The sequence below is a fragment of the Armigeres subalbatus genome, chromosome 2 (assembly GCF_024139115.2).
Source record: "Armigeres subalbatus isolate Guangzhou_Male chromosome 2, GZ_Asu_2, whole genome shotgun sequence".
NCBI lineage: Eukaryota > Metazoa > Arthropoda > Insecta > Diptera > Culicidae > Armigeres > Armigeres subalbatus.
The window spans coordinates 105,337,129-105,600,146 of record NC_085140.1 but is presented as its reverse complement, the minus strand read 5'-3'; the positions used below and the strand labels follow the sequence as shown (position 1 = coordinate 105,600,146).

General features: G+C 40.8%; 6 protein-coding genes and 1 long non-coding RNA gene across 33 annotated transcripts; 2 read left to right on the top strand and 5 right to left on the bottom strand.

The window, feature by feature from the left end:
- Window positions 1–16,966: 16,966 nt before the first annotated feature.
- LOC134214868 (nose resistant to fluoxetine protein 6-like) lies at window positions 16,967–29,514 on the bottom strand. The gene is made up of 12 exons (XM_062694150.1): window positions 29,380–29,514; window positions 27,282–27,433; window positions 27,073–27,219; window positions 26,847–27,009; window positions 26,647–26,778; window positions 26,388–26,581; window positions 18,266–18,607; window positions 18,011–18,204; window positions 17,802–17,952; window positions 17,416–17,745; window positions 17,216–17,330; window positions 16,967–17,156 (listed from the first exon to the last, which is right to left on the bottom strand). The coding sequence occupies exons 1-12, from the start codon at window positions 29,456–29,458 to the stop codon at window positions 17,047–17,049; spliced, it is 2,109 nt and encodes a 702-aa protein (XP_062550134.1). The 5' UTR covers window positions 29,459–29,514; the 3' UTR covers window positions 16,967–17,046.
- Window positions 29,515–34,754: 5,240 nt separating this feature from the next.
- On the bottom strand, window positions 34,755–57,710 carry LOC134214867 (nose resistant to fluoxetine protein 6-like). Its single transcript, XM_062694149.1, has 8 exons — window positions 57,328–57,710; window positions 57,122–57,268; window positions 36,612–36,792; window positions 36,445–36,543; window positions 35,645–36,380; window positions 35,437–35,587; window positions 35,194–35,380; window positions 34,755–35,104 (listed from the first exon to the last, which is right to left on the bottom strand). Exons 1-8 carry the CDS (start codon window positions 57,523–57,525, stop codon window positions 34,821–34,823), a joined length of 1,983 nt encoding a protein of 660 aa, XP_062550133.1. The 5' UTR covers window positions 57,526–57,710; the 3' UTR covers window positions 34,755–34,820.
- On the top strand, window positions 43,621–45,271 carry LOC134214865 (uncharacterized). Its single transcript, XR_009979951.1, has 4 exons — window positions 43,621–43,771; window positions 43,849–44,162; window positions 44,231–44,347; window positions 44,403–45,271. It is a non-coding gene; the product is annotated as an uncharacterized LOC134214865 (long non-coding RNA).
- A 31,237-nt stretch (window positions 57,711–88,947) lies between the features above and the next one.
- LOC134210579 (phosphatidylinositol 3-kinase regulatory subunit alpha) lies at window positions 88,948–229,871 on the bottom strand. 26 transcript variants are annotated; one of them, XM_062686667.1, is made up of 11 exons: window positions 229,532–229,830; window positions 218,199–218,704; window positions 121,232–122,403; window positions 114,480–114,848; window positions 112,997–113,089; window positions 112,715–112,762; window positions 92,325–92,434; window positions 91,974–92,108; window positions 91,140–91,896; window positions 90,862–91,069; window positions 88,948–90,783 (listed from the first exon to the last, which is right to left on the bottom strand). In XM_062686667.1, exons 3-11 carry the CDS (start codon window positions 121,455–121,457, stop codon window positions 89,193–89,195), a joined length of 3,537 nt encoding a protein of 1,178 aa, XP_062542651.1. In that variant the 5' UTR covers window positions 121,458–122,403; window positions 218,199–218,704; window positions 229,532–229,830; the 3' UTR covers window positions 88,948–89,192. The 26 variants fall into 26 exon arrangements, with proteins under 26 accessions (XP_062542651.1, XP_062542670.1, XP_062542677.1 ...); XM_062686686.1 differs by having other exon boundaries at window positions 114,531–114,848; XM_062686693.1 differs by having other exon boundaries at window positions 122,091–122,403.
- Window positions 229,872–241,454: 11,583 nt separating this feature from the next.
- Window positions 241,455–247,553, top strand: LOC134210578 (zinc finger protein 668-like). Its single transcript, XM_062686666.1, has 7 exons — window positions 241,455–241,802; window positions 241,874–242,733; window positions 243,170–243,440; window positions 246,326–246,568; window positions 246,626–246,795; window positions 246,938–247,079; window positions 247,150–247,553. The coding sequence occupies exons 1-7, from the start codon at window positions 241,647–241,649 to the stop codon at window positions 247,444–247,446; spliced, it is 2,139 nt and encodes a 712-aa protein (XP_062542650.1). The 5' UTR covers window positions 241,455–241,646; the 3' UTR covers window positions 247,447–247,553.
- A 155-nt stretch (window positions 247,554–247,708) lies between these two features.
- Window positions 247,709–257,913, bottom strand: LOC134210577 (zinc finger protein 626-like). Of its 2 annotated transcripts, none has more exons than XM_062686664.1 (5): window positions 257,483–257,913; window positions 257,088–257,418; window positions 255,717–257,017; window positions 248,048–248,189; window positions 247,709–247,973 (listed from the first exon to the last, which is right to left on the bottom strand). In XM_062686664.1, the coding sequence occupies exons 1-5, from the start codon at window positions 257,743–257,745 to the stop codon at window positions 247,815–247,817; spliced, it is 2,196 nt and encodes a 731-aa protein (XP_062542648.1). In that variant the 5' UTR covers window positions 257,746–257,913; the 3' UTR covers window positions 247,709–247,814. The 2 variants fall into 2 exon arrangements, with proteins under 2 accessions (XP_062542648.1, XP_062542649.1); XM_062686665.1 differs by having other exon boundaries at window positions 257,088–257,432; window positions 257,483–257,717.
- A 2,353-nt stretch (window positions 257,914–260,266) lies between these two features.
- LOC134209126 (uncharacterized) lies at window positions 260,267–262,238 on the bottom strand. The gene is made up of 5 exons (XM_062685110.1): window positions 262,107–262,238; window positions 261,906–262,005; window positions 261,671–261,838; window positions 261,385–261,606; window positions 260,267–260,590 (listed from the first exon to the last, which is right to left on the bottom strand). The coding sequence occupies exons 2-5, from the start codon at window positions 261,975–261,977 to the stop codon at window positions 260,267–260,269; spliced, it is 786 nt and encodes a 261-aa protein (XP_062541094.1). The 5' UTR covers window positions 261,978–262,005; window positions 262,107–262,238.
- Between the last annotated feature and the right edge of the window lie 780 nt (window positions 262,239–263,018).

The following is a 263,018-nucleotide window of genomic DNA, read 5'->3' as shown; positions in this document are numbered from 1 at the left end:
GATTTAGTATTTTCTACATGTGCCCTAAACAAAAACTTCTTGTATACCAGCATGCCCAGATACGTAATTTCATTGGATCACTCAATCCCATTGCCTAATCGCGTCGAGTTTTTGTGCGAAAAAAATATGACGTTTTGGCATTATTGACTTTAATCTGCCATGTCTCAAGCCAGGTGGTGAAGATGTTCAGGAACGATTGTCACTTACGAGTGGTGCGCCGTGTTTGTCTACCTTTCATCAAGATTGCCGTCCTCTGGGAGCTGTGGAACGTCGGAGGTGTATATATTGTATAGCACCGGCGCCAGAATACTACCCAGGGGGATTCCGGCGGAAATATCTAAACGATCAGACGAAACTCCATTCAGGTGAACCCTTTGGAGAGTTTTCACCAGGTATGTTCTGCCGTAATCTGAAAAAGTGACGTATGCGCCATTCTACAACATGCATGTTTTTCATTTTTCTGTTAAAGAGTTCGATGAGTACTACTCGTTAACACCATTTTTGGAAAATGGCTATTACGTCACTTTTTCAGATTACGGCAGTGTTGGAAGATTGTAGCGATAAAGCTTATAGACAAGCCCGTCATGCCAGACGTTATCAAACGGCAATGGCAACGCCACCACCCTTGCGACCAGATATCCGATTCAGACGAATGACGATGTGATCGGGAAGTCCATAGTTTACGTTTGGTTTGAGGTGCGTTTCTGTTTTTGCGGCCACGTCAATGTCGTTTGAGTTGAGAAACTCGATTAGCGTTTGCCTACCAGAGAGCGGGCATTCCATAGTAGAATTTTGATGGGTTTAACTGATGATAAAACGATCCAGGGTACGGATCTGCTCTTGTCTGTTTTGACATTTTTGAAGTGCGTTGACCATCTCATCGAAAATTTCTATTAGCTTTTCCACACTGTATTTATCGGGCAGTAGATCCTCAATGTTACCTTCGTCCAACTGTACCGGTTCCGTTTGGGCGTGCCGTGATCGAGAGGCGGTTCTTAACTTCACCCAATTCGGCGAAACTGGTGGTTCAGCGTCTCTGACGTTGCCTCGAAGAGCGGGGTAGTTTTGCACATTGATGGCTGGTGGCGGCGGTGCTTTGTTCTTCTTCCTTCCAGGCTGATTTGAAGTGGATGCTTTCTTCCGTATATCCCTGTATTCCTGTCGCTACGGGCATGAGCAATCATTTCCTTGATGATTGGCTTTGCAGTTGGCACACTTGAATTCAATTGCACCTTCCACCATGAGATGCCCTTGGGCACAGTTGGTACAACGAAGCTTACAGTTGTAGTGCCTGGTGCCATGCCCAAACTCAAGACAACGTTGACATTGAGTTTCTGTTTGCGAACCGCGGAACGGCTCCCAACGGCAGACAACCCTGCCAATGGTACGCACTGCCCTTCCAAAAATGTATCGAAAATGGTCGAAGTACTTACTTCCTTGTACCTTCCTCCTTTCGCTTCATTGGGAAAACACCCAGTGGTTGTGGCTTGTAGCGGTTTATGAGTTCCGCCTCGATGGCACCAGTGTCCATGTCCTTTGACCACCGACCGCGAAATCGTGTGAGTAGTACTGCGCTTTTCGCCGTTTCAGGTACCCGATAACCAGGGGTCTGCGAAGCGGCCATGTTTCTGATGCCAGCATCAAAATCATCGATTAATTTAATACGAAGGCGTAATCATAATCGTTGAAACCTGCCATGGAAAATATATTTTAAATATCATAATATTTTGGCAAAGTAGAGCGCTTGGTGTCGATTGAAACATGAAAATATATTAAAGACATCAATATTCTTGTTAAAATACACCTCGCATTCATACTTTCGCACAAGTTCTTGAAAAATTATGAAAAATAATTACGTCTATTTGGAAAAAAATAGTGGTTTGTTTACAAAAAAGAATTGTCAGTGGGAAACCCAATTTCAATAGAACAATGGGAAATTCAAAGATGTTGGCTATTGTCAAACGTAGTGGGTAGGATTGGGGTTGCCAGATACCTGCCGATAACAGCGTCGTAGTCATTTTTGGTTGCCGTGGACACTTTTGTGCTAACCCGGCAGAGCTTGAATTCGCAGAGCACACGTTCGAGTGTAACATCAGTAAGTAATAACTTGCGTGCTCGCGCCAAAGCGGCGAGTTTACGTATCGGGATACGCCTCGGTATGATGCGTTAGACTGCTAACGCTACCCTAAAAATACTTCTTGTGCGAGTGGCTTCCATCCACCACCCAACTGTTAGGTATACAGTTGCTATGATTATTGTTTTCTCATCACTTGGTTCCAACCGATGAGTCTTTTGATAGAAATGTTTCCTCCACACAAACGATACTTAATTAAATCTATTTGAAGTTTGGTCATCGAAGAAGAAAGTTTATAGAGTGCAAAAATTAGTGCTAACGAAAAGTGTGCTCAAATGAAAAAAGAAAAAGTCATTCGGAAAGTGACCGTTTCTGCCGCATTGGCGGTAAAATAATCGGCAGGCCTTGGTAATTGATCCGTTCTGAAACACGTGACGAAACGATACCTACGGGTAATAGGGCGCTACCCAATCTTTAATTGTCATCGCTTTGGGCGAATGCGAATCCGAAGAAAACTTTTTTTTTATTCCTGTGTTACTTAACCGCTACTGTGCCGAGATCTACTGTGGTATTCTGCAGCCAGAATTCACACAGAATCTATTTTTAGATTTTTTCCATTATTCATTGTTGTTGTCGTTGCCGGTCCATCTCGTCGTGAGTCCATTGAGTTCGTTTTGTCCATGTCGTGTATCCAATGATCGTTGCATTGTCCGGTTGCCATTTATCCGGGTAACGTTGGAGGAATGCCTCCGAGAAGAACAAGTTGTCAGTCGTCATCAGGCAGCCGGACGGTGAGGCGTGCACCCCAATACGCCACCGCATAAGCTGCGCATCCGGCGACTGACGAGGGTTTTAGTGGAGGGGCTGGGAGTCGAACCCATGACCATTCGCTTGAAAGGCGAAAGTGTAGCCAACTACGCTACGGGACCCCTTAACTGAAGAAAACTGTTTTTTTGGAATAATTACTGCCAGTGTTAGTTGGCCACCTTTTCGTTCGGTGAATCTACTGTGTTGACAGTTGAAGCTGCACTCGCATTCCGTCGCATCGTAAGCCGATCAGCAACGTTTCGTGGTAACCACATCCAGGTAGCCGATACGATCGGTACTGCAAGTTAGCAGCGTGTTATCCACCGCCATCATCGCTGGTTTGAATCTGTTTGAATTGAGTGAATCCTATCCGCCGCCTTGGTACGCCGGCCGAATAGCGCAGAGGCATACCGCGCTCCGCTTACTGGCGCACATCCAAATAATCATCACCACGGTTACCAATGCTACCACCACGGCATACAAAAAACAAGGCAGGCTCATCGCGTATGTAAACATTCAGTTTGAATGTAAACATGTGACGTCACTGCTATCTTCGCACAAGCTGGACCGAGACGATGCTATACGGTCGCAGCATGCTTACTTTTGTACTCCAACATGTGGCGATAAAATATGCGTCACATTCGAAGTGTCATTTTACTAACGAGCCTTTACTGGCTGTTTGGCCACATTGAGAGTTGAGGTAAAGTCAATGTCAACTTCTCTCCACAAACAGCCTAGATAGACGTGTGGTGTCGGCAGCTGGTTATCTGGCTAAGAATAACATTACGGATTGCCTGTTCCAGTGGTAAAAGTCCACCATACAGGTGACCCCTAGTTTTCGGTATGATGCGGCTTTATGCTTACCGTGCCCACGAATGAATGGTTAGGGGGGTCTAATAAGAACCTAACCGCAAACGGAGCCTGTGAAGCACAGTATTTTAGCCCTCGCTGCGCTAACCGGAGCTATGGCGTAGTTGATTTTTTGATTCTTCGAGATAATCGGCTACTCTTATTCAACCTCATCGTGAGGTTAAATACGAGTAGGGTTATGAATATGTGTTTTACTTAGTTTTCAACAAATTGCCACCTATATGGATTCGCATTATGCGTTTTTTACAATGTGCTTTGTCTATGTTATCTATATGGATTCGCATTATGCGTTTTTTCACAGTGTACTCTGTGTCTCGTCCTTGACGTTTGGCTTCGGCTACTCTTGTTCAATCTCAACGTGAGGTTAAATAAGAGTGGGGTTATGAATATGTGTTTTACTTAGTTTTTCAACAAACTTCCACCTATATGGATTCGCATTATGCATTTTTTTTTACAATGTACATTGTGTTTGTCACCTATAAGGATTCGCATTATGCGCTTTTCACAGTGTACTCTGTGTTTCGTCTTTGACGTTCGGCTTCAGCTACTCTTGTTCAATCTCAACTTGAGGTTGAATAAGGGTGGGATTATGAATATGTTTTTTTTACTTAGTTTTTCAACAAATTTTCACCTGTATGGAGTAGCATTATGCGTTTTTTTTTACAATGTACTTTGTGTTTGTCACCTATATGGATTCGTATTATGCGTTTTTCAAAGTGTAATCTGTGTTTCGTCTTTGATGTTTGGCTTCAGCTACTCTTGTTTAATCTCAACTTGAGATCAAATAAGGGTGGTGTTATGAAAATGTATTTTTTTTACTTAGTTTTTTTTTCAACAAATTGTCACCTATATGGATTCGCATTATGCGTTTTTTTTACAATGTACTTTGTGTATGTTACCTATATGGATTCGCATTATGCGTTTTTCAAAGTGTAATCTGTGTTTCGTCTTTGATGTTTGGCTTCAGCTACTCTTGTTTAATCTCAACTTGAGATCAAATAAGGGTGGTGTTATGAAAATGTATTTTTTTTTACTTAGTTTTTTTTTTCAACAAATTGTCACCTATATGGATTCGCATTATGCGTTTTTTTTACAATGTACTTTGTGTATGTTACCTTTATGGATTCGCATTATGCGTTTTTCAAAGTGTAATCTGTGTTTCGTCTTTGATGTTTGGCTTCAGCTACTCTTGTTTAATCTCAACTTGTGATCAAATAAGCGTGGTGTTATTATAATGTATTTTTTTTACTTAGTTTTTAACAAATTGTCACCTATATGGATTCGCATTATGCGTTTTTTTTACAATGTACTTTGTGTATGTTACCTATATGGATTCGTATTATGCGTTTTTCAAAGTGTAATCTGTGTTTCGTCTTTGATGTTTGGCTTCAGCTAATCTCAACTTGAGATTGAATAAGGGTGGGGTTATGAAAATGTTTTTTTTTACTTAGTTTTTTTCAACAAATTGTCACCTATATGGATTCGCATTATGCGTTTTTTTTTACAATGTACTTTGTGTATGTTACCTTTATGGATTCGCATTATGCGTTTTTCACAGTGTACTCTGTGTCTCGTCCTTGACGTTCGGCTTCGGCTACTCTTGTTCAATCTCAACGTGAGGTTAAATAAGAGTGGGGTTATGAATATGTATTTTACTTAGTTTTCAACAAATTGTCACCTATATGGATTCGCATTATGCGTTTTTTTACAATGTACTTTGTGTATGTTACCTTTATGGATTCGCATTATGCGTTTTTCACAGTGTACTTTGTGTCTAGTCCTTGACGTTCGGCTTCGGCTATTCTTGTTCAATCTCAACGTGAGGTTAAATAAGAGTGGGGTTATGGATATGTGTTTTCAACAAATTGTCACCTACATGGATTCGCATTATGCGTTTTTTTTACAATGTACTTTGTGTATGTTACCTATATGGATTCGCATTATGCGTTTTTCACAGTGTACTCTGTGTTTCGTTCTTGACGTTCGGGTTCGGCTACTCTTGTTCAATCTCAACGTGAGGTTCAATAAGAATGGGGTTATGAATATGTGTTTTACTTAGTTTTCAACAAATTGCAACCTATATGGATTCGCATTATGCGTTTTTCACAGTGCACTCTGTGTTTCGTCTTTGACGTTCGTCCATTGTTACGTCCTCTGTGTTTTTGTGACACCTCTCTGTAGTCCCTAGCTGAGTGCGTGTGAGTCTACATAATTGGTTTTCCTATAAATGGTTCCATTCTCCTTTCCAACTTCACTTCCTCTTCCTTTCCCCTTTTCACTTCCTTTTCCGTCAGGTAAATGATGAGAAAGGCCAGTGAAGGCGATGGCACAAATCTCCCAAATTGAGGGGAACGTGCCTCCTGAGCCGACGTTCTGATACCTGATACTGTGTTGACAGTTGAAGCTGCACTCGCATTCCGTCGCATCGTAAGCCGATCAGCAACGTTTCGTGGTAACCGCATCTAGGTAGCCGATACGATCGGTACTGCAAGTTAGCAGCGTGTTATCCACCGCCATCATCGCTGGTTTGAATCTGTTTGAATTGAGTGAATCCTATCCGCCGCCTTGGTACGCCGGCCGAATAGCGCAGAGGCATACCGCGCTCCGCTTACTGGCGCACATCCAAATAATCATCACCACGGTTACCAATGCTACCACCACGGCATACAAAAAACAAGGCAGGCTCATCGCGTATGTAAACATTCAGTTTGAATGTAAACATGTGACGTCACTGCTATCTTCGCACAAGCTGGACCGAGACGATGCTATACGGTCGCAGCATGCTTACTTTTGTACTCCAACATGTGGCGATAAAATATGCGTCACATTCGAAGTGTCATTTTACTAACGAGCCTATCTTGTTTTCTGTATACCGTGGCTACCACGATTCCCACCTCAACCACGTTGGCAAGGCACGTTGCAGGGGCATAACGCGCTCTGGTCACTGGCGCACATCCAAAGAGATCGTTAGCACGATCGTCAGCGCTATCACGGCCATCATCGTCACCATATTAGCACCATCCGTGCCATCACCATCGTCGCCACTGTCACCGCCACCACTTTCGTTGAAGCCACCACGAACCATCCCAGAAGAAGAAGAAGACCTTTGCCGATCAGTTGAAAGCAGCGTTGAACCGTGAGGTATATATCTTTTGATGGAACTAATAAAACCCTCGCGAATTGCTTTATTTTTGGAGTTATTCGCAAAATTGGTCGAATTAGGAACATGGCCAAAACCGGTACAGTTCCTATTGTATAACTTCTAGTGCGCGCTCAAAAGTAGGGTTTGATATTTAAGACAAGCCATAAATTGTACCCCATCTCAGTAATAGTATCTCAATAAAATACCATTATCGCAAATTGTGCTTCAATGCTTTGCTAGTTGAAACCCAAATTTCAATTCTTGATTTCTCTGTTTGAATTTAAGTGAGTATTTTGAAGTAAAATAGATCGCTCCATTACCCGCCCTGAGAGGGTTAACCGGGCAATTCCTTTAAACACGCGTTTCCACATCACACTTAGGTGTGTTGGCGCTTAAGTGGAGATCGTTTCCTATTCCATTAGGGTCGGAGGAAGTCCAGCACGCTACAAAAATTGCCCTAACTGGAGCAGAACAACCTTGGTCGAAGCAATCCCTTAGTCTCTTAGGTATCGTATCGTGTCGGCCGAAGCCGAGGTCCCGAATTCTGTTACACGACTTCCAGCTCCTTTATCACCTTGTCAAGGGAGACATTTTTCACCATTATCGGTGGAGGTTTCTTCTTCGGAGCAGCTTGTTGCTTATGTCCTTCTTCGACTTCCTCGTCCTCAGACTCGTCTTGGTCGCAACGCCACCGGTGTTGAACCGATTGCTTGATAGGCTATTTTCGCGGACGGATTGTTCATTTTTTTCTTCTTTATTAAATGTGTGGATTGTTCATCCTCCTCTCGACGATGTTTCGATTGCGGCAGCTTCGCCCTTCTTCTTCTTCCTTGCGTTTGTCAGACAGTACTGACAGTTGTATTGGGGCAGCAGGGACTATGTCCAAGGGCTTGACGATCCCTCCCCAGGCCATCTGCGAGTTGTGGCGCCTGCCTAGGATGTGGTGGGGTTTGACAGTGGGCCCTGTTAAACCTCTATAAAAAGCTGCATGTATCCGCAAGTAGGCTCCGCCAAAGCGACCGTGGGCCGCTCAAAGCGCACAAGCCCAAGTCCTGGTGTTAGGTGGGACGCTAAACAGCCCTGACACGACGGCCCTCCGACGAGACAGGAGGTTTGCGCAGGCCCAATAAGCCGCCTTTAAAAACAACTATTACGAACGACATAGAAGATAATACGACTCGATACAATCGGCAACGACCTAGGCGACGAATAAAGGATCACGATTGAAAGCTTGGAACATGGAACTGCAAGTCGCTAGGCTTCGCAGGTTGCGATAGGATAATCTACGATGAATTACATCCCCGCAACTTCGATGTCGTAGCGCTGCAGGAAATCTGCTGGACAGGACAGAAAGTGTGGAAAAGCGGGCATCGAGCGGCTACCTTCTACCAAAGCTGTGGCACCACCAACGAGCTGAGAACCGGCTTCATAGTGCTGGGAAAGATGCGCCAACGCGTGATTGGGTGGCAGCCAATCAACGCAAGGATGTGCAAGCTGAGGATAAAGGCCGTTTCTTCAACTATAGCATCATCAACGTGCACTGCCCACACGAAGGGAGACCCGACGACGAGAAAGAAGCGTTCTATGCGCAGCTGGAGCAGACATACGATGGATGCCCACTGCGGGACGTCAAAATCGTCATCGGTGACATGAACGCTCAGGTAGGAAGGGAGGAAATATATAGACCGGTCATCGGACCGGATAATCTGCATACCGTATCGAACGACAACGGCCAACGATACATAAACTTTGCAGCCTCCAGCGGAATGGTAGTCCGAAACACTTTCTTCCCCCGTAAGAATATCCACAAGGCCACATGGAAATCACCTAATCAAGTAACGGAAAACCAAATCGACCACGTCCTAATCGACGGTAAATTCTTCTCCGACATCACGAACGTACGCACTTACCGCAGTGCGAATATTGAATCCGACCACTACCTCGTCGCAGTATGTCTGCGCTCAAAACTCTCGACGGTGATCAACACGCGTCGGAGTCGTCCGCCGTGGCTTAACATTGGGCGGCTACAAGACGGTGGACTAGCCCAAGACTACGCGCAGCAGCTGGAAGTGGCACTCCCAACGGAAGAGCAGCTAGGCGCAGCATCTCTTGAAGATGGCTGGAGAGATATTCGATCCGCCATTGGAAGCACCGCAACCGCTGCACTAGGCACGGTGGCTCCGGATCAGAAGAAACGACTGGTATGACGGCGAATGTGAGCAGTTAGTTGAGGAGAAGAATGCAGCATGGGCGAGATTGCTGCAACACCGCACGAGGGCGAACGAGGCACGATACAAACGGGCGCGGAACAGACAAAACTCGATTTTCCGGAGGAAAAAGCGCCAGCAGGAAGATCGAAACCGTGAAGAGACGGAGGAACTGTACCGCGCTAATAACGCACGAAAGTTCTATGAGAAGTTGAACCGTTCACGTAAGGGCCACGTGCCACAGCCCGATATGTGTAAGGACATAAACAGGAACCTTCTTACGAACGAGCGTGAGGTGATCCAAAGGTGGCGGCAGCACTACGAAGAGCACCTGAATGGCGATATGGCAGACAACGGTGGCGGTATGGTAATGAACCTAGGAGCACGCGCGCAGGACATGCGACTTCCGGCTCCGAATCTCCAGGAAATCCAGGAGGAGATCGGCCGGCTGAAAAACAACAAAGCCCCTGGAGTTGACCAATTACCAGGAGAGCTGTTTAAACACGGTGGTGAAGCACTGGCTAGAGCGCTGCACTGGGTGATTACCAAGGTTTGGGAGGATGAGGTTCTGCCGCAGGAGTGGATGGAAGGTGTCGTGTGTCCCATCTACAAAAAGGGCGATAAGCTGGATTGTAGCAACTACCGCGCAATCACATTGCTGAACGCCGCCTACAAGGTACTCTCCCAAATTTTGTGCCGTCGACTAACACCAATTGCAAGAGAGTTCGTGGGGCAGTACCAGGCGGGATTTATGGGTGAACGCTCTACCACAGACCAGGTGTTCGCCATACGCCAGGTATTGCAAAAATGCCGCGAATACAACGTGCCCACACATCATCTATTTATCGACTTCAAAGCCGCATATGATACAATCGATCGGGACCAGCTATGGCAGCTAATGCACGAAAACGGATTTCCGGATAAACTGATACGGTTGATCAAGGCGACGATGGATCGGGTGATGTGCGTAGTTCGAGTTTCAGGGGCATTCTCGAGTCCCTTCGAAACCCGTAGAGGGTTACGGCAAGGTGATGGTCTTTCGTGTCTGCTATTCAACATCGCTTTGGAGGGAGTAATACGAAGCGCAGGGATTGACACGAGTGGTACGATTTTCACGAAGTCCGTCCAGTTATTTGGTTTCGCCGACGACATTGATAACATGACACGTAACTTTGAGAGGATGGAGGAAACCTACATCAGACTGAAAAGCGAAGCTAAACGGATTGGACTAGTCATCAACACGTCGAAGACGAAGTACATGATAGGAAGAGGCTCAAGAGAGGTCAATGTGAGCCACCCACCACGAGTTTGTATCGGTGGTGACGAAATCGAGGTGGTTGAAGAATTCGTGTACTTGGGCTCACTGGTGACCGCCGATAACGATACCAGCAGAGAAATTCGGAGACGCATAGTGGCTGGAAATCGTACGTACTTTGGACTCCGCAAGACGCTCCGATCGAATAGAGTTCGCCGCCGTACCAAACTGACTATCTACAAAACGCTTATAAGACCGGTAGTTCTCTACGGACACGAGACCTGGACGATGCTCGTGGAGGACCAACGCGCACTGGGAGTTTTCGAAAGGAAAGTGTTGCGTACCATCTATGGTGGGTTGCAGATGGCGGACGGTACGTGGAGGAGGCGAATGAACCACGAGTTGCATCAGCTGTTGGGAGAACCATCCATCGTTCACACCGCGAAAATCGGAAGACTGCGGTGGGCCGGGCACGTAGCCAGAATGTCGGACAGTAATCCGGTGAAAATGGTTCTCGACAACGATCCGACGGGAACAAGAAGGCGAGGTGCACAGCGGGCAAGGTGGATCGATCAGGTGGAGGACGACTTGCGGACCCTCCGCAGACTGCGTGGTTGGCGAAGTGCAGCCATGAACCGAGCTGAATGGAGAAGTCTTTTATGTGCAGCACAGGCCACTCCGGCCTTAGTCTGATGATAAATAAATAAATAAATAAAAACTGACAGTTGTATTGGCTGACTGGTTTACCGACACAGTCTTCTTACGACGACGCGGCATTTACTTGCCGACCGACCGATACTCGAATTAGAATAACGCTAAGCGACCGTCCTAATTATCTATGCAGTTATTGCCTAATAGCCAACAGGCGAACCGGTGTCCACATCAGACTATCCCGCAAGGGTCTGATTGTGGATCGGAACGCTTGAGCAAGCTCTATAGTTTCTTTGCTGCTACTTCTTTGCTCGGACGTAAAGACTAACTGTGACTCCCTCATTCTGCCCCTCGATCCTCATCTGTTGTCTTTTTTTGTCACACATGCTCCGACATGTTGTACAACATTGACCCCGCCCCAAGATTTTATTTAGTTATTTCCAGACTGAGACCGGAGTGGCCTGTATATATCCTAGATAAGAGAAACGGAAAATATTGAATTGTTATGTTTATTAAGTCAAAGGGATGGCCAAGTGAAAAAAGCTGATAGAAATAAAAAATCGCACGGATCAAGAAAGCAAGGGCTGCCTTTGCGAGTTTAAGCAATATCTGGAAAAACAGGCAGATAAGTGAACGCACCAAAATACGAATTTTCAACTCTAACGTGAAATCTGTGCTGTTATACGCTAGCGAAGCATGGTGTGTATCAGTGGAGAACACTCAACGGCTGCAGGTGTTCATTAACAGATGCCTGCGGTATATAATTCGGGCCTGGTGGCCTCACAACTGGATCTCAAACAACGAGCTCCATAAAAAAAAAATTGTTTTCGCCGGTGACATTTTTTGAAGGGTTAACGATGGCCTTTAAAGGGTTAAAAAAGGGTTCTCTCTTTTACACACGACCATCCATCCGCTCATGCGGCACAACCTTATCCTCCCAAACTTCACAACTGTGTTAGGATCAGAGCTCAAAAAGAGTTTGGAGTGTCGTAGATGTCGAACGAATTCTCTAGTGTGTCTGTAATGAGTAACCCTGGAGCTATTCCAACTCATAAAACTAGTGGGGACATCGAAGATCTTCATGTTGATCGATTTGAATATTAAGACCTGTCCTCAAGGAGAGTTTGGAGTGTCGTAGATGTCAATCGAATTCTGTGGTGTGTCCTAATTGTGCTACGTGGTATCCTGGAGCTATTCCAACTCATAAAACTAGTGGGGACATCGAAGATCTTCGTGTTGATCGATTTGAATGAAGATCTGTACTCAAGGATAATTTGGAGTGTCGTAGATGTCGATCGAATTGTGTGGTGTGTCTGTAATGGTGTAATGGCGTACCGTGGAGCTGTTCCAACTCATAAAAATAGTGGGGACATCTTTTTGTTGACCGATTTGAATATTAAGATCTGAATTCAAGAACTGTTTGGAGTATCGTAGATATTAGAAAAGATCTGTTATGTCGCTAGACAGACGCCGGATATTATCATGAAGCATTTCCATTTCAATTATTCAATCAGAATATGTTAAAAAAATGTGTTGATTCCTTAGAACATCAAAATTAAAACTCAAGGATAGTTTGGATGCTCTAGATCATCCTTAAGCCCGTAACCTGACCTGGGCAATATTTTTCCTGGATGGAACAATTAATTTTGAACATTTTTACTGAAGAAAGCAAGGCTCTATCTCTTGAAACTGATTTTCGTTTTGGGTCATATATGACCCATCCGTATTGAATTGGTTAAACAGCTCTCCTGCACGGTGTAAAAAAAATGGATTATTATCGAAGTTTCATGTACCTCTGATTTTTTTTTCACAGAAAGTTAGGCAAGGCCACTAGAAATGAGTTACAGGGTGTTTAAAAATATTTCATCGTCGATTTTTTGAAAAAAGTGATTTTTATTGTTTTCTTCCTTAATATACCGTCTAAAAAGTCAATAAGGCAAAGACAAAGGTGCTGTTTGAACGAGATGGCGCCACAACATTTAAAGTAAAATAAATTTCCTTGTATGGACAAATCATCCGTTCTCATTAACTACGCATCGCATCAATATGAAACCTAGGTCAAAAAGCAACAAATATTTTTTAGATTTTTTGTTCCCACGACTTGTTTTACAGTTCCACACAATAAACGAGATTTCACTGTACCTCCATACTAAATTCTAGCTGTATACTTTCAATTTCTTCAAGACTGTTCTCCACCTCGTGTGTGTGGAAGGAACATTGAAAGCTTACGATATCGAACAGCAGATGTCACTAGTGTATATGCAATATTACATTGATACAAACACACAGCAACACCACCTGTCGCCTGATAATGGAAATATTGCAATTATACCGTCAGGTGTAGTGGCTGTTGTTAAAATATTTATGAAGGGCCTCAAGCGGAATTTTTGCTAGAACGCAACTGACGATCTCCTATTGATAACTCAGCAATGGATAAATTGTTGTAATTAGCCCTCAGAATTAAAAATATACATATTTGTAGCCTTTTTTGTATAGAAAACCTATCTTACAACGGGTCTAAAATTTATAAGAATATTGTTTTTTATTGGTTAAGGTGTTTTTTTTTAAGTATTTCTTTTGTTTTTAATTTTTGCGTTTTTAATAATCTTCTATCTCCGGTCTGATGAATATGCACTTGAATATTGTTTTTGCAATTCTTAATTTTGACATTTGCAATATATGGCAGGTCACTGAAGTGCGCCGTATTTTAAAAGATTCATAATATTTTCTCTTTTAACATATGATATTCCTTGTAATTCATGCGTAAGCGCCACTCGTCATTTACTGGCCCCTCACTATGTATTGTACGCAGCACCTTCCGCTCGGAAAGTTTGAAAGCTTCCTAGTCTGCTTCTTTTCATTTCATGTCCGTAATTGCTTACCGGTAGAGTTAGGGTATTATAAAGAGCGAATTCCTTTTCCGTCTGTATTATACAAGACCTAACTTAGGCCTAAAATTTGTTATGTACGCCGGAGGTAACTCTATTCGCAATAGAAATACTTCACAGTAAACGTCTTTGTCAGTATTTGCAAACATTTCAAAGGTATTTTTTCTACACCTTCAAATACACCCCTTTCAAGCACTATATCAGCACAAGCAACACTCAGCTTATCTCTGTTTCTACACGCAACCATGTAATTCATTTCGGCAGTACTTACGCATATGCTCTTGGGTTTTGCAGACGAAATGGTGGAAACTTTTGTCTTACTGAAGATTGAGTAGGTAATTCACTCTACAAACTATTATAGTAATTGTTATAAAAGTGGTTGGAGGTTTTGGAGAAATTGTTTCCTTTGAATACTTTGGATTGCTGTTGCGAATACGGTCTTTTACGATTGTCGTAACCAACTTACTGCCCACTGTATGAATGACCCAAACAGAAATGGAATCACTCAAATATAGGACAGTTGGGCTTGTAGCAACAGCTCAGCTTCGGTAACATGCAGTCGGAAATGAATTTCGCTCTGTATAAAGCCCTAGTTCATCCGATAGTCTATTTCGGACATGAAGCGTGAACACTGTTAGAAGAAGGCCAGGAAGATTTATGGGTTTCAAGTAAAATGTGCTGCAAATAATATTCAGTGTGGGTCTTGTACATGGCGTGTGCCACAGTAATGATGAGACACTGTATCTAGAGGAAAATATTATGAATTCTATAAAATATGGCAAACTGACAAAGGGCTGGCCATCGAGTGCGAATGTCGGAAGAAAAAAATGTGAATACAACAGATAACCAAGGCTGGAAATAGATGATATTTGCTGAAAAAATGAAAAAAATTGTCAATAAAGTAAAAATACCCGAAAACATTCTTTAAAAACGTTTAATTCACAGAAAAAACATATTTTTCAAAATTTAGATCCGTTTCACGATAGGTTTTCTATACAAAAGAGGCAACAAAAATGTATATTTTTAATTCTGAGGGCTAATTACAATAATTTATCCATTGCTGAGTTATCAATTGACTTTTTAGACGGTATATTAAGGAAGAAAACAATAAAAATCACTTTTTTTTAAAAATCGCCGATGAAATATTTTTAAACACCCCGTACCTCATTTCTAGTGGCCTTGCCCAACTTTCTGTGAAAAAAAAAACAGAGGTACATGAAACTTCGATAATAATCCATTTTTTTACACCGTGTCCTGGTAGTTGGTCAACCCCATCGTCATTCAGGTGCCGGGGGCATCATGTCTAGTGCAGCGGTTACGATGCTTCGAATGGCGGATCGAATACCTTTTATCTTTATCTTTTGATGAACCTTAAAAAATATAAATGGCTCCAGCAATTTGCTATACCGTGCTGTGCCCTTATTCCGTTCACCTAAGACAATGCGCTATGTCCAAAAGCTCTAAAAATAGCCGTTTAGTATTTTGAAGCTGCAATTTCGCTGCATAGTGTAATTTTCTATATACAATTGAAAATAAAATATGTTGGGATGCATTCATAGACTTAGGCTCCAATAGTGAAAACAAAATTGACCAATTATGCGGTCCTAATTCCAATCGCCTGAAATGGCATTGTTCCTAATTCCGTTCATTCGTGTTCCTAATTCCAATCACCCGAAAAACATTTGATTTCTTGGAGATGCTAATACCAGGCATCATTTTTCACACAAATCCATCTTTTCATTTATTATATTATTGCACATAAAAAGCTTAAAATGTAATTTCCTTCCAAATTTTAAATACAAACAATGAATGATATTTTCTTATATAGGCAAGTTGATTGTTTTTTCGTTAGTTTCACTTACCATTCGAGATATATTCAACATGAACATTAATGCTAGCTGCCCAGTTGCATTAAGTACCACAGAAAAGGACAGATACAATACTTTATCGGAGTTTTACACCTTCTCCTCAACGTAATTTTTACTTGAGCCTGGATACTAGGCCTTTAATTCTGACCTGAACCTTACAAAACAATGTCTCTGTTTGTTTAGAATTGTTTGTACTACTGTTTCGTTCAAATTGAATATTATTTAATGTTTCGGTTCTTGTAAGTACCAGATAACCCTTTTTCTACGAAGTATTCACGGATTTCGGTAAAACATAATCTTATTTGCAGCTCAGAGAGGGCAGGGTTTTTTTTTACAAATCGCTAAGAAATCTCCGGATAAAGCTTTTAAACAAGAACGCCACAATTAAATGGTTTGCGCTGTTTAAAACTGTCCGTATTCTTCGGAAACCCTTATTAATATTGTCCAGCATTCACTTTATAAATCATCATTGAATCACGGTGTCCTAGCTTCGGCTGGACATATACTAAAAATTGGAACGATCATTAAATCATTAACTGAAAAAACTGTATTTTCCCGGCACGAGTTGAAAAAAGGTCCCATAACCTTTTCGCGTAGAGTCGTTCCTTTCGGTCTGCCTGCTTGCGGGATAAAGTTTCAAATGTTCACCATTCATATGGTTTCATGTACGATGTATTTTTTCTTGCCATTGATTATATTCTCAAACACGGAATTTTCAGAATCCATCCTCCAAACCCGATGAACGGAATAAGGAACGAGTAGATTTAGATGTACCCTTATTCCGGTCAAGATATTTTTCACTTTTCAGCATTTTCTATCGGGAAAATACAAACAACAATTTGGTAATACACTATAATATTACCTGTTTTGTCTTGTTATGCTGTTGTATTTGAAATCCTGGGCAAATTTTCACTTAAAAATGCTTAAATATTATGACAGACGTTCTTAGCAAGTGGGTTAATGAAAACAGTCAAAATGGCGCTCGTAGTGACGACCAACAAATTTTGTTTAAATTTTCACTATTAATCGCTATAAATGACGCTGGTTTTCATTTCATTTCATGCATACATAACCATAGAAAAGAACAAGGATATTTTTATGTTGGTTTTAGACAAAAACTCTTTATTATTTAATATTTTGTGTTGCGTGTACGGAATTAGGCGCTGATTGGAATAAGGGCACAGCACGGTATTTATTGGAATTATCAACGATTAACTACATACTGTATTGTGTAATCAACATTCAGAGTCATTTTAGTCAATTTATTCAACTATTTTAACAATATTATTCACTAATATTTATATTTGAAGTCCGGGATTGGTTGGTGGAACAATTCTCTACTTTTATATTTCCATTACTAGCCGGTTCGGTTTCCACATCGCTGTTTGTGCCACCTGTAATATTCGAAAACATTTGATCGAATATTCAATGAAAAATCGTTGAATATAAAAACCTTTCATATCACCAAACATCAGTTTTTGTAACGCTGAAACGGGCAGTTCCAACGCTAAGCATAACATCAGAGCAAGCATGTAGGAGAATATCAACGAAGCAAGTGTCACGACATTCTGAAATAGAAACAGTTCAATGTCATTTGAAGTTAAGTGATTTGTCAAAAAAAATCTGCGACAATAAAACAAATCTATTACTCACCGAGCCTATGTGATTGAAATGAATAGCCGATCGATTACTGAGCACGAATAATCGCATGACGAACACGTGTATCAGATAGGCACTGTACGTTAACCTACCCAACGTTTCGAACACTCGGTGATGGAAAATACGCCTCATAGTCGGTGCCACGCCGTTAACGAATCCGATGAGGAACAGTCCGCTAAAAATGCCCCATGTGTACTTCATCATAGGAAAAATTATTGCCATCCATAGTGAAGGTTTCTCGAAGTCGTTCACATAGAAGATGTAGTGCACCAGGAGGCTTCCGATCGCCAAAGGTACGATCGAGAACCAAAGGATGCGGAACCACTGAAAGAAGTAGAATTTTGTTATAAGTCGAAGATAGCTGTAAAACTGGTTCATACCCTTTTCTGAACAGGATCGATGTTGTTCTTCCGAAGGTGGAGATAGATAAGTCCGGTTATCATGCCGGCAAGGTAGTTACCCAAATTCATGTGCAGTGGGATGTACGCTTTCTGATAGTATTGATCAAACCACAAAACGAACCGTTGAGCTCTATAACAAACATACTAAGCTGAAGATATCAATTATCGTTGTTGAAAAAGTTACTCACTGAGGTGTCACGAGAAAGACGGCATCCAGTTTCTGGTTGTAGATAAATACGGCAGGAATCAAATAAACCAGAACAACTGCCACCGCTATTATAAATTTGGTTAATTTGCGGAACTTTAGTATCATGATCAATAACAAAGTCCCTAACACGAACAGCTGATAATCACATCCGAGATACCATCCTTGCTGAACGCACTGCAAATTACGGCATTCGTTAGAATATCAGAAGTAGAATGTCAGCAGAAATAGAACTCACAGGTTGATCAGCATTCACGTAGTTATTGATGTACAGCAAATTACTCCACCAATTCCGTCTGCAAAAAACACGTTCGGTTTCGGATCCCACCTTCCAGCGTGGTCCATCCTGCATCTTCGATAGCCACGTAGCATGCAGAAATATCACGAAAGCGTAGACCGGAGTTAGGCGAACGTACCGGTAAACGGTTGCCTTCAGCAGGAACAGGAGTCCGGGTTTGGACTTTCGTTTTTCGGCGTAGTTCATGACCAGAACAGTCAGGAGGAAGCCACTGATGGCGAGAAAAGTTTGGGTGATTTGCACCCCACCGGTAAGCATCATGGTTCCGATGTTATGGTATAGCTGAAAATTTGAGACATTGGGTATTGATCAATGGGAAAGTTGTGACATTTTTTTCAGATCCAAAGTTGTAAACTTTTTGTAGGAATTTTCAGAAGTCATAGCATTTCAAGCACGATTGATGTCCGGTCGTGCGGAGCATCAAAGTTGTAGATTTTCTGCTCGATCCAATCCACAAATGATATTCTACCGTATAACTTGAATTCAATTCAATCAGTTCTGTTTAAGATAAAGGCCGTACAGCCAGTAGAATGGTCCCTGATCAGAAAAATCCATTATTAGTCTGGAGTGGCCAATTCAAAGCCGAAGTACTTATATCCTTCCGACACGTGTTTGGGATTCTAGTACCAACGGCAACTTTGTGCCGTTGCCAAGCGATTATGTTTTGCATTTTGAATAAAGTTTATCTCGGAACCGATTTAATTTTCATTCACTAACAAAAATAAAATCAAAGTTAGCGTCTCGCGGGAAAATTTCACTTTGTGCCGACGACATCCAAATCGTTGCAGACGCCACATAGTGAATAAATTTCTGCAGCAACCACCCACCGACAGCCAATGCTCTGACCGACACTGACGCCATGATTCGGCTACCGACCGCGACCGATTATGCTTTGATTGTTGATTGTAATAGACAATCTTTATTTAAGGTCACTCCTGACAGAATCCAAGTTTCAAAGTGCTCGCGTTTACGGGGGCACACCACTCGATACGGAGGCAGCAGACAAATGTCATTTTTGTTGATTCAGCTTTGCTGCGTCGCAGCATGCGTGAAAAAATAAAAATGACAGTTGTGCGTTGCTTCCGTATCGAGTGGTGTGCCCCCGAAAACGCGAGCACTGTGAAACTTGGATTCTGTCAGGAGTGACCTTAAACGTAAACTTAAATAACTAAACAGAGCATTGGAAAAAATGGAGGTTTCAACAGTTGTCCGTTGATAATCAATAGTATCTATGGATTTGGCAAGTTGATGGAGAGTTTTGGTATCGAATGATAAGAAAATTTAATTTCGAAAATCCATTGAACGATAAAAACCCAGATTTATCCACCTAACGTTGGTGGTGCCTTTCTCGCATTTAGTTAAGACACCAACCTTATATGGGGTTTAAATGGTCCGATGTACCATTTTCTTCATAACTTTTAAACGCAATGACCGATCGTTATAAAATTCAATAGTGATCAACAAGGCTTTGTCCTCTGTCGAATGAAACTTGTTGCGAGAAAATCAGTTAAGGATTACTATACGAAAAGTTGTCTAATGTTTTTTATTGCTTTGTGCACACACATACACACACACATACATACACACGGAAAGACAGACATGTGCTCCGCTCGTCGAGCTGAGTCGATTGGTATATAATACTATGGGTCTTAGAGGCTTCTATAAAAAGTTCGTTTTCGGAGTGAAATGATAGCCTTTCGGTACAACTTAGTTGTACGAGAAAGGCAAAAAGCTATTAGCGTTTGTAATCTCTCCTAATTTAATGACGGTTTCGAATTTGGAAATATCAGACGTAGTCTACGTCAAATCACAGAGCTCCATAGTCCTTGTTAAAGGAAGCCGATAGCAACCGAAACTCAGGAATGGAAATAGGGCTGTAGCCTCAACAATTACCAACCTAAACGAGATCTGCAAACTAGCATTTGAGATCGGAACACATCAAAAGCTTGAACAAAAACAAATCTTGGCATATATAAATTCTTCAAGGTTTTAATACAAACAGTGTTAGCTTTTTATACAGATACTATGCACTTTCCGTGATACAACGATTATCGGCGAATAGGGGAACTGGTGTGTGGTGTGGCTGCATCTTTCCCGGTGGATTGTGGGTAGTGGTGATGCTCAACGCTTGTTCAAACTTATTCTTGAGTATGTGTAAACACAATAATCCCACACATCTCAAAATGACAGACACTCCGCTTGTTACAAGGTCGATCCAAAGATTCCAGGTGGAGATAGCTTCCGGTTCAATGGTTCCCCTATGACCCCCGATGTGTTCATATGCCACGACCACCCAGCGGAGGATGTAACCTAATCCGATAACTTATTTTTAGTGCCCATGAGCCATTCAGCTCTCAACTTAGTCGTTGAACCATTTAGCTCCCGCCTCGATCGCGATCGTGAACTACTCGGTTAGTCCCCAACGGCGAATCTCTCCTACTTTGATGTGAAGCTCAGCCGCAATCGGTCGTCGTGACCCAACGCTTTGTGGATACGCGCCCGCTGCAATCTGACAATATTTGCAACGTTGGTAGCTGGTGCTTGCGATGTATTCTGACGCTCATTGTCCGCTTCCCAATGGCGACTTGCTGCTGCTCCGTGTGTCAACCTCGTTGTAGAATGTCGGCTAACCTGTTCGTCTCTTTTGCGACCGCACTTCATGCGGTTTGCTAATCCAAGCCGACACATTGTGGACTAGGCAGTGGGTCCACCTGCTCTAAGTGAGTTTTCCCAATCACTCAGCCCTTTGCCTACCATTACCTTACCTGGTTCGTGGCACTAAGCACTAAGTGACCAGCCCACTGAAGTCTGCCGTATTTTATACGATTCACAATATTTTCTTCTTTGTTTACTTAATACAGCTCATGATTCATGCGTCTAGGCCACACACCATTTTCTAGTTTTTCTCAGAGTATTGTACGTAGCACTTTTCGCTCGAAAATTCCGAAAGCTCTTCGGTTCGCCTCTTTAAAAAGGGCCACTGGTAGAATCAGAGTTTTGTATAGAGCACATTTCGTTTCCGTCTTCATGTTGCGGGACCTAAGCTGGTTACGTAATCCGTAAAATACCCTATTCAAGGCAGCAATCCTTTTCACTTCACGGGATACGTCATTGTCACATGTCACAAGCGTTCCTAGGTAAACAAATTCTTCAACAACTTCAAACATATCCCCATCAAGCACTACCTCACTACCAACACCACTAGGTCTTCCCCTATCTCTACCTGCCACCATGTTTTGTCCTCTTCAGTAGGACAAAAGCCTCTGCTCTGCGATCGATTCCGATGAGGTCAATGTCGTCCGCAAAGCCTAGGAGCAAATGCGACCGTGTGATGATAGTGCCGTTCATTTGCACGCCAGATCTCCTAATAGCGCCCTCGAGTGCAATGTTGAACAATAAATTCGAAAGTGCATCACTCTTCATCAATCCGTCTAAGGTCACAAACGAGGTTGACACTTCGTTCGCAATCCGAATACTTGATTTCGAGCCATCCAGCGTTGCACGTAAAAGACTATTCAGTTTCGCCGGAAAACCATATTTGAACATTATCTGCCAAAGCTCATTTTTTTTTCCACTGAATCGTACGCTGCTTTGAAATCAATGAACATATGGTGAGTCTGCAAGTTGTACTCCCGGAATTTATCAAGGATCATCCGCAGACTAAACATCTGATCCGTCGTTGATCGGCCCTCACGAAAACCTGCCTGATATTCACCGACGAAGGACTCCTCAAGCGGTCTCAGTCTGTTAAACAGGATACGCGACAGGATTTTGTACGCCGAGTTCAGAAGGGTGATCCCTCTGTAATTGGCACACTCTAGTATGTGCCCTAATAACACACGAAAGTTCTATGAGAAGTTGAACCGTTTACGTAACGGCCACGTGCCACAGCCCGATATGTGTAAGGATATAAACGGGAACCTTCTTACAAACGAGTGTGAGGTGATCCAAAAGTGGCGGCAGCACTACGAAGAGCACCTGAATGGCGATATGGCAGACAACGGTGGTGGTATGGTAACGAACCTAAGAGCACGCGCGCAGGACATGCGACTTCCGGCTCCGAATCTCCAGGAAATCCAGGAGGAGATCGGCCGGCTGAAAAACAACAAAACCCCTGGAGTTGATCAACTACCAGGAGAGCTGTTTAAACACGGTGGTGAGGCACTGGCTAGAGCGCTGCACTGGGTGATTACCAAGGTTTGGGAGGATGAGGTTCTGCCGCAGGAGTAGATGGAAGGTATCGTGTGTCCCATCTACAAAAAGGGCGATAAGCTGGATTGTACTTTGAGGGGTACTCTCCCAAATTTTATGCCGCCGACTAACATCAATTGCAAGAGAGTTCGTGGGGCAGTACCAGGCGGGATTTATGGGTGAACGCTCTACCACAGACCAGATGTTTGCCGTAAGTCAGGTATTGCAGAAATGCCGCGAATACAACGTGCCCACACATCATCTATTTATCGACTTCAAAGCCGCATATGATACAATCGATCGGGACCAGCTATGGCAGCTAATGCACGAAAACGGATTTTCGGATAAACTGACACGGTTGATCAAAGCGACGATGGATCGGGTGATGTGCGTAGTTCGAGTTTCAGGGGCATTCTCGAGTCCCTTCGAAACGCGCAGAGGGTTACGGCAAGGTGATGGTCTTTCGTGTCTGCTATTCAACATCGCTTTGAAGGGAGTAATACGAAGGGCAGGGATTGACACGAGTGGTACGATTTTCACGAAGTCCGTCCAGTTATTTGGTTCCGCCTACATCAGACTGAAAAGCGAAGCTAAACGGATTGGACTAGTCATCAACACGTCGAAGACGAAGTACATGATAGGAAGAGGCTCAAGAGAGGTCAATGTAAGCCACCCACCACGAGTTTCTATCGGTGGTGACGAAATCGAGGTGGTTGAAGAATTCGTGTACTTGGGCTCACTGGTGGCCGCCGATAACGATACCAGCAGAGACATTCGAAGACGCATAGTGGCTGGAAATCGTACGTACTTGGAACTCCGCAAGACGCTCCGATCGAACAGAGTTCGCCATCGTACCAAACTGACTATCTACAAAACGCTTATTAGACCGGTAGTTCTCTACGGACATGAGACCTGGACGATGCTCGTGGAGGACCAATGCGTACTGGGAGTTTTTGAAAGGAAAGTGTTGCGTATCATCTATGGTGGGGTGCAGATGGCGGACGGTACGTGGAGGAGGCGAATGAACCACGAGTTGCATCTGCTGTTGGGAGAACCATCCATCGTTCACACCGCGAAAATCAGAAGACTGCGGTGGGCTGAGTACGTAGCCAGAATGTCGGACAGTAATCCGGTGAAAATGGTTCTCGACAACGATCCTACGGGAACAAGAAGGCGAGGTGCACAGCGGGCAAGGTGGATCGATCAGGTGGAGGACGACTTGCGGACCCTCCGCAGACTGCGTGGTTGGCGAAGTGCAGCCATGGACCGAGCTAAATGGAGAAGACTTTTATGTGCAGGCCACTCCGGCTGTACCTAGTCTGGTAATAAATAAATGAGTCTGTGCCCTTTCTTATAGATTGGGCATATGAGGCCATCCAACCCAGTAGGCAGTTCTCTATCCTCCCATATTTTCTGGATAATGTGGTGGAACGATTGATGCAGCTGCTCACTTCCATGGTTGAGAAGCTCTACCGAGATATCGTCCTTCCCAGCAGCTTTACATTTTGCAGCTCGTTTAGAACCTTCTTTACCTCGTCCATCGTTGGTGGTTCCACAGCTTGATCGTCGCCGACTATGTCCATCCTGCTCCTTAATACACCTCCATTTTCACCGTTCCACAAATCTTCGAAGTGCTCCTTCCACCTGGCTGCCACAATAGTCTTGTTTGTCAGCAAATTCCCCTCTCGGTCATTGCACATGGCGGGCACTGGGGCAGTCTTATGTCGCGCGCCATTGACCGTTGCGTAATTCCTCCGCATATCGTTTCTATCCATGTTCTCCTGCGCTTTAGCTGTCACACTCTTTTCGTGTTGCCTTTTTTTGCGGTGGATTCGTTTTTCTTCTGCCCTTGCTACACTGTACCGCTCTCTGTTGGAAAGGGTACGAGCCACTAGCATTCGACCCCTAGCAACATTTTTCCCGTCCGTCACTCGCTGGCATTCCTCATCAAACCAACCATTTCGTTGGCGTCGTTGTGCAGTGCCTTACACTTCCTGTGCTATTGTAGTCACAGCTTCGTGGATATTTTCCCACAATCTGTTGACGTCGCCAGATCCGGTGGCATCTCCTATCCGCTCGTCCAGCTTCTGGTGGTACTGTTCATTTGCCTACCATTGCTGCCTTGATATTCCTCCCGACATTACCGATGCACCTGAGCACGTAGTACGTCTCGTCTTCCTTGACCACTAGTTTGATGGACATCATGCCCCAAGTACATATGCCGTTTCGCGAGATACGGTGCGGCTTGTGCTAATGACTCTCAGACACATCAGTCTATGAGTACTCCCCAGCTTTCGGGCGCTGAACGCTGACACCCAGACTGGATCTTCGTACCGCAGTATTGAAACCACCACGCTTGCCAGCAGCCTGTGCTTGCTGGAGCTCACCCTAGATCTGTTTGCCACAATCCTTAGTGCCGCTATCGCTGTCCATACGCGCTTACAGGCGTAGGCGGTATGATTTTTGAACCTCAGCTTATCATCGAGTATGACCCCGAATTGTTTAGGAGATCTCTTGGAGGTGATGTCGCAGCCGCCTGCTCTTATTAACGACTGCAGCAAGGGACTCAAAGAACGCTATAGACGGTGACAGCAGACACACCTCTTGTGAGAGTGTGAGAACTTTCGAGTGATTACCATACAAAATACCGCATACAAAGTGATATCCCAGGTTCCTTGTATCACCGTAGGAGGTTATCAAGCCGGCTTCGTTGACGACAGCTCAACAACGGATCAGATCTTTACTGTACGGCAAATCCATCAAAAATACCATTAATATCAGGTTCCAACACACCTGGTTATCGTCGTCATGGGAAGTATTCCGGATGGAGGAGCAGCAGCTGCCACCTTCGTTGCTTGTTCAACTAACATACTCAATCGGATGACCAAGGCCATGTAATGCGATTCAAACTCGGTGTGCATACTGTTTGCTCAGCACGACGTTCATCAGAAAAGGTTTGCGGCAGACTTTGCACAGTTAACTTTGCAAATTTTACTCGCTATAGCATTTCTCCACCGTTTTCGGTAGAGCTACAGAAAGAGGATGTTCGTTCATAATACAGTAGACGTTCGATAACTGCAAGTCATTTAACTGCAATGCTTTTTAACTGCAATTCGATAGTTGCAACAGTTTTGCAGTTATCGGACCGCTAAACTTCAAACTGATGTCAGACTTGATGACAGCTGCATTGGGATGCACATTTAGATGCACTTTTATTGCATCTGACGTCGATTGACAACCGTTTGACGTCTAGAATGCGTTGCAGTTATCGAACGGCATTCGTTAACTGCAAAGTAAACATTTTGCAGTTATCGAACGGCTACTGTATTCAGATTTGGTTCTTCATTACCATGCCTTAAAGCACTACTCACTACTCTCGCCTACCCTTGCCACTCACTAATAAATCGGCACTGTTGGTTGCTCTTCTCTCCTCACAGATTCTTCTTTCTGTTTCTGTCTTCACTTTTTATGACTTATCGATGTTCTCGGTGTGTTATTTTTCTTCGGCGGTGGCGTAGCAAACATCTTCTTCACTTCTTAACTTTTGAGAAATCACTTCTGAATTTTTTGACAGATTGACATGACATTTATTACTATGACTGAAACTTGATTATGCATATGTACAACATGTGATAGATTTAGTTCGGAAACGGTATTGGAGGGTAACCGCTCCTTCGGTGGGGTTTGATCCTTAGAATGAACTTAGAACTTAGAATGTAATGACATTTATAAAATTCAAAAATCCCTCTCTTTGTGAAACTAACTGAATTAAAATTTAATATAACGGTTAAGATGGAATAAAATCAAAGAGCAGAATTGTTTGTAAACAGTTGATTACAACGCTAGTCACTGCTACAGAAATTGAACTTACCATTTCCTTCTTGGAAGCGTTCTGCGTAGGCAAGATAAAGAAAAGCAACGCCGAATGCCCAGATATCACCAGGTACATCGTGAAGAACCGTATGGCTTGAAGAAAGCGCAGATCCCTACTCAATGGGTCCTCCGAGCGAGACGATAACCGGTACCAGTTGCGTAGAATTGAAAACGATACCAGCAGCGTTTGCTCTGTTGAAGAGGACAACACACATATCATTATAAGTAATTCTTTAAAATAGTAAACATCATCTTACTCTTAGTCATCAAAGGATTCTTGTAATGAACTACGTCTTTTTTGTAATTGATCGATTTGTCATACCAAGTGGACAGGATAATGAAGAAGACTATCATTGAACTCAAAATCAAGAAGCTCAAATCCAACGTATCTGAAATGGTTGAACAGTAAGACTAGCATCACATACTAACATAACGAACAAAAAAGACAACATCATACCGATTTCGAAAGGTTCATCATTCCTGTCACAGACCTCGATCTCTGTATACCCTCGTAGTTGATAGGTCCGGTTGAGTTCATAATTGACGCACACATCAATCATGTCTCCATATCGTTTCTGGTCGTCCAAAGTATCTTTGAAAACTGTTACGTCGACTATATACTGTTAAAAAAAATCAATAAGGATACTTATTTTACCAAGTTGTGATAGATTCATATTACTCACCGGAAAACCAATATCGAACTTTTCTACCCTGAGCGCCTGTCTCGTGGTGTTCGAAAGGCTTTGATACAGCTGTTTGCACTGCGCCATGCAGAGTCCCCGGTCCAGCAGAGCATGGTTGTGATGCCGTTTCCAATCTTTGGAAAAGTCCTACGCGGTTGGAGACGCACCTGATTATCCGATATATAATGCCAATCATAATTCGTACAAACCTCGACTAAGTGCCATAACTCGGAACCGTTGTCCGGTTTGATAACAACCCGTGTCACGCAGTACGTCGATATGTGGCCGTCGGGAACATTTTCCATGCACAAATCGTAGTCCTCGAATTGGGCTAAAGGAGGCATTCGATGGTACTGAGATACTGTAAAGCGGTAGAAGTATGAATTTCAAGAATGGGCAGCCTTTGTTAATTATAAATCAAAAGACACCAGAAAATGACAATAGTAGAACAGTTACACCCAACCGGCGGACGTTAGATTTTCTAACAATTCTGTATAAAAATCTACCAAACCTGAATAAGAACTGGGCATATGCGAAATTGTTGGATTCTTATACAAGTATTGTATGAGAATCTAACAATTTTGTAAACTTTTCTAACAATATTTGTCTCTTATACAAAAATGTAAGTTCTCAATTACATTTTTTGTATAAGAATCTAACAATTTCGCATATGCCAAGTTCTTATACAAGTTTCGGTAGTTTATTATACAAAATTGTTAGAAAATCTAACAACCACCGGTTGGATGTAGAATCTTCTTAGTTTATGAGATGTTGGTACGTGCATGAACGGAAATATTAATATTTCTTCTATAATTGTTCAACCCATTAGAGAACATTATAATAAGAATAAGAACATAACATGACTATAGTCAACCGATCAAAAATACGAAGTTGCGATCAAACAACTTCTGTTGTATTTTTGATCGTTTGACTGACTTTATCATCAGAACCCATGCATTAAGTGCCAAGCACTCGTATAGCTTACCTATGAACAATAATTGTTCCCGATAGATAGATATTGACGATTGTTCCCATATTTGTGAGTATCATTGTGCGAATGTTCAAGATAATAATTTCGGAAATATTGCAATGTGTTTAGAGATGTCGGTCGTAAAATCTCGATTAATCGATTAGTAACTACTCTATTACTCTCGATTCTTGACGATTATTGAATCGATTTATCGTTGAGTAGTAATCGATTTAAAATTAATCATTTATCACAACGATTAATCGATTAATCGAACACACTTAGCTCATTTTACAGTATTCGGTAAATTTTACCGAAATCTCAACCGCTGAACTGTTCGGTAAATTAATTTACAGATTTTTTGTCATTATTTCCGTTGCTCAACTGTCAAAATCACCGAAAATCAGTAAAATAATTTACCGAACAGTTCAGCGGTTGAGATTTCGGTAAAATTTTACCGAAGTCGGCGATTTATTTTAAGTGTGAAGTAATCTTATGTGATCTATAATCTCTATGTGATCTGTAATCTCCATGTGTAATGAAATTTGGTCAGCGATGCGTATAATTTGGAACTGCGCAGAATCAGGGTCACGGTTACTATAAAAAGTTTAAATCGGATAAAAAACATAAACTTGTGTATGCAGAAGCGTCTTTCGTTTTACATGGCAGCTCCATCTGGAACTCCTGGAACACGGGTAAATATAGCTCTTTCCCGTAATAAATTGAATGAATGTGGTCTACGGATCTCAATCGAAAATTCAGATACTGATTGCCTTCCAACAACAACAAGCAACAGATTCATTAGCATTAGCATTAGCAGTTCGCACAAATTCGAATGGTGAGGAAGGGGAAGGGTGGTTTGTTGGACACCTACTTAAGAAAGATGCAGAGAAGAACTCTCGCTTAACTTTTCAAAAGGTCCTAAGTAACATTTTTTCATGAATTAATTTGAATAGCGCAATCAACAGAACAACATGAAAGCTTTTGATTGCAGTACTCAAATTAATTCATGAAAAAAATGTTACTTAGGACCTTTTGAAAAGTTAAGCGAGAACTCTACGACCTCTCATAGGTGCCACGGGAGGTTTTGGAATTGTGTGGAAGGTTATAACAGTAGGAATCGTTTTGGTATAACGTGAAACACAGAAAGAACTAAGATAGAAATACAATGTAGGAAAGGGACGAGCCTGGAACTGAACCCACGACCTCCTGCTTACAATGCAGAAACGGTAGCCACTAGACCACCAAGCTCGTCAACAACAAGCAACAGGTTCAAACGAATTAATCACCATTGTGCATACATGTTTCAAGTCCACTAAATAATATTTATATTATCTTACACTTGATGAAATCTCCGCCATATGCACCCGTCATGAACACCATCGTTACCGCCACAATCTTCATCACACCCACAGCCATTTTCGATGTTCAACTGTTCACTTGATGTTTGAACTGGTTCACATGCTGCTCCGGACAACTTCCAACCAGGACTAAACCACTTACCCGGAATATTCAATTATCGTCACTGTCGTCGCTTGATAGTGCCATTAAAACCTTAAAAAACGCAATAATAACTTTTTTTCATCTGGTTTGCGTTCGTTTGCATCTCTAAACGCACTAAACATGTCTCGCTGGTCATCACTTTTGAGGGGCATTTCTTATAATCAAATCAACGCAACGGTCAATGGTTGACCTTGACTGAGGAACAGAACAGCTTGGATTCACTTATTTTCTGATGTCTAAAATATTTTAGTGCAGTATTTGTATGACAAATATTTGGTTTATTTTCCAGAATAGTTATTTCAAATACAGTGAAAACAGCAGATCGTAGGATGAAAATCGGATTGAAAGGACATTTTGTCCATTGATTTGAATAGCGGCGAAGCTAAAATAGAAGATTTACAGCAGTTCGCTGTTTTTTAAATTCTGCGACAATTTTACTTAAAGAATAAATTTCACGACTCCCACACCTCAGGTTACATATTTACAGCAATGTTGGGTTAGACAAAGTTGTAGGCACATTTAAGGGCTTAAGTTCGTTGGGACCCTCCTTAGTCCGCACAGCACGCATGGCTAAGAAAGTGTCGTCTGAGAATCATCATCTATGTAAAGTGCAGGTAATAGTGTAAGAATTATACAGGGTCAATTTTCTTACAAAGCTATCATGTTTCGAAAGTATTTTTGTTTCAAAACTACTATATCCGGTGGATGCTTCATTTGGTTGTATTTCGCTTTAGTTTTCAAAAAAACTGTCTTTCGCAACATTTTTTCCCATCGACGAAACTCATAGAGCGTGAGAGTAAATCGTCGATTTCCCCTTATGGGAAAAAAAATGTTGTAAAAGGCAATTTTTTTGAAAACTAAAGCGAAATACAACCAAATGAAACATCCACCGGATATAATTATGTCTTCGCTATTGGATGATGTAGTTTTGAAACAAAAATACTTCCCCCATCCAGCTGGGTGGTTTTATTACTGGGGAGTGGTACGAGCACGTGGCTGTCTTTCTCGTCAATGACTGGATGACGGTAATTTGAGCCATTATAACTATTTCTAACTTTTCACATCATATTGTTTGTGTTTCGCTCAACGCTAGCAATCCGAACGAAGCTAAACTGCAATTGATAACTTCATTTTACGTGAACTCGTTCAGCTTGATTACTTAAAAAGATGTCAGGCCATAAAATTAAGAAGTAAAATAGCGGTATTTTGTTTCGATCGACAGCAAAATGTCATCAAAATATGTAATCAATCTTAAAGTTCGAATATCAAAAGCATATTCTGATTACCTATAATATGGTAATGAAAACTTACGATTCCGATTCACTCTCATTAAGATGTCAGACTTTGCCTCTGAGCAGCTTCGCTTGTTATATTAGCGCACGAGTGAAACAGCACGCATGGCTAAGAAAGTGTCGCGTGGGAATCATCATCTATGTACAGTGCAGGTAATAGTGTAAGAATTATAGAGGGTCGATTTTCATACAAAGTTGTCATGTTTCGAAAATTGAAATCAGGCCAATATTTTACCATATCAATAACAATCGAAAACAAAAAAAAAATAAGTGTACATAATAGTGCTGTCCAATGAGAGCTTGAAGTAGCTCGAAGTTTCTCCCTGTCCTGCTCATGCCCATTTGTTAACAAAAAAGAACGAGCAGGACGGGAATAACTTCGAACTACTTCGAGCTGCTCATTGGACAGCACTAATAGCATTAAACTTGTTTGTGGGTGCGATGTAGGATGATTTTTTTCAATCGATCGTTTATTTGTCTCATTTGTCGTGTAGGGTTACGGAGCCGCAATCATGTTTTGACATAAACTACGTCTAAAGGGGAAACCTCGGATACAAGGCAGGGAGTGAAATAAAAACTTCCAAATTCAAGACCGTCACGAAATTAGGCTGTAGTAGATAAGATCGGGTCTATAAAATATACGCTCTTATTAGAATATACTGAACTACCTATCTTAGATTGTAAGATATTGATTCAATCCAACACGAGAACATTTCTGAATGATCGTGTCAAAATGAAGTGCGAATCAGTTTGCTGAATATTGTAGCGGCGAACGGTCGAGACCTGTCTAGACTAGGAATGACTAGACAATGACGCAGTCGGTAGTAATAATATTTTTATCCGCAGATTTTGTTTGCTAGTATCTCCGGTAGGCTCCCTGATGACGAAAGGGCAGTGGAGTAGGCCGGGTGTCAAAAGTTTTTAAACAGAAAAAAAAAACATAAATAAAAGATTGTATTTGATACTGAAATTGAAAAGATATTCTAACTAAATCATATTAAAGACTGGACATATCACACTAATAAAGTTAAAAAAAGATTGGACATTGAATGCTGGAAACAGATTGGATTGGGTTTTAATTGAATTTATATTGAATTTGGTTTGGATTGGATTTGGATTGGATTTTCAATGGATTCCGATAAAATTTGCTTTGGAGTTGCCTCACATTAATATTACATTTGGATTGAATTTAAATAAAATTTGAATGCGTATTCAATTGGATTTTACTAGATTTGGATTTGATTTGGACTGAATTTGAATTGAATTGAGATGAGATTTCGATTGGACTTGGATTTGAATTGTATTTGGAATGAACTGAGATTGGACTTGAATTGGATTCAGTTTAAATTAGGAATGGATTAATATTACATTTGAATGAGTATTAATAGAGATTGGCTAAATTTTGATTGGATTTGATTAGACTAGATTTGGATACGATTTGGAATAAATTTGGATTGAATTTGGAATTGGATTGGATTTGGATTGGATTTGGATTGGATTGGATGGTTTGGATTGGTTGGTTGGTTTGGATTGGTTTGGATTGGTTGGATTGGTTTGGATTGGTTTGGATTGGTTGGATTGGTTTGGATTGGTTTGGATTGGTTTGGATTGGTTTGGTTGGTTTGGATTGGTTTGGATTGGTTTGGATTGGTTTGGATTGGTTTGGATTGGTTTGGATTGGTTTGGATTGGTTTGGATTGGTTTGGTTGGTTTGGATTGGTTTGGATTGGTTTGGTTGGTTTGGATTGGTTTGGATTGGTTTGGATTGGTTTGGATTGGTTTGGATTGGTTTGGTTGGATTTGGATTGGTTTGGTTGGTTTGGATTGGTTTGGATTGGTTTGGATTGGTTTGGATTGGTTTGGATTGGTTTGGATTGGTTTGGATTGGTTTGGATTGGTTTGGATTGGTTTGGTTGGTTTGGATTGGTTTGGATTGGTTTGGATTGGTTTGGATTGGTTTGGATTGGTTTGGATTGGTTTGGATTGGTTTGGATTGGTTTGGATTGGTTTGGTTGGTTTGGATTGGTTTGGATTGGTTTGGATTGGTTTGGATTGGTTTGGTTGGTTTGGATTGGTTTGGTTGGTTTGGATTGGTTTGGATTGGTTTGGATTGGTTTGGTTGGATTTGGTTGGTTTGGATTGGTTTGGATTGGTTTGGATTGGTTTGGATTGGTTTGGATTGGTTTGGATTGGTTTGGATTGGTTTGGATTGGTTTGGATTGGTTTGGTTGGTTTGGATTGGTTTGGTTGGTTTGGATTGGTTTGGTTGGTTTGGATTGGTTTGGTTGGTTTGGATTGGTTTGGATTGGTTTGGATGGGATTTGGATTGGTTTGGATTGGTTTGGATTGGTTTGGATTGGTTTGGATTGGTTTGGATTGGTTTGGTTGGTTTGGTTGGTTTGGATTAGATTGGTTTGGATTGGATTGGTTTGGTTGGTTTGGATTGGTTTGGATTGGTTTGGATTGGTTTGGATTGGTTTGGATTGGTTTGGATTGGTTTGGATTGGTTTGGATTGGTTTGGATTGGTTTGGATTGGTTTGGATTGGTTTGGATTGGTTTGGATTGGTTTGGATTGGTTTGGATTGGTTTGGATTGGATTTGGATTGGTTTGGATTGGTTTGGATTGGTTTGGATTGGATTTGGATTGGTTTGGATTGGTTTGGATTGGTTTGGATTGGTTTGGAGTGGTTTGGGTTGGTTTGGTTTGATTTGGATTGGATTTGGATTGGATTTGGATTGGATTTGGATTGGATTTGGATTGGATTTGGATTGGATTTGGATTGGATTTGGATTGGATTTGTTCTTTGTTCTTTGTTCTTTGTTCTTTGTTCTTTGTTCTTTGTTCTTTGTTCTTTGTTCTTTGTTCTTTGTTCTTTGTTCTTTGTTCTTTGTTCTTTGTTCTTTGTTCTTTGTTCTTTGTTCTTTGTTCTTTGTTCTTTGTTCTTTGTTCTTTGTTCTTTGTTCTTTGTTCTTTGTTCTTTGTTCTTTGTTCTTTGTTCTTTGTTCTTTGTTCTTTGTTCTTTGTTCTTTGTTCTTTGTGTTTTTGTGTTCATTGTTCTCTGTTCTTTGTTCGTTGTGTTCTTTGTTCTTTGTTCTTTGTTCTTTGTTCTTTGTTCTTTGTTCTTTGTTCTTTGTTCTTTGTTCTTTGTTCTTTGTTCTTTGTTCTTTGTTCTTTGTTCTTTGTTCTTTGTTCTTTGTTCTTTGTTCTTTTTTCTTTGTTCTTTGTTCTTTGTTCTTTGTTCTTTGTTCTTTGTTCTTTGTTCTTTGTTCTTTGTTCTTTGTTCTTTGTTCTTTGTTCTTTGTTCTTTGTTCTTTGTTCTTTGTTCTTTGTTCTTTGTTCTTTGTTCTTTGTTCTTTGTTCTTTTTTAAATTGGTTTTTTTTTTTAAGACAGAAACACCGTTTTCGACCAAAGGTCGTACAGACCGAACACTTAACATCTAGACAACGGACAGGAAACATACACCCAGTGGACCGGTGGAGAATTTTTCGATCACGAAAAGATTCCTCCTTACCGGGCGGGAATCGAACCCAGGCTCCATAGTCCATGCTTCTGGAAGCACGGCCACGAAGCCCACAAAATCTTCAAAAAGTTCTCTTATAATTTAGTTTGGTTTGTCCTAAGATTAATTCAATCTATTCTCGAATAGTGTAATTTTTCGACGCAGATGCAAAGTAGCTCGTAAAATCCCAGTGAAAGAAAAACTTGCATGGTCACAACACTTAGAATAGTTAAACCAATTCCAACGATCCCAACTAATTGCGAATATTCCTTCAAACTTCCTAACTAACTACAAGGACGTGGCTGGCGTTGTCCTGGTAATGTTTGACCAAACCCAGTATGTCATTCACTTGATTCGTTGCGCAATTTTGGTCAGTCACTAAGTAGCAACCATACAGATATATGTAGTAAGTCAAAGCTTGTTGGTATAATAGTTAATAATTTTTAAAATCTTTATTACATCATCTTTAAAAAACATCACAAAATTACGTAGTCTTTTTAATCTTCCCGGACGGTCGCTCGAGGATCCAATACTTTAGTAGCAAGCTCATTGGCTGTTCAAGGAACAAATATACCACCAACCCAAATGCGTACGACAGTACAATTAGCGACAGCAGAAGAGAAGCAATGTGGGGTAGGGATACCTCCGGCAATGCGGGAACGTAGTTCAACATTATCCGAACCAACGGAACGTGAAGTACGTACACGCTGTAGGACAGTTTTCCCAAGCTGGTCATTGGTCGAGAGGCCAGGAAACGCCGGAAGAAGCCTGTACAAAAGAATTCAAATAAAGCGTTACTAATAGCTTAAACTAATGATCTTGCTCCAGTTGGCGCGAAATCTCTCTATCATACTAACCTGGCTGAGCTTTGAAGCAGTAGATAAAACACATACAGCCTGCAAGGGCACCGTAATTACGATATACAATTGAATGTAGAAGTACCGTCCAAGATGATCGTCTGAAGTCATATTCGTAAAAAAGGAACGGCGATAGGAATCCGACGGCAACCAGAGGAGTAGTGATTTTCCGAAGAATCATGTATATCTGAAATGTATTACAGTTAGATAAGCATTTTTAGCGTAGAATTTAGTCATATTTACCTTTGAATCTTTAAGATTCAGCCGTCGCCGTTTTGTTTCATGGTAGAGATATCCAACAATCAATCCACTGATAAAACCATTTGCATTAGTGTAGGGAGGCATATAAATGTGTGAAAACCACGGCTGATACGATAGCAAGAACTTCAGATCACTAAAAAGGAATTTATGATACAAGCTGAAAAGTTAAAAAAAAAATAAACACACGAACCTATATCTAATAGGCATAACAGGTTCCAGTTCGAGCTTGTAGATAATACTGAGAGTAACAATATTTGCAACCACTAGTAAAGTCGTCAGTATAGCTAAGGTGTGCTTTGGGAACTTCCAGATCAGAGCTAACACCGCCATAGCACCCAGGAACAACTGCTGATCAGCGCCCATGTACCAGCCGTGGAGAAAACACCTTTCATTGCTGATAGGAAGATTGTTGACGAACAGCACGTTCTCCCACCCACGTTCCCTGCATACGCTGCGCTCGACAACCAGTGAACTGTATCCCAGAGCACCTAGTTTTAGTCCCGGAAGCGCGTGGCCTACCGCAGCCATCAACAGGAAGAAATAGTAAACCGGTAGCAGCCGGATCCATCGATTGGTAATCTTCGTGCGAAAGTATTCGACGCTGAACTGCGGTTTGCGCTCCACGTCCTTGAGGAAGTTCACCATCAACAACATTCCGCTGATGACGAAGAACGTCTGCACCGAAATCGGAGCCGTGGATGTAAAGTTCAACATGAACCGACTTTCCAGAAGTCGTTCAGCAGATTCCGGGTTGGTAACGGGGAGTACAACGCACACCAACAAGCAGTGAATCATCAGCACATAGATGTTTATGAACACACGCAATCCGTCGACGTAACCAAAGTCTTTGTAAACTTCCGATTTGTTGACTTCGGTGAAGCGAGTCCAATTCCGGTGAAGCGAAAACGAAGACACCACGATATGATCTGTAAGAATAAGAAATGTTAGATGACATTATCGTGGATCTCAACCAACATGCCAACCCCACACCTTTGATTTGTACATCGCCCAGCCATTCTAAAACATTTGCTGCAACAACGGCAATTACCAACGCTACGACTATCGCGATGAACCCCACCGACAGCCAGTCTGAAAAATACAAACGATAGATCGTCATAACATGAATTATCGGAGTGCATCTAGTCATGGCGACAAACCGAAGTCACTGCGAGCCTCCAGCGGGTCATTGGTCAAGCAGTGCTCAATCTCCGAGTAACCATGCTGCGGGGTATGGTAATCCAGTTCCAAGCGGTTGTTGACGCAAATGTTGATCAGCTGGCTGTACTTTGCGTTGTACTCTTGCAACTTGTGGCGGGTATGCTTTAACCTAAAGATATGCTATCAAATATAAAAAATAAAATTATTGTGTAGGTATGTTTTTTTATAAACTAATTGTTATGCATAACGTACCATGTTTGGAGCACTGTTTTTCAGAATCCAAACATGACCGCTTGCTGTTCCACCTCGCGTTTTCGAAGCCACCACAACTCAATAAATTATCAGTCAACAAAGGGAATATTTTGAATTTAATTTTTGCTGCAACGCTGTCCACGGATGATGGAGTCAACGATGATAAGTCAAATGTATGCATATTGTTCAAGTTGTGAAAAAAATGGTGCATATTGCTAGTTTTGTTAGTACACAACATCCCCCACTGGGGTCTTTCATTATCAAGCAATACTGAAGTAAGTAGGTACTTCACCCGATACTATAAATAAAGTTTGAATAGCACAAAAAACCTACGCGTGTTATTATTTGCCAAATTTTGAAAAATTATTTAACACTTGATGTATCACACCTCTATGCAAATACGTAAAGACGGTGTCGCATGATCTAACAACATCTGCTTGTTCGAGTATATACTGAAGGTAATTTCTATTTCAGTTTTATCATTATTCACACTTTTCTCAAAAATGTTCGGTAGCCATTACAAAAATGTTATTATCGCAACGGGAATCGAACCTAAAACATCAACAAAAATAAAGGCTGGGTTCCGGTCTAGGCGATTTTCGGTTTGGAAATTGCCTCGACTTCTCTGGGCATAAAAGTATCATCGTGTTAGCCTTATGATAAACGAATACAAAAATGGTTACTTGGCTTAGAAACCTCATGGTTAATAACTGTGGAAGTGCTTAATGACCACTAAGCTGCGAGGCGGCAATGTCCCAGTGGAGGATGTATTGCCAATAAGATGAAGGAAAAGAAAGAGAAAAAGGTTGTTTGTTCCATAAAGGTTACTTTTCGTTTGCAATTGATGATGGCCCGGAAAGAATGAAGGAAGTGAGAAAACGAGCAAATAAACTCTTCGCGGCATTGGTTTCCTTCCTGCAAATCGATTTCTCGGCGAAAAACAGCGTGATGCTCATGAGAATGAATGAGAATCCCTACCCGAGCAAAGCTTGAGAGCAAAACGATAACTCTTTTTGATGTTGTGAAATCGCCGAATATGATTACTTAATTTGATATCTTTTTGGTCGTTTTAATGGTTAAAATAACAAAATGTATAGCAGAAAAATCCTACTACGACATCAAATCGAAAACTATTCCTGCTATCGATGAGAGCAGATCGAAAACTAAATTTGATATTGGTTCCGATAACAAAATAAGTACACAGTTTGATGTCAGATCATACAATTTAGAAATCTACTGCAAAATGAGATCAAAATATGTAATCAATCGAGATGATTCATATTTGAAAACAAATTATGATTTCAATTTGATGTCAAAATCAAAATGTGTTTTCTATATGCTCTCATTATGTTTTCAGACTTTGCTCGGGTATCCATGCTAGTAAATATACATAATACATACTAAAGTCGAATCAAGTACGAGACACTGAACCCGAGCAAAGTCTGAAAACATAACGAGAGCACAAAGAAAACACATTTTGAATTCGACATCAAATTGAAATCATAATTTGTTTTCAAATATGAATCATCATGATTGATTACATATTTTGATCTCATTTTGCTGTAGATTTCTAAATTGTATGATCTGACATCAAACTGTGTACTTATTTTGTTATCGGAACCAATATCAAATTTAGTTTTCGATCTGCTCTCATCGATAGCAGGAATAGTTTTCAATTTGACGTAGGACTACGCCTGTATTTTCTATACCGGCATACACTTTGAGATGGCGAAAATCGGAGACCATCACTAAAATATGATAGACTTTAACGTTAATATCTTAGCCGTTTCTCGGCAAATTTCCATTTTTACCTTTCTCGTATAAAAAGTATACGTAGCGGCGATATGTTCGCTCCAAAAACAAGATTTTTATAGAAGGCCCGTAGACACATAGTGTTATATACCGATCGAATCAGTTCGACGAATTGAGGTGATGTCTGTGTGCGTGCAAACAAATCTCTCTCATTTTTGGGTACATATCCTTAACCTTGCAACAAATTGCATTCGACGCGGCATCCTGTCCCATTACTATTGAAAATTGGACAGATCGGATTATGGGCTTCAGAAGTTATGTCCAAAATATTTTTTTATACGTCAAACGCGTAAAATATTTTACTCATTTTTTGGTACTTATCCGTAACTAGGCTGACCATACGTACGGTATTTTACGGTCAGTATAGTTATTTAGGCTCTGTACTATCGTAAGGGTTCGTTAAAAAATGACGTCACAGGTTTTAGGGGGAAGGTGGTCTAATATTTTGTGACAGTACATATACGAAGTATTCCAAAAAGCGTGACAGAGGGGGGGGTCTAGAAATCCCAAAAAGTAGTGAATCACCCCTAATCTGATAATTCTACCCTTTACACCTTTACGTGGTGTGTTACAGGGCACACTGGGGCAGACCGCTGTATTCGTTGGACAAAACCTCTAGCACTCTCTGTATACGTTCTAGAGTTTTGGTGTCTTCGGCACACTATCGCGGGTGATTCTAAGCTTCATTTTGATGAATTTTATTTTTATCTAGATAAGTTAAAACCTACCTAGATAAGTGTTATCTTTTGATAGAAACTAGATAGAGCTAAACTGTCTTCTACAAAGTTGTTTGTTTTGGCATTTTGGACTTATGCTCCAAAGACACCTATGCTCTATAACCTTTGTAGATGGCGCTGTACGTTATTTCCTTGAAAACAGCAATAAAATGGTTTTCTTCCATTTTTTTCGCGTAAGACCTCTGATAAAGTTTTTTGAGGTATGCTATCAAAGGAGAATGATAATGAAGCTGATCGTGAGGTGTTACCAAGGTTTTTAAAAGCTTTATTAGTGAATTTCTTGAAATTAAGGTAAAAAACACTGTTTAGAAAAATATGAATAACTTACGAATGGGCAGATGGCGGCAGCTGAAATTTTGTCTGAACATAGTTCAAACTTATATCTTTGATATCGGGAAGAAAAAAAGTGGAGACATGTGGAGCTTTTTGTCTGCCATTATTCCAAATCTGGAATAAATATGCATTGAAAATCAACATATTACAGAAATTCCGAATGAAACGGATTTACGATATCTCCGGATTCTGCAATATTTGGTAGAATCATCCCTTTCCGAAAATTATTAGACTTGTATTTTTTGTTCCGTCACTGATCTAAAATTGTGATGAATTTGAAAAATCATTTTTTTAGCATTTTTCGAAATCTATAGTCAAGAAATTTATTCTCTCAATTTTACACATTATTTTGGGAAAAATAGAGATGTTGAGAAATCCGTTTTGGAGATACATTTTTTGAGTAATTGATAACAAACACCGGTACACAATTTCCATATACTCCACACGGAGACGCATGGTTGCCCACCATGTTGTTTGTATGGCGAATCAATTACTTTATTTCGTGAAAAGAGATATCGTACATTGCGTTTCATTCGGAATTGCTATAATATGTTGATTTTCAATGCATATTTATACCAAATTTGGTATAAATGACAAGACAGACAAAAAGCTCCACATGTCTCCACTTTTTTTTTTCTTCCCGATATCAAAGATATAAGTTTGAACTATGTTCAGACAAAATTTCAGCTGCCACCAAACGCCCATTCGTGAATTATTCATATTTTTCAAAACAATGTTTTTTTAATTTAATTTCAAGAAATTCACTAATAAAGCTTTTAAAAACCTTGGTAACACCTCACTATCTGATTTATTATCAGTCTCCTTTGAAAGCACACCTCAAAAAACATTTGCCAGGGGTTTTATGCGAAAAAAAAGGGAAGAAAACCATTTTAAAGCTGTTTTTAAGGAAATAACATACAGCGCCATCCACAAAAGTTTTAGAACATAGATGTCTATGGAGCATAAGTCCAAAATGTCAAACCATACAACTTTGTAGAAGAAAATTAGAAAATAGAAAAAAATGCTCTATCTCGTTTGTATAAAAAAAAATAACACTTATCTAGGCAGGTCTTAACTTACCTACACTGAGAAAAATTCCATGGTAATGGTTACTATTTTGTAGACTACGCCATGTTTTTAAAACAACCACAAATTTTCAGTTAAACTAACCACGCATTCGGACAAATTCACCACTGATTCAGTTCATGCAACAACATTCCACCAGGACCACAGTTGATTTTTACTGCGCGCATGGTAAAATCAAACGGGTTTGTTGTCTGCTGAAAATCGTCGGTGCGGATTCTTAAATTTACCCTCGGAATGGTAGTTTCGACCGCAACATTTTTTTGCGTGTAGATAAAAATAAATTCCATCAAAATGAAGCTTAGAATCACCCGATAGTGTGTCGAAAACACCAAAACTCCAAACAACACCAAAAAAAAAAAGAATACAGTGGTCTGCCACAGTGTGGCGTGGTAAAATCTGCACGGTAACATTGCCAGCTACAGGCAAATCCTGACCCAACGAATACCTTCCTCATTATCCAACTCCGTGGAACTTTTGAGGGTGTCGCTAAGTCGGTGGCCTCTCGTTAAGGGGGAAGGGTCATTTGGCCGAAATCACTAGGTCGAATTGTTGTTTGGCCGAATACACCATTTGGCCGCACAGACCATTCGACCGAAAGGGTCATTTGGCCGAATAGTTCATCTGAAAAGTAAGAAATTAGGAATGAGAAGAGAGACGTCTCACTTCTCACTCTTCATTTTTCTCTTCTCATTGTAAAAAGTGAGAAACGCGAAATGAGTAGTGAAGCGTCTCACTACTCACTTCGAGCTTTTCACTTTTGACAGCAAGAAGTGAGAAATGAGGAGTGAGAAGTGAGACGTCTTACTTCTCTTTCTTCATTTCTCACTTCTCACTGTGAAAAGTGAGTAGTGCGGAGTGGGCAGTGAGACGTCTCACTAATCATTTCTCACTTTTTACAGTGAGAAGAGAAAAATAAAGAGTGAGAAGTGAGACGTGTCTCTTCTCATTCCAAATTTCTCACATTTCAAATGACCTATTCCGCCAAAGACCTATTCGGTCAAACAACCGTTTCGGCCAAATGATCCTTTCGGCCAAACGACCCTTTCGGTAAAATGGCATTCGGCCAGATGGGTTTCGGCCTTATGGTTTGTTCGACCTAGTTTATTCAGGAAGTATTGAACATTGATCAATTCTCGCTTAACTTTTCAAAAGGACCTAAGTACCATTTTTTCATGAATTAAGGCCGATCCAAATATTTAAAATCTATTTTGTCTCCCCCCCTCGGGTTTTTTTGCCAAAAAATAATATTTTGAGGGGGCAACAAAATAAAATTCGGATAATTTTGAGGATTTTCAAAACATTCTTTAATAAATCCGAGGAGTTTTTTTTATTTTTTTCATTTTAATATTTATTTTTTATCCGCCACCCCCGCCCCCCTCTTGAACTTTCGGAGACCAGTAGGACAAAAAGTTAATTAAATATTTGTCACGGCCTAATTTGAATAGCCCAATCATCAGAAAAACATGAAATCTTTTGATTGCAGTACTCAAATTAATTCATGAAAAAAATGTTACTTATAGGTCCTTTTGAAAAGTTAAGTGAGAATTCCAATCGTTGTTTCGAAACCAGAATCTGGATATATAAGCGTGTATTTTTTTATGTATCTTTCGAACTATGTATGATAGAGTAATTACGTATATCAATGAATTGGAGGCAACAGAGACTATGTCCTGACTGCTGATCCTTTCCCAGGCCATCTGCCAGTTGTGGTGCCTGTGGATGTTATGGAGTTTGACAGTGAGCTCTGTTAAACTTCTATAAGGAGCTGCATGTATCCCCAAGCAGGCTCCGCCAAAGGGACCGTGTGCCGCTTAAAACGCACAAGCCCAAGTCCTGGGTTAGGTTGGACACTAAACAGACCTAACACGACGGCCCTCCAACGAGACAGGAGGCTTGTACACGCCCAATAAACCGCCTTTTTAAAATAACCATTACGAACGACATAGTAGTTAATACGACTCGATATAATCAGCAACGACCTAGGCGACGAATAAAGGATCACGATTGGAAGCTTGGAACATGGAACTGCAAGTCGCTAGGCTTCGTAGGTTGCGACAGGATAATCTACGATGAATTACATCCCCGCAACTTCGAAGTCGTAGCGCTGCAGGAAATCTGCTGGACAGGACAGAAAGTGTGGAAAAGCGGGCATCGAGCGGCTACCTTCTACCAAAGCTTTGGCACCACCAACGAGCTGGGAACCGGCCTCATAGTGCTGGGAAAGATGCGCCAACGCGTGATTGGGTGGCAGCCAATCAACACAAGGATGTGCAAGCTGAGGATAAAAGGCCGTTTCTTCGACTATAGCATCATCAACGTGCACTGCCCACGCAAAGGGAGACTATACGACGAGAAAGAAGCGTTCTATGCACAGCTGGAGCCGACATACGATAGATGCCCACTGCGGTACGCCAAAATCGTCATCGGCGACATGAACGCTCAGGTAGGAAGGGACGAAATGTATAGACCGGTCATCGGACCGGATAGGCTGCACACCGTATCGAATGATAACGGCCAACGATGCATGAACTTCGCAGCCTCCCGCGGAATGGTAGTCCGAAGTACTTTCCACAAGGCCACATAGAAATCACCTAATCAAGGAACGGAAAACCAAATCGGCCACGTTCTAATCGACGGTAAATTCTTCTCCGACATCACGAACGTCCGCACTTACCGCAGTGCAAATATTGAATCCGACCGCTACCTCGTTGCAGTACACTGGTAGAAAAAACATTTTGATTTTCATAAGTTCATTTTCATTTCATAAGGTACCAATGGGAACCATAAGTTTGCCTTATGAAATTCATACGTTATATGTAAACTTTTCATAAGGTATTCTTATGAACAGACCTTGTTCATTACAGCGTTCATCCTGACCATCTTGACAGCTAGCAAAAAAAATGGCTCACTTCTTGTTGCATTTTTTTCACGCCATCAACGTGAGTTTTTTTTCGACTGAAATAATCCCGAATTCTAAATTTACAATAAATTTATTTCCTTCTAATATCTATTTCAGCGACATTGCAGCAACTGCAATGTCAGAAGGATCACCGTAAATCTAAAACGACTACCTGTGCATGAATTCGGTAATTCAATCAAGGCACTCTCCCGAAGTCCTCCGAAAGCGGAAACAACTGCACAAGTCCTGCAGTTTTGCCTCCCTCGACGATGTACGAAGACTCAAGACGTCCAGCTTCTCGCCTATATAGTATAGTGCAATGATCCTGTCCTAGTGGAATAAGATTATCCGGTTTCCTCCGGCTTCGGTATACGGTCTCGATAAACGGACGAATGATGCCGGATGCGACAGGTTTCGGCGAAATCATCAAGGTAATATTTGGCCGCAAGGTTTAGAATTGCGTATAGAAATAACTACATACAACCTTTTGATTTTTCAGATCAGGAAGACAGATGCGGTTACGATGAATTGCATCAGCAACTTGTCATTAAGAAGAAAGCTCTATGGTACACAAATAGACTCCGAGCTTCGGACTGCAGTGTATACGTAATACGTGGTAATACTCATAATCAATGACTGATGCCGTGAGGTTAAAAACAGATTTTTCTTAGCAATTTCAGGAATAATTTGGACGATCTGAAACTGCTTGGCATAGCTTGACCCGACAAAGTTAGTCGCCAAAAATCCAACCACCAACAAAGTAAACATCAATGGTATGCTTACGACTAGACTAAACGGTGCTCCCGATGGCAGTAAGGCCAGAAAAAACAACTATTCGGGCATCTGTAGTAGCCATTTAGCAAGAGCGTTTATGCGGGCTAGAGTTGTCGGTGCAATTATTTAATCAGATGCTGAGGAGCCAGTACTTCAACTTCAGAACCATACTGGTCAACACTCAACACACAGTGCCGGTGTCAGTTTTCATGCCCTCACTATTAAGGGGCTGTCCATATACCACGTGGACAGGTTTTGATTTGTTTAAGATACCCCTCTCCCCCAGCGTGGACAACTGCTCATATAAATTTTCAACAATTTGTATGAACCGTGGACATTTGCCATACCCCCCTCTCCCTAAACTGTCCACGTGGTATATGGACAGCCCCTAATAGCATATCGGTCAGTTTGGTTGTAGTGGGGTGTTGATCAATAGTTCGTGAGCTAATGCTAAAGTTGGGACCTTCCTTAGCCGTGTGGTATGATGCGCGGCTACAAAGCAAGTCCATGCTGAAGGTGACTGTGTTCAATTCCCGGTCCCGTCATAGGAAATTTTCATTCTTGGCTAAGTTGCAAGGCAGAAATGTCACCACAGCATTAAGAAGAGAAGGAAATCGGCGTTGGGAAATGTCTTGAAGAAATCGTTGTTATATGATTTCATGCAGTAATCTTTCGTGCATGTGTCGGTATCACTGGGCCAAGGCTGCCTATTTACTACATACTTTGATACATTACAGTAGTAATATGTACTAATTATATGGTTATAGTCTCGGTCAAGATGAATACACAGCTAGGTGTTTCAATCCGCCCAATTTATGGGCGAGAAGAAGGCGGGGGTGAAAAATTCATTTTCGGTGCAAAACATAAACAAACCGGCTGGCTCTCCCATACTAAAATCCAAGATGGCTGAATCGTGAATTTGGCAAATTGGAACACCTAGTGGTGTATTCATCTTGGTCTCGGTTATAGTATTGCTACTTAGCAGCTGATAGGGATGCAGTTCCTTGTCGGTGTAGTTTCAGTAAAAAGTCCAATTGGTTGTCTTCACGTATCGTATCCGTAGTTAGTTTCTCCGGAGGCGATTTTCAACAATTGCACATGATTATCATATTTCTTAATATTCTGAAAGTGTAGTTCTGCTTATTGGGTTCTTTGTGTTATTGAGCGTAGACATTTTGTCACCGTGATCTTCCCAAGTAAATTTCCCAGACCACGCCTTTATACGATGTTGGCCATTTGCATTATTATTAGACATTATTAGACATGTATCCTGTACGAATAAAACCAGAATATAGTGTTGAGTTTTTTTTCAATAAAGATATAATGATTTAAAAACGTTTTATCAACTTGGTTTTAATTCATAATTTATTTCAATTTAGAAAAACAAAAAAAAAGTAAATCAGCACTTCATAACACTGCCTTATGAAATTTCATAAGGTTAATCAATGAAAATTTTAAGGCAAACTTTAAGAGGAACATATGTCTCATTATGGACAAAATTCACCCAGGGTTCATTCAGTTCCATAAGACAACCTTATGATTTTCAATCAATTTTCTTGTGGCTAAACTTCATAAGGTAAGTTAATGAACTTCGAAAGGTTTTTTACGGCAGTGTATGTCTGCGCTCAAAACTCTCGACGGTGTACAATACGCGTCGGAGTCGTCCGCCGCGGCTAAACATTTGACGACAACAAGACGGTAGACTAGCCCAAGACTACGCTCAGCAGCTGGAAGTGGCACTCCCAACGGAAGAGCAGCTGGCGCAGCGTCTCTTGAAGATGGCTGGAGAGATATTCGATCCGGCATTGGAAGCAGCATATGATACAATCGATCGGGACCAGCTATGGCAGCTAATGCATGAAAACGGATTTCCGGATAAACTGATACAGTTGATCAAGTGCGTAGTTCCAGTTTCAGGGGCATTCTCGAATACCTTCGAAACGCGCAGAACGTTACGGCAAGGTGATGGTCTTTCGTGTCTGCTATTCAACATCGCTTCAGAGGGAATAATGCGAAGGGCAGGGATTGACACGAGTGGTGGTCACGAAGTTCATCCAGTTATTTGGTTCCGCCAACGACATTGATATTATGGCCCGTAACTTTGAGAGGATGGAGGAAGCCTACATCAAACTGAAAAGCGAAGCTAAACGGATTGGCCTAGTCATCAACACGTCGAAGACGAAGTACATGCTAGGAAGAGGCTCAAGAGAGGACAACGTAAGCCACCCACCCCGAGTTTGTATTGGTGAACATACCCTTATGGTCTTAGTGCCTAATAGCAGCTAAAACTTGGCGATAGCATAGAGATTATCTTTGAAATATTCATCAAACCTGGAATCATAAGTATGGGGTTTCATTAGTAATCCACTTATGATTTCAGTAGAAAAGTCTACTTTACCTACCGTTTAACTCTTCTCAACTTCCTCCAAATAAATCATAGTTGTTGATATATTAACTGCAATAGCAGTATTCCATATATTTGACCTCCATAAATAACAGTTTTTTTTACAAATTATCCAATCCTTTGATACGTTTTGCATATTCAATTCTTGATTTGTTATTACTCAAACAACAAAATGCCTTCGAATGAGTTTAAATTTGCACTATATTTTGTCTATGCTCAATAAAAATTATTCCTCTTTCAAAAAATATAGAAATTCATTTAGTGTCAGAAAATTTTCACTTGCCCCACCCGTAGTAAAAATCAGACAGTCATTTTTTTTTTAGTTTTCATATAAATATATTTTCTTGCTGGAATTGAAAACTATGCAGAAAGCCAACTTATCAATGTACTAACTGAATGTTTTTTGAAAATTAACTTTAAAAAATTCTCATATTTATGGATACGTATAACAACTTGTACAAAAGTTAAACATGGTAGGTGTAAGAACTTCTTTTCTCGTTTGTTGAAATAGATCATTATTTCATGTTTTACTCATTCAACGCATTCATTTAAATGCCCATGAAAGTTTGTGAAAAGAAATTGATTAATTCTATGCTTTATCATCGACATAGGGTATCTGTTCCATTATTAATAACATGCTCCTATATCAATAACGTTCGCAAAATAGGCAATGTAGGCTCTACTTGTGTCGTGTTTTTGGTCGTTATCCGGCATGCTCACTGCTGAAAAAAATCACAAAAATGAGAAATAATACAACTTGCGCACCTTTGCAATTCTTTGGTATTGATTTGGCTACATGGTATGAATTAAAGGAACAGTTCCCCTATTTGCGTTTTTTTTTTCACTTACCCCATTTACCACATGCCAAAATGCCATATGTGCAATTTTTGACGATATTGTGTAATTGATTATGGGAGAAAAACAATGGGCTGCGAAATGGTGAGTTGACATCCGGGAAGGGATGTCGCCTAACATAGCTCTGGTCCTCACAAGTTCCAATACTCACGCTTCCACGGGTCTTCCGATGACAATTGACCGCCAGCTAAGGGTTGCGTACTTAGCTGGTAGTGCAGCCTGGGCACTGTTGTCCTTCTGACATCAGCTAGAGTGAGAGAGTGCGTCCTGTGGGGTCTGCCTAGGATGTGGTGGGGTGCGACAGTGGGCTCTGTTGAACTTCTTCCCCAAGCAGGCCCTATCAAAGCGACCGTGTGCCGCTCAAAGCGTACTAGCCTAGTCCTGGTGTTGGGTGGGACTTTAATCAAATTTAACCCGACTGATCGAGCATCTACCACGGACGGAGGTGCGGCAACAACAGCGTCTGTTCTGGCACCCAGCGGCTGAGTTTTAAATGCTATTCCCCGGAAGCTATACCTAAAATGGCAGCCCCATCCCGGTGGATAGGGAACCTTGGGCCAACAACCTACTGTTCCCGAAACATCAATTTGTTCGAGAATCCGATAATGAAAGAATACGGACTGATTTTACGGCGACGACTCTTAGCGCGAAACAACGGACACGAATAGGAACATGGAACGTTTTAACCCTAGCCCAGCAGGGTAAATTGGCACAACTTGCCAATGAGGCACGCCGCATGAAGCTTGAGATCCTGGGACTGAGTGAAGTCCGTTGGCCAAACTTTGGAGAACACAGAACGCCGTCAGGACAAGTTCTGCTATACTCTGGTTTACGAGGTGAACACGCTCCCCGGCATCGCGGAGTTGGCTTCCTACTAAGCGCTCAGGCACACTCTGCGCTTATGAAGTGGGAACCTATAAGTGAAAGGATAATCGTTGCCAGATTTAGAACACGGGTCCGAAACCTTACTATAATCCAATGTTATGCGCCAACCGATGCTGCCGATCTGCAAGACAAAGAGAACTTCTACAGTCAACTCAATGCCGTCGTAGATAGAATTCCGAAGGGTGATATCAAGATCTGTTTGGGCGACTTCAATGCGAAGATCGGATCCGACAACTCGAACCATGAGCGCATTATGGGACGCCATGGTCTCGGAGAAATGAGCGAAAACGGAGAGCTGTTCGCAGAATTTTGTGGTAATAACGACATGGTGATCGGGGATCGCTCCTCCCCCATCGACCGGTTCACAAGGTCACGTGGGTCTCCGTGACGGCTTTACAGAAAATCAAATCGACCACATCTGCATCAGCCGAAAATGGAAACGGAGCCTTCTTGATGTACGGAATAAACGTAGTGCCGATATCGCGTCTGATCATCACCTCCTCATCGGCGAAATACGCCTGCGCATTGCGCGGATTCGTCGGCAGGAGGAAAGAGTTGGACGACGATTCAACACACGCCGACTGGAAGATGCCACGGTGAAACGGTCCTTCGTTGAAGAACTGGAGACGCGTGCTGCAGATATTCCGGAAGGTGGCAGCGTGGAAGACCAATGGACCGCCATCAAGAATGCCTTCATCGCCAATAGCGAAAACAACCTGAGACATCTGAGCTCCCAGAGAAAATAATGGATTACTGATGAGACCTGGAGGAAGCTAGGGGAGCGAAGAGAAGCCAAAGCCGCGATAGAGCGATCAAAAACCAGATGAGCCAAAGTCTTAGCCCGTCAATGATACTCGTCTCTTGAGAAGGAAGTAAAACGCTCATGTCGACGGGACAAGCGAGCGAGGGTAGACTCTCTGGCCGACGAAGGAGAGAGAGCCGCCGCAACCGGGGACATTCGCCTCCTCTACGATATCTCACGACGCTTAAGCGGGGCGAAGATGAATGCAACGATGCCTGTGAAAGACGCGAATGATCAGTTATTGACCGACCCAACTGACCAGCTGAAACGCTGGTTCGAACACTTCGAACAACTTTTTCAAGTGCCAGCCAGGCCACCACCACCTCGGCATGATTTGCCTAAGATCCGACGCATAAGATGCGTCAATACCTAAGCTCTGTCACTGCTAGAGATTCAAACAGCCATCCAAAGCATGAAATCGATTAAAGCCCCAGGGGTCGATCGCATATCAGCCAAGATGCTCAAAGCTGACCCCATGACATCCGCTCAACTACTGCATCGTTTATTTCGTAATATCTGGGACACCGCAACTTTCCCGGTCGACTGGATGCAAGGTATCTTAGTGAAGGTGCCCAAAAAGGGTGACCTAACTGTATGCGATAACTGGCAAGGCATAATGTTGCTGTGTAACGTTCTCAAAATTCTATGCAAGGTTATCCTAGCCCGGATTCAGGAGAAGATCGATGCGACTCCGGCGACAGCAGGCCGGAAGATCCTGTGTGGACCATATTGTCACGCTCCGCATCATTTTGGAGCAGGTCAACGAATTTCAAGAGTCCCTTTACTTGGTGTTCATTGACTACGAAAAAGCTTTCGACCGTCTCAATCACGAGAATATGTAAGGCGCCCTGAGACGCAAGGGGGTTCCTGAGAAAATCATCGGCCTCATCGAAGCACAGTACGAGGACTTTTCGTGTAGAGTGCTGCACAATGGGGTCCTGTCTGAGGCAAGGATGTATTCTGGTGTAGAACAAGGATGTATTCTATCACCGTTATTGTTCCTCATCGTAATCGACGAGACTCTGGTAGATGCGATTGACCGTGAACCAAACCGCGGGCTGTTATGGCAGCCTTTAACCATGGAGCACCTAAACGACTTCGAATTGGCTGATAAGCTCAACGACCTTGCCGAGCGCTCCTCTTCGGCAGGTTTAGTCATCAACGTCAACAAAACCAAATCGTTAGATGTAAACACGGTGACTCCTTCCAGTTTCACAGTAGCCGAGTAACAAGTGGAGAATGTTGAAAGCTTCCAATATCTTGGTAGCCAAATGACATCAGACGGCGGTACCAAGATCGACATAGGCACACGGATCAAGAAAGCAAGGGCTGCCTTTGCGAGTTTAAGAAATATCTTGAAAAACAGGCAGATAAGTGAACGCACCAAAATACGAATTTTCAACTCTAACGTGAAATCTGTGCTGTTATACGCTAGCGAAACATGGTGTGTATCAGTGGAGAACACTCAACGGCTGTAGGCGTTCATTAACAGATGCCTGCGGTATATAATTCGGGGTTAGTGGTCTCACAACTGGATATCAAACAACGAGCTCCATCGTCGTTGTCACCAGAGGCCGATAGCAAAAGAAATTCGGGATGGGAAGTGGGGCTGGGTCGGCCACACTCTACGTAGGGGCGGAAACGAAATCTTTAAGCAAGCATTAGACTGGAACCCGCAAGAATATCCACAAGGCCACATGGAAATCAAGAAACGGAAAACCAAATCGGCCACGTTCTAATCGACGGTAAATTCTTCTCCGACATCACGAACGTCCGCACTTACCGCAGTGCGAATTTTGAATCCAATCGCTACCTCGTTGCAGTATGTCTGCGCTCAAAACTCTCGACGATGTACAACACGCGTCGGAGTCGTCCGCCGCGGCTAAACATTTGACGACAACAAGACGATAGACTATCCCAAGACTACGCTTAGCAGCTGGAAGTGGAACTCCCAACGGAAGAGCAGCTGGCGCAGCGTCTCTTGAAGATGTCTGGAGAGATATTCGATCCGGCATTGGAAGCCGCATATGATACAATCAATCGGGACCAGCTATGGCAGCTAATGCATGAAAACGGATTTCCGGATAAACTGATACGGTTGATCAAGTGCGTAGTTCGAGTTTCAGGGGCATTCTCGAATACCTTCGCAACGCGCAGAAGGTTACGGCAAGGTAATGGTTTTTCGTGTCTGCTATTCAACAGCGCTTTAGAGGGAGTAATGCGAAGGGTAGGGATTGACGGCGTCTCTTGAAGATGGCTGGAGAGATATTCGATCCGCCATTTTTAGCACCACTACCGCTGCACTTGGCACGGTGCCCCCGGATCAGAGAAACGACTGGTATGACGGAATGTGAGCAGTTAGTAGAACAGAAGAATGCAGCATGGGCGAGATTGCTGCAACACCGCACGAGGGCGATCGAGGCACGATATAAACAGGCGCGGAACAGACAAAACTCAATTTTCCGGAGAAAAAAGCGTCAGCAGGAAGATCGAGACCGTAAAGAGACGGAGCAACTGTACCGCGCTAATAACACACGAAAGTTCTATGAGAAGTTGAACCGTTCACGTAAGGGCTACGTGTCACAGCCTGATATGTGTAAGGACATAAACGGGAACCTTCTTACGAACGAGCGTGAGATGATCCAAAGGTGTCGGCAGCACTACGAAGAGCACCTGAATGGCGATGTGGCATGATGATGGACCTGGGAGAACGCGTGCAGGACATAATTTTATCGGTTCCGGATCTCCAGGAAATCCAGGAGGAGATTGGCCGGCTGAAGAACAACAAAGCCCCTTTGGTTGACCAACTACCAGGAGAGCTATTTAAACACGGTGGTGATGCACTGGCTAGAGCGCTGCACTGGGTCATTACCTAGATTTGGGAAGAGGAAGTTTTTTGCAAGAGTGGATGGAAGGTGTCGTGTGTCCCATTTACAAAAAGGGCGGTAAGCTGGATTGTAGCAACTACCGCGCAATCACATTGCTGAACGCCGCCTACAAGGTACTCTCCCAAATTTTATGCCGTCGACTAGCACCAATTGCAAGGGAGTTCGTGGGGCAGTACCAGGCGGGTTTTATGGGCGAACGCTCCACCATGGACCAGGTGTTCGCCGTTCGCCAAGTACTGCAGAAATGCCGCGAATACAACGTGACCACACATCATCTATTCATCGACTTCAAAGCCGCATATGATACAATCGATCGGGACCAGCTATGGCAGCTAATGCACGAACACGGATTTCCGGACAAACTGACACGGTTGATCAAAGCGACGATGGATCGGGTGATGTGCGTAGTTCGAGTTTCAGGGGCATTCTCGAGTCCCTTCGAAACCCGCAGAGGGTTACGGCAAGGTGATGGTCTTTCGTGTCTGCTATTCAACATCGCTTTGGAAGGGGTAATACGAAGAGCAGGGATTAACACGAGTGGTGCAATTTTCAATAAGTCCGTCCAGCTATTTGGCTTCGCCGACGACATAGATATTATGGCACGTAACTTTGAGAAGATGGAGGAAGCCTACATCTGACTGAAGAGGGAAGCCAAGCGGATCGAACTAGTCATCAACACGTCGAAGACGAAGTACATGATAGGAAGAGGTCTAAGAGAAGACAATGTGAGCCACCCACCGCGAGTTTGCATCGGTGGTGACGAAATCGAGGTGGTAGAAGAATTTGTGTACTTGGGCTCACTGGTGACCGCCGAAAACGATACCAGCAGAGAAATTCGGAGACGCATAGTGGCTGGAAATCGTACATACTTTGGACTCCGCAAGACGCTCCGATCGAATAGAGTGCACAGCCGTACCAAACTGACAATCTACAAAACGCTCATTAGACCGGTAGTCCTCTACGGACACGAGACCTGGACAATGATCGTGGAGGACCAACGCGCACTTGGAGTTTTCTAAAGGAAAGTGCTGCGTACCATCTATGGTGGGGTGTAGATGGCGGACGATGCATGGAGGAGGCGAACGAACCACGAGTTGCATGAACTGCTGGGAGCAAGGATGTTATCGATCATTTAGTAATTTGCCTTCGATCATTTAGTAGTTTGTCAATAACTCATTCTAGAGGCTAAATTTCAAAATGTGTTGTATGGTGGACTTCTAGTGCAAAGGTTTATCTACAACTCTGCCTAACAGTTCGTTGTTTGAATTTCACTTCTAACGGAGTTATAACGCTAGTAGCAGTAGCTTTGACTAAATGATTGCATATTTTGTTATCATTTAGTATAAGTATACCAACTAGCACCGTAACTCCTTTAACAGTGGAATTCGAAAGTCGACTTGTTAAGGAGAGTTGTAGCAAAATCTTCGCACTTAGTCCACCATACAATACATTTTGAAATTATGCCTCTGGAATGAGTTATTGACAAAGTACTAAATGATCGAACGCAGATTACTAAATGATCGATTACATCCTTGGCTGGGAGAACCATCCATCGTTCACACCGCGAAAATCGAACGACTGCGGTGGGCCGGGCACGTAGCCAGAATGTCGGACAGCAACCCGGTGAAAATGGTTCTCGACAACGATCCGACGGGCACAAGAAGGCGAGGTGCGCAGCGGGCAAGGTGGATCGATCAGGTGGAAGATGACTTGCGGACCCTCCGTAGACTGCGTGGTTGGCGACGCACATAGGGGTATTTTCGCAATCTAGCCGGAATAAATTATTTTATCTCTCAAACTGCTATATTTCACCTTATTTTATGATACTGTGATGATAATTTGGCTGAAATATCAGTTTTCTTAATTTTCACTTTTTGACCCATGTGCTTTACCCTTTAAAACATTGAAAAACAATGGTAATTTCATTTAATTCATTCTCATCAAAGCTTTTACCGAAATCAGCTCAACTCTATGTGTTTGCAAGGGGAAACATAGAGCTAAAAGATGGTGTCATGGAAATTGTTCTATGACTCTTCCTCTTTTCATAGGGAGGTTGAATGTATGATATAGGCCATAAATGCCTTAAATACAGTACCCAACTAAAAACATCCGCTTTCAAAATGGCGCAAATTTGCGCAAGATTTTTCTTCGGGATCCTAAAATATAGACATAAATGCGTCCTCTCTATACTGAAATATTACCGAATATCATCGAATAAGTGTTTTATGCATATTGAAAATATGAGTAACACTATCTAGTTTCAGCTCGAAAATGGACTTCGAATTACTCTTTTGTATTTCTGTTCAGAACCATTCATTCTTATCAAAAATATGTTTACATGATACTATTTTGTCTACTTTTTCATGGTATGTACTGATCTGTGGATTGCTGTGGCAAATATTTGACCACAATACAACATACCGAACGTAATCAAATTCAACAGAAAAAATCATTAATTTCCTCAACGAAAAACCTTCAACTTTCTAGAAGTGTAGTGGTAAAACTTTAAATCTAAATAGAAAACCTAGTACTAGGAGTCGCTCGTCTACTATTCAGAGAAGTTTGAGGCATATTTGGACTGCTCTAGGACAATTTTGAAAATTTAACTTTATTCCGGCTAGAATGGTGAAATACCCCTATGTGCGACGTGTAGCCATGGACCGAGCCGAATGGAGAAGACTCTTATATACCGCACAGGCCACTTCGGCCTTAGTCTGAATAAATAAAAATAATAGGGATTGACACGAGTGGTGGTCACGAAGTCCGTCCAGTTATTTGGTTTCGCCAACGACATTGATATTATGGCCCGTAACTTTGAGAGGATGGAGGAAGCCTACATCAAACTGAAAAGCGAAGCTAAACGGATTGGACTAGTCATCAACACGTCGAAGACGAAGTACATGCTAGGAAGAAGCTCAAGAGAGGACAACCTAAGCCACCCACCACGAGTTTGTATTGGAGAACATACACTTATGGTCTTAATGCCTAACTAGCAGCTAAAACTTGGCGATAGCATAGAGATTATCTTTGAAATATTCATCAAACCTGGAATCATAAGTATGGGGTTTCATTAGTAATCCACTTATGATTTCATTAAAAAAGCCTACTTTACCTACCGTTTAACTCTTCTCAACTTCCTCCAAATAAATCATAGTTGTTGATATATTAACTGCAATAGCAGTATTCCATATATTTGACCTCCATAAATAACAGTTTTTTACAAATTATCCAATCCTTTGATACGTTTTGCATATTCAATTCTTGATTTGTTATTACTCAAACAACAAAATGCCTTCGAATGAGTTTAAATTTGCACTATATTTTGTCTATGCTCAATAAAAATTATTCCTCTTTCAAAAAAATATAGAAATTCATTTAGTGTCAGAAAATTTTCACTTGCCCCACCCGTAGTAAAAATCAGACAGTCATTTTTTTTTTAGTTTTCATATAAATATATTTTCTTGCTGGAATTGAAAACTATGCAGAAAGCCAACTTATCAATGTACTAACTGAATGTTTTTTGAAAATCAACTTTAAAAAAATCTCATATTTATGGATACGTATAACAACTTGTACAAAAGTTTTCTCGTTTGTTGAAATAGATCATTATTTCATGTTTTACTCATTCAACGCATTAATTTGAATGGCCATGAAAGATTGTGAAAAGAAATTGATTAATTCTATGCTTCATCATCGACATAGGGTATCTGTTCCATTATTAATAACATGCTCCTATATCAATAACGTTCGCAAAATAGGCAATGTAGGCTCTATTTGTGTCGTGTTTTTGGTCGTTATCCGGCATGCTCACTGCTGAAAAAAATCACAAAAATGAGAAATAATACAACTTGCGCACCTTTGCAATTCTTTGCTTTCGAATGGTATTGATTTGGCTACATGGTATGAATTAAAGGAACAGTTCCCCTATTTGCGTTTTTTTTCACTTACCCCATTTACCACATGCCAAAATGCCATATGTGCAATTTTTGACGATATTGTGTAATTGATTGTGGGAGAAAAACAATGGAGTAAAAGCCTATTAATGACTAATATCCTTGAGAGGACCTTGACTGTGTATTGTAACACAGAAAAAATAAGAAATTGTTCACACGATGAATTTGTTTAGTTTTGGGTTGAATTACCAATATAAATAATAATATATTTCTGAAAAAAATCGCCAAAAAATTGTTATCTATTTCCAACATTTCCCACATGTAAATAGCACCGCTTGATTTTTTTGGTTTTGCAAATGACTTCTACACTATGTAGTAGGACCCCTAAACTATCAAAAACCATAAAGAGTTTCAGTTTAACGTATTGTTTTGGAGACATATTAATTTTTAAAAAGGTGTGGCATCTGAACTGGATTTACCCTATCAAATTTTCACCTGAAACTAAATCTCTGCCAAATTCACGAGAAGAGAAATTTGTGTAGTTGTAACAATCCTCTTGGATCTAAAGAGAATTTGGAATAATTCCAGAACCAACTGGAATCTGCACATCACTCGAAAAGGAATCGAGACTAGAATAAAAAGCTGGACTGGAATAAAAAGCCTTAAAATATTACATTGATGGATTAAAAGCGAACCTTGTTATGATTTTTACAATTTCTAATTTGCCTTGTAGAAGATCTTGGCCGTTTGGGTGTTCTAATTATTCAATCATTTTATTCAGCCAAATAAACTGATGTGAAAGATATGCGCTAGTTTTTCATTAGACATGCAGTGCAGAACCTAATGGTCTATGATTTATTTTATACTGATTGATTGTTCTGCAACTCACCGTGAAGTTAACATCAATTTTCGGCTGCAACAATCGTTGCCTTGCACTTGCATCGAGAAGAGCTACCTCTCTCTGACAATCGGCCACGCAAATTCCCCAATCCAGCTGATTCCGTCGAAAGCGCGTCACAATCCTGCTTGGTGTGTCCTGCAGGAATTCCGACAGATATAATGTGGATCAAATCCCAAATTCTGTCCAAAACTTACAATAGGATCCGCATCGGATTCCAGCACTATACGAACATAGCAGAACACTCCCGGAGAGTTAACCTGTTGACACTTTTCAAAATCGTCGTAACGATAGATCGGTGGAACAATTTCCGAAGCACTGGACCCATACACAGAGGACCACCTACTCACTAGAAGCACCAGAAGTACGCACAACAATTTGCATTTCAACGACATTGCTATCGGCTCTGTTGATCATTCGGGATGATCGTTCGATACTTGTTCAGTTGCTGTTCAAACTCCTACTGGAGGCAAGTTAGCGTCGAATGCCGCCTCTATGGCTAAAGATTATAGGGTTCTGTTTGATCAGGTCAACAGTTGGATTTATTCAAAGCTAATCACCACCATGCAATACTTGCTATGTGGCTGGTTGAAGGGGAACGTTGCCAGCAATTAGTCGATACTGTTACGTGTACTGTTGATGTTCTAAAATATTTGAAACCGAAACCATTGTACGATAAAGTTATACTGGGAAATCAAAGGTTCATTTTGTCAGATTCTACAGCAGATTATGAGATTGATCTCTGCACTTTTTGGAACAAATATACTTCTGGTGTAATGCTTTGATGTGAAAATATAATCAAAAGTGCAACAATGGAATGATCGCTGTTGGTATATGCAACCAACTGTTTAAACCATTTAACACATAGTGAAGAAAATTAGAAAAGTCGTCTACTAAACATGATTAACTACTGTCCCCTAAGTACATACTCAGCGCGAGATCAGAGAACAAGAACAACGCGTATAGACACTACGCAAGCTCATATTGTTTGCGCTCATTTCCCCAGTCTCTATCCCTATCACATTCTCCGACCGATGACAATTACCACTATCGACACTCATCGACACAATCCAGCTTCAAGTATGGGGGCCCGATGCAGCCTGGCGTTACAAAAGCCGATGATAAATACCGAGCTACTAAACACTGAAAACTTTATCAGCCGAACCAAGATTTCAAATGTTGGAGACATCATTGTCTGTCTGCATTAGAGATGTCAAGGTCGATCCGCTTGACGTGAGGTTAAGTTATACCGCGCGTACATATCTACGTGTGCAACGTGATTAGCTTCCCCAACGAAATGCATCGTTATGGGTGGATGACACTCAACTGAGGTAGTTAAGTACGGAGGTAACTAGAATGTTAGTTATGGAAAGGTCAATCATGTGAAATTGAAGCGATGACACTCATCTTTTCAGTCATTGATTAATTCGGTCAATCTAACGATAATTAGTATACATACATACTTGACGTGTAGCTCAGGTATTACTCGTTGTGCCAACTCTGGGGAGATTCTAAAGATTGATCTACGTGACCATTTCTTTGCATTGCTCTTGAAATGTTCGATGATTTATTATAACGAGCAGAAGAGAAAACACGTTTTATTTCAATCAAAGTTTATTGCCTATGTTCCGGGTATAAACCACCCGACTTGGACAGTAATTTACAAAGTTCCGAAAACTTAGATGTGAATACATATGTACATTATGTGGAAGATTTTGATTTGAAAAATGTATTGGAGGGAACCACTTTCCTTTCGATTGTACTCGAACCCACGACCCTCAGTACTCTGTACTGATGCGGTACTGACTGTAATTATACCCAGACTGACAGACTGTAATTATTTTATTTACCGAAATGATCGCCTTGACAACGAAGATTATTCTGCGAGATATTATACTATTCAATATCCCAATGGACCAACTTGTTTTTCTTCTAGTCGAAGTCCTTCTGGTAACTCATGCTGACTTTGACTCTGATCACCTTCCTGTGATGTTTGAAATACCACAAGAAGCCATTAACAATCCAATCAGCTCTACTTTTAATTATCATAGAGCTGATTGGGATTTATATAAAACGTATTTCGATAGTAATTTTGATGATAATATTCCTCTCGATACTAAAAGTGATATTTATAATGCTTTCGCATCTTTGACAAATTTAATTGTCGAAGCCAGAGGCATTGCAATTCCTAAATGTGAAATTAAGTTCAACTCCATTATTATTGACGACGATCTTCAGCTACTGATCCGTCTTAAAAATGTGAGGCAAAAGCAATACCAAAGAACCCGCGATCCCTCGTTGCAAGTTATTTGGCGAAATAAAATGAAATGAAATTAATTATTAATTCCCAGATTAAAATCCATTATTAAATTATCCAGATTAATCCACCTAGCGGTGATGGTGCCTTTCTCGTGCATTATAAAAATAGTATTTTGGCCATTACTCTTGAGCCCATAGTCCAATCTGGCCAATTTTCAATAGGAAACAATGGAAGAGTATTCTGCGTCGAATGCAACTTGTTGCAAGTAAATCGGTTAAGGATAAGTGCCTAAAAATGAGTGACGTTTTTTTTCTCATTTTTTTTATAAAAAGGGGTATTTTGGCCATAACTTCCGAGACCATAGTCCGATCTGACCAATTTTCAATAGGAAATAATGGTAAAGTATCCTACGTCGAATGCAACTTGTTGCGAGTAAATCGGTTAAAGATAAGTGCTTGAAAAATGAGTAACATTTTTTTACTCAATTTTTTTGTAAAAAAAAAAACAGAATAATCCACCTAGCAGTGATGGTGCCTTTCTCGTTTATTATGAAATCTAACAAGAAAAGCACATAAGAGAGGTCAAATTTGCACTTTAGGGAGATAGAATGAGTTATTTCCATCAATTCACTTTTTTTGCGTTCATTTGAATGCATTGCTGCAGCTTCTGAAAAAAAAATTTCGATTTCGAAATTTTTTTTTTCAAGGAAGGGCCCTTGGGAAAAAAAACAAGGCTTTTTAATAACTCCGGAGCGCAATGGCTGATTGAACCAATTTACAATAGCAAAAAATTAGGAAGCATTCCCCGTCGAATGCAACCTGTTGCAAGCAAATCGGATTAGGCTAAGTACAAAAAAGTGTGTCTCACATTTTTTTGTACACACACACACATACAGACCATCACCTCAATTCGTCGAGCTGAGTCGATTGGTATATAACACTATGGGTCTCCGAGCCTTCAATCGAAAGTTCGGTTTTGGAGTTATAACATTAGAGGAGCATGCCACTTACCTTTCCTCAGGGGCTGCCTACTCTGACATAGGAGAGTTAAGATTAGGTTGGGCCCGCGCCGTCGCTCTGCTCACCGCCGGTGGATATTGGGTGGCGATAAGGAATACTCGTTGTACGGGCGTCGGGGTAGGACAAATATTTCAGGCACTCAACATACACTCGCGTCGGGACGTGGTACCCGCGTCTCCGTTTGAGAATTCACCGGAACAGTGTCACTTTCACGGATCAGTCACGTTTTCGGGTATGGTCTAGACGGACGTTAACGTAATGTCGAAACGCGCACCATGGGGTTTTCTCCCAATCTGTTGTCCCGTATCGCATTGGGCGGAATTCACTATTCCTACAGTGCACTCTGCCGTAACCCACCACACAACAGTCCCATTAAGCGTGCATATACGGGGATAAGAAACACACTCGTCCACCCGCTAGTTTTGGAGGGTAATTTCACGGAACACTTAACCGATCTCGAATTCTTCACTGGGCACCACTGGGCTAGATTTACTACCCGGCCACTTTTCACCGAGCACTCTACAATATATCCTCCCGAACGTGTTAGAGGGAATCGCACGAGCTCCGTGTGTGTCGTTCACTGGTTTTGGCACGAAAAAGACTCCGCACTGGGCTCGCGGCCCCACATCCCGAACAAAATTATCATCTTCTTTTTCTCCCTTCTTTCTTTTTCGGCGATTTCCGTAGCCACACGCATACCAACCGTAGTTCGGTATTTGGTAGTGGGGCTCCAATCGATTTGGTAGCGAACGGCGTATAAATGGGCAGATACAAATCAATAAATTTTAACAATATTAAATCTAACTCCTAACTACAAAACCAAAGTACATATAATTTTATTTTCACTTTAATTAAATACTAATGGGACATGGGCTCATGTAACATTTCCCCCAAGGTACAATAAAAAAAAATTAGCGATTTTTTTTTACAGTTGAATTAGATTATTAAACAAAATTGTAATGCAACGAATAAACCAATAACAACAAAAATGTAACGTAATAATTAGTTCTTAAAGAAACCTACTTTGAAACAATCGCTTTTGGGGTCAAATTTGGTAAGTATTTAGAGAATGTTCGATTCGGGTACGCGCATTTGGTCATGGTCAATGGTCAATCGAGCTCCTCGAACAATCTTGACACTCTGCTCGAAGCTGAGTGTTGCTGGTCAACTATTTATCTTCGTCCCATCTAATCCGATAAGTCACAGCGACCTCCAGTTACCGGCTATAGCAGAAGATCTTTCGTTAGTGGACCGAATCGCTTTTCTCTCAATACTATCCCGTTCATCACCGAGACCTTTGATTATACTTTAGCCATAATCCTCTCTGATACGATCGCTCAGAAATTCCCTACATTGATTGACTTACCAAAGGAAAGACACACTAGGTTTTCTGATGATCGGTGTTGTTTTTCTAGTTAAAACTTACTTTTTATTGGCCGGCCATTAAAACATATATTCAATTTTCATTATCTGAATCGATTCAGACATGAATCAGATCTCCTATGCTAGTCTTTAATTCACCCTACTCCCACTGAAAGGCACAGTAGACGTCACATAGAAGCTTTGAACCACTCACAGCATGCAAAACCTCTCAGTGCACTTGAGAAAATTGCTAATGGTGCGTGTATTAGAGAGCGAGTTCTCTGACACTCTGGCTAAGGGATCTCGTTTTTAATACAGGAAATAGAATTGAACAGAAAGAACTATCGGTTGCAAGCGTAACGGTAGAGGTGATTCAAGGTTTTATATGCTCTGCTGGCCAAATCCTAGATTTTTCCCTCTGCATCCACTAACTCATAGGAACTAGATTCGTGTTTCGCAATAATCTTCCAAGGCATGAACATTGGAGCCAACTTGGCATTGTAGTAACCCCCTGCATTGGATTGATTGAAATTATGACGGTACACTTGCTGACCCACTAGAAAATCTGCTGGGCAGATGCGTTTGCGCAGGTTATAGCTCTGAGCACCGGTTGCATAGGCCTTCGCTAAGTTTTTGTGTACAATATCATAAATCTCTTTAGAGATCGTAGAATGGTAGTCGGTATCGTTATCGGGTGAATAGTCTTCTTTTCGACGCATTTTAAATGATCATCCCCGCTCTGGGCGATTTCGTGTTTCCGCGTCACATAAAACGGGGTAAAACCAGTGGCTGAGTGCACCGTGTTATTAAACACGTGTTCGATATCCGCGATTTTCGTATCCCAGCTTCTCTGGTCGTGTTGGCAGTATGTTCGTACTGCGGCATTGATGGAACGGTTCAACCGTTCTACCGGGTTGCCTTGGCTATGATGGCGTGATGTGGTCCAGTGTTTGATACCGTGTCGTTCTACCAACGCTTTGAAATCCTTGGATAGGAACGTTGACGCGTTGTCTGTTAACACGATTTCTGGTATAGAGTTTCTAAGAAACCAACCTTCCCGGAGAATTTTACAAAGATTCCCGGCCTCAATTCTTCTTACCGGATGAAGCTGACACCACTTGCTGAACAAATCCTGGATTACTAATAGATGGATGTGACCGGACTTGCTCTTCGGTAGTGGGCCGATATAATCCATGACAATAATCTGCCAAGGATGATCCGCTAACTTCTGCTTGCCCATGACTGGTACCGTGGGTACCGCTGCTGGCTTACTCTCCTTACACGTGGTACACTGTTGGATCCATTTTCTCACATCCGACGCCATGTATGGCCAGTGATATCTGAGCTGCAGTCGGCTCAATGTTTTCTCAACTCCTAAATGGAAACAACTCTCGTGCTCCTGTTCAATGATACGATGTCGGTTTCCTGGGGGCGGGATCATTTTCCATTCGAACCGCGCATCATACGGTTCATCCTCGACCGGGACATACTTCCACAGCTGTCCGTCTTCGTAACGGAAATCAGAGTAGTTCTCCGGCTCTTCAACAATCTTCAGGATCAAATCTTCGTACGATGAGGATCCCAGCTTGGACGCTCGCACTGCGCAGACGCTACGAGACAATGCGTCTGGAACAATATTGTCAACACCTCGGCGGTGGACGATAGTCATGTCCAAATGCTGCAGATCCAGACTCCATCGACTGAGTCGAGATGAAGGACGCCACTTGTTGTTGCGGATATACTGGAGGGCTGAAGCATCTGTGATTAAGGTAAAATGACTACCTTCTATGTAGCCTCGAAACTTTTCTACCGAAACGAGCACTGCCAGCGCCTCCTTTTCAGTAGCCGAATAGTTTTGCTGTGCCGTGTTGAGTTTCTGCGAAACGAAGCTTATGACTTTCTCCGATCCGTCCTGGACTTGAGTTAGAACGCCGGCTACGGCACGGTCACTCGCGTCCGTTTGGACTATGAACTCTAGCTCAAAATCGGGGTTCGAAAGAATGGGAGCGGCGATCAACCGTTCTTTGATCGCTCGGAATGCTTCGTCCGCTTCTTTGGACCAACGCACAGTCTTGGGTTTTCCTGCCAAAAGATCCGAGATTGGCGCTGAGAGCGTGCTGAAGTCGGAAATGAAGCGCCGGTAATAGTTTACCATTCCGAGAAAGCGTCGGACTTGTCGGATGGTACGTGGTGCTTAGAAGTCCACAATTCCTTGAACCTTCGAAGTATCGAGTCGAAGTCCATCGCAAGACAGCAAGTATCCGAGAAACGGCACTTCGGATCGGCAAAACTTAGACTTTTCAAGGTTAATCGATAGATTAGCCTCACTTAACCTTCTCGCGACTTCTTCCAGGAGACGGACATGTTCCTCGAAGCTGTCACTGGCCACTATGATGTCATCTAAATAGACAAACACCCACGGCTCTAGCTCTCCAGCCCCGAGGATCTTGTCCATCAACCTAGATAAAGTAGCCGGACTGTTAGTCAGACCAAATGGGAGACGGGTATATTGGAACATTCCACGTCCTTGGATACAGAACGCGGTAAGAGGCTTAGATTCTTCGCTCAAAGGTATTTGAAGAAAAGCGTCCTTCAAATCAATTGTGCTTAAATATCTAGTCTTGCCCAATCGTCCTAATATACGACCGATGTGCGCTAACGGATAACTGTCACGTTTAGTACGGGCGTTAAGCTTACGCGCGTCCAGATATAAATGGACAGTACCAATAGGCTTTTTGATGGGGACCGCATTCAGAGCCCATCCCGGAGGACTTTTCAATGATTCCCAGACGAAGTTATCGATCTATTTCCTCGTTCAAGGCCTTGCTTACAGCCGGTGAAAACGGGAATGGCGATACCCGTATTGGCGAGGAATCTTTATATTCCTCCGTCAGATTTATAGCATGTTGGGCCAGCAAGGTTATCTCGAGCTGGTCTGACATAGCTGGTTTAAACTTTTGCTTAACGTTTTCCAGTGCCGTTTCCTGCTTGGAACTGAGCTCAACAAGTTCAAGTGGGTTACTGTACGTGTTCTCATCCACATCTACAAGGAAGAGAATGTCTGAGCCCTGTGAGATGTGAAGATCAAATCAGAGAAAAAGTCCATTCCTGCAAAACAATCTACTGGAAGGTCCTCAACAATGGTGGTCTCTACGATTTTGATTTTATCGCCGAATTTGAAAGGTAGATAAATGCATCCTATAACACGGTAAAAGTATCTCTGGAGGCACTAGTGAGAGTTAGATTACTCGGGAGAACCTTAGTTTTAGGACCTTTCCAAAGGGAAACCTTTCTTGCGGAAATGAGAGTTTTCTGACTTCCGCAATCTAAAAGCGTGCGGATTGATACACCGAAAATTGTTGGCGTTATGTACGGTCGGTTATCTGCGATTGTTGTTAACACAGCCGAGACATCTGCTGAATGCTCATCTTGACTGTTGTTTGACTCTTCATATCCGAATGCGGTAAGCGTATCGTCAATGGAGAGAACTTTTGAATCAGTAGAGACATTTGATTGGAAGGACTCTAGTCCTTCCGGTGCTAGCCGTTTTTTTTAGCAAAACGGGCAACGATGGGTGGGGAAACATTGGAACCCGCACACTTGGCAATGTACTTTGTATGATTGAGAGCACTGATCAGTCAAATGCTGCTGACTTCTGCAGTTAAAACAAATAAACTTGTCGTTGAGGGGTATATGAGTTCGGAGTTGCGTTTCCACTCCTTTGCTTACTTCGGCCTTTGGATTACTAGTTGCTTCCGAATCACCTGATTGATCCTTCTCCGGCTTGGACTTCGCCGGCAGCTTATCGGTCGGGTTGACACGTGGTCGATCCCTTTGGAATGAAGGTTTGCTCGAGGAAGTATGGTCGGATCCAGAATCGGGTTTTCGAGGTTGATTATTTCGCTGGTTAGGGCCCTTAGCAAACTTCTGGAACGACTGTCCACCACTTCTAATCTGATTGTTAAATATCGGAGGTTTTCCTGCTACGTTAACTGCGTTAGTCTGGGCTTGCGGTTTCGAAAACATATAGGTGTTCGTCGCGTCAACTTCTTGTCCTGCCATTTGTAAAGAGAAAAGATCATAAAATTCTCTTCCAATTAGAGCTCGTTTGTACTCGGCACGCATGTTCCTGCGTACGGCCTGGACCACTTCCACTTCCGACACAGGATTGGACAGGCTTTTGAATTTTCTTTCCACTTCCAGGAAAAACTCAAAAATGATTCATTTTTTGTTGTCGTCTTTGGTGGATCTCCATTAATAAATAATGATCCAGATCCGGGTGCCGGAAAGTCGCCTTCAAACTGTCGATCAGTTCTGAATAGGTTGTGAATCGATGTTTGTTACTTGTAAACCACATCTTGGCCTTACCCGTCAATAGGTTTCCAAATGACCTCAACAACTCCGGTTCTGCCACTTGCTCGGATTTGGTCCAATCATTAACCTCCCACAGGAAACTGTTCAGTCCGGTGCCACGATCGTCCCCAGCATACTTCATTGGCCATTTGACAACCGGAATAGTTTTGGTACGATTGGCCACCGGATTAAAATCGAAGTCTTGATAAGGATTAAGACAAGGTGAAGGAACCGGCGAATGGGGCCTAACATTCTGCAGAGGGACATGTTCGAGGATTGGATCGCGATTATCTCTAATCCTATTGTGATAGGGGTTTGGGTTCGTGTTCCGAATCGGTGTTCTGCGAAGATCCAATCCAAGCAAGTCCGCCTCTGGCGGATCAAACCTAGGATGAGAAGCATCGAATCGGTGTATGGATTGAGTGTTCGGCGGATAGTTCGACCCAACGAAAGGAGCCGATGATTGGTATGGAGTTTGGGTATGAGCCTGAAATGGGTTTGTTGAGAAAGGGCTGCTGGGTGTGAATCGTGGGACCAAATATGGATTGGGCTGCGAGACTGCAGGCATTTGGCGAGGAAAATCATATGGATCAGACCATTGAGAGGACACAGGAATTTCGTACACATCCGAATTTACGGTTAATCGCCTGGTTTCAGGTATGCTGGGTGGTCCGGTTGTAAACGCCGTCTGAACCGGAGTATAACTATTTCCGTACTGCAAGTTTCCGGCGGTCGTTTGTGTTGAGCCGCTTGCCGCAACCACACCATTTTGCCAGTCCCATTGTACACTCGCGTTTGTTGTCGAACCATTTAATTCGGCTTCACTTATCGGAATATCGCGCCCTGTATCGAACCGAACCTGCCTTGCACTATGCACTCGCGATGCTACTCGATAACTCGGCGTCGCCCATGTGAGCTGTACTGCATTCGATAACGAATTTGTAACAACTGGAGTACTATTCGATACTGTAGTTTCAACACACGATACCGACGTCGAAGCGATTATTTGCGAAATTATCGGATCCAATTCCGCGGTAGATGACAAAGTAGTATTTGAGTGACATGGAGTCGAATAAGCAACAGAATTTCTTGGGATAGCTCCTGTCGAAATGGATAGTGAAGCTACGGATTGTCCCAGATAAATCAAATCATGCGACGAAGCCTCTGCTTGAGCTTCGAGACTCGCGGCTCCATGCAAATCGATTTCTGTTGTTTGCTGAGGAGTTTGAGTAAAGAAGAACGTAGCACATGTTTATCAAAATAATCCATGTACGTTTGAATTATCTTCGAAAACAACCAATTGGCTTCATTCGCTAAACTACCTGTACCGTAAGTTTTTCTAAAAGTTTTAGTCGGTGGTAAAGATGCAATATTCCGTTTTTGACATAAGTTTATCCAAAGAGGCATCTGCTAAATCATGTATAATCCTCCCAAACCTATCCTTACAAGTTTTAATTTCCACATCTGGATCTCGACGATAACCAAAAATACGAATTTTACCATTCACTTCTTCCCGCAAAGCGTTTTCAACTTTCTGCGGTTCACGCTCAAGCTTCGACCCCTTTCTAGTAGGTCTCGAATCTCAAGCTCAAAAAATATCTCTTCTTCCGTTAGGTATGTGGCACACATCCCAACAAGATACTCTTGGTCCATCGACATTGCTGAATTGTGCTAGGAACACAGTACAATATTAACAAATAAAATCAATAAATCCAAAAGTGATACAATTTACTACCACGCTATACCGTGTACGCTTTCACCGATAACAATAGATAACACAGAAAGTCTGCATGCGAAAGAGAACAAAAGTTAAACGTAATTCATCAGAATTGGCCTATCAACCGATCATGTGCTAGGCCTATCAACCGAGCTAGGTACCTAAGCAATAACACCTCTATCGCCACGTTTTGCCTAACCTTTACCGAACGATATCAATTGTTCTTATGGCTAAATGATAATCGAGCGCATGGGTGATGAAATAGGAAAAAACATGTTGGTTTAGAGAGTTAAATTTTTTTTTTGATTTTCTTTTTTTCCAACACCTGAAAGATCTCCCCCCTTATCCAACGAAAAATTAACTCTCGAATCCGAAAGTGACTTTTTCGTTAGGGCGCCAAATATAACATTAGAGGAGCATGCCACTTACCTTTCCTCAGGGGCTGCCTACTCTGACATAGGAGAGTTAAGATTAGGTTGGGCCCGCGCCGTCGCTCTGCTCACCGCCGGTGGATATTGGGTGGCGATAAGGAATACTCGTTGTACGGGCGTCGGGGTAGGACAAATATTTCAGGCACTCAACATACACTCGCGTCGGGACGTGGTACCCGCGTCTCCGTTTGAGAATTCACCGGAACAGTGTCACTTTCACGGATCAGTCACGTTTTCGGGTATGGTCTAGACGGACGTTAACGTAATGTCGAAACGCGCACCATGGGGTTTTTCTCCCAATCTGTTGTCCCGTATCGCATTGGGCGGGAATTCACTATTCCTACAGTGCACTCTGCCGTAACACACCACACAACAGTCCCATTAAGCGTGCATATACGGGGATAAGAAACACACTCGTCCACCCGCTAGTTTTGGAGGGTAATTTCACGGAACACTTAACCGATCTCGAATTCTTCACTGGGCACCACTGGGCTAGATTTACTACCCGGCCACTTTTCACCGAGCACTCTACAATATATCCTCCCGAACGTGTTAGAGGAATCGCACGAGCTCCGTGTGTGTCGTTCACTGGTTTTGGCACGAAAAAGACTCCGCACTGGGCTCGCGCCCCACATCCCGAACAAAATTATCATCTTCTTTTCTCCCTTCTTTCTTTTCGGCGATTTCCGTAGCCACACGCATACCAACCGTAGTTCGGTATTTGGTAGTGGGGCTCCAATCGATTTGGTAGCGAACGGCGTATAAATGGGCAGATACAAATCAATAAATTTTAACAATATTAAATCTAACTCCTAACTACAAAACCAAAGTACATATAATTTTATTTTCACTTTAATTAAATACTAATGGGACATGGGCTCATGTAACAGAGTGATCCTATAGACTTTACGTATACTTAGTATACGCGAAAGGCAAAGCGTTTCTCTATTCTGAGAAATACCAACTTTGAGAATAATGTCTCGAGGTTGGATCCCAGTTCGAAACCCTTTTGGAAATTAACGAAAATTCTTAAAAAACCTCTTAAAGAGGGAAATAAAATTTTATTAACAAATGGCGAAAAGGCTCAAAAACTTGCTCAGCAGTTCGAGAGTGCCCACAATTTTAGTCTAGGTCTCACTAGTCCAACTGAGGATCAAGAGAATGGTTTTGACCTTTCGTTGGGAACTAATTTGGATGAAGTGAGATCTATTACTAGAAAATTTTAAAATATGAAAGCCCCGGGTGATGATGATATTTTCTACATACTTATCCAAAAAACTTCCTGATAGCTCTTTATCCTTTTTGATTTATTTATTCAACAAAGGTTTTCAATTGGGATACTTCTCAGATAAATGGAAAAACGCCAATCCAATTTTGAAGCCGCACAAAAATCCAGCAGAAGCTTCTAGTTATCGCCCTTAATCAGTTTGCTTACTTCAATAAGCAAACTGTTTGAAAAGATTATTTTAAATAGAATGATGGTTCATGACAATTCTATTTTTGCTGATGAGCAATTTGATTCTCGCCATGGGCATTCAACCACTCATCAGTTATTAAAAGTTAAGAATTTAATTCGACTCAACAAATCTGAAGAATATTCGACTGGATTTGCACTTCTTGATATATAGATAAAGCATTTGACAGTGTTTGGCATGACAGGGTGACAGGATGATCGATGTAGTCGCGAAGTGAAACGGTCATGAAAAAAATCTGTCGTCATTCTTTTTCTGTTAATGTGTTTTTATCTGGATTTCTATTGGTTCAACTGATAAAAATGAAGGCGAATAAACGTTAGGGAATAAACGTTTGTGGAATTCCTAATTAAAGGACATAGTTCGCTAGTTCGCTAAATATTCTAACGTTCAAATATAAAATCCTTCTGATAAACTGGATAGATCGGTGATTCTGTATAGGCTTTGGCAGGAGCTTTTCTGGAAGTAAACGTGTATTATCAAAAAAACAGAGCTGCTGAACCGTGCTAAAACCGGAATACCAGCCGTTTGCGTAGAAGAAGGGATACTCGGCTGGCATGATGCACAGTTGAGCGAAGCAAAGTACATGACAGGTGATATGATGGTCGAAGAAATCAAAATGTATAATTCTATTGGATCTGGTATGTATGGAAACGAGACTACGGATAAGACAAAATAATTTAAAGCATTGCGCCACAATTTGTTTGCAGGTCTGTAGGCGTAATTTCGCTTCTTTATTATTTCAATGGTATCAGTCTATAATAAAATTATATACCCCATTTTATTTAGCAAATATCTATATTTCTACTATTTCATAACTATAATCGATCTCATCGTATTCAGTTACTTCTTTTAAAGATCATTTTAAACGTCAACAAAATCGTTAGTTATAAGACAAGTTCAACAGTGTATTTTGTTCTTGATGTATTTTAAGTCACGGTTTTGGGAACGACACTCACGTTTTCGGAACGTTCTGGAAAACGTGATTGGTGTTCCCGAATCCATGACTTAAATCACGGAGTATTTTTGGTTCACGAATTAGGGAACGCTTTTTTGCGTGTGTCTTGCTACACGAGATGCATACTTGTGGAATGACAGACATATACATAGAAAATCTTTCAATAGAAATAGAATAAACTTTAAGAGTTAAATCGAGAAGCCTTTAGTCGGCTCTTCGGCAGCTCAGGTCGTACAGTTATTGTTATTCCAATGCAACAAAGTGGATCAGCAGTTTTATAAATCGAGGTTTACGACTTCTTATTGTAGGGGTATTAGATGCAAAAACTAAGATTTTTTACTGACCTTATTTTAATTGTTATCCGACATAAACAAGATACTTATTCAGCTTGACTAGATTTTTCCCATATACTATTGCAAAATTAGCAACTTTTATAAGCGGAGAACTTTTTTTATTTTGAAGTGATCTGTTCCTATGGGCCCTCCTTAGCCGTGCGGTAAAACGCGCGGCTACAAAGCAAGACCATGCTGAGGGTGGCTGGGTTCGATTCCCGGTGCCAGTCTAGGCAATTTTCGGATTGGAAATTTTCTCGACTTCCCTGGGCATAAAAGTATCATCGTGTTAGCCTCATGACATACGAATGCAAAATGGTAACCTGGCTAAGAAACCTCGCAGTTAATAACTGAGGAAATGCTTAATGAACACTAAGCTGCGAGGCGGCTCTGTCCCAGTGTGGGGATGTAATGCCAATAAGAAGAAGAAGATCTGTTCCTATAGTTTTAATTTCACCTATTCTAAAATATTTTTCAATCTATGCAGATGGCCTTTTAGGTATGATATACTAATATAGGTATATTAGCCTCATGATATACGAATGCATAAATGGTAACTTGGCTTAGAAACCTTGCGGTTAATAACTGTGGTAGTGCTGATTGAACACTAAGCAGCGAGGCGGCAATGTCCCAGTGGGGGATGTAATGCCAATAAGAAGAAGAAGATGTTATTTAGACAGGCGGATGGAAATAACCGGAGCAATGGATAGTGTGAAACTAGGAGAATTACCAGTGAATAAAAGTAAGGAACATAAAAATGGTAAGAAACATCTATTCTATAAAAACTATAATGAATTGAACTATATACGCGCTGGATTCAAGATAAATTATGTTGAATCCGGAAGTTTGATTATGACACCTTTAGCCATTTGATAAACGGGCTTACTGTTAGTGACAGTGACCTCGGAGTGGACATGAAATACCAGGCATTCTGAAATGGGTCGCTGGAGCTGCAGTAGAGCTAGCACTCTCTAACTCCCGGATTAAATCTGACTGTTCTAACAGACAGTTTTCTTCCATAACATCACTGCCAGACAGTGGGGTTAGTTTGTACACACACACACATAAAATAGGGAATGTGACAAATTCGAAAAAAAAAACAATTAGGCTAGAGAACCATTTGGGCAGCACCCCCCATTATCGTCCACAACGTTCATTACTCGAGAGCATTAAAACCGAATTACTTGTTTTTTAGTACATGGTTAGTTTCTGTCGATATCTTGTGATGTACAAAAAATCATGCCATTTGGTTGAAACGCGGTCGAGTTATTAACGTTGCGGACGGGGATAGGGGGTGCTGCCCAAATGGTCCCGCTCCCTATTTTCAATTTTTTAATTCAGTTCACAAAAATGAACCCGTTTATGCCTTAGAAAGGTAAAATGCGTGAACGGTACCCGTTATTTCTTGTCAAAAATGCTTTCAAAATTCTTGATAGGTACTCAGAAATGATTTATAATAAACCGCAGACTGTGAAAGTTGTTTCATGAAAACCTGGGGGGTGCAAAGAGAATCGATTTGGTTGTCAAACTGAAGCCAAAATTTTCTATTGTGCTTCATTCTATTTTCTTGCTATATTGTGCTATATTCTATTTTCTATTCAGATCATATATTGAGAAGAATTGTTAGTATCTGGGAAAAAAAATAAAAATAAACTTAGTTTGAGTTTTGTATTCTTTTTAACAAATATTTTCCAATTATATTTCAAGTGGAAAATTAGTATACTAGGTATAGGAATGCATTTCAAATGCACTTGTCACGAAATTTCACGAGATTCAACATCTGATTGTAGCAGGAATGCATGTGAAGGGTCATGTAGAGTCTCGCGCATTTGTGTGCTCTCATGCAGCATCGAAAGAGAAATTCGAAGACCGGGAAAAGTTTACCAGCCAACTAACTGCAACATAATTTTCCTTATGGAATAGATTTCAAAATATCCCTCTAGTCGCTTGAGAGCAGAAAAGTGGCTCTATTCGCAGCACCCAGATGAAAACCGTTGTTGTTTGCGGTATCATTTACAAAAAATAAAAAGAACGACTAAAATTTTCAATTTTTTTTTGGGTGACAAAATCGGGTCGAAAACGTGACAAAATCGGGACGTGATAAAATCGGGTCGAAAATGTGATAAAATCAGGCGTAGATAAAATCAGGGAGTGACAAAATCGGGTCGACACTGTACCAATTATACAACAGGTGCCCTTGCGAGAAGTTGTTCCATAACCAGCTACGTACGTGTACTTAATAGAATTGTGTGGGCTCAAGTCCCACCGGCTAAATATTTAGGACTTCTGAAATTAACTTTTAAAAATCACATTGAAGGCATTTAAGCCAAATGTAACACATGCGACGTGAGTGTGGCAGCAATCCAGGAAATACGATGGCCCAGAACTGGAGAACGTGAATTCAGGGCGGTGGATCCCATAGCGAACACTTCATTCAAGTACCACATCTACTATAGCGGCGGTGACAGAGCAGAACGAGGAGTTGGCTTCATGGTGATCGGGAAGCAGATGAAGCGTGTTATCCGATGGAAGCTGATAAGCGACCGCATTTGCGTGTTGGGAATGAAGGGCAAATTCTTCAACTAAAGCCTGATCAGCATCTTTGCCCCAACGAACGATAAGCCTGATGGCGTCAAGGATGAGTTCTATGAGAGCCTTCATAATGCCTACGGAGAGTGCCCAGCACACGATGTAAAGATCGTCATCGGGGATGCAAATGCGCAGATCGGAAGAGAAAGTTTCTTTCACGGAAAGCCTACGCTGCTGCTAGAGGGATGGCAATAAGCAGTACCCACTTCGCACGTAAGAATATTAAGAATATCCGCAAATGCACCACCTGGCAATATCCGAGTGGAGACACTTGCTCACAGATAGACCACGTGCTAGTCGACGGACGACATTTCTCGGATGTTATAGATGTAAGGTCCTTCAGAGGTTAACTCGGAGCACTATCTTGTAGATGCAAAAATTCGGGCGCAACTTTCCAGCGTCACGAATTCACGAAACGATGTGTTTCAATATCCAACGCTTATCAGTTGAAGAAGTTGCTGAACAGTATCACCAGAAGCTGGACTAGCGGATAGGAGATGCCATCGGATCTGGCGACGTCAACGGTTTGTGGGAAAATATCCACGAAACTGTGACTACAACAACGCAGGAAGTGTTAGGCACTGCACAGCGAAGCCAACGAAATGGTTGGTTTGATGAGGAGTGCCAGCGAGTGACGGACGAGAAAAATGTTGCTAGGAGTCGAATGCTAGTGGCTCGTACCCGTTCCAACAGAGAGCGGTACAGTGTAGCAAGGGCAGAAGAGAAACGAATCCACCGCAGAAAAAAAGGCAACACAAAGAGTGTGATAGCTGGGGTGCAGGAAAACATGGATAGAAACGATATGCGGAGGTTTTACGCAACTGTCAATGGCGCGCGGCATAAGACTGCGCCAGTGCCCGCCATGTGCAATGACCGAGAGGGGAATTTGCTGACAGACAAGACTATGGTGCCAGCCAGGTGAAAGGAGCACCACGAAGATTTGTTGAACGGTGAAAATGAAGGTGTATTAAGGAGCAGGATGGACATAGTCGGCGACGGTCAAGCTGTGTAACCACCAACGCTGGACGAGGTTAAGAAGGCTCTAAACGAGCTGAAAAACAGTAAAGCTACTGGGAAGGACGAGATCCCGGTCGAGCTTCTCAAACACGGAAGTGAGCAGCTGCATCAATCAATCCACCATATTTTCCAGAAAATATGGGAGGATGAAGAACTGCCTGCCGGCTGGTTGGATGGCCACATATACCCATAATCTATAAGAAAGGGCACAGACTAGAGTGTGCCAATTACAGAGGGATCACCCTTCTGAACCCGGCGTACAAAATCCTGTCGTGTATCCTGTTTAACAGACTGAGACCGTTTGAGGAGTCCTTCGTCGGCGAATACCAGGCAGATTTTCGTGAGGGCCAATCAACGACGGATCAGATGTTTAGCCTGCGGATGATCCTTGATAAATTCCGGGAGTACAACTTGCAGACTCACCATCTGTTCGTTGATATCCAAGCAGCGTTCGATTCAGTGAAAAGAAATGAGCTGTGGCAGATATGTCCGAACATGGTTTTCCGGCGAAACTGATTAGACTGATACGTGCAACGCTGGATGGCACGAAACCAAGTATTCCGATTGCAGACGAAGTGTCAACCTCGTTGTGACCTTGGACGGATTGAAGCAGGGTGATGCACTTTGTTTCGAATTTATTGTTCAACATTGCACTCGAGGGCGCTATTAGGAGATCTGGCGTGCAGAGGAACGGCACTATCATTACACGGTCGCATATACTCCTGGGCTTTGCGGACGACATCGACCTCATTGGAATCGATCGCAGAGCAGTAGTGGAGGCTTTTGTCCCACTGTAGAGGGAGACGGCGAGGATAGGCCTAACCATTAACTCTACAAAGACAAAGTACATCGTGGGAGGTAGAGATAGAGGAAGACCTAGTGGTGTTAGCAGTGAGAATTTGTTTACCTTGGAACGCTTGTGACATGTGACAATGACGTGTCCCGTGAAGTTAAAAGACGTATTGCTACCGCGAATAGGGCGTTTTACGGATTACGCAACCAGCTTAGGTCCCGCAACATGCAGACGGAAACGAAATTTGCTCTATATAAAACTCTGATTCTACCAGAGGCCCTTTATGGACATGAAGCATGGACGTTAAAAGAGGCGGACCGAAGAGCTTTCAGAGTTTCGAGCGAAAAGTGCTGCATACAATACTAGGAAGGAAATTAGAAAACGGTGTGTAGCACAGACGCATGAATCATGAGCTGTATGAAGTATACAAAGAAGAAAATACTGTGAATCGTATAAAATACGGCAGACTTCAATAGGCTGGTCACTTAGTGCGAATGTCAGAATGACGAGTTACATCAGCTGTTGGGAGAACCATCCATCGTTCTCACCGCGAAAATCGGACGACTGCGGTGGGCCGGGCACGTAGCCAGAATGTCGGACAGTAACCCGGTGAAAATGGTTCTCGACAACGATCCGACGGGCACAAGAAGGCGAGGTGCGCAGCGGCAAGGTGGATCGATCAGGTGGAAGATGACTTGCGGACCCTCCGTAGACTGCGTGGTTGGCGACGTGTAGCCATGGACCGAGCCGAATGGAGAAGACTCTTATATACCGCACAGGCCACTTCGGCCTTAGTCTGAATAAATAATAATAATATCTATACGCTAACTGGGCTACACTCAAAATAATTTTCACTTAGAAGCTACTTGAAAACATATGCAGATATTTTCCATGTAGTTTCGTGGGTGAAAGTTAAATGATTTATTAGTGATGGCACTCATTATTCTCAATTCACTAGAAAATAAAATAAAATTTAAGTGAAATTTTGTTTGGCCATGTACTTAAATTTTAAGTGAAACTTTGATAATTTTTTCTATAGTATCCCTATTAGTGATGTATATCCCGTCCACTAGAAGCGGACGAGGGCAAAAATTGGAGTACAAAACTATTTCATACTCAAACATTTTGCTTCGCAAATCGTTCTCATAATGCTTTTGCAAAATGTTTCATTAGCGATAGTTGATAAACATACATTTCGCTCTGAGAACCCCACTCATATATTCTTCATACATTCATTTTGAGTAGAATTCACTAGAAGAGTATATAGATATTATTTTCAATGTTTTCTAATGAATTCCACTACATTTCTTATTAAGATGCACTTGTGATTTGAGTAAGTTTTATTTGATTCCAGTAAGGTCGATGGAAGTTTCGATTTTTAAAGTCTACATGACTTTTTATAGTGGAATTAAAGTGACAATTATTTTGAGTGTAAAACATCTGTCCAGTTAACAAGCGTCGTTTTTTAACTGGGCTGTCGAGGGGCTTTACGATGCATTGTTATGATCAATGTTTTACATGGAACGACAATAATATACCATTTAGGCTCCCCTCGCAGCCTAGTCTTTGTTTTTGCTTTTCGACGAATAACTTCTTTTTAAATGGGCTTTGGTCCAGTTAGCGAACTGTAATTATTTGGTTTGCCATCGAACGTGTTTTAAGTCAAGAATACCTTAAGAAAATCTGGAATATGAAACACAAGGAGCGAAAGCAAAATCTCCAAAGAATAATCAGCGAATGGAGTGTCATCAATTCCCAAGACAAATAAGCAAAACTCACGGTGACGATCACTTCTCATATTCATTTTTTATATAATACAAATGTATTTACATTTAATCACATAGAACTATATTTTCTTTTGTAGGTTTTTTTGTTTTCTTTTGTCAAACAACTTTCCTCCTCTCGTTCTCCATTCTCTCCTGCTTTTATTTGCAATTATTATGTTTTGTTTCGGTTCTCATCTGTAGCTTTGTGTTCCGATTAGTTTTCCTATTATTTCTGCTCCTACTTGCTTGCATCTGTCGTATATGTTTTTCAATTTGGTTCTTCATCCATTTTGTTTGCTGATTTTTCATCTGTTTCTGCATAAAGTGGTATATTTGCTGTTCGTTCGTTTGGAGGGGAAAATTTCTGGCTTCCCTTCGACATTTTGTTTTTTTTTTTGCTCTGTAATAGCGCTTTCGCTACGTGTGGTACGAGTATTTCTATCGCTTTTCGATTGTTCTGATGGTTTTGGTAACTCGAACCAACTACTAAAAAACACACACAAATGAGTGAACTATTTCTTAACTTTTTTTTATTCTTGTTTGTTCATCATTAGTGCGCGACCTATGGTTTATGACTGCTTCGACAAATTGAGTTGGTTGATTGGTTGGTGGTGCTGTCGACACGGTTTATCAGCATAACAAATTGTTCGGCGCTCGGCATACTATTTTTGTTTTTCTTAACGTTTGTTTATTTTATCTATTGATTAAATATGCGTGTGCTTGTGTGAGTGAGTGTTTTCGGTTGTGTCTGTGTTCTCTGATTTGCTGTTTTCCATTCTCTTTCTCTCTCTGTTTGTGTGTGTATTCAATAATAGAGGTAATATTGTTATCTTATTTCTGTTTCTTAACCCACGTGTGTGCCTGTCTGTATGTGTGTATGTATGTAACGGTATTGTGTTGTGTTTGTGTTCCATTATTCGGCATGCAAGTTTCCGTAAAAAAAATGAAGATGAGAGTCTATTTCGTAAGTTTATGTTTTCTGTTATTGCCTTATGAAAAAGACGAGTTTCGATTATGCAAGAAGACATGATGACTTGTGTATTCTTGTGTTGCTGCTGGTTGACTTTCTAACACCTATCTATTATTAAACTGCATGTTTTCTTGTTTGTTTTGTAATTGTAATATATATGGAACCTAACACGCACTTTCTCTCTGACGCCGCACCGTATCCTATCGTCGTTCTTGCACAAATGTGTGTATTTATTTTTATTTCAGTGTATGTACGTTCGTTTTCTTCATTGCCAATCCCAAGCCTTCCTTTACTTGTTGCTTCAACCATCTTACGTCTCCTACTTCGTTCTCTTCTTCACAATATCACCATTCGAAATTCATCACATTATCATTTCGTTTTTTTTATTTCACAATATAATATATAATTAGTTTGTTGTTTGTTTTTTTTTTCGTTTTGTTGTCAATTTGAAAATTAAAAAATGCTAGTAAAAACGACGACCACAGCTCTATCTTTCTCGTTTTGTTTGTATTTTTATGTATTATATGTAACTACTAACTTTTTAATTTTATCATATAGGTTTTGTGTTTATTTTCGGTTGGTTGTTTTGTTCCAGTGTGTGTGTTTATATGAGTTCGTGTATGTCTGTATGTGCCGGTGTGTATGTGAGTGTATGTAACGGTTATTATTTGACTGCAAAATGAGTGTTTTTTTTACGATTTGTTAGTGAGTGTTGTTGAGTGAAAAAGGAGGGCGGTTCGTCAATAGTTGACTCCTAGGCGAAAAGGTTGAACCAAATGAGAGAAGAAAAAAAACATACGACTTATTTGGTAGGGGACTTACCGAACTTAAAAGACCTACACAGTAATGGTTTACACATAGTTTTCATTCTTCCATTCTATTTTAGGTATCGAAATATATAAATATATAAAGATTACTTTTTGCCTTCTCTCTCATAGAGATTTTTTCGACGTTTTTCCTCTCGATCATATTTTATGTATTATTACACATCTATAACACACGACTACCTTACACAGGGACAAAGAAAAATATAGGTTAGAAAGGACTTTTCCTTTGTATTGTTCGTTTTGTTTTATTTTTTCTCTTCACAATATTATTTTTCGTGTTTTCTTGATTTCGGTCGTCTTACTTTAAGAGTAGATTGTTAATATTAATTTGTACATGTTTCACATGTGTTGGTTGTATCTTTCTTTCTTGTTGTTTAAGCCTTACGCGCCTTCTCGATTCTATCTTGATCACATTCGAAAAAATGGGGAGACTTCTGATTGCGGCAAGGAAGAGAGGAAAACATCGTAACTATTATAGGAGGGTTTAAATTACATTCGAATTCCAGACATCAGCTCTGAAGTCACTTGATCCGAATACTTGGGATTGCAAGTTGTTTGCGATCGAGGAAACTACTCGCAAACAGCACACTTGTCCTAAACGAGGTTTTGTGACATATGTGCGACTAAATCCAGTCATATATAAGTTGCTGCAACTAAACTAGTCTGAATTGGGCTAGTCAGGCAGTGTAAAAGTCCAATGTGAATGTTCCAGGGATGTAGAAGCAAATCATCGAAGGACCCCGAAGCGAATCGTCGAGGTACTCCGCATTATTCCTCCAGGAATTCCGAAAAGAATTCTTCAGCGATTAGGGAGGGAACCTTGCAGGTCAATATCCCTCCCAAGCAAATCGTTAAGGGATTCCGAAGCAAATCATCGAAAGATTTCGAAGCAATTTGTTGAAGGATTCCGAAGTAAATCGTAGGGACTCCGAACTAAATCTTTGAGGAATTACGACGCCATCCGTCGATGTATTCGAAGAAAATCGTTGAATGATTCCGAATCCAATCGTCAGAGGGATTCCAAGGCAAAACCTCGAGAGACTCTAAATTAAATCGAAGCAAATTTTCGATTACAAAGAAATTCCGAAGCAAATCAACGAGGGATTCTGAAGCAAATCCTCCATGGATTATGAAGTGTATCCCCACAGATTCTTAAGGTTATCCCTCAACGATAACGAAAGGAATCCAGTGTGAATTTTTCTGGATTCCGGGTTGGCCCCGAATCAGTCCCTTATTATAACAACTTGCGAAAAACGTTTCTCACGATGTGCTACCTAGCGTAAATGTATAAAAAGAGGATAAGCGTGAGATTTGTTCATTTTGCTTTGGATTCTATCCCTGTTACGAAATATTTTACGTTCAAATAATTTCGATTAGATTGATTTTTAATGTGCGGAAATACTGCACCTGTCGATTCAAAACAATGACAGCGTTGTGTAAATTACATTTAAAAAATGCGGATAATAGTAATTTCAAACATCTTTATTTTGAAACAAATTCCAAACAATTACGGAATGCAAACCTTGACTGTTCGGACATTTTTTCTAATTAAAAAAAAAATCTAAATCATGAAAAAAAATCCCCGCATCGATAAATCGCCTCAAGATACGTACTTTCCCTCTCTTCCATACTTTTTTCTGACACTTCTCTATTAGTTTCGAGAGCACACTTCATGCCCTTCGCCGGCTGTTTCTTACACTTTATTTCTTCTGGTGGGAGGTGCCATCAACACGCACGAACAATTGCTTTTAGTACCTTCAGCCGTCGGTGCCGCCCAACTTTTGGCCCGTAATTTCTACCTTCGGATTCGACACGCGCGTCCCTCTATTGAATTCCTAAACACAGTTTTCCTTTCGCAAAATTTGATTTCTACTTTCCTGCTTCTCGCCCGTCTCTCGCCTACATACACATAAGTAGCCTATACGGAAAAAGCAAATTGGACCACAACTGACACGCGCCGATTGCGCCGGATTTCTATTGCCTCGTTTTACAGCTTTTTTTCAATTTTATCTTCGTTTTTCCTAATCACATCATACCAAGAAAAATAAACAACTGCGCACCTCATCATCGCCGCGGGATCACAAATCGCCGATAGAATCAGCTCTTCTTACTTTAGTGGAAGGGGGAGGGTCTACTTGTTCTTTAACCGGAGAAACCCTTTCTCACTACTGATAATTGGTATAGTTCTAGTGCATGCGATTGATGAAACAGTTCGTTCGTTTTGTGTCGTGTCGCACATCTACATTAGCTGTTGTTGCTGCTGCTGCATTCCGCTTCCTTCGCTCTATTGTTTGTTAAACACACACTTCCCAATTTGTTATTGTGTTCCTATTAACTTACGGTTTACTAACGATTTTTTACTGCATTTTATGTTTGCCATGTTTCCACATTTGTGGTTGATTCCATTTTAACATGTTTCATGGTTGTATGAATATATTTTTATGGTTTGTAAGAAATATTTATTCTTTTCTTTATTTAAAAACTCCTCTGTTTGTTTTGATTTACTTTGTTTCGTTTTTTCTCACATTTCGCTTTTTAGTCTCATTCCGGAAATATATTGAATTTTTTGTTCTTATCTTTTTCTCTGTCTCTGTTTCGCGCTTCGCTCTACTTTTATTATTTTGATTTTCCGATGTTTTAGTTTACTGTTAAGAGTTTCTTTCTTTCACATTACAATTATTAACACAGTTTAAAATGATTAAATCAATTTTCATAACTCCTAATATGCATGTATGTATGTATGTAGTAATGCTTGTAATTTTTACCTCCTACAGTTATATATAAGTGTGTTTGTTGATGCATATATTATAGCATTCGTCGGTTGCGGTTGTTTTGGCAAACGAACCATTAACGACCGACCGCCATCTTCTTCCACATACAAAGAAAAAGGTACGGCAGTACAACATTAGTACGTAATTTCGAAAATAACTCTTAGGCGTTACGCAAACTCTGTTCTCTCTTTCATTCGTCACCGTTCATCCGCACTTCCTTTCTCTCGCTTTTACATCTCACGCATCCGCCCAACTCTCTTCTTAAACAATAGATAATAATCAAATAAATCTATACAGAAAAATATCAAACTTTCCACGAAATTCTAAACTTTAAGAAAATAGTTTATATTATAAGACGTTTTAAGATCTGTTTTCCTTACTTTCTCACCAGGAGAGCACGTATCGCCTCTCCGCTCAATCTTACTGGGACCTGTTTATCGTTTTCATCACAAGATTCTGCGAGTGAAAAGCCTGCGTTGGCCACCTCTCTATTCTGCGTTTTCTCTCGCACGCTCGTTTTTCATACATGTGTTTTCGATATCCTAATTATTCTCTTGCGTGTTTCTGTTTTTTTTGCCTCTTGCGTGTTTATGATTTATGACTTTTGCTTGCCTTATTTGTCATCTTTCCTGTGTTTGCTTTGACTCTCTGCTGCACTCTTACCTTCTTTTCGAAGATACTAATTTACTCTCTACTGGAAGCATTGCGACTGCTGCGATTGAGAATTTCGCCAAGATCCGATCGCATATGGATTTCCGACGAAACCAATCCGGTTTTTTCCGGCTAACAACACATTGATCAAGTATTGCATTGTTTTTTTTTTTTGTACCAGGTCACGCAACAAGTGCAAATCCTCAAAAAGGTGCTGAACTTAGGCATGGGAGAAACCGAATAACACACTCTCCGGACACCGGTGCCTATTCATCAGGTGATAGGAGAATGACAATTGCCTCTAGATTCAACACATATTTCGATTAATTAAATTGTTGAAATATCCCAAAAATATTGGATATAATCAACCGAACGTAAAAGAAAAATGAAATCCGAGCTCCAAACGAATTGGACGACACCTTCAAACGCTACATAATGCAGCATACACACAGTCAAGCACCATTGGCCACCATTGACTCCACTTCTCGTTTAATCAAGCATCCACCAACAGCGGCATGAACACTTAACTTATTCGATCAACAATGATAAGCATGATTGAACGAGCTCAGACAGATGTCGACCTATCTGCCGCATTTGCTTCCATGTCATCATGATGATTGCAAAACTCGACAGATTCGCCATTTGCGGCAACCTTCTTCGCTGTTGATCGTTCCTGTCCGACCGACAATTGATGGTGGCGATTGGAGACTCTATATCTGATTGTTTCTATGCCTACATCCGTTATAGGTACCACAAGGAGGTTATCTAGGTCCACTAACCTATTCAAACGAAGCGCATCTAACTATAAAGAAGCCCGCGGATATCGTACCCAGACGACCTTAAAATCTTCCTCTTGATCCACTAAATCGCCGACTGCTGCTATCTGCGAGAGCAGTTTGTTAGTGCTTCTTAAACCGCTTGACACTGAACCCTACTAGGTGTTACGTCATAACCTTTTCATGAAAAAGGCAAACGATCACATTCGCCTGCAACCTGCACAGTACCACATTCGGGCGCGTGAATCAAGTGAAGGATCTTGGAGTTATTTTGAACTCGCAATTAGCATTCAAGCAGCATGTCTCGTATATTGTTGAGAAAACTTCAAACTACGCTAGGATTTATTTTCAGACCAGCTAAACATTTTACCGATGTCTATTGTTTAAAGTCTCGCTACCGCAAGAGGAATGAAGTTTGCAGACATGCTGCACGATTGTGAAGCCATTTTGGAGCGAATCAAATATCAACGTTCAACAACGCACGCTTCGCAACAACGCAATGCTTTGATTGCCTTTGCTACGTACTAACTATAGCTTGAAAAAAGGAGTTAGTCATTTAACAATGGAGCTTCAATAGAGAGGCATCGTTGTTCGACTTCAACAGCACATGCATCGTCAGAAGTTTTCATCATTCTTTTCTGGCAGCAGTCTGCCAACCACCAACCATCAAAAACATATGCATTCATATATTAAAAGTAAATCTTGTCATTCTTTTGATGGTACCTCTACGCCAAAATAATAAACCGGCATTGTGAATATTTCGAACTGTAAAAGCAAACTTTAAAATAATTCAAGAGTTTAGTTTTCATCTGCGGTCGCCAATCGGCATGCAACATCAACGTTTGGACAAGGCTCCTGGCAAAGCTCGAGTCAGATCAAGCTAACACCATCAACATGTAGGGCTGGTCAACGAGTGCTAACAACTGTCGAATGAATCGAACAACCAGAAGTTCATATCCATTATGTTCAATAAGGCTGCGGAAAGTTACAATTGGATTGCGGTTCCGACATCACCGTTGTAAGTCGTAAAACGAGGAAAACGATCGGATCCCCTTCATTCTCAACGACAAGTGTGGACAGCACCTGGGGAACAACTCGAGTTGTTTGGCGAGTTCATTTGTCCGATAACCATCGGCAACGTCGTGAAAGCAACGATCTATAACATCACATCGATCGATAGTTTAAACATCATCGGGTTGGACTGGATGGACTCATTCAATCTTTGATCGAAATCGCTTGCTGCCTAGTGCCTACTAAAAATAGGTGAATCAATCCAATGTTTTGCCTTCTTCCCGTTAAGGTGATTATACATCAAAGCCACAAATCGGCCATCTTGGAAACCACGTGCTTTTTCTAGTGATTTTTCAAGAGCACGAATTGAGAGAACAGCAACGCCCATGGGGATCACAACATCTGTAGATCGTTTGATTACTCATGCTAAACAATCGACTTTAATTTCAGTATTGTACAACAAATATTACGCTGGTTTTGAACTTTTGATAATAGAAGTAGAAAACCGTGTGGTGAATTTGAAATTCACCACATGGCTTGATTGTATAATCACCTTAAACACTCCTTCACGTAAGTCTTGTCCGATTTCAATCTGACTGGTGTCTCTTGGAAGCAGTCCCACAGCAGCGTCCTTTACTCTGATCAAAAACATTCGATCCTGTATGTTGGTGCTGTCAGCCTTTTGGATGGATACACTGCCCAGAAATTCATAAGTCCCATGTTTGCTTGATTTCCTATCTACATGGGACTGTTATGGATTTATGGGCAGTACAGCACAACCACTCTTAGTCAAATTAACAGCATTGTGAATGAAAATGGTCGTACTTTGGACCTATGTTTGTAACCAGACAGGATAATGCACCGCTCATCTTGCCAGAACCTTGCGCATTGGTCAAAAATTGTTGCTCATCACCCTCTACTACTTGTCAGCATCGAATTCAGTCACGTGCACGACTTTACCGAACGTACTGCGCCCGTGTCATATGATTTTGAAGAAGCCGACTACATAAGTATTACAGAGGTATACTGATCATAAATTCATAACAGCCTCATGTAGATAGGAAATCAGGCAACCATGGGACTGTTATAAATTTATGGGCAGTATATTCGAGTATCTATTGGGGAAATGCTTTCAAGCTACTCACATGTCATGATGTAAGTCTTCGATAGGCACGTTCCACTGAGAGTTCTGAATAACATTTTGCGGACAGATAAGCGGACTACGAAAATTGAAGATACTTAAGAGAGCTGCTCTGAGGCAATTCACCAAGTAACAGACACTACTACGGCGAGATCAGTACGTGAGGCTCAACCATGACTACCAGCATGTTAGTCGTCAGAGTTTTTTTGCGTTACCCGCATAGTATTGAGCATAGATTCAAGCATCTGTCGAAATCTTTTTGGAATTACATCAACAAACAGCGCAAAGGTCTTCAATGCTGTTCAACGGCGAAACTGCGTCTATCCCCTCGGAGCTCTGTGGGCTATTCGCTGAAAAATTTGCTAGTGTCTTCAGCGATGAGCGTATTAGCGCTGACCAAGTAAGACTCGCAGATGGTAACGTTCCATTAAGCGGTCAAACATTAGGCGCGTTGACGCTATATCCAGGGCCACAACAAAACTTGAGTCGTCCTATAATCCAGGACTGGATTTTTCATTTGTCACTGTCTACTGGATTATTTCCATCTTGTTGGAATATTGCTTACATGTTCACGGTGCACAAGAAAGGTAACAAATGCAACGTAGACAATTACCGAGGTATCACGTCATTAAGTGCCGCTTCTAAGCTGTTTGAACTCGTTGTCACGAAACCATTACTTTCGCACTGCAAGCAACATCCCGACCAACACGACTTTACCGCCGGACGTTCTACCACTAAGAATTTGCTATGCTTTAATTCGTACATCACCAACAACATGCTTAGACGGATGCAAGCCGATGTTATCTATACCAATCTGTTCGCCGCATTTGACAAGTTGAACCAATGCTATCGCTGTTTCCGCTCATATACTTGACGACGAATCGGCTGCCAAGGTATTCTGAAGCAGATAGATTTGAATGTTCGACCGCAACAGCGGAATGCTTAGACCACCACTGCAAAGGACGAATTATGGCCTACATGGGGCGATCGGTGGCTTGCAACGCATATTCAGCAAGATTGCAACATTGTTTTTGTTTTTGATTGATTTCTAAATTTCTAACTTTATATTTTAAGACCATCATTGGGGCCACACAGAGCCTGTTGCTGTTGTAAGCAAACAAATGGCCATTTTCAATAAATTGACGAAGAATCGGATCGACTCCAACGGTTGAACGTCATAATACCTGCGGATTTTTCTGATTGGGCAGCATCCATCATTGCTCTCAAAGAAAAGCAACCGGTGGAAAGCGGCTGCGTGAGGATTACTGGGCTTAATGCGACATTCGGGACCAACAACCTTTCTCTCCCAACGCCTGAGGAAATTTTCAATAAAGGTATCCGACAGTGAAATCGCAGAGTTAAATCTTCAGCACATCAAACCTATCGGATGTGGAAATCGACGACGAGTATTGATGTTGATATCGAAAATGGCGACGCTATTCTGGTACATAGCAAGACGCTCGAGGAGCACATCTGAATACTGCACATGCTTTTCCGGCGGTTGATCGAATAAGGGTTTCACCTTCGCGCATTTATACTCGGATCTATTAGGACCAGTGCAAGTACCTTGGCCATATGATCAGAGGACAAAAGACGGAATTCATATTTGTGAAAATAATTAAATGTCTCGAACTTTTCGTTACAGCTTCGATAATAATTTTGAATTTTATTTGTAATATTTGCTAATTTTGTGTTAAGTCGTTTTGCTCTGCAAGTACCATTCTCCCCTGCCTAGCTCACGACCTTTATTGGAAGGAATCGCTACCTTCGTGAAAAAGTTGTATGCCAATTTGATGCAAATCGCGAATCTGGTGACAATCACGGAAACATTGAGCAAGAACGAAGGCCCAAGAAAAGGTTCGTATTCGAACGGACAGCTAGTGGATGGCACAGGAACCATGACACGCTACGAGCAAGTCACAGGTAGATTCGGGTCTCGCCCACATGTAACGGGAGTTCGCGGTGTACAAATCGACGAAAAGAAGGACAATTCCCCCTACAATACACTGCTAAAAAAGTTTACACACAAAAGACTTTGAAGTATGCTCTTTTTAATAATGAAGTATTCAATTATGACTTCAAAGTACGCTCTTTCGTGGGAGAATCACACAAACAAACAGGAATAAATATTATGCACAATTATGACTATCTTTTATTCACAAATGATTCACATTTATGCATAAAAAAGGAAAAGTGTGCAAAACTTTTCTTTTCAACTTCATTTTTATGCATCAAATTTTACTCCTTTTGTGGGTAGTCCCATTCTCCCGCAAAAGAGTGTATTTCTGCCCAAAAGAGCATACTTTCAGTTGTGCGGAAGGCAAGGGAAGAATATTCTTTGACGGTCTTAAGAACACGTGCTTCTCATCCCGGGAAAAAGGACACATGAAGGACCCTTGTCCTAAACAACAACAAAAAGAAGATTACGGGATTTAGAGTAAACCTTACTCCCTCCTTCTCAGATGTCTTCGACGAGATTAACAGTCGTGACGATCGTTGCATGTGAAGTCACGCAGTGCAAGACGTGTGAATCTATAAATCTTAGTGACGTATGGAAGCTGGTGGCGTGTCTTCTCGGTGAAAACCAGAAGGGTATTTGGACTCAAGAAGGGTGATTCCGGACGTCAGATTCAGCCTGTTCCTTCGGTGAAAACTAAAAGTTTGATGACAATACCAAGCTTAACCATCTTATTAAACCTTACATGGGTTCAGTGACGTGGAAGAGCATACGAATGTGTTATTTACACTCAATCGACTTGAAAAGCAACAAAGGGAGAAAACTTCTGTCTGTGTTCAAAATATTCTTCGTTAAACATTTTCATAACTTCTTTAAAACTCCGTTTTGCATATCTAAAAAATCTGCAACCAATCAATAAAAAAAAGTACAGTTGAAACAACCATTAGCGATTGGACGTGCTTTATCACCCTGCTTTCGTATATGCAAATATTCGAAAGTTGGAAGCTATCGAAAAGAACTTGTAGATGAAAAGCAACTATTCAATCTTCCAATACAAAATTTGTAGAAACTTCACAAGATTGAACCGAACATGCAACCCCTTAAAATAGGAGACTGCTGAGCTAACTCGGATACCGCAATTCAGTTTTAACAAATTCAAACGCAGATAAACTGCGGATCGGCGGTGCGTTACAAAACGCAAACACTTGATATGTACACAATAATTATATTTATATTAACAACGAAAGCAACGACTACGACAGACGATGTGACATCGGCGACCACGTCATTGAGTGTGACACAGATCAAGTTTTCGGAAGAATTGGTTTCATTTACATTTTACAGCGTTTAGTATTGAGAGCGTAAGTCAGTCCTAACCCGACAATAGAGGCGATACCTAATGGCAAAAAAGTCCATTGAATGTAAGGATGAAATATGGATGCGGTGGTGGTATGTTGGTGTTACTAAGATTTTGAAACAACTAGCAATTAATGCAAAATTTAAATCGTTTTCGATTGAAACCAGCTCCATGTGAGCTCCATGCAGCGCCGAAGCTGATAACCTCCATTAATCTGTCGAAGATCCCACCCTTTGAAGATCCCTTATCGAAATTCGCAATCGCAGCTGGCAAAATATTCGTCGAAATTTCAAATCAAAACGTAACTAATGTCTGTATTTCATAACTTCCTAGCTACAGAGTTCTTAAAAAAAAGACTGTTAACAGCGATTCCCAACGTTGAATAAACATCTAGTTTAAAAAAAGGAAAGGTCTCACCGCAGGTGAGAAAAATTAAAACGATTGCCTACCGTCATCCCATGCGAACTCAGGCAACTGTACGAAAACAACGTTTGTTCGTCCTACCGTCCGTAACGAAAGCCGGCCTCCCTCCCTAGGTGGACTGCTGCTTGTTGGCGGCCAGCAGCGGGTACTTGAGCGTCGTCTGCAGCGTGTCGTTGTGCTCCTCCAGCGAGTTGGTGGCGTAATGCAGCACCAGCGATTTGAGCGAATCGTAGATGTTGTACGGTTCCGCAAAGCCGAAGCCCCGCTCCGTCTGCTGGATAATGCAGTGGTTGACGGTATCGTTGCACTTGATCGAGAGAGCATAGTGGCCGCCGCTGCCCGATCGTATCACGAACGTCCCGTTCGGCTTCGGCGCCAGTTCCTTCTCCGCGTCCGTTCGGTTGAACGTCGGCACCAGCCAGGTGGTTTCGTCGTTGTGCGGCATGTCCTGGCTGCCCTGGCTGTGCGAGAAATAACCATCCGTTTCCATCTGTTTGATTTGGCTCTCGGTCACGCCCTGCCGTTTCAGTTCCTCGTTGTAGCCGGACTTTTCCTTGCTGAGAGACATGATTATCGGATTGAGCTTGTTGATTTCTCGCTCCAGCTGCCAGATTCGTGTTTTCTCGTTCTTCATATCTTCCTGCAGTTGGTCCCGGCACTGGTTCAGCTCCTGCATCCGGTCCCGGATCAGCTTGTTGTTGGTGCTGATGCCCTGTTTTTCGTGAGGCTGCGCCTCGCTCACAAATCTGGCCTGTATCGCCAGTTGGTCCTGAAACAACTTTTCCGCTTCGATGAACGCTTCCTGAGCTTGCTTTTTCAAATCGACTTGGTTTTTGGACAAGTTGAGATCCTCCTGCAGTTTTTCTCGCTCGTGAAGTTTCTCGTTCAGCGTTTGCGATATCTCGATGAACTTCTGCGCTAATCGAGGGGTGTCATCCCCGACGCTGCTAATGTAGTTATCGTCTTCGAATCGTGAGATCGGAAACAGCAGCTTTATATCCAGGATGGTGTTGTACTCTTTCAGCGATACGTTCCGGTAGAAATTGATCAGGTCGACCACACTGTTGTGGCTGCCTTCCTTCGTGAAACCGTACTTGTCCATGGTGTGGAAGATCTTGATCACACGATCGGTTCCATCCTTCTTGAGTGTGAGCGTGTACTCGCCATTTCCGCTCGTGGCGTCTCGCACCAAGAACGACCCATCCGCCGCATCGGTCATCTTCTCCTTGACCTCGTCTCGAGATATTTTACCCCAGTACCATTCGGCTCCCCGTAGGTCGGCGGGCGTGTCCGCGTCGCCCACCATCCGGAACATAGCCGTCCCTCGAGCGTCGCCAGCAGTGGATCCGATGGTGCCACTGCCGCTACTACCACCACTACTGATGCCGGAATTATTGTAGATCGCCCCTCCGATCAGGGGCGACGGTATCACAGCTGCCGGAGACGTAATGGCTGGTGGCTTCCGCAGACTGCCGGATGACTGGGAAGAAGATGACGACGAAGAAGAACTAGGGATCTGCTGCAGGAAGGATTGCTGCGATTGTTGTTGCTGTTGTTGGAGGCCCGCAGCGCTGCGGGAAATTTTCCGCGGAGGCACCGCTGGTGCCGATGCAAACTCCGGTAGTTTCTCCTTCCAGTCGATTTTGTACAGTAGCAGCTCCATTATTCGCAGGTGGTTTTCCGTGTTTGACACGATTTGACTGGAAATAAAATAAATGCAAAATTAGATTGTTGTGAGGGAGAGTGTTGGGAAATGCGGTATAAGTTGTACTACGTACACAATTTTCTCCCAGGGAGGTCGCAACAGTATATGGCACCATACTTGTATAAGTATCGTCGGTTGACTATCAATCCCCCGCTGGCACTGCATTCGACAGATTCGTATCAGATGGACCATGATGTGTTTGAGCGTGTTGCCGTGGTGAACCGGCAGCTCGTGAATAAGCAGCCGCAGCGTTTCCGCCGCCACCGTGTCGCTGATGATCTCTGCAAAGACGATTAAAAACAGAAATTTAGTTTTTTGAACACAAATCAACGCCAGGAAAAAGGATAGTACTTGAGGCCTCCACGAATTTGTCGTAGAACAGAACCGGAATGATCGGGTCGGGCAGCTCACGCAGGAACTTCTTCAGCACCGTGGCCACACACTCAGGCGTGTAGCTGCTGAGATCGGTATTGATCAGATTCTCGTTGAGCGATTCGCGTAGTTTGTTCACCTCGTCGTAGCTGGACTGTGTCGTCCGGTAGAGTTTGTACAGATCTAGGTTGTCATCGCATAGCGCCTTCTGCTCGAGCTCGTTGCAGAGTATTATCACGATCTGCGGTGCCGGCAGCTGGTCCACGTTGAACTGATGGCACAGCCCCACCCCGAACACCGGCTGGATTCGGCTGGGCGCCAACATCGTTGTCGTTGCCGTCCGACTTCCACCGTTGTCCGCTCCAGCTGTTGCCGTACACGGCAACCCGACAAGCCCCGTGGCCGAGCACTGCCGGTGGACAATGAGATTACACTGCTTGCAAAGCAATCCCTGATGTATCAGCCCGCGCAAGTACTGCTGACACTTATCACATTTAACCAGCTTCAAGAACGAATGGTTGACCAGCTCGTGCGAGTGCTTGCCAACCGCCGCCGGATCGCCGGTGCTGCTGCAGAGGCTGCTATCGTCACCGGCGATCTTCAGCACGATTCCGCTTCCGCCGCTGATGGTCCGCATCGTTCCACCGCTTTGGATCGGCTTGTCCGCACTCGTCAGCAAATCCTTTATGGACGCTAGGATTGTTTGCTGATGGAATTCATTTTTAATACCCATTTGCTGTGTGGGGAAGGGATAGAGGGATAGAAAAAGTATGAACATTAGGAAGTCAGATCTTCGTTTCGGTGGAAACCTACTCCTAGTTTATCACGATCCAAGTTCGTTAAATCACAGCCTTTTATATCTTTCGCTTTGAACACGTCAGCGTAGGTGTACAGGTTGTTCGCGGCCATCCATTCCAGAACGTTTGCTGACGTCCACTCGTTAATTGACTACGTTTTTGAAAAGCGAAAGAACGATTTGTTAAGTTACTGATTTCCTACGTATCGGATCGTGTGACAATTTTTAATTCCATGCAAATCATCGATCCTTTGAAAAATATATTTTCTGAGAATAGATTTTATTCTGAATCATCAAACAAAAATGTCCCACTTTACACAATGCATTTTGTGATCCAGCCAGCAGCAGGATATAGATTTGTCACTTACCTTGTCGGTACTGTAGGTGGCCGGCATCATCGGATAAACGTCGGTATTTCTTTGGCACATATCGTGAACGGCTAGCGGTAAGCACTTAATGTGGAAACACGACCAGCATTCTGTATAGAAATAAAATAAAAACCGCGAATGAGTATAACGCTTGTAGCACACATTGTTTTAGGATGATGGTGTATGGTCCAATCAAAAATGTAACACTGCGCGCATTCTAAATATTGATTTGGAAACAACTGATGACTAATCGAATGCAAGTGCCATTAATTCATTTCTCAGCATGTACTAACATGTAATCAGTTGATTAGGTCGGGCAAGATAGGGCAAGGTGGGTCACCCGGTAATATATATATCCGGGTTATTTCATGACATTATATAAATACAGGGTTTATATCTTTATCAGTTGGAAAACATGTTTCGACGTGATTGTCACGAAATTTGAGAGTAAAATTTCATATTGGTAGAGAATGGTTTCTTATGTGCAACGTTCTCGGTTATTTTAATTTTAGTTCAGTCAATCGGCAAGATTTTTTTTGTTATCTCATTGCCATGACATTATATACCTAGAATACGAGTTATTTTGATAGATCTCCGTTGAAAACTCTAAACATGTAAAATGTGAACTAATGTCACGAAATTGACAGTTTACCTTAGGAAACCCATCTTGCCCCACTCTTCCCAATCTTTACGTAGGCAGTTTAATATTGCATAACACAACCTTGCGGTATCAGGAAGAACCGGCATTCTGCAATATGATGTCAATATTGCACAAGATTGTAACACTTCAGAAGGTCTATTAATTATAAAGATAAGACAGAAAGAAGCTTTTAGTAATTTAGAAGAAAAGACTTGACTTTCGAACATTAAAAAGCCGGTTTTGGAATGAAGCAATAGAGTTTCGTGAATCTAAAGTGTGCCAACTCAATTAGCCGTTTCCATTTTCGAAACCCCGATACCATGACCTGCCCAAATTCCGCGCATCGGCTAATACCGTGGTTTTCATCAAAAATCAGAACCTGGCTATCATGGACATCGTATTATGTTCAAACATATTATGTTTGAACATTTCACCAAATAATGTGATGTCCATGATAGCCAGGTTCTGATTTTTTATGAAAACCACGGTATTAGGCGATGCGTGGAATTAGGGCAGGTCACGGTATCTGAATGGTTGTTTCGATAATTAAACTTTTTTTTACAATACGCGAGATACCGTGCTGTGCCCTTATTCCGTTCACCTAAGACAATGCGCTATGTCTAAAAGCTCTAAAAAATAGCCGTTTAGTATTTTGAAGCTGCAATTTCGCTATATAGTGTCATTTTCTATATACAATTGAAAATAAAATATGTTGGAATGCATTCATAGACTTAGGCTCCAGTAGTGAAAACAAAATTGACCAATTATGTGGTCCTAATTCCAATCATCTGAAATGGCATTGTTCCTAATTCCGTTCATTCGTGTTCCTAATTCCAATCACCCGAAAAACATTTGATTTCTTGGAGATGCTAATACCAGGCATCATTTTTCTCACAAATCCATCTTTTCATTCATTATAATATTGCAAATAAAAAGCTTAAATGTAATTTTCTTCCAAATTTAAAATACAACGAATGATATTTCCTTAGTATAGCCAAGTTGACTGTTTTTTCGTTTGCTTATCTATATACAAGATATATTCAAGACATTGATGCTAGCTGCCCAGTTGCATTAGGTACCACAGAAAAGGACAGATACAATTCCTTATCGGAGTTTTACACCTTATCCTCAACGTAATTTTGACTAGAGCCTGGATACTAGGCCTTTAATTCTGACCTGAACCTTCCAAAACAATGTCCCTGTTTGTTTGGAATTGTTCGTATCACTGTTTCGTTCAAATTGAATATTCTTTAAAGTTCCGGTTCTTTAAAGTACCGGATAACCCTACTTCTACGAAGTATTCATGGATTTAGGTAAAACATAACCTTATTTGCAGCTCAGAGAGGGCAGTGTTTTTTTTATAGAAATTCGCCAAGAAATTTCCGGATAAAGCTTTAAAAAAAGAACGCCGCAATCATGGATTGTGCTGTTAAAACTGTCCGTATTCTCCGGAAACCCTTCCTTAACATTGTCCAGCATTCACTTTATAAATCATCATTAAATCATTAACTGAAAAAACTGTACTTTCCCGGAACGAGTTGAAAAAGGTCCCATAACCTTTTCGAGTAGAGTCGTTAACGGATTTCCTTTCTGTCTGCCTGCTTGCGGGATAGAATTTCAAATGTTCACCATTCATATGGCTTCATGTACGATGTACCTTTTCTTGCTCATAGATTATATTCTCATACACAGAATTTTCGGAATCCATCCTTCAAACCCAATGAACGGAATAAGGAACGAGTAGATTTAGATGTACCCTTATTCCGGTCAAGATATTTTTCACTTTCCAGCATTTTCTATTGGGAAAATACAGGCAACAATCTGGTTATACGCTATAATGTTATCTGTTTGTCTTCTTATGCTGCTGTGTTTGAAATTCAGGGCAAATTTTCACTTAAAAATGCTTAAATATTATGACAGACGTTCTTAGCAAGTGGAAACAGTCAAAATGGCGCTCGTAGTGACGACCAACAACGTCTGTTTAAATTTTCACTATTAATCGCTGAAAATGACGCTGGTTATCATTTCATTTCATGCATACATAACCATAGAAAAGTACAAGGACATTTTTCTGTTGTTTTTAGACAAAAACTCTTTATTAGTTATCATTTTGTCTTGCGTGAACGGAATTAGGCGCTGATTGGAATAAGGGCACAGCACGGTATGTTATGTGGTAATTTTTACTGGGAAAATTGATAAATCGAAACAACAACACCGCAGACTACGATTATTCCATTAGTGCCCCTTACTTCATACCACCAATTAACACCAATTTTGAAAAATACGATCATTTCTATCGAGCAGAGTTCATACTTTTCATTTCGATGAGACGAAATTAAGCTAATTTCGGGTCGAAGGAGAATCTTTTTTTCGTAGTTTGTTGTTAAACACCTACATCTTTCACTCACACCTCTTTTCGACGACGACGTGCCTACTTAATGTTTTTTTTAATTTCACAATTTTATGCCTTCATTCACTTTTTGCGAGAATTAGAGAAAATTCACTTTCCAGTAACCAATTAAAGAAAAAAAAATAAGATCGGGACGGGATTCGAACCTAAAACATGAAGAAAAATGGTGATGCGATGCGGTCACTCTAGCCATACCACCACATAGACTGCATATAGTATATTGCCTGTAATCGCATAACTGTCCCATATGAATAGGAAACCTAGATGGGACAACTATGCGGTTACAGGCAGTATAGGCGTTAGGTTGCTTGTTCCATGAAGACTATTTTTTTTGCAAGTGACGATGGTACGAAAGGGATGATTAAATTAAGAAAAAGAGCAAATCAACGTTTCGCTGCACTGGTGGTAGGCGAAAATATGCATCCCTCATTAGACCTTTTATTTATCCCGCAAAACGATTTTTTCGGCGAAAATCTGCGTGAGAGGGCATTCTCTGCTCGTGAGAATGAGTGAGAATTACGTTCCCTGCATGGAGTAATTGGTTTCAATAGCTTGAGCTTGATTGACCGCTCGTAGTTGCTATTCCGTTATGACCAGATCAGCTGCTCTCAGTCCAGTGGCGTAGCCACGGGGGTGGTTTTGGGCATAAAACCCCCCCCAAAGACAAAATTTTTAGAAGAAATTTTTTTTTCCGAAAAAAAAAATGTTCGGAAAACCCCCCCCAGACCAATTTTTTGGCTACGCCACTGTCTCAGTCGAATATACATCTGTACACCTGCCACGAGGAGTTAATGCGGAATTTATTGAAATTTTTGGGTAAGGTTCGAGGCGTAGAGGATCGTCTTGGTTAACGAGTTGCCGCCAAGGCAAGCGATAAACTTTTGACGTACCATACTCAGTATGTATTTGTAATGAGAAACATCTTTCGTTCACCCCTCTTTTCTCTTGAGCGAAACTAAAAGAAAAAAGAAAATCGCACCTAATTGATGAATTTCTTTTTTCGTTTCCACACTCGCTTTTCGCGAAAATTTTCGCAAGGCAACTAAAAAATGTGACCGCAACGGGATTCAAACCTAGAACATCAACCAAAATGGCAATGAGATGCGGTCACTGCATATAATGCCGTGAATCGCATATTTGTCCCATATGAATAGGAAACCCAGCAAAGATGGGACATAAATATGCGATTCACGGCAGTATAGGAGTTCGGTTGTTTGTTCCTTAAGAGCTACTTCTTTTCGCAATTGGTGATGGCATGAAAAGAATGAAAAACGAGAGAAAATAAGTAAATCAACTTTTTGCGGCACTGCACGCTTAAAATAAATAACACAGAGATGTGTTTTCTTCACACAAAACGAACCTAGTGCAGAACAACAACTAGATGAGCGACAGTTACACAGGCACAAAAATGCCTCGTACGGTCGTGATAACGGTCCTTTTTAACATGTAAACGTTTGTACAGATTCCTTGTTTCATGAGGAACCAAATACTGTTGAAAATATTTAAATCCAAGCTTCAATAAAACCACACGAGCTATTTTTGTGGCTGTGTAACTGTCGCTCATCTAGGTGTTGTTCTGCATTAGGTCCGTTTTGTGTGAAGCAAACATATCTCTGTGTTATTGATTTTAAGCGTGTGGTAGTGAGGGAAAATAAGGTTATCTCTCATCAGACCTTTTTTTATTCCTCGCAAAACAATTTCTCGGCGAAAACCTGCGTGAGTGAGCATTCTTTGCTCGTGAGAATGAGTGATAATTACGCTGCCGTTATACGCATAACTGTCCCATGTACATAGAAAACCCCTGCAAACATGGGACAAATATGCGTATGATGGCAGTACGATCGCTGCATACTTTACTGCCCGCAAGTATCATTAATGCTGTCCAATGAGCAGCTTGAAGTAGCTTGAAGTTTATTCCGTCCTGCTCGTTCTTTTTTGTCAACAAATGAACCAGGGGCGCCTCGTGGACTTTTGGTACACCTGTTCCACCATCCTGCTAAAAATATTCATCAAGCTGAGTGGTTTTAAATGAAAGTTGTGCATTTAATCTAATATTACAACCTTTTCTTGTACAACCTAAAAAAATTAAACAGAAAGGATTTGCAAAACAATAAATATTTTGAATTGAGATGCATTTACAATTTTAAACTCGCGTAAGTCGTCTGAGATATTACTTGGTAACAGTTGGCTATAGCTGGATATTGCTCAGGATGGAGATCTTACAAATCGACTCTTTCCACCATTCGAGGAGCACAGGAGCCATAGCCACTAACATTGAAACACTCATATAGGGGAACCCGGGAAAAGAAGGTCACCTTAATCATTTTGAACTGTTATATAGCAGTGAAACATCAGTAAATCAAACGTTTATCGTACGCAAAATGTAATGTCGATTGCTATCAATGAAACTACATCTATATTGATAAGAATCATATGATTTTTTTTTCCTGTTCGGGTGTGCCACTGCGACCTGTTATTAGATCTATTGTAGCGTTACCCGTATTCTTAGTGTTAAAGTACATGTCGAATTACTTCATTACTATTGATAAGCAATGCAGTATCGGTTTCGATACAGTTGTTGTTTTGTTTCCTCAAGAGCACCAAGGTCCCGCTATTTAGACCCTTCACAGAGAGCAATCCCATTGAAGGCGCGCCCCTTATCAATAGGAAATCAATCCTTTCTTGAGAAAACAGAACAGTGATACTGTTTTTGGCCATGCATCGAAGCCCTAGCCACATCCTTGTCTTGCTTCTAGAATATCACCAGTAAACAATGAAAACCCGGGATTTAGCTCTGTCTACAAGACCATTTCAAGCAAGAGCATTTGTTCAGTAATAAGAACTTCCGTGTGTTCCTCTCACTACCATTTTCACCAGTTCATGAAGAGTTAGCACGTATTTAAACCCCTAACTCGATTTTTCCAGTTCAGCCTTGGACCGGGTACCGAGGTTTTTTAACTAATTGCTTGAAAAGTTGTTTCCGCTGCATACAGTCTAGCATCAAACAAAAGGAATTCGAGTCTTTCAACTGTCTGCAAGGTAACATTAATTATGTTTTATTTCTGAGACTGCTGTTGGTAGCGGGGACTAAATACGATGAATCCTTAATTACCACAACTTATTGCCCTAGCTAGAAAAATGGATTAAGCTAGGGCTCTGTTTGGTAGATCTTACACCGCAACACACTACGTCAAAGTGATCTACCGTGTTACGGGAAAATGATAAATGATATGATAAAATTGGACTAAATATGAAAATTTCTTTTGGTTGTTTTTTCATTAAAAAAACGCCCGGGGCAAGGGAAGATCCATTAATTACGTAACGCAAAAATTGGGCATTTTCAACCCCCCCTCCCCCCTATGTCACACTTTTTGTATGAAACATCTGAAATTTTTGTAAGGATTGTCACACTTCGACCAAACCCCCCTCCCCCCTCTAAGCGTTACGTAATTTGTGGATGCTCCCCAAGAAGTCCACCCTACAGGGGCAAAAAGGCAAAGGACACATATTGAAATGAAGGTGTAATAAAGAAACTTCCACGACATTGAATCCGCGAACGATATCTCAGGAACACGTAGGCACAGTTCAGGGTGGCGTTGACGGAAACCGTGATACCAATTATTTACCGGACAGTTTGAACACGGTGTTGAACGGATGTTTAATTTTGTTCCTTACCGCCAGCCGGAATGCTAAGCTCCTGAAGTCGCGAATTGGCAATGCAACGAGTCGTTGTTCCATGTTGAGTATGTGCTGAACGAGTGCATCCTCCTGCTGCGGATTATTCTCTGGTGCGGAGCGACCGAAACCACAAGCGTCCGATCCGATTGCGTAAAATTTTTCTTCTGCGTTCGACGACGAACACGGTGCTGAGTGGCTGCTCTCTTCACAGACATGCCGGACTCGGTCACCGCGGTGCGCATTTCGGTAAAGCACAGTCCGACACTCCGACCGAGTCTATCAACGTCGCGTCGTAGATTGTTCTCGCAGCGCGTCGAACGGGTTAGACTTCTGTGCAGCATTTCAGAACTTCTGCTAAACGTGTCTGCTTCGCATGCGATAGAGCAGTGATCCCCAGCATGCTTACTATCAAGGGCCGCACCGCAGTTTTGAACTGCTGAAGCGGGCCGCATTATATATGTAATATTTGTTTTTCATTACAACTGTTATGTTAATGCCTTATTTAAAAAAATATCTTGGCAAACTGTTCCGTTTTCCATCTCATTGAACATAAATTCATCTTATCGCGAAACAAAAAAATAGAACACCAATTTAGTCGCTTATTTTTGCTAACATCACATGATGTTAAAACATCATTGGAAATATGACGTGAAGCTGATTAAAAATTTCGCTGAGAAAATATCTGCCCTAGTAATTAATTGCTAAGAAATTTATTGTAAGCTTGAGCTTGAGCTTGAGCTTGATTGACTGCTCGTAGTTGCTACTCCATTATGACCAGATCAGCTGTTCTTGCACAGGGAACCAACAGATGTTTGCTTGGGCTAGCACACATCTTCAATGTACAAGTACTGGTGATCTCATTTGTTAGGTCACTCTGGTGCCTGCCACGTCTGAATGCAAGTCAATGTAGGGAAGGGGAGGAAATGATGATGCAATCACTTGCCCTCTGCAAGCCGAATATACCTCTGCACTTGCCACGAGTTCATGCGGAATTTGTTGGAATTTTTGGGTTAGGTTCGAGAGGCAGAGGTCCGTCTTGGTTAACGAGCTGCCAATGTGATAGATAGGAGAAAGCAACTGATGGAATTTCTAATTGGATGTTTGGAAACGCGCTTTATAGTTCATTTCCAATTCTAGCAGATTACTGTTAGAATATTCAAGTTGAAGGTATAGGAATTGAGATGGAAACGGTATGGAAGTCCATTTCCAGTTCTAGCGATTGCTAGAACATGAGAATTATAGAGAATGATACAAAGTAGGAGAATGGAACGGACCTGGGATTGAACCCACGACCTCCTGCGTATGAGGCAGAAGCAGTAGCCATATGACTACCAAGCCCGCTATTAATTGCAAAGAAATTTATTGTAAGTACATTAAGTTAATTCTGAACTAAAAATAGTTACCTGCTCCAGGAACGCGCCTCTAAACGCGCTTTTGAGACAATTTCTAGGCCCTTGTTGTTGAAAACTTTGGAGCGCTTTGGAATTTCAGGTGCTGCATACAATTGGTTTAAAAGCTATTTGTCTGACAGAACTCAACGGACTGCTTTTAATGATTCTGTATCTCGTCCCATGGAGAACACCCTAGGAGTGCCACAGGGAAGTGTATTGGGGCCCCTTTTGTTTATTATGTATATAAATGACATGCGACGGGTTTTACGTTTTTGTGATATAAACTTATTCGCAGATGATACTGTGTTATTCATTGCAGCTAGAGACTTAGAAGATGCGGTTGAACGCTTGAATGAAGATTTGCATTCTTTAAGTAGATGGTTGAAGTACAAACAGTTGAAATTGAACATTAGTAAAACAAAGTACATGATTATTTGCGAAATCGTTCAATTGATAATGTCTCGGTGAAAATTGATGAAGAGACACTTGATCGCGTACGGAAATTAAATATCTTGGCGTGATTATTGATGATAAATTGAAATTTGACCAACATATTGACAATGTCATCAAGAAAATAGCCAAGAAGTATGGAATCCTCTGTCGACTGAAAACGAATTAAATATTGCTAGCATAATACAGTTGTACAAATCAATCATCTCTCCTCACTTGGACTTTTGTCCTTCCATTTTGTTTTTAGCAAATCAGACACAAATATCGAGATTGCAGCGTTTGCAGAATAAGATTATGCGTTTGATTTTGAGATGTAACAGATTCACTTCCTCAACTTTTTGTTGGATGCTTTGCAGTGGCTCTCGGTGAAGCAAAGAATTGTGTATTTGACAATGGTGTTCATTTTTAAAGTAATTAACGGATTGCTGCCTCGATATTTGTGTGATCGAATTGAAAGAGGAAGTGACATTCATAGATATAACACTAGAAACGCGGAAGATATAAGAACACCATACTTTTTGCATGGAGCTTCACAAAATTCTTTGTTTTTAAAGGTATCAATTATTTCAATTCGATGCCTACACATATCAAACGAGCAACTACAGTATCACAGTTCAAGATACCTTGTGCTTCACGCGTAAAAGCTGCCTTTTAAGCGGCTACTTCGTTGACCTTTTATAATTCATTTAACTTTGTATCTTGACGAAGTTTGACCTACGGATTGTTTGTTTGGACAATTGTATTTTTATTTATTGAGGCCCTGATAAACTGTTTTGTTCGCCTCGATGATGATGATGGATTTTATATATATTGACGTAATTGTAATCTGATCTTTTTTGTGTAGTCTACAAAAGTTTGAGTCTCGCGCGCAAAGCAGATATGGATGATTTTTAAAATTTATGTACAGACTTGCGCATTTTCAACTGTTTGAATGATTCTTCGGATTAGTAATGGGCTATCTGGTAGAGTTTTGTTCCCGTGGTTGATACCGAAACTTTTGATATCGACGGAGCGGTAACACAAGTTTTAGTTTTGTTGGCGACTTAGATTATTAATTTTATTGATGCTTACGAGTGATAAACGTGGTCTTGTATAAACATGAAACGCGATTCTTGGTGGAACTTTTGAAATCTGTGCGAGAGGTATCACAAGTTTTGCATTTTAGTATAAGCTCGAAGTATCACTACCGATGCTTATGAGAATCTGTAGATGAAAACAACAGTTTTATTTTTAATTTACATTTTTTGCTGGATAGTAATGAAAAGTTATGTAATTCATATCTGTGATGGTAATCAGATCGTTTTTGTTTTTTGCAAATCTGATTAAATTGTTATTATATCATTCAATTAATTATCTTAAAGATAAATCGTCTAGCTCAAACCTTTGTAGGGGTATGTGGCGGGACCATCATCATCAAATGGGCATGAGCGGGATAGGAATAACTTTGAGCTACTTCAAGCTGCTCATTGGACAGCACTACTCGCGGTTGTATGTCAATGCCCAGAATACGAATCCCCAGAATCAGTTCCCCAGAATGATATTTCCCAGAATTCCATTTCCCAGAACGACCAATTCTCCAGAATGATATTCCCCAGAATGCACCATTTCCCCGAAAAGAAATCCCCAGAGTGACCCATCCCCCAGAAAAAAAACCCGAATGACCCATTCCCCAGAAACCAAAAACCCAGAAAGACCCGTTTCCCAGAAAAAGGTATCAGTCTAAGAAACTATGTTTTTCGCTGTCATTTCTATAAATTAAAAATACTAGATACTATATTTCTATGCAAAAATACTTATATTGAAGTACGCATTTGCCCGAAATAAGGCAAAACGACATATGCTGCCTTATTTTAATGCACGCATTTGCCCGGAATGGAGCCCATTTGATATGTTTGTTAGGGCTCACATATAATACGAAGGCGCATATAATCCATTATACTCGTTGTTCATATTGGGGAAGCCCATATGGTATAATTCCATTTGGCATAATGCCGTTTGGCATAAAGCTGTTTGGCATAATCGTTGAAAAGAGTATGAAATGCAATGGGTCGTAAGAATATATGATTTCCATTTTTAGAAGTATGTATTTACCTGGAATAAGACAAAAGAGTAGATGACTCCTTCTTTAAAAGTATGCGTTTGCCCGGAAAAAGGCAAACGAGTAGATAACTACTTCTTCAAAAGTATGCATTTGCCCGGAAAAGGTAAAAGAGTAAATCACTCATTTTTTGAAAGTACGCATTTGCCCGGAAAAGGTAAAAGAGTAAATCACTCCTTCTTTAAAATACGCATTTGCCCGGGTTGAAGCAAAAGAGTAGATGACTCCTTCTTTAAAAGTATGCATTTGCCCGGAATAAGGCAAAAGTGTAGATGACTCCTTCTTTAAAAATACGCATTTTCCCGGGATTACGAAGTATTTAGTCTAAGCTAGGAAATGGTGCATTCTGGGGTATGGTATTCTGGGGATTAGGACATTCTGGGGAATGTCTTTCGGGGGATGGAGGCTTTCTGGGAAATGTCTTTCGGGGGATAGGGGTATTCTGGGGAACGTCTTTCTGGGGATTGTGGTATTCTGGGGAATGATTTTCTGGGGAGTAGTGCATTCAGGGGAATTAATTTCTGGGGAATCACTTTCTGGGCAATGGGTTTCTGGGGTATGACATACAATCCTACTCGCACCTTTCGCACCTTGGAGGTTGGAGGTTGGCTTTTTCCCTTGAAACATATAGGGTAAAGGAAGTATTTTGGACCACCCTTACGAGGGCTCTTATTTTGGACCACCAAGAAGAATTTGCACTTTGTGGTCCAAAATATGAGCCGTCGAACTGGTGGTCCAAAATACCTTCCTCACCCTAAACTTTTTGGTTCATTGATCTTTTTTATCGATTGTACAGCAAGATGTGATGATGGGCACTAATTTCCTCAACATATTGCCGCAGCAGATTTCAATAATAATATATAATAATAATAATAAAGAGTGTCCGAGCAAGGGATTGATTGCTTCGGAATGATAGCTAATCAAAGGTTCTACTACTGAGGAAGTGAAGGATCTATCAGAAACTTCGTGAATAATTTGCTTAGTGTCCTTTGCACCTTTCTTAGTGGTTTTCGTATGTTCTTCCATTATTACAAAGCCATACTAACATTCCCATTGAATTGAAGAAATAGCGTGCTCATCAGGTGGAAAAATTGCAACATATAGGACAAAACATTCGCAAATTCAAACTTTGAACGCATAATCACTTCACTTCACTTGATTATATACAGTCTTTAATCTTTCTTCAATTTATTTGTAGTTCATTTTCTTTTAAGTATTATCATAATCTTTGAAACTTATCCAAAATGACGTATGTGATTTTGTAAACAAAGTTTCAAACGTCGATTTGTCGAATCTGATAGCACTCTCACGTAAACCAACGAACGGTTGTACAATCAGATTTAAAAAAAAATCGACGTTTGAATCGTTGTTTGCTAAAGCACATGCGACGTTTTGAATAAGTAGGTATCAGAGAAATGGACGAGTTTCCGCTCAAATCTATGACGGTTAATAACTAATGGTCCAAACCAATCTCTCAGCAATCTGTACTAAAACACGAGCATCAACCTACCGTGAAGTACCCTAATTTCGCGCACTGAAGATCTGACAAAGTTGAAACGTTCATAGAAAAACATGTAGTGCCCATTTGGGAACATTTGTTACTGCATCACGTAGTAGAATGATTCTAGTTTCTCAAAAAAAAAATCTTACTTGCGAATTTTGCTGCTATATAAAAAAAATGGAGTATGAATCTGAGACCATTGCTGCCCATGATCACATATTTGTAACACTCGCATTTTTGTTCACTGAGTAGAAAGCCTGTGAATCGATCAGAAAGCTCAATTTACTGCACCAAAACCCATAATAGTAAAATAGGTTTTACTATCTTGCTTATCTGTGGTAAGCTGGAAATGATTGAGTTTGTGGGGAAGATTGACAAACGATTTTCAAAATCAACCAAAATGCAAATGTTACAAATATGCGATCATGGGCAGATTGTATGTTCCTTATTTCGCGCATGAAAATAGGATGGTTCCTAATTTCGCGCAAAAGTGGCCCTAATTTCGCTCATGTTTTGAATTGAATATCTTTATTGGTTTGATGAAATATAATCAAATGACCAATAGATACCATGCATCCATTGTTAAAAATATGCAGATATCCGTATTAGATATCCATCAGTTTCCATTATTTAGTTGAAATGGTATGCCATTATATTTCGACCTTGGAACTTTGCTAAGATTTTGCTTTATGATTTTTAGTCATAATTCCTAATATATCGTTTCTTTCTGTAATATGAACTATATTTTAGGAAAAAAGGCATGTTTAGGCATGTTTGGCAATGTTTAGCTGGTGTATTGAAAAAAAGTTTTCATTTTCGAGACATCATGTATGAAAGTCTTAAATTCCGCTATCTTTCACATATGACATCTTCAAAAATGTGCATAAGACATCTTCAATATTGTATACATTATCGAAAAATCTGCTTCCTTTACTCAAGATTATCAACATTTTTCACATAGAATTTGAAAGCTATTGCAGACACTAACATAGGGGGAATGACGGCTTTGGCAGGTTTTGTTCTATTATTGTCAGGGTTTTTTTTTATGACTGATTATGCTCAAATTTGGCCTAAACATTCTTAGCATATCAAAGAATATTGTGGCCAAATTTCATAAAATTTTGTAGACAAAAACCCCCCTGCCAATAATAGAACAAAACCTGCCAAAGCCGTCTTTTCCCCTATAAGAATTGTCAAGTCAACATTAGTCGATGTCGGTGGTATTCGCCAGAAAATATATACAACGCGTATGGAATTAACTCTTCGGGTTCTATTCAGTGTAAAACGTGGTAAAACTATCGATTCCTGTGCATCATATTGCTTTTGTTTCGAATGTTGCAAATTAGGCCTAGTTTCGCGCACAAAGCGAATGTCTAAATAAATACAAAATACACTAAATTTCACACTTTTCAATAGTAATGACGAACAAACATATCCAACAGAGCATAATGAATACACATATTTCCAAATAGTAGCCAATAAGGGGCCCTCCTTAGCCGTGCGGTAAGACGCGCGGCTACAAAGCAAGACCATGCTGAGGGTGGCTGGGTTCGATTCCTGGTGTCAGTATAGGCAATTTTCGGATTGGAAATTGTCTCGACTTCCCTGGGCATAAAAGTATCATCGTGTTAGCCTCATGATATACGAATGCAAAAATGGTAACCTGGCTTAGAAACCTCGCAGTTAATAACTGTGGAAGTGCTTAATGGACACTAAGCTGCGAGGCGGCTCTGTCCCAGTGTGGGGATGTAATGCCAATAAGAAGAAGAAGAAGAAGCCAATTTTGTAAAGTAAAATCATTTGTTTACTTTGGTTATGTTCTTCGTCTCTGTGCTAAGCACAAGCAAATATGGCGGTCGATGGGAAGACCAAATTGAAATAATTTTATTTGGCGTACTAAATCAGATTCGTTTTTTTTAATTTATTCGTGAAAAACATTCAACAACAATAATAGGGTTAAGTCAGGCATTTTCGTCTTTTCGTCATAGTCTCGAAAACCAATAAAAGAGACACTTTTCTGCCAAACTCATCCATACCAAACCGTAAGCTCAGGAGAAACGTTCTGCTATAGTGGAGTTCTACCAATTGGATGTTGCTTTCGTTGGTTTTAGCCCCTACGACGATGGACGGAAATACCTGCCGAGTCCCTATTTTGTAATCCCGACGATTTTTTTTTATTTAGATTGGTGACCTAAAAAATGAAAAAAAAAATTAATGATGCGCAAAGTTAGGGGGCGCGCGAAATTAGGGCATATCACAGTATTAGGATCTTTTTTAAATATTTGATTACGGTTGGACTCTTTCGGATGGGAAGGGTGATCGTTTTCAGTTTTCACTTAGGAAACATCCAGATTACATTATTTTCCCAACCGTTGTTGAAATCTCCTCCACCTTCTTTTAGCATGATTCTTGGCTTCCTTCCAAATTCTTTCTCCATCAAACTAACAAACTGTTGAATTTTGACAAAAGTCTAAGTAAACTTCAGAATAATAACAGACAAAGTCGAGTCAAGTACAAGACACTGAAGACGACCTTACTGTTGAGGTCGAAATACGTATATGTCAGAGTACAATTACGTGGTGGAATTAAATGGGATTGTACAAACTCGTCTTATGACAAGCGAAGACATTCCACTAAAAAGCTCAACATAATTTTCTTAATGTAAAAGTAGCCAAATGAGTAATCCAATCTGCTGGCGATTTTACGGGCTTCTGTCAGGCTTAACATCACCCCGCGATTTATGATGGAAGAAAATCTCAATAAATGGTTGATCGGCACAATTAGAAATAATACTAATAATAGATAAAAAATCAGAAGGGTTATATACAAGATACGACCGCCCGACGGAAACTACGTAAAGCAGATCATAAGATAATAATTAATTTGCTTAGAGCTTAGAGTGATTGAAATTTTGACTTTTTCGCTCCCTGCTTGAACGATAACATTTGCTGTTTTGATGAACCTCCTAAATTTTCAACTGAATTGGTTGTAATTTAACTAAGTACGAGCAGTTTGAAGTTTGTATGGAAATCGCTTCGTGAGGCGGCTCATTAACTATTTAGGAGGAGATCCCCCAGCGCAGGACACCTCCCAATACCGGATACTCAGTAAAACGATACTTGCAGAGCTCCCTCCTTCAGCTTATAAAGTACAAAAGGAAGCTATTTAAAAGGATTTTAACGGCATGGGATATCAGATATTCATGTGGAAAGCATTGTGCAAAATATTAAATTGAATAAAAATGCTTAAAATTTTGATGTTTCGCGTTATTTTAGAAGGTTTGAACCAACAATGTTAAAATCAATCTAATGCATTCTGATTATGTGAAGATGGTCCATATTAGCCATATTTTAAATAATGATGATGATTTGTTAGATGTGCCATGTAATTGTGGTGTTCGGACATTGAAATTTTTCATAGCCATTTTTCACACAGGAACTTAGTCACATTTGAACAATATTTGAACATTTGATGCAATAGTGTCCGGTACTAGGAGACATTTTTCTGAACCGTGAAATTTTTCTCCAAAATTCATCGTCGTAAAACGTGTTCAAATAATCAAATATGTATAGCTTGTATGAATCATCAACGGCCATATTTTATGTATAAGGTATAAAAGGAAACATAATCCGGATAGTTAGAGTTTTTTTTGTCAAATGGCTTATGTGTCCGGCACTGGATGATCTCCCCCTAAATATAATCAACCCGAAGACTTCGAAGAATATTTCCTAATATGTAAGACGGTTGTTGTTGCGAACCGATCGAACTTTCGTAAGCAAAGTTATAAAGAAAACAAAAATACTCATTATTGATATGTTATTCTTTTACGTGCTCAATTGAATTTCCCACGATTTAGTATTTCCTTAATAATGTTTCTTGTAGCAGCAAATTGTTTCGCAACAAAAACGATTTATTCACTCGCTAAATTTCCTATGTTGCCATATATTTTTAGATATTAATGAGCAACATTGCAAAACGGTTTTCCAAAAAAGTTACTGTTTCCATAGTAATTCTCAAGCTTCAAATCGCGCGTGCTAAGTCAAAATACAACCAAATCTGTTAAAAATTAGGGAAGTTCTATAAAGACAACTGATACTACCGTTTAAGCATAGAGGAGCGAAAAAGTCAAAATTTGAACCACTCTTATGAGCAGGGCCGGATTTAGACGGAAGGGGGGTCCGGGGCCGACAGCTTGTGGGGGCCCCAAAATGTACAAAAAAGGTTGGTTTTGGTACACAATATTTGTGGGGGCCCGGGGCCACGGCCCCCCGCTAAATCCGGCCATGCTTATGAGCATGATTAAAGCCATGGTTGTTACTCTGTTTCTGCCAGGCCAGATGTAATTACAAAGAGAATCAACAGATGATATTTAAGAATAATATAACCTTCAATGTGTACAAACGGGTGACCCAAATTTGAGTAATACCGGCGCCGGCCGTGTTCGACGAGTCATCTGCACTTCCACGAGTAACCATTGGAATGTTGAATATATGGGGTCGGGAGGTAGCGAGGTTCGTTTTGGTAAACGTTTTGCCGCGTGTAATGTGTAGTTTTTCCGCAAATCATGTTCGATCGCACACCAATTCATTTGTGTTTCGAACAAAATTAGCGTAACTCACTAGGTAACTCACTCACAAATATTTTGATATGACAATTTAAAATTTTCATTTTAAAACCCCAAATTTATTATTCCGCAATGGTGATAATGCCTTTCCTTTCTGCGACTGTTGTGTGACTATTGAAGTGCTATTTTAAAGGGGTGCTGCCTAAATAGTAAGATAACCTTGTTTATAGTTGATAATCAATTTTAATGATCACCTCTTGCTTACATGAACATGTCCAGCATTTGTAGCACTTTTTCATAAACACCACTTTTTTTGCTCCGACCACGGTCATTACTCTGGTTCTATTGTTGTACTTTTTGTGCGAATCACCGCACAAAAGTAGAGCGCAAGAACCAACGGCACCAAACGGCGGTCGTAACGAAAATCTGAAATTTTACTGGGTCGGTAAAGAATTGGATTTTCAATGTTTTTACGTTGATAATCAGTAGTTCCAATGGGCTTAAAAAATTGCTGGAGAGTTTCCGATTCGATTGATAATAAAATCTCGAAAATCCATTGAAAGATAACGGAGCTATTAACGTTTGAAATCTTACATGATTTCGTGACGGTCTCGAATTTGGAAATTTTCATTTGTCACCCTGTATCCGAGTCTTCCCCTTAGACGTAGTTTACGTCAAAAGAAGTTTTCCGCCATTGTCTTCTTTTTTTAGATTTGAGCTGTCCTGAGTAGTTTTTAAATTGGATTCTGATGTGATTCACCTTAACCCTCTCTTTCTCACGACTTTTTTCAATGATTTTAATAGGAAGAATCACCTATGATAAAAATGCTTGAACAAAAGTTATTTGGCATAGCTAAAATTGGTGGAAAATGATAAAAAAAAGTTTTTGATTGTAAATCAATAGTTACTTGATTGTTTTCAATAGTTTAACTATTTTTATACAAAATTGACTATATTTGCAGTCTAATGAAACCATAAAGTTGTGCCAAATACTGCTTTTTGTTGATGAAATAATTCAATGAATGTTGGAAGGAGCAAAATTTGATGGAGTTCTACAGTTACCATGGGAAGGAAAGGGTTAAACTAAAATATATAGACTTCTAAATGTGTGGCAACAAAAAAAAATACAAAATCAGAAACTGAATATGCCCTCAACTTTTGGAAGGCATATTGCGTCACTTGGATGAAACAAATGACAAAGAAACACTTTTTTTCCCCATGTCATAACGATGAGATGATGAAAAAATTAGTTGTCGTTCACTGGTTCTTCTTCGTTGAAACTTTTGCTTCACAAATTGTCAAATTTTGATAGAGCTGTGATTAACATTGAATTCAATTGTGCGACAACAATAACCAGTACGTCAGCGCAAGGGACAGATTTTAAATCTTGTCTTGTCTTAGCATATGCACAGCCAGTATAAGCGCAAGGGACACATTATGAATATTGAAAAACTGGTCACGAATTGCTCAAAAATCAAAATATGACTTTTAATTACTCTAATAAAAATTAAGGTGGTAAGGTGGGGCAAGACGGTCAGCTATGTTTTTTATGCGAAACGCACTTACTCTAAAACAAGTACAGTGTTGACCCGATTTTGTCTACCTCTGATTTTGTCTACTCCCGATTTTATCACGTTTTCAACCCGATTTTATCACGTTTTCGACCCGATTTTGTCACCCCAAAAAATTTTATCATTATTTTTATTTTCGTAAATAATATCACAAACAACATTGATTTTTATGAAATAAACTTTCACCGCCTATACTGCCGTGAATCGCATATCTGTCCCATCTTTGCTGGGTTTCCTATGCATATGGGACAGATATGCGATTCACGGCAGTATAGTTTATTATGAACGACTTCTGAGTACCTGAGAAATATTCTGTAAGCAATTTCGACAAGAAATAACGGGTACCGTTCACACATATAGCCTTTCCAAGGCATAAAATGATTCATATTTGTGGAATGAATTAAAAAATTGGAAATATTTTTTTTCCAATTTTGTCACATACCCTGTTTCATCACCCCAAAATTCATAATAAATAAATGATAAAATCAGGATATTACTGTAATCTTGTAGAACAGTGTGCATTTTTATTTTCAAAATAATCCAAAAGTCAAAGTTAAGTCATACGTGACTTTTTTTCAATCCCACTTTTCACGTAACAGCTACGTGAATCAGAGTCGGCAAAACAAAATGAACTCATAAATACCCCCACACGGCTACGTTATTTTTTCGGTAGCTTCCAAACTTAATTTTTTTTATCGGGATCTCATAAAAATGTTAAACTTTTACCGAGGGCACAGCCGTGCCCCAGCAAAAAAATTTTTCCGAGATTTCTGTCAAAGTTGCTGAAAATCAGCAAATAGTTTGCCGAAAATCAGCTAACAAACCTCATTTTTGCCGGAATAAAAGTTTTTTTATTTTGCTGGCGCACGGCTATGCGGATTTTGACGAGCTGCAGAAATAAAACCTAAGTGTGCATGATATTATTCAATAGACCTTAGATGGTGTTCCAATGTACTTTATTAAACAAAATGTGGAATGCACCGTATTTTTGGTAGTTATCATTAATTAATGTTAACAGTATTAATATGTTTCTTTCATCACGATTTTTTCAAAAGAAGGGTAGAATTTAAATGTGACCCATTTTGCCCCTCTGTTCGACCCATCTAACCTCGACATTTTTTATTGAAATAAAAATCTTCTACTTCTTCAATGGCTCTACATTCCTACTGGAACTTGGCCTGCTTTTCAACTTAGTATTCTATTAGCATTTCCTCAGTTATTAATTGAAAGCTTTCTATGCCCGCCATTGCATGAGTATGTATCTTGTGTGGCAAGTACAATGGATACACTATGCCCAGGGTGTCGAGAAAGTTTCTAACCCGAAAACATCCTAGACCGGACCGAGAATCGAACTCGCCGTCTCCGGATTGGCAATCCTACGCCTTTGCTCGCAAGGCTATTGGAGACCCCTGATAGAAAAATAAACTACTCAAAATAAAATAAAAAAGTGGAATTTTTGTTATTTCATTCCCATGGTATACAGATTATGGGCTATTTTTCTAGATCCATGTTGAAAAATTAAATTTAAATGCTTTTGTTTTGAAGCATTGAGCGTTAGTCTTAGGTGACCCATCTTGCCCCATCCTTCAATACAATATTTTCAATTTAAAGACAGGAATTAGGTTCCAGGAGAAAATTATTAATAAATAGGTTATTCAGAATTCGAGCTACATCCTATGATATAGAGTCATCAATTGTCATATGTCAATTGTCAATTTCAAACAAATCTATAATAAGTACTTAGTTCACTAATTTATAAAAAAGATTAGAACGCACAGGAATACAACCTCTTATTTATCCTGTTATCTTTTCTTATGTCATTTGATTCTAGGAAATATGGCGGCTGTAGCAGGTTTTAACCTATTATTGCCAGGTTTTTCATCTTTTATATACAAAAAATATGAGAACAATAGATTAATAAAAAATTGCAATAATAAATCAAAACCTTGCCTAAGCCCATATTTTCTGGTAAGAATATTAAAAATATCAACAGAAAGATGTTCATAAACGGAAGATTAACCGAACTTGTAAACGGACCATAAACAATCATCAGACGAAACCCAATAATAAAAGAAATGCATCCTTACGTCTACACTGTCGTCCTTGCAGCCCGAGCCCCCAGATGTAATCCCGACCTACAGCAGCACAGCATCCGGATGATCATCAAATGTAGAAGAGCCACGGTCGCCATAGTCGTCGTCATTGTCGATCGATCGATCGATCCGTCGATCACAGGATGATGATGATGGCGATGACGATGGAACGAGACAGAGAACAGAAGAGAAGAAAAGCAGCGAGTCAGTGATTATCGACTCTGCTCATATTGCCCCTTATGATTGTTTTTTTTTTTCTTCGTGTGGAATACTTACAAATTAAACAGATAATAGGAGTTACAAAATAAACAGGTACTGTCGTGTGGTATTTGTTAATGCTTTTACTACTTAATTCATCCACTTTATTAACTATAATGATAAGAGGCAATATTTTGGAGAAAAATTGGATTTGTAATATGGTGTCGTTTTTTTTTTTATTTAGTGCAGGGGGGATGAGATAAGGGTTTGCTTGCTCTTTGATTGCTTTCTCCCTGAAATTGAATGATATTTTTGCTACAAGGCATTTGGATTTTTTGTTATTGTAGGAGCAGAAAAACAGGAAAAGAGCAATCAAGCGGGTTCCCACAGACCAGATACCTGTGTTAAGGTTAAACGGCTTAGAATCCAACAACAAACAATAGCAAAGAAATAGAATACAATATGAAATAGCTTTTTTCTACTTTGAGGAATTGTACGTTTGTAGCCATGCTTGGATTCTGAGACATTTACCCTTAAGATGTACCGAAATAAGCGGATTAGGGTAGAGGAGAAATGTGCCAACCGATGTTTAAATGTTAGCAGTTTTATTTAATTTTCATTTCCACTTTGTTCGTTGCACCTTAGCGTTGTGGCAATATTGAAAACATATGCATTATCATGTTACTTTTTAAACAATTCGCTACCTCAAAACAATGAATATGTTTTCAATGTTCCGCTCATAAATCTTACCACCATTCATGAGGAATATTTACAAACAAAAATTGATTTACATAACTTTGTTTACCACGACAAATTACGTGGGAATTATTCATTATTTCACCGTCGAGTCATCAAGAAATTTGCATGCATAATATACCCGCACTTCGCCAAGCAAAGCTCATCATTCTGATTCTTATCAAATGAATGTTGTTAAGTAATCCATGAACAGCTATTAGAATTCCACTTGCTGGTATCGCTTTGATCTGTACAATAAATACTAAGTAACGTAACAACGATGTGGATTGTTTTGACTTAAAGTTATTTCATGGCTCAAAACTGTATTTAATATAACAATACTACGAATACACTTCGTGTGAGATTTGAAGTCAAACGAAAATTATCTGGAGAACGTAAAATAAAACTTGACAAAAATATTTTCAAAAAATCATATAATTTTAAGCAAAACAATCTCACATACAATTGTAATTCCTTACTTCCACCGATCAAACGCAATTGGGGTTGCTGTTACCCATTTGCCGATAAATGTGCACCGTGCCTTAACAATGAATGTTAGATTTCGCTAATGAATATGATAAAGAAAAGGCAAATGAGTGTTTCCAGCAATCCTCGCATATCTGGTCCGTGGAGGCAACCCAACCTAGAGCAAGCATCATGTTTTCTCCATACAATGCCCCTTTCAAACGTAACTATCCCATATTTTCATCAATTTCTTTATATATGGAACGGTCACATCATTAAGGGGCAGTACAGAAAACGGGGCAAAGGGAATGGGGATGGCAATAGTTGTTGCAACCAACTAGTAATGAAAATGCGATATTACCCAAACCCGCTCCGGGGTTCACACACGACACGTAGATATCTTCGGACGTACCGTTTCCCGTTCCGCCGATGCCCACATCCTTCGAACTGTTGGTTATCGTGAGTTTGGCCATCGTGGACTCCACGGTCGTGACGACCGGCGGTACCGTCGTTGCCGCTGTTGCGGTACCATTGCTTCCGCCGACACACGGATCACTACTGCTGCCACTACTAATACTAGTGCTACTGCTACCACCGATGGCTACGGCACTACTGCTGTCCCCTCCTCCTGCAACCAGTCCGGCTACTGGTATGTAATGGCTCGGGGTTGTCATGCTGCTGCTATTACCACTGCCGGCACCGTTGTCGTTGCAGCACTGCAGGTTTTGCACTGGAAATAGGGAGTAGAGAAAATTCTATTAGTATAAAAAATATGACTTAAATCCATCCAGATGATCAGACGATGTGGGCAGACAGATAGAATCTTTATTTCTTGGGCATTTGTGTATCGGGTACTACTAGATATGGTTTTCCAACTAAACTAGTTAGGTTGATATGCAACATATTTAAATCATTCGAATAATTTACTTCAAGACTTCAGAAGCTTCCTAAATCCTACTTTAGGAACTACTGCGGAAACTTCATGGAAGTGCAAATAGAACATTGCCTGCAGCGACTCAACGATAGCCGTCGCGGCGATGAAATCACTTAGGTCTGGGGGAACCTTTAGTCGAACTTTCTATTCAAGATATCTGTCAAAAATTTATGATTGAAACCTTTTTCAACAAAGCGGGGGTGTTAAAGGATGCTACGTTGCAATTTTCAACCAGCTTCGTTAATTTTGTTAACATTCTTGTTGTGTCTCGGAATCGATAGCGCGGTACACCTTTTATGTGTCTGTAAGGAAGTGTAAGGAAGAAAATGAATGCCGCAAGCGAGACTCCGTCGAGAGGAGGATGAACAATCCGCCCTTGAAAACAACATATCAAGCAATCGGTCGATTCGTCATCATGACCCATCAAGACTCTTGAACTGACGGATTAACGGGAAGTTTCTACATACCAACGATATCGACGTGGCAGCGCCTACAGGAACCCATTTCAAGCCAGATCTAAACTTTAGTCGACCTGATCACATCGTCATCCGTAGTGTTGCCGTCATCCGTAGTGTAATGCGTAAATTGTTTGTGAATGGCAGGTAAAACTCGTATTTATTTTATTTTTTTATTAACCTCAACCCCCCTATAAAACCACAGCCAATCAGCCACCATGGTCCTCCAAACCAACATCAGAGACGCCATCGTCAAGTAGCTATGAAGGGCCGGCGATGCTATGACATGAGGTGGCCTGAAAAAGAGGTCATGACCCTGGGAAGCTGGAGGCGAATCAAAAACCGTTCACCATTCCAACGCTTTTTGAAGTGAACGGATGTCAAGTTTCCAAATTGAAAGTTACCGAGTTATATAAAGTTGAAGTGAAGAAAGTTTTTGGAAGAAAAGCAGGCGTAGAGGACGTCAGGTAACTTGAAGTGGCGCCGATAGCCGATCGGCCATCTTATTAGTCGCGATGGAACGCAGCGAGAAGCGAGGAATATCCCCACGTTACCATCGGTAAGCCCGCATCGAACAGAGTAACTCGCGACCGAGGCGTCCGCCACCGAAGGAGGAAAGGTAGTGTCGAGGAAGAAGATCGCGATTAGAAGAGTCAGCCGCCGATGCTACGTAGGCCATTGAAGGGCAATCGCCTGTGAATCGAACAAAAATTTACGAAATTAATCTGTTTTCAAATACCAAGTAGAGTAAATGTTGCTACCAAAGAATTCAACTGATACAATTTTGTATGTAATTTTTGATAATTTTTAGAAAACTATTTGGATTCCCATAGTCATGAGTATCACCAACATTATCCTTCCATTTCTCCAATGCCTACTTTTGTCGATTGTTACAAATATACGATCATAAGCAGTGAAGTTCTGTGCACATTTTGATTGCAAGGTTTTCGTGCCCGCGAGTTGCTTGAGGTGAGCGAGCAGACCCTGAGGCCATTGGTTCAGAGAGTCTCAGCCTAGCTCAGGGCATACTTACCCAATAAATACAATACCTTGGACAATTTTCCGAAATTTCTTCAAAATCGTCTTTGGAATTTCATTTAAAAACTCTTCGGATATTTCTCAGGAAACTTTTTGGAGTTTGCAATGCGAGATTTCTTCGAGAAACGCTTCAAAATTTCCTCAGGAAATTCTTCAAATATTTTTTTCGAAGGGTTTCGACTTCGGATAATCATTGGAAAACTCCACGAAAACTCTTCGGAATTTCCAAATTTCTTCGGAAAAATGTATGGAATTTCTTTGAGAAACTGTTCGGAAATTCCTCAGGAAACTCTTTGGAATTACTTCGAAAATCGCTTCAAAAATTTCATTGGAAAACTTTTCGGAATTTTCTCGGAAAAAGCTTCAAAATCTCCTCGGGCACCTTGCTCGGAAATTTGTTGGAATATTCTTTGTAATTTCCTCAGAATTTATAAATATCTTCGAAAAGTTCTTTAAGAAAATTCGGGAAATGCTTCAAAAATTCCTGTCTGGAGAAACTCTTCGGAACTTCCTCAAAATCGCTTGAAAGTTTTTCGGGAAACGCATTATAATTTTATCGGAAAACTCTTCAATTTTCCTCGGAAAACAATTCGGAAATTTCTCGGGAAACGGTTTCTTCGGGCAACTCTTCGGATATTGCTTTGAAAACTCGTCGGAATTTCCTAAAAAAAACTCTTCAAATATTCCTAGGAATCCTCTTTAAAATTCCTTGGGGAAACACTTCTAAATTTCATCGGAAAACTCTTAGAACTTTTCTCGGGAAACTATTCGGAAATTCCTCGGGAGTGCAGATTAATTATTATGTCTGAAACTCGATTTGTGCAATTGCAAAACATGTAAAATATTTAGTTCGAAGAATGTATTAACGCATTTGCCCAAAAGTACACGTGGCGCCCCTCAAAGGAAACGACGCACCCCGTTTTTTGCTCCCAATATATGGGAACTGTTCCGATCTCCATCTCACTGTACATATATTCATCTCAACGGGAAACAAAGAAATGCAGCACCAATTTCGTCGCCTCTTTTTGTCAACATTTGTGCTCACTGCTGAGAAAAATCCCAAAAATAATAAACAATCCAAATTCCTTTCCATTGCTTTGTTTTTGATGGGATGAATATCGGAGCCATGAGATGAATTCCAGGAGCAGTTTCCCTACTCGATTCTTATGGGGAGATAACATTGCGGCGTTTCCTAGGGTTCGGTTGTTCCTTTCGAACACTGGCGGAGCCAGCTATTGTTTTTTGGTGGGGCACCACTTAGCACAAGAACAATAGCCTTCGAGAACAATGGTGTGATTGCATCGCGTGGTGCCCCACCTCTGTCTCCGCCAGTGCCTTCGAATGTGGAACGCCGCGTGGAATCTTGTGCAAATGCGCTTTTGGAAACATTACAACAGCCGCGCGGTGTATCGTATTGACAGCACCCTACAATCAATGAGAATAGATAGAAGGTGAGGAAGAAGACCAAATGCAAGCGTATTAGTGGATGATGAAAAATGTAAACAGCAAATGGTGACGTACATATTTGCACGGCTTCTTATGGGAGCTCGTTTGAATGTAGTAGTGAAAACTTTTTCGCCATACACGAAAGGCTTCTTCTTCTTCTTCTTGGCATTACATCCCCACACTGGGACAGAGCCGCCTCACAGCTTAGTGTTCATTAAGCACTTCCACAGTTATTAACTGCGAGGTTTCTAAGCCAGGTTACCATTTTTGCATTCGTATATCATGAGGCTAACACGATGATACTTTTATGCCCAGGGAAGTCGAGACAATTTCCAATCCGAAAATTGTCTAGACCGGTACCGGGAATCGAACCCAACCACCCTCAGCATGGTCTTGCTTTGTAGCCGCGCGTCTTACCGCACGGCTAAGGAGGGCCCCACGAAAGGCACGAAAGGCACGCACACAATATATGAATTTCCATACCTTAGTATTTATTTTCATTGCCCTACAATATTGGTGTTGGAAATTTGATCTTCTCAGTAGCCTTCTGAGCTGCAGAGGACGATGGAGGTCCTTCGTAGCTTAGTAGGAAAAGCACCTGTCTAGCGTACCGGTCGACTTCAAAAACCCTTCTTTCGTTTGTAAGAACCATAAGTGGTGTGGCCAGTTTCACGTCGCATTTTATGTGTGTTATTCATCGATCTCTGGAAACATAAATCTGACAAGAAGTACTTTTAAATCCTCAATCAATTTTAAAATTGTTGTAAAATTGTTCATATGGCAGGAAATATCATTTGGCCGAACGAATTGTATAACATTTCACCGAAAACCATTTCTCGGAATTAATTTTCCCGGTTGAATTTCCTGACTGGAACGGGAGTCGAACCCAGCCACTTTGAGCATAGTCTTACTTTGCATTCACGCATCTTACCGCATGGCTAAGGAAGGCCTCTCATACGATCGCTTTACTGTTCGCTTGTACGATCTCAACTAGAGTATTGCTGCATCGTCTGGTGCCCATATCAAGCATATTGGATCGACAGAATTGAGTCCGTGCAGAAGAAATTCGTTTCTCATGTTTTGCAACACTTACGTTGGCGCGATCCGGAGAATCAACCCCCATATGCAGATCGTTGCAGACTGATAGGAATTGACACTCTGGAACACCGACGCCGAATCGCTCAAATAATATTCACTGCGAAATTATTGACTGGATTCATAGACTCTCCAGAAATTCTGCGTCAGTTCGACATCTACGCACTGAAACGAATAAGGAGACCACGGAATTTTCTCTCTCTTGAAATCCGCAATGAACAGTACTGCCCGATCCGGGCAATGGCTGCCTCCTTCAATACTGTGTATGCTGAATTCGACTTCAATCTTCCCTTGGTATCCTTCATCCGGCGGATTAATTAGGTTCTTCTTCTTCTTCTTCTTCTTATTGGCATTACATCCCCACACTGGGACAGAGCCGCCTCGCAGCTTAGTGTTCATTAAGCACTTCCACAGTTATTAACTGCGAGGTTTCTAAGCCAGGTTACCATTTTTGCATTCGTATATCATGAGGCTAGCACGATGATACTTTAATGCCCAGGGAAGTCGAGACAATTTCCAATTCGAAAATTCCCTAGACCGGCACCGGGAATCGAACCCAGCCACCCTCAGCATGGTCTTGCTTTGTAGCCGCGCGTCTTACCGCACGGCTAAGGAGGGCCCCGCACGGCTAAGGAGGAGGAGGAGGATTAATTAGGTTAGGCCCGCACGGCTAAGGAGGAGGAGGAGGATTAATTAGGTTAGGATACGTAATTTAGTAAATAAGATTTTATTCATCAAGACAATGTTCTGTCAGATAAATTTGAAACCAAACAATATTGTTGTTTAGAAATTTTCGAACATTGAATTGCCCTTCCAGTTCCCCTAGTAGTTATATTTGTTACTAATCAACAATCCAAATGAATTTGAGCCATAACAAGTTTGAAATGTGAATTTGAGAACAGATTTTTTACGCACAGATCGTAATTTTCGAGTTTCGTCTGTCCTTATGAATCATCATTTCGACGATTATTCACAACAAATCAAAGGGATAAAAAGTGCATATTGAATAATTACAATATAATAAAAGGATAATTGTTTTGGAATTCTAGACATTAGAAATAAGGAATTTGATATTCTAAACTAATCGGATTTTGAAGGAATGCCTAACAATTATGTATGAAATTTTGTAAACTGTTCTCCTGCTGCAAACTTAAATGTTCCATATTTCCTATCTATATGGGACAGTCTAGATCTGTTATGGGCAGTCTTGATCTTTTATGCTTTTGAATATATTTTTAGAACGCTGCGAAAATCTAAACATCAAAAGCGTTAGAAATATGCAAACACATTTCTAGGCTTTTAAAGGAAACGCAGACCCTTCGACATTATTACAAATCGTCGAAAAAGTTTCTCTAAAAAAAACGAAAAACGCTTTAAGTTTTTTAGCTCCTGAAAATAACACAATCTTTCCAAAATGTATGCATACTGAAACCTACTTTATTTCTCCATTACTCGTTTAATACAGTACTTATGATGGTAAACAGATTGATTGATCTAGCACATGGTTTCCCAAACTGTGGGTCCCGACCCCCAGGGGGGTCGCCAACGGATTGTTGGTGGGTAGTGCAGAACAAATATTAATTGCAGCTCGAATGCTGAACCTTTTGATCATTTTTTTCAGGAACATTATTTCAAGTTCAAACCGCATTTTATTTTCAATATCCATCACCAAGGTATTTTATTTGAACATTTATGCCTAAAAGCTGTCCCCTTAATGAAGTAAAATAAAAACGCTAACATTTTGACAAACAATACCATGTTCGTCATTTTTTGCATTTGTACATGTAAGGTAACGTGAATATTTTTTATGTGGAAGAAGCCGAAACAGATGACATTCTGATTCAATTAATGCTTAATACTACTTGGTAAAATGCATTTTTTCATAGGTGGGTCGCGAGACATATAAAATTTTGCTAGGTGGGTCGCATACTTAAAGGTTTGGGAAGCTCTGATCTAGCAGAACGATTGAAATCAAAACTTGAAACATAGCTTCTTCGAACACTCAGAGACTACTCGCATCGCATGTAACTCGCACATTGCCATTCATAATTTAGGATCTCTTATGCTACACAACTGCCGGACAGTTGCCAACACCGGTCCTACTTATTTTAATAACCGATCCCACCGATTTCAACAGCTACTTACATTGTACGTAGCCATTCTTCTTGGTGCGTGTATTGATCGCCGTACACCATCCGCCACCAGTAGTGCTGCTGTTGCCCGTCGACGCCGCCCCACCGCCGATCGACGTTTTCGGGATGTACACCTCAAGGATGTCCTCCTTCTGGTAGCTAAGCTCATCGACATTGGCGGAAGTGTAGCTGACGGTCGCTCGGTAGATCACAGTGCTGTCCTCGCCGCCGCTGTCCATTATTGTATGGAACCAGCCCCAACAACACCACCACCACCTCCGACCACCGTATTGACACTTAAGTCTTGGTCGTTTTGGTAGTAGTTAGTTGGTTGCGGTTGTTGCTGGCCTGCTGCTGCTGCTACCACCACTGCTACCACTCTTCTCGATACGACGAATACACTCTCGTCGTCGCACAGCCGATGACGGCGGCTTAGTCCAACAACTATCGGATTGCTGTCCTGCCTCGCCTGTGTCTCCAACACCATATGGGGCGAGACGACACAGATGTAGCACAACTAATGCAACTAGCTGAAGCGCTACCGGGGACAGATGCGCTCGTATCAAATGTTTAAATTGCTAATTTCTAAGGTTCCTAATCAACTCGATGGGTGCCCCTAGCGGCGCGAGCTGCTCTATCGAAGTAATCACATTCAGAGGGTTGAAAATCTAAGAACCAGAGGGCTAAGTATTTGTGAGTGTGCCTCGTTTTGTCTCTTCCATTTGGGGCGCTGAGGAACACGGTTTTTTATCAGCGACACAATTAGATGCGGTAATCTTCTCTACTTTACAAACAGTGGGAATAATTGCTTCTTCTGAACGATCTGGATGCGTACAAAATGTTATGCGAAATAGAACAGGAAAAGTTATTACACCGTTTCTTCTTCCATTCAGCGAGAGGGGGTGTGTGTACGTTGGGTATGTTAAGCTTCTCGTTTCTCTTTAAGTCACACACTCCGTTCTTCAATATTATCTCCGCTTTTCGCTGCGGTTCCGCCTATCTCCAACGCGAGACGGTGTATGACGATGATGACACGAAGTCGATGATAACCAGCAGCTGGGTGCTTCTTCATTCGACGGTCTGACAGTTCTTCACGTTCGAAATTCCTAAGGCACATCTATCAGAGGAAATGTAACACCTTCGTCGTTCCTCGCCGTCCATTGTATTCTTTTCAAAAATGCGTTTCTGAAAAAATGGAGAGAGAGAAATAGAAAAATATTAGATAAGTCTGCTAATAGTATGAAGTTAATCTAACTGTACTAACTGGAACAGAATGATTAACGATCGTCAACGGCACACTAAACAAGGACTCGTTAAATCTAAAAGCACTGAGATCTATTTGAATCGTGTGAAATAGAAACGTCAGAATGAGCATCAAGCCGCGAGTCCTGATAAGAACTGAAACATGCTGAATTTTGTTCAAGGTCTCGCACTCGCCGACTAGCTGGCTAGGCTAACACATTCGGAACGAGCCTGGATTTGTATTGAGTTCGGCACGACCGACTGGTTGCACCAACCACTTTTAAGCTTCATTAGACCATCGGCAGAGCTAATATACATATAGCGTTGACTGATCCGATTCGTAAAACAGTCCCATGTTGATTTTTTGGGCAATTTTGGTGTCTCTATTGGCTTATCAGTCATAACAGTCTTATGTGAGACTGTGTAGCATACCATCTAGCAAAGAAAGTATAATTATAATCAATTCAACGATTCTTTACAAATTGGATTATGTGAATTTCACCGAACCATTGATGCATTGTTCAACTGTAAAAGTAACATAAAATCAGTAAAATCGTAACCGAATCTTCATAGAGGCCTGCGATTTATTTCAAGATAAATAAAAGCAAAACAATCTTGAAGATTAGAGGTTGAAATTTGTAACTATATCAAAGAAACATGGGACTGTTATGCGAACAAGAGCACCACCACAACCACCAGTTCACAAACGTTGATGTGCCAGATTGCGCTACGCAACGAACCTCAATACACATCGGTCGATCGGTACCCACACGAGTACGGTAAGCTCCCCAAACACACAAACCGTGTGGTGGTGGCGGCGGAGCGACGACTCCGAATGGGTTAAGTTACAGTCGTGGTGCCCAACTTTTTGATGGATGCGTTTTACTGGATCAACGAGCAGCAGGGCGCAGCTCAGCGGTTGAATGGATGATGGTTAGATCGATGGATGAATATCGACGACTGCCAAAAAAATAAACCTCAAAGTCACATTGCTGTTATGGAGAGTACATGTGCTTCCATAAAGGAGTTCACCTTACCGGCGACGACGTGGGCATAGATCGAAGCCGATTTGAAAACCGGAATGCGTTGTCCAGAAAAAAAACTTAAAGTTATCTGTGAAACACACTCGTGCAGTATGGCCTAATGCCATTATAGGCTGGATAAGATTTCGCTTCTTCTGATAGCAGCAACGACAATATGATGTAAAATCTTATTTGAATATCAAACACATTATGCCGAAATGTATACATTTTTATGACTGACCATAATTGTAGATAATTGAATATGAATACAAAACAGCTGTAAAATAGGCTTGTTGGGGAAAAAAGCATTTTTTTTAGGTAGGCATGGGACAGAATGGCAAGCGGTAGAAAAATTGGAAAAGACATTGGCGACCCGATAGGGGGCCGTTAAAAAAAGACGTCCACAAATTGAGAGTTGAGAGAGTCTAAGATTTTGTGACAGTATGCAAAAAAGCGTCTGTTTTGACTGTTTGATCTTAAAATATTAAAAAATAGTGGACGTCATATTTAAATCAACCAAAAAGATGTCATATGCTTAGTGAGCCGAAACGAATTGCTTGAACATGGCTTTCCAACGAAACTAATTTGTTTGACGAATACTAAGCGTATCTATTTTTTAGCTTGGTGTACATTGTGCTCAAATTATTCTCACTGGTGGAGATGAAGGCATTCTCGTCTATTGGAAATATCTGTATTGTCGTTATACGCATAACTGTACCTTCCCCCAATTCAGTCCCAGGATGACAAACAATTAACGCAATGAAGTGCAAGCTGAGAATAAAAGGCCGTTTCTTCAACTATAGCATCATCAACGTTAACTTCCCACACGAAGGGAGACCCGACGACGAGAAAGAAGCGTTCTATGCAGATACGATGGATGCCAACTGCGGGACGTCAAAATCGTCATCGGCGACATGAACGCACAAGTATAGAACGGTGATCGGACCGAATAGTTTACATACTGTATCGAACGACAACGGCCAACGAAGCATAAACTTTGCAGCATCCCGCGACATGATAGTCCGAAGCACTTTCTTCCCCCGTAAGAATATCCACAAGGCCAAATGGAAATCACCTAATCAAGAAACCGAAAACCAAATCGAACACGTTCTAATAGACGGTGAATTTTTTTCCGACATCACGAACGTCCATCAATCGTTCAAGCCGTGAAAATCGTAAGACTGCAACTTCTACGTGACTGAGAGGAGTAGTTTATCGGGAGTTCATCGACAACAGATCGGGAGAACAATTTTTGGCAACCAAAACCTGCTGCAGTATCCGACGATCCATTAAACACACCCATGGACACAAAATTACTTCATTCGTGCTACGAGACGCACACTTGCCGCTAAACTAACCCTATCTCCTCATTATAGTCGCACCTTCCTTCCAGCAAACAACAGTCGTCCCGGACATACGTTAGAGTTCTTTGAGAAACGGAATCCTCCGAACTCCTCCTGCAGTCAAGTACACTTCATCATCATCATTTCGCATCCTGATCTCTCCAACGCTTCCAATGACTCTCCCGCAGCAACATTCCTGTCTTTGTATTAAGACTTCAGACACTACAAAATGAGGTACGCCTAAAGCCCTGGCTGGAAGCCCCTATCCGCTCTTTGCAGCCGCACCTTTCCTACCAACGATCAACATGCAGCCGTTCTGGCTCTGTCCCTGATTTTGGAGACGGTGTCTTCTGAGCTTCAATAATCGGCAAGTTAAAACAACGAATCAAATAACCTTTCCTGAAAATATTTGCAGCCTTTTCTCGAGCGCAACACTTCTGTTTGTTTCAAAAAGGCCTTCGAACTACTTATCGCAGTCAAGCCATTCCCGCTAGCGAGCAGCAGTCGTCCCGGTCATGCGATTGAGGGCGGGGAAGGGGTCTTCCGAATTTGTGTAACAGGCAAGTACAACCAACGAAGGTCAATTTCATCGCCTAAAAGTTTCTCTGCCTTCAGCAGATCGAACCCACAACAAACAGCGTTGCAATAGCGCTGAATCTTTTTTGAAAGTCGCATATTACTGGACGCCAACTTAAAGCAGAATTGGGCAACAAAGCGCCTAGAACCATAGACTTTGTTAGGAAAACAGTGAAGATTTTCACGTAAGAAATTTCTTCTCGGATCAGCTTTCTTTGTATAGAAAGTTGGTCTTGAATAGAACTGAATTATTTCCAATAATGCGCCTTTGTAGCTTCTTCCCTCCCTTCGGATATGTGATCTTGCCGCGATGGGTGGGCTTACGCCATTAGCACTGATATGGCAACCAAAGACATATCCTGTCGTGGTGGTATCACATGTTGATTATTTTTGTGCAATGCCGCGTCACAATTTGGCATTGACGCACTGATTTTACGGATGTGCATGTGAACCAACGAACATCGTGTCTTGGAGCTTGGAATAGTAATGCAGTGAGTTGGGCCTCTTTTCTCAGTAATAATGAAGTGAGATCTCCTCCTTTTTTGCAATACTTTTCTGATGTGTTCCCTGATGATGATGAATCGTAGCTACGCTTAAATCTGGCTAGATAGGTATATATAGAGAAAATTTAGATAATCAACTTTATCGACGTTATTAAGATTCACTGAGTAGAAGTTTTTTCAAAACTAGGAGCGTGGCGCCTCTCTTATTTTGTTATGTCTCAAATTAAAGAGCCATAATATAAAATACCACACACGACAACTATGGTATACAAGCAATCTAAAATGGCTTCATTCTCGATAAATTTTATTAACAGATAGGGAATAGAATAGCAAAAGTGAATCCTATAGCTGACCACGACTTATATAATGATAGTTATTCTACACTTGCTTGTAAAGAATTTAAGACGATTAGAAACGGTAGGGCAAATTTCATTATCTTCGCTCAACTTTAAAGCGATGCATTTTCAAACTTTTAAACTAGGGTTTTTCTCTATACGGAAACGACCCTGGGAGATTAGTATTAGACACATAAAATGAAGGAACGACGCAACATAACACAGGGCAACAAAATTTAACCTTTTGCGGGTCCTCAGAACCAATTGATGTGTCTTCAGTAGATTTTGGCTCGCTGAATCCGAATCTGTCCTCAGATATGCTCTAACACGTCCAAATTTTGAGATATAGCTAGATTAATACAGATATTTTGAAGAAATTGGCATTTTTCGAAGGACTTTCATGAAGTATATAAACATAATTTTAGGTCAATCAATACCCGAAGCGGTATAAGCACATTTGATCTAATGAATTTTCATCAGATTTGCACCTTACAATTGTTTTCTATTCGGTTTTCCTTGAATTTAAGTTCAGTGAATTTAATTTAAAAATATTACATGCAAGTCCGTTTCAAAAACTTGCATGCAAACGCCATCACCCCCAGTTCGAAGCCACCAAAAATTCAACAATATGCGGCCAGTGGAACTGGGATATGAAAATGTTGAATGAATGATAGAGATACTAGTCAGTTTGTAAATATATGTTTCATTCGACTTTTAATAAAATATCCATTTTTTTTCATTTTATGCTCAACATTTCTCCTCCTCCTAAAATGTTATTCTGCTCGATTTCTGGTTGTTTTTTTTTTTTCGATCGATCAACTTCCAATAACCACACGTAATCTGTTGTCATGTTGCAATTGTGTTTTGCTAGAATATAGTGCGAACATGATGATCCAGAAAGTTCCTATCTTTTTATCAACAAGGAAACAGATCGAAATGCAATTTGAACAAATTCAAATCCTCTACTAGATCCCCTACCAGAGCATTCAAGCCACATTGACTAATAAAATACATTCCAGCACTCGGAAACTAAGTTGAAACTTGAACATTTTGTAACTTCATCGTAAATTTTCTCATTCATGCCGTTGTTTTAGAGAAATATCAGAGTGCAGAATTGGCGGATCATCCAACCATATGCTCGGGTAACTGTAACATGTTGAACAGCACAGACGTGGAGCGGAGCCCAAGTTTTTTTTTCTGGCGCATAACCTTGCGTCTTAGCACATAACAAAGCTTGATAAAACTAGTGAACTTTTTCCCGTTTCACTGCTATAAACTGACCATAGATAAAAGAAATTGCATTGGGATTATTGCAACATTCACGCAGCATTTTCAACGCGAATCAAATAAAAAGTCCCCCACGCACGAGTAGGTTGTTGACGTTTTCCTGTTTCTGTTGCGTAGCCGTCAACGTCGCTTCAGCTTGTATGCAATCATACACAAGAACGTTCGAATGCAACTTATCGATTCGTTGATTGATTTTGCTAATTGATAGTTTTCCGCCCAAATTTCTATCATAGGAATATTGGAATGATCATAAATAGCAGGAATAATCAAAATGTATAGAACTGCGCACAGTTCTCTTACTTGCTTTATTCGAATGAACAAAATAAAGGAGCTTCAATTGACAGTATATACACCATATCACTTGAACAATAATCGAAAATTGATCGCGCCAGAGGAAACACAATATCATATTTACATTCAATAGAACTTACTTCAATGAAAACATATTATTTTTTTTGCTTGAACAAACTATTATATTGAATTCTTGTTACTTTCCTCTCAAAACCGTTCACAGAATATAACCAGGTTTGTATACAAGTCTTCGAAGGTGGCTTGCATAAAACATATTTTTAAATAACTTTAACTTACTAAAATTGTAGATAAATCACACTTTTTAAGTTTAACTTGTTCAAAATGCACCATATTTCGAAAGATTAGATGTTTGTGATCCATTTAGGACCTTGATTGACTAGTAATTCTTTTTATAGGGTTAACGATGGCTGTTTCAAAATGCTCAAAATCATTGATTTTACGACATTTATTGAGGTATATCTCAAAATCTCGACGTGTTAGAGCAATTCTGAGGTCACATTCGGATTCAGCGTGTTATTTGGTGTTAGGGACAAAATCTTGTTGAGCTGTGTAATTTACATTGAGTATCAACTTAAATTGAATTACATAACACAAAAAAAAACTAAGGAGGACAATGTGATAGGTGAATTAAAAAAGTTAAAACAAAATGACATCTTACGAAACATTAGACAAAATTAGAAGTAAACTTACTGTGTGACTATTAAAACTTGTAATAGCAGACATCACTGCAATTGGTAGAAGACATAAAGATAGGTACAATTCTCCAAACTACTTCTTTAATCGCATCAAAACAAGGGAAGCTCTTAGATAAGTATTTCGATTCATTGTAACATAACTTGTATAAACATTATCAGAATAATATCCCCAATTTAAGTGTTACTTGGAGGTGGCAATAGTATCATCCGTTGTCAACATAGACTGCTATTAGATATTGAATGTTGGCTCCAAGAAACTCTAAACAAAATTTTATTTTTAAATTCTCTACAAATATAACATTTTACTTCTCGGAAAACACTTATTGTGTTTTTAGAGCTTCCATTATTTGTTTGGTTAATTATTGACAGGCTGACGGAAAATAGACTGAAGGGAAATGGGAAACGCACACAAAAACAGAAATTTTGAGATTCTACTAGTTTCTACAATACTCAAACAAATAGTGTTCAAGCGGTCAACATAGACTAGTTCTTCTAAGTATTGGTCCTAGCAGAAGGAAAACTTCTGTTCGGGTCTAGTCTTGACAATTTAAGCTACCATGTAGCTCCAGCTGGATACCCAAAAAAAAAGAGAAAGCGCCTTCGTAACTTCTTAGACTTCTACAGTTCCTCTGTATCATTTGATCTGTCCATGAAACAGGAGGTTCATGGAATACCAGACTTCCTTCGTGCGGAGGTAATATCTCCATTGTTTGCAAGCAAATACGGACACGCCAGCCAGGAGAGAAGCTTTTTCACAGGTGGATCAAAAACGGATGACTCCACTGGCTTCGGTGTTTTTAACGTTTTTCATAGCACCTATTTTAAGCTCAAAGAGCCTTGTTCCGTGTATACTGAAAGTTGCTGATGTTAGACTGTAACCATTGTCCACCCATCCCTTTTGCTATCGTAATCCCTTAAGAATGTCTTCATCTTGTCGTCACTCCCCATGCCCACCTCTCGTTGTTGTCTCCCCAAGGAAATGTGTCTTTGTCCCGTTACAGATGTGAAACATCACCAAGAATGTCAACCACGTGAACATCAGCAGGAATCACGTCGCTATGCGCTGTATCGAAGTTGTTCGAGCTGGTCGTCATGGATTCTCTAAATGGTCACTGTAAACATAATATCAGTAACGATCAACATGGCTTTATAGAAAAACTTTCCACAGGTACGAATCTACTGTGTCTTACATCATACGTTACATACAGTATGCTTGCTTGTGATCAAACAGATGTAATTTATACGGATCTAACTGCAGCATTTGATAAGTTGAACCACAGCATTGCGATCGCCAAGCTTGATAGATTGGGAATTGGAGGCAGCCTGCTTGCATGGTTTGGTTCGTACCTTACTGAGCGCCAGCTGACAGTTGCTCTAGACGATTGTCGCTCGGAAAGCTTCTAGCCATCTAGGGACCGTTGATATTCCTTCTCTAATTCAACGACGTACATCTAGTTCTAAAAGGACCGCGATTATCATTTGTAGATGATCTTAATATGTTTTTGCGCATCTGCTCAATAGCCGATTGCCACTTACTACAAGACCAGATCGATGCTTTCGCTCATTGATGCGATCTAAATCGACTTGTAGTTAACCCGAAAAAATACTCGATCATAACTTTTTCTCGAAAGAAACAACCGATTACCTTCAACTAATGTCTGTTCGGAACGACTATTGAAAGAGTTCACTGTGTGAAAGATCTCGGTGTTCTATTGGACTACAAACTGACATACTCGGATCACATATCATATGTTGTTGATAAAGCATCCAGGTCTCCAGGATTTGTGATCAAAGTGACAAAGATCACAGACATCTACTGTTTGTAAACACTGTATTGCTCTCTCGTGCGATCTACGTTAGAATACTGCTCTGCGATCTGAAGTCCAAACTATAATAATGATGTTGAACGCATCGAATCCGTTCAACGTCGATTTATACGGTACGCACTCCGCAATCTTCCCTGGATTGCGTCGCCGATATTTTGCAAGGAGGAATAGATTGTGACACTCTTCTGCGACAAATAAACATCAACGCACTACCCCAACAACTGCGGAGTAACCTAATGCTAAGACTTCCTTTTCGTCGCACAAACTATGGACTGCGTAGTGCTCTCCATGGTTTGCAGCGTGTTTTCAATAGAGTGGCGTCGGTGTTTGATTTCCACTTGACGCGAGATGTCCTCCGCCGGTTCTTCACATCATTTTTCACCGACCAGAACAATTGATGCACATAGCCTATAGTTAATGTATTTGTGATTGTATTGTATTTTAACTTCTTGACAATGTTTCTAATGTAGTGATGTGATATTGTATTTATATTTTTTTAACCATCATTGGGGCTGTATCAAGTCTGTTGATGTAATAAATGAATAATAAAAAAAATAATTAAGCACCCTAAATTAATTTCTCTTCCTACTGTATTATTGTATTCCCTACCCTCGACCAAACCGCGAGTCTTTCGATTCCCCAAAACTAACCATATATATAAGAATCATACAATGTATAGAAAAACATGATTTCGGCTCCGTAACGCTTCATGGCAAATGAGCCTACCAAATAAACGAAAGATTTTAAAAAAATACGCCTCCTTAATTACAAACAGCCGCAAAACCAAATGAGAATATTGAGAGAAATTTTCACTTGACTGCTACTGATTACAAGAAAGCTGATGTTCTTCTCAGGACCCACAATCTATACCGAGCCGATTTTTGTTCAAAATGTATATGCGAATACATGATGACGGCAAAATATTACTGTCCGAAGCAGCATCACAAGCTCGCGACGGAGGGAGACGGTGCACAAATTGATTCAGCATCAGTATTGTGAAATTTGGTCTCAAGATTCTGATTTGGTTTTGTTGCTGTTAGATACTGGTAAGACGCATTATGGAAAATAATTCGGTTCTACCCAGATCCGCAATTTTATAAAAGAGAAGGTTGAATCGAGACAAATTTTCTCCAAAGTAATTAAAAGAAATCTGCTATTACGCGCACGCGAGCCGTTTCGTTCGCAGTACTCGGACTATCGATTGCTTGTTTCGCTACAATGACGTCTGTGGCGGTCATGGCAGGTGGAGTACACTTCGGCATACGAGTTAATTTTTGCAGCCTCTTACTCTGAGGCGCACTCGTGATTCTGCTACCGAGGGAAACGATTAGCACTTTGAAGAAAATTTGTCTTGGATAGACTTGTGGTTGTGGTTCTGGGAACTTCAATTTGCCACCAAAATCTTCGCAACATGTTTCAAAAAATCCTAAATAATTCAAAGAAAAATCACATGGTAATTAATATGCGTTAAGCATTTAGGATGGATGAAAAATTAAGAAAGTGTAAATCGTGTAAAAACAAAATCCAGTGTATATCATTATATTGCCGCAAAGCTCTAAAACCAAATATTTTTTTTAACTGTGGTCCCCCTTATGTAAATAAATAAAATAACTGCAACAATTAAAAAAAACTTTTGTAAAAACTCGTAATTCATCAAATATATTTGGGGAAATCCGGAAGAACTTCTAGAACTTAAGTTATTTGTTACTAATAATCCTACGCAAAATTTTCAAAAGTATTTAAAAATACGGTAAAGTCTTGATCCCAAATAATAGAGATTTCCTTGGTGCTGAAAACAAAAGGTTTTGCGCATTCCCTTATAAATCCAACATCGATTACACAGGTGACAAAAACATAAATTGTATTATGATTGTATATAAACATCTATAAAAGTATCCGTGCTCGCTAAATGCAAACAATTCCAAGTTTCAGATTCCAAAACACAAACCTAATAAGGAAGAACAGAACAAATTTAAGAAAATCGTTTGACATTTCGGAAGCTTTAAACAAAGATTCAAATGAGTCACGTAATTCAAATTCAGATCTGCATAATGTTTGATTGATGAGCGCTCTTGCCGCTTGGAGATTAATGTCGTCGGCTCTTAAATCAGTCTAAAGTGGATTAAATTGCGTTTCCAAAATCTACTCCGCAAATCTTTCCTCCAAAAAACAATTTTTATTTTTCCGGATTTTTTTTACTTGCATTTTGTAATATTCTCGTCTTCTATCTCATAACTACGAACTCTCGTAATTCTAAAGCCTAATTGACCGATCCTGTCGATACCGCCTGCAGTTTGTTGCGATTAATTTTAAACTCCCATAACAAAAGAAGGAACAAAACATGGAATAAATATTTTGTTTCAATTGAGCATGCTGAAGATAGAAGTAATTAAACTTTTCGTTCCATTCATTTGGTCGATCGATTGAATTTAGGAGATAGGAAATGGAATGCTAACAAATACCTTATTAGAAATACGTACGACACAAAGATGTATGACTAACGATAGTCAACCAGAGAATTTTATTTAGCATTTAGCATATAGCATATATTTTATTTGAGAAAAGAAAAAATCATCTATCTATAGGTTCGGATTATTAGAAAAAAATTTCACTACAAACGCGGAACAGATATGCGCGCTCATTACAGACGGGCTACCAGGCTGCTACATCTGCCGCCAAACCCAAGTAAGGTTGATTCGCGAGTTCGATTCACACACCGAACGCGAATCTTCTTTTTAATGCCAAAAACCATGATACCTGGCGTGCGTGTCGAATGAGGGAGGTCAGTTCAAACTCTAGTCAGTCAGAAAAAAAACTAGCAGATAGGCAGACAGTGGAGCAGTGTCGGTGTGTGGAGTGGCGACGCGAGTTGGCAAGAGCCGGCAGTCAGCGGGGGCGACGCGCGTCCAAATCATCAACAATTGTCACGCCTGACTGACTTGGAACACGCGGCTCGCTCGGCGTTCGCGCACAGTCGTCCATGCGAAAGCCGCCGTCGTCGTCGTCGTCATAATCTATTCAAAAGTAGCCAAACCGCGCGATGAACACGTTTTCGCGCAGACCGGACCGGAGTTATGGAAAAGTTCTCCTCTATACTAAATAGCCGCCGAGCCAAGATAGAGCTAGTCCGTCCGAAGTGTGCTGCGCTGGAGATTGTGTGCCGTGCCGCGCGCGCGGTGGAGTGTCTTTTACCGGTTTATTTCTGCCATCACCCTCTCGACTTTCGGCTCTCGACGACGACGACGGCGCGCGGCGGCAGCGACCACGGCAGAGTGCTGTTAGCCAGAGCCAAGGATGACGTAATTCCTCCGGGGCCTGCAGATCACCAGCACCAGCACACCACACCACCGCGCATACACTTGCCGACCGAGTCCGAGAGTTCGATTCAGTCCGCGTGTATTTGTTGGAGTTGGAGATGCAGCTATTAAACCGTATTATACATTCGTACGGGTGATTCGACGCGCTCGATCTGGTCTCGTCTGTGGACTCGAATCGGATAGACTTGGACATCTGTAAACTGGATATAGCTGTTCGGGGGTTCGCTCAGCCGCTGACTTGTAGGTTTGGGTATAAATTTCGATTGATTGCGCGAATCGGAGCTTCCGAGTTTCGAATCAACTTACATGGCATGGGGCAATCATATAATCCACTATTGATGGGAAGGCATTTCAGCATTATGATCTCAGAAACTTACATTTCTGATTGTTGGTTGGCATTTATGTTCTTATTGATAATGAACTGCAAACGGTTTCTTGTTAGTTTCATAGCGTTGTTACAATTCTTTTGTAATATCATTTGATTAAATCGCGACATCTAAACACAAATATCGTTGATATATATTGCCGACTTATACAATCCTACTTATATAGAACCCAACTATTCTTCTTTACTTGTAAATATCCTTTGCTTTTTACATTTTGACAAGAAGGCTTTGGAGGATGTTGGAATCTTTGCTACATTTTTGTAGCTTTACTTCGAGGATGGCGAATTGCGTCTAGAGATTCAGACAAATCAGTTAAACAAATTCAAACAAAATTATTGATGAAATTTTGACGAGTTCCTCCCGAAAAAATCTCTTTTCCCATTTATTAAGAAATGGATTCTTATTCTTTCAAGCATAACAAAAAAAATTAAAGACGTCATATTGACGCGCTCTATTAAAACGCTAAAATATACAAACATGACTTCTTTTATTCGAGCTTAGTCTATTGGTGTATAACAATAAGGAGTCATATCCTCTCTTGCCTGCTACCGGGAAAATGCATCCTTCAAAAGATGGGATCATATCTGCCTTTCCTAACCCCGATCAAATTCTCGAACTGAAAGATGAAATCATAACATCTCTTTCCTGCAGAAGGGGAAATGCATCCTGGAAAGAAGGAATCATATCTTCCTTTGCATTAAACCGAGCAAATGTCTTACTATAAAAAAAGATCATATCTATTCGTTCATTCCGAGCAAATGCCTGAATTGAAAGAAGGAGTCATATTCTCTGTTGCCTTTTGCCGGGCAAATGCATTTTTTGAAAAAAAGGATCTCCGGGTCATAAACCGAGCAAATGTCTGACTTGAAAGATGGGATCATATCTGCCTTTCTTCAAACCGAGCAAATGCCCGAAATGGAAGAAGAAATCATATTCTTTCCTGTCTGCTACTGGGCAAATGTATCCTTTGATAGACCTTTGCTTTAAACTGATAAAATACATTCTTAGAGAGAAGGAATCATATCTTCCCTTGCCTTAAACCGAGCAAATGTCTGATTTTGTCCTCTCTTTTCTGCTGGTAAATGCTTCCATTGAAAGGTGAGATCATATCACCCCTTGCCTCAAACCGAGCCAATGCCTGAATTAAAAGAAGGAGTAATATACTCTCTTCCCTTGTGCCAAATGCATCCTTCAAAGAAGGGATCACTCCTCCCCTTGCCTTAAGCCGAGCAAACGTCTGAATTGAAAGAAAGAGTCATAACCTCTATTGCATGCTTCCGGGTAAATGCATCCTATGAAAGAAGGAATCATATCTCCCGTTGCCTAAAACCGAGAAAATGTCTGATTTGAATGACAGAACCATAAAGTTTTTTGCCTTCAGCCAGGCAACTGCGTTCTTTGAAAGAAGAAAATAATCATATCTTCATTTGCTTGAAACCGAGAAAATGCATTTATTAAAATAAAGGAATCACATCTTCATATTCCGGGAAAATGCTTCCTTTGACGAAGGAAACGTATCCCGGGCAGAATCCATGAACAGAGTAACAAAACATTATATGGACTTGATTGATATAAGAGATAAAAGAGCAGACAACAATATCAAAAATTTGTACCGAAATATCATTTAAATATCAATATATGCTATGAACAAACTAATGGCATATGATATTGGACACTTCTTACAAATAGCATAGCTTGATCTCCTTATGATATTTAAGCGCAATATATTGATATTGTCGTCTGATCATCCATCATGTCCATATTTCATTTTGCTATCTCGTCAACATTTATTCTTATTGAGCTATTTTCGTCTACTCGGGATACTTTTTGACATATACATACAGGAAAAAGTGTGCAAAAATGCTTATATCTCCAGTAGAATTTATTTTATTGAATTGCTCTTTTTGTGTTAGAGAAGATTTTAATATCAAACATTAAACACAATATTGATATTCGAGTTTCTGTCTTTTGTAACATGTCAAGGGACCTTCTTGCTTCTGACCCCATGGTAAAAAGATGGTAAGTGGAAAAGGCAGAGATAATAGAATTTTCATGGAGATTACCATACCTTCGATTTTTATATGCCAGTGATTTTTATATGCATTTTTTAATTCGCAACTTTTCAAAGAACAGCATCTCTCTAATGATGTAAAAGCGAAAAATATTATAAAGAATTGATTTTTTTTCATTAGTTCCGAAATTAGTGATTACACAACTATTATGCCAAATGATAATTATATGCCAAACGATCTTTGTGCTAAACGGCTTCATGCCAAATGATCTACCACCATAGAGTTGTGCGTCGGACCGAAAATCGTCGGCGCCGGTGTTTGTCGTAATTTTGGGTGGCTTTCGCTCCTTTAAAAACATTTTTTCCGGGTGATTTTCAAGAGAAATGTAAATGTCTTCAATTTTTAAGAAAAACTAGTTGGAATTCTTTCGGAAAATTCTCGCTTAACTTTTCAAAAGGACCTAAGTAACATTTTTTTTCATGAAATAATTTGAGTACTGCAATCAAAAGCTTTCATGTTTTTCTGTTGATTGCGCTATTCAAATTAATTCATGAAAAAAATGTTACTTAGGTCCTTTTGAAAAGTTAAGCGAGAATTCTTCGAAATTTCCACAGGAAAGCATGGGAAATTCTCATGGAAATGGGAAATTCTCTGGAACTTTCACGAGGAAATCTTCGGAATTCAAATGGAAAAATCGACAGGAACCGCACAGTAACCGCTTTGGAGTTTCCGTAGGAAATTGTTAAATGTCATGTTGTCAAATGTGGATTTTATCAATCGCATAAATTCTAAAGAGAAAATTTTCCAAAATTCAAAAATTTGAGGTTTTTAAGGGATGTTTTGGGGATATCAATCGGCAAATTTTACGGAAATTCCGGGAGCGAGCCATTTGGCATAAAGGTCATTTGACATGGTTGTAGGACAAAAGGTCGAAGGACAAAAGGTCAAAGGTCAAAAGGTCGAAGGGTCAAAATGTCGAAAGGACAAAAGGTCGAAACAAAAAAACTGCGTCAAAAGGTCGAAGGACAAAAGGTCAAAAGGACGAAAATTCTTTCTTTTTTCTTCCTTCTTTCTTATTTCTTCTTCCTTTTTTCTTCTATTCTCTTCCTTCTTCCTACTAACTTCATATGTTTCCTTCCTTATATTCTTTTTCTTCCTTCCATATTTCATCTTCTTTATTTCTAACTTCTTTCTTTTTTCCTTTTTTCTACCTTCTTTCCTTCATCTTTCTTCCTTCTTTCCACCTTTTTCTTCCTTATTTCTTCCTTCTTTATTCCTACTTGCTTTCTTCTTTCTATCTTATTTTTTCTTACTCTTTTCTTCCTACTTTCTTTTTTATTTTTTCTCTCTTTTTTATTCCTTTCTCCTCCCTTTTTTTCTTCCTTTATGTTTACTGTTTTTCTTTCTACTTTTTTTCTCCTTTTTCCTTTTTTTTCCTTCTTTACTCTTTTTTTGGTTCTCTCTTCCTTTTTTTATTCCCTCTTTCATCCTTCTTTCTTCTTTGTTCTTCCTTTCTTCCGTTTTTCTTCTTTCTTTTTTCTTCTTTTTTTCTTCCTTTCATCTGTTTTTCTTCTTTCTGTCTTCCGTCTTTATTCTTTGTTTCCACCTTCTTTCTTCCTCCTTTTTACCTTCTTTCTTCCTACTTTCTCTCTTCGTTTTTCCTCCTTTTTTCCTACTTTCTTCTCTTTTCCTTCTCTCTTTCTTCCTTCTTTCTCTCTTCCTTCTTTCTTCTTCTTTTTTGTTTCTTGTTTTTCTTCCTTCTTGCTTTTTTCTTTCTTCCTTCTTTTCTTCTTTCTCCCTACTTGCTTTTTTCTTTCTTCCTTCTTTTCTTCTTTCTTTTCTTCTTTCTTCCTTCTTTCTTATTTCCTTCTTCTTTTTCTTCTTTTCTTCTTCTTACTTCCTTATTTCTCTTCTCTTTGTTCCTTATTTCTTCCATCGTTCTTCTTTATTTCTTCATTCTTCCTTATTTTCTTCTCTTTTATGTTACCTGCTTCCTCCTCCTTTCTTTTGTTTTACTTCATTGTGTCTTCACTCCTTCTTCCTTCCTTCTTCTGTTTTCCTTTTTTCTTCCTTCTTTCTGTTTTTCTTCTTCAGACTTTTTTCCTTCTTCCTTCTTCTTTCTTTCTTTGTTCTTTTTTCCTCCCCTGTTATTTTTCTTTCTTCCTTCCTCTTTCTTACTCGGGGCTGGTAGCGACCGATGCAGCTCAAAAAAGTGACTTTAGTGACCAAAACTGACGAAAAAAGGGACCAAATAGAGACTTTCAGTTTCAGTTGCAAGTTCGATGAGACGAAATTAAGCGTGTTTGGGTCGAATGAGAATCATCTTTCACTCACCACTCTTTTGCCTTAGGGTCTGTCTCATTTGGATGATTAAACTGAAATTAAACTTAAAAGTGACATTTCAATAATTATCGAATAACCCTGCTAGCAGAGCAAGATTACTTTTGACAGATATCGAATCATTTTGTATCGATGTCCTATTGGAATTGCTGGGTAGCACCAGCCATTCTTATGACTGGGTTATTTGCTTATTTTGAAACTGTCAATTTTAAGTTTAATTCTCCAAATGAGACAGACCGTTAGAACGAACTCGGAAGAGAAATGAAAATCGTACACGCTAACTTTTATCTACTCAGAAAAATTGTATTGACCTTCCTTTTAATCCCACGGAAATTTTATTAAATATCTATGAGTAAAGTGACTTTAGTGACTTGTATATGTTTATGCCTGTATTGTATATGTTTCTTCCTTTCTTCTTTCTTCCTTTTCACTTCTTATTTACATCTCACTTCTAACTTCTCCGTTCCTCACTTCTCACATCGCATTTCTCACTTGTCACTTATTAATCTCTTCCTTTTCATTTTTCACTTCTCACTTCTTATTTATCTATGCTCACTACTTTCATCTTGCATCTCACTTGTCACTACTCACAACTCCCTTCTCATTTCTTGTCTTCTTGTTCTTTCGACTTTTTGTCCTTCGACCTTTTGACCTTCGACGTTATGACACATATTCGACCTTTTGACCCTTAGAACTTTTGTCCATTCGACCTTTTGACCCTTCGACCTTTTGACCCTTCGACCTTTTGTCCTTCGACCTTTTAACCTTCGACCTTTTGACCTTCGACCTTTTAACCTTCGACCGTTTGACACAGATTCTTTGACATAACGGACATTTGGCTTAATTGTGAACAGCGTCAAAATCAAGAGTCATTTGGCATAAAGGATGTGATATTTTTTGTAACCACTAAACTGCCGCTAACCGCAAGTCGAGCACATCTGTATATGGACGCCAGCGGCAGTAAATCAGATGCTTGAATTTTCGTAGAAATAATTGTAATCCCTCCCTGATTTGCCCAGTGAAAAGCAATTATTAATGTTTTTTTTTCAAAACTAACAAATCAATCGGCATGCGTTTGTTCGGGTTGAGGCAATGGGGGATTTGGTTCCTTATTCAAAGGTAGGCGTTTGATCGGAATATGGCTTAAAAGTAGGCATTCTCCCAGTATAATGGTGGATGTGATCCCTTCGTTAAAAGTAATCATTTGCTGGATGTGGTCCATTGTGGATGTGGATGGATGTGGTCCATTCTTTAAAAGTGGTTCCATCTTTAAATGTAGGCATTTACTCGGAATAAGGCAAAAGTGGATGTGACCCCTTCTTGAAAAGTAGGAGATTGCCCGGAACAAGATAAAGGTAAATGTAATTCTTTTTTTTAGCAATAGAAGTTTGCCTAAAATAAGGCCATGGTGGATGTGATTCGTTGTTTGGGTGTAGGTGTTAGCCTGGAATAAAGCAAAGGTGAATTTAATCTCTTATTCTAAAATATACGTTGGCACGGAATAAGGTAATGGTGGATGTGATTTCTTCTCTCCCGCATTTGCTCGGATTGAGGAAATGTTGATTTTGATCCATTCTTTTTAGGTAAATGGTTGTCTGGCATCAAGCAACGGGAATTGAGATTCATGTTTTGGAAGTTAACGTTTGCCTGGAATAAGTCTAAGTCGATCTACTTTATCTATGTGAAAAAATATATCAAATATGCCTTTCCCTTTCACATTTCCAAACTATGACAAATGTCCGTTATGCCAAATGACCCACTATTTATTATAGTTCAATATTATGCCAAATAACCGTTATGCCAAATGGCCTCTATGCCTCTATGACTTTATGCCACATTACCCAGACTCGGAAAATCCGCTAGTTCTCCGGAATTTCCACCGCAAGTTCTGCGGACTTCTACAATTTTGAGTCGGCGTGGAGAATTGAAGATTAGTGATGTGACAGATTTTGAACGGCGGCGCAACGATGTAAAAATGTCGGCGGTGGCGGCACACACACACCTTTGAATAGGAAGAAGAAAGAATAAGGTAGAAGGGAAAAGGAAAAAGGAAGATAAAAGCAGAAGGAAGATGGAAAAAGGGGAAAAAAGAAAGGGGGAAGAAATAAATAAGGAGGAAGAAATATGAGGAAAGAAGGCAGAGAAAAATAAGAAAAAATAGGAGAGAAGACAGTAGTAGAAAAAAGAAAAACGAGAGTGCAAGAATGAAGTAGAAAGTAGATCTTCTTTCCCTTCAACCTTTTGTTGTTTCGACCTCTTGTCTTTCGATCTTTTATCCCTAATCAGAATTTTCGCAACTAAAAAAATTGCATTGCTGAAACAGTTCTATAGACTCAAGGAAACAAGTATTGTCAAATATTCTGACCTCATCAATCAATGTTCATGAAATTTGATTCACACCATTTCTATATTGAGATATTCATCGATAAAGACTCATAATGTTTCTAATCTTATCTGAACTGAAGCCTTGGCCTAATTCTATATTTCCTTATTATGATACAACCGTAACTCTTCTAAGCGTAGCGCACCGACAGACTGTTGCATCAGCATTTTAAAAATTTCACCATCTTTTTGTATTCCAAGGATTGTTATCCTACTTAAAAGAATACGAAAAACGCTGCTCGGTACTTGAACCCAGACTTTAACATGCTCTTGCCTAACGACAAGTCTCTGAGAAGAAATCAAACACTTAATTCTTTATCCCGAAATGGCATCATAAAAACTGAAAATGAAAGCAAACAACAGAAGTGTCTCTTTATTTGCGAGAAAAAGACCTTTCGATAAATTATGCTCGCTACGATGTAATCGCTATTTATAGTTCAAATATCCGTTTCTGGAAATAGGACATAACGAAGTTAAATAAATTATTTGCACCGGGATTGGATTCCCATTATTAATTGACGCAGAGCAGTGCGAGAGAGCCTTCCGAACGACAATCCATTTATGATTTATTAATGCCAATATAACCTGTATTAAATTTGGATGAACCGACCGAGGACGCGACGGGGCAGCAGCAGCAGCAGCCTTGAACAATATTGCACTGCGCTGCTGCCCATCGCCATCATCGGCAGGAAAGCAAAAGGCTCTGCAGCCCTATACGACGCCATACGTTCTCTTTCTTCTTCGGCTGAATATCACTACGGCGGTGTCGATGCTGCTGATCACAATCACGGTGGAGGCAGTCTCGCCTAAAGTCAATCTGTTATCACACTCACCTTTGGGCCAACGTAGCTGCGGTCGTCGAACAAATCGGTCTCGAGTGAATGTCTGATAACCCATTTCTTTCCTGTCCTGCCCCACCACCTGGTGCGTTGTCTCGCATTGTTCCAACAGCTACCAGAAATCACGTTCGCCGAGAATAGAGCTCGATCGATGTCTTCGTCGTCGAACGCCTCCCGATAAGATAGCAAACCTCTAGCTCCAAGTAATGGGGAGCATTCGCCGGGTGAGCCGATATCACATTTATTGCAATGAGTCAGGTTTTCATTTCGACGAACTGCGATAATATTTGGAGCTTAATATGAGGCACCAGTAAATAGAACCATATAAGGAAGAAATGCCGCCATTGGTTACTACTAGGTGAATTATTCTGCGTTTTTGCCCGACTCGTACATCGAAATGTGTTGAAAGGCTCTATGTTCACCCCAAAAATATTTTTTATATATATACATGGACGACTGCTATTTAGTAAACTGTGAAACTTTACGAATTGGTGTATGTGAATGTGTTTACAATGTGAAAACAATGTGACATTGCATTTAAGTGCATTTGACATCACGATGAAAACAAAATGAGTCAATACAGTCTCGGATTCTTTGGTCTTGACCGACAAACTAGCTCCAACCTATTATAAGTTATATTTTGAGAAGGGCACTAAAACCGCCCCATTGGATTAATATTTGTTTAACAACGACCACACTCTCTTCGACAAGATGGTCAAAAGATAGTGTCAATTTTGAATGCAAGCTTCAATTACGGAGGCATCACGTACGCGACTTTTTGCACATACACCCATATGTACGAAATATGAAACATATTGGGTGGAGGTAGATAGGATGGTCGGTACATAGCGAAACGTTGATAACAGCCGAAGTACACACTTCGGTGTGCTTGCGACAAAAATAGGAAGACAAACTCAGCGCAACTTTGAAGCACACCGTGCCGTCGCGGTAGACTGGTTGACGGCACTGGTGGCCTCCAGGTAGAGGGAGTGACACTTATCGGGACCCGGCTCCACGCAGATAACAACACCACCGAACGGATAGATAGCCGCGAGAATACCGCACCTCTTCCCTTTCCTCGTTCGAAGTGTCGCATGAAGGTCGTCCGGCGAAACCGAACAGGATCGCAAATTCATGTGCAAACATTGTTTCAATTGGATTTTTCCGTTATTGACTATTAGCGCATGCTGGTTCCAAATTCGGTTGGTTTTTTGCTTTTTTTCTGTACATCAAAGTGTTCCGAAAGATAATGTCGACATTGGGGTTTCATAAGGGGCTAAGATGCGAACGTAAGCAATGACTTTTCCCGCATTTTTTGAGAAATGGAACTACTTCCGGCAAACTATCACCAGAACCAAGTTACAACTCTGTAGAACCTTTATCGAGGTGAAAATGAAAAATACCGAAAACAGTCTCATATTTCCTAGAAAAGAGTTTAAAAAATCGTTATTTACGTTTGTGACCTTAATCTGTATGAAACTACATTGGCATTCTGTCCAGCCAGTTAAAAGATTACAGAAAAAAGTGTTTTAAAGAGATCTGACACATAATCAGCTGGCTGATTAAATAGGAGGATTTTTTAGAATGCTGAAGGTTCCCTTAGGAATTTCTTATGAAACTTTCCTCTTTCCTCTTTTCCTGGGTAATTATTCTAGTCTGAAATGCCATTTGAAATTCGTCAAAATAACAAATTCGTTCAATCATACTCGAAAAAATCGAAAATGTTTCTAAAATTCGTCTAAAACTCCATGGAAAATTTGTTTAAATTTTCTCGGAAAACTCGTCAAAAGTTACACAAGAATTTCGTCTAATATTACACGAGGAATTCGTCTAAATTTCAATGACAATTTCGTCTTTTTTCACGAAAAGTTCGTCTAAATATCCACTACCGGCTGGTTGGAGGGCCTCATATGCCCAATCTAGAAGAAAGGGCACAGACTAGAGTGTGCCAATTAGAGATCACCCTTCGGAACTCGGCGTACAAAATTATGTGTCGTATTTTGTTTAATATACTAAGGCTGCTTAAGGAGTCCTTCGTTGGCGAATACCAGGACCGACGAACGACGGATCAGATGTTTGGCCTGCGGAAGATCCTTGATAAATTCTGGGGGTACAACTCGCAGACTCAACATCTGTTCATTGATTTCCAAGTAGCATACGATTCAGTGAAAAGAAATGAGCTTTGGCAGATAATGTCCGAACATGGTTTTCCGGCGAAACTGATTAGACTGATACGTGCAACGCTTGATGGCACGAAATCAAGTATTCGAATTGCAGACGAAGTGTCAACTGTGCTGTATCAAGATTATAAAGAAACACACTTCAGAGGGCTGATACCGAAAAAAATTAGCGAAAACAATATTCAACGGAGAACCGGATAGAGGCCGTTAACTTTGTGGAAGGCAACGAACATGCTGGCTGCACGCGGTGGAATCGGACCTCGGGGCACTAAATGTTCGGAAAAACTAGAGGAACATCGCCCAAGACCGTCAATTATGGAGCTCATACGATGCTGGGCAATATGCACCATTCAAAAATGGTAATCGAAATATTCTAATATTTTTACTAAAATTATCACACTTTTCAGCTCTGTCATTCAATGTAGTGAATGTCCCAGACTGTTGATAAAAAGGAGAAAATGTAAGGATTTTTTTTTCAAATAGGCGTAACTGTATTTGTTGTATATAACCGTAACTGTATATAACCTTGAAATTTGAAACGGCTAATACTCGTTCTATTCAGCATGTTTTTTTAAGCTGACGTTACTACCAGATAGATGTGAATCCATTCTTTCTACTGGGCATACTAGTTGACGAAAATAGTTTGAATGAAGCGCACAATCACCACTCCAAAAACAAAGGTCAAAATCAATTAAGCCCATTTGAAAAAAAAATCCCATATTTTCGTATAGGAAAGACGAAACGCCTAAAATGCGTCGGAAAGAGCCAGAATAAAATTTAATTTAATAATTTTTAATACAAAGTTTTAATCTAAGTTTTTTTCGTGTGACAGCATACGATTTTGAGACAAAATTTGATTTATAAACCAAGAAAAGGTGGTGGCGTATTTTACACACATTTCCTCTAAGAAGCGATTGAACGTGTTTCGTATCGGACGCGGATCTGGGTGTTTAGTTCTGTTTTGTGCGGTCGTAAAGAAAATCAATTATTCCGCGATTGAACGTGTATCGAGCAGGGACAGACAAGGTGAGTAAATTACTTTGACATAACTTCGCACAAAATAATTATTTAGACGCTTACTGTAAGAAGACTCTTGTAGATTACCTTATCAGGTGAAGAGGATTCTATTTAACTATTGAAATGCAAAAGGGTAGGAAGCCTTCTTTCAAGAGGCTCGAAAGCCTCCTTTCAAGAGGCTCGAAAGCCTCCTTTCAAGAGGCTCGAAAGCCTCCTTTCAAGAGGCTCGAAAGCCTCCTTTCAAGAGGCTCGATAGCCTCCTTTCAAGAGGCTCGAAAGCCTCCTTTCAAAAGGCTCGAAAGCTTCCTTTCAAGAGGCTCGAAAGCCTCATTCCAAGAGGCTCGGAAGCCTCCTTCCAAGAGGCTCGGAAGCCTCCTTCCAAGAGGCTCGGAAGCCTCCTCCCAAGAGGCTTGGAAGCCTCCTCCCAAGAGGCTTGGAAGCCTCCTTCCAAGAGGCTCGGAAACCTCCTTCCAAGAGGCTCGGAAGCCTCCTTCCAAGAGGCTCGGAAGCCTCCTTCCAAGAGGCTCGGAAGCCTTCTTCCAAAAGGCTCGTAAGCCTCCTTCCAAATGGCTCGGATGCCTCCTTCCAAGAGGCTCGGAAGCCTCCTTCCAAGAGGCTCGGCAGCCTCCTTCCAAGAGGCTCGGAACCCTCCTTCCAAGAGGCTCGGCAGCCTCCTTCCAAAAGGGCCCGGAAGCCGCCTTCCAAGAGGCTCGGAAGCCTCCTTCCAAGAGGCTCGGAAGCCTCCTTCCAAGAGGCTCGGCAGCCTCCTTCCAAGAGGCTCGGAAGCCTCCTTCCAAGAGGCTCGGAAGACTTCTTCCAAGAGGCTCGAAAGCCTCCTTCCAAAAGGCTCGAAGGCCTCCTTTCAAGATGCTAGGAAGCCTCCTTCTAAGAGGCGCGGAAGCCTTGTTCCAAAAGGCTTGGAAGCCTCCTTTAAAGAGCCTCGGAAGCCTCCTTCCAAGAGGCTCGGAAATTTTCTTACAAGAGGTTCGAAGGCCTCCTTTCAAGAGGCTCGGAAGCCTCCTTTCAAGAGGCTCGGAAGCCTCCTTTCAAGAGGCTCGGAAGCCTCCTTTCAAGAGGCTCGGAAGCCTCCTTTCAAGAGGCTCGGAAGCCTCCTTTCAAGAGGCTCGGAAGCCTCCTTTCAAGAGGCTCGGAAGCCTCCTTTCAAGAGGCTCGGAAGCCTCCTTTCAAGAGGCTAGGAAGCCTCCTTCCAAGAGGCTAGGAAGCCTCCTTCCAAGAGGCTAGGAAGCCTCCTTTCAAGAGGCTCGGAAGCTTCCTTCCAAGAGGTTCGAAGGCTTCCTTTCAAGATGCTAGGAAGCCTTCTTCCAAGAGGCTTGGAAGCCTCCTTTAAAGAGGCTTGGAAGCCTCCTTCCAAGAGACTCGGAAGCCTCCTTCCAAGAGGCTCGGAAGTCTCCTTCTAAGAGGCTCGGAAGTTTCCTTTCAAGAGACTCGAAGGCCTCCTTACAAGAGGTTCGAAGGCTTCCTTTCAAGATGCTAGGAAGCCTCTTTTCAATAGGCTTGGAAACCTCGAGTTCAAGAAGCTCGGAAACCTTCTTTCCAGAGGCTTGGAAGCCTTGAGTTCAAGAGGCCCTGAAGCCTCCCTTCAAGAGTCTCAGAAGCCTTCTTTCCAGAGGCTCGCAAACCTTCTTTCAAGAGGCTCTGAAGTCTTCTTTCTAGAGGCTTGAAGCTTTTCTTTCAAGAGGCTCGCAAACCTTCCTTTAAGAGGCTCGTTATTCTTCTTTACAGAGGCTTGGAAGCCACATTTCAAAGGCTCAGAAGCATCCTTTCATCAGAAGCCAGAGGTCCTCAAAGTCTTATAATGCCTGTAGCCGCATAGTTATTTATTTATTTCTTTATTTAGTACTAGCAGACCCGACGAACTTTGCTTCTCCTAAAATTGATTTGTTCTCTAATTAGTCCTCGAGTTATGCAGAAATGTATGCTTTATTTGTATGGGAGCCCCCCTTTCCAGAAGAAGGAGGGGTTTCCAACCACCACAGAAACATATCTTCCCTTCCAAAAATCTCTGCCAGATTTGATTCAATTTTCTTGATTAATTCTCGAGTTATGAAGAAATTGGTGTTTCGTTCGTATGACAGCCCCCCCTTTCCAAAGAATCTTCCCCTGATCCCGAAAACCTCTGCATACAAATTTTCACGCCGGTCGGTTCATTAGTTTAGGAGTCTATGAGGTTCAGACAGGCAGAAATTCATTTTTTTGTGTATAGATTTTCTTCATCGGACTGTACAGTTTTATGAAGTCTGGTAAAGAAAACCAATGTTGAGCGACTTCCCATGTAGCTAACTCAGTATGACATCAACACTCTACATCTTTTCAACATCATTACAAGACAAAAACTATGAACAAAACATTTAACGTATGGAATACAAACATTCTCTTATCATAATAAAATATTATTCCTTGGAAGTCCATGTAGTTCATCTGATTCATCGCAGTTCTCGTTTCGTCCCGTCATTGATCAAGTCCGTGGCAATTGAGAAAAAAAAAGGTAGAAAAATTCTTCACTTCACCTCTGGTCCATGTCGACTGACTTGAAGTCTATATTTGAAGGTTGCAGCAGATGTGTTGAAGTCGAAGAGCTGATTAAATTCGTTGAAGCTCGTTGACATAAACATAATTGAACCATGTTTATTGTTTATCCACAGACAAGCAGATATAACACTCGACAAATTTCCATCGGTCACTGATTTACTGGTCAATTCAAATAATCATTAGTTGGCCAAGCGATCACTCGTGGCGCGCGCATAGGATTTGCTCGAGTTTGACGTTTGCACACTACCGCCATCTGGTTCATGGTTTGCCCAACTAACTAAATTCAACAGATGTCGTTAGTATTTGAACGACGATGCATTTGATGAGTAAATGTTCAATGTGTTATGTCTGTTTGTCTGTGGTTTATCCATATTCGGTGTACCTGGCATCAAGTCTTAGAAACACTCGTTGTCGAAGGACCCGCTCCGGAGCATATAGGCCCAGCTGAGACAAGATGGTCGGCGAATCGATCTCTTCTAACAGTATTTCTGCAACGAATACAGCTTGTGAGCATTTTCTTCTTTGCTCAAGGGTTACGATTCCAAGAAGTCTACACAGTGATCTTCATATCGTAGCACATTTAAAGGATCACGCCATGGAAGACTACGTAAATCTGACGAATTTGTGTTGAATTGCTTCGATCCTAGCGATCCAAGTAGCTTGATACGGACACCATACAACGGCATTCGATTCGAGTATTGACCTCACTAAGCAACAGTACAGAGATCGAAGGCATAGCGGGTCACGAAACTCTTTAGTTATTTTGAAAATAAAACCGAGATGCCGGTTGGCTCTAGAGATCATGTCGTTACAATGTATACGAAATGTGAATGCCAAATCAAGTGTAACACCCAAATCACGAACTTGCGAAACACGAGAGAGAGACTGATTTGTGTTGGAATAATCGTAGTTAATGGGCTGATGTCTACGGTGGAAGGATATGACGTAGCATTTCTGTACACTCAATGTCAGAAAGTTGCACCTTTCACACAGGAAGTCAAGAAGTAGCTGCAGATTTTTGCAGTCTTGCAAAATTTTCACAATCATATACAGCTTCAAGTCATCAGCATAGAATATTCGGCATCCATCTGGAAGCACTGTGGAGAGTTCGTTGATGAAGAGCAGAAATAAAAGCGGGCCAAGGTTGCTGCCTTGGGGCGCGCCAGATGGGTTAGTTAGCTTTATTTGTCCCAACTTTGCTGGATTTCCTATCCATATGGGACAGATATGCGATTATAGGCAGTATAGGATAACTAATAAACTTTATTTAAATTGCAAAGTTCCACAGAATAAGATTTCAGACAACTTTTTGGAGAACTCACAAGTTTATTTTCATTTACAACGAGAAAAAGTAGGTAGGGCAAAGGATGTATTTTGGACCACAGGGAATTTGCACTCAGTGGTCCAAAATATGAGCACTGGATCTGGTGGTCCAAAATACCTCCCTTACCCTTGTACCTCAATGAACGTAAAAGTTCGAAGGGGTTCCTCACAAGAAAAAGATCGAGAACCGCTGGTCTAAATTTCTACGAGAAATTTATTTGAATATCTATGGGAAATTCGTCTGAACTTCTAAGGGTAAGACATCTGCATTGCGCTGAAAATTTGTCTAAATTTCCATTAGAGATGTCTAATTTGCACTTTTTAAAAGTCATATGAAAAATTCGTTTAATTTTTTTGGGGAATTACGTCAAATCGTCCACGAGAAATTCGTATTTTCTTTCACGAAAAATACATCTCAATTGCCACAGGATTTTTTTTAATGATTTTCCAGGGAAATTCATCTAAAACTCATCAGACGGCTATTTAGACGAATTTCTCATGAAAATCACACAAGAAATGTCTTAATATCCACGGAGAAATTTGTCAGAATTTTCACAAGAAATTTATTCTGGAAGTCCTATAAAATATCCTTTTTTTTCTGAATTAGCATGAAAACTTTAGAATTCCTATGGAATACTCTTCTGTAGTTTTTTTTATTCCCGCGGGAAGTATTTCTAATTTTCCAAAGAAAATTGCCACTGCAGTTTTTCTTTCCATGAAAAATTATTCTCAACTTTCCATAGTAATTCTACTAGTGTTCCACTGTAATTCTTTTTTACCTTTCTCGAACAACAATTAGTTGTGCCTAAACTATAGCTTCCCAAAAATCGAAATTTTTAATAGGAAGTTTCAGAGACTCAATAACCCATAATGTTATATACCAACCAACTCAGCTCAACGAACTGAATTGATGTCTGTGACGACTAAAGAGTAAAGCCCATTTTTTGCACGAGACAGTCATCATTATCGCTAGGTGGATTAATCAGGGTTTTTACAGTAGTACCTAGAGTAGTACTACAGAATTTTATGAAAATAATTCTCATTAGTAAGCAAAAGAATCCATGCACGTTTAAAATAATGAAAATTGAAAACCATGAGCGTGAGACCCACTAAACCACTAAAAAGCGTTCTGTCATTCAAATGAATGACAGATTGTTTTAGATTGTTCACTCGTGAGAAAGTAAATTGACGAAAAATTCTATAAAAGAAAAATACATTTCAATAGGGATTTGAGGGTCTTCGACTTGACGTTTATTGGAACTCAACGTTTTTTAAAAATCAGATGAATCAGTATAAGAACTGAATTGAAAAGTTTTCAGTAACCAGCTACAATTACAAATTTTGGAAATTCCCATTATTTTTCAAACTTTGAAGCACTTATCATCTGACAGCTCAATTTCCTCGATGAAAAACTATAAAAAAAAAGTTTGAAAACTGTAATCAATCGCACCGGTTAGGCTTGGAAAGAGAGTAACCGAATCAGCAATCCGCTCCAGCTGGCGCTGCTGGTGGGTGCTGGTGCTGCTGTTCGTCTCTCGATGATCACCACCGCTAGCGATGATGTCGATGATGATGATAATGAAGTTCGCCGAAGCACCATCAGCTGAGTGCCGTGCCTACAGGTTAGAGCTCTTCGTCTCTGATTTCGGTTGCCAAGGTGGTGCGCGCCGTTGCTGGAGCGGTGGCGGCGGTGCTGATGGCCGTCGTTGTCGTTCACTTTCACAGAAGTTCACTTTTTCTCGCTCATGCGCTCTGCGCGCTGGGCCCCTAACAGAGTTGTGTTACATCAAACAAAACACCGGAGAATAGCCGGCACTTTTTTGTTTGATTGTTATCGTCTTTGTTAGGCAGTCAGTGGCAGGCAGCAGCGTCTTTGATAGAAAGCGCTACTGCTGCTGTTTGGCACCGCTGCTGCTCTGCTTGGATGGACCTGAGGCCTTTGTTACATCTGCAATTTTTGCGAACTATGTTCGTGATTTGTTTGAAGCTGAATATTAGATATGGAAATGTTCGTGGGATCACGGGCTGAAGCCCAGAAAATATGTTCTTAAGAACAATAAAATCATTTTGGGCACTTCTGTGGTATTGACTGTCCATAAATGTTTTGAAACTCTGAACATCCAAAAAATTATTGATTGATAGGTGATTTTCATATTTTCTGAAAGTGATTGAACTATTGGATAGTTAGTTCAAACTTTGAAGGAGCTTTGCAATTTTGAAATTTTTAACAAAGTACTTTTGTAATTTTATTCATCAATCAAGGCCGATCAACTCAGATAAAACTTGGTATTTTTTAAATTTCTGTCTGAGTTTACGATGGTCCATCAGTTTCCACCTTCCATAAAAAATTGTTTTTGCAGCGAAATAATATATTTTCGATCGAGATAAGCCGGCGAAGGGCGAACATCTCGTTAATAAAGACAATAATAATAATCTTTCAATAATAATAGTCTCTTCGTTATACGACAAAACAAAAAGAATACGTTTGAAAAGTTTTCTTACTATCCATAGTAGCAGTCCTGCAATACTTATTAATTTGTCAATTCTGAAAGACTAAATTTGTGATCGAAAATTAGATTTCCTATAAGCAATTAAGCAATAAATCATTGCTAATAATTTGCGCTGAAAATCATTCATCCGAGCACTTCTATGAACTTCCTTCATTACTTCATTCCGTAATAGTAACAATAATTGCATCATATTAATCAATTCAAACGTCGATTGGAAACATATCAACAGGATTGATAAGTAGTTAATTTTTAAAAAGCAAGTTCTCTGCCCACCAAAGCCAGTAGCCGAGTGGTGTTTCCTTCCAGCGCGCGTGCGGACGGTGACCGCCGGTGATAGGGAAGCAAAGTTCCTCCCGAAGTTTGTGCCGCAATTTGTTCAACAAAGAACAACCCAAATCTTTCGGCAAGCAGCAACGATGCGGGGAAAGCTTTGTCAGCGAATAATATCTATACTTTTTCGGAAGGCAGTTCCCTCCGTTGCCAATCCCTCCTTGAGCTAGACGCTATCACCGCACATACACTGACTGGGCTCTGACGACCAGTGACAGAGAGGCGGCAGCTATATGTATGTAAAAGGCGATGAGCTTGTTAAAAGCAATGAGCCGGGGAAATTTATGAAAATGTTTGTCGAATTCTTCCTTCTTTGTGCGACAAACGACGACGACGAACGACAACTTGCTACACATTTTAGGACGAGTTGAGTTTAGTTTTCAGTGCCAGCGAGGACGAAGCCATTTAGGGGTGGTGTGCTTGGAGCCGTGCACGCGCGTTCGCATAATAACATAACTGGCTCATTTACGCTTTTTCGGCGACTCGTGCCAGCGATATGGGTTTAACCTGATTTTTCGGATTCTTGTTTTATGTATTTTATTTATTTTTTTGGGAATGACCACGTTCAGATTGGATCGTTTTTGGGTGGGCAGGAAATTAGGTGTGCGTTTGTTCTACGTCTCAGGACATTCAAATTCCCGGATTTGTATATTTCAGAGATACTGATGACTTCAGACTGCCTAATTCAGTAAAAGCACGGAATTACCAATCCGAGTATGACTGATTCAATTTCGGACCAATCGTTTGAGTATCCACATATCTTCTGGGTATATCATTGTGCATCAATTGAATTTTCCATTGGAAGATCTTGACAACTGTGAGAATGCATTTCGAACACTAAGTTGAGAGTCGCCAATAAGCCGATACGCCATAAGACCAATAAGTTCACCAAAGCCTAGACGACATTCATTCACTGTGCTGCTGTTGGCGCCGTTCTCTGTCACCGAAAGGTGTCACGAGCAGATTTGAGCCACTCGAAATTTAATCGAGTGAAGAGTTTTATTACGGGAGGTTGATTCCGATAAAAAAGTTTATGCCGGCGACGACGATGACTACGACAGCGACGATACCAGTTTAGACAGCTTAGCGCAATGAAGAGACACCGGCGACGACGACGACGACGACGACAACGACTGCGGAACGCCCCAGAAGAATTTTTTCCTGTCTCTCGCTGCCGAATTGAAATTGGTGGAAGCATTATAGAACTGCTGAGTCAACAGTCCGACCAGAGAACGTGCAGCTTTACAGACTTGACTGCCTGAAGTGTCAATTGAACCCCTTCGACGGAATTGTTTGCTTTAGCGTCTTAGTTCCAAGAACATATGTGGAATGCGAGAGGTTTGATAATCCACGAATTAACGCTTAGAAGTGGAATGAAATCAAAATTTATGAGTCGAGTTTGGAAACGTTTATCAGCCTAGCCGGGCCGACGTTTTCTATCGGATTCAAATAACCTCAAATTTCGTTGGGACTTTATGTTATTTTGATCTCTAATAAAGCCCCTCAAAATGCTACACTTTCCTTTCATTCTGAATGTAAAGATTTTATTGAGTTATTGTATTAAATTTTATGAAATTGATGAACTTATGTGGTATTTCGCATTCCTACAGCGTTGGTTCAAAAATTGTTAGTCGAACAGGTTATTTGAAGGTTAAGTTATTGTCACTCTGGTGAGAAGAGAATCATTAATCATAACTCAATACCGCAGGGACACGCTTTTTTGGAAAGGTTTGTTTTAGCAATACATTCGATTTACCTTAGGCTTACATCCCTGTTAATGTAATTTATATTATCTGGACATACCTGAAAAAAGAAAAGAAAGAATAATTAGAACATGGAAAGAATCTTGAGCTTAAAACTACATGGCGATTTTCGACTCTTTCTTTTATTTTCATCACGCTTTTGTTTTTTAATCTTTCATAAAGTTTGTACAGCACGCTTCAGTCGAAAAAGTAGTTATAGTATAACTAAAATATCAATCCCAATCCCTGTCGAATGCAAGTATTCCTTAGCCGTGCGGTAGATGTGCGGCTATAAAGCAAGCCCATGCTGAAGATTTTCTAGGAAATTTCCGGGATGAAATATTTTCTCGAGTTCCCTGGGCATAAAAGTGTCAGCCTCATGATATAAGAATCCAACAATGGTAACTTGACTTAGAAACCTCGAAATTAATAACTGTGGAAGTGCTTAATGAACACTAAGCTGCGAAGCTGCAATGTCCCAGTGCGGGATGTAATGCCAATAAGACAAAAATGATGGAAGCAAATCGCTCAATGCTAAGTGCAAAAAACAACTAACATTTTAATAAATACACATACAGACATCACTACAAAACTTCGTTTTTGGAATGATCCTACAGTCTTTACGTAATTCCTAAATGTGAATTTAGTTTAATTTGTACAAATCGTAAAATATGTAAAGTTTGTATTACAGCTCTCTTCATTATCGTTATAGCTTAGACAGATAGCTCTTTACCTTGAATCGGTCTTCAAAGAGCATCCTATTAATGACTCGCAAAAGCGAACTTTGAAAGAATGAGTCACGTGGGGATATATTCACATCCTCGCATTTGATTGCTCCTTTGCATACTCGATCAGCAATATTGCATCATTAACTCAACTCGTTTCAAGATATGGTCATCAGAGTTGAGAAACGAAGCTTCAAATTGTCGGGAAGATGTTTATAAGCCGGTGATAATAAGAATTTTCACTGCATTTTCAAAACGACTGATGGGCCTTACTTTAGTGCCTACACCATATGCTTCAGATTGGTGGTAGGACGATTTCCAAACGACAAAGCTTATTTTTTTTTTTTTTTTTTGTGGTGGTTACAATGGCAGCTGTCCCTTGCTATTAATCTACACTGTACCCCGCCCATATTGGCTTCTACGAGCCTCCCGTTTTTCATCATCACACAGACGTTCCTAAGCGATGTTGCTCATGTGGTCACTGTTATGGGCCGTGTTGATGAAAACAAGGATTTGTATAACAGCCCACCCCCATCATTATAAGCACTTAGTATTGTCAAACTACCATCACTAATATCAACATCACTCTTTTCTTCTTCTTTACCTTTACAAAAGTATATAAGTTTTTCTGCCACTACGAATCATTTCACTCAGTATGAAATCACGCATCATATTCACCTACTATCATTACGTTAATGTTAACATAGTCATCATGATCACCGAAAATTATTGCGGTCACTATCACCGTATCGTTCTTTCTTCACATTCACAACTTCTCCACTATCTTAACTCCCTTAAGCAGGAAACCAGCCTCAGAAACGAGTCACCGAAAAATCACCAAACGGTCAAAACCAAATTACTAAATCGTCGGCACCATCTTTGTTCATAATTCCGTTCAACCTTTCCAAATTCACGTCACGACTTATACTATGTTCACACTAGGGCCTTGTAACATGTTATTCGGCTATCTTGATGAGCTTTCTTTTGTCGATAATTTGAATAACATGTTATTCAGGCCGTAGTGCAAACATAGTATTAATAAGTATATAAGTCACTGCTTACGATTTTGTTGAACATATATTGCAGTCGTGTGTTTAATGATGAGTCGATTCACTTAATTCACTTCACCCATGACTGCCAACACCGCTACATCAATTTTTACATCAACTATATTTTGCACTTCTCAGTAACCATCCTAAACAACACTTCAGCATAATTTTCCACCTATTTCCTAAATCAATTGGTTATTGTTTTGATATAATATACACACACACTCACAGAAACATATATACGTTTTTCACAAATGTGCATATATATAAGCAAAGTACGGTTATCATTTACAAAGTAAACACATATGATATATACATTTACGCAATGGAATAAAAATATGATAAATTTATAATTTATTTGCACTTACCATGTATGTATTCTTTCTATCTACTTACCACTTATTAGCTTTAATAAGTGTTTACCAGATTTCAGATTCTTCCGATTCCTGACGATATTAGTAGGATCATGCTGCATTTGGTGTTGGCTCGGAGTCTTCTTAATTTCGAAGCTCCATCATAATTTGTTATAGTTGAGATCGGGTTAGATAGTGAGGAAAATAATGAAAAGAATGGATATTAGTAAATGTCATTTTATTATTTATTTATTTATTTATTTATCATCAGACTAAGGCCGGAGTGGCCTGTGCTGCACATAAAAGACTTCTCCATTCAGCTCGGTTCATGGCTGCACTTCGCCAACCACGCAGTCTGCGGAGGGTCCGCAAGTCGTCCTCCACCTGATCGATCCACCTTGCCCGCTGTGCACCTCGCCTTCTTGTTCCCGTCGGATCGTTGTCGAGAACCATTTTCACCGGATTACTGTCCGACATTCTGGCTACGTGCCCGGCCCACCGCAGTCTTCCGATTTTCGCGGTGTGAACGATGGATGGTTCTCCCAACAGCTGATGCAGCTCGTGGTTCATTCGCCTCCTCCACGTACCGTCCGCCATCTGCAACCCACCATAGATGGTACGCAACACTTTCCTTTCGAAAACTCCCAGTGCGCGTTGGTCCTCCACGAGCATCGTCCAGGTCTCGTGTCCGTAGAGAACTACCGGTCTTATAAGCGTTTTGTAGATAGTCAGTTTGGTACGGCGGCGAACTCTATTCGATCGAAGCGTCTTGCGGAGTCCAAAGTACGTACGATTTCCAGCCACTATGCGTCTCCGAATTTCTCTGCTGGTATCGTTATCGGCGGTCACCAGTGAGCCCAAGTACACGAATTCTTCAACCACCTCGATTTCGTCACCACCGATAGAAACTCGTGGTGGGTGGCTCACATTGACCTCTCTTGAGCCTCTTCCTATCATGTACTTCGTCTTCGACGTGTTGATGACTAGTCCAATCCGTTTAGCTTCGCTTTTCAGTCTGATGTAGGCTTCCTCCATCCTCTCAAAGTTACGTGCCATGATATCAATGTCGTCAGCGAAACCAAATAACTGGACGGACTTCGTGAAAATCGTACCACTCGTGTCAATCCCTGCCCTTCGTATTACTCCCTCCAAAGCGATGTTGAATAGCAGACACGAAAGACCATCACCTTGCCGTAACCCTCTACGGGTTTCGAAGGGACTCGAGAATGCCCCTGAAACTCGAACTACGCACATCACCCGATCCATCGTCGCCTTGATCAACCGTATCAGTTTATCCGGAAATCCGTTTTCGTGCATTAGCTGCCATAGCTGGTCCCGATCGATTGTATCATATGCGGCTTTGAAGTCGATGAATAGATGATGTGTGGGCACGTTGTATTCGCGGCATTTCTGCAATACCTGACGTATGGCGAACACCTGGTCTGTGGTAGAGCGTTCACCCATAAATCCCGCCTGGTACTGCCCCACGAACTCTCTTGCAATTGGTGTTAGTCGGCGGCATAAAATTTGGGAGAGTACCTTGTAGGCGGCGTTCAGCAATGTGATTGCGCGGTAGTTGCTACAATCCAGCTTATCGCCCTTTTTGTAGATGGGACACACGACACCTTCCATCCACTCCTGCGGCAGAACCTCATCCTCCCAAACCTTGGTAATCACTCAATGCAGCGCTCTAGCCAGTGCTTCACCACCGTGTTTAAACAGCTCTCCTGGTAGTTGGTCAACTCCAGGGGCTTTGTTGTTTTTCAGCCGGTCGATCTCCTCCTGGATTTCCTGGAGATTCGGAGCCGGAAGTCGCATGTCCTGCGCGCGTGCTCCTAGGTTCATTACCATACCGCCACCGTTGTCTGCCATATCGCCATTCAGGTGCTCTTCGTAGTGCTGCCGCCACCTTTGGATCACCTCACGCTCGTTCGTAAGAAGGTTCCCGTTTATGTCCTTACACATATCGGGCTGTGGCAACGGTTCAACTTCTCATAGAACTTTCATGCGTTATTAGCGCGGTACAGTTCCTCGTCTCTTCACGGTCTCGATCTTCCTGCTGGCGCGAGTTTTGTCTGTTCCGCGCCCATTTGTATCGTGCCTCGTTGGCCCTCGTGCGGTGTTGCAGCAATCTCGCCCATGCTGCATCCTTCTCCTCAACTAACTGCTCACATTCGCCGTCATACCAGTCGTTTCTCTGATCCGGAGCCACCGTGCCTAGTGCAGCGGTTGCGGTGCTTCCAATGGCGGATCGAATATCTCTCCAGCCATCTTCAAGAGATGCTGCGCCTAGCTGCTCTTCCGTTGGGAGTGCCACTTCCAGCTGCTGCGCGTAGTCTTGGGCTAGTCTACCGTCTTGTAGCCGCTCAATGTTAAGCCGCGGCGGACGACTCCGACGCGTGTTGATCACCGTCGAGAGTTTTGAGCGCAGACATACTGCGACGAGGTAGTGGTCGGATTCAATATTCGCACTGCGGTAAGTGCGTACGTTCGTGATGTCGGAGAAGAATTTACCGTCGATTAGAACGTGGTCGATTTGGTTTTCTGTTACTTGATTAGGTGATTTCCATGTGGCCTTGTGGATATTCTTACGGGGGAAGAAAGTGCTTCGGACTACCATTCCGCAGGAGGCTGCAAAGTTTATGCATCGTTGGCCGTTGTCGTTCGATACGGTATGCAGACTATCCGGTCCGATGACCGGTCTATACATTTCCTCCCTTCCTACCTGAGCGTTCATGTCACCGATGACGATTTTGACGTCCCGCAGTGGGCATCCATCGTATGTCTGCTCCAGCTGCGCATAGAACGCTTCTTTCTTGTCGTCGGATCTCCCTTCGTGTGGGCAGTGCACGTTGATGATGCTATAGTTGAATAAACGGCCTTTTATCCTCAGCTTGCACATCCTTGCGTTGATTGGCTGCCACCCAATCACGCGTTGGCGCATCTTTCCCAGCACTATGAAGCCGGTTCCCAGCTCGTTGGTGGTGCCACAGCTTTGGTAAAAGGTAGCCGCTCGATGCCCGCTTTTCCACACTTTCTGTCCTGTCCAGCAGATTTCCTGCAGCGCTACGACATCGAAGTTGCGGGGATGTAATTCATCGTAGATTATCCTATCGCAACCTGCGAAGCCTAGCGACTTGCAGTTCCATGTTCCAAGCTTCCAATCGTGATCCTTTATTCGTCGCCTAGGTCGTTGCCTATTGTATCGAGTCGTATTATCTTCTATGTCGTTCGTAATAGTTGTTTTTAAAGGCGGCTTATTGGGCCTGCGCAAACCTCCTGTCTCGTCGGAGGGCCGTCGTGTCAGGGCTGTTTAGCGTCCCACCTAACACCAGGACTTGGGCTTGTGCGCTTTGAGCGGCACACGGTCGCTTTGGCGGAGCCTACTTGCGGATACATGCAGCTTTTTATAGAGGTTTAACAGGGCCCACTGTCAAACCCCACCACATCCTAGGCAGGCGCCACAACTCGCAGATGACCTGGGGAGGGATCGTCAAGCCCTTGGACATAGTCCCTGCTGCCCGTAAGCCAAATCTAACACAACATCAATCGGTTGCTAACATCAATCGTTTTCGCGACACAAAAACGAAGTGTAAATCGTATTGGTTATTTAGGAACTGCCGTTGTTCAAGAGTCAAATGAAATAATTCAAATCAATGATGCAGTATTTTTCTAAAACTATCCATTAGCATTAGCATTAAGCAATTCGCACAAATTCGTAGGTGGTACAAGCCAAGACTATTGTATGATAGTATTAACATCACTTTCATCCGTTACCACAGATATCGATTTGGGACTAATAACTATCTCTTAGATGGAAGCAAAGCACTTTCCAATAGTCGAGATCTGTCCTGGCCACGTCCTTGCGAATGCTGAGGAAGGGGATGGATGTTGTTAGTAGGACACCTACTTATGAAAAATGCAGAGAACTCTACGACCTCTCATAAGTGCCACGGAAGGTTTTGGGATTGTGTGGGGAGGTTATAACAGTAGGAATCGTTTTGGTAGAACGTGAAACACAGAATGAACTAAGATAGAAATACAAAGAAGAAAAGGGAATTGTGCCTGGAATTGAACCCACGACCTCCTGCTTATAAGGCAGAAGCGGTAGCCACTAGACCACCGAGCTCGTCAGTATTTTTCTAAAACTATCCAAAGCCAAAAATCCACGAGAAATTTTTTGTATTTTTCAGGGGCAAATGCTTTCTAAGTTTTACGAAAAATCCTTCGGAAATAAAAACTCTTCAAAATCTCCACGTGTAGAACTTTGAAATATCTTTTTTCTTCGGAATTTCCACGAAGATTTCTTCAAATTTTCTACTGATAACTCTTTGGTCATCATACGGATTTCAATATTCGGAACTTCCAAGAAAAATTCTTCAGAAATTCCACGCGAAATTTTTAGGAATTTCCACGAGACATTCTTTAAAATTTACATAGAAATCATTCGAAATTTTTTGGGAAGTTCTTCGGAATTTCTATAGGAATTATTTTGAAATTTATACGGAAAAACCTTCGGGATTTCCAGGGAACCATTTTCGGAATTGCCACGGAAAGTTCTTTGGAAACTCCAGGGGATTTTTTTGAAAATATCAAAGGGAATAGGGAAAATCTCCAGAATTTTTTTCTTCGAGAAATTCTTCGAAATGTTCTCGGGATTTTTTTTGGAATTTCTTCGGAATTTCCTCGTAACATTCTTTGAAATTCTCTTCGGGAAGTTTTGCTGAGTTTCCCCGAGAAATTCTTCGAAATTTTCTCAGGAAATTCTTCGGAATTGGTAAATGAATGAAACCGTGAATTTAACGATTCGTAATATAGTACAACGGGATTTTTTCTGAATTTCAACGGGAATTCTTCCGAAAATTCACAGGATTTTTGCCTTTCTCGTATACAAAGTATACGTAAAGGCTATAAGATCACTCCAAAACCGAACTTTTGACAGAAGGCTCGGAGACCTATAGTGTTATATACCAATCGACTCAGCTCGACGAATTGAGGTGATGTCTGTATGTGTGTGTGTGTCCAAAAATGTGAGACACACTTTTTGGTACTTAGCGTTATTCGATTTGCGGTCTAGTTGTTTCCTATTGAAAATTGGCGGTCATTGCGTTCCAAAGTTATTGAAAAAACATTGTTTTTCTGTCAAGGGTCCCCCCTTAGGAAAAAAATTTCAAAAACGAAAAAAAAATATTTTTTTCAAAGATTGCAGAAAAGCATTCAAATGACCGCAAATGCATATGAATTGATGGAAAAAGTAAAATCTATCCCCCTAAAGTGCTATTTCGACCTCTCTTATGTGTTTTTCTTATTTTTAATGCACGAGAAAGGCACCACCAACGCTAGGTGGATCAATCTGTTTTTTTTTAAATTTCCACGAGAATCGCTTTGCAATTTTTCCGGGAAAATTCTTTATAAATTACAAACGAAATTCTTTTAAATATCCGCGAATAATTCCTTCAAATTTTTAAGGAAAGTTCTACTAAATTTTCACTGGAAGATCATCAGGAGTGACTGGGGAATTCTTCGAAATTTCCACGGGAAATTCATCGGAATTCTATCGAAAAATTATTTTCGGTAATTCCTCTAAAAAATCTTCAGAAGTTACACGAAATGCTTTGAATTTTCCAAAAAAAAAACCCAGATTAATCCACCTAGCGGTGATGGTGCCTTTCTCGACCTTCGTAAAATGTGTGTGCTTGAAAAAAGATGAGCTAGTGGCTAGGAGTAAAAAAGACAAATTTCTTTGTCCGTTCTATGAAAATCAGATTGTTTATGGCAAAGATATTGTAGATCCAGTTGAAAACCGAAAATCATATTTTGTCCCATTTCCGGATGTCGCAACTGTATCGCGAGTGGTGCCCGACTATGGCACAGTTGCGCACTACTCGCGATGCAGTAGCAATATCCGGAAATGCGAGAAAATGCGATTTCGCGGGACCTCGGTTCGGTTTTCAGCTTGATCTACAATATGCTAATAAGAATTTCGACATTTTTGTTTCCTTTTCCAATCTTTTTGACGTACATAACCCTGTTTTATTTCACCCAGTCATATATTTTAAGGATAACACTTTTGGATGTTAGTTGAACTGAAGAAAACGAAAATGTCATTCCCATCACGCGAGCGGAGGGCAATATTTGTTATGATATAAATCTCATGACCGCCTTTCTGCCAAACTCCCGTATGAAGTGGGAGAGACAGAGACATCATCTCAGTTCGTCGAGCTGAATCGATTGATATATAACACTATGGGTCTCCAGGCCTTCTGTAAAAGTTTGGTTTTTGGAGCGAACATACAGCCTTTTCGTATAAAAAGGCTAAAATGGTGTTTCGGCCATAACTTCCGATCCCATAGTCCGATCTAGCCAATTTTCAATAGGAAACAATGGGACAGGGTTCTACGTCAAATGCAACTTGTTGCGAGCAAAATCATTGAGGGATAAGTGCCGAAAAATGAGTGACATTTTTTACGCGATTTTTTCGCATGAATTTGTATTTTGGCCATAACTCTCGATCCCATGGTTCGATCTAGACAATTTCAAATAGGAAACAATGGGTCAGGAGTCTGCGTCGAATGCAACTTGTTGCGAGCAAATCGGTTGAGAATAAGTGCCCGAAAAATGAGTGACATTTTTTGAGTAGTTTTGCGCACACACACACACACACACACACACATACACACACACACATACACACACACACACACACACACACACACACACACACACACACACACACACACACACACACACACACACACACACAGACGTCACCTCAATTCGTCGAACTGAGTCGATTGGTATATAACACTATGGGTCTCCGGGCCTTCTATAAAAAGTTTGTTTTTGGAGCGATCATATAGCCTTTACCGTATACTTAGTATACGAGAAAGGCAAAAAGTGAGCTAAGCTTTTCGCACTTTTGGTGCGCCCACACACACACAGAGACATCATCGCAGTTCATCGAACTTATACGTATATAACACTATGAGTCTCCAGGCCTTCTGTAAAAGTTTGGTTTTGGAGCGAACATACAGCCTTTTCGTAGAAAAAGGCAAAAATGGTGTTTCACCCATAATTTCCGATCCCATAGTCCGATCTAGCCAATTTTCAATAGAAAACAATGGGACAAGATTCTGCGTCGAATGCAATCTGTTGCGAGCGTCAATAGATGAAGTCTAATTGCTAAAAAAGTGAGCTAGACTTTTTCGAACTCTTTTTCACAATAAATAGTAATTTGACCATAACATCTAAGCCCATAGTCCGATCTGGCCAATTTTCAATAAGAAAATATGAGACATTCTGCGTCGAATGCAACTTGTTGTGAGCAAATCGGTTAAGGATATGTGCCCGAAAAATGAGTGATATTTTTTACGCGATTTTTTCGTATGAATTTGTATTTTGGCCATAACTTTCGATCCCATAGTTCGATCTGGCCAAATTCAAATAGGAAACAATGGGACAGGATTCTGCGTCGAATGCAACTTGTTGCGAGCAAATCGGTTGTGGATAAGTGCCCGAAAAATGAGTGACATTTTTTACGCGGGTTTTTCGTTTGAATTTGTATTTTGGTCATAACTTCTGATCCCATAGTTCGATCTGGCCAATTTCAAATAGGAAACAATGGGACAGGATTCTACGTCGAATGCAACTTGTTGCGAACAAATCATTTGAGGATAAGGGCCCGAAAAATTAGTGACATTTTTACGCGATTTTTTCGTATGAATTTGTATTTTGGCCATAACTTCTGATCCCATAGTCCGATCTGGCCAATTTCAAATAGGAAACAATGGGACAGGATTCTGCGTCGAATGCAACTTGTTGCGAGCAAATCGGTTGAGGGTAAGTGCCCGAAAAATGAGTGACATTTTTTACGCGATTTTTTCGTATGAATTGGTATTTTGGCCATAACTTTCGATCCCATAGTCCGATCTGGCCAATTTCAAATAGGAAACAATGGGACAGGATTCTGCATCGAATGCAACTTGTTGCGAGCAAATCGGTTGAGGGTAAGTGCCCGAAAAATGAGTGACATTTTTTACGCGATTTTTTCGTATGAATTTGTATTTTGGCCATAACTTCTGATCCCATAGTCCGATCTGGCCAATTTCAAATAGGAAACAATGGGACAGGATTCTGCATCGAATGCAACTTGTTGCGAGCAAACCGGTTGAAGCTATGTGCCCGAAAAATGAGTGACATTTTTTACGCGATTTTTTCGTATGAATTTGTATTTTGGCCATAACTTCTGATCCCATAGTCCGATCTGGCCAATTTCAAATAGGAAACAATGGGACAGGATTCTGCGTCAAATGCAACTTGTTGCAAGCAAATCGGTTGAGGATAAGTGCCCGAAAAATGAGTGACATTTTTTTTAGTAGTTTTGCGCACACACACACACACACATACACACACACATACACACACACACACACACACACACACACACACAGACATCACCTCAATTCGTCGAACTGAGTCGATTGGTATATAACACTATGGGTCTCCGGGCCTTCTTTAAAAAGTTTGTTTTTGGAGCGATCATATAGCCTTTACCGTATACTTAGTATACGAGAAAGGCAAAAACAAGAAGTGTTCGGTCAAGTGACATTTTTGCCCAATTGATCTGTTCGGTGTAATGACATTTTTTGGATGTATGACTGACCGCGTTCAATTTTAGGCCAAACGACATTTTCGATCGAATGGTCTATTCCAAATGGTTATAAGTTGGAACTGAAAACCTCTTATCGCTCATCTTGTGACACATTCGACCAAATGAGCTGTTCGGCCGAGTGACATGTTTGAACAAACGACCTTTTCGACTGTAGGTCCAGTTCGGCTAAATTGCATTTTCGGCCATATCCGGCCGCATAGCCTGTTCAGCCGAGCGACATTTTCGGCCGTATGTCCCGTTCTGTTGATATTATTTTCGATCAAACGACCTGTACTGCTATGTGGCATTTGCGGACAAATGACCTGAATTCATTTTCAGCCTAAAACAATATATTCGGCCGAATGATCTGTACCGCTAAATGACTTTTTCGGCGAAATGGATTCTTCGACCAAACGTCTTAATTGGCTGATCGAAATATTCGGCCAACTAGCGTTTGGCATAATAACCAAATCCTGTTCGTCTGATAACGGTTAGCCTAACGTGTTATTCGACTAAGCGGTGGGAAGGTCCATTAATTACGTAACGCAAAAATGAGCCATTTTCAAACCCCGCCCCCCCTACGTCACACTTTTTGTAAGAAGCACCCAAAATTATGTTGTCATACTTCGGGCAATCCCCTACCCCCCTCTAAGCGTTATGTAATTTATGGATGCTCCCAAAGGAGCTAACGACTCTTCCTCTTTATTTATTATATTATAGGTAGTTGAAACAGTTACCCAATCTCACCCCCATTTGACCCATTGTCACCCCGACGACTTTGCTGACAAAGGCACAACAAATGCTAAGGCACAATTACTATTAGCTCATGAATAGTAATTGTGCCTTAGCATAAAAATAACAAACACATAAATTAGTCAAAAACTAAGGGGGTTCGCTCTTGGTCTTCAACGAGAAACGTCTATCAATTAAATCCCGTAAACGTATCTCATCTAAAACTTTATTCTTGGTCAACTGCTGCAGCGCTATTGTATTTATAGCACAAAGTTGCGATCCTATTTGGGCAAATTGAAATACAACTGCTCAATTATCTTTCGAATTGCGCTCGATTCAGAGTTTTTATGCATGTTCATGAGGGGGATTAGGGATGCTCTTCGTAAAAGGGGGAGGGTGTGAGGGGAGGAGTATTGTTTAGTTATGGCTCAACTCAGTGTAACTTCTGAACCTCTTGGCCGATTTCAACCAATTTTAGAACACACATTCTATATCTTAAGGAGACGGCAATTTAGGGGTTAGGTTAGGGGTGCTTTTTGAAAAAAAGGGAGCGTGTGGTGTGGGGGAAAGGTATTGTTTAGTAACTTCTGAACCCCTTGACCGATTTCAACCAAATTTGGAACACACATTCTTTATCTTAGGAATGCTCGTCGTAAATGGGAGAGGGTGTGAGGAGAGGAGTATTGTTTAGTTATCGATCAACTCAACCCTTCACCGGAATCATGGTTTGCCCAGTGAAAAGCAATGATTAATGTGTTCCCTTCCTTTCCTTTACATTGTGAATGTGATCCCTTCTTCAAAAATAGACGTTTGACCGGAATAAGGCTTCGGTGGATGTTTTTCCTTCTTTAGAAACGGACGTTTGCCCGGAATAAGGGATTATGGGTTTGATCCCTTCTTCAAAATCAGTCAATGTTTTCAAATGAAATCTGCCTTCTTTCAATCAAATGATGAAGTATCAAAAAGAAAACACAATTATCCTGTTGATCAATTGGTTTATTCATTTTTCGATTGTGGAAAAACTGTGAATCAAACTGGCAATTCCGAGCAAGGCCGGCTACATACAGCTAGTTAAAAATAAAGAAAGAACCCATTTTTTGTGGTAATTGGGTAGGTTAAACAAACAGATATATAAATCAAGGATTCACCTTGGAAAGTGAAAATCTTTGCAACATATATTTTATGCCTTTCTCGTACAACAAAGTTGTTCCGAAAGGCTATCATTCCACTTCAAAATCGAACTTTTTATAGAAGTCTCCGAGACCCAGGATGTTATACAGGGTGTTCAATAAGTTCGAATACAAATGTTTGATCATTGTGTTTGTAAGCCCAATGTACATATTCTGTATTAGTATTGGTGTCAGCGTTGGCGGTATACCTACGCTATCGGATGTGTGTAGTGTTGACATTCTGTCACTTGTTGTTTGTTTATTACGCGCGTTGAAAATGGATTGGGGCATCATAAATAGCCGTTTTTGTTGAAGGTCAAAATCATTGCGGCGCACTGCAAAACTAAGGTTTTGGGGACGATTGATGCCCCCAGTGGCCCGGTGATACGACGGAGGTCAGCCCTACGTGTTACAATAGGACGATAACCCTTTATACACGGAAAATGCGATTTAAGCCTTATATGGGGACAATTTCATCGACTTTTTGGACAAAACTTTGCGACCTCCCAGCTTTCCGGATTTGAACCCTCTTAACTTACTTGTTTGGTCCTTTATTATATTAAAGCTGTACGAATACAAGGTCAGTAACTTGGACCAGTTCAAGAAGTAATTCTCAAAATCTGGAACGAAATGCCCATGCAGACCGTGCGTGCCGCTAGCGATGGGTTTTAGAAACGTTTGAAGCTCGTGAAGAAGTATAAAATAGAGGTCATTCCAAAAGAAATGTTACAAACGTTCCTTATAAACAATACTTCCAATTAAATGCAACCGGGGAAAAAAAATTTAATCTTAATTTTTAAACATTTTTTGAAAGTGTATTCGAACTTATTGAACACCCTGTATACCAATCGACTCAGCTCGTCGAGCTGAACGCTGAGAAATGTCTGTCTGTCCGTGTGTGCGTATGTGTGTGTGGGTTCACACGCAATTATTGCAATTTTTTATTATGTGTATCACACTAAGGCAAAACCAAGGGATTAAATCGAGAAAGGCATCGTCACGCTAGGTGGATTATTCTGGGTTTTAAATATGGACAAGCCTATGATTTAACCCACGACCTCCTGCTTATGAGAAGTTGTAGTCACTACCACCGAGCTTAGTCAGAATCAAAATATTTTCTCTTGAAAATAAAAAAGAAAAACTGATTTCTCGGTGAATCTGTTACCTTACCGGTGAAGTCCTGAGTACGGCGTTGTTGAATAAAAACATTACATGGGAAGAGCCATTGGTAAAATCAGGTGTACAGTAGAAATGGATCAGAAAAAATAGAATACTTGAAACCCAACGACAAAGGGACTGAGAAACAATTAATAGTTCATTACTATTTTTTAAATGTAACGTGATTTTGTCAAGGTGCCAATGATTGTTTTACCAAAAAGCAACTTTTTCCGTAAAGAATGTTTGGTAATTTTCAAGAATTGAAGAATTGTCTGAGAAAAATGCGCAAAATTGTTTCGTTGATTAAAACAGGTTAAAGCTCTCCTGCTTAGATAATATTGAGAACAAAATTCGATGTAAATTATTTTTTAATAAAAATTGATTTCAAAACATGTTTTCAATATGCATCAGTTCTAATTCTAAAGTGAGTTATTTACGAAGACTAAGTGGAAATCTAAAGAATAGTTACATTTACTTTGTCTCAGGAATAGATACCCAGAATGATGCACCAAAGACATCTTTGGAAATAACTTGCAAATGAAATGAATAATAATACCAAAAGGACCTTTTCTTTATGTTATCGAAATGACAGACCTATTACCGTAACAACTACAGGGGATGGACAAAATAATTAGGATAGGCAAATTTTAGGTAAAATTAGATGTGTTGTAACTACCTTAGTTATCATCCGATTTTGACAATTCAGGCATGCCTGAACTAGAAAATTAATGCAGTTTGACGGTATGTCCATGGAACCGACTATGGCCACCGGATTCCGGAGATATTCCGGGTTTTTCGGAGGTAGGTTCAAAATTGTAAATTTGAGGTGGATATTAGGAGAAGTTGTAGTTAAAAATTGAATAATATTAGTAACCACAAATGAGGTAGGGCTCTTGCTGATTGGAACCATATATTGAGATTTGGAATCGGACCAGAATCAAGTGAGATATGGCCATTTCTTTAAAATCGGTTCCGATCGATACTTATCAAAGGGGTCAGGCCACAACTTCATTTGAATCTCGCTTTTTGATAGATCGTCCACTTTGATTTCATACTAGGAGGCCTCTTATGTGTCCAGAATGAAAAACTAATTGAATAAACGAATCCTGGAGTCGCTGGGATGTCCCCGGGGAACCTGTGGAAGGGGACATTTTAGTTTTACCACCAAAACCAGTCATTCGACGGCTCTTTTTTCATGGTTATCGATCAGGAAGCGAAGTATGAATAGAAAATGATCCATTGACGGCTCTGACCGCTTCCAGGATCTACGGATTGGCCCCGGGGAACCTGTGGAAGGGGACATTTTAGTTTTACCAAAAAAAACAGTCGTTCGACGGCTCTTTTTTCATGGTTTTCGATCAGGAAGCGAAGTATGAATATAAAATGGTTAATTTACGGTTCTGACCGCTTCCAGGACCTACGGATTGGCCCCGGGGAACCTGTGGAAGGGGACATTTTAGTTTTACCACCAAAACCAGTCATTCGACGGCTCTTTTTTCATGGTTATCGATCAGGAAGCGAAGTATGAATATAAAATGGTCCATTGATGGCTCTGACCGCTTCCAGGATCTACGGATTGGCCCGGGGAACCTGTGGAAGGGGACGGTTTAGTTTTACCACCAAAACCAGTCATTCGACGGCTCTTTTTTCATGGTTTTCGATCAGGAAGCGAAGTATGAATATAAAGTGGTCCATTGACGGCTCTGATTGCTTCCAGGACCTACTAGTTGCCTCCGAGGAACCTGTGGAAGAGGACATTTAATTTTTAGCACCAAAACCAGTCATTCGACGGCTCTTTTTTCGTGGTTTTCGATCAGAAAGCAAAGTATGAATATAAAATGGTCCATTGTCGTCTCTGACCTCTTCCAGGACCTACGGATTGGACCCCGAGGAACCTGTTTAAGGGGACATTTTAGTTTTAGCATCAAACCCAGTCATTCGAAGGCTCTTTTTTCATGGATTTCGACCAGGAACGCGAAATATGAATTAAAAATGACCATTGACGGCTTTGACCGCTTCCAGGAACTACTGATTGCCTTCGAGGATTCTGTGAATGAGGACATTTTAGTTTTAGCACTAAAACCAGTCATTCGATTTTTGATCAGGAAGCGAAGTATGAATATAAAATGGTCCATTGACGGCTCTGACCGCTTCCAAGACCCACGGATTGCTCCTGGAGAATCTGTGTAAGGGGACATTTTATTTTAAGCATCATAACCAGTCATTCGACGTCTCTTTCCTAGTGGTTTCGATTAGACCGATTAGACCGACCGATTATTCGATTAGAGTTTCGGGACCATTGAGGGCTCTGACCGCTTTCTGGACCTATAGATTGGCCCAGGAAACCTGTGGAAGGGGACATTTTATTTTTAGCACCAAAACTAGTCATACAACGGCTCTGTTTTCATGGCTTTGGATCAGGAAGCGAAGTATGAAGTAGGCAGGTTCCCCGTGAGCTATCCGTAGGTCCAGAAAACGGTCAGAGCCGTCAATGGTCCATTTCTTGTTCATACTTCACATTCTGATTAAAATCCATGAAAAAAGAGCCGTCCAATGATTGGTTTTTGTGCTAAAACTAAAATGTCCCCTTCCACAGTTCCCCGGAGGCAATCCGTTAGTCCTGGAAGTGGTCAGATCCATTAATGGTCCAATTTATACTCATACTTCGCTTTCTGATCAAAAATCAAGAAAAAAAAGCTATTGAGATATTGGTTTTGGTGCTGCAACTTAAATGTTCCTTTCTACTGGTTTTCCGAGGGGATTCTGTAGGTCCTGAGAGCGATCAGAGTCATCAATGGTCAATTTTATATTATTACTTTACTTATATTAACGAAGAGCTGTCGAATGATTGATTTTGGTGTAAAAACTAAAATGTCCCTTCCCACAGGTTCCTCGTGGGCAACCAGTAGGTTCTGGAAGCGGTCAAAGCTGTCAATGGTCCCTTTATATTTATACTTTGCTTCCTGATCGAAAACTTATAAAAAGAGTCGTCGAATAACTGATTTTAGTGCTAAAACTTATATGTTCCCTTCCACAGGTTTCCCGGGGTCAATCCTTGGGCCCTGGAAGCGGTCAGAGCCGTCAATGATCCATTTTATTTTCGTACTTCGTTTCCTGATCGATAACCATGAATGGAGAGCTGTCGAATGACTGGTTTTGGTGCTAAAACTAAAATGTTCCCTTCTACAGGTTCCTCGGGGCCAATTCGTAGATCCTGAAAGCGGTCAGAACCGACAATGGACCATTTTATATTCATACTTCGCTTCCTGATCGAAAACCATGAAAAAGAGCCGACGAATGACTGGTCTTGGAGGTAAAACTAAAATGTCCCCTTCCACAGGTTCCCCGGGGCCAATCCGTAGGTCCTGGAAGCGGTCAGAACCGTAAATTGGCCATTTTATATTCATACTTCGCTTCCTGATCGAAAACCATGAAAAAAGAGCCGTCGAATGACTGATTTTGGTAGTAAAACTAAAATGTTCCCTTCAACAGGTTCCCCGGGGCCAATCCGTAGGTCCTGGAAGCGGTCAGAGACGCCAATGGACCATTTTATATTCATACTTCGCTTCCTGATCGAAAACCATGAAAAAAGAGCCGTCGAACGACTGATTTTGGTGGTAAAACTAAAATGTCCCCTTGCACAGGTTCCTGGGGGCCAATCCGTAGATCCTGGAATCGGTCAGAGCCGTCAATGGACCATTTTATATTCACACTTCGTTTCCTGATCGAAAACCATGAAAAAAGAGCCGTCGAATGACTGATTTTGGTGCTAAAGCTTAAATGTCCCCATTCACAGGTTCCCCGGGGACATCCCAGCGACTCCAGGATCCGTTTATTCAATTGGTTTTTCATTCTGGACACATTAGAGCCCTTCTAGAATAAAATCATAGTGGACGATCTATCAAAAAGCGAGATTCAAATGAAGTTGTGGCCTGACCCCTTTGATAAGTATCGATCGGAACCGATTTTAAAGAAATGGCCATATCTCACTTGATTCTGGTCCGATTCCAAATCTCAATATATGGTTCCAATCAGCAAGAGCCCTACCTCATTTGTGGTTACTAATGTTATTCAATTTTTAACTACAACTTCTCCTAATATCCACCTCAAATTTACAATTTTGAACCTACCTCCGAAAAACCCGGAATATCTCCGGAATCCGGTGGCCATAGTCGGTTCCATGGACATACCGTCAAACTGCATTAATTTTCTAGTTCGAGCATGCCTGAATTGTCAAAATCGGATGATAACTAAGATAGTTACAACACATCTAATTTTACCCAAAATTTGCCTATCCTAATTATTTTGTCCATCCCCTGTATCTTCTCTGGAAACTTGTTTTTTTGACTAATTTAGTGAATTATGTTCTGTTTCAAACAAATCCTGTTGAAATCAACAAATATGTAGTGTAAAAAATGACAATATTTTTTCTCTATTTCTTGAATTTTCCTTCCCGGTTCATCAACCAACACAGCAAGACTTAATTCCATGGGTCGAATGGGTTGCTCCCGGTGGCGGCAGTAACAGATCCGACTATCCTCCCGATGGTTTCCGTCCCGAAGTTAACAAAGGCAACCGGAAAAATCGATCGAATCAGATGTTTTCCGTTTCCACTCTCACTCTCACTGGTGGCCGTTCACTGCTAGTGCTGCTGCTGCTTCTTCGATGACGGACGTGTGGAAAATCGACCGAGCGGTAGCACCAGCCCCATCAGTACCGGATTGCCCAAATATAACGCCGCTTGTGTGGCTCTCCGACTCTCTTTCTCTTTTGCTTGGTGCATGGTTTTCTTTGTGCTTTCGAACCGGCTCCGATGTGTGTACCAGGTTTGGCCACTTTTCTCCGCCGCACATGACCTCCAGTCGCACCCCAAGCCCTCCCGTGCATCAGCAGCAATCAAATCAGTGCGTTCGACCGAACATTCCAAAATCTCACACACTCTCTCTCAGCTCAGCCAGCGGCCCCAATGATGTTGGACCGAAACGGAAACACCGATGAATTGGTTTTCCTTTATTTCTCTTTCTGGCAACAGCGCGCGCGGCCCAATGTGTGGAAAATCGCATCGCTGCGCCGCGCGCCGGTTCGGTCGTCCATGGGATTGCTGCCGCTGGATTTGCTTCTTCGGTGATGATGTCGACGATGACGGCGGCGGCGGCGGCGATAGAGATGGATCGTTTGTTTCGGGGCACGTTGACTGCTGCTCCCCCGCGAGATTGTGCGGTGGGGTGAGACGATGGACAAAGACTTGCGGCGACGACGGCGAAGGTGGTGGCAGCGGGGCGATGACAGTTTATCACATGCGACAAGCCCTCGCATCTAGTTTCACATCCACAATCGTCGTCACAAGGCAGGCAGCATAATGGGGAACCTTTTTTTTTTTGAATATGCTCCTACTGATGATATTGTCTATGTTGGGCCCTTCAGCTTTCGAACATAAAGAGCGAGAGAGTTTGGTGGCATATGAAACGTTCGAACCTGCCAGATGTGATCCATGAACTAGTTTTTGCGTTTTAATTTTTGAATTTCGTTCTGAAATTTGTCGATTAACGTGGAGTCTTGTCGATCTGCAAGGTCACTCCTTATGAAAAGCTTGACGGTAGCCCTTTCTTGATCAACTAGTAGTTGTTGAACAAGATTTGTGTTTCTGAAAATTTGATGTGGGTGCTAGTCGGCCATTGTGGGCGATCACGAATTGGGCATTGTCACCACTCGTCTTGTGAGTTTTGGAGATTTTTATCCATACAGCTGCATGACATCAACATGATTTATCGTGCCCTTTCTAGTAACGGGTATAAGTGCTTCCTGTTTCTACGATGACTTGCTATCGTTTGTTTTAATGGCCGTTTATCACAATGGTCTTTCAGTTTATTCATGAATTTCAAATCGAATGCAAATTGTGCTCAACATTATAGTTGATTAAAAACCAAAGAACAGATGCTGATTTTCATAAAAGTGTGGAGTATCATCAAATGTTTACTGGAATAGGTTTTTATGCGGGACATAAGTATCGCGAAAAACCAGATAGCCATAGAATCGGTTTCACACGAAAGATACGTGCGCGTTGAAACCAAAATATGCATTAAAAAATGATGTGAAACATGTGTAAAAACTAACCCTTGTGTACTATAAAATTATTTCTCTGAAGTACAATAGTAGTCAATAAACTAAATTTAAAAGATTCGAATAGCATGAGCAATAGATTTAGACAAAATGTTTTTTTTTTCGTTGTGTAACTTGAAACTAGATCTGTGCGATGACTATTGGAGCAGTCGGTTAATAGGTTTCGTTTATTATGTATAGAATTTTTTTACTGTTAACTAGGCCGATACAATTATTTAAAAACCCAGATTAATCCACCTAGCGGTGATGGTGCCTTTCTCGTTCGTTCAAAAGGTTTGGAAAAATCTCAAATAACACCAATATGCGGATTGGTCTTATTTTTCATATTTGTTTATGTGCATAAAAAAATTCTCGCCAAACGCAATTTGTTGCAACCAAATCGGATGAGCATAAGAGCAAAAAATAGCATTTAATTTTGTAGTTTTAAAATTAGTATTTTCGCCATAACTTTTGACCCAATTGTACGATCCGGCCAAGTTTCTATAGGAAACAATGGGACAAGATTCTGCGTCGAATGCAATCTGTTGCGAGCGACCTGAGAAGCACACATATTGCACATCAATCACAGTAACTTATATATGACCGGATTCAGTCACAATATGGTTACTGCAACCAGATTTGTTGAACTTTTGTTGCTTGGGGAATAGATGAAGTCTAAGTGCTAAAAAAGTGAGCTAGACTTTTTTGAACTCTTTTTCACAATAAATAGTAATTTGACCATAACATCTAAGCCCATAGTCCGATCTGGCCAATTTTCAATAAGAAAATATGAGACATTCTGCGTCGAATGCAATTTAATGCGAGCAAATCGGTTGAGGAAAAGTGCCTGAAAAATGAGTGAGTTTTTTTAGCGATTTTTCCATAAAAACCCAGATTAATCCACCTAGCGGTGATGGTGCCTTTCTCGACCTTCGTAAAATGTATGTGCTTGAAAATAGATGAGCTAGTAGCTAGGAGTAAAAACAGACAAATTTCTTTGTCCGTTCTATGAAAATCAGATTATTTATGGCAAAGATATTGTAGATCCAGTTGAAAACCGAAAATCATATTTTGTCCCATTCCCGGATGTCGCGACTGCATCGCGAGTGGTGCCCGACTATGGCACAGTTGCGCACTACTCGCGATGCAGTTGCAACATCCGGAAATGCGAGAAATGCGATTGTCGCGAAACCTCGGTTCGGTTTTCAGCTTGATCTACAATATGCTAATAAGAATTTCGACATTTTTGTTTCCTTTTCAATCTTTTGACGTACATACCCTGTTTTATTTTACCCAGTCATATATTTTAAGGATATCACTATTGGAAGTAAAAAGAACTGAAGCTCCAAATACACAAAAAGAAAACGAAAATGTCATTACCATCAAGCGAGCGGAGAGCAATATTTGTTATGATATAAATCTCATGACCGTCTTTCTACCAAACTCCCGTATGAAGAGGGAAGTGTATCAGTGTGGAAGCATCCAATAGTTCGTTTTCGGAAAGAAATTATAGCCTTTCGGTACAACTTTGTTGCACAAGAAAGGCAAAAAGTATTTAGCCATAATTTCAAAGGTAATAGTCCAATCTGGCCAACTTTCTAAATAGAACAGGATTCCGCATCTAATGCAATTTGTTGTGAGTAAATCGGTTGAGGTAAGTCCATTAAAGTCAGCTAGACTTTTTTACTCGCTTTTATAACACATAGTATATTTTGGCCATAATTTCTGTGCCCATGGTCCAAATTTTCAATAGAAAACAATACGACAGGATTCCGCGTCGAATGAAACTTGTTGGAATTATAGATAGTGGAATATATAGATGAGTGAAGATAAATCCTCTGTCTTCAAACGAACTGTCAAACGTGTCTCCAAACGAGCATGACGTCACGATTTCAATGGAAACGTTAAGGGCTGTGACGTCATATGTGCGTGTGCACGGGCAGAAAAATCGACTCAGCCATGCTTTCGCTCATCTATATATTCTACTATCTATAGTTGGAATTAAATCGGTTGAGGATAAGTTCCAAAAAGTGAGCTAAACTTTTCGCACTTTTGGTGCGCACACACACACACAGAGACATCATCGCAGTTCATCGAGCTTATACGTATATAACACTATGAGTCTCCAGGCCTTCTGTAAAAGTTTGGTTTTGGAGCGAACATACAGCCTTTTCGTAGAAAAAGGCAAAATGAATGTTTCAGCCATAATTTCCGATCCCATAGTCCGATCTAGCCAATTTTCAATAGAAAACAATGGGACAAGATTCTGCGTCGAATGCAATCTGTTGCGAGCGTCAATAGATGAAGTCTAAGTACTAAAAAGTGAGCTAGACTTTTCGAACTCTTTTCACAATAAATAGTAATTTGACCATAACATCTAAGCCCATAGTTCGATCTGGCCAATTTTCAATAAGAAAATATGAGACATTCTGCGTCGAATGCAACTTGTTGTGAGCAAATCGGTTAAGGATATGTGCCCGAAAAATGAGTGGCATTTTTTTTCGCGATTTTTTCGTATGAATTTGTATTTTGGCCATAACTTCTGATCCCATAGTCCGATCTGGCCAATTTCAAATAGGAAACAATGGGACAGGATTCTGCGTCGAATGCAACTTGTTGCGAGCAAATCGGTTGAGGGTAAGTGCCCGGAAAATGAGTGACATTTTTTACGCGATTTTTTCGTATGAATTTGTATTTTGGCCATAATTTTCGATCCCATAGTCCGATCTGGCCAATTCCACATCGGAAACAATGAGACAGGCTTCTGCGTCGAATGCCACCTGTTGCGCGCAAATCGCTTGAGGGTCAGTGCCCGAAAAATGAGTGACATTTTTACGCGATTTTTCGTATGAAGTTGTATTTTGGCCATAACGTCTGATCCCATAGTCCGATCTGGCCAATTTTAAATAGGACAGGATTCTGCGTCGAATGCAATTTGTTTGCAAACAAATCAGTTTAGGATAAGTGCCCGAAAATGAGTGACATTTTTACAGGATTTTTCGTATGAATTTGTATTTTGGCCATAACTTCCGATCCCATAGTCCGATCTGGCCAATTTCAAATAGGAAACAATGGGACAGGATTCTGCGTCGAATGCAACTTGTTGCGAGCAAATCGGTTCAAGATTCAAGTGCCCGAAAAATGGGTGACATTTTTTGAGTAGTTTTGCGCACACACACACATACACACACACACACACACACACACACACACACACACACACACACACACACACACACACACACACACACACACACACACACACACACACACACACACAGACATCACCTCAATTCGTCGAATTGAGTCGATTGGTATATAACACTATGGGTCTCCGGGCCTTCTATAAAAAGTTTGTTTTTGGAGCGATCATATAGCCTTTACCGTATACTTAGTATACGAGAAAGGCAAAAATGGTATAATTTTCGATCCCATAGTCCGATATGGCCAATTTTCAATAGAAAACAACGGGACAGGATTCTGCGTCGAATGCAACTTGTTGCGAGCAAATCGGTTGAGGATAAGTGCCCGAAAAATGAGTGACATTTTTTACGCGATTTTTTCGTATGAATTTGTATTTTGGCCATAACTTCTGATCCCATAGTCCAATCTGGCCAATTTCAAATAGGAAACAATGGGACAGGATTCTGCGTCGAATGCAATTTGTTGCGAGCAAATCGGTTGAGGATAAGTGCCCGAAAAATGAGTGACATTTTTTGAGTAGTTTTGCGCACACACACACACACACACACATACACACACATACACACACACACACACAGACATCACCTCGATTCGTCGAACTGAGTCGATTGGTATCTAACACTATGGGTCTCCGGGCCTTCTATAAAAAGTTTGTTTTTGGAGCGATCATATAGCCTTTACCGTATACTTAGTATACGAGAAAGGCAAAAACAATTATGTCTCCCCCTCTCGGAGGAATGCCTGGAGGAACTTCCGGAGGAATGCCTGGAGGAACTTCCGGAGAAATTCCTGGAGGAACTTCCGAAGAAATTCCTGGATTAACTTCCGAAGAAATTCCTGGAGGAACTTCCGGAGGAATTCCTGGAGGAACTTCCGGAGTAATTCCTGGAGGAACTTCCGGAGGAATTCCTGGAGGAACTTCCGGAGGAATTCCTGGAGGAACTTCCGGAGGAATTCCTGGAGGAACTTCCGGAGGAATTCCTGGAGGAACTTCCGGAGGAATTTCTGGAGGAACTTCCGGAGGAATTCCTGGAGGAACTTCGGAGGGATTCCTGGAGGGATTTCGGGGGAATTCCTGGGGGGGCTTCCGGAGGAATTTCTGGAGGAAATTCCGGAGGAATTCCGGGAGGAATTTCCGGAGGAATTCCTGGAGGAACTTCCGGAGGAATTCCTGGAGGAACTTCCGGAGGAATTCCTGGAGGAACTTCCGGAGGAATTCCTGGAGGAACTTCCGGAAGAATTCCTGGAGGAACTTCCGGAGGAATTCCTGGAGGAACTTCCGGAGGAATTCCTGGAGGAACTTCCGGAGGAATTCCTGGAAGGAACTTCCGGAGGAATTCCTGGAGAAACTTCGGAGGAATTCCTGGAGGAACTTCCGGAGGAATTCCTGGAGGAACTTCCGGAGGAATTCCTGGAGGAACTTCCGGAGGAATTCCTGGAGGAACTTCGGAGGAATTCCTGGAGGAACTTCCGGAGGAATTCCTGGAGGAACTTCGGAGGAATTCCTGGAGGAACTTCGGAGGAATTCCTGGAGGAACTTCCGGAGGAATTCCTGGAGGAACTTCCGGAGGAATTCCTGGAGGAACTTCCGGAGGAATTCCTGGAGGAACTTCCGGAGGAATTCCTGGAGGAACTTCCGGAGGAATTCCTGGAGGAACTTCCGGAGGAATTCCTGGAGGAACTTCCGGAGGAATTCCTGGAGGAACTTCGGAGGAATTCCTGGAGGAACTTCCGGAGGAATTCCTGGAGGAACTTCGGAGGAATTCCTGGAGGAACTTCCGGAGGAATTGCTGGAGGAATTTCCGGAGGAATTCCTGGAGAAACTTCCGGAGGAATTCCTGGAGAAACTTCCGGAGGAATTCCTGGAGAAACTTCCGGAGGAATTCCTGGAGGAACTTCCGGAGCAATTCCTGGAGGAACTTCCGGAGGAATTCCTGGAGGAACTTCCGGAGGAATTCCTGGAGGAACTTCCGGAGGAATTCCTGGAGGAACTTCCAGAGGAATTCCTGGAGGAATTTCTGGAAGAATCCCTGGAGGAACTTCCAGAGGAATTTCCGGAAGAATCACTGGAAAAAAAATTACTGGAGGAACTTCCGGAGGAATTACTGAAGGAACTTATTTGGAGGAGCTTCAGGAGGAATTCCTGGAGGAACTTTCGGAGGAATTCCTGGAGGATCTTTCGGAGGAATTCCTGGAGGATCTTTCGAAGGAATTCCTGGAGGAACTTTCGGAGGAATACCTGGAGGAATTTCCGCAGGAATTTCTGAAGAAACTTCCAGAGGAGTTATTGAAAGAACTTTCAGACGAATTTTTTTAACTTTTCTTGTCCAAAATTTTATTTCGTTTTATTGACCAGTCAATATTTTATCGTATCGTACTTTACGAAATACTCATTAGCTTTTTCTGGGAGATTTCTTCGATTTCAGGAACCCTCCGAAGCTATCCATCATTACTATCGAGAAGACCTCTAGACTCGATATTAAAGAATTAGGATTTCAATATCATTTTCGTTATATCAAACGTTTTTTTTTCGATTTTTTGTATAATTTCAATAAATTTCCGACTTTTTCCCCCGCATAGACTTTCAATTCCCGCATATTTCTAGCATTTCTCGATTTCCCAACTCACTGGCCACCCTGATTATTTATGTTATGAAAATAAATTGTTACACATTGTGGGAAATAAATTACATGCTCAACTACTGTTGAGAAAAAGTTTGAATAAAGAGCAATATCGTTGTCGCAAATCGAATCAATTGATTTAAAAAGTTGATTCATTCTACTTCTTCAGTAGATCAAACTTATCAATCAATTTACAAAAAAGCATATTTGGTCCATAAAATTAAACAATGCGAAAACACTAACATCAAGGCGATAGTCCAAAATCTAGTTCATCTTTTGTTATGGTTCGCACATAAAATACGCTGATAAAGAAGACGGTTCTGAAATTCGACCCAAGGCCTACCACAAGTTTGCCATACCCGTCATCGTCAGACGAACAATTATAATTTGTTTTATGTTGTAATTAGCGTTGAAACGTCTCTTAAAATTATCACCATTAGCACATAAAACGGAACGAACGGTTGCTCCTTTTATTCCATACAATGTACTCCAATTTGAGCTCACAAAATGAAAAAAAAATTGTCACATTTTTGCAGAATAATTTCCACCGCACCGTACCGAAGTCCTTACCACCACCTTTTAGTAGATCACGCGCTTTCATCCTCCCCCTCGACGGGCGATTGCGCGCGCCACTAAACCGAACCGCCAAATGCCTCTCTCGCCCTGCAATAGCAGTCCGACCCGTACGCAAAAAAAAAGCGGGTGCGACAAATTAAATTTACATTCATTTGACTCATTTCCTCGAAATAACAATCACAACAAAACAAATATAACGCCACCCCACAACACAGCGGCAATCGTCGGAATCAGAAAGGTTCGAACCGCGCCACCGACATCGCCACACACCGGCCGCTTCGAATATAGGAATGAAGTGTAGATGCCCCCATCGGAAAGAAGGAATTTGAAGACGCAAAAATTACAAAAAAAGTGATGAAGGATTTTTTTAAATTCCGAATTTTTGAATTTTCAATTTCCAGTTTGGATTCAAAACAAAATCTAAAGTAGTCAATTAAGTTCATTTCGCCCTTGTGCTGTGATATGTTTAGTTTGCTCATGAAAATGAGATGATTCCAAGAAAATGCTGACCTGTTCCAAACTATTTTATTTTACCATGCGATCCAAATGCTTATTGCCTCTTTTTTATGGAAAATTCTACCTTATAATGGTGTATCTTTTCTGCTGTCCACCGCAGGAGCAGCCACATATTTATATTAATGAAAAAGTGTGAAGCAGCAGCGGAACACTGAAAACAAAAAAAGTGAGATCCCATCTGCTTCGGGTGACCGTATTATTATTAACACTCGCACGGGGTGCTGCTTGAGCTGATAATGGACGGCGAGACGAAACGAAACGGCACAGCGCTTAGCAGTAGAAAGGAATCGCAAATCCGCGTTTTACAGCCACAGTTTGCTAGCCCCAGCAGCAGCGCCCCCAGGCCGTACCGGAAGGCCTCAGCACTTCAGCAGCAACAGCAGCAGCGGCTCGCTGACGTCAATCAGGTGATTGCTCGCTCACTTCGCACGTAGAGAAGACCGCGCGTGGCAGCAGCATCGCCGCCGCGGCGACGACGGCAACGCCGATGACAGCTGCTCCTGGCAAATTTTCGGGACCACAAATGACCTTGAGCTAGTTTCGAGAGGTGCGCACAAGTAGCTACCGGGCGAACAAAAAGCTCTTTTGATGGGTTGATTATTGAAGGGAAGAAGTCTGGTTAGAAGCAGTTTGCAAAACGAGGCTTCGCACTCGAGTTGAGTCGGAATTTCCCTGCGGGACATAGGTTTACGGTGAACGCACATGAGGCAGATGTTATTCCTCTGAATGTTGGTTGAAACGAATTTGGCCAAATAAGGGAACATAATTTTCTAATTATTAATAGTCAAAGACGGCTTGGTCAAATTAATACGTATCGTAAGCAGGGATGTTTTTTGTAAAACAAAATCCATCGAAATTTGGTTACAAAATTCGGTAATATAATCTCATAGAATGCTCATGTCAAATTTTCATACATGTACTGCAAAATGGTGACTAAGTAGTTCCGTATGCTTCTGCGCTAATTCGATCCAATTTCAATTAAAAAGGTGTAACCTAACTGTGACTTGGTAAAAACCTTTTTGCCTATTTAATACTGAGCAGAAATGCAGAACAAAAAGAGAGTGCAATAAAATTCCACTCAGCCATTGAGTATATTTTCCATTAGATAAAAAGGGAGTGCAATAAAATTCCACTCAGTCACTAAGTAGATCCAGATTTGTGCTTAATCCTTCTGGATTAAAAAAGAACGGCGCAGCCAACTGCATTAGCGAAAAGTCATCCAGCAAATGTGGCTTACTTAAGCGTGACATTTGGATGTACATATATCGGACCAAAGGTTTAAATGGCCTAAGTAGTAAATAAGAATCTGTTTTATTCCGCCCTGCCTATAGTAAGATGGCACAAGCCGTGCAGTCTATGGAGAATTCGTCATTTTTTTCGAAGCTTGATCGACTCACCTTATCCCAGTCAAGCTGTTATTCAACCAGAAGTAGGATTCAACTAGAGATAGCAATAAAGGGCGCGGTCCATAAAGAGAATATGTTTACTCAGCATCAATCAGCACAAACTAAATACAGGAGATAATCTATTCACATGATTCACCATTCATACTTAATTCTCATCACTAATTTCCTATCAAACTGATTCGTGTTCAATAAATCTGCATAACTTCTGGTTATCCCATAAATTTGGTCGATTTCCAATTTTCATTCTCTCACCATGAGCTCATAGTGAATCTTTTAAAATGTAAAGTAGTTGGTTTTAAACAATTTATAGAATCGCCGGTATCGTATCTTAACGATGAACACCGTAAACATTATGCTCGAAAAGACGATGTCTAGACTTTTCGCAGCTTCTGACAGCTGGAAGTGAATTTCATCGAACTAAGTTTGTATGAATTAAACCTACACCCGATTTTTTTTACACGGATTTTTTTTTCACACAGTAGGAATCCCCCGTGTAAAAAAATCGAATGTACAACACTTTCCTCTATGCAATGATTTTCTGAAGTATGTACAACACAGTACTCGAAAGTCTTTTTATTATTATTCTTTAATATGAAAGAGGCTTGCAGCCCTATGCTGACTCACGTCTGGTTGCAGAAAATAGGATTCACAGACAATTTGTTATTATAGTTATTTCAAGATCAGACCAGAAGGGTGCCGAACGGAAAGCAAGTTGTTATTCTAGATCTTGAAGGTTTGTGATTCTTAGAATTTTCGTTGGTTATTGCTTGTTTCGTCTTATCGTTGATTCCGTGTTGTCAAACATTGTCCATGGGGGTAGTCCGTGTGAATTGCCAGGTCGTTATCATGATTGGATAGGGTATTTTTTACATGATTCGGTACTTTTTAGGATAGGTAGATAGGTAGGTTTTTGCGGGTTAGAATTTGTCGATTCTGTATGCGTAGTATGCCTGCTCGATGTTATTGACTTCTCGGGCCGCCTGGAAAACCGGGCAAACCTGTCTTTAGACGAGACAGGATTACTTGTTCTCGACGGTTCTGCTGGTCTTCACCGGGAAGGGTCGTTTTTTTTTACCCAACAGCAGAGGTTCTGTTGCCGGACCATTCGGTGGCCCAGGATGTTGTGATCGCCGTTTTTGTCCAGTGCTTGGCGTCGCCAGCGAGTACTTCACGGCTGAGGAGGTTCTGGTTCTTCGCAGGTTTGCCAGAGTGTCTGCGTACTCATTGCCGCTGATTCCGGAGTGGCTCGAAACCCACATCAGGGGTGTCGGCTGTGGTCTCAGTGGCTTGAATCCATGGACGTTTGTTTGTTGACGATGATAAGGTGACTAGTACGCTGGCCGAGACGGTTAATTATAACTTGTTTTATATTGGGTATTGATGAGGCTTGTAAAATGGCCGCAGCTTCGGTCAAGAAGACCGAGCATTGGTCCGGGGGTCGGTACGAATTGTCGATGCTTCCGCTGTGATTTCTACGCCGACTTTACATTCAGCTTTCGAGCTTAGATTCGATGCGTTCTTCAAAGAGCGCCTGTTCTCGGTTGGGGTTTCTTTTCAGAAGCCGTTTTAGGTGGAGATCCACTTTTGGACAGCGATCTTCTTGCTCCCAGACGGCGGTGAACGGCTATTCGAGGGAGCTGTTTGTTGGAGATTTTGAAGAATGCCTCGTTTGCCCGTTCTCGCAGGCTGCATCTGTTATTGCTTATTTTTTTTTGACTTTGTTTCTGTGACTTACCACTTTGCTGCATAACGTTGCTGTAGCCTTGTAGCGGAATAGAAGGACTCCAGCTTCCGTGCAGGCTATGTCTGCAGATGTTGACGATAGAAGTAGGGCCGAGTGTGGTGATGAAGTCTGGGAGGTTGATGCTGGTTAGTTCGAGGCCGTACAGGAGTCGACTGCTGATTACGTTGGCAACCCGAAGTCACGTGGGCCGGTCGCTTCTGGTTCGCTTTCTCGAGATGCTTTTGAGCATATTTACCTTGGTTGCGCATTCCGTCCATACTCTGTTACAGTGGTCACGAAACGTTAGTTTCCAATCAATGGTAACACCTAGGATTCGTTTTCTTGGTTGGGCTTAGGATGTTGTCGATTGTAATGGCCTGCGTAGGGGGCCGATGGATAGTCTCAGATATGTGATCTGATGCATTTTCCTGCTGCCATCTGATGGCGGCCGCCGGATTTGGTCCAGTTCGCTACGCATCGCACAGCTGCTTGTAGCTTCCTATAAGTCGATTTTTATAGCTCACCTGTTGTCAACAGTAAAATGTCGTCGGCGTACACAAGAATGTGCAGATTAGAATGGTTAGTTCCGCGAAGACATCCTTCATTGCTATCAAGAATAAGTTGACGGCGATGACAGAGCCCTGATGGACCCCGGTTTTCTCCTTCACCGCTTTGGATACGTGGTTTCCCAGAAAAATACGAAAAGAACGGCTTGTTAGGAAGATGAAAATGAGAAAATTGACGGAAATCCCCCAGTGCTTGAGCTCCTGTAGAACTCCGGGTGTCCATGAGCGACTGTAGGCTTCCAGGGATGCTCAGAGGTTGGTCTTTTTCCCTTGCGTCCTACAGTATTTGACCGAGTGGTGCGAAGTAGGTGATCCTTCCGCGTCCCGATCGGAAGGCATGTTGCCGATTGTCGAGTATTCCGTTGCTTTCTAGGAAGTAACGTTGGTGCTATAGGTCTGTACCCGCTCGGGTCGTTGGGTGCTCCATGATTCTTCGGAATGGGGACTACCAGGCTTGACTTCCACTCTGTAGGTAGGGTTCCGTTCCGCCATTCTGAGCTGATGGCCTCCAGGAGAGCTATTCTTCCTCCGAGGGGCAGCTTCCTCTGCATTGGGTAACCCGACCAGTAGATAGTAACAGATTTATATCAGAACTTGTTATTCTGTTATAGCAGTTTTTATAACCCGGCTGATTTGCAGTTGTATTTTCTTAGCGCGTACTCTAGTTCCCCTAGCTGGATTGCCGTACTTCCTCTCGAACTGGTCGGGATATTCTTCGTAGAATGATTGCGTCTTGCAGTGGTCAGCCAGGGGATCTGCGAGGATGGCCGAATCACGTAGAGTGCTATCGTTGGTTTTCAGGGTACAGTTTATACTTCGCCATAGTTCGGTTGTTGTTTAGTCGCTACTGATTCCATCAAGAAATCGTCCAGCTTCGTTATTTTTTCCTCCCAGATGGTTTGTCTGCAATCATTCCGGGCCGTTCGATACTCGGAGAGCAATATTTCCAGATTATGACTGTCTGGCGGCAGACACTTCTTGGCATTTTTTAAAGCGCGGAAGGCTTTGCGTCGGCTTTTGATCGGCTTTTCGCCGTAAGTAAGTCTTGAGAACATTGAGAATCATTTCGTTTAGGTTTTGTCCATGGATTTTTAGGCTTTTAAACACTTAACAATGCCACCATGTTCAAACGAACTGTTTTAAGAAATCATTGCGTGTAAAAATGTAGACCCACAGGGCAACATGGTCATTGTGTTTTGTTATTGATGATTAATCATTTGATGAGAAGGACAACAGATGGGATAGAGAAAATCCAATGAAAAACATTTTATTAAATATTTATTAAAGACTCTTTAAATATTATTCGAGTCTTGTTAGTTCAATTTATAGAGTTTGAGTAAGGATCTAGATGTATATTTTATTCACTGGTCTCAACCGATCCGCTGGCAGAACATCCATCCTATCAACTTAAAATTTGGCTTCTTGGGGACTGGTACCGCTTCCTAGTTCTCGATTACGGTGGCCTGCTGATCGTCAGTGCTTAACGCTGTCTTCCTTTGAGTCGAAGTATCCTATTTTCGGTGAGGTGGTTACTGGTAAAAGTGGTGAAACTTGATGAACTGATGAACTTTCAACACTTCTACTGTTTTATATCAAGTTTTCCGTTGAGTAGTTGTATGTCATATTTCATCTATAAGCGCGATTTTTTTAGGGAGGCTGTCGTCGTTTGGTTGGGGCCCAATTTTTCCCGAGCATCATCATATCCTGGACAGTTGACTATAATTTGTTTGACAGTAAGAATTTGGATTACATTTTGTGCAATTGGGTGGATCTGTTTTTTTTTTGTAGTAGATAGGCATGTGTTGATTGCGTATGGCCAATTCGTAGTCTCAACTACTGCATCGTTTATTTCATAATATCTGGGACACCGCAACTTTCCCGGTCGACTGAATGCAAGGTGAAGGTGAAGGTGCCCAAAAAGGGTGACCTGACTGTCTGCGATATCTGGCGAGGCATTATGTTGCTGTGTACCGTTCTAAAAGTTTTGTGCAAAATAATACTAGCCCGGATTCAGGAGAAGGTCGATGCGACTCTCCGGCGGCAGCAAGCCGGATTCCATGCCGGAAGATCCAGTGTGGACCATATTGTCACGCTCCACATCGTTATGGAGCAGGTAAACGAATTCCAAGAGTCCCTTTACTTGGTATCCATTGACTACGAAAAAGCTTTCGACCGTCTCAATCACGAGAATATGTGGGGCGCCCTGAGACGCAAGGGGGTTCCTGAGAAAATCATCGGCCTCATCGAAGCACAGTACGAGGCCTTTTCGTGTAGAGTGCTGCACAATGGGGTCCTGTCCGACCCTTTCCGGGTCGTAGCTGGTGTGAGGCAAAGATGTATTCTATCACCGTTACTGTTCCTCATCGTAATCGATGAGATTCTAGTAGATGCGATTAACCGTGAACCAAACCGCGGGCTGTTATGGCAGCCTATAACCATGGAGCACCTAAACGACTTCGAATTGGCTGATGACGTTGCACTCCTCGCGCAACGGCGCTCTGATATGCAGAGTAAGCTCAACGACCTTGCCGAGCGCTCCTCTTCGGCAGGTTTAGTCATCAACGTCAACAAAACCAAATCGTTGGATGTAAACACGGTGACTCCTTCCAGTTTCACAGTAGCCGGGCAACCAGTAGAGAATGTTGAAAGCTTCCAATATCTTGGTAGCCAGATGGCGTCAGACGGCGATACCAAGATCGGCGCATATAGGCGCACGTATAAAGAAAGCAGGGCTGCCTTTGCGAGTTTAAGAAATATCTAGAAAAACAGGCAGATAAGTGAACGCACCAAAATACGAATTTTCAACTCTAACGTGAAATCTGTGCTGTTATACGCTAGCGAAACATAGTGTGTATCAGTGGAGAGCATTCAACGGCTGCAGGTGTTCATTAACAGATGCCTGCAGTATATAATTCGGGCCTGGTGGCCTCACAACTGGATCTCAAACAACGAGCTCCATCGTCGTTGTCACCAGAGGCCGATAGCAACAGAAATTCGGGATCGGAAGTGGGGCTGGGTCGGCCACACTCTACGTAGGGGCGGAAACGAAATCTGTAAACAAGCATTAGACTGGAACCCATCGGGACATCGCAGCAGAGGCAGACCCAGAAGCTCATGGCGACGAAGCCTCAATAAAGAAATAAAAGAAGTCGACCGAAATCTAACCTGGCAACAGGTTAAAGCGATAGCCGGGCAACGCTCAGGATGGAGATCTTTCAAGTCGCCCCTTTGCACCACCGGAGGTGTACAGGATCCGTAAGTAAGTAAGTAAATTCGTAGTCTGGTTAGTATAAAGTCCACTCTGCAGTTCACACTTTTTGCATTCTCTTAATTTCTTATTTCTGGTTGATTCCCATTCCAAATTGCCATTTGTTATTCATATTTCTTTTTATGATGGTTTTAGTTTCCTTGTGATCAACTATTTTTTGCATAATCATGTTGAGGTCGAGGGGTCGTTTGGCATCAGCCTTGAGATCCAACCGAAGGTAATGGATGTTTTTTTTTTCCGGTAATGTCATTGAACAGGATTGATTATTTCATCTTTGAGGTAAGATTTAATCTTTCTCTTTTCGATAGTTGTTATCACGCTCAGAGACTCGGTGCATATGATGAAGGCACCTACTCTATTTTGGTTTGATATCCACTTCAGAGCTTCAAATACTGTCCTGCTTTCGACGCTGTAGATGTTAAGTAAGTTATGGGTTCTTTTAGGTATTACATCTCCTTCCACAATTACACTGAAGCCGGTTCTGGAGTCTGTTATTGATCCGTCAGTGTGTAAAACTGATTAAAGGTTTTTCGTTTCAGGATTTGATGGATGTATTTAACAAGATTGCCTACACCCAACCGGCGGTTGTTAGATTTTCAAACAATTCTGTATAAGAATCTACCAAAACCTGTATAAGAATTGGGCATATGCGAAATTGTTAGATTCTTATACAAATATTGTATAAGAATCTAACAATTTTGTAAGGTTTTCTTACATTTTTTGTATGAGAATCTAACAATTTCGCATATGCCCAACTCTTATACAGGTTTTGGTAGATTCTTATACAGAATTGTCAGAAAATCTAACAACCGCCGGTTGGGTGTACTACTTTGTTTAGTATCAGCCTACGTCAGGTGGTGTCGTAAACCTTTTTAATGTATGTCAGGCTTTTAGGGGGAGGGGAGAGGAGATCCGAACAGCATGACGACCCATACAAAAAATCAAGAGGTTTTATTCGAAAAGGGTGACGAAGTGGGGAGGGTGGTTGAAAATCGCCAATTTTTGTGTGACATATTTTATGAATCTTTTCTCAATATAATTTTCGTAGAAATTTCATTTTTGAAGAAACGTCATTTTCGGAGAAATGTCATATTCGAGGAAATGTCATTTTCAGAGAAATGTCTCATTCGGGGAAATGACACTTTCAGGGAAATTATGTTTTCGGGAAAATATCATTTTTGGGAACAAGTCATTTTTTGGGACATGTCATTTTCAGAAAAATGTCAGTGTCGGAAAAAAGTCGTATTCGAGGAAATTTTATTTTAGAAGAAATGTTATATTCGGAGAAAAAATATTTTAAGGAAAATGTCACATTCAGGGGAATGTCATTTCCGAAGATTTGCTACTTTTGGGAAATTTTTCAATTTGATTTGGGAGATAAATTTTCGGAGAATTGTACAATCTCAAAAGTACAATCAACCTCGCATGAACTAAAAAATGCGCAATTTAAATTATAGCTAACGTTCTTTATGTCTAACGCTAATATGCTTAACACACTTATGTATGACCTTGCACGCTACACCTCCCAGACAGCTTCCCCTTTTCCCAATGACCCTTCCTCTCTATAATCGTTTGCTCAGGATAGAGAATATGTGTTGCTTTTTTGGTGGAAATAGGCCAAAATCTTCTGAAGTTATTCTAAATTGCTTTTTTTCTTAACAATACATAGCTCCAACAACCTCCAGCATTTCAAATGACCCTTCTCTCTAAAAAAGATTACTAACACATTCGGAGAAAACAATGTAATAACATTAAAATTAATTTGCAATGATGCATAATAAATTCCTAAATATTGTAGAACAATGACTTTTGAATGAAACAATATTGTATAACAGCTTGAAAATCACTCAAACATGGTCAAAATCTGAACGAAAAGGATCACACTGTTCACAAGAGTTCTAGAGCTCATGCCTTTTCCTTTACAGGCTGTTGTGATGACTTTTGTCGTTTATATCTCTTGTTAGATTTTTTTGAAACCTTAAAATGTCATGGAAACACTAAATCGACTTGAGCAATTTTGAAATGTTATTCAAATAAGCTGAAAATATAAATGAAAGTTTTCACTAAAAAGCTCTAAATAGTTTTCTCATAAAGATTTACCTCAGCGTAAAAAATGGATGCTGGCCTGACCGATTGAATACCTGTAGAGGTATTATGGTTAGTCATATAACATAATTTTATTCAAATCCAATTTTCCTAAAATAGTGAAATAAGATTATGTTGAAACGGGACGAGAACTGTAGTGGAAGGGCATTTAAAAAAAATCCTGTAAAATAACAACAAAGACTCAACCATTTTCATCGTGTTGTAAAACTGCTTGGAAAGCTGTTGATAGACATTTCGAGATACAGAAATCAAAGTCCTGAGATGATTCGCTGTTCAATCTGGAAATCAAATATAATAATGCTTACTTGAACAAAAAAACGTGTAGTCTTTTTTTTTTCAAGTTATAATTATGTTATGCCTTCCTGGTCGGCTGAGTCATCAATTTTTCTAAATTCTCGGCTCATGGGTATGAAAAAAAAAATTAGTCGTTTCAGGATCATTTTGCCGAATTTTGTTTGGCCAAACGCTGTTTGACCGTAAGGGTCATTTGATCGAATGCCGTTTGGCAAAACAGTTGAACATTTTTAAATCACATTGTGTGAAATGAGAAATAAGAGTGAAAAATGAAAACCGAGAAGTGAAACGTAAAAAGTGAGAAGTGAAGAGTGAAAAATTGTGAAAAACTAGAAATGAGCCGAGCGACGTTTAAATTCTTCACAACTCTTTTAAGAACTGAAAACAGAGAAGCAGAACATAAACTGATGAATCGGCCTTTATTTTGCATCTGTGGAACACAAAACATTGTTAGTTCAAGAGGTTAGTATATTATTATCTCAATTGTCTCTAAAACGCTATAAAAATGATTATAGCGTTTTAGAGTAATTTTGATTCCCATTTCTTATAACATGTGTTACGTTTTATTTTTGTTCGTACCGTTCGTAAATGTTAACCCTTAAATGCGCAATGTTGTTTTAAAACAACAAACCGAAAATACGTTAAATGTTAATAATTTCAATGGTTATTTACGTTAAAAATATTTCCGACGGATTCTAAAAAAAATCGCCTTGCGCCTTTAAGGGTTAAAGTGAGACTGTACCATTATTTGTGACACCATGTTCTTCGTCTAGTAGAAAGCCTGTAAGTAGGCAATTAAATTTTTATGTGGATAAATGTTCCAGTCACAGACATCAAATTATTGATGCCTCATGGCATCGATTCTATCGATGTGCCCAAATAGGATAACAAAATCCAGCTATGAATATAGCAGATTAACTGCTGTAGACAAAAAGCAATGCGCAAATCAAATACGTTTGCGGGATTTGACTGATGGACAAGAATACTCGTCATATCTCGCAAAGGGCGAAACATTGGACGTTTCTCTCGGGGCACAGAGAGATCGTCAGTTATTTTAATTAGTTGATTGTTATTTGTATTTTCATGTTTGTATGTTTGTAAAATAATTTTTTGTAACACATGCCATGTCAAATTTCTATATTTCTACTTTTTTTTTCAAGTTATTTCTAGGTGGCGGCCATGATGAAGGAATCTCTCCTATTGTCTTCGAAAGACATATTGATATTCTCCACGGTAGACAGCAAATTGTAGACGAAACGAAGCGTTTGACAATGTTGCTGGATTATGTTCGTCTGATGTAGAAAAGCATATTTATTATTTTACAATTCATAGAACTACCTACGTTAATGTGTACAAAAATATCAATTTAATCCAACTAGTTATCATTTGATTTACAATCATCTTCTTAATTCTGGGGTGTCAAGTTTTACTTGCAAGAAATAAGGGCCAGTTGCCAAGGCTATATGACCTTGATTTACAATCAAAAATTTCAATTTTATTTCAAAGATATTACCAACGAAATTTAAATCAGATAAAAAACCAAAATCAATCATCTTAAAATTAACTAGAACACAAATTATACAAAATTAATTTCAAAAGGCCAATATCCTTGACCCAATTCTTAGAAGTGGGGAAATCTGGTTCCAATGATATTAATTTTTAAACCGGTCAAATTCTGTTTATAAAATATTAAACTAAGTAATAAAATTAACTTCCTGCCTCTGCAAAATCGACAGACCTCTCAGACTGCCAAACCAAGCACTTTCCAGCCCAACTCCATGGAGCGTAAATTAACCTCAGATAGTGGAAAGTGGAAATGTATAACGGTTAGCAACAGCGGTCTCAGAAAATGTATAGCAGCCGAGCATTCCTTTCTCAAGGACACACACTTCAGCACCCGAATAAAAACTGGCAGTGGGCCTCTTTGTGAAGACTGAAGGCATCCCGAACCCGTCCGTATCCCGTAACTGCGAAGGCTGCGAATCTAGGCCCTTTTCCTTACCGTTTTCCACTGGCAACGCCTTCAAGTATTGATTCCGGAAGAATCTGTCGAACCTGCTGCTGCTTCCATTTTGTATGCTAGAGTTGCTTCCGTTGTCGTCGGAACACACAGCACAAGAGGTGTCACTAGTTTTTTTATTTCTCCTCTTCTCAAAACCCGACCGATACCACTTTTGCACAATGTACCTCCGTATTATACACACAGTGTATTCAGTCAGGCTCTCCTCCACATAGGCGAGCGATTCCAGTGAAGCGAACTGTCAAAGAGCTGCTATACAATCGCCGTCTGCTGCCTTCTCGATTCATACAAACGATCCGAAATACACTGACACAAGTTATAGCTTCACTTCCAAACAGGCCTTCCACGCATACACTCACACCCGAGAAACACTGAAAAAGTTCCACAAAGGAAACTGAACACACTTTTTTTGCTGCTCTGCCTTAAGCCCCCTTCTTGGACCTCCAGCCCAGTCCCTCACGCAATCATCCCTCGCCTCACCTCACTTCAATCCGCTGCTCGATTCTATGTCGTTGAGTGGGGCAACGAAAAAAAAAATCTTCTCGAAGTTCCACATCACTTTTTCCTACAAATTCGGCTCGCCATATTTGCTTCAGCTGATGGTTTCTTCCTATCAATTTCTAGGTTAGGTTCACTACTCAATAGTGCTGCCGTCCCCACTAGGATGGTCATTCACGTTACACCACACCACACTGGGCCAACTTTGGGGCTCACTTTCTTCACTTTCTCCGACTCAGAAAAACCGAACCACAGCGCGACACCGACTTGTGTTCCAAAGTGTTCCCTACGACGGCGATGACTACGACTGCTGCACCGGGACTCCCGAAGAAGGACTTGCTGCTGCTGCTGCTGCTGCCAGGCTGCTATATTGCTCGACGAAAGGGAAGACAAAAGGAAGGTCCACACCGTTGTCGTCGTCGTCGTCGTTCCTGCATCGTCTTTTGCGTTCGAACGACACACCGAAAAGAGATCCAAACCGAATGAGCGAGAAACCATCAGGCGGCCCCTTTCGTTTCGATCACCATCAATCTGCCTGCTGAATGGGCCGGAGTGGGAGGGCGGTTGTATGGTACGGCGGGTTTGCCGTCCCGTTCCGTTGCGTGCATTGGGATGGCGATTGCACCAATACAGTGGGTTGAGTTGGCGAAGTGTTTGTGCTGTTTCATTGATTGTTTGCACCTATATGAGTAGGTGTGTTTGTGAAATGCCTCTTGTATAGCAGGTCCGTCGAGGGGTCTACCGAAGTTTTGGTAAGTTTTGTTGCTACTGCGCATTTCTTCATCCATGGAAATGTTTGAGGCGTTACAAATGAAATAAATTAATAAAATTAATTGCTTCTAGTTTCTATTTGCTGTTTTGAGATTCTCAAATTCGAACACTCTAAAGTTTTTAAAATCCACCCAGCATTTACTCTACTAAACATACATAATTATTCAATTTTCATCTGAGTTTCTGTTGGCTGCTTTGAGAGACATTCTAAAGCATTTAAAATTTATACAGCATTCACTCTACTAAATATACATTAATACATTACTATGTATTCAATTTTCATCTTAGTCCTCCAAATAGTAATGTTTATTCTATGTAACTGTCTTTCCGGTGGCTCATTAACACGATGAGAATTTTTATGACTCTTGAACATATGTATTCTATTGGTTATGATTTTTTCATCACGTTTGAATTGTTTGTTTGACTCGTTTGAATTAGTATCACGAAGCGAAGGCGTACAGACCCAAAACAAAATTCTCTGGAAATATGTGTTGTTGCGACGGATTTTTTCTGGCTTGAAAGAAATGGTTTTGACAACAGTGTCCATTTCACACAGTTTATTCAAAGCTGAAATTTATTATTCAACTATCAATTATCATTGAGGTTATTATTTATAAGAAGTAACTTACAAACTAGTTTCATTGCGATCCACGAGCCAACTATTGAACTGACAAACTGTCTATCAATGAAGCAAAATCAACAAATACAGTGACGGAAAAAAATTGCGGTTATAAGGTTCATAAACAAAACCTCCGAGATTTTTTTTTTTTTCACTTTTCATATTTTTTCTCAGTTCAAAGTTAACAATGTATTCGTATTGCACAAAAACTATGGTGGGCATGGTGGGCTTTCTGGCCGTGCGGGTGTGGTTAGCGGCGACAACTTTCTAGTCGTATGTGCTATAGAGTGTAGGTTAGATTCCCACCCAGTAAGGAGAATACTTTTTGTGATAATTCTCCACTGGTCCACTATGTGTTGTGAGTTGTGAGGCCACCAGGCCCGAATTATAAAACGTAGGCATCGGTTGATGAATACTTGCAGTTTCTGTGTGATCTCCACTGATACACACCAAGTCTCACTGGCATATAACAACACAGATTTCACGTTAGAGTGCGAAGACTAATCTGATTGTATCTCCATATATATCGTAAACTCTTAATCGTGGCTCGCTGGCGAGTTGTGTCAGCTTACCTTACTGAGCTAACGTTAAAACATTCCATGTTCCAATTGACCTTCCCGTCAAAAAGTTTTAATCGCTCAATCGATTCTTTGACTTATTTAAGGTCAACTTTCCCAATGAACCCATACTTTTTGAAGTCTGTATCTATTTTTAAAATCGAAAACAAAAACCGATAAAGTGCTGCACGTGTGAACCGGCCTGAAAAATTCACCCGATGTTCGTTCAAAATCGGGTCAATCTTGAAAAAAACAGCACTTTTTCGATTTTTGTTTTCGATTTTAAAAATGGTTAGAGGCTTCACAAAATATAAGTTCTTTGGAAAAGTTGTTCTCAGTGTAACAAACCGTCCGAAAAACCTACAAAGAAAAATCAGTTCTCGATTTTTCTTTATTGGTTTTTCGGACGGTTTGTTAAGCTGCGGGAGCAGTAGGTTGTTGGCCAACGGGAAGGGGCTGCCTACTTTGACATAGCTTCCGGGGAATAACATTTCATACTGGATGCAAGAGCAGACGCTGTTGGAGCCGCACCTACTTGGTGAATAGACACTCGATCAGTCGGGCGAAATTTGTCTAAAGTCCCACCCAACACCTAGTGCGCTATGAGCGGCACACGATCACTCTGATAGGGTCAGCTGGTGGATATTTGCTTCTTTTTAAAGAAGTTCAGCAGAGCCCACTGTCAAGCCTCACCACATCCTAGGCAAGTGCCCAGGCTACACTACCAGCTAAGCACGCAACCCTTTGCTGGCGCTCAATTTTCATCGTAAAACCCGTTGGAACTTGTGAGTTATAACCAGAGCTATGTTTGACGCTCTTTCCCAGTTATCGTCTCAGCATTTCGTAGCCCTTTCAAATAATTGGGAATTGAATATGTTCTTCCATTAGAACCACCTTCAACAGGTGCTGGTTCCGGATTTCATGTTTGCGATCCATTTCCCCAGAACATCCCACAACTATTCGATGGGATTAAGATTGGGAAACAATAGTGGAGTTTTAGGCCTAAGCAGTTAGGCCTGGCGCCGTCAGCGGTGTACGCAAGGTAGACACGGTCCATAAATAACAAAGACTAACTACTAATATTCATTCCTTCTTTCTAATTGACTGCGTAGACACGGCCGACGCTGTTATTTGTCTTCGAAAGCCCAGTGAGAATGAATGACCTATCCCCCAAAAAACATTGAAAAAGAGTGTTAAATATGTTATCGATAAGAATTTGTAAACAATTATCGTAAATGATTTCAATGAATGGTCCATATTCAAGAAATTGTTTGTAACTAGTCATAATATTTACTGTTTTGGTGCAGGAACACTTAAGGACAAGCATCACAGAATCCAAAACTAAATTCACTAGCGTTTTCAGGGGCACACCACTCAATACGGAGGCAGCGGACAACTTTTGTTTTTATTATTTCATAATGAAAATGACAGTTGTGCGATGCTTTTATATTGAGTGCTGTGCCCTTGAAAACGAGGGTAAATTTTGTTTTGGATTCCGAGATGCTTATCCTTAAAAGAATTGCTTGTATGTTTTCTATGTTTGTTGCCGATTTCCAAAGCCTGCGATCTTTGACAATAGTGGGCAGTGTAGCATTGCCTCCATGCGGTACCCTCTGGAAACGATAGTCGATCAACGCTAGTTGAGTTTTCTAGTCGAATAAATGAACTACGACCAATCTGATAGCGCTCTCTAGCGCTTTGAGCTAAGGTTGATGCCGGTTAGGTCTCAATTATTTATTATTTCTTACATCAACAGACGACTTAGGTCCTAATGATGGTTATCCTAATTAATACTAATAAAAGTCATGATAATAAAACTAGCAATGGGTAATGTTTTTAACATAACCGCGAGTAGACGTAGGACTTATATAAAAGCAACGTATTTACATTTGACTTCTAACTTTTGGATCTATGGAGTTTGATTATAGGTGTTGATATTGGAAACGACAACTTCCATGTTTATTCAAAGCTTCTGAAAATAAAACTAATAAATAAATACATAATTAGAGTTGCTTTGTTTCTAACTATCAAGCCCTTATTTACTTAAACAAATGTAGGGCATTTATAGATTTCTTAATGATGATAGTATTTGAAGTTTTAAAATTCTATTAATACAATTTTTAGACTTGGGCAAAATGTGCTATTTTAGGGGAACCCGTTTACCAAACAAAGAAATACAGCACAAATATGCTTATTTTTGCTAACATGCTCTCTTATTGTATTCTTCTTCATCCACCACCGCTGCCCTCGCTGCCTTAGCCATCATCGGCCACTAGCCATGAACTCCGAGCGATGCGATGGGCGATTGCATCCATCGCAACCGACACCACTGCATCCGACCATCATCAAGCACAGAATGACAAAAAAATGCGCCCACTCCTTTCATGCATATTCGCAGACCCACTGGCGACTGCATGCTGTGTAGGTAAACAAACACAGCGAACGAACGAACGAAACGAACAATGCGCGAGCAAAAAGCACGTCAGTACGCGTTGCTGTCACAAATTGTAATGGCTCGAACACGGCAGGCGCTGCTTCTTTTATACACGAAGAAAATCTTCCGCTAGACCCGAAGGCCCGTGACATACCGCATTCTGATGTCCGTGTTAGGAATGCACGGGATTGATTACATATGAAATTTTTGCTGGCTTTGACAAGAATTGAAATTTTCAATAGTCTATCGTTAAGAATCTTAATTTTCAATGAAATAGGCAAATTGCTGGAGAGTGTCCGAGTCGATTGATATTTAAATATTAAAAATCCATCGAAAGATAAAGGCGCTAGAATCGTTTGAAATCTTCCCTTCCAGCGTAACGCTCTCGATTTCCAAAAATCTAAATGACACCCAGTATAGTAAAGAAAGACGTAAGTCCTACGTCAAAAACATTAATTATTGAATATGGCAGAATAAGCCCTTATAAAATTACGACGAATCGTCTGTCGGGTTAGAAATAAATTAAAACCTGAAGCAACCTTGAAATGCCCGTTGTAGACCCGTTGTAATTCGTTCTTTGAAAAGATATCCTCAGCATTCCGTTATTTCGCAGTGTCTTAGGTCGAACGTTCAAGCTTACTGATTCCAGAGGTTCAGGGCAGTCAATTCTGCTTTGGAGCGTATCAGCAACGACCATTGCCTGTGCACTGTGCCTCCACAGTTGTAGACTTTCAAGATTAATTAATTGACAACGGGTGCTGTAACTGGGTAGTCGGAATGGATCTCGCCATGGAAGCAACCGAAGAGCAAAACGAATGAAGCATTCTGCTAGGATTGACAACCATCCGTTTCAGTAGGCATCAAGCGGCAAATGAATTGATATCTTGTTGTAGCAACAATTTTTATGGTTTGTGCTTAACGTAAGAACGACACGACACTCATAAGAAACGCGACGCGAGACAAGACATAACACTTATAGTTCTTACAATCGTCAACAAGTTAAAATTTACCTTATCTGTCGACCGGTTTCGGGTGCGATGTCACCCATCATCAGGACAATGTCCAACCCATCATCAGGACAATGTTGGACATTGTCCTGATGATGGGTGACATCGCACCCGAAACCGGTCGACAGATAAGGTAAATTTTAACTTGTTGACGATTGTAAGAACTATAAGTGTTATGTCTTGTCTCGCGTCGCGTTTCTTATGAGTAGTATCTTGTTGTAGGTCTTGTTGTTTTTAAACAGGCATCGGAAGAACCCAGGAAACCTAGCAATGCAAGAAGCGTTCCAGCATGCATCAAGATTGCTTAAAAAAACAGAAAATGCAATGTAAAAGGGAGTACTACTACGGACAGCTGGAGAGAGCAGATATTAAGACTGCATGGAAATTCGTCAACGTCAACCTAGGAAAGAAACGAATCGTCAACAAGATATCTTCACTGGAGGTGAACGATCAGGAAATTATGGATACCAAAAACATCTGTACTGTCTTCAATGACTACTTTTGTAGTATTGGACCGTCCTTGGCAGCCAATATCACAAGTGATCATTGCATCGATAAGTTCGGTACCCTCGTTCCCTTATCTAGTTCGTTCTATATGACCCCCACAACAATCAATGAAGTAACAACTGTAGTCAACAACTTAGGAGCAAAAAAGTCAGCAGGACCCGATAATGTACCGCCATATTTGTCAAAACCCATCACAAATTTATCACACAATTCATGATGGAACTATTCAACGATTTTTTTCCACCGGACAGTATCCAGAATGTTTGAAACTTGCGAGAGTAGTTCCTATACTCAAGTCTGGTAATAATAAGGATCCCAATAACTCGACACAGTTGTTTCATAAGGGCCAATGTCGCAATGAGCTCGAATGGAGTAAAATGGGTTCGAATGTTCCATGGCATGTTTTCAATTAGGGTTACTGCTCCTGGACTTCATCTCATAGCTCCGATATTGGTCTCACGAAAAACAAAGCAATGAAAAGGTATTTTGTTTGTTTATTATTTTTGTGATTTTTTTCAGCAGTGAGCATGCATGTTAGCAAAAGGAAGCGACGAAATTGGTGCGGAATTTCTTTGTTTCGCTATGAGATGAATATATGTACAGTGAGATTGAAAACGGAACAGTTCCCCTATATTTCAAAGAGTAGATGTTATTTTAAATGTTAATAGTTTGCATGAAATTCATCCATATCTAATCATTGAATCCACATATAAATAAAATTTACTTCGGATTTATTTCGATTTGAAAATAGGTTTAAAGAACTAGTCGTCCTTTTTTTCTAACAGTGTACACTTGCGTCCTTCAGAAATGCGCTATAATGTTTTTGACAACATCCCTTTTGCCCAAATTCCATGCCCGGCTGTTAAACTATTTGTCAGTATCGCCTGTTTGCATCGCCCCGTTGTGTTTTCAAAGTACCGTTTAGCCCTTTTGCTCACATGTGTTTTTGATGCAAGAACAAAGTGTCATAATGCAAAAATGAAACACAGTTTAGCCCTTTTGCTGCCATGGAGAAACTGGGCGCAATCGCACCGAGAAAAAATTCCTACGGAAATGTAATATCGCCCTTCTGTATTTTCCTGTTTTTACAGCAAAAAAACAATATTTTTTACCATTTTGAATATGCTACATATAGTACATTTCCAGGAGGTTCGATATATGACATAAACTCGATTTGTTTACATTTGCGACTTCGGCCCTTATGAAACAACTATGTCGAACTATCGACCAGTCTCCTGCCTGTCCGTTCTGGAAAAAAGGTTGGCCACGAGTATCGTCAGCTTTGTCCAGCGGTTCCAGCTGGTCTGCGACCATCAATACGGATTTCGTTCTGGATAAAGTACCCTAACGGCCTGCAGTGATTTAGTCGATAAAATATACGATTTACTCGATCGTCACTGGGTGCAGCACTTTTCATAGACTTGAAAAAAGCGTTCGACACTATTGACCATCGTATGCTAATGACCAAGCTTGATGCGTTGGGATTCCGAGGCGCTGCAAAATTGTTAATAACTAGTTAGTTACATAACGAATCGACGCCAATTTGTTTCAATCGGAGAAAGTAAAAGCTCTCTAGGTCTCATTGAAACTGGTGTACCCCAAGGGCCTATTCTATCCCTGCTGTTTATCAACGATATATCCAAGTTACCTCTGAAGGGCAAGCTTCGACTATTCGCTGATGATACCTCATTACTTTATGAAGCAAATTGCGTTGCGGATCTACAAAGACAAATCAAGGAAGACATCGTTGTCCTACAAGACTCCTTCAATACATTGTCCTAAAAGACTTCTTCAATTCTTCAATACTGCTTTCCCTAAATCTCGCCAAAACAAAGTACATGGTTATCCACTCTCCTCGTAAACGTCTGCCTCCACGAGATACTTTAGAAGTTCATGGATGTCTGATCGAGGAAGTTTATGAATATTCTTTTCTTGGACTTATTTTGGACTCGACGATGAAGTGGACTGAACATATTAATATGCTTAAAAGCAAGTTAAGCTCCATTTGTGGAATATTGTGGAATATATGTGGAATATATGATAAGGCTATACCATACTCTATTCCACTCCAGACTTCTGTATCTGGTTACTTGTTGGGACTCATCTCGTCGATCTTCAATGAAGGAACTCCAAGTAATTCAAAATAGGTGTTTGAAGATAATCAATGGTAGACCATCGCTATTCCCAACAATCGCACTTCATAGAGAAGCTGCTGATTCAATTTTGCCGATAAAGGCACTTCAGGCTTTTCAAATCATGATACAAATAGGCAAAATTTTAACCGCACCATAACACAAATATCCAAAGAACTGTTTACAACAGAGAATCAAGATATGAAGGAAGCCTAACTTTAGCAAGATACAATACTGAGTTTGGTCGCAGAAAATTTGCCTTTACCGTCAAGCGCAACGGTAAACCCTTTCACGGCGAGTGCTGATAGCCAGACTATCGCTCAACCAGCCAATACTCGGGTTGTGGGTGGTCATCGTGCAGCTTGGTGCAATTCATTGAGTTCATAAAGGAACTGAAGCAGAACCTGCCGTATTTTGACAGTCTGTTCAAGTCGCAAGGCAAGATCAAGGCACGTTCATTATACGACTGGCTGGAGGTGAGAAAGGCCGTGAAGGGATCCCAGACCGAGGCCTTCTCCTTTCGAGGAGGTGCGAAGAGGCGATTGACTTCACCTTGCATGTCAACGAGGGGAGGACTGCGACGCGCTCCAAACGCACCAGGCAGCAGGGCCGGTGTACAGATGAACCGTAAAGTCAAAAGACGTGCGATCACCAAAACGAAGCAGTGTTTAGCCGGGAAGCGACCTGGTGCGACCCAAGCAGCCGGGCACTGGGGAGGGGAGGATGCTAGCTAGCCTCCGAAAGTTCAACAGCGGACAGAAAATCCCTGGCAACTTGTCAGCAGAGCAAAGCGAAAGGTGGACGCACCTCACCCAGGCAAGGACGCGAAGGAACAAAGATGAAGCTTTGTTGATAAAAACCGACAACGGAAGGTACGCTGAAGACTTGGATTCCATGAGATGTGGCGAAATATTTTCGGCACTGGGCGAAGTCGCACGCAGTGTTGGTAGAATCATATCAAATATCAATCATCGAAGCCTCACGCGCGAGTTAACTCGCTTGCGATTCTGCTAGGAGAGCATCGTGCTTGAGTTTTTTAAGCAGAATCGCATAATTTCGCTCATTCGCTGAAAAAATAATTCGCTTAAAAAAGCGTAAAAAAAAACAATCCAAGCGTATTTTATGATCACGTATCAGGAATCGTAATGCTCACTCACGCCGATTTTCGCCTAGAAATCATGTTGCGTGAAAAACGGCCTGATGAGAGATTTTTTCTATTTTCCCTCACTGTCAGTGTCGCGAGTAGATTTGCTGGGTTTCTCACTTCTTTCACCCTTTTCGTACCTCCACCACTGCACACACAAGAGTAGCCGTTATGAAACAAGTGAGCGCAACCTAGTTCCATTTTTATTGGTGTTCTGAGTTCGAATTCCGTTGCGGTTATACATTTTTTTAAATGAACACCGAAATTTATCGCAAACGATGAGTGACGCGTAAGAATGATGAAACAAGAAAAATTCCATCAAGTCGGCACGATTTTCGTTTATCTTTCAGGCTTTTGGCCCGAAAATCGCTTGTTTTCTTCTCACCGAAACGAAAAGTACGAACCCTGTTACGTATAGATTGGTTATCCATTGCTTTAAGCAAAGAACTTAATTCGATGAATTTAAAGAAAAACTAACGCGTAGACCCCACTTGTCATAAGACGAGTTAGTACAATCCCATTGAATTCCACCACTTAATTGTATCTTGACAGATACGTATTTCGACCTCAAATGTAAGGCCGTCTTCAGTGTCTCGTACTTGACTCGACTTGAAGAAAATGATCGCAGCTTACACTATTTATACTATAATAATTTATCTAGGTACTTATCTAGTTACATTTACTACGGTGTTTACTTCTACTCGCTTGTTTCGCTTAATGCTTAGGTATAAACTTGAAGAGCCAGGAGCTACCATTTCCTTGATCTTTATTCAACAACCGCGTTTGTACGTTTCCACGGAGAAAAGACATTTCTTAAAATTTTAATGTTTGATGTCGTAATTGAATGATTTTCCTGATATACATGTTCAGCTACCTTAGACCTAAACTCATAATTTAACCCCTTATCAGTTTCCCTCTTAGCCTTACTTACTTCTGCAATATGTTCTTTGAACCTTATATCTAACGATCTTTTTGTTTGACCTACATATACTTTATCACACTGTGAACAATTAATTTGATAAACCCCGGCCTTATTTAACATTTCTACTCTATCCTTTGTGGAGCCCAACAGTGTCTTCAGTTGATTGCTTCTGCTGGAGAATACTAAATCGATGCCGAATTTCCTCAGTCGATGGCGTAGCTGGTGGGTGATGTGTCGATCATAGGGGACCGATACCCTCTTCAGCGGTTCATCGATCGGTGTCAGTGTTGTCAGTTCGTTTTTTCGTAGGTTCCTCTGCTTCTTGTTGATGATTGCTTGTATTGTTCTTTCCTTGTATCCGTTGATCCTCGCTGTTTCCAAGATGTGTTGTAGCTCCTTCGTAACGCGTAGAAATCATGCTATGATGCAAATCACGAGTCGAATCATGAACGATTCTCTGGGCCATGAGTCGGGTGGGGTTTGACTCGCGCTTGATTAGAATCGGAGGATGAGATTTAAAAATTTTACGTACTATGACCAGGGAACTACTCTTGGTGCTGAAAGGTGGAGCACAAAAAATGGCCCAAGCGGTCCTGGGTAATGGCGTCGAAGTGAGGACGCTGGGAACCGAAGTAACTCTCCAGTGTTAACAACAGGACGAGGTTACTGAAGCAGATGACAGCATCTTCGTCGTCAGCTCGCAGTGTGGCGCAGAGCTAGAACAGACTTCGAGGTGGACCATTTGACACACAGGTAGCCTTTTCCAGGTTACCAACCACTGATGCCAAAAAGGTTTTGGCGCTTGAGAAGCTGAAAATCGGCTGGCCAATATGCCCAGTCAGCATATTCCAGCCACCCTCGGTGGAAAGGTGCTTTAGGTGTCTCGAGTCTGATCACAGGTCCAGGGATTGTGAAGGATACAAGGCGCAGGCCAGCGATAAGGCAGTAGCAGTAGTAACCATGTTATGGGCGGACCTACGTGCCCTTCCGGTGGTGATAATAAGAGGACGCCGTGCAAGTAACACAGCTGAACCTTAACCATTGTGCATCTGCCCGAATAGGAGACTGACGTCGCTCTACTGGCAGACCCAAACAGCGTCCCTGCTAACGACGGCAACTGGGTAGCTGATGGGTCTAAGATGGCTGCGATTTACACGACGGACTGGTATCCGGTCCAGTAAGTCATAAAAACACCTGTCGCGGATGTTGCCATAGCTAAGATTAATTGGGTATTCGATTCCAGCTGCTATACCCCATCTCGATGACCAATTGAACAGTTCAGCCAGATGATCGATAGACTATGCGAGTCCCGAGCTTATGTATCTCGAAGTTGTGTCGCCTAAACTAATACTTGGAGCTGTTACAAGTATCGAAATGCATTGAAATTCTGACTGGAAATAATACACAACTAACAAAATTGAAGTTTAGTTGAAGAATACGCCTATCTGCACGATGTCTTGTTGATGACATCCGAAAAAAATAAACCTATGATGGTATGCAGAGCTGTTGGAGGATTTCAAATCAAATGAGACAGTCTCGCCGGAAACTATTAAGCTTGGACGGTTGTGTAAATCTTGATCAATAATTATCTTGTGCAGACAACAAAATGTCATGCATAAAGCCGTGTCCGACAACCTGTCATTTGCACTATGAGTTTGACAAGATCCAACCAATTTGTATGCTTTGCGGATAACATCGACGGTTTTGTGAATTTCGACTTGGGTAACTTTTCAAGTTTGTAAATTTTACAGATTTTGAGTTGTGTCTGTATTGTACAAAACCATCGTTATGAAGAGTCCTGGCAAAACGTTTGAAACGGCGGCCGAATTGTATACCAGTTTGAGAAGTAAAGCAGCACAAGTTGGATTGGTAGTGAATGCATCGAGTACAAAGTACATGCTATGCTGATAGGAAGGACAGAGTAACAAGGCTCGTCACGAAAGACGGGAAGTGTATTTGAGATGGTAGAGGAATAAATTAAACTACCTCGGATCCTTGATAAAGAATAACAAAAACAACAACAGTCGAGAAATTCGACGTCGCACCATGATTTGATTAAATCGCAAAATTATCATTCGATAATTTTAAGATCAAACTCAACATCGCCCTTTTTGAATACGTCCGTTGAATAGTTTTTTTCGCACTCAAAATTACTTCGAAATTATTTCAAGGATTTTGATAGTTATCATGCACAAACGATTCCTGCTCCGCTGATATAATCTCAATTTAATGGGTCTCAATAATTAACTTTAATCATCAAATTCACCCGGCTATGGAAACAAAATCTTCCCGAAACACTCCGGCACCATCATCACTCCCCTCAACTCGCACGGGCTGCCCGACTCACATCATTCAGTGTTGAACGGTCGGTCGATTATTCCACCGCCGCGCCGCACACACCATCATTCGCCGAGAAGCCAGCTGTCAAAAAGAGATCGATACTCACGTCGCTCGCTTCTGCTCCACCTGATTCGTTCGCCGTTGCCGCTCTCGCTCTCACCAATCTCGCCACATATACTGGGCGCTCGTCAACTTTCTCGTTCGCTCCCGTGTGTACCAGTTTTTCGTGTTCTTCTTTGGTTTCAAATTTACATTTTCCTCGTCTCGACGATCCCACAACCACCCCCTCACACCATTCGGCGGAAACCTTGTACTCCCCAAAAATCTTCCAAAACCAAAAATCATGATTTTTTTTCGCCTCCACCCGCAACAAGGTTCTGATTCTCTTTGTGACCGTCGACTTCATCATCATCGTTATAATCATCACACATTAGGGTTCGTCATTAATCCCTCGCCGAAAGCGGCTAGGGACCAACTACTATAGTCAGTGTTCCTCCCCCGGCAGGGAGCGCCCTCCACCGAGAAACCTCTTCGTCCCCCTTTCAACTGTTTCGTTCGCAATGTTCCTAGCTACCAGCTGCTTAGATTCCCCCTTCTGCATCTCGCGTGCACCCCTCGTCGAATTCGCCACCAACAACACCAGCAGCAGCGGCGGCTTCTGGTGGATTACATTATAGGAAACTCTCTCGAGGGTTGTTCATAAATTACTAGGACTATTTTTTGCACGGTTTTAGTCCCGCTTCTGTTGTCCTTTTTCTAATGGTATCCTGTCCGATCCTATAAAGATCAGAATTCAGATTGAGTGGAGTCCCTCCCCAAATAAATCTACGCGGTTGATGAACAACCCCTTTGCTAGTGAGCAAGTATGTACAGTGCATATGTGGTGCTGCTGCAATTGTATAGCCTCTGACTCCGGCAGCAGCAGCAGCATCGGAAAACTATACCAAACCGACCAAACTACAACTAAGCCCCACTGCCACCTAGTAACGAACGGGTAACGCTGCTTGCTGCCGCCGCTCGATGCCGGTGTGTGCGAATCTTCATCGAATGCTCTCCTCCTGCTCCTATTGCTGCCATCATCATCATCTAGCTGACCGTCCGTCGTCGTCGTCGTCGTTTTTGCTGCTGGTGGTTCGGTCTGTCGAAAACTATTTACAATTTTTGTTGCTTAGGAGAAAAATCGCCTTATTTCCGCTGGGTACCCTTCCTGCACCCCAAACCAACTCCGAAAACCCATCTCCATGAGAAACCGCACCACCATGGAGTAAGGTTTTAGCAAGAAACGATTTGCAAGCGCTGCTCGCTCTACCGGCTGAACTAGCTCATGGTTCAGTGTGTTTTAGCGTTAGGTTCATTGGTAGAAGCTTATTTCATTCAATTAGTGTCAAACTCTCGATCTGAATGGTAGAATTTTAAATTGTGCGGAATACTGGAGTTTACTTCATCGGTAGGCTACGGTGGGCTTGCTATTTCAATCGAATGCCTAATTGTTCCTTATACTTTTTCTTCATAAGAAAATTATTTTGAGCTTTTTACTGGAATGTTTTCACCTGTCATAAGACGAGTTTATACAATCCCATTGAATTCCACCACTTAATTGTATCTTGACAGATACGTATTTCGACCTCAAAAGTAAGGCCGTCTTCAGTGTCTCGTACTTGACTCGACTTAAGTCGAGTCAAGTACGAGACACTGAAGACGGCCGAGACGGTCGAGTCAAGTACGAGACACTGAAGACGGCCTTACTTTTGAGGTCGAAATACGTATCTGTCAAGATACAATTAAGTGGTGGAATTCAGAGGGATTGTATAAACTCGTCGTTTTCTTCAGTTAAATTACATATCTTGGTATTCCTTTATACACTTATAGTATACACTTTAAGTTTTGTGTATAATGTACAAGTTTGGTATCTCTTACTTAGTTACTTTTAATCATCAACGTTTTCAGGGGAGAAGACCTAATGGACACCTTAGAATAATTAATTTGTTATTTTGTAATCAGATTTTATTACGGGCCCTCCTTAGCCGTGCGGTAAGACGCGCGGCTACCAAGCAAGACCATGCTGAGGGTGGCTGGGTTCGATTCTGGTATCGGTCTAAGCCATTTTCGGTTGTGAAATTGCCTCGACTTCCCTGGGCATAAAATTATCATCGTGTTAGCCTAATGATATACAAATGCAGAAATGGTAACTTGGCTTAGAAACCTCGCAGTTAATAACTGTGGAAGTGCTTAATGAACACTTGGCTCCGAGGCGGCTATGTCCAAGTGGAGGATGTTATGCCAATGAAGAAGAAGATGTAATCAGTTAGGTATCACTTAACAGACTTTGAAAAGAGGGTCCAATTCAGTTTCGACAGCTTCTCTGTTCCCGGATCGGCTTCTATTACTCAGTCGCCTAGGAACCGATTGTGTTATTTTTTGTGTGTACATAATCAATACTCCATAGATGCTATTATAGGTACTGAATATCTCAATGCTGAGTAATAGTTGAGGCAGGGCATGCAAAATAGTAATCTTTTTTTCTATTTACAACTTTTGCTGGAGTAAGAGAACGAGTTTGTTCGTGTTCTATCTCCTCAGATTCTAAACGTACGTTGTCATTGTTATCTCTGGAAGTGATACAGTGATCAAACAAACGGCAGTGAAAGAAACTTTCCGTAGAAAATGAAAAGTTTATGAGAAAAGCTCTGATTAATTCACCTAGCGATAATGGTGTCTTCCTCGGGTATTATAAAAATAGTATTTAGGCCATAACTTTCGAGTCCATAGTCCGATCGGGTCTGGAAAAGGATTCCGCATGTCTACTGAGAGAAAATCGGTCAAAGATAAGGTTGAAAAATGCACACACACACATCACCTCAGTTTATCGGGCGAAGTCGGTCGGCATATAACATTATGGGTCTCCTGATCCTGTTCGAAGTTTTTGGAGGGATTCTATGCCGTTACGCAAAGGCAAAAAATATATAATTTGCCCATTACTAGCATCAAGCTCACTTTGTAAGTTGTACATGTTTTCGAAACAAACCTTGGAAAGCAAAATCCTGCCAGAACAATGCACCGTTATATGCAAAATTTGATTTCCTCGACCAGATTGAATTTTGGAGAAAAACGTTTGCATTCTTTGCACGAAATCGATAAAACATTGTGTTGTGACCTGATATACAATTCCTGAGGACGCGAAGATAATCCTCATCGCATCACAAAGCAGAACTCTAAAATGCGGCACCTGGTTTTGACAGAGCAGATTTTTTGAAAGCATCCTAAAAACTATAACAACTTCAAGGTGCTGATGAATTATTCAGCTGTAGTGATTGGTTGTGGTTGCTGCAATAGGAATGGGTGTGTCTATGTGTAAGAAAGATGTACGACCGAAGTTGCCGTAATTTGGATGGTTCGAGGAGGAGTCATGATATGGGAAAAGGATCGGTTTCTCACCTAGAAGCTAGTAATTTGATGGATTGGCTGTGTAAGTCAATACTCGGGATCCATGAATTGAACGCACAAATCGAGTGGCTTAGTGAAATCCTTTGATTGACCGCGAGTACGGAATCATAGATTGACCGCGTAAGTTGTAGGAAACACGGCACGAGATCCATCAGGGGTATTAGCACCATTAATCAGTTCCGAGCGAGGGAACTGAAACCTTAAAGCACGATATGCAAAGGCAAGTGATTGGGTGGTGGCCGATCAATGAGAGAAGGCGCAGGTTGAGGATCAATGGAAAAAACGGCCTTTCAGCATAATCAACGTCTACAGCTCACACCCCGTAAGGACTGATGATAATAAGGACACATTCTACGCGCAGCTGGAACTTGAGTATGATGGCTGCCCAAGCCACGACGTCAACATCATCATAGGAGATTTGAACGCTCAGGTTGGACAAGAGGAGGAGTTTAGACTGACGTTTGGAAAGTTCAGCGCCCACCGGCTGACGAACAAAAGCGTCCTACGACTAATTTCGCCGCCTCTAGCACCTACTTTAAATACACCCTTCCGTATCGATACATCTGGCGACAGAATCACAAATCGACCATGTTCTGGTTCGAAACTTCTCCGACTTTATCGACGTCAGGGCAATTCGTGGCGCTAACATAACATCGACTCTGACCACTGCGCCCAAAACTGTGTGGTGGTGGTTAAACTGCGCCCAACACTATCCATCAACAATTTTCGGTTCCGACGACCGCTGCTTTACGCAGTTCGAGACATCGTTGCCGAAAGAGGATGAGCTCGATGGGACCCCTCTTGAGAACTGCTGGAATACAGTCGAATATGTTGGACTAAGTCGACGGAACGATTGGTTCGAGGAAGAGTGCAGACAGGCATCGCGGGCGGTTGTGCTGCCGCTAGGGACCCGAAAGACCGGAATTACAAACTTTGGATACTGCCAAATCACATGTTCTACTCTGTTTTGTACCTCGAAGATTTCACAAACGGCCCGGAAGGACCTACCGCCGAATTTATGTGAAAGTCCGGTGTGGCCGGCTCATCCTTGAGACTAGGCATGTCGTTCCAGGGTGCCGTGGATCCGTTGACCGTTGACGTGGGCCGATGTACCCCACAGTGTCCCAGGATCCAGGCAAAAGTTGTCGCCTGTCTCGACTAGGGCCGATTTGTCGGGAGTGGAGAGCTCCGGTTTTCGCCGCTGCATTGTTCAGGAAGGCTATCCGACAATGTTTGGTTATTCTCTGTAACGCCAAAGCTGACTCCTTCTCCCGAAAGGAAACTGTCAATGACATGGTTTCTAAACTCGGTGTTTAGCAGCTCAGCGACCGATCTTCATAGAGCTGACACCTCTTTCAAAGCGCTTCGTAATGCAACACTTTATGTTAACTGTGGAGGAGTGCCAGCGGACCCAAACCACTTAAGCTGATGAGGTCGTGTGCAGAATCTATAGAAATGCGCGCTCAGATCCGATCCGATAGTTGAAGAGGACCTGAGGGCGCTCAATGTTCAGGGCGACTGGAAGCGATTGGCTCAGGATAGAGTCCAGTGGAGAAGGATACTCCATTCGGCGTAGGTTCATCGAAGAGCTGTAGCCCATCAAGTATCAAGTAAGTATTGTCGATGCAGATAAAATCAAGAACATGTTTGAACTTGCCTCGACTACGTCGTTTGTCTGAAACGTCGCTGGTCGCTGGCGACCCTTTCCAGTAAGTACTCCATCGACGAAGGCAAATTCAATACGTCGCTGCAGCACCAAACTGGAAAGCACTCGCTGGTTGAGCGACGTGATGACGATCCAGCGACGTTCCAGCGATGACTCGCATAGACAATACTATTCACCCAACTTCGCGATTGCCTTTGATACACAGGAGGTCTGCTAGATAGGCCAGTAATCAGCGGTATTGTGGTGTCTGCTACTGCAGTCGGGCGAGCGAATGTACAATCAAAAGTAGGAGAAAGTTCAACAATCGGCGATATTGATTTGTCTCCTACGATATTCTGTCACGACGATATATAGTTTAAGATGCAACACTGAGCGAACGATCCACCATCAACATTTTCTTAATAAGAAAATTATTTTGAGCTTTTTAGTGGAATGTCTTCACTATGACAAGTGACCTCAACAGTAAGGCCGAGTCGAGACAGTAAGACAAGTCGAGTCAAGTACGAGACACTGAAGACACCTTACTGTTGAGGTCGAAATACGTATCTGTCAAGATACAATTAAGTGGTGGAATTCAATGGGATTGTATTAACTCGTCTTATGACAAGTGATTTTCTTAATCCCATCATTGTAGCAGATTAAAGTGAACATCCGAAGTTTGAACTACAACAAGGCTTCCGGGCTCGATCACTTATTAGCAGAGATAACATCCTGGAGTAGATAAACGATTTTAGTCAGAAAAGTTCGATACAAAAATTATTTTGAGCTTTTAGTGGAATGTATTTTCTTGTCATAAGACTAGTTTATACTATTCCATTGAATTCCACTACTTTATAGTTCCTTTGATAGATACGTATTTTGACCTCAACAGTAAGGCCGTCTTCAGTGTCTCGTACTTGATTCGACTTGCCACTGAGGGCGGCCTTACTGTTGAGGTCGAAATACGTATCTGTCAAAGGTACAATAAAGTGGTGGAATTAAATGGAATAGTACAAACTCGTCTTATGACAAGCAGAAAAGTCTATTAAGTATTTAATAACTACGAAAACAGGAGTTTCGAGTACAATCGTCGAGGCGAAGTACGAGACTTTTACATGCAGAATCCTGCATAACGGAGCTTTGTCATACTCCATCCGAGTTGTTATTGAAATGGGACTAGGATGTATTGGATCACCGTTTTCTTCGTCATCGTAGTCGATTTCAAAACCTACAGAACAGCTAAAGCAACCAGCGCCCAGAATTTTACTTACCCCTTTTACTTTGACTCTGAGTTGCCATGCTCTGTGAGTGAATAAGTGAGTGACAACATTTGTTTCAATGTCAATTCCTAATTGGCAGCCCTGGTAAGGCGGCATATCGAAAAACAAACAAAAATGTTATCGAAAATACAGAATTGAACAATCGGCAAAGTTTAACGGAAACTGATTGAAAATTCCCCGAGTTTTTTGCTCCTTAATCTAGAGCTCATGAAGGTGGAAGTTGTAGCGCTTCAGGAGGTCCGATGGCGAGGAACAGGAGGACGAGAATTCGGCGCAGTGGACCCAATTGCGGGTACCTCATTCAAGTACCACATGTCCACATCTACTTAATCGGTGACGAGAAGGCGGAACATGAAGTTTCTTTCGTAGAGCGTTAATAGGCACTAGGCAGTCTAAGTGATCACATCTGCGGGTTGAGAATGAAGGGCAAGTTCTTCAACTACAGCTTGATCAATGCATACGCACCAACCAACGACAAACCCCCTGACGTAAAGGACGAGTTCTATGAGCGTCTAAATAAGATCTACGCTGCCGCAGCAACCATAACTGTCCCATATTGATTTGGATTTTATTTCAATATGAGACAGTTATGCTTTCGGTTGAAGTACGGAGAATGCTCAAAACACGACGTAGAAATCATTATCGGTGACACAAAGCACAGGTCGGAAGGAAAGTGTTCTTTCGCTCAATGACAACGGCCTGAGGCTGGTCAATTTGGCAGCCAGAGTAGTGGCAATCTGTAACACCTATTTTGCAGGCAAGAATATTCGAAACGCACCAGGAGATTCACGCAAGCCGATGCTTAAACGATTGCATTTTCCATTTTAATAATCTACCTAATTTTTTAGCAAATTTGGATTAAATTTGATTATGCAAACGTCATTTAAAGTTGTTGCCGTTTGTAACAGTAAGTCTGTGAAATTAATAGAATTTGATTATCCTACGTTAAAATGTTTTTTGTTGTTATCTATATACATAAAAATGAATTTCTGTCTGTCTGAACCTTATACACTCGGAAACTACTGAACCGATTGTCTTGAAAATTTGTGTGCAGAAGTTTTTGGGGCCGGGGAAGGTTCTTAAGATGTTTCGAGACCCCTACCCTCTTTGGAAAGGGGGGCTCCCATACAAATGAAACAAAAATGTCTGCATAACTCGAGAGCTAATCAGAGACTAAATCAATTTCAGGCGAAACGAAGTTCGTCGGGTCTGCTAGTAATATATAATTAATTCAAAAATTTAAATAATGCGAATTCCAATACATTATACCCCTAGGTTAAAATCATAACACTGTCACAGTATACTACAAGAAAACTGAAAATGGAATTGTAGAACAGTTAAAGTTCAGTGGATCACTATAAGGGGAAGCGAAAAAGAATCGGAGCTAGTGAGACGAATGTATTAATAATGAGGGACAAGGTAGTGCGTAGGTGAGAAATCGGGCGACTTTCCATTAGAGCTTCAGCCAGACCAGACTTGAGATATATTGAAAGGTTTTAATTAACAAGTTCGTTAGATACCAAATTACGAATCAGGTATGTGACTCGATTATGAGTTGGTGCAAAGTGCAATCGAAATCGTGGTCAGGTTTTAAAAGAAAATTCTCTTATGTGATTAGAACCCGAGTGGTTTTGGACAAAAGTCCTCACCGGAACAAACGCCAGACACCTAGGTGCCCTATCTACAGGTGACCGTTTTGAGGTTACGACCCCAGGCGGCGTCGACTCAGAGTCCCAGGATACAGAATACCGATTCTTCTGTGGCCAAACCAGTCTTGCTGGCCCGAGGGCCGCTATATCGTCGTTGCGCGTTCGGAGTGACCTAACCTACAACGATAACGAAAAGGCCGTATCGTCGTTGGCCGGTGTCAAGCAAATCGATGCTCCTACACTCCTCCTCGTAGCTGACCTCGAATGCGATCCAGTCTCGTCACAGTTCCAGCAGTTGCCGGCCGGCCAGGTAGATTAATTGTAAGAAACATTACACCTAACGCACACCCACCATCCCATCCTAACAATTACATTTGTATGGAAATTACTTATGCTCACAAGAAAAGTTATTAAAGAAATACTGAATCGTGGGAAATTCAATTTAACACATAAAAGAATAACATCAATATCAATTAAGAGCATTTTTGTTTTCTTCCTAACTTTGCTTCCAAACGACAAATCGCTTTGCAACAACAACTGCATTTCAAGAAGTATTCTGTGTAGTCAATGTGCTGATTATATTTTAATAGTTCATGGGCCTCCTCGTGAAACGGCATTTCACATAAGAGTTAGTTTTCACAGTAATATCCGTACAAAGTTTAAATGACGTGTGCACAATCAAATTACATCCAAAGTAGCTAAAAATTTTAGAGGAATATTAAAACACTGACACTGCTCAATACCGCCTACAAGGTACTCCCTCGAATTCTGTTTAGGAGACTGCGCCTATTTGCGGAGACCTTTGTCGACGAATATCAAAGCAGTTTTCGAGAAGGACGGACCACGCTGCGACAATTTCTTGATAAATCCCGGGAATACAACTTGCGGACTCATAATCTGTTTATAGATTTTAAGGCAGCGTACGACTCAGTGACACGGAACGAACTGTGGCATACAATGCTAGAACATGTCTTTCCGGCAAAGCTTATTAGGTTGATTCGTGCGACGCTGGACTGGAAGGGTCTTCTTAATCGAGCATCAGAATATCTGGTGAATCGATTTGTTCGTGACGTTAGATGGATTGAAACAGGGCGATGCGCTCTCTAACCTGCTGTGGAAGAGGCTTTCGTGCCTTTCAAGCAAGAGTCTGAAACAATTGGACTGATCATAAACTCTGGTGAACTAAGTAGGTGGAGGCTAGCAGATAACGGTGTTGGCCTCGCACTCGCAGGATGTGTGCAATTAAGGAAGATGCCCCTGCGTCAGGTGTTCAAGGATAATAGCGATGGGAGATCAAGAACGAGCAACCTGGAAAAAGGCGTTACATTCGGTTTTGCTCCGGAAAAGAAACTGATCAGAATTGTCAATAGACTAATAATCATTAGATGTTCATCGAGCGAAGAAGCCGGTTTCTCGATAATAACGGGTGGCCACTAAAATACAGGAAATGGGAAGAATGGCTCGATAAAAAGTAGACTAAGAAGTACAGTTCAATCTAATATATGTTATATAAAGAGTTGTCCTTAGTCTCCAGACCAGGGATTGAACTTATCATTTCATTATCATTTAGTATTCAGCCAATAACTCATTCCAGAGGCGAAATTCCGAAAAGTGTTATATGGCGGACTTCTAGCGCTATTTTCCCTCTACAACTTTGTCTAAGGGTACATTGCTCTATCGCCTCTATGTTATATATTCACAGCGTGAAACGCTAGTATCTTTTAATATACTAAATGATGATAACACCGCTATACAACACATTTATGAATTCTGCCTCTTGAATGAGTTAATGGCTGAATACTAAATAATAATGAAATTATAAGTTCAATCCCTGATTCAAACTTAAGCTAATGAACATTAGCATATGGTCCGTGGTTCGCTGTGAAGCGTAATTTAATCCTGCAGTTATGATACGATCGCTGCTGGACGACTCTGCCACATCGATTTCCCGGAAGTAGCTTCTGATCCTGCTTATGAGTTGCTTCGTGTCTTTGGCCTTATAATCACCTTCGTATACAATGGAGCTCAATAAACCAAAAAATCCTATGCATTTTCACGCTTAAAATGGTCCACCGTGTACTTTTTCCAGGATCTTTGTTCACTCGAAAAAATGTACAACGCGCGCCGCAGTACTTCCTGTTTCGACGGCATTTGTAAACAATGTTGGAGTGAAAGTGTATAAAAGGACAATTCTAAGGATTCATTCACATAAAGTAATATTTCTGTGAAATCGTTCATGTTTTGATAGAAAAGTATTAAAGTCATTCCCGTTACTTTCGATAATATTCAATTTAATTGAATTAGTTGTTAAGCAGAAAACCAGTCATCTATCAACATGACTTCAGTTTTGCTTCTCAATAAGCTAAGTATTAAGCTTGATTGAAAAGTTGTAATGAACCTGGAAATTGGATTGATAAAAAATAAATAGAGCAACAATTAATTTTTATTTCATAAAAAACCAATGATTTTATATTTTCTTTGCATCGTAAGATAACATCATTACAGTCAAACCTCCATGAGTCGATATTGAAGGGATCATCGACTCATGGAAATATCGAGATGTGGAATAGAAAATCCTTGGAAAGCTTTTTATAAGGGATCATCACAGTAACCCATAAAACATTTTTACATATGGTATAATTTGCTTCCATGAGTCGATATCGACTCATAGAACATCGACTCATGGAGGTTTGACTGTAATAGATTTCAATTACAAATAAAAATATAAATGATATATTTCTTTCAATTCTCATTTTTTCATTGTGGAAGTGGTATATGATGGTGTTGTTCAGATCGTAACATAATAAAAAAATATTTTCTAGGATTTTAAAATAGAAAACACAAACAATCGGATTAAGATGAGGTATCTTCAATTCTGAAATGATTTTGTAATTTGAAACAGGTCTCTAGACATTTTGAAATGATTTCTAAACTTCGAGGTTCGAAGAAAATTGAAGATCCAATATGAGGATTTTAAATCAACTTCAGACAATAACAAAGCAATAGTAACGGATGGAAGAAAGCAATATGAACGAATCAATAAATAAAGGATAGAAACAGATCAATCAAATATCAGGTAATAAAATTACAGTGAACTCTCCCTTACTCGATATTGAAGGGACCATCGAGTTAGGGAGTTATCGAGATACGGAATATTTTATATTTGGCCAAATGCCACTTAGCCGAATAGTTTAAATTTGTTTCCTTATAAAGTGAATTGAGAAGTGAGATGTTCAGAGTGAATAGTGAACAGTGAGAACTGGGAAGTGAGAAATGAGATGTTCGAAATGAGTACAGAGTAGTGAGAAGTGAGTACTGAGAAACGGAATTGAGTATTGAGTAGTGGATCTGTGCAGTAACATGTGAGTAGTGGGAAGTGAGATATGAGAAGTGAGGAGTGAGAAGTGAGATGTGATAGCTGCAAAGTGAGGCTAGTGTGATATGAGTAGTTAGATAAACAGAAGCAAGGGGTGAGCAATGAGAGATAATAATTAGGTAGAGAGAAGTGAGATATTGAGTAGTGAGAAGTGAATGGAGGGACATAAGACATAAAGAGGGAAGACACAAGAAGAAAATGATAAAAAGAAGGAAACAGAAAAAATCGTTTCTCACTTCTCGTTCCCTAGGCTCTCAGTTTTCACTTCTTAGTGCTCCCTTCTCACAAATCATTTCCCATTACTTACTTCTTACTTCTTTCTTCTCACCTACCTCTCTCTACATTTCATTTCTCATTTCGCACTTTTCACTATTCATTTCTCACTTCGTTTCAGTACTACTTTGCACTACAAATGTCACACTTCTAACTTCACACTTCTTACTTCCTACTATTCATTTACCACTACTCACTTCACACATCTTACCTCTCACTCCATACTTCTCATTTTTCACTTTTCACTTTTCACTTATACCTTCTTATATCTCACTTCTGACTTATCATTTCTCACTTATTACTTTTACTTTTAACATAAAATTTTCCCTTCTTGCTTTTCACTTCTCACTCCTCATTTCTCACTTCTCACGTCTCGCTTCTCATTTTTCATTTCTTCTAATTTCTTCAAATATCTCACTGCTCACTATAAACTTTTCACTTCTCACTATTCATTTCTCACTTCTCACTTCACACATCTCACTTCTCGCTTCGTAATTCTCATTATTCTCTTTTCACTTCACTTATCTCGAATTTCTCACTGTTCATTTTTAACTTCTCACTTCTCACATCTCACTTCTCACTCCATACTTCTCAGTTTTCACTTTTCACTTCCCACTTATACCTTCTTATATCTCACTTCTGACTTCTCATTTCTCACTTATTACTTTTACTTCTAACAAATAATATTCCCTTTTTGCTTTTCACTTCTCACTCCCCATTTCTCACTTCTCACGTCTCGCTTCTCATTTGTCACTTCTTATAATTTCTTCAAATCTCTTCAAATATCTCACTGCTCACTATAAACTTTTCACTTCTCACTTCACACATCTCACTTCTGGATTCGTACTTCTCATTTTTACCTTTTCACTTCTCACTTCTTTATTCTTATATCTCACTTCTGACTTTTCATTTCTCACTTACCACTTTTCACTTCTAACTTCTAACTTTTTCCTTACTACTTTTCACTTCTCACTTTTGTCTCCTCACTTCGAGTTTCTCACTTCTAACTTCTCTTTTTTAATTTTTCTATCGCCACTAATCACTCCTTACTTCGCACTTTTCACTCCTCATTTCTCACTTTTCACATCTTACTGCTCATTTCTCTTCTAACTTGTTATTTCTCACTTCCCACTTCTCATTCTCACTTCTTCGCTTATCACTTTTCACTTCTACCTTCTAATTATATCGTGCATTGAACAGTTTCTGACAACATCGAGTAAGCGAAGTGAAAATGCACTGAAAAAAAACTTCTACCTACTTAGACAATATCGAGTAGGGGAAATATCGACTTACGAAGGGAACGCAGTACGCTAGATTCAAGAGACTTTAAATTTCATCCAGTGAAGGAAAATATCGAGTTACAGAACATCGAGTTAGGCAGAGTTCACTGTAAAATAATTAATTCGATGTTGCCAACAAAAGAAAATGAAGCATTCCAGGGTTATCATCAAATTATTTCACAAGCGGTTTGTTCTCCGATCGAGATGGGATTTCAATAACTCCATTGTCTATCAAAGCAAACCGTAGATTTATATCGTTACTTGTTACCCAGCGAACCACTACGGATTATCATGTCTCCGTGCCAAGGTTAACTTCAATTACGGAAGACATAGACGGTGTTCTTATGGGTTTGATATTCCTCCGGTTTACTTCGAAATTTATATGATGACCTTGGAATACTAACACAATCATCTCATATCACAAATTTATGTAAAATATAACGAATTCGCTAGAGTTCGACCATTTACAGTTTACAGATGTTCTGCAAATTTGAAATATCATTTTTTTATTATTTTAATAAAATTGCTGCTGGTATATAACAGGTTTTTTTTTTTTGTGAAATAAGACTTGCACACACTTGTGTCCAGCCCATAATATTTTGCCATTCTTTATGAGTGACATATTTCTAGTTGATGACCGAACAATACATACGATTCGTTATCGTTGAAGAATACATTTTTTTGGATTGAAGCAGCTTGTTACACAATTACGGATTCTCAAATATGATGAATTATAGATAATCCAACCAAATGAAGCAATAATTTCATAATTGTAAAAATACATTAAACACAACTTACCAGTTAGCATACTGCAGTTTCTGCTGCTGTCTCCTCCTGCCGACCATATCCATACATTCAAATTGAGCCAATGATCGTCCGATGTCGAATCTGCGATCCAACAGTGTTGCTGCCGCTGCTACTGTTGCTGCTCGCCGTAGCTACTGGTTATTAGCAGTCAGTCAGTCAGATGTAGCCAACACCAGCGCACGGGACGGGACGAGAGAAGAAAAAAAATCCGAAAAATCAGCCGTCGCCGTGCAAAAGCGCCGATAGTCCAGTATAGTTTCGGTGTGAAGCTGCTGAAGACAACCGGGCGGACAGCCACGACCACCAACACCACGGCCAAAACCCGTCTTCATGCGACGGCCAAACTACTGCGTCCTCCTCTCCCTCCTCCCACTCTCTTCACACCCACCAAAACTTGTTCTTCACTTTCCGTCGTCTTCGTCGCCGTCGTCATGCACTTCACCCTTTTTTCCACTCAACTACCCTTTCACACTTCCAGCTCCATCCCACTAAAGAGACTACAAGAAGGCAGAGATATGGAGGACGGGAGAAAGATAAAAAAAAACTCCTTTTCGATTCGCGATTTTTGCCGTGAAGCGTTTCGAATATCGCGCACCAACACAGCAGTCCAGTACTAGAGCGTAACAACTGAAAGAAGACTACTTGAATTTAGCAAACTATTGCTTCCTCATAGTTTTAACATATTTTCACTATCGACTCCTTTGAAATGTTTTGTGATCAGGTATATGGCTCAAACCTTAATCTAATATGCTGCGGTTGAGCACATTTATAGTTTTAAATCTTTTCATATATTGAAGTTCTAACCACAATTATGCCACCAGACGGCTTGCTTACTTTTGATTGTTACGCCTGTGGTCAAAAACAACAATAATTGTGCACAATCTCTTATTTAAGCCATCAAAAGTCTCGAGCGAAATGGACTTTATGTTCGGCAAATATTCCTAATCAGTTGAAGACCCGTAATGCTGGGTAGACACCTTTGCGTGGTGTGTTACGGGGTAAGATCTACCACGGTTACATTGCCAGCTACAGGCAAATCCTGACCCAACGATTACCTTCCTCATTATCCAACTCCGTGGTACTTATGGTGTCGCTAAGTCGGTGGCCTCTCGTTAAGTAAGTACTACATCAACACTTCCTGCCTCTCCTTAGTTATGGTGAAGATGGGCGTGGCCAGGAGTAGTAATCCTCATGCTTTTGTTATTTTGTTTAAGACTGGAATCAAGGACCACTCCCCTTCTTGATTTCTGATAGCATTCTAGATAAGGATCTCAAAAGTAAAACATGAGTATCACTAGTGTCCAATCTACGAATTACACCGTAACAATGCTAATGCTAATGCAAATATTCCTAATCAGTCGAAGAAATACATGAATCTATCTACTGTAATGTAACTAAAATATGTTTGATACACTTTCTGCCTTTCTCGTACAACATAGTTGTACCAAAAGGCCCTCATTTCACTCAAAAAACGAACTTTTTATAGAAGGTCTATTGTGCTATATACAAATCGACTCAGTTTGATGAATTGAAAAAAAGTCTGTCTGTCGACGAATATCAAAGCAGTTTTTGAGAAGGAAGACAGCGGACCATATGTTTACGCTGCGACAATTTCTTGATAAATCCCGGGAATACAACTTGCGGACTGATAATCTGTTTGTAGATTTTATGTATGTGTGCACAGTTTCCATAAAAAAAAAACATTCCTCGGATAAATTTTCTTAATTGACAAAGGGTAATTCGTATTGAATTTCCACGAGAAATACTTTCGAATCCAAAGAGAAATTCTTCTGAACGGAAAATTCTTCTGCACATCCACGGAAAATCCTTTCCAGAGTTTATTTTAAAATTTCTAACAGAGGCGCCTCGTCAATACGTTAGACCTGTTCATGGACCAGGGGCCTGTAACATAATCGAAATTTTACTAATAATATTAGTAGAGTAGCTTGTAACTTGTATTTTTCTGTTGCATAATGAATCTACAAGTATCAAATTACAAGTCTAATATTACAAGTAAAGCGCACTTATAATATTAGTGGAATTTACAAGTAACTGTTGCATAAAGAAAATACAAGTACAAATTATTGGCGTTGGCTTGTAGTTTCTTTTACAAGTATGAATGGTGCTGTAATTTAATTTACAAGTAGCTTTTATTTTATTATTTCAGCTGTGGAAAGCAAATATACATCGTTTTATTGTTTTAACGACTTAAAATAAAAAGAAACAATTATCCAAAGTGCATTAAATTATCATACAGTAAAATACTATGCACTAAGAATAAATTTCTTGTTCCAATACAAAACTGAGAATTATGAAATTTTTCAAAAAACTCATGAGAAAGCAGAAATACTTTAAGTGCTGACGTCAATTTAGTGTAAAATGACTCTTCTAACACCACGTTGTTTACCTTAATCCACGTAAAAACATATTACCCAGAGCAAAGTTTAGTAACTTTAGTTTACCTAAAAATGACTTGATTCAAATGTGAGTTGTTGTACTGAACAATCTCGGGTCGGGCCATGCATTCTGCCCTATTCTTGATAACAATCATGGAAAATAAAGAAAAACTACTTAAATTTTTAATAAAATTTGATACGATATTATGTAAGTATTTTGAACTAAATTTCATAATAGTTTCAACAATTTCAATTATTGGACTAAAAAAAATCCAAATCCGCATAAGTTTCGCAAAACACATAAATTGAAACCCGCAAGTACAAATCGCAATAGCTGAAACCCATGTCAATCCCAAAATCCGCATATAAAAACCTCGTAGAAAATCACTTCAATACCATGCCAATACCAAGAAACCGGATTGAATCAATACATTAAAGAGAGAAGGATAATAAATTCGTTTTCCGTGTATATCTATCGCAGAATTCTATGCAAAAACTTGCAGAAAAACATAAACAAATCATTTATCGCCGCATTGACAGTGAACTGTCGGATGAATTTTGACAGGTAAATGAACCTGACAGACTTGTCATTTCAACCTTACTAATAATACAAGTACTAATATTATTAGTTGGCGAATCACTTTTATGCAACACAAATTACAAGTACTTGTAATTTTTTGACTTAACTTGTAACTGTAACTTGTAACTCGTGCGAAGCTTCTTTTGACTAAGGGGGCTACTTTAAATTTTTAATTTTCTGAAAAAAAAATCAAACGAAATAAACACAATATTTGAAACAGAAAGTTCTCATCCAACTATCAACAATACACCTGAATGGTGATAATGCAAATTTGATCGTAATTTACGTTATAATTCTTGTTTTAAAATGTCCAAAGTTGCCCCGCACGACAGTACTCGCAATTAATTTCTTATTAATTTATAATTAGGGCCAATAAATTTTAAACAAAGTTTAAAGTATTTTTTTTTGTTTCTTGTGATCACTGCAAGAAAAAACTAACTTTACTTCCTTTGCGGAGTTGCGGCTTCTGTTTGATAATTTTGATTCATTTGACAATAGACCTGTGCGCAACCACGCCACGCCGCCGCCGCCGTCGAAAATAAATCGGCGCCCGGCCATATGAAAATTGACTACGCCGCCGAATATTTCTCACCACGCCGATGGCATTTTTACTGTTAAGTCTAGATTGATCTAGCTCCTGGCGGAAATACATATTCTCAGCCAAGTTCTTATGACAATTATCTTTTTTTTTTTAATTAGGGAGCATCTATTCTCATATCCAATTAAAGTCTAGACCTAACGAAATTGAAAGTTGATGAATTTTATTAATAATAGGCTTTTTCAGCTAAAAACATAGCGCCGTAGCGTTTTCATCCAGGATTATTTGTTGGGAAACCACTAGAACCACAATATTTAAGGTGATAGCTGAACAATAGCGCTCAAAAGTTTCATCTCCTCATAAAAAGTTTCCAAATGGTTAAAAAATGCATGAAACGTCGAGATTTGATGTTTTCTCGAGAAAAAAAAAATGACCTTTTGGGACATAGAAAATTGGGACTTTAAAAAAATGCCTTTTTGGGGCTAAGAATTTTTTTTTTGGAAAAAATTACTAAGTCATAAAATGTCAATTTCTTTGAAAATTTCTTTGACGTTTCATGCATTTCTAAGGGGCCGTACGCTTATTACGTAATCAAATTTTCCGGGTTTTTCAACAGCCCCTCCCCCCATGTAAGATTTTTCTCATACACATATGGCAGACGCTCCCTCCCCCTATAAGTGCTTACGTAATTAGTGTACGACGATTTTTTTTTCGAGTCAACATCAGATCTCGACGTTTTATGCATTTCTAAGACATTTGGCATAAAAAAATTCAATTTTAAAATTTCCAAAGTTCCAAAAAGTTATTTTTTTTATTTATTTTGTTCTGATAACACCAGATTTTGACGTTTTACGCATTTCAAAGACTTTTGTCATAAAAAAACAAAAAAATTAATTACGAAAAAATTACGGACCTAATAATTACGGACCTAAGTAACATTTTTCTCATGAATTAATTTGAATAAAAATGTTACTTAGGTCATTTTGAAAAGTTAAGCAAGAATAGTGTAAGAAAACGGAGACAGCTGGCAACGTTCACGCTAAATCTCCGCGCGGAAGTTCCTTCGGAAGTTCCTCCAGAAGTTCCTCTAGGAGTTCTTCCGGAAGTTTCTCCAGAAGTACCTCCGGAAGTTCCTCCAGGAGTACCTCCGGAAGTTCCTCCAGGAAATCCTCCGGAAATTCCTCCAGGAATTCCTCCGGAATTTCCTCCAAGAATTCCTCCGCAAGTTCCTTCAGAAATTCCTCCGCAAGTTCCTCCAGGAATTCCTCTACAAGTTCCTACAGGAGTTCCTCCGGAAGTTTCTCCAAAAATTTCTCCGAAAGTTCCTCCAGGAATCCATCCGGAAGTTTCTTCAGTAATTTCTCCGGAAGTTTCTCCAAGAGTTCCTCCGCAAGTTCCTTCAGGAATCCATCCGGAAGTTTCTCCAGCAATTTCTCCGGAAGTTTCTCCAATAATTCCTGTGGAAGTTGCTCCAGGATTTCCGTTGGAATTTTCTCCAAGAATTCGTCCGTAAGCTTAGAGTGCCTCCAGGAATTTCTCCGGAAGTGCCTCTAGGATTTCTTCTTGTAATTCCTTAAAAAAAATCAAGAATTTCTCCGGAAGCGCCTATATGAATGCATCAGGATATTTGCTCAAGAAATCCTCGAGACGTCCTGTAACTTCTTAAATAATTACTCATAGAATTTCTCTAAGAATACTTCATACATTTCTTCGCAAACTCTACAGAAATTTACGCGAGGACTCTTTAAATCTTCTTCTTATTGGCATTGCATCCCCCACTGGGCCGCCTCGCAGCTTAGTGTTCATTAAGCACTTCCACAGTTATTAACTGCGAGGTTTCGAAGCCAGGATGATACTTTCATGCCCAAGGAAGTCGAGAAAATTTTCTAACCGAAAATTTCCAAGACCGGACCGGGAATTGAACCCAGCCACCTTCAGCATGGTCTTGCTTTGTAGTCGCGCAACTTACCGTACGGCTAAGGAAGCTCCTTTCAAATATTTCTTCTTGATTCCGAAATTCACATGGAATTCCATTAAAACCACCTCCCGGGAATTCTTCTTATGGAAATCAAATTGTGAAATCTAGATCTAGAAAATCTCACGCGCATTGTTCTGGGATTCCAGAAATTCCTTCCTCAAAATTCCTCCAAGGATTTCCCAGGAAAGTCGAGAAAGACAAATAAATTATATTGGAAATGAATTCTCTGGAAATTTGTTGAGGATTCCGAATTTTTTTCAAAGAACTCTTTCAAAAAAATCCTCCAAGAATCTTCCCGGAAATTCCCACAGAAACTTCTTCAGAATTCCTATAGAAGTTCTCCAAGAATTTTCTCAAAAATACCTACGAGAAAAGCTGCGAAGATTCCTTCAAGAGCTCTTCCAGAAATATCTCTGTTTGTTCTCGTGAGAATTTCTTTGGAGAATTCTTCAAGGAACTGCTCCGGTAAATTCCCCTTTCATGAAGAATTCACGACAGATTTTTTTCTGGGAATATCCGGTATGATGATCAATGCATGAAGTATTTCTTGAAGGAATTCGAATTTTTGAAGGATTTTCTTGAAGAGTTTCATGAAGCATCTCAAAAAAGATAGTCGAGTTTCCAAACAATTTTTAATGAAATTCTGAAATATTCTCAGACCGAAATATTCTAGAACGCACTGCCGAAGAAGTTCTAGGAGCAATTCCTTGAATTCCTGAAGAACATTTTTCTTACACTCTAATTTTCATCTACTCAGTGACTTAGTAAAATTGTATTACCGTCTCTTTTGTTCCACACAACTTTTACTCAATTTCTATCAAAAGCAGGACTACTCATAGTTTTGAGTAGTCTTGCTTTTGACGGACATTGAGTAAAATTTCCGTGGGAAGAAAAGAGAGGGCAATACATTTTTACTAAGTCATTGAGTAGGTCAAAGTTAGCGTGTATTTGCTGAATAAAATGTCAGGTGCATTTTATTAGACACGTACGTCTCCAACCCCCATTTTACGACAAAACTCAAAATTCAAAACCATGCAGCTCAGCCAATTTCTAACGGATTTTCAAGCAATCTTCTGGAAACGATCACAAAATTCCTATAGTTTTAGGCACGGAGGTCAATTTTTGTGCAATGGCCATGGTTCCGGATATATTCCGGGGAGTACTCCCTCCCGAAAATAATGGTTACTGGCAGATCGGCTTCGAAATCCATCGTGCGACATGTCAAACTTCATGATTTTGCAAAACAAGTACACTGGAGTACATTTCGGCGATTTTCGATCGAATTGGCCACCCTCCGGGTACTTCCAGGGCCTGGTTCCCTTGGGGAAGTGGCCAATTTTCATTCGCTCTTGGAACCCATCTTGCGACATATCAAACTTCATGATTTTGCAAAACAAGTACACTGGAGTACATTTCGGCGATTTTCGATCGAATTGGCCGCCCTCCGGGTACTTCCAGGGCCTGGTTCCCTTGGGGAAGTGGCCAATTTTCGTTCAATCTTGGAACCCATCTTGCGACATATCAAACTTCATGATTTTGCAAATTAAGTACACTGGAGTACATTTCGGCGATTTTCGATCGAATTGGCCACCCTCCGGGTACTTCCAGGGCCTGGTTCCCTTGGGAAGTGGCCAATTTTCATTCGCTCTTGGAACCCATCTTGCGACATATCAAACTTCATGATTTTGCAAAACAAGTACACTGGAGTACATTTCGGCGATTTTCGATCGAATTGGCTATCCTCCGGGTACTTCCAGGGCCTGGTTCCCTTGGGGAAGTGGCCAATTTTCGTTCAATTTTGGAACCCATCTTGCGACATATCAAACTTAATGATTTTGCAAAACAAGTACACTGGAGACCATTTCGGCGATTTTCGATCGAATTGGCCACCCTCCGGATACTTCCAGGTAGGCCTGTGCGCGGATTAAAATTTTACCGGCAGTGGCGTGATAAATCATTTTCAGGCAGCGGCGGCGGCGTCACGCCGTTGGTGATCAGCGGTGGCGTGGATCGGCGTGAACCAGTTTCAAGCGCCAAAATTTCTTCAAAAGTTCGTCAAGGAATTCTTCCAGAAGTTCCTCCACTAGATTTTTTAAAAGATCGTCAAGAATTTTTTTGGACATTCCTCCGTAAGTGCCTCTGGGAAGTTCCTCCAGAAAATCCTCCCGGATTTCGCCTGGAAGTTCCTTCAGGAATTCCTCCAGGAATTTATCTGGAAGTTCCTCCGTAAGTGCCTCTGGGAAGTTCCTCCAGAAACTCCTCCCGGATTTCGCCTGGAAGTTCCTTCAGGAATTCCTGGAGGACTTCCGGAGGAATTCCTGGAGGAACTTCCGGAGGAATTCCTGGAGGACTTCCGGAGGAATTCCTGGAGGAACTTCCGGAGGAATTCCTGGAGGAACTTCCGGAGGAATTCCTGGAGGAACTTCCGGAGGAATTCCTGGAGGAACTTCGTGAGGAAGTCGTGGAGGAAATTCGCGAGGAATTCCTGGAGGAACTTCCGGAGGAATTCCTGGAGGAACTTCCGGAGGAATTCCTGGAGGAACTTCCGGAGGAATTCCTGGAGGAACTTCCGGAGGAATTCCTGGAGGAACTTCCGGAGGAATTCCTGGAGGAACTTCCGGAGGAATTCCTGGAGGAACTTCCGGAGGAATTCCTGGAGGAACTTCCGGAGGAATTCCTGGAGGAACTTCCGGAGGAATTCCTGGAGGAACTTCCGGAGGAATTCCTGGAGGAACTTCCGGAGGAATTCCTGGAGGAACTTCCGGAGGAATTCCTGGAGGAACTTCCGGAGGAATTCCTGGAGGAACTTCCGGAGGAATTCCTAGAGGAACTTCCGGAGGAATTCCTAGAGGAACTTCTGGAGGAATTCCTACAGGAACTTCCGGGGGAATTTCTAGAGGAACTTCAGGAGCAATTCCTAGAGGAACTTCCGGGGGAATTCCTAGAGGAACTTCCGGAGGCATTCCTAGAGGAACTTCCGGAGGCATTCCTAGAGGAACTTCCGGAGGCATTCCTAGAGGAACTTCCGGAGGAATTCCTAGAGGAATTTCGGAGGAATTCCTAGGGAATTTCCGGAGGAATTCCTAGAGGAACTTCCGGAGGAATTCCTAGAGGAACTTCCGGAGGAATTCCTAGAGGAACTTCCGGAGGAATTCCTAGAGGAACTTCGGAGGAATTCCTAGAGGAACTTCCGGAGGAATTTCTAGAGGAACTTCCGGAGGAATTCCTAGAGAAACTTCCGGAGGAATTTCTAGAGGAACTTCCGGAGGAATTTCAGAGGAACTTCGGAGGAATTTCTAGAGGAACTTCTGGAGAAACTCCTAGAGGAACTTCCGGAGGAATTCCTAGAGGAACTTCCGGAGGAATTCCTAGAGGAACTTCCGGAGGAATTCCTAGAGGAACTTCCGGAGGAATTCCTAGAGGAACTTCCGGAGGAATTCCTAGAGGAACTTCCGGAGGAATTCCTAGAGGAACTTCCGGAGGAATTCCTAGAGGAACTTCCGGAGGAATTCCTAGAGGAACTTCCGGAGGAATTCCTAGAGGAACTTCCGGAGGAATTCCTAGAGGAACTTCCGGAGGAATTCCTAGAGGAACTTCCGGAGGAATTCCTAGAGGAACTTCCGGAGGAATTCCTAGAGGTCAATTCGATCGAAAACCGCCTAAATGTACTCCAGTGTACTTGTTTTGCAAAATCATGAAGTTTGATATGTCGCAAGATGGATTTCAAGATTGAACGAAAATTGACCACTTCTCCAAGGGAACCAGGCCCTGGAAGTACCCGGAGGGTGGCCAATTTGATTGAAAATTGCCGAAATGTACTCCAGTGTACTTGTTTTACAAAACCATGAAGTTTGACATGTCGCACGATGGATTTCGAAGCCGATCTGCCAGTGACCATTTTTCCGGGTGGGAGGTAACCCCAGTACTCCCCGGAATATATCCGGAACTATGGCTATTGCACAAAAAATTGACTTCGGTTCCTAAGACTATAGGAATTTTGTGATCGATTCCAGAAGATTGCTTGAAAATCCGTTAGAAATTGGCTGAGCTGCATGGTTTTGAATTTTGAGTTTTGTCGTAAAATGGGGGTTGGGGAGGTACGTGTTAACTTGTTACCAAGCTAGATTTTGGATGACTTGCGAAGCGTTTGCCTACATCTCAATTCATAACATTTTTAAAACCAGAGTGATAAATCGGCTGTTTATTGTTTTGTAAATCCTTTCTATTCAAAATGCTTATTCTAAATTTTGTTTGAGTTGAAAAGGGTGCAGCATTAGATTAAATTCACAACCTTCATTTGAAATCACTCTGCTTGATCAGTACCATCGCGTAACCACTGCACTGGTACATAACCAAATTAATAAATTTTGATATTTTGACAGCCTGAATGGAAAATAAAATTATCAGAGTCGTTTAATGTAATAGAAGTCTAGTTATTCTATGCATTTTTGCGCACTTCACAAAATTAAATCCTCTGCACGTGTAGATTGAGGTTAGGGAAACGCCACTGAGCTTGATGCATTTTTTAGCAGAATGATGGAATAGGTTTACCAGAATACCACTACACGACCTTGATTTCTAAAAGGACACTTGTAGATATTCCGAATTTCTTTGGATATCTTTCAGAAGTTCCTTGAGAGACTCCTTCAAAAATTTCTTGTGAAAACTTCTCGGAAATACTTTTGTAAAATACTTTGCAAACCTCTTCCACAATTCTTTGATTTTTTTTGAGAATTCCTGGCGAATTTCTTCGAAAATTGATTTATCCTTCCAAGACTCGCATGATGCTGGATGACTCACGCAGTCCCGCCGCTCTTGTGAACGATAAGCGTGCTTTTTCGTAGGTAATGCTACGATGCTAGCCACGATAGGTTAAGAATTCTTTCAGATATTTGTTTAGAAATTCTTTTGGATTAAAATTCCAATTTATTTTAGAGAAACTTCAGAAAACTGTTCTGTTTAGAAGTTTCTTCGTAAGTGTTTTTATAAATTCCTTTGAAATTTCCTTTAAAAATTCGTTCAGAAATACAGTTGATGTAAAAGTGTAAAATTGCAAAAAAAAAGTTTTGTTACATGTTCATAAAAAAAATCCAGACGTGTAAATAGCTGTTTAAAAAAGCTATTACGTTTTTGTTCCATATGCCATCGAAATGACATTTACCACGACTCTCTGGTGTATATTGCTGGAACTTCAAACAGTTTTGATTGTTGATGCCGGTCGATAATAAATTGCAATCACAACAGATATCGTTGATCTTTTGTTTTACATAAAACAAATTTGAAATATTTTTTACGTATTTAACGCAAATATTTATTTTGATTACATAATTCTAAATAAACTAAACTAAAATAAACTAACAAAAAAAAAATTCATTTGTATCTATTACCTATGCCAAAGACCATTAGGCCAAACGACTTTAGGCTAAACGGCATTTGACAAAACGTGAATAAATTGGCTTAACACCTTCGTTAAACTGACGTAAATAAACGCATTTAACTTTTTTTACCTTGGTTCACAAACCTGAACACGGAAGCGAATATCGTAGAGTGAATTCTCTTCGTTTCTGGAATTTCACCATAAAGATACTCAAATTCTTAGTCAATTGCAATCAGCTGTTCTGTAATAACTAGTTTTTAGGCATAGCTATAGTTTTGGAGTGACTCAAAAAATTGTTATTAATACCGATACCGGCTATGTAAAAATCAAAAATAGACACAAAAATTAGAGATATACAATATTGCTAGTCTCCTTTCAGTTGTCACGCTTGAAACACCGATGGTACACACACCGGCACACCACCACCCTATTCGTTGCTTCGCAACACCACTCACCTACCACTCACCACGGCTCCACTCGGAACTCGACGTCGGAATGGAAAGGAAAAATGAAATCCTCGCAAAATACGGAATCTCAGAATAGCAAATTCTGCTTGAGTGAATCCTTACCACTAAACTTTAGCATAATAAAAATCACCTCCAAAGCACTTTTTGTCTTGCACTTGACACATTCAAACTCCCACAATTGTTCGGGAATCTTTCCGAACACTGAAAATGCACTTGCGGAAACCGGCTCCACTAGTTTTCCATACTTTTTACTTATAATAGTCCACCACTAACTCGCGAACTGACATCTCTTCCATCTTGGCTCGGAATCGGAATGGATTATCGTCGTCCGGCTCCGGCGTCTCGCTATGATGGTACTCACTCACGCAATTATAAAAGAAGGTCTGGCTTTTGCGAATCATGAATATAGCTATCTCTTATTCTCACTTGCTTTTGAAGGCACATAAGGGATGACGTCAGCTATAGGTCAACGGCAGAGTGAACGGGATAGATTATTTCAGACCAGGTTCTCAGCTTGGTTCTCAACAATTTTGATGCACGCAGAAAAAGAAAAAGACAGAAAAAGCTGAACAATCGACAGTTTGTTGCACAACTGCATCGAAATTCCCCTTGATTGCCGGTTGAGCGAAGGAGATGCTGCATGCAACGCAACAAAATTCGAACATTGAACAAAAGCTTCAACCTGATCACAGACAAACAGGCAATAATTTATCCGATACAAAGTTAGTAGATTTACATTCTAGTATTATAATTTAGCGGACCTTTTTTCCCAACATACTTTTCACTATAGATAGTAGAATCTATAGATGAGCGAAAGCATGGCTGAGTAGTTTTTTCTACCCGTGCACACGTGCATATGACGTCACAGCCCTTAACGTTTCCATTGAAATCGTGACGTCATGCTCGTTTGGAGACACGTTTGACAGTTCGTTTGGAGACAGAGGATTTATCTTCGCTCATCTATATACAGTAGACGTTGGATAACTGCAAGTCATTTAACTGCAATGCTTTTTAACTGCAATTCGATAGTTGCAACAGTTTTGCAGTTATCGGAACGCTAAACTTCAAACTGATGTCAAACTCAATGACAGCTGCATTTCGCTGCACATTTAGATGCACTTTTATTGCATCTGACGTCGATTGACAACCGTTTGACGTCTAGAATGCGTTGCAGTTATCGAACGGCATTCGTTAACTGAAAAGTAAACATTTTGCAGTTATCGAACGGCTACTGTAATATATATTTTCCGTGCTGCCAGTTTCACCAATCAGCTTGTTGAACTTTCTCAACAAATACCATGTTTGATTATTTATTATGAACAATTTATTCGTGTTTCTATTGCGATTTTTTTCACCATTTAGACGCTTATGATATAAATTTCGTCGTTCTCTGATTTCGCTTTCGATTTCGCTGTTGGCTCCCGTGCGCATTTCACTTGAAGATGTGACAGTTGCCGCCAGCCCTCTCATGTTTACAAAAAAAATCATTGTTCTCAGCTCTCCAGCTGATCATGTTTACACAACAAAATCAACTGGTGCTTCGATGTTTACATTCAGTCCCATCGTTCTCAATCGAGCACGTGCTTTTGAATCAAGGTATTCTATAAAAAGGTTGTCAAAATTGCCTCTTAAGACAAAATTGACAACTCTTGAATTTCGTCGTGCGAATCTAATCATTCGTGAAAAATACAATATAGAGGTTAAATCACAAATGTAAAACGATAGTGGAAAGAAGGGGCAATTTAAATATTATTCAGTAACCCGAGCGCACTTACACCCCATTTCGAAATTAAAAGTTTCTACCCATTAATGGGTGAAAATGTACTTGAAAATTGTTGTGCCAAACAATCGAGGAGAAGCTGGTAGAAGCAGAGACAAATTCGTGTGGATTATTCGTAAGTATTGTTTTTGCTGAATTTAGTTTGATTACATTATTAAAAGTAGTTAAATCATTTAATTATTGCAGCTAACGCCTTCTCCCTTTGGTTTGGCGTCGGGGAACATAAGAAAACCATATCTATCACCGGACAGGATGAAACTCCGCCTCTGCAACTGCTGGGGCTACACACGTTGCGGGGTTGTTTACTGTGGAAGCCTTTTAATGCCCGTGAACCACTGGATACGCCGATGAAAAAGGAACCCTTGAAGGAACCGATGGGATTTTTGCTCCCCGGGACAGTATACGCTTTGCAATGGTGAACGAGTTCCACTGGTCAACAGAATCGCCGTTCTGGATGGATATCCGCCTCAGTTGAAGCTATGCTGGTTTTGTTTACGGAGAATAATGGAGAGCAATGAGAATTGTGTACTCCCGGATGACGTAGACGGAAAAGGAACCGCCTTATCTCAAAGTTTCTTCCCATGAGATTATAAAAGTGAAATCAGTAGTGATTCAGTTTCATTCCAAATTTTCGACCACAAATTGGGTTCTAAAGCCCTACCTTGTTTGTGGTTGCAAACGATAGTAGATCGGTCAAGAATTCTTGATCCGATGTTATAAAAATTCTGGTAAAATTCTAAATCAGTAAAATAATATTTTTGTGTTTAAGACATTTTAAGGCAAATTTTGGGCTGTGCAACATTTCAGAACGAATGAACCATCAGCCCAAAACGTCAGCCCCATATATTAACTGTCAAAGGTTGAGTCAAGTGCCCTGCGGTGTTTTGCTAGTGTGTTTGAATCCTTACGTCAAACAAGACCGAAAATGCTGAGGAAGCATTTTTCATCTATTTTTCAATTTCAAATTAATTTCGATTTTTGAGTCGAAAGAAAAACTGACACCTTCAGGAGAAAATCGAATATCGATTCTTTATTTTAGGACCCAATTCTTGTTTGCATCTGGAGCAAAATAAAACAAACATGTTGGTTTCTCAAGCAGAGTTCCATTCATGTTTTTCAAATTTTCAATTTAATGAAATCTCGCTTAACTTTTCAAAAGGTCCTAAGTAACATTTTTTTCATGAATTAATTTGAATAGCGCAATCAACAGACCAATATGAAAGCTTTTGATTGCACTACTCAAATTAATTCATGAAAACAATGTTACTTAGGTCCTTTTGAAAAGTTAAGCAAGAAATCATTATGTTGCTGCCAAGTAAGGCGCTGTAATTGCAAAGTGGATTGATCCGTAGATAAAATGACGCATTCATACACCAAGACAATTGAAAAATATTTGAATATCGTGATTCAATCGTGTTCAAGTCTGCAGAAAATCGAACTGAGCGTTATACCAGTTTCTTTTTGACATTTGATTGGTATAAAAAATGAATCTAGAACAGCTGCTGGGAAAATTAATGTTCCAGATTCATATTCAAACTAACAGTCCTGAACGATTTGAATCACTGCTGATTTTACTCTAAGAGTGAAATCAGTTTCATTCCAAATTTTCGACCAGTATTCTAGTTTGAATCTGGGTGGTGCGGATAGAATCGATTTGGTTGTCAAAGTGAAGCCAAAATTTTCTATTGTGCCGGAGCCAAACATTGGAGATTGTGGTTATGTTCGTTTTAGATTTTATATTGAGAAGTATTGTTATTATTTGGGGTAAAAATAAAAATAAACTTAGTTTGAGTTTTGCATTCTTTTTAACAAAAATATATTCACATTATGTTTCAAATGGAAAATTAGTAGGAATGCAACTAAAATGCACTCGTTACGAGATATTACAAGATTAAGCAGCTGATTGGAGCAGGAATGTATGTAAACCATCATAAAGTCATGTAGAGTCTCGCGCATTTGTGCGCCTTCATGCAGCATGGAAAGAGAAATTCGAAGAGCGGGAAATGTTTGACAGCCTAGTAACTGCAAAATAATTTTTCTTATGGGATTGATTTCAAAATATCCCGCTACTCGCTTGAGAGCACAAAAGCGACTCTATCCGCAGCACCCAGGTTTGAATCTGTGCAAAATAGAACAAACTCAAAGGAAAAGCTGATAAGTAAAAATCTCACATAAGGCTGAAATAACAAAAGGCTGAAAAATCGTGAGAAATTAATATTAGTGGAAGAATTCACATTTGACGTTAATAGGGGCACAAACTAAAATTATCCGAAACGTTCTTCTAGCTGTTTCTCTCTTTTTTCTTCTTTTTTATTCAATTCTTCCTTTTCCTTCTTTCTTCTTCAACTCTTCCTAATTCCTTCTTCCTGTTTCTTTCTTCATTATTCGTTCTACCTTCTTTCTTCTTAGCTCTTCCTCCATAGTTCTTCCATCATCAATCCTCCTTTCTTTCCTATTCCCTTCATCCTTCATTTTTCTTTGTTGCTCTTCTTCCTTCTTTCCTTTTGCTTTATTATTTCTTACTTTTCCTTGTTTTTTCTTCTTTTTTCTTGCTTCATTCATTTCCTTGTTTTTTCTTCCTTTCTGTCTTCTTTCTTCTACCTTCTTCCTTGTCCTAGTTTCTTCTTCCTATTTTCTTATTCTTTTTTCTCTATTCTTTCTTCATTCTACCTTCTTTCTTCTTTCTTTCAACCTTTTTTCCTGTTCCTAGATTCGTCCTTTCATCTAATTTCTTTTTTTCCTTCTTCCTTGTCCCTTGTTTCTTCATCTTCTTTATTCTTTCGTTGTTTTCTTCTTCCTTCATTTTCCTTTTTTCCCTTCTTCCTTTTCTTTTTTCATCATTCCTTCTTCTTTCTTCCTTTTTCATACTTCCATTTTTATCCTTCCTTCTTCTGTCTTCTTCCTATTTTAATCTTGCTTCATCATTATTCTTTCTTCCATCTTTATCTTAATTTTCCCTTCTTCCTTCTTCTATGTTATTTCTTCAATCTTTCATCTTTTTTCCTACTCCCTTCTTCCGTCTTCCTCCTTCTTTTTTCCTTCTTCCTTCTTCTCTGTGCAATTTTTATTCTTTATTCTTTATTTTTTTATTTTTTATTCTTTATTCTTTATTTTTTATTCTCTATTCTGTATTCTTTATTCTCTATTCTCTATTCTTTATATTCTTTATATTCTGTTGTGATGTTAATCATGTTAATCATAGTAAGCCGTTAATTAATGCCAACAATGACAAATAATAAATTCAATTTCATTCTGTTATCAACCACCATACGAGCAAGTCGTTTTATTGCGCTGCTCTAATAGGTTATGGGCCTATTCGCAAACCATTATTAAAAAAAAACGTATGGTATTCAAGATGCCTTCAAATCAAAATGGATCTGCTGTTAGTAGCATAGTCGGTACAAATCTTCCTGGAATCGAACGTTTAACCGGTAGAGATAACTGGGCCACCTGGAAGTTCGCTGTACAAACTTTTTTGGAGCTCGAGGATCTCTGGTGCGTTGTGAAACCGAAGAAGAAGGACGACGGAACCTACGAAGACGTAAACGCAGACAAGGATCGTAAGGCAAGAGCAAAGATCATCTTACTTCTTGATCCCATCAATTATATTCATGTGAAAGAAGCATCGACGGCGCGTGAAGTCTGGGTAAAACTAGAGAAAGCTGAAGATTCAGGTTTGACTAGGCGAGTCGCTTTACTTCACAAATTGATCAAGACTGAACTATCATCTTGTGAATCTCTGGAAGTTTACGTAAATCAAATCATATCGACTGCACATCAACTCAACGGAATCGGTTTTGCAATCAGCGAAGAATGGATTGGAACCCTGTTGTTGGCTGGTTTACCTGACGATTATCGTCCAATGATCATGGCGCTGGAGAACTCGGGCATAGCCATCACTGGCGACATTATCAAAACGAAACTTCTTCAAGAGGTGCGTATTTTGTCAAGTGAATCGGCGTTCGCTACGAATAAAAGATATGGTAATCCCGGTAAGCAAATAAAGAAACCGGATCCACCTAAAGGACCAAAGTGTCGAAAATGTGCGAAGTATGGTCATATAGCTAAAGATTGCCGAAGTTTGAAAAAGGAGAACGCATTCTGTGCCGTATTGTCTACTTTCGGGCCGATGGAAGATGAAGCATGGTTTTTCGACTCCGGTGCTAGCGTACATATGACGCGAAACGGTAACCTGTTGACAAACGCAAAGCCTTCAAGTGGTACTGTAGTAGCAGCGAACGGAGGTACTATGCAAATAGCAGCAAGTGGATCAATATTACTGAAGCCTAGATGTAGTGACGACGAGATTCCTGTTCGCGAAGTTCAGTACTTGCCGGATCTATCAGCGAATCTATTGTCGGTCAACCAGATTGTGCAGAGAGGCCACACTGCCATCTTCAACAATAAAGGATGCAAGGTGATAAATCAAGACGGCGACATCATAGCCACTGGTAGTCATCAACATGATCTGTTCAAGCTAGAAGAACGAAAAGAAACTAAGAATCACACTATGGTATGCTCATCAGCAGCAAGCTTGAAAACCTGGCATCAACGTTTGGGACATCTCAGTGTCAATGGCGTGCGTAGCCTGGCCAATGGATTGGTGACCGAGTCAATATTGTTGGAGGTAATATGACGGACTGCAAGGTATGCCCAATGGGCAAGCATAGTCGACATCCTTTCTGCAAGCAAGGTTCTCGTGCTGATGGGATACTTGATCTAGTTCATTCTGACATTTGTGGGCCAATGGAGGTCAAGTCGCTAGGAGGAAGCCGCTACTACATTGTTTTCATCGATGACAAGTCGCGTAGAATGTGGACGTATTTTTTGAAAACGAAGTCGGAAGCTGAGGTCATTCAAACTTTTCGGGATTTCCACGCTATGGCGGAACGACAATCTGGAAGAAAGATGAAGATACTCAGAACAGACAACGGAAAAGAATACGTCAATGCTGGTTTCAAAAATTATTTGAAGCAACACGGAATCATTCATCAGACGACAAATGCTTATACTCCTGAGCAAAATGGTATGGCGGAACGTGCAAACAGGTCGATCGTGGAACGTGCTAGGTGCATGTTGCACATGGCAAAGGTATCCAAAGCATTTTGGGCAGAAGCTGTGGCCACGGCAGTGTACTTGTTAAATCGTTCTCCAACTAAAGGTCACAATGTTACACCTCAAGAAGCATGGACGGGTAGGAAGCCGAATCTGTCTCATGTTCGGATTTTCGGAACAAATGCAATGGTTTTCGTTCCGAAGCAAAAGCGCAAAAAGTGGGATGCCAAGTCTGAAGAATGCATCTTGACTGGTTTCGACGAAGAATCAAAGGGATATAGATTGTACAATCTGCAGTCCAAGAAAATCGTAATAAGTCGTGAAGTAAATTTCATTAACGAAGGCGTTGATGCTGCTGTCCCAATTCATGAAACTTCAAACCGGAAAACGATTATTCTCCTAGAGCACGAGGAAGCGATTTCTTTATCTCCGCAAGAATGTATTCAAAATGAAGCAGTATTAAGCGATGACGAGGATGACGAGTTCTTTACCGACGTTAATGATGAAACTTCCGATGACACGTTCGATGAGGATAGTGCTGATATTGCTAATGACACTGTAGTAGACATGACCCCTGTGCTCCCACCGCGACAATTCTCATATCCACCTAGGTCACAGGTGTCGAGGCGCAGCGGTCGGGAGCACAAACTCCCAGGCAAGTACAACGATTTTATAGTTCCACCAAAAGGTCTTCCCAGTTGCATTCCTTCTCAGAATCAAACTGACTGTCACAGCCAAAATAATTGTTCATCCACGGAATCGCAGAGCAATGATCAACCCGATGTTGCAGAAACATTCCAACAAGAGACCTGCAGTTCACAAGCGTTTATGGAACTTTTGAGCCAGGGTCAGTTTAGTGGAATCGCAGCACCCAAGTTTGACGATAGAAGTTCAACAGTTGATGATCCATACACTCATCAAGATGCACTGTCACGGAACGATTCCGAACGCTGGAAGAAAGCAATGCAAGAGGAATACCAGGCGTTACTGGATAACAATACATGGTCACTGACGAATCTCCCTGAAGGAAGGAAGGCTATAAAATGTAAATGGGTTTTCAAAACAAAACTTGATGCTGCCGGGAACATCGATCGCTATAAGGCAAGACTCGTTATCAAAGGCTACTCTCAGCGAAAGGGGGTGGACTACGATGAAACCTACTCGCCAGTGGTTCGTCACAGTTCGCTTCGGTATTTATTCGCGCTCGCTGCTAAGCATAATCTTCTGGTCGATCAAATGGATGCTGTCACCGCTTTTCTGCAAGGTGATCTGGAAGAAGAAATATATATGGAGCAGCCTCCGTGTTTTGAGCAACCTGGAAAGCGACCGTTAGTATGCCGATTGAAGAAAGCTTTATATGGGTTAAAGCAGTCAAGCCGCGTATGGAATGCAAAACTAGATGCAGCACTCAAGAAGTTAGGCTTGAAGGCATCAAATTACGATCCATGCTTATATTACAAGATCTGCAACGGCAAGATTCTGTTTGTTGCAATTTATGTAGATGATCTAATGTTGTTTTCCAACGACGAAGACATAAAAAATGAAGTAAAGGAAAAGCTGAGCAGTATGTTCCGCATGAAGGATCTTGGACCAGCGAAAAGTTGCTTGGGGATCCGGATTACGCAAACCGAAGATGGTATAACACTAGATCAAGAAGTCTATATTGAATCGATTTTAGTCCGTTTCAACATGCAAGATTCAAAAGCCACTACAACACCAATGAACACTACTATCAAGCTAACCAAAGAAATGTCACCGAAGAATGTGGAAGAAGCTAAACAAATGGCAACGGTGCCGTATCAAGAGGCAGTTGGGTGCCTAATGTACCTTGCCCAGTGCACACGACCTGATATCCTGTTTGCTGTAAACCAATTGAGCAGATACAATACAAATCCTGGATCTAATCATTGGCAGGCAGTGAAACACTTGATGCGCTATCTGAGAGGAACTTCAAAAATGAAACTTCAATATTCAACATCAGGAAACAAAAAGATCATTGGTTTTTCTGACGCAGACTGGGCCGCTGACACAGATGACCGGAAATCAACTAGTGGATATATATTTCTACTACAAGGCGGTGCGGTATCTTGGTCTTGTAAAAGGCAGTCAACCGTAGCATTATCTACTTGCGAAGCAGAATATATGGCGTTGTCTGCAGCGGTACAGGAAGCATCATGGTGGCAAGGACTCCTATCACAGTTCGGCCCAAAGCAGTCAATAGATTTGTTTTGCGATAATCAAAGCACTATATGTATTGCAAAAAATGGCGGGTACACTCCAAGGACAAAGCACATCGACATTCGGCACCATTATATTCGTGATGCTCTGGATCGAAAGATAGTAAATATCAACTATGTTAGCACTGACGAACAGGTGGCAGATGGACTGACAAAAGCTCTACAACGAATCAAACTGGATCGAAATCGACAAGCTATGGGAGTTTCCCAATAATCGTCTTAAGGAGGAGTGTTGTGATGTTAATCATGTTAATCATAGTAAGCCGTTAATTAATGCCAACAATGACAAATAATAAATTCAATTTCATTCTGTTATCAACCACCATACGAGCAAGTCGTTTTATTGCGCTGCTCTAATATATTCTTTATATTCTTTATATTCTTTATATTCTTTATATTCTTTATATTCTTTATATTCTTTATATTCTTTATATTATTTATATTCTTTATATTCTTTATATTCTTTATATTCTTTATATTCTTTATATTCTTTACATTCTTTATATTCTTTATATTCTTTATATTCTTTATATTCTTTATATTCTTTATATTCTTTATATTCTTTATATTCTTTATATTCTTTATATTCTTTATATTCTTTATATTCTTTATATTCTTTATATTCTTTATTCTTTATTCTTGATTTTTTATTTTATTTTTCTTATTTTTTATTCTTTATTCATCATTCATTCATTTTTCTTTATTCATCATTCATTCATTATTCTTTATTCACTATCCAACCACTCAACATACAGTATACAGTGAACGTTCTCTAATTGGGGTTTTTCTAGTTGGGCCGCTTTTTAGTTGGGGGTTCGCTAATGAATTATTGGCAGTGGCTGATTTTCTACCCGCCGCTTCCACATCCAGGCGCTATCGTATATACGCAAATAGCCAGCATGAGTTAACCGCAAGAAATACGTATGGTGAAAGACATCTAACGCGAGTTTTCTCAAAATTATGATCCTTTTATGAAAAACTATTTGGTACCGGTTATGTAGGAAGGTGTCCGCTACTACGCCTACCAAATATTTTTTCGATGAAGGTGCCTAATTTTGAGAAATCGAGCCTTAGATGCCTTTCGCCATACTGATTTCAGAAAGTTAACTCCTAGTGTGCCGCTGTAAGCACGCTCAAAGCAGGCGATTCATTGGGGCGAAACCCAATTAAAAAGCAGCTAAACGTCAGAATGTGATGTCAAAAACGCGTTGACGTTTTGTTTCCGTGTTTGGCGGGATCGATATTTTCTGGCGCGTAAAATTTTCCTTTGTTCAATGCAAAAAGTAAACAACATTGACGCTTGTCAAACCGCCCCAATTAGCGAACTGCATTCGCTAGTTGGGGTGTGGTCGTGCCCCAATTAGCGAACGATCACTGTACCCCCGCTGATCCGACAAATGTATGGCCGGACTACCGGGGTTTCTCTCGTTAATCCGACTGTCAAATCCATACAAATGAATCAAAACAAAATCACACACGTAAAAAAATTGATTGTTGTTTATTATTAATATTTCTAATACTTTTTTGCCAAATCAGGCGCTCAATGACATGTATAAGAAAAAGCTTATACACAGACAAACAGACGTAACAGTTTGAACATTTTTCAGGAAAATCCATCGCCCAGCTCCTCTACCACCATCTTGCGAGCATGTTGCACGAAGCAATGTTTCGTATGACATTGTCACCAGAAGGCGCTGGAGTGAAATGTCAAACTCGAAGGATTACGACGCTAGCGCCTCTAGTTGTGAAACGCGCAATCGATCAAATTCAAATCGGTCGTTGAAGTCATGGTCGATGGAAATTTCTCTAGTGTTACGTCTGTTTGTCTGTGGCTTATACATCGCATTAGTCACATACATTCTGAAACTTAAACTATTCAATAACATATGAATGTTATTAGCTTTTTGATATGGGATCATTCATTAGGTGGCATAATGAAGAGTATAAGTACACTCCAAATAATCTAAACGTTGATTCCACCTGAATTTTCAGGTACATTTTACGTGCACACGTAGCTGCAAATGCTTCAGAAAATTCAGGTGAAACTTACGTGTCCGGTGAATTCTATCCAAAACTCAGGTAAAACTTACCTGATTTTCACGTAGAATGAAATTTCTATCTGAAAATCAGGTAAAAGTTACGTGAATTTCAGGTGGAAAAATCTACGTATTTTTCAGGTGGAAAGAACGTGCAAATTTTTTGGGTGTATTTTTGAATGGTTTTTGCCATAATGCTACGTTTAGACAAGGCAAGTGAATTGAGCAAGTCGCTTGAATCGCACGCGAATGGAACGTGTAAACATCTTAATTCAATTCACTTGAACGAAAAGAAAGTTGAACATGTTCAACTTTTGGCAAGTCAATTGAATTCAACTGAGTTGTTCAACTCACTTGCCCTGTCAAAACGTAGCATAACATATAAGGTTATTTTTTTACGTGCAGCACAAATTTGAAAACTGACAGCATAATGTGTTTAAATGGGTGTTGATACTTTTTAATCCGGAAAAATCCGAATTAGCGAGATCCGGACTAACGAGTCGTCGGACTAGCGAGGTCCGGATAAGCGGGGGGATACTGTAGTTGTACAACATATCGTATGATTGGGATTCATTCCATCCCCTCAATTTCAGCCTTTCGATACATTTAAGCTTTCTGATACTTTCAGCCTTTCGAGATTTCAGCCTTCCGAGATTTCAGCCTTTTGAGTTCAGCCTTATGAGCATTCAGCCTTATGTGTTTCAGCCTTTCGTAGGACACCCCTAAAAATCAGTTCGAAATTTCGGAGCTTTTTCGAAACTTGATGACACTGATGACAGTTTATTTTGTTTTAATGACGGGATTGTTTGTTTACTTATTCGCCAATGAAAACAACCAAAAGTCCAAAAACGCTTTGGATGGCATTATTTTTTTTCTAAAAACTTCTAAATTCTGGTGTTTTGAAGAGATTTTGAACATTTTGTAGTACATTATAAAAGAAGTGACCGCGGTATTATACTTGTCCAGGCGGGAAAGTTAAATTTCTCTTTCCAAAGATGACTATCTTCAAGTTGGAATGCTTCCCGAATGTGTGCCGGTCCTGTTTGCAGCCGAAGGCCGCGGAAGACATGACCGATCTCAAGGAACACAGTGAAAAACATGGCTCTAAGCTGGATGACTTATTGGACGAAATTACTTTTCCTATTCCGGCGGTAAGTCCTCTTTTTATATTTGAATTTCAGAACTTCGTAAAAAAAAAGTTAATCTGATGCCCATATTATAGGACCTAAAACATCTCGTACCGAATGCCATTTGTGACATGTGTTCTGAAAAGCTGGATCAATTCCTAACGTACCGCAAGCGAATGAACTACGTGTTGAAATTCGCATTCGGTTTAGCCTTGGTTAAACGGGGAGACACTTCGACGCTGGAGGAGCTCTTCAAAGATCAGAAAGAATACGTTCTGGTGCTGTTACAGGATCTTAATATTCTGGGAATAGACGAAGAAATTGATCTCAATGATTTGTTGGAAGAGTTCCCGCAGTACGACATTGGATCTATGCCGGATGTAAAAAATGAAAACCGAGGGGATGACGATATCATGGAGAGTGCGCTGATTAAGGTGGAGGTGGACGATAGTGGAATGATTGTGGAATACCTGGAAACTGCGGTGAAGCGAAAACGCGGTCGTCCAAAGGTCATAAAAAGTGAGGCTAAACAGAAGAAAAGGCCTGGCCGTCCGAAGAAAGTGATCGATGACTCGGATGACGATGATAAGCCGCTGAAACGGTTCAAAACTTCAGAGGTGATTGTCGGATCGTGCGGCGGGGAAGAGGTGGACGATCTAATTTTGGACGAGACTGATATGGTCGAAGAGCGATTGTCCAACGCTTCGGAGCACTATGCCGATCAGGATTTGTCCGAGATGCTGGAGAACACCGATGACCACATCAAGGACGATGAGTCCGATGGGGACTTCCAGCTGGATGAGGCGCTACTGGCGCGAAGTAAAAAACGGGGTAAGCACGGGAAGCCGATGCCGCCGAAGTCTGGGCGGAGGGAAGAGCTGCTGCACTGTGATAAGTGCAAGTTTAAAACGTACTATCCGCATACGTTCGAGCTGCATCTGGATAAGCATTTCAAGTAAGTTTCTTGTACACGTGAGTAAATATTTTGAACAACTGGACACGATTTTAACTCTGGACAATGTCTTAATACTCATGACAGCAAAAAATATAAATTTATGAATGGAAAGATTCATATGGGTAAAGCACATTTCTCACAGATTATGATTTTTATTCTCTGTAGACAAGTGACCCAGCTTTTACGGCTTCATCTTGATGAGTTGAGCTCCAATATCAAACTTACCAGCAGCTATATTGTGTCGTTGATTGATTACCATCGTTTGATGTTCATCGAAAAGCTGCTTCCAACTTATGATCATACCACGTTCGTTTTTCTGCTTTGATCTTTAAAACATGTGTCCTGTCATTTGTCCTACCTCAACCATACGGTCTTATAATTCATTCTTAGCAGGAATATTCATCACTTTCATCACAATTGCAAATTTACTTTTCAGAAGGGAAATGTACCCTTCCCTGCAACGGTGCAAACGATGCGACATGGAGTTTGAATCGAAAAAGGAACTGGACAAGCACAAACGCCTCGAGCACAGGGACTACATGTGCGACACCTGTGGCTTATCATTCGAGCAAAAGTTTGCTCTGGAAACGCATCGGAAGCGGCACGAAAGCGTCCGACAGTTCAAGTGCGACTACTGTCCCATGGAGTACTACACGCGACCGGAGATGCTGCTGCACGTGAAGCAGGCCCACCTAAACGCATTCGAGGTCAAGTGCCCGGATTGTGGACTCAGTTTTAAAACGAAATCCACTCTGAATCAGCACATCAAGACGCACACAAACCAGCGGACACACACCTGCAGTGTCTGTGGGTACGGGTTCAAGTCGTACACCCATCTAAACCGACACATCAAGTCTGTCCACCACTCAGGAATGTTCGTCGGAGACAATTCTACCGTTCCAAAGATCCTTTCCTCAAAAGAGTCGTTGACGTCCTCACCCAACAAATACGAGAACAATGTGCTGCTCACAAATACGAGAATTTCGGAAAAACTATTCGTGACTTGTCTCACGGTAGCAAGAAGTTCTGGAGAATTAGTAAAAACCTACGCAGTAGCATCAAATACCAACCTCCTTTGCGGATTGGAGACCAAGTCAGGGTTTCTGATAAAGAGAAAGCTCAAACGCTGGCTGAAAATTTTGCTTCAGCACATAACAACACGCTCCCGAGTGATCCACGAACAGAGGAAGAAGTGAACCAAACGATAGAGGAGCTTGCGAGACTCAACGAGTTAAACAATGAACCATCTACTCTCACTAAACCCAGTGAGATAAAGTGTATTATCCATCGGCTTAAGACCAAAAAGGCACCAGGTCAGGATGGGATAAGGAACATCATGCTCAAGCGAATACCTCGAAAAGGACTGGTGTACTTGACAAAGGTCTATAACGCTTGCATCAGGTTGATGTATTTTCCTGGTATGTGGAAACATGCGAACGTAGTGGCCATCCCAAAGCCGAACAAAGATGTTACTCTCCCCTCAAGCTATCGTCCCATCAGTTTGCTAAGTTGCCTTAGTAAAGTTTTGGAAAGAATCATCCTGAACCGGCTGAATCGACATATAGAAACTGGTGACATGATTCCTGCGGAACAGTTTGGCTTCAAAGCTGGCCATTCTACAAACCACCAGCTAGCTCGAATAACTAAACTAGTGAAGCAAGGATTCTCCATGAAAAAATCTACTGGCATGATAATGCTGGATGTCGAAAAAGCCTATGACTCGGTCTGGCAAGAGGCAATTGTTTTCAAGCTACATAGGTCTAACTGTCCGCTTTATTTAGTGAAGCTTATTCAGTCGTTTTTAGCAGCAAGGTCATTCCAAGTGTCAATCAATGGATGTAGATCAGAATCTCACGGCATCCCATATGGCGTTCCACAGGGGTCGGTTCTGAGCCCCACGCTCTACAACATTTTTACAAGTGATACGCTTAAGGTCGACGGAGTTGTATATGCTTTTTTTGCGGACGACACGGCTTTCCTAGCTTCGGATGAAGATCCTCAAATTATCATCTGTAAACTGCAACATGCACAGAATAAGCTTGAAGAGTTCCAACAGAAGTGGCGCATTAAAACGAACGCATCGAAAACTCAGGCAATCTTTTTCACACGAAGAAGGGCTCCATCACGTCTTCCTACATCTGGAGTTAAAGTCAACGGAATTGAAATTCCGTGGGAAAACGAGGTCAGATATCTGGGACTGACGATGGACCAAAAGCTACTGTTTGACAAACACATAAATCAAAGCATCAACAAAGTCAATGGTCTGATGCGTTCTTTGTACTCACTGATCAACCGAAGATCGTCTCTTCAACTAGCCAATAAACTGCTGCTCTTCAAATGCGTCTTCAGACCAGTCCTTACATACGGTTGTCCTGTATGGCAAAACTGTGCGCTATCTCATCTACGACGTCTGCAAGTCAAGCAAAACAAGCTGTTAAAGATGATCTTCGACTTGAATCCGTGGTTTCCGACACACGATCTTCACCAACTAGCGGAAACTGAAACAATTATCGACTTTGTTCAGACGATGTCAGACAAGTTCCGGCGCTCCTGTGAAGTATCAACTAACCCGCACATCGTGAATCTTTTCCCCTAAATTACAAAACTGTGATAATCTAGTATGTAGTTAATTATAAGTTAAATTGATTTCTTGGGTTTTGTCATTAATTTTCCCTATCAGATAGATTGTCTCAGAAACTCTCAAATTCTCCATTGGAAAATGATTAAAGAGCAGCTGTAAGTAAGACATATCTCTGCTAAACACATGTATTATGGTCCATTAAATTGAAATTGAATAAAAAAAAAAAAAAAAAGCAAAAAAACAAAAAGTGCAAGTTTAAAACGTAATCTCCGCCTACCTTCGAGCTGCATCTGGTTAAGCATTTCAAGTAAGTTTCTTGTCCCCGTGAGTAAATATTTTGAACAACTGGACACGATTTTAACTCTGGACAATGTCTTAATACTCATGACAGCAAAAAATATAAATTTATGAATGGAAAGATTCATATGGGTAAAGCACATTTCTCACAGATTATGATTTTTATTCACTGTAGACAAGTGACCCAGCTTTTACGGCTTCATCTTGATGAGTTGAGCTCAATATCAAACTTACCAGCAGCTATATTGTGTCGTTGATTGATTACCATCGTTTGATGTTCATCGAAAAGCTGCTCCCAACTTATGATCCTACCACGTTCGTTTTTCTGCTTTGATCTTTAAAACCTGTGTCCTGTCATTTGTCCTACCTCAACCATCCGGTCTTATAATTCATTCTTAGCAGGAATATTCATCACTTTCATCACAATTGCAAATTTACTTTTCAGAAGGAAATGTACCCTTCCTGCAACGCTGCAAACGATGCGACATGGAGTTTGAATCGAAAAAGGAACTGGACAAGCACAAACGCCTCGAGCACAGGGACTACATGTGCGACACCTGTGGCTTATCATTCGAGCAAAAGTTTGCTCTGGAAACGCATCGGAAACGGCACGAAAGCGTCCGGCAGTTCAAGTGCGACTACTGTCCCATGGAATACTACACGCGACCGGAGATGCTGCTGCATGTGAAGCAGGCCCACCTGAACGCATTCGAGGTCAAGTGCCCGGATTGTGGACTCAGTTTTAAAACCAAATCCACTCTGAATCAGCACATCAAGACGCACACAAACCAGCGGACACACACCTGCAGTGTCTGTGGGTACGGGTTCAAGTCGTACACCCATCTAAACCGACACATCAAGTCTGTCCACCAGGACATCCGGTTCAAGTGTGACCACTGCGAGATATCGTACGGTCGGAAGGATAAGCTTCGAATGCACATGGAGAAAACTCACAATGTAGGTGCACTTCCTGAATTGTTTTTATTCAATCGATAACTATGAACCTTATTCCAGATCCAAACATATTTTGTCTGCGATATTTGCCTACAATCGTACAACTCCAAAGATAAGCTGGCGGACCACAAAGTACATCACGAATATCCGAAGCCACTGCAATGTGGAGTTTGTCTGGCCGCTCATGTTACGTCCGAAGAGTTTGACCAACATCTCTGCATTACCTATAAGTAAGTCCATGTTCACAATTCCACAAGAACTGTTGGGGGCAAATGAACCTTTAAATCAATCTACATTACACGTTGTGGAACAGCAGAGAACTAATTCACTTACCATCGATACTCTGTTGTATGTACAATATCCTTTTTGCAGAGAAAACTACATCTGTTGCAACCGGGACTTCAAGTACCACTTCTACTACAATAAACACATGTTCTTGGTGCACGGACTCAAAACCAACGTTCGGGTGAAACCCACGGAAGGACTCTTGTTGGGTCAAATCCGTGCTCTAAGAGTAAGTTCACGTTTTCCCCGCTTCGGCAGATCTATCTCACTAATCCCACCACGTTCACTCCGACCCACAGAAACAAGCTGAACGGTGTCCCCGGTGCGAGCAGGAGTTCGCCACCCGGAATCTCAAGAAGCAGCACATGCTCTCATGTCGAGGACCGAACACCACCATAGGCAGTGATGCGGGAATCATCGACGGCGCTTCCGAACCTGCCGGTCATGGTGTGGTGGCGCCGTCGTACGGTGCCGAAGAAGGTGGCTCCATCGTGTCGTCGTCAGGCCAACCGGGCGAAGCTGCGTACGAAATCGAATACATCGACAACTACGACCCGGACGATGACGTTGCCATGGAGAAGTTGGAGGTGGTTTAGAGGGGAGTTCCACCGAGTGCGTATTGTTTTACTGCATGTCATGTAGAATTTATATTAGATTTAGGGATTACAGTAATATAGTAACGCTTAATTAGCAACGTAACAAACGGTCTTTCGTCATCCGTCCGAAGTTCAGTCATGAGATCAAAATAAGTTTCAAGCAAATCCTGTGGTACCTATAAAAATCGAATGTCCCCGTCAAGTTAAGCATTACATCGTCTGTTCTTTCCAATTCATAGTTTTACTGAGTACAAGGGCTTACTTACTCATTTACATATTTTTATTTACATGGCTTCAAAAAGCAAGCTTCAATGGATCTCATAAATTAACCAAACTATGATGGACTTAACAACAATATCTGACCAATTTCATTCACCAGAATGCTCACCAACATCCGCAAAGATATTGTTTAACGCATCGGCAACCTCGCCGTCTTTTTCGCCAACCCTGCAGATTTCGATATGTTGCTTCCTTAGCGTCCTGGTGGCAAATATTTCATCACACTTGGGGCACGATTCGATGCGTTTCTAAGTAGGACGAAGGTACAGTAAGTTAGTACTTGCTGTCAGATAAAATCAACGACGTGCGTTTTGATACTCACCCTGGCGGCTCTCAGCTGACCCATCAACTGCCCCGGAATAGGTTTAACACGTACGTTAGTCGTCATGCCGTGCTTCATCAGCATGTGCTTATTGTACATGTAATGGTACCGTAGATCTCGGCCGCAGCAGACGTAGTCATCCCTATTCAAGAGAGATGTATTAACAAAAGTGATCATTGCTAGAAATTAGAGTTTCTACAGTGTTATTCGATGAAGGGAAATTATGGCCATTAATCATGTTGTTTGGGAAAGAAAGTGCTTGTTGCTGATGGAGGACGTTAGATTTTTTTTATGATAGAGAATTTTAGACTGTCACGGACTGTTCCGAAAATACCGAATTTAGCATGCTAAATTCGGAGAAAAATAACTATACAAACGAACTTTACTTTAACAAACTTATTTTATTATAAAACATTTCATCCGCGAGGCGGTTTGCAAACTTTAAAATCAAAATTTTATCTGCTGTTACTCGTCGTCACCTCTCCACATTTGAATCACTGCTGCTCGTCTGTGGAGACCAATCGCAGCAATCAGGGTTTACTCCACAACGTAGTCAACACATTTCGAGCTGTCACACAGTGGCTTGAACATCCTCCACCGGGGAAGAAAGAAAATTATCCATAACTAGTTGACCCGGCAGACGTTGTCCTGCATAGTAGGCGAGAATGTGCGTTCCGAACTGCCCATGCCAAGTTCGCATAGGAATCACAATTTTAGTTTTTCACGATTTGCTCAACTTTACTCGTCATTTTCGCATTAGGAAATATCATATAAACCCGTCGGAAACTATAACGAATGTTTCTGCTGAAGAAATGACAAAAATCCATCGAGCCGTTTTCGAGTTATGCGGATACGAACACAGACCATTTCATTTTTATATATAAGATATGTAGCGGAGTCAACTTGGTAGGTAAGACACCCAGAAATCGCCCACCCCCCAGTTTTCGCCCACCTATTTAAAAATCTTCATTTCTCGTAAACTAGTTGTTGAAAACAGTTCAGTCAAAAAATTTCCATACAAGCATCAATCAATTATGAAAAAACCTGAACTTTAGCTGTTTCCAACAACTAGTTTTCGAGAAATGAAAGTTTTAAAATAGGTGGGCGAAAACTGGGGGGAGGGCGATTTCTGGGTGTCTTACCCTGATAGGAAAAATTGTTTCAATCCTTTCTATCTTACAGCACTGCGAAGGTAAGTTGTCCTCCTTTGTTCTCTATTTGCTTCTTGTTTGTAGCTTCATCGGGCAGCAGGGACTATGTCCAAGGGCTTGACGATCATTCCCCCCATCTGCGAGTTGTGACGCCTGCCTCTATAAAAAGCTGCATGTATCCGCAAGTAGGCTCCGCCAAAGCGACCGTGTGCCGCTCAAAGCGCACAAGCCCAAGTCCTGGTGTTAGGTGGGACGCTAAACAGCCCTGACACGATGGCCCTCCGACGAGACAGGAGGTTTGCGCAGGCCCAATAAGCCGCCTTTAAAAACAACCATTACGAACGACATAGAAGATAATACGACTCGATACAATCGGCAACGGCCTAGGCGACGAATAAAGGATCACGATTGGAAGCTTGGAACATGGAACTGTAAGTCGCTAGGCTTCGCAGGTTGCGACAGGATAATCTACGATGAATTACATCCCCGCAACTTCGATGTCGTAGCGCTGCAGGAAATCTGCTGGACAGGACAGAAAGTGTGGAAAAGCGGGCATCGAGCGGCTACCTTCTACCAAAGCTGTGGCACCACCAACGAGCTGGGAACCGGCTTCATAGTGCTGGGTAAGATGCGCCAACGCGTGATTGGGTGGCAGCCAATCAACGCATGGATGTGCAAGCTGAGGATAAAAGGCCGTTTCTTCAACTATAGCATCATTAACGTGCACTGCCCACACGAAGGGAGATCCGACGACGAGAAAGAAGCGTTCTATGCGCAGCTGGAGCATACATACGATGGATGCCCACTGCGGGACGTCAAAATCGTCATCGGTGACATGAACGCTCAGGTAGGAAGGGAGGAAATGTATAGACCGATCATCGGACCGGATAGTCTGCATACCGTATCGAATGACAACGGCCAACGATGCATAAACTTTGCAGCCTCCCGCGGAATGGTAGTCCGAAGCACTTTCTTCCCCGCAAGAATATCCACAAGGCCACATGGAAATCACCTAATCAAGTAACGGAAAACCAAATCGACCACGTTCTAATCGACGGTAAATTCTTCTCCGACATCACGAACGTACGCACTTACCGCAGTGCGAATATTGAATCCGACCACTACCTCGTCGCAGTATGTCTGCGCTCAAAACTCTCGACGGTGATCAACACGCGTCGGAGTCGTCCGCCGCGGCTTAACATTGGGCGGTTACAAGACGGTAGACTAGCCCAAGACTACGCGCAGCAGCTGGAAGTGGCACTCCAAACGGAAGAGCAGCTAGGCGCAGCATCTCTTGAAGATGGCTGGAGAGATATTCGATCCGCCATTGGTAGCACCGCAAGTATGACGGCGAATGTGAGCAGTTAGTTGAGGAGAAGAATGCAGCATGGGCGAGATTGCTGCAACACCGCACGAGGGCGAACGAGGCACGATACAAACGGGCGCGGAACAGACAAAACTAGATTTTCCGGAGGAAAAAGCGCCAGCAGGAAGATCGAGACCGTGGAGAGACGGAGGAACTGTACCGCGCTAATAACGCACGAAAGTTCTATGAGAAGTTGAACCGTTCACGCAAGGGCCACGTTCCACAGCCTGATATGTGTAAGGACATAAACCGGAACCTTCTTACGAACGAACGTGAGGTGATCCAAAGGTGGCGGCAGCACTACGAAGAGCCCCTGAATGGCGATATGGCAGAAAACAGTGGCGGTATGGTAATGACCCTAGGCTTCCGGCTCCGGATCTCCAGGAAATCCAGGAGGAGATTGGCCGTCTGAAGAACAACAAAGCCCCTGGGGTTGACCAACTTCCAGGAGAGCTATTAAAACACGGTGGTGAGGCACTGGCTGAAGCGCTGCACTGGGTGATTACCAAGGTTTGGGAGGATGAGGTTCTGCCGCAGGAGTGGATGGAAGGTGTGGTGTGTCCCATCTACAAAAAGGGCGATAAGCTGGAATGTAGCAACTACCGCGCAATCACATTGCTGAACGCCGCCTACAAGGTACTCTCACAAATTTTATGCCGCCGACTAACTCCAATTGCAAGAGAGTTCGTGGGGCAGTACCAGGCGGGATTTATGGGGGAACGCTCTACCACAGACCAGGTGTTCGCCATACGTCAGGTATTGCAGAAATGCCGCGAATACAACGTGCCCACACATCATCTATTTATCGACTTCAAAGCCGCATATGATACAATCGATCGGGACCAGCTATGGCAGCTAATGCACGAAAACGGATTTCCGGATAAACTGATACGGTTGATCAAGGCGACGATGGATCGGGTGATGTGCGTAGTTCGGGTTTCAGGGGCATTCTCGAGTCCCTTCGAAACGCGTAGAGGGTTACGGCAAGGTGATGGTCTTTCGTGTCTGCTATTCAACATCGCTTTGGAAGGAGTAATACGAAGGGCAGTAGGCAGCAGAGAAATTCGGAGACGCATAGTGGCTGGAAATCGTACGTACTTTGGACTCCGCAAGACGCTCCGATCGAATAGAGTTCGCCGCCGTACCAAACGGACTATCTACAAAACGCTCATAAGACCGGTAGTTCTCTACGGACACGAGACCTGGACGATGCTCGTGGAGGACCAACGCGCACTGGGAGTATTTGAAAGGAAAGTGTTGCGTACCATCTATGGTGGGGTGCAGATGGCGGACGGTACGTGGAGGAGGCGAATGCACCACGAGTTGCATCAGCTGTTGGGAGAACCATCCATCGTTCACACCGCGAAAATCGGAAGACTGCGGTGGGCCGGGCACGTAGTCAGAATGTCGGACAGTAATCCGGTGAAAATGGTTCTCGACAACGATCCGACGGGAACAAGAAGGCGAGGTGCACAGCGGGCAAGGTGGATCGATTTGCGGACCCTCCACAGACTGCGTGGTTGGCAAAGTGCAGCAATGGACCGAGCTGAATGGAGAAGACTTCCATGTATTGCACAGGCCACTTCAGCCTTAGTCTGGTAATAAATAATAAATTGTAGCTCCATCAAGTATTCGCCGAACCAGAGCTTCCAAAACCCATTTCGCTTACAAACCCGCATCTCTCCATCCTCGAATACGCCCCACGCTCACCAAGTCGTTCTGTACCTGGTCAGCCCACCCCGCTCGCTTCCGGTTTTAGCTATCTTCTGGATACTGGATTCGTCGTAGAGCTGGGCGAGCTCGTGGTTGATCCCTCGATGTCCGGAACATCTCCTGGCGATGATAGGGTGCTAAATGTCAATTAAGTAAAAATACATACGATTTGACAGTTCGGGAACCAAGGGAACCGAAGCGACAATCTTTATCTTGTAACTAAAATATCTTTTATCCATTGCCGCCACACACCGTCTTCTTGCACACAGCCAAAGATGGTACTCCTTATCCCTGCACATTTTGGCTCGCGGCACGAAACCTTTGCAGGATGCATTGAGCATCTGATAGAACTTGCGTGTTTCTTGCAAGGATGTTATCGATCATTTAGTAATCTGGGTTCGATCACTTAGTAGTTTGTCAATAATTCATTCCAGAGGCTATATTTCAAAATTTGTTGTATGGTGGGCTAGTGCGAAGGTTTTTCTACAACTGTGCCTAACAGGTCAATATTTGAGTTTAACTTTTAACGGAACTATAGCACTAGTAGCAGTAACTTATACTAAATGATAATAAAATTTCAATCATTTAGTATGCTGCTACTGGAGCTATAGCGCCGTTATTAGTGAAAATCATACAATGAACTGTTAGGCAGAGTTGTAGATAAACCTTCGCACTAGAACTCCACCATTGAACACATTTTGAAATAAAGCCTCTGGAATGAGTTATTGACAAATTACTAAGTGATCGAACGCAGATTACTAAATGATTGATAACATCCTTGGTTTCTTGAGAACGGCAAAGCTGTTCCATCTCCTCGCACACCGCTTCTTCCGGGCGGCGATTCTTTTCCTGAAAAAGGCGGGTCTGCTGTCTCCGCTCTCGTTTACAACGTTCCACGTTCTGCAAGTTACCTTGCTGCAGCGCGACCGCCCGCGCTGCGTCTTTCTCCTCCAGAACCTGTCTGCACTCTTCGTCGAACCAATCGTTCCGTCGACTTCGTCTCACATATCCGACGTTGTTCACCGCTGCGTCGTTAATGGCTGCTTTAACTGTACTCCAGCAGTCCTCTAGAGGGGCCCCATCGAGCTCACCCTCTTCCGGCAACGCTGCCTCAAGATGCTGCGCGTATGCAGGGGCGACATCAGGTTCCTTCAGTCCCTCTACCCGATCAGGAATGCATAACAAAATTATATCTTAATTATATCAATGGTTGTTATTTATAACAACGTGTGTTATAATTAGATAATTTGATAAAAATGTGTCTTCGACCAGTTTTATTTCATATCAAAATTATAACAACATTAGTTATGATTATTTTCACAAAATAATTGCCTACATTAACAAAATCGGAGGTAATCACCTTCAGTAGGGGCAGTAGGGGCAATATGAACATACGGGGCAATATGAGCCACCCTCATTGCATGAGCTTATTGAGAAGTTTTATCATGTAAAAGTTATATGATCTTCAAGAGGATGCTCCACATATGCATCAATGTGAAAATCGCATTAAAATTCAATTCAAACATGAAAATTTACTTGAAAATGTAAATTTTCACTGCATAGGCAAAATTATTATAAGATTTCAAGATAATAAATAAGGTTTTGACACAAAACTGATTAAAATACAGGTCAAAAATACACCACAAATAAAAGATATATTAAAATTGAATATTGTGCACACATGTTTATATTGATACAAATCTGAATTTATCATAAAACTTTTTTTCCCAAAACCAGTCTCTATGGGGCAATATGGGAATACCTGCATAGAACAAGATATCAGGCCTTAAAATGCGAACAAGTTCAGATTTCAGTATTCAAATACAAGAATATTATCATATATGTAAGATTATATGTAAGATTCATTACGGAAAAATTACAACAGCGCATTACTGCGATAGAAACAGAAATGACTATTGACCAACTGAAATGTGGCTGTTCAAACGGTGAAGAGTGGCAAATCAGTTCAGTCCGCTGTTGTGCAGTTTTTTCATTTTATTTGGTATGGAATACTCACAACTGTTGTAGGAATATCATATTCTTCCATATTACGATACTTTTTCGCCTAAATAAAGGTTTTGGAAGGGTGGCCCATACTGCCCCAAATGGTGGCTCATATTGCCCCGTATAGTCAGGAACACACATTGAAATCAATACATTTTCAAAAGTGCATTCCAACAATATCCAAACGCATTTTTCGTCATTCATCGAAGTAATATGAAAGGTAACATTCTCTAGTATAAGTCAACTACATTTGAACGATGCTTTTTTGAGCTTTTCAGCGCTTTTCGGAACGATTTCCTTAGGTGGCCCATATTGCCGATCACCCTTATAACTTGAACCCGGTCGATATTAATGCATAGCTGGAACAAAGTTAATTGCCTACAATATGCATGGAAATTCGTCGTGGTAGCTTTCTATCCGTGATGTAGGCAATTACCTTGAAAGTAGATTTTTGCACAGAAAAATTAAATCAACGTTTGTCATAATGTTGATATGAAGGTATCAACCTCTGTTTTAATTGTGTTATGGCTAGAGGTATTTTTGATATAATTTTTGTTATTTAAACAACAAACGAAAGAAGATAGAGGAAAAACGGGAGAAAGCGGAAGATAAGCGAAAGAAAATTGAGGAAAAGCGGAAGAATGCGGAAGAAAGACGGAAGAAGGCCGAAGAAAAGCGAAAGAAGGCTGAAGAACGAAGAAACCAACCAAAAGAAAAGAAGAAGAAGGTTGTTACATCTAAATTTGAAAAGAAGAAGAAAGAAGTTTATGATAACTGACAGAAAGTTGAATACTAATGAATATTATAATCAATGCATTCAATAAAGATAAAAACGTAGAGTACAAGTAAAATATATTTCGTTTTTTCTCTAAATAAGTGTCAGACTTTTAATTTTCTTTTTTTTTTTCAGATATTCAATATATACCTATCAAATGCACCTTCTCTTTGCTTATATGAATCCTGTAACATAAGTGATGATTTACATAGAAAATTACAATGGTGGTCGAAAATATGTTCAAAGGGTGGTCCAAAATAAAAACAAGTGGTCCAAAATAAAATCCAATACATCTTCATAATTTTTGATATTTTGTGTCTAATGTACGATGTACGACAATTTTTAATACAAATGCTACCGAAAAATGTTCCCTGTATTTAATTAAATGGGAACCTAATCAAATATAATCACAAAATCGCATTATTGCTGAAGAATAGTTGGGTCATCTCCTAAGCCGGTCCAAAATACCTCCCTTACCATACTACCCCACGAGCTCTCTTGCAATTGATGTTAGTCCACGGCATAAAATTTGGGAGAGTACCTTACAGGCGGCGGTCATCAATATGATTACGTGGTAGGTGATATGTATCGTATAAATTGCAGGAGAAAGGCACACAAGACCAAAAAATGAACAAATTTTACCAAATGAAAAATATTTACCTGTACGTTATGCACAAATGATTCGTGAAAACATCCTCCGATGTGAAAGCGCTCAAACAGCGTCCGCATTCGAGCTCTTTAGGATCATCGTGCCGGGCCCGGTGGCTGTCCAACTTGTCCTGGCAGTCGAACGTTAGAACGCAGACGTCGCACACGAATCTCGTTTGAATGCCGTGGAAATTCTCAATATGGTTGTTCAGCTTATATTTGCACAGGAAGTCCAATTCGCAGTGACTGCACGGAATGCGAACCTTTTCGTGCACAACGACAATGTGTCGCTTAAGTTTCCTATTCTCCTTGAACTTTTTGTCGCACATTGTGCACGGAAACTTGTAGACGTTACTGTGCGTGAGGGCATGACTTTCCAGCACAAACTTCCTCTGGAAGACCATTCCGCACGTTTCACACGGAAATCGGGCCTCGCGCAAATGTACCTTCTGGATGTGCACCTTTAAGTCATTCTTCGTGTTGTGCCCACGATTGCAATAGGTACAAACGAACTCAAACTTATTCTGGTGACGAGCCACGTGAGTTTTCAAGTCACTTTGCTTAGACAATCGAATACCGCATGTGTCGCAGATGAACGACTTGTGCTTCGCTGCTCCATGCTTTCGATACTCTACACCAGTTTTGAAAACCTCTGAGCATCCCGGAGCCTTGCACGCATAAACCCGGGTTTCCCGCTGCACATGCCTCATCTGATGGGTTTCAAAGTTGCGTTTAAAGTACGTCGAGTATTCACATTTTGTGCAGTTTAGTGGTTCGCTCAGCTTTCTACCTCCATATCTTCCTTTGAATGTTGAATTATTTTTTTGATCGCAATCAGTTTGCTTGCTATCTGTTGCCGATTCAGGCAACTCATGCCCTTTGTCTGGTGCCAAATCAGTTAACTCTTCGGCCGTACACTCCTCAGCAAAAATAACTTCTGATTTCGGTGGCAAAATCATTAGTTCATCGACAAGTTCTTCTTGGTACTCCATTTTCTCTGGGAGATCCTCTATTTCTTCTTTGATGACGAACCCTTCAAAGGATGCCAAATCATATTGATGGAATTCTAGGATCAGGTCTTCAACAGAAAATTTTTCTGACCTGTTCAGGCCCAGATCTTTGATCACCGAGCGAAGCGTGTCGGGTTCAGTTTTGAAGAGATCTAATATTGGACTGGAATTGAACTGCTTCAATTCGACCAGCGAATTCATCAGTAATTGAACCAAACTGATCTTGGAGCGATACTTGGCGAAAAACCGCAGCATATCCAAACAAGTAAGACATACAGAGTTCGGTAGAAAGTTTTGCTTATTCTGAAAATATTAAAAAAAAAATAATAGTGGCGTTAATGAAACTAGAATAACCAATGCTTAAAAATAGAACCTGAAGCAATTTCGCTGCGGTTGGCGTGATCCCAGCGATGAACTCTCCTACGCTGGATCCATCCAACGCGGAATCGAACGCGTAAAGTGGAATCATTGCATCCGTCTGTGTTTCCTGAGGTTTCAAACACAACCGACAGACGTGCGGAAACTTTTCCAATCGAAAGACAGTCAATTGTGGCGCTGACAAGCCTTTGTCGTCCAGCTTACTGGCACAACCAAGCGCATTCTCTATCAGTGACTTGGTCTCCTTTTGCGCTGCTATGGCAGATTTTCTCACTTTAGTTTGCGCAGAATCCTTTCTGCGATGGAAGTACGGGGCTCTACGTTTTCTGAAATAAGGGACCTTACATATAGGTACAATGAAAAATCTTCAATTTATTCAATAGCTCTTACCCGTTCTCGTTGGCCTCGTCGCCGAACACAGTCGGCACCGCCGAATCCCAAAGGATTGTTTTTCCTTCGAGTTGTTTGAAGCATCGTTCGGTAAAGTGATTGGAACAAATACGGGCGATATGGAAGTTTATATTCCGCTGGAGGATTGTGCTATCGTATGCGGTCACGGACTTGATCCACTCCTCGCGAGTTTCTTTATCTCTGGGGAATCGGTGTTTGGAGAACAGGGCGTAATCCTTGCATGACGACACTATGCACTTCATATTCAGGTATAGCTATTATCTAGGCTTTTCAACCAGCATTACGATGCCGGAAGCAAAGATATTAATATTATTCCATTAATTTTTTCTTGTCGGCGACATGCATAATAAACACAACAAAAACTTCGTAATATTCCCAGCCGTCAATTTGATAAGCAAAAAAAGCAAAACAATGCGACGCCTGATGGGTATGCGACGCTACCTGGCAGCCCGAATAGAAATGAACCATTCTTGGAATCGGTACAGGTAACGAGCCTGGAAAATGCAGTGTTGTGCACTTGGTTGCCCGGATAAAAATATACCATTGACTATTATGTGGAAACAGTCCAATTACATTACATTATACAGTACACATTACGATATACAGTTATTGTATGGGCACATCAGATGTTCTAGAATATAAAATACAACACAAAAACTTTGTTTTCTATTGAAACATTACAATATATTGTTCTTCTTTTGTTTGGGCAAACTTTTGTCAGGAATGAAAAAAATGTACAGCAAAACATGTTTAAAGTCGTAGGGGAACTGTCCCGATCTCCATCTCACTTAACATATATTCATCTCATCGCGAAATAAAGAAATACAGCACCAATTTTGTCGCTTCTTTTGGTCAACATCAAAATCACACAAAGTACAAGAATCACAAAAATAAGAAACAAATCAAATTGCTTTCCATTGCTTTGTTTTTGATGGAATGAATATCGGAGCCTTGAGATGAATTCCAGGAGCAGTTTCCCTACATCATGATAACCTTACATTTTTAATGTTAATCGACCCATGGTACAAATTTAACAATCCTTATAAACATTCTATTAGAAATAAAAATTCGAACACATTTTTTGACCGACTCGTTGACCTTAACAAGAATTTCATTATCCTTTTGTGTTGCAATTAATAATTCCTGCTCATTTTGAACAAATAACGGTTTATAAACAAAATAGAAATTATTGCTTGAAAAAGAATGCGTTGGATTATTCCATAGATATCTTCACCGTTTACATTCATGGTGAACGTTGCATCATCGGAATTTTGTTGCGATTTCACGGATGGTTGTTTTACTGGTTTAAAAGTATATCTATTTTTAGTCATTAAATTACGCTCTTCCAACAATGGAGCCGAGATTTCTTCACCTATTGTATTCATTACATGCTCGCTGATGATACAATTTTGGTTTATACATTTGCTTTTCTGTTTGTGTTCATTAAGTGATCCGCAAAATTCTCGTACTTTTTGTTGTTGATTGAGTTAAGATTGATATTATCTTTCTTCAGTGCTAAAAGACAACGGTTTGCAATTTGAAGGACAGGTTGCTTTGGACCTTTTATGTACTTCTTTAGAACTCCATTCATATCTTCGAAACAAAACAATGAAAAGGCCCATAATGGACCGAAATTTCTCACACATGCAGCAATGTGTAGAAGTAAATGAACATTATATTTCATTTCATCGATACCATACAAAATTTCGCAATCACGAACGAATGCTTTCAACAACCTCTCACTTTCTAAGATATCTTCTTCGGTAAGACCTGTGCTTAAGAGTTTTTCAATTGCTAACACTAGTAAATTAAAATGATCGTAGTATTTTTTCGGCAAAAAGTCCTTCAAACAAACGGAACAGTAAATTAGTAACCAATTTTGCCATTCGTTCGCTTTCCAAGTTTTTCTTTCGGAAATCTTACGCGGTGATCTTGAGCATTCCTGGAAGGAGCGTATTGAGGTCATGATGCTATCAATAGATTCTATATAACTTTTTATACAATACTCGTTAGTACTGAAATCAAACCATAGTCCACAGAACTGCTTACAAACCCCAAGAAAAACTGCATGCATGTAATCTACCGGACAGTTAACGACAATATCAAACGAAGGTATCATTAGTAAATTTGACACGCCTTTAATCCCATTCACGGCTGTTCCGCGTTTTATGCACAAGTCCATCGCCATAACAGTATCTAAATGATTTCTCTCGTGTACTTCCATATATTTGTATCGTATTTGGTTACTTTTCGTTAAATATCCAGGATGCAAACAAAAACTACACCCTTCATATCCGTTAAACTGTTTAATCTGCTGGAGTTTACAGCGTGCTACACTATCGACGCAACAACAGATTGTGACAACCTTACAATATACGTTCTCATACAAATGGAAACCCTTGTTTGCGAGAGACTCCAATTGTTCCAGAAAAGGTTTCATGAATACATCGAGATCTGGCTCGCTATTGGACAACCAAAGTCCAGCAACCACAATGTTTTGTCGTAAAAATCTCAGAGAGGGTGGCAGATTGTTGATGGTCACTAATATAGGCCACAAAGATTTTTTGATATTGGAGTTAAAAACAGCTACACCATCCGTGTTAAATGAAATCAGAATGTTGTATGATCCATCCGTATTATACGTCTTGCTGTTGAAAGCCACTTTTCCTTGCAGAATGTCACTGAATTGACCATCAATCAAAGATGATCCATATGCAAGTATTTTATCCCAATTCTTCAGGAGTATGCTTCTCAGATTTGTGATCATATCAAAAGAAATGAAAATATTTTTCTCGCTTCTTCTACACATGTTGCATTTTCTTCAGGGGTAGTTCCCATGTATAGACCGCATCCTTTGCACACGAAATGACGCACTAGTTGTTGGGTTCCAAAATATGACATGAACGAGTAGAATGTGTTTGGAAGTGATGAAAACCCCAAAACTACGTTGATCAAACGAAGGATATCTTCGAGGGCACTGTTTGAGAGATTGTGGCGCATAAAAATATGCATAAGCATAACTAATACTTCCTCCTTGGTGATTACTAGGTTTGGATGAAGCAGATCATTTTTGTTGAAAAATTTATCCTGCAACAAATAGAAATGATATGATTTTGAAGCTGAACATGATCTTGCCATTACGTAACGTAAATTTTCGCAACTTTGACCCATTCAATTTATTTGCATTAACCATAATATTTGACCTGACCCCCTACCTCATCCTATAAATGACTTTATCGACCAATTTGAAGTTGACTGATTGCGCGTTTTACAACTAGAGGTGCTAGCATCGTCATCCCTCGAGTTTGACAATTCACTCTAGCGCCTTCTGGTGACAATGTCATACGAAACAATGTTTCGTGTAACAAGCTCGTAAGATGGTGGTAGAGGAGTTGAGCGATGATTTTTGAGTGAATTGTTCAAGCTGTTACGTCTGTTTGTCTGTGCTATAGCGTTACATAATTTGTGAATAGCTTCTAATAATCTTCTATTCACGACCTTACTATCGACTGCCGTTCGCTAACTGGGGCATTTTGGCAAGAGGCAATGTTGTTTACATTTTGCATTAAATAGAGGACAGTTTTACGCGCAAACATGCATTGATCTTATCAAAAACGTATCTGTCAAGATAACAAAATGTAGTGGAATTGAATAGAAAATACTGAACTCGTCTTAAACAGTTGAAAACATCCCACTAAAAGAGCTTAAATATTTTTTCTAAAAATTTGACTGCTTTTAATTCACCCCGCCTATTGAACCCCCAATCAAAAAGCGCCCCAAATAAATAAAAACCGATTGGCGAACGTTCACTGTATTTGTATTTACGTTTCTCAGAGCTAGGAATATTCCCGTTTTAAACTGCGACTTATTGTCTTACTTACCTGTTCATTTTGGCTTTCAGAATTCTCCTTCGAAGATGTTTCACATTCCGAGTCGGAAATTTCGGAAAACTCAAAACTGCTTTCAGTATTCGAATGGTCGGGATCACAAATGAAAACTTGTCTAGAAGGTATTTCATCATCTGACTTGGGAACGCTTCTGTAGAGATCCTTGCTGAGAAATGCTTCTGCAGAATCACTCCCTGTAGATCCTGATGATATGGCCTGATATTAAATATTATCTGTCAATACATTCCTTAGAGAATACGCTATATGTGTAATTATGTACCTGCTGATCAATAGCGTAACAGCATGTTCCTTGTGAAGTCTGAGGGCGCCCGAACTCTACGTTTAGTTCCCCCTCTTCATTTTTGTCCTGAACGTGGTACGAGCCATTCCGTAATTGATTATTGAGGTTAGTAGATTTTGGATGGTTACTGTATTGTTGATGGGGAAACTGAAACGATAGTTTTTTTTTCATAAAAAGAACTACAAACAATAAGTTTAAACAAAAAAAAACTTACTCTTCGATGTCGCCGTGCGTATGGAACGTTTTTATTACCACTAAACAAGGTATCGAGTCTGGAACTACGCATTTTTTTGTTTTTATGTTGAACACTTTCACTGATGATATTTCGACATTGTTGTTTCATAAGAACGAAAATCGTAAACGTAAACATAAACTTTTCCTTCAGGAAGATTAGAACATGCTAACGGTATTTTACACTTCTATTTGGTAAAAAGCGCATATAGCTTTATCAATTTCCAGGGATAATGGAAGCGAAACTAATTGATGATAAATTTTCAAGAAAAGTTGATGTTTTCGTTTGCGACTTTCACCTAATAAAACAACAATGTCGATTTATATGTGACAGATGTTGAACAATACGTTTACCATCCAAGGTACATCGTTTATCGCTTACAATTGACGTCACATTATAGAAATAGTGCATTAATGACGTCACATACCAAAGGAATACTTGCATGACATTTTTTATACTCCTCGTTCACAGCAACAATCGAAATAGTTAAATTTTATAGATTAATTCACATGTATGTAAGACACAGAAATGAGAATTCATATTTTTAATTTAGATTTTAGAATAAAATATTTTGCAACTATGTTTATTCGATAATTCATTTTCGTCGTACCTGAAATTAGGTTATACACTTTGTACACAAAGTGAAGCGCACGCTAAAAAGACAATCTCGCACTTTCCATTGATTAGTTTTCAATCAGATTTTTTTTTTAATTTTTTGACGTGCATTTTAAAATCGCCGCCATATAAATACTTTTCCATGAATGATTTTGTTGTTTTTCGCCGTCGCATGTCTTCTTCTTTGTGCCTCTCGAATTCGTCAATAATTAATTAATTAATTATTATTCTTCTCCGCTGAGTAGCGTTTTTCATACGTGTGGGTAACGACGAACTGCAGTGCAACACTTTAAAAGGGTTGATACACGAAGTAAATAAAACATCTTATTTATTTATTATTATCTTAATATCGAACTACGAAAAATAAAAAAGTGCTGTGCGCTCCAATATCAAATTGTTACATTGTTCCTATGTTTTAAAATATACTATATCATAAACATCCGATAAAAAAACACCGAAATGACCTTCCCTTCAAAAATT

Excerpts from the sequence above, each read along its gene's own strand:
- LOC134214868 (XM_062694150.1), bottom strand. The coding sequence starts at position 29,458 with ATGGCTGTGGGTGTGATGAAGATTGTGGCGGTAACGATGGTGTTCATG. Across the intron at positions 27,434-29,379 it reads TGGCGGAGATTTCATCAAGT|TATCTCAGTACCATCGAATG; the intron begins GTAAGATAATAT and ends ACCGCTTTACAG. Across the intron at positions 27,010-27,072 it reads AGTTCGATATTGGTTTTCCG|TATATAGTCGACGTAACAGT; the intron begins GTGAGTAATATG and ends TTTTTTTAACAG.
- LOC134214867 (XM_062694149.1), bottom strand. The coding sequence starts at position 57,525 with ATGTCGTTGAAATGCAAATTGTTGTGCGTACTTCTGGTGCTTCTAGTG. Across the intron at positions 36,793-57,121 it reads AAATTGATGTTAACTTCACG|CATATCTTTAGGTTAAAGCA; the intron begins GTGAGTTGCAGA and ends TATATTTGATAG. Across the intron at positions 36,381-36,444 it reads GGGCGATGTACAAATCAAAG|ATCATATCGTGGTGTCTTCG; the intron begins GTGTGGGGTTGG and ends TTATTCTTACAG.
- LOC134210579 (XM_062686667.1), bottom strand. The coding sequence starts at position 121,457 with ATGGACAGCGGCGGCGAGGACAGCACTGTGATCTACCGAGCGACCGTC. Across the intron at positions 112,763-112,996 it reads TCCTATTATCTGTTTAATTT|GTCGGGATTACATCTGGGGG; the intron begins GTAAGTATTCCA and ends GTGCTGCTGTAG. Across the intron at positions 91,897-91,973 it reads TGGATCGTGATAAACTAGGA|CAAATGGGTATTAAAAATGA; the intron begins GTAGGTTTCCAC and ends TTCCCCACACAG.
- LOC134210578 (XM_062686666.1), top strand. The coding sequence starts at position 241,647 with ATGACTATCTTCAAGTTGGAATGCTTCCCGAATGTGTGCCGGTCCTGT. Across the intron at positions 243,441-246,325 it reads CCCACCTAAACGCATTCGAG|GTCAAGTGCCCGGATTGTGG; the intron begins GTCAAGTGCCCG and ends AACGCATTCGAG. Across the intron at positions 247,080-247,149 it reads GTCAAATCCGTGCTCTAAGA|AAACAAGCTGAACGGTGTCC; the intron begins GTAAGTTCACGT and ends TCCGACCCACAG.
- LOC134210577 (XM_062686664.1), bottom strand. The coding sequence starts at position 257,745 with ATGAAGTGCATAGTGTCGTCATGCAAGGATTACGCCCTGTTCTCCAAA. Across the intron at positions 257,419-257,482 it reads GACGAGGCCAACGAGAACGG|AAAACGTAGAGCCCCGTACT; the intron begins GTAAGAGCTATT and ends CCCTTATTTCAG. Across the intron at positions 257,018-257,087 it reads CCGCAGCGAAATTGCTTCAG|AATAAGCAAAACTTTCTACC; the intron begins GTTCTATTTTTA and ends TAATATTTTCAG.
- LOC134209126 (XM_062685110.1), bottom strand. The coding sequence starts at position 261,977 with ATGCGTAGTTCCAGACTCGATACCTTGTTTAGTGGTAATAAAAACGTT. Across the intron at positions 261,839-261,905 it reads ACGCACGGCGACATCGAAGA|TTTCCCCATCAACAATACAG; the intron begins GTAAGTTTTTTT and ends CTATCGTTTCAG. Across the intron at positions 260,591-261,384 it reads CTGAAAGCCAAAATGAACAG|GATAAATTTTTCAACAAAAA; the intron begins GTAAGTAAGACA and ends TATTTGTTGCAG.